A 288,358-nucleotide genomic window follows, 5' to 3' on the forward strand; every position below is an offset into this window, starting at 1 on the left:
CATCACTAGTTTCTCACACTGCTCTGCTTTGATCTTGGTCCATTCTGACTCAGTCTCTTCCACAGTTCACTAACTGGAGTGGGTTTCTTACACATTACTTTGTCACCAAGGATTTTCCAGAGATTCTCTATGGGGTTTAGATCTGGACTCTGGGCTGGGCTTTTCATTGTTTCAATATTCTTAGCTTCAAGGAACTGCTTCACCTGATTTACAGTGTGACAGGGGACATTGGCAGTGTGGTCTTTACCTACTCTATATGTAAAGTGTCTTAAAATAATGTTTGTTATGATTTGGCCCCTCTAAATAAAATTGAATTGAATTGTCTTGCATGAAAATTGAGTGGTCTTTCACTCCAAAAAGTCTTAAACGACGAGACGCTGTGTGCAGAGACAGATCCTTGCCCTGTTGAGAACTGAACTGGAGACCAACTCCAGCTGCAGAGTTGAACTGATTCCCCATTGAGAGTCTTCCCATATTCCTGTCCTTTCTTGCACTTGTTTTACGTGGACGATCGGCCTTTTTGAGGGACTTAAATGAATCTGTGTCCTTGTAAAGTTTCAGTATTGTTGAAATCACAGACTGAATGCCCAACCTCTCTCTGATGGCTGAGAGGGTCATCCCTTTGGCCTTCATCTGGACAACCTGCTGTCTCAGGGTTTCAGTCTCCTTAGAGCAGCTTCCATTTTACAAAGTAACCAGGAGAGCTGCAGATAAATAGGGTGTGTCCAACAATGAAGTCACCTGTCACCAGGTGCAGATTAACACCAATAACTGGGAGGGATCTAAAAGTGTTCTCTAATTTTGATCACTGCTTTTTCTTTTCACAAAATAAAGGTTTTTGTTGAAGTGCCTTGGTTATTTAAAAAACATACAGCATTGGTATAGACACAGTTGATATTCTATGAACAATAAAAAATAACAGTATTTCAGAATAAGTCAAGTATTAATACTTTGTTCTCTAAATTTGATCTCCACTGTACAATAACAACACAATATTACAACAGCAATAATACACTGTGTCTCTTCCCAGGTATGAGCACAGATACAGTTTTCTCTCTTCGAAACCAGTCCACCAGCGTTGACTGTAATGGGAAGGTCCCTGTGGAGCACCTGGACTATGATTACATTGAAAAATGCAAGGATGTCAAATATCTTGAGATGATCTTGAGAGTGCTGAGGTAAAAGTCACATAACTGAGCATGATCATGATTGTTAATCAAATATTATATTCGATATTGTTAATTCATTTTTCTCCATCAAGATCATTTTGTCATCCTAGAAAATGTATATGCACTGTCTGTTAAACTTGAATGAAAATATTGCAAGGAAGTTGTGCTTTCAGAAAATAATGTTTTACTTTGTGTAAAGGTCTGGTGAGGAGGGCATTTATCCTCATTTGATTCAATTCTGTGAGAGTCACTTGGAGAAACTGGACCCGAGGAGCCAAGCTCTCAGGAAGGAAAACCCTGTGGCTACAGCAGCTAGCCTCTCTAATGCTGAGTGGAGTCAAATTGTTGATGGGTTAAAGGCATGCTACACATTATAGTATCTGTTTTTAATCAATCCTGCTCAATTCCTGCTCTCTTATATGTCCATTTCTCTGAAAATCCGCCATTTTGATATTAAATAATTTGTCCTTTACAGACATGGCAAGAAGGCACCAAAAGGACTGAGACTTCACTAAAAGAGCACTCAATGTTTGATGATCTAGTGAATAAAAATATGCCCCCTATAAGAGGTTCCAATTGCTCTTTTCCCCTGAATCAGGTATATATAAAAGTCTCCAACTATGTACATTTATGCATACAATAAAAATAGTAAAATTAAGTCTTATGTATTCACAGACTTCAGTTCCAAAAACAAAGAAGAATTCCTCAAAGAGCACTCTCCCATGTGATTATGGAGAATGGGACAAGTGAGTAATTTTGTCTCTGCATTTGTCTCTGATGTTCAGAAGATAGAACACGCTGTTACAGCAGCTAAAGACACTGAACATAAAAGGTTCTTCAAATTTTACTTTACAAAAAATCCTTAGCTAAGTTTCTTTCATTACAATGATCCACAGCTAAAAGGTTATTGATGTTTCAGAGCATCATTTTGCAGAAAATCTTCCTTTGCCCAAATATATTTCCTTCTATTTTCAGGTTTGATGTCGAAAAAGAATGTGAAAGAATCAACGGAAATGTGGTCAAAAACGACCAATCCGCCATTATAAACACTGGACACCCCAACATCAAGACTAACGTGGATGCTTCATGTAAGTAGTTATTCGTAGCAGCTTATGTTATTTTGTGCTCATAGTGCAGAATTGAGTATACTACAGTTTTGTGGGTATGTTTCTGAAATGTATGGTCTCTACAATATATTCAGTGCTGACACAACAGGAGAAGGTCCTTCTGGCAAATCGTGAAAAGGACAAAGGCAATGAAGCTTTCAAAGCAAAGGATTATAAGGAGGCAGTTGCATACTATTCCAGGTCAGGCTCTTATGTCAGTTAAATTAAGATAGAATTTGTTTCATATCTCCTCTGGGGGCTGCAGTTTGTATATCATGCTTCCTGGCATTTAATTAGACTCATTCATTTAAGTTTGATTCCATTCCCATTTACTGTACCTCTAAGTGTTTGTCCATTAACCTCATTATAAATACAGCTTTGTTTTATTTTTGCCCTTCCATTACAGAAGCCTATCCATAATACCAACTGTAGCTGCATACAACAACAGAGCCCAGGCAGAGATCAGTCTGAAGCTCTGGCACGATGCCATGAGAGACTGTATGAGGGTGCTGGAGCTGGAACCAGCCAACATAAAAGGTGCTTTAGTGGAGTCACAACTATGCATGTAAACAGAAATATGATATATATGACTCTAATGTTGACATCATTTATATGTCTACACTGCCTCAAGAAGCTGTTCTTTTTTTTGTGAAGCCCCTTGTTTTCACATTGGCAGCTTTACAGCACAGGTGTAACAGTAGCTTCACTGTATGTCATGTCTGTATTATATGTGATTTATTTTTCATCAACAGCCCTGCTACGTCGCGCAACTGTTAATAATCACATTGGCAACTTCCAAATGGCTGCTGAAGATCTGAGGGTGGTGCTTAGGGAAGAGCCACAGAATGCTGCAGCCACTGTAGGTGATATAAGTACAGAGGCATGTTGATTACATGCCAGTAGCAATTCTGTCCACTAGGTGTCACTGTATTTATGTGAGATCAGGCAATTAAAAACAGATTGCAGCTGCTGCAAGGTATTAATATACTCATACGTAGTCTGTTATACTGTAGCGAATGGTGTCACTTTTTTCAGTTTTCTATGTTGGGTGGTGAGCTCAAGGTGTATTTTATCAAGTCACCTTTGAGGACATTGTTTTTATGTCCATTAATGATGTATTGGGGATTCTAATGTACAGTAGGTGAGTGGGGAGAAGATTTTCCTTTTACAGTGCCACAGTAGGTGTGTCCATTTTGCTGACTCTCTTAACATAACTGGTTTGGGTTCCTACTGTTGACAATTTCTAATGTGTGAATTATTTATGGTTTAGCAACTTCTGTCTGAGTCTCTAACTGAGAAGAAGATGAAGGGATGTCAACCACAGCAGCAAAGCAAAAGCAAAAGAATCATCATCCAAGAATTAGAAGAGGAAGATGACAACAATGCCAATGAGACAAAAGCAGAACAGACTGGTGAGAATGTTTGAACACATGCATAATCAATATCTATGTCCTTGATTTACACACAGAGACACAAGCCAGTGAGCGTTTATAATTCCCTGAATCCATCCAGAAATGTATGATCAATTCAAATATAGGTAATGTTCTCTTAGCTACATTAAACACAACATGGACAGTTTAATTAGATTACCTATTTTAAGAGATAGTCAGCTAAAACTAACCAACAAGCAGATATCTATTGCAGTAGAGCTATAGCTCTGGTAAAATGACCAGTGAATCAGTATATTGGCATGGATGATACTATCAGTACATTTTAGCTTATCACAGTCAACTAAAATACATAGTAAATAATATATACATTAATACAGTGTCTTACACTACAGTATTTGTGTTGTGCCTGACTAGCTGCCAGGCAAAGCGTTTGCCCTCTAATCCACTGAATTTACAGAAAACATCTGAGCAAGCTTCTGCAATTCTGGTAATAGTAGGGCAGTCATCCTCACAAACCCCTCTGACTGTCTGTGCTGTAGAAAGAGGAAACACCCCTTGTCCCTTTGGGTAACGTGACATACTATGCGTGTTATCTGCCCTACCCCCACCCAGCGCTTTTATAATTCACTGTAGAGTGAGGCTGCTTCCTGGAACTCCCTCTTTGAAGTGGCTCTTGTCATGTGTGTCCAACCCTCCCCCATAGTGATGTAACCGCTGACTCCTTCCTGTGGGTGTGTCTCCCCCTTCTCTCGCTTTCTCGCCCTCTCCCTCCCTCTCCCTTCTAGCTTGTCCGGTTGAACTCAGCCAGCCTGTGGGAGGGGAGGAGAGCTCTACTGCTCCTGCCGAAAGGGGAGACATGGGTAATGCTCAAAAAAAGCCCCACAGCAGAGGGGATGGGGGTCCTCACAGTGAGTACAACACCTCCCAACATGGACACTGGAGGAGCAAAGGAGGCAGCTCTGACAAGTACAAAGTCTCGCAGGAGTCTAAGGAAAAGGTAATCAATGGAACAAGCAAGAGAGGCTCGACGACTTCAGTCCCGATTGATCACAGCAAAGAAACTCCTGTTGGAGGAAATGCAGGGGAAACTGTCAACCTTGATGCCCCATGTGGAGCCCTGCCCCCACCTCTGTCCCGGCTAAAGAATGAAGGAAACCTGCTGTTTAAGAACGGACAATTTGCTGATGCACTGGAGAAATACTCACAAGCTATTCAAGGCTGTACAGACTCAGGTAGGGTGGAAGAGTCCTCTCGTTTAATGCCGTTCTTGTTATTTTAGTCTAAGGTGGTTAGATCAGTCATATCATTCACATAGCGGGTGAGATTTTTGTTGATGTATGATATTGGAGAGAAGTTTTCTATATGCCTCCATGTCATACATATAATTACAACATATATATATATATATAACTATAACTATACTGACAGCAGTGTGTTATAAACAACTGGCTCATAGTTTCATCCCCAGTCTCACTCATATTTGAATAAATATCGCTTTATGGTGTTTAGTGACAAATGCTCTTGAGACTGTCTCCTATAACAAGTCAATACAATTGTAAATCAAAGGTCATGACCTTGCAGTTATAATACTGGTGCTTCCATTTAGTTTTTTACTACAGTGCAGGGCATGACACAAGTAAAACACCAAAAGGAAATAGGGGAAATTATAACTTAACAACAGAAATGATCTCTCCAAGACGTACACATAGAGTACACATAGAGTCTAGAAACAGTGACAAAGATTTCCATATTGAGTTAGACTTAAGTGGTTGGGACGTTTGTTTGTGTATTAAGCGATGTTGTCCCTCTAACACTGCGTCAAAATGTGGCTGTTGTGATGTATACAGACAGTGTTTCTCTTTTAGCCTCAGTCTGGTGATAAGCCTCTCAGCTCAGGTCTGTCCAGGTCACATGACTGCTAACCACTCACTGTGAAATTGAATCTGTAGGACCACAGCTATAATTCTCACAGAGGGAGAAAGTGAGCAATTGATGGAGGGAGAGAAACTGCTTCCTGTCAGGCTCATCAGCCATCAAGCATACCGACTCTGTCTCTATGTGGACTGTTATATTGTTCCCACTGAATGTGAAAGGGACTGGACATCGACATTATATAAAGGTCCATCATCTGTCTGATGTAGGGAGGGATGTAATGCTGAGAGCACAAAGGAGGATTCGTTCTTTGAACCCCTTTAACCATGCAGTGGTCAGTGGTCTGTCAAGCAGGGACACTTCTAGAAAAAAACAACAACATAATACTGACTTTCAAACTGACTTTTACAACATCAAAGTCACGCTTGAGGTTGTATATTGATGTCCTAGTTTGTACCTCTAACATGCTGTACATGCTCTACTGTCACAGTAACCTCACTGAGCAGTTGCTGAGACATCATCACTGCCTCACTGTGTCAGTATCCATAATCTGTTTTCATCTGATGAGGTGGCACGCTCAGATGACTATTGTTGCAGAAGAATGCTGCTCCATCTGTAATATACTGTACAGTATAAGCTTGATTAACCTGCCAGTAATAGTGATTGTGAACAGTGAAATTCCCATTAGTCAAGTAGAGAGAATAGCAAATACACTGAGTGCAGTCTGTGTGAGCAAGATTCAAGAGATGACGTCCTAAAAGTGTTTTCAGGAGCTTTTGCTCGGTCCTCGTCTACCTTGGTTTTCAACAAGCCCTGGGTGTATTAGGATGTTAGTGGAAGAAAAGCTAGACTCGGGCCCAATAAAGAGTTTAAGGAACTGTGGTTTATGTAACATCCAGACTCATACCTCAGATTACAAATCAAGTCAAGTTAGTTTTATTTATATTGTGCCATATCACAACACAAGTTGACATGACATGTTGTGTGGACTACTGTATACCAGACTGCATTTCACATTAACGGCCGTACTGGTCCTCCCATGCTATGGAGTCTGGACTCCCGAGTCGAACCTTCCAAGTCTGAACTACAAAGCTCACAAGTCCGAACTTGGAATACTTGGTATTGAGAAACGGCTCAGATCTAGACCATACTCTTTAAAGTACTGGCTCAGTTAACAACATGAATGGTTTTGAAAAATTCCCCCCAAAAAAATGTATGCTGAGCAAGTGAAGACAGAATTGTTGCAACATAAATGTATGTGTGAGGTTAGTTACCATGAAATGGTTTGTAATACCTCTAATCATACCTCTAATGCTGATGCAAGTTCCTCATTTAGTCATTACAGGATTCTATCATTACAATACACTCACTTTCAGCAATATAACAGACACTAAACCTTTAATTGTATAATAATAATAAGCAGTAGCCTTAGCCCGTGTTTCTATAGTTTTATTGTGTCAGGCCAGAACATATTAAAACACATAATAAATGATTAATAACAAATAAATACTTTTTAAAGACACACTTAAACCAGCCAAGATGTTCTTAAAAACCCATTGAAATATTTACCAAATGTACAGATATTCTGTCGAACAGATTGGTGAACTACATACTCTGTTTCTGACTTGTGTTTCCCTTTTTACGCAGGGATTGATAGTCCAGAGGATCTATGTATTCTGTATTCCAACAGAGCAGCTTGCTACCTTAAAGATGGCAACAGTCAAGAGTGCATACAGGACTGCACAAGGTGAGAGACATTATTGACTCATCTTGTCATACTGTGTATAGGTGGAGTGAGAAGTATTGTTAGCTGTGGATGTCAACCCAAATTTCAAAATTTGCACCGGATCTTACCTTGGTCCACCACAGCTTTCCATTTTGCAGCCTTATTACTTATAGGTGCTGCTTACAATTGCTGCAAATCCTTGAAAACACTTGAATTTTGAAAAGTGCTTGGATTTTAAAGTAATTGCTGGAAACTGATTAAAATGGTGGTCATATAGGATGCCAAAGGGACACGATATCAAACAATGTTTTTTCCTGTAATTTGTCACCCTTCTGTAGAATGTCAGGAAACATTAGTTTGGTTGTTTATAGCACTATAACATCATTGAATGTGATGAAGAAGTGCAATAATATGTTTACTGTATATACTGTATGTACTGTATATACAAATGTCATTTCCAACAGCTGTAAAGTGCTGGAATAGCTTGAAAATTCACCTTGAAATGCTTGAAAAGTGCTTAAATCTGACTTTGGAAAAGGTGTAGGAATCCTGCCTTTTCATACCTTAGTAGCAGATCGCTTTTCTTATGAGGGGATTTGCACTGGGGTATGTCGTAAGGGATTTACATTTATCTCTTTTGAAGTTGTATAAGCAGCAAACTCAGGATAACGCGAGTGAACCTCCCATGTGAAAACCTTTAAATACTTGGTATGTTTGAACTAAGATTTGACTTCTAGGGCAGAGAGTAAAAATTGGGTGGTGTGACAGATCATTCACACATACACAACAGTACATGTGTACACCAATACATACATGAGAATTATATACCGACACAGCACAAGAACATCTGAAGAAAATCCGTCACACATATAGATACCCAATCCAGATGGACAGTACTCTCAGACAGTAGCATCTATAGCTGAGGCAGCAGACTTGATCCTTTGCTCCTGTCTCATCACACCTATTTATACCAACCAGAGCCCTGGAGCTGCAATCATTCTCCCTCAAGCCCCTCCTGCGCCGGGCCATGGCTTATGAGTCCCTGGAACGCTACCCCAAGGCCTACGTGGATTACAAGACTGTCCTGCAGATAGACATCAGCGTGCCAGCAGCACAGGACAGCGTCAACAGGTATTAGCCTTCCCCTCTCTCTTCAGCTGAGAGGATGGAGATGTCTGTACTGAAACACAGAGATGACTAAATGAGTTGCCCATGGCAGATATTCCAGGGACTCTAACTGCTATTTAACTGATTAAGAAACCTATGATGAGGGTTTTTACTATCCATTGTAATTCTAAGTGAGTGACGTATTTACCATTCGCAACAGTGATGCTGGTATGAGAAACTGGAGACACCTACTGTAGCAGGAACTGTATGCCAGGTGTTTATATGTCTGTCTGTCTGGTCAGTAGATGTGTAGTAAGTAGGTAAAGGATCATTGGTCACCTACTTTACGCCATGGATGTATAAAGAGAATTGGGTACAGTATTCAAAGCAGAGCCCCCTTCATTCCTATGAAAGTTCCTCAGTGGCTCATGAAGCCAAAAAGGTTCAGCTGCCATGTCTAAAAATACCCCGATGATCTGCACTGCTTCCCCATCATAAGACCCATAGAAAAGGCTCTAGAGACTTCTGCTGGCTACTTCTGGTTTAGCACTCCAGCTAACTTGAGTGGGGATTAAATGATTTAATTTTGTGGCTCTTCTAGCCTTTCAAAATGTTAATGGACCTAATGGATCAAAATCTGATAGTGAAACGGGTCTTTTCGCAGGGGTTGTGATGCTCGAAAGGTTGTTTTGGGCCTAATGACATCATGTGATGGGAACAGAAGTGGCAATTCCAGGCTTTGGAAATCCTGGGGGCTTACTTTACACCCCTGGCCTGATTTTCCGTTTCAGCTGGTGTGATTCCATCTCATGATGGTCTCTACTAGGTGGCTTAGATAAGGAAATAAAAAAAGGAACAAGATGAGGAAATGTTATCACTCTGTCTGCCTTGTATAATATTATTTCCACATTTTGAATCTTGTTGTATAGTTTAAGAAGCCATACATTGCATTGTGTCATAGTCCTAAAGACTAAATTAAAACAAAACAAATGAAAGTCTAATTAGTGGCTAACAGATTTAGCTGGTGTTTAAAAGCAGCTCCAGCTCAAGGCTTATTCTGGCTCTCAAAGTGCATGTCCTCTCTCTGTTATGCAATAGGGAAACTCACCTGGCTGTGGCTGGCTTTGTGTTCGGGAGTACCAGCACGTCATAGCTTTAGCATATTTCCATATATATCTACAACATTTAACAATGAGATGCTTGTATAAACATACTCGTCAGCAGAAACGTGTTGATTGCACAAACCTTTAACACTTACTTACTGTGAGCCTTTTAAATATCTTGTCTGTGTGACTGTTTACTATAACCTGCTTGATATCCATGTATTGACGGATCTGCGTCCCCTTCCAGGATCACCCGGCTGCTGATCGAGCAGGACGGCCCAGACTGGAGAGAGAAACTTCCGGACATTCCTTTGGTGCCTCTGTCAGCTCAGCAGCACCGCAGAGAGGAGCCACCCAGCACAGAGGTCCTCCAGGCTCGAGCAGAGAAGGCAGCCAGAGACGCAGGTCTGTTCTGAAAGTCAAAACACAGGATTACCCTTACTGGTGTGATTCAGAATCAGATCTGAATCAGAAATACTTCCCAGGGGGAAATTGTTTTTGTTTCAAACTCCAGCTAAACAAACAACATATTATAACAACAATATTATACAAACAACAAATATTTGTAAAAATAGGAATATATAACAGTATATATATATATATATCATTATATACATGTATTTAAAATATCTTATTTACAATAGTAATATATACAGATCAAAAGTACTGTAATAATGTGCAAAGAATAGATTGTTTATGATTGAGTCTGTATAACAGAGAGGGGGGACAGGCTCTCCGAGGGATGCATTGTATAGTTTAATGACCACAGACAGGAAAGATTTCCTGTGGCGCTCTGTGCATATGGGTGCGAGGAGTCTTCTGCTGAAGGTGCTCCTCTGCTGGGCCAGTGTGTCGTAGAGAGGGTGGGCGACATGGTCCAGGATAGACCGGAGCCTGGACAGCATCCTCCTCTCTGCCACGGTTGTCAGGGTGTCCTGCTCCTCCCCCACAACATCAGCAGACCTCCTGATCACTTTGTTCAGTCTGTTGGTGTCTGCGACCTTCAGCCCACTGCCCCAGCATGTGACAGTGAAGAAGATCACACTGGCCACAACAGACTCATAAACATCCTCAGCATCGTCCGGCAGATGTTAAAGGACCTCAGCCTCCTCACGAAGAAGAGCCGATTTTGGTCCTTTTTGTAGACAGCCTCTGCGCTTCTAGTCCAGTTCAACTTATTATACACCCCCAGGTACTTATACTCCTCTACAATGTCTGCAGGGACCCCCTGGATGGAGACAGGGGTCACAGGTGTTTTTACCCTCCTCAGATCCACTAGGAGCTCCTTTGTTGAAGTCACGTTCAGCTAAGTTGAGTCATGTTGGAAAAATGCTTTGTGCTATAAAGTCCCCACAATCACATGCTGACAGGGTTTTGAGGCTTCTGGAGGTAATTACGTCTGGAGTAATAAAAAGTGTGCATTGTGTACTTTCCCCTTGACCTTTAGCTAAAAATGATTGTACACCCTTACCTAGTTCATATTTTCAATTCAAGATATTTGTACTCATCAAATAATCTAAATGCTTCTTCCACCACTGTTTCACATCAAGATAGAGGAATCAAAGAAAATAGACTCTGCCTTTTTACTACCTAAGTTAAGCTGGTTCCTGTTTCTGGTTCACTGGGCTCTAAGATAGGAGAATGTTAAAGGACTCATTTTTTATATAAGTGGACGTGTCACCTCTGTTCACTGACCGTGCACTTTTCCCCATTCCCTGGACTCTGCTGTTCTATTTAAACCCTATTGAAAGAATAGACCTGCTTGCACAGTTCTTTCTCCCAGTCCAGTCTTTGCAGCAGATTGATTTGCCCTTAGTCCACACTATGACTGATTGCTGCCTCACATATAGCTGGCACAGCATTCATTTCAAGGTTTTACACCTTCAGGCACAGAAGACTGGCATATTTCCTTGAGTTAGGTTTACTTATAAATGGGGGGGGGGGGGGGGGTGTATTGCAAGTGTCAGCATAGATTCATTAGTTCAACTAAAATAACACACAGCATTCTATTTTCAGTGATAGGGTTGGGTGTCTTCTCTCCGAAAAGACGTGCTGTACCAACTAGCTCTGGAAAACTTTATTTTGATTCATTTTGGTGCACCTGACACCTTAAAAACAACACCTCCTTAAATAAATTCATTTGGACATTTTAGAAATCTTAAACCTCCCAACCTGTACTTGTAATTGTTTATTTTACATCTTAATTATCCAAATTTATCAACCAAATAATTTGACCTTTTTTTGAATGGAGTTTTAATATTCTTATAATGGTATTGCCTCTTCTTTGTCATGTGGCAGCTGGCAGGGGGTTACTCTTTGAAATGTGAATATATTGATGCACTAAGGAAATAGGGTAATAAAACATATAAACATCAAATATGAAGGTATATGATGATTGTATTAATTTACTTTTAGGCATATTTGGAGTGTGACTGTACGGAGACCAGCATAATATGAAATGTATCTGTTGCAGGTATGGTCTGTGGTCTACATCAAGAAATCTATGACGCATTCCAAGCAAAATGAAATGGGTGTAAATGGCACGTCTGCAGTTAATCTAGAGCAGTGATTCCAAACAGGGGTACTTGTACCCTTGGGGCCACTTCTGCATTTACCACATGGGAATATAGTCATGTATCTCACCTGATTTGAAACAAACTATAAAACAATTTGAAAATTAAAAAAATATATACCGCATTGAACTGACACGGTGGTCTGGTGGTCAGCACTGTCCCCTCACAACAGGAGGGTTCCCGGGGCCCTTCTGTGTGGAGTTTGCATGTTCTCCCCGTGTCTGCGTGGGTTTTCTCCTGGTTCTCCGGCTTCCTCCCAAGGTCCAAAGACATGCAGGTGTGAGGTTCATTGATGACTCTAAATTGTCCGTAGGTGTGAATGTGAGTGTGAATGGTTGTCTGTCTCTGTTCGTCTCTATGTGCCCTGTAATAGACTGGCGTCCTGTCCAGGGGGGACCGCGCCTCATGCCCGATGTCAGCTGGGATCGGCTCCAGCCCCCCGCGACCCCGACAGGGAGAAGAGGCTGAAGATGAATGAATGATATACCGCATTGAGTCATTGGTAGCTGGAACAAAATGTGTTGCACACGAGAGTGTATGCAAAGTAGTTAGCAAGCGAGGAGAGAGAAGTTTGATAATGTGTAAATGCTTTTTAAAGTAGTTAAAAATGATTTCAATTGTATAAAAAATACTGTAACTAACTATATTGTAAAAAAATGTGTTAAATAATATCAACTTGATATTGATGAACCTGATGGGTGGTGTTGATGAATCCATCTGACGGGGGTGCGGGGCTTCGTCTTAAAGAAAAGGTTGGGAGCCACTGATCTAAACACAAATTGCAATCTTTCTTCCAAGCTGTCAGACAATCCAAATCCTTTTGATTGTGTATTGATGTTGTTTGCATGGTACGGAACAGGGAGCCTCTGCTAACTTGTTCCAGACTAATGTGATGTTGTGTTGGGACATGCAGTGACTTAAACCAAGTAACGTTCAGAGTAGAGGAGCTGTTAGGAATGAAATGGCCGCAGTAACACACATGCAATACAGCTTAGCCCTGGGTGTGTGAGACAAACATCTTGCACAGTCACATTCTCATCTTATCATCAAATGTGATGACACAAGTACACATGTTTTGCTTTTGTACTATGCAAGCAAAGGTATGTCATAGAAAGTAAAGTTCAGTTCTGTGAGTGTCTGTCTGCATGCCACGCCCTCACAGGCTGTAACTCCACAAGTAGCTTGGGTAGAAAAGGGAAGACAACCCTGCGGATTTTCAAGAAATGTCAAACTCTGGAGCATCGGACAGCTTGACAGAAGCATTGCCTGTGGGGAGAAAATGACCCCCCATCTGTAGAAAAGGGGGGAAAAGAGAACAGGAGTCCATGCACTAGCCTTGATGAGCTGAGATACAGTCTGGCATCCACAACCGATGTATCCGTGACACAACTCAAGCAACATGTTGTGAGATCAGTGTATACCATGACAGCAGTGTGGCGTCATAGCCACCTTCCAAAGGCACTTCTCTGGAATCCCAATGACAAAGGCTGGACAGTCAGAGAAGATAGATCCACTGAGGCCACATTGTTTCAGCTGCTCTGTAAGGGCTCAGAAACATAGCACACCTAGTACTGCAGTGATGGGACCTACAGTGACTGCAGAGAAGGCCAGTGTCTTTCAGTGGGATTGACGTGCCTTGAGTTTGGCTTGTGCCCTTTTTCCGAGTGCCTGGACATGACACATTTTGTCACCGAGGTTGGAGAATGTGGATGAGTGAAAGGCTGCATACACAAGATGGAAAAGGCGAGGCAAAATGAGGCCGCTTTGAATGGATATTATATATTCATACTTGATGGATTTACCCCTTTAAATTGAAGTTGATACAAAACTCTAAATAAGTGGTCTGTTAACAGTTTCTTCTGACTGAAGTGTATTTTTAAGTCTCTAGAGTCTAGGGCGGCTGTGGATCAGAGTTAGCGCGTCATGCTACATTTGGAAGATTGTCATTTTGATCCCCGATACCTCTGGTCGGAATGCTGAAGTGTCCTTGGGTAAATTGCTCTGAATCTAGATGAGATGATGGGCAGGTAGCCATCATCATCAGTGCATCAATGTGACAAGCAGTGTAAAGAGAGTGGTCAGAATAATGGTGCTGTATAAGTACAAGTCCATTTAGCATTGAGATTGACTGCAGACATGCCATTTACACCCATTTATTTATCTTTTGAACCCATCATATATTTTTTGATGACATATATTATGTTGGATTCAGCACAGTCACACCATTCCAGCAAACAAACTACAGCAAATAGTTTTTTTCTTGGACAATCCCAGACAAAAATGCCTAAGAAAAAATTAATACATTCAACGTAGACTTTCATATTTGATAGTTATGCTTATTTTACATGTGTAATGTATTTTCCTCAGTGTATCAAGATATTCACATCCCATGTAACCCCCTGCCTGCTGTCACATCAAATTTGGGACCAATCAGAGCTTGCATTATGAAATGACCTGAGTTCAGGTGTTTCATCTCCCATTGGGCCTTCTTTTATTCAAGGAGTGTGCCATATTATCTGTCAGTTCAAACACTTTTGCAGTAAACTATTTTTATACAATAATCTATTTCATGACAGGGAGACCTGAGAAAATATGAAGTAGAAAGTAGGGCCGGGGCGTGACCCCGCCACTCTAAACCCCTGGCCCAATTTAGCTGGTGTGATCCCATCTCAAGATGGTCTCTACGTGTTGTTTTCTTTTTCTCTGTAACTGACTTGACGTCATTGTAAATGAGGGTGGCCCTCACTGATCTCTGGAGTATAATTAAAGACTAATGAAGTAATCACCACTTTACCTTGTCTTCCAGAAAGGAAAGCAGAAGTCCGTTTTACAGCTTTGAAGCAAGAAGGGAATGACTTTGTGAAGAAGGGCCAGTACCAGGATGCACTAGGAAAGTACACTGAATGCCTTAAGATGAAGCCAGAAGAGTGTGCTATCTACACCAACAGGTGAGAGGCTCCGTCTCAACATGAACAAACACAGACACTGCTGTGCTCTCTCTCACTTTCTGTCGTGATACTCTGTGCTTCTCATGGGTTGTTTTCTGTCAGAAGACACCAATGAAAACTATGTAGTAGTTTGGATAAATTAAAACAGACAGTCATTATTCCCAGCTGTCATCTGCAAGACGGCACATTCAGCTCTGTGGCTAATCCCAGCTAGTTGTCAGTCTCATCACTGGCAGTAAATTAGCATGTATTGTTGATAAGTTGGACCAGAATGGCCGAGGCTCAAGAAACAGCTGCCTGCCTCAGCAGTGTCTATCACAGCTCTGTTTATAGACACTATCATATGATCTTGCGTACAGCAAGCACAGTAGAGTTTTCTCTCTGCAACTGACCCCCTCCTTTCATTTCTTTTTCACAATAGTAGGTAGGTTATTGATCATGTCACACAGGAAACTGGGATGCTGTTCTATTGTGTGTTCATGTTTGCGTGTGTATGTTGAGCTCTGAGGTGGAAAAGAGCTTGTATGTACAGCCACACCAGAGCAAACACACACTTTCTACTGCTTCACAGCTGCTGAGACCCATGGGACTGAAAATACATTCATGAATAAAGCAAAACTATTAGAGCAAAAATCAGAGATGTCTTATAGAAAATATATCTCATATAAAAATGTCTACATTAATAAGTGGGATTCACAGCTGATGAGTCACAAACTCTGTTACGCATCAACTTATCTGACAAGATAAAAGAGAGTGTGTGTGTGTGTGTGTGTGTGTGTGTGTGTGTGTGTGTGTGTGTGTGTGTGTGTGTGTGTGTGTGTGTGTGTGTGTGTGTGTGTGTGTGTGTGTGTGTGTGTGTGTGTGTGTGTGTGTGTGTGTGTGTGTGTGTTTGCAGAGCCCTGTGCTACGTGAAGCTGGAGAGGTTTGCTGAGGCCAAGCAGGACTGTGATGCAGCACTGAAAGTGGAGCCAACCAATAAGAAAGCCTTCTACAGACGAGCGCTGGCTAATAAAGGCCTCAAGGTGAAGAGAGCTGGCCATGAAGGACAAATGCCACAAAGGAATGTGTTCATTTCAGTGCTGGAGGGAAATCTATAAATTCACCCCAAGTGAATTTAAGTGTGTGTGAAGGGAAATCTAAAATATTAAAGCGGTATTTTGTGTAACCCTCCACCAGGACTATGTGGCGTGCAGTTCTGACCTGCAGGAGGTACTGCAGCAGGATCCCAATGTGCAGGAGGCTGAGAAGGAGCTGGAGGAGGTCACAGTGCTGCTCAGACAGAGTCTGGCAAACGCCAGCGCTTCAACGGCCAAACCTAGACAGACTGTCCCCATCACAGAGGTACATACATATGTACTTTTGAATCATTTTGTATATCAATTGGTCAGCATCCCTACTCAATATATTGGATTTGTTTACATGTTATTGTTTGGAAGGAAGGTGATGGGGGCAGGGGGGGGGGGGGTGAAGGAGCCTGGCTCAAGCTGCACATGGAGCCCCCTGGTATAGTGCTCGGCTGTGTGGTGGGGTGGGTTAAGTGGCCATAGTCAGAAGTGCAGGCCACATGAGCTGCAGATTATAGTCCTCTCTGTGCTTCCAAACCAAAATGGTGGAACAATTCCCTGCACATCACACACTTTCAAAATGGACTCTTTTTAGTTAAGATGATCTGAACCACCAGGTCTAATATACAGTATATGACCACGTAATGAAAGGACTGTTCTCAACAAACTCATGAAAGCATTAGGCAGCCATGCCCACAAAACAGGCCCAGACACGCTGAATTGTATGGCAGCACTGAATGGCACTCACCCAAAGTAATGTGACTGGTAAAGAAAATCACACATCTTGCAAGAATAAAGTGCTTATTATTATCCTGGGGCCAGAAACATGACTAGCTCTGTCTAATGGAGGTGTGCTTTGGATCACAGTGCTTCCTGGGAGTTGTAGTTTTATTTGATTGTATATTTAAATCAAATATCCTGTTGTATGCAGTGGAGTGTAAAACCCAGCTACCAGACTTCTAACATTGTTTATGCACAAACTGAGGACTTAAATACAGAATCTACTCCTCTGGACATTAACAACAAGCACATCTCAGACTGGATAAGTGTAGCAAAACCAATTTATTCAGAAGGAGGTGAATTGTAATAAGTTTTAAATAATAATAATAATAATAATACCAAGATTGGGAATAATGGACTGCATCTTGCCAGAATGTGTTCCTGGCTTAATAATACCTGCCTACTCTCTTCTGGCCTCTCTCATATTAAAGTCTAAAATTTCTCTATATGAATGCAGTATGCACACAAAGTAAAGATTGCCATCCTTCCTCAAAATTCAAAGCTTCTCCATCGAACCGTCTCCCAAGTCTTTCCTCTGTAAATCAACCTTAGTCCCTTGTGTTTATCTTCTTCTCAGGTTGATGGTGAGGAGGAAAACACAGGCGTTCCTAGCTCAGAGAGCAGTCCCAGAGGAGAGGACATCACAGTCAACCTCCAGCCCAGCGACGCCTACGAGTTCGGCCAGGCTCTGAACGCCGCCCGCTGCAGCAGAAACACTGCAGCCTGCGCTGACCTGCTGGCCTCCACGGTCCCAGAGATGCTTCCCCAGTTCCTGAGTACCCAGCTGGATGGAAACACCATCAGCTTCATCATGCAGGCGCTGGACTCTCACCTCCTGGAGAAAGACCCAAACCTAGTCTACCAACACCTCAACCATCTGCACACCACCAACAGGTTCTCGGTAAGATAGTTTTGTCCCAGGTTTATAGGAAGTTTATTTCTAAGTCACATGTCTCCTTACAGAGCACATATTTCATTTGGAAACGACTCCATCTAAGAAATCATTCATAGTCTTTGTAAGTCATCTGTCCATTTTGTCCCAAGCAGCTCGGTTTTTTGGAGATTAATGATGATCTGCTGTTTTGCAGGTTGTGTTGATGCTGCTGGAGAAGGATGAGCGTTGCCACATGACTCAGCTGTTTGAGCATCTGTCTGCTGCACAGAGCACAGAGTTCACTAAGAACGATATTCAGAATCTGGCTAACAAATACATCTGAGCTTCCTGCCCCTGCTCCCTGCTGCATGAGCTGCTGCACCACTACAACTCTTGGATCTATGCAAAACACTGCACAAGAACTGAGTACACAAAGGCAGGAAGCTGCAGAACGTGCCCCAGAGCAGTACAAAGGAACTGAGTCACATCCACTCCACTGTAACTTAATGTAACTGATCTGATCACTGTATGTTTGAGTGACAGTATATAAGGAATATATTTTTCTCTCCAGAACATTTTGCTATGCAGATTTACTTTTGTACCACCACTAACCATTTGCGTTGTATAACAGGCAGACAATTGGATACTATGGACCTTTCTCTGTAGTGTATTGATAAATGGGGTCCAATGTACCATGTTATGTCAGGCTACAGGCAAGTGTTTCCCTACAGACCAGTAAGTTTGCTCAGGGCAGCTCTTGTTCCCCGAGCTGAGCTTTATGGTTCCGGTCTTTGAACCCTGTCAGTCCTTTAATATCAGTCCTTTGATAAATGAGCTTCCATCAGACACCAGCGGAGATCAGAAAATGATATTCAGTGCGTTCTGAGTATTAGCTTGCCAAGGAACAGGTGGGGTCATTTGCTACTGAGCTAATTAAGATGTCCATTGCTGTGGGTCAAAACCACAAGCTTAAGTAACAATTGTATGACGATATGTATGATCTGTGTGGGAGAAATAGGTTTGCATGATATCTTATTGCTGTTCTGGGCAGTATCTGTTGAACTGATTTCTACTGACAGTGCTGTATTTGTAACTTTACAGGACTCAGATGCTCTTTTGTTTAATCAGCTATGCAATTAGCTCATCTGGGTTCTAATGTCAAATCCCTCAGTGGCTGGTGTTTGTGTCTTCTCCATAAGAAAATGACATAAAGTCATTCAACCTATTTGTTTACCAAATTAGCCTAACCTACATCTGCACATTCATCTTGACGCAGTTCAGCCCTGCAGAAGAGTTCACACCAGAGGAAAGCAGCATCTTTCAGATGCGTGCCTTAGACTTCAGACTAGGATTCACTTACATTTTGGTGAGTGTGCAGATACTCCTAAAGAGAGACTATATTTATGTCACACAGTAGCTTTATCAACATTTCAAATGGTTTGGATTTATGCATCATAAATCATACATATATCTACTTATAATTGTTTAAAATAATGTCAGTTAAGGTGAGACACTATAGACAGACACATTCATTTAGAGATTTTGATTCTGTAGATTTCTCCTAATTCATCATAAGCCAGCATTAGATAAACCCTCATTTTCAGATTAATGTAATACAAAAAGAACTGTCTTAATGTGAGTAAACATCTGTGGAAGTTTAATTGTGACGTGTTTAACATGTTGATCCTAATCACCTGTAGTGTCTCCTCTTAATTCAAAGACATATCAATGTTAAGTATTTCATTCTTGAACATTCCAGTCATCCAAAATCCAACCCGCCTGAATCCAAACCACTTTGTTTTCAAATGCTACATCAATTCTAAATGAATGTACCAAATTTAGTTCAGGTTGATAAGTTGGGGGGCGAGAGGCAATAATTTCACAGTTCCAGTTTCACTTCATTGTGTTTTTAACATATTTCAGTAGAGATGTAAATAAAATGTGTACAGTACTCACAGAGGGCCATTCAATAAACTGGAAACAGTCATTTCTTCTGTGCTAAGATGATGTGAAATAGTTCAATAAAAAAAAATGGAATACCCTGTTTGATTGAAGTTCTTGCATTACCTGAAAAACAGGACAGGCTGACGTTTCATATAGATTTTTTTATTTTTCTGATATGCATTTACACGCATATAGTAAAGCAAATTACCAAACAAGTATACAAATACCTTATGCCATTTTGCACAAATTATATCTGGCACAAGTGTTCAAATTAGGCTCAAGAAACTGGAGTTTTGGTGAAGAATGAGAAACCGAACCGGGAGGAAGAACCAAACTAGATTTTTGCTTTAGTGCCAGGAGGACTGCAGCATGGAGCCCCGTCCACCGAACCAAACTCAGTGTCCATAGGTTACAGACCCCTTTATTGAGGCTGAACACTGAGCAGTAAACACAGGCTTAAGCAAACACTCTGAAATAAAGGGTTGGAAACAGAATTTGACTTCAAGTCTGCTCAGCAGCACCGATTGGCAGCACGAACGGGAATCACAGGATGAATCAATAGGAAAGGAAACCCAGAAGCAACCTCTGTATCCCTATTAACCTTTGTGCATCGCAGAACATCAATGTAATAAGAAATACAGGTAACAGTGCAGGTGCCTCGGGCCGTTCTGTGGCCTCGATTATTTGCGTAGCATTTGTGAAGCATATACAAAAACAGCAGTCTGTATGTCTGTATAATCCTGGGTCGAGTTCATTCATCCCCATGGTGTAAACAGGACGCACTATGCTGTGTCTACGGGTGACAAGTCAAAGGTATAAGATTTAACAAGAGCCTGAGTGCTGTCTTTGGTAGGCAGTTGAAAAGTCTTCATTTACCATGTCTACCACAGTATGTTCACAGTGTGTGTGTGTGTGAATGAGCATCCCTCCTACACAGACAGACATTCTGCAACAGATAATGAGTGGTAGTTTGGAGTCTTAAAGACACAGTGGAGAGAGAGACGAACCGAACACAAAGCGCTCCTTGAAGGCACCAGAGTTAACAAAGAAAGATATCAAAGCTCTCTCTTACTCAGTGAGGCGAGACCATCAGTCTGAATAAATCACCTTTGAACAGGACAAAACATTTTCTATTATACAATTTCACAGAATTGACCAACCCATTGGTTAAGGTTAATATAATGACTTTCAGCATTATCGCAAAAACCGTGGCCTTCCAGAGACCTTTCTCAAATCAAACCCCCACCCACCCCGAACATATCATCCAAAGCTTTCCACAGAACCTAACTAGGCCCGGCTTAAAGTCATCTTAGCACTAAAAGCACACAAAGAGTTGTAGGAAACATCAGCCACTGGTCTGACCTCCCTGGCTGTCAAATACCATCTCTCACAATGGGAGTACAGCTATGTGTCCCTCCATCTAAAGAGAATGGCAGTTGTGAAGGTGATTTGAGTGCTAATATGCTGTTTGATGTTGAGCACAGGCCTTAAAATTATACACCAGAGGGTTCATTTCAAACAAATATCCAGGGAAAAGACAAAGAGTCTACTAATAAATACAGAAAAGAACGCAAAAGTTCCTCTGTTACAAATACATTTGGGGAAATAAAAAGAGGAAATAGTGAATCATATTGCCTGGTCCCTGTTTGAGTTCACTTCTGGAAAGTTGTAACATTAAGAATCCTGCATGGTGTTGCATCCGCATTGTCGAGCCAAAATCAAATACTGGCATAACTGGCACAGTGCTTTTTTGTTTGAACCTACACAGATCAATAGGACAGTGAACGAATCATCAGTGGGCTGTTACAGGTGTAGGTGCCAGTGAACTGTCAAAAGTGTCATCAGTCTGCAGGTTGCACAGGGTGAGACACCAGCACATTCTTCATATGGCTACACTTTGGAAATCTCTTAATACTTCAAAGTCCACTGACGGTCCGCACACTCACAGATCGTAGTTTCACTCAGGGTGGCGTTTTATGAAGGACAAGAATTGTAAAAGAACACGCCCCCTTTACAAGGGAACAACGGATGATGCAGGTTAAACTGTGCGCTGTGATCGGTAGTTTAGTGGAGGAAAACATGTTAACTAAAAAAGCATCTGTGCAGCACTTTAGGTATTGAGATTTCATATGTCAGTCTGTATACAGGGGTTCTTGGGCTGCTGCTGGGTTTGGGTTGGGTGCTGGTTGTTGTTGGTTTCTTTAAGCAGCTCTCTGGTGTTGCTTTGAGAGTCCAGCTCAGCCGGGCACACCAGGTTGACATTCTCCTCTGTGATGAAGCAGAGAGGGGACAGCTCTGTGCCGTGGCCCTGGGAGGAGGTGGTGGAGGTAGGGGAGTGGGGAGTGATCAGGGCACCGTGTCCCTGTGAGGAGGATGACGAAGAAGCGGGGCAGGTCTCCAGGCGGTCATTCTCCACCTCGGGTAAGGGGCTGACTGTGGCGAAGCGTGTATGGTAGTCGCCTCCACTGGAGCCGTGGCTACAGGACGTCTTCATGCTTTCCAGATCGGAGCAGCTGAACTCTGAGAAGTGGCTGGAGTGGGAGTCGGCCACAGATGGCAGGCTGCCACTCAGTGAGGGAGAGTCGAACTCTGAGGAGTTGGTGCTGCGCTGCTCCAGCAGCTGAGCGTCCATCTCCTCCCGACTCTCGTTGATCTTGGTGCTTCCGCCGCCTTTCTTGCGCAGCTTGCCTTTGCTCTTTTTGCCCCCCGAGCTTGAGGAGGAGGAGCAGGATGCCTCTTTGGCCCACTTAGTGGAGGTTCCTTTGCCTTCTGAGGACGTGCAGCCGTTGGAGGGGCAGGTCAAGCCGCAGCGGCCAACATGGCTGCCGTCATCTACGCTGCTGCTGCCACTGTGGTGCCGTAGTTTGCCTGGTTTGGATTCAATGTCAACCTGGACCTCCATACTGTTCCCATCTCTGCAACATGGGAAGATGGAGGAAGCATGAGACAAAAAAGCAAGAGAAATGAAGAAAAATACTACATGTACTGCATGTGCAAGAGTATGTGTGTGTGTGTGGCACTGAGCTCAAAGGCAAACCGGCATCATTCAGCACGATGAACACGCTGTAACATCACTTAATACTAAATGCTTCCATAGTAAATACTGGATTCTCATCATCAATAAAGAGAACCCACATGCCCAATGAATATTTTATCAATAACAATTGAATACTAATTAACTATTGAATACTTTTCTTCTGCCAAGTAACAACATTTCCAGCCTTGATCACATCAGTACATTATGTGATCACAGATGTGCATTTACTGGATATTTCATCGGTTTCATCTTACAGATTATTGGGAGGACACCTGCTGCACAGAACAACACAAACGCTGCTACTGAACTGAAGTCAGCGCTGCTCACCTGTCCAGGGCTGTGTAGGCGTTAAGAATGGAGCCAGCCATTGCTTTGGTGCTAGCGTTGTCGCTGATTGTGCCCAGGCTGACGGTGCCAGACTCTCCACTCAGGCTGCAGCGCTCCTTCTGCACGTCAGCCTGCACCTCCAGCCTGCCAACATGTTGTGAGGGGGGATTTAGACAATGAAGTCCAAAGTTGCACCACGCATTTAAATCCCGCGGCATGTGTTTCTGTTTCAGTACCTGTTTAGGTAATTGACCATGGCACTGCCGGAGAGGCTGCCGGTGATGCTGGCCCCGGCCAGGGCCATGGTGGACGCCGTCTCACTCAGGTTGTCCCTGATGGCTCCCAGACGGTCCATGTGACTGCCACTGGCACTCAGGCTGCCTGTCAGCCCCCCAACACTGCCTTCGCCTATACTGGGGTTGTTCCTGGCATCTGCCACTGATGTAGTATCTGCATAGTACGGTCATGAAATGACATTTCAAAATATAAGAATAAGGGATCAAAAATAAACGACAGCTTTCTGATGAGATTTAAAAGAACACTGAACATTAGGTCTGGGCGATATGACAAAAATATCACGATACAGGTCATTTCATACTCCAGAAATCCGGGATTTCTCTGTTAATAGGCGAACACCCAAAAACTTGTCTTGATGGCTTATTTGATGTATATTCGTGGGGAAAAAGACCGCCCGAGTTATACTTTAAGAAGGCCATGAAAACCTTTGTGCTCTCCTGTGTTTTTATGCCTGTTTTTTTTTATCTTGTTTTACTCTGTAGCACTTTGGGATTGCTTTTAAACAATGTTTTACAAATAAAGTGTATTATTTATTTATATATTTATTATTATGAAACCTGCAGCAGTAGTACTGAGTAGACTTGAAAAACACATCAAGTCACTTTCGGTTGTCAGAGTGGGTGGTGGGACTATGGGGCCCTGAAGCTTACCAGTGGCAGCTGCCCCACTGCCAACATTCATGTCATTCTCATCGTCAAATTCTATGCGAACTCCTTTGCCGTTCCCCGCTGAGACACCACAACCTCCGCTACGGCACAGCGAGATGGGCACCACACCGTAGACGTAAGCCAGCATGATGGGAACTCCAATGCCTGAGGGGTGACAGAGGCAGAGACCGGTGAGAAAAACTGCTGACACATCCAAATATCAGCTTTTCTACTATATTTTCCATCTTTATATAATAGGTCATGAAAATCCAACGGACTTTAAAACAAACTTTTGCATGAACTTGAAGATTAAAGACAAGAAATTCCTGGAGCTAGCAAAGTCAAACAAGGATGTGTCGACAAAGATCCATGATCGACAAAGATCCATGATCGTCAAAGATCCATGATCGACAAAGATCCATGATCGACAAAGATCCATGATCGTCAAAGATCAATGATCGACAAAGATCCATGATCGACAAAGATCCATGATCGTCAAAGATCCATGATCGACAAAGATCCATGATCGACAAAGATCAATGATCGACAAAGATCCATGATCGACAAAGATCCATGATCGACAAAGATCAATGATCGACAAAGATCAATGATCGACAAAGATCCATGATCGACAAAGATCAATGATCGACAAAGATCCATGATCGACAAAGATCAATGATCGACAAAGATCAATGATCGACAAAGATCCATGATCGACAAAGATCAATGATCGACAAAGATCAATGATCGACAAAGATCAATGCACGTGCACGTGCACACGCTCACGCACACACACACACGCACGCACGCACGCACGCACACACGCTGCAGAGATGGGCAGGCCCGGTGACCTGCAGGCTGCAGTGTTCCTACCCCTGCAGCCACCTAAAGGCCTCATCCTTCATGGTGCCTTTCCATACTAATTTGCTTAATCTTCACAGGTCTTTAGACTGCCATGGAAGCACGGACAACAATGGGCTGAAGGAACTTTACAGTTCCTGGAAATGTAGTCTGGGGAAAACAAGTAACTTCTTGGTGTTAATGCGGCTAAAGAGAGAGTGTAGACTGACCGACAGTGACTGCAGCCACCACTGGAGACACAATGACAGAGAGAGTCACTCCACCAGCAATCACCAGGTTCCTCTTGTGGTTGGAGATATCTTTGCCTTCATAGCGGTTATGGATCTGACAGAGAAAACAAGAGCAATGAGACTCACACAGATGGAGGAAACAGACTCTAACTTCTCATAACTGGCATCCAAACTGACCAAGAATACTAGACCAGTACGGTGTCACTACCAATTCACCATTGTTCTGTTGAGTTGAGGTCTCACATTACCACGTTTATTCATTTCGCTCTGTTGTCTGGACGGCTGGTAGGGGGCCCTAGGGCTAGAAATCAACTCACAGCTTCAGGTGGATGAAGTGCACAAGTGCAGCATTTTTGCCTTGTAGAGCTACTGTTAACGAGGGCGTATTAGGGCCATTTACTGACAGAAAAAAAATGACCGACCTGGGGAAGGGGGTAATATTTAGAGAACAAAGGAGCAGATTTATGAGGAAAAAATGTCAGAAATATAGTATTTTGTTTTACACTCCCTGTTGAAATACATCGCTTCAGAATCACCACAGACGCTGCCGCATGCTGGGCACCATGTCAGCAGCACCACCATCACTATTTTACACAAACAGTGCACTACTCTGCAAATAGAGAAATACTGAAACATGTTCAAAAGAAATCTAATCTAGGTCTAATCTAATTGTTATTTAGTTTGCCACAAATCTGTGGCCAAGTCTTGTAAACGAGCTGAGGCGTGTACTACGAAGCGTGCTGAACATCCCCAGAGTTTCTTTGGATAACCTGGATCCATAAATACCAAACTGAGTTAAACGGTACCACGATCCTCACTAAAGAGTTAATTTGTCAAGAGAGGGTTTCTGCTTTAGCTTCAATGCGCTCTCATACAAAAGGACATGTATGTCACTGAAGAGGAACAGATCATTATAATGACCTCCTGTGAGCAGTTCTAGAGTATGAGAACGGAAAGGGGTTAAATTCTGTAAATTGTCTAACGATAACTGCCAAATGCAGAATTGATCGCTGATGCGCTGCCTCCACTCTACCACTGTCTCACAGAGTCCTTCCTCGACAGTTTGCATGGGCAAAAAGCTCGGAAACATCACAGACCTATTGAGTGCTGCTACAACCTTGCGGATAGCACATCATACCGTATTTTTGTTCAGATTTTCGGCATCACCAACTGCATGATAATATGTACCTGTCGCACAGAGTCGCAGTGAAATGGACACACTGCAAAACACTAAGTGCACAGCCTCTTTGTGTAACATTGCCCTCATAAGGTCCAACAAGGACGATCAAATAGAGAATACCCTCTGATGAGAACCTGTATCTCTCCTACACGTAAAGGGATCAGAATCAGAATCAGAAATACTTTAATAATCCCAGGGGGAAATCATGGGAGTCTAGGAAGCTGCGCTAGGCTTTAAGTAGCCGATTTAACAAGAAAGTCTAGGTCTAAACTCTAAGTCTAAGCTGAAAACCTCCTCTCGACTTTTATGTCACAGCTGACCTTTGACTTTGAGCGCAACATACCTCGCTAACCCGCTAATCCAGTTTGGTAGTTCACCCCATGGCTGGCAGAAACAAAGCAGCCCTCTCTACTAAAGGTAAATCCACATGGCTACTTATTATGCACAACGTAATCGGACGTTGCAGCATTCTTTATCATTTCTAAACTTCCAAACACAGTATTTTCCAAGTTTGCTGCAGACCTAGTAGCCTATACGGCATGCAGTAATTCTGTGGTGATCCTGAAGCGATGGAGTTCAACAGTTAGTGTAAAACAAAACACTAGAAGTGTAAAGGAAAACAATATTTTTCCGATTTCTTTTCTCATAAATCTGCTACTTTTTTTCTTGTAGATTTGCCACTTTTTTTTTCCAAAATATGACCCCCCTCCCCCAGGTCCATCATTTTTTTTGTACAATGGCCCTAATACGGCAGCGTAACTGTGGACTGAGACAGAACCTACAAACCCAAATAACCCGTTAACATCTGGCCTAAAGTTTCTTCCCTTTACGGCACAGTGAGGCCACAGAGTGCCAGTATTAACCAGCCACTGTATGACAGCTGGCTTCATTTAGACAACAGATCAAATCATGTAAAGGACAGCTGCCAAATCAACATGTAGAGAAGTCTGCCAGCTACAGGGATACATTTTTAAATCATTTAAATTTGTATCAATAGAAATGATGGAGAACTTGGGGAAAATAGTGCCCCTGACACAGGACCAATGCTGAGTCCTTATAAAATCTGTAAAAAAAAACTGGCACATATCTGGAGGCTACGAGAAGCACAACAGGAAGAAAAAAATGACATTTTACAGACTGAAGACAGCATCATTGGAACAGAGCTACAAATCACCACATGGATGTTGAAAAATAATAGTTTTAAGGATTAATTTAATGTTGAAAACTCTTGCCAATAAGGATTTAAGTGAGAGAAAGAACTAGAGCTGATTTGGCTGAAGCTCTTTCCTATTCCAAACCCCACAAAGCACACATTAACAAAAGCTGTATATACATACACATACAATATACATCCCCCACTTGTTTCCCAGAGACGGCTTGTTACTATAATGAGAAAATGTCTGCTTTGTAAGTGAGTCAACAGTGACAAAGTACGCTGATGAGACACGTGACTATGCTGTAAATTGCCATAGCCTTGGTGTAGTAATTCACCAGGATACATATTAGAAATCAAGACGGAACAGCTCCATTCATCCAGTGCATGAGGAATGCAGGTGATTCATGCTCAGATGCTTCACACGTCATGTGATCCCTGCTGAATGTTGTCTGCTTTTGTCAGGGAAGAAAAGTCTGCTGGCTCTGGCTCCTTCTTGGCAGGATCAAGAGGGGAATTCTAGAGTCGGAATACTTTCCCTTTATTGTAATGTCAGATTCTTATTGAACAGACACACAAACACACAGGGCAGGTAACTGACTCGTGACATCAGCTAGCTTCAGATCATTGGAAAGGGTGTTTTACAATACAAGATAGTTACTGATTGATGCAGTGCTTGTTTCTGGTCATGGAGTGTGTTTACTTCCACCACTGATAAACTGTGACATGCTTATGTAACACTCTTTACAACTGAAACAAAAGTGCTTTAGAGTTATGCTTTGTCGAAAAGCAGAACAAATATAGAACTCTGTTTATCCAAATGTAACACTCAGAATGAAGCCCTGTGCCCGCATAGTATTCAATACAGCTCAGTAAAGTCGAGTGTTTGAAGGCCAAACACACACTGCCAGATCAAGAAGAGTCAATGTTCTGCCTCATCCAGGTAGTGAAAAACACAAACAGTGAAACATGAATAAGTCTCCAGAGCCTCACCTTCCTTCCAACATATACAGGGATGCCGATAATCATGGCGGGAATAGCTATGCCAGCGATGAGTGCGATGCCAACAGGGGCACCCACAAGTGTTCCCAGTTGCCAAAGAATCTTCTTCTTCCTGCTCCATGGCTTCTTACCCCAGAAAGTACAGCCTGATGGACTGAGAGAGGTAGAAGGGAAAGAAAATAAGCATTTTTCATTTAAAGTTGGTACTGTGATAGGTCTTCAGGTTTTTCCATCGCTTGTTACACAATTTCGGGTTAATGTTTCTCCCTACCCTGGACCTATACTGCAGCCAGCCACCAGGAGCTATCAAGATGTTTTGGCTTCACTTCTGTGGAGCTGTCAATCCTTCCATCTTTATACACAGTCGTCATTTAGTGCCAATACCTTTAAGTCGTATCGAATTCAAGGTATTGGCACTGAAGGTTTTCAAACGATTCCAAGCCCTAGTCTTAAGTATGTTGGCTAGCTCCATGGCTGCTCCTAAAAACACTTGATTTCAATTAAGCCAAGCAGGTCAGAAATGGCCGCCAATCTCAGCAAACACTCAGGTAACAAAAGTGACCATTACATATTTTTAAAAACAGCAGTTTTTAGTGGCCTGGGTATTTTTTGAATCCCAATAACTAAACGTGTCTGAAAATACTCCACAGGAAAAACAACCAATACCATCCAGAGCAGGTCTGTGTGTATAAAGGGTTGTGTATGCGTGTAGCCAGACTGACCTCAGGTAGTGCAGGTCTGAGATCTCCTTCATGCAGAGCCAGCAGAACTCACAGCCGCAGACGGCGCAGGTCATGTGGTTACAGCTGCCGTCGTTCATCTTGATGATGTAAGCAGCACAGCGCGGACATGGCTTTATGTCATCAGCTGAAAGGCAGGAGGATGCAAAGAGAATAGGATTTCATTACAGTACAAAATAGAGTGTAGCAGACTAGTTATACCTTTCATCAAAAAAAATAGGCCTGCTCAGTCAAGCAACATCTTTCAAACTTCATCGAGGAGAGAAAAAAAACCTTGTATTTTGAACAATTTCTGACAATTAAAGCAATTAACTTCAGGAACAAATAGTCTTGACTTATACTGCCAACTCGATTTCCCAAATTCCTCTCCCATTTAGAGGAAGAGCCATGCAAAATCATCACACTTGTGGTAATGTATGGGATGTGATCTGTGCTAATGTTTAACAGTGTGTGCGTGATTTGACAGACATGCACAGGATAATAAGAGGAAAAGAAAGGAGCAGCTGACCTGCAGCTCCACTCTCTTGGCTGTAGCTAAGGGAGGAGGAGCGGACTGTCCTCAGGCGGAGGCTCTGGGCTCTCTGCTGTCGAGCTGCGTCACAGGTCTGGTTGGGATGCCACAGCTGCTTGCAGTGGTAGCAGAACTCTGTACCACAGCCCTCCCTGCCGCACGTGATCTTAGGACAGCTGGCACACCCGAAAGCAATCACTGCGTACCTGGTAAAGGACAAACGTAACATACGGCAAAAGTTCAGATTTAATCCACCATAAGACATCCCAGAATGAGTTTTTGTCTAAATGTACATCATCGCTTCACAAAATATGCAGATTAGCAGTCCAGACGAAAATGCAAGGTCAGCTTTCTGAGATTTATCCACTCTGGGACCCGTTTTCAGAAAATAACGTTTTTCAGGTGTGATTTTAGCAAGAGTCTGTACCAAACAGAGATTTTTCTTTGTCCGTAAAACTCAACTTGTAGGCCACATACATGTACTTACTTCAAATTGGATTTTGACATACCTTCTTTGGCAGATATTGTGGCCCCCGGCAATTAGGATATTACACGATTTCATGTGGCGATTTCAATAAAATTGACAATAAGGGTGACGAGAGAGCACACCTGGAAAAAGGCATTTCACTTCTCCACTGAGCAACAGATACTTCCAAAAAACACATCTTTCTTTTACCATTGGTGTTGTTGTGGATGCCCCGGCCACAGCCGCCACTATTCCACAAGGAGTTCTTTATTTTCACCAAATAAAAACTTGTAAACAACAAGGGGAGAAACGGGCAACAGAACTAAGCATAACATGATAAGTGAGATCTTGAGCTGGACAGGACATTTGTGTTACTTTAATCAGTTCTGTTGTATTAAACAGAGTCGGGAGTAGAATCTACAGCTGTTGTCAGTCTGCCTAGTTCCCCCAGAAGCTGTGTCTTCTGCAATTGCATGCGTATTTGCATGACACAGCACAGCAAAAGCTAACATCTCTGACAGAGTGACGGCTGAAATGAGGCGATGTATGATGCTTTCAGACAAACAGACCGGAGACAAAAGCAGGGAGTGCTGTCAAAAAGACAACGTTCAAACTAAGAAAAGTCTGTCTGTTCAAAGATGACACCTGTAAAATACTGCCTTTCCAATTTCCTGAGGGAAACCCTGGAGTGTGTGACCTAGTTGTGTCTGAGTGTAGCAGAAGCCTCCCAGTCCCTCTGTGACTAACCAAAAATTACGTTTCAATCACAGAGCCATGGAGAGCCTGGAAGACTTCCTCTGCTGTGGATCGTTTTACTATACTACGGACAGAGTTTAGAATGCAGCCAGAGAGCGAGGAAACAAGCAGAAATGTCATTCTTATTTAAAGTCATTGCCGGCAAACCAGCACTAAATACTGCGCAGACTCGGGATGGAAGAGGACTGTAGAGGCTGTGGCTTTGGTGCTGGAGTATGGGTTTTTATTATGAAGTTGAAAACAAAAAAACACAGAGTATAATCACTTCTTCTGAAAAACTATTTCATACTTTTAGAAAACCCTAAATGCATTACACCATTATCAGCAAGTGTTTGACCAGTGGCCTGTTTCTGTAACAGGACAACACTGCATGTCTGGGGAAGAAAGTACTCAAACATGAGCCCTTTTCACACATCCACTGCAGGGCTGTATTATGTGAAAACACAAATATCCGAGTCAGTCCACTGGACATCCAACGCTCTTTACCCTGCCAGCTCCTGAGTACTGCATCTCAATCTTTGCTCAGCATTAGTAGCTTTATTTCAAAAGCTTCAACAGTTAGTGAAATGCTGTAAAAACAGTTCAGACCGTATGCAGATGATTTGAAACTACATTCTGCAGCTGCACCACGATGCTGCTCACTCCGAAATATGAGCATGGAGCTGCTCCATGATATTAAAGGAAGGAAGTTTCATGGTGACGCATCACATCCAGAGTGAGAGAGACAGTTATTCATTGATCCTAGTGTCTAAAGCTTCATACCCATTTGTACTTTTTAAACTGAGGTTATTACACAGAATGTGCCGCAAACATTTTAGTGGAAGTGCTCAAACAAACTGATAGCTATCTGCAGAGACAGTGTAAAAACATTTATTTTATGTCATTTTCTATATAGTGTCCGTCATGAATTGCTATAGTTAAGAGACCTTTACTTTTAGGTAGTTTGTTGTGAAGTCGTGCAGTATTTCTGTTTCCTGTTAATATGCTCATCTTTAGCAATACTGCTACTTTACCAATGACTTGTCCTGCCAATGATCACACTGCAGTAGTCACTGTTTAAAGAGTCATGAAGCACAAAAAGGGATTCTTTTATGATGTTATGTTGTTTTACAGAAGTGCATTCACTGGGTTAAGTGTCTATTTATTCTGTTGCTGGACGACACGTTTCAGTAATTAGACTGATCCCAAACTAGTTGCACTAAGTGATAAGCTAATTAGCTAGCTGCCTTGTATTCCAGTGAATGTTCAGGAAAAGTGGTTCAAGGTGATTTTATAACATTGTAGGAGGGGACATTATTAACTTTTGTGTTTAATACTGATGTAGAGACGATGCAGATTTAAGTTACAGTCCTTAAATGCTCATTAAAGCTGGATATAAGTAATAACTGACATATGAGAGAAGGGAAACACACATCTAAGGACAATTACAAAAAGCTGACCTAGTGCACACTGAACTGTTACAATTACAGCTAAATGGCAACAACGGTGGACACACTTTAAAAACTGCAACCAATAGTCAGCCACTACGCGTAATGAAGGTCAAAAGCTGTCTGACTTCTAACTGTAGGCTTGGTGTCAAGGCCGAGGGACTGAGGGACTGAGGGACTGTTTGCTGATGGCAGCAGAACTGGAAATGGAGAAAAAGATACTGTGGCAAGACTAAAGAAGGCCAATACATCAATATGAAATAAATATCTATATCGGAATATCCTCACTATATTGTAATTTCTCTCTCATGTCACAGGCCGTAAAATGTATTTGCTTCTATTCTAGTCACAACGTAAGTGTGAATGTGAGTGTGAATGGTTGTCTGTGTCTGTTTGTCTCTATGTGCTCTGTGATAAACTGGCGTCCAGGGTGGACCTCATGCCTGAGGATCAGCTCCAGCCCCCCCACGACCCTGATAGGGACAAGCGGTTGAAGATGGATGGATATAGCATGTCATAGTCCTGTTAGAATACAACTCCTACATTTAGATTCCTGACTTTTCCTAAAATGACTTCATACTAGGAATAGATCTACTCCTTAATTTCTGTGCAGAATTTGTGCTCATTATTTCTTTGCACATATTTTTTAATATTTATTACTCCAATAGAAAGAGCAGGGAGTACCCCTCTCTTTCCTACAATACACTAACAATCCTATTGTCATAAACACCCTCAAAATATGGGCTCAATTCAGACGGAACTTTGGGTTTAAAAACCATCTCCATCTAAGTCCCATACACAATAATCACCTTTTTCCCCCAGCCAGGTTAGACTCTGAGGGCGCACCTGTCCATCTGTACCGTGCCCCGTGCTTTAGGGCACTTGTCCCCCCCTCCCTCTCCCCCCAAGGGCCAGGCCCGTTTGTACTCACACTACCTGGGCCTCGGCAAATGCTTCTTGCTGCCTATACGTCATCACGCCGTAACACGTCGACCCATGTCGCATTGAAGATGTCATCGCGATGCGTCGCTTTGTTTACAAATCTTTCCATAGACCTCAGAGTTTTTGTGCGTCTTGTCGACTGTTTTTGAATATTTTCATCGACCAAATCTGCAGTAAACACTCCACCTCCGCATCACACCAACGTGAACCTTTCGCCGCCATTGTTTTAAATGTCCGTGCATGGTCCCTCCTTTTTTCTATGTCCGAATAGGCGCACATAAAATGACGTCAGAACCGATGTAGGCCTTGTGCTCGTACACATGCAAATGTGCTTTACAAAAGCTCACCTCTCCCAAACGGGCTGTGACCGGCAAGCATACCGCGCATAGGAGCGTTATGCTTGCACTCACACTGGTCAAACTAACTAGACTTTAGCCGTGAAACGTGCTTGGGCACGGTACGGATGGACAGTGTGAGTGCGCCCTGAAGTTTTTCTGTGGCAGACACAAGGGATTCATAGTTTTAAGGATATGTACATAGACTCTTTTGCAAGCTTTGATGACTTATCGCACAAATTTGGCCTACCTCGGTCTAGCTTATTTCGATATTTCAAGACCACCACTTCCTTCAACATCATGATTCCAACTTTCCATACATAGCATCACCTTCTGGTTTAAATGATCTGTAAAAATCTACATTCAAGACCAAAGGACTTATCTCAAGAAAACTGAAAAACCTCTTTTAAAAACACGGCACTGGGCAAGATCAGAACAGGTTGGATGGATGAGCTGGGGGAAGACTTGGACGGTTTGGACAGGCGTCAAAACACTCCTGCTGATCTAACACATATGATTTGGCCCTAGCAACCTACTGGTCTACCATCTTTAAAACATTGTCAGAAGCATTGAATATTGATCTTCATTGATCTGTAAAAGTGTTTGTTGAAGGACAGACTGTCATCCCTCTTGCGGTATGGTGTGTGTGCGTGTGTGAGTGTGCGTGTGTGTGTTCTTAGGTCTCAAATGTGTGGTGATGATGACTGGATGGATTTATACGTCACTCTACAACACAGGGTTGCACAACCAAATGCAAGTTGTAGTCCCTTTATGCTACACAAGCAAAAATACTTTTATTGTAAAGGAGGATCATCACCAAATCACGGATGCTCATTAGGTATCAATGATGTTGTGAGCTCTTTAAATCACCCACTGCAGTTTTTGCAATTAATTTATTATTCTCTGTACTTAATGTGCACAATACTTTTATTCAAACTTACCGTTATTGAAATTGAAAAATGTAATAAATGATGATCCTAGTTTACGATTTAACAGTACTGAGTGTATTCTCCATGAACTACAGAATACTTTTGCTTTGTTATTCCAAATTGACCATTTCAACTGTTTACAAATTGTGGCAAAAATCTCAATCAGTATGCTCTTGTCTGATTACAATACTTTGCATGTTGCTAATGTTAAAATTATAACCGGCAGATGTTTAAAGGGGGATTTCTTACAACTTCAATAGAACATGCTTTAGATGCCTTGTATTATTTCATGGTCTGGCGTTAACTAGATTGGGTGGTTGCTAAGACAAGGACTCGCTCTCTCCTTTTATCTCTCTCTCTCTTACCCACAATCCGGTGCAGGGCACCAGCGGCAGTCATGGTCAGCCACAAGCCACCTCCTCAGCATGAACTCCTCATATTTCTCCATCAACGCCCGGTCACCCAGGATCATACGGATGTCGTGGGGGTTAAAACGCTCAGAGCACTCAGGGCAGCTGATGTTGACACGTGACTCTGAGATCTCAATGCGCAGGTACTGGCGCAGGCAATCGATGCAGGAGCGATGGTGACAGGTCATGATATCAGGGAAGCTTTCCCTGGAGTGGCGCAGAAGGCACAGCGGGCACTCCAGTAGCTCTGTCCCCACCCCGACGGTAGAGAAGGTAGAGGAAGAAGGCCCTGAGGCAGATGAGGTGGAGGCGGCAGCAGCAACAGCAGAGGCAGCTCCGGTCCCAGCCACAGAGAAGAAGGCAGAGTTCTTTTCATTACACATCTCAGAGTGGATGCTCTCGATGCTGGCAATGCCATCCATCCCTCCAAGCCCCACAGGTCCAGGGTGTTGGAGCTCTCGGGACCTTTGGCGCCCTGATTTGGACTCTCGACCTCGCCGTCTGAATAGAGAGGCCAGGGAGAGGCGCCTCTTCTTGGGGGCCTTCTTCACAGAGGGCAGAGAGATGGATGAAGCAGTGGACTGCAGGTCCCGGTCGGAACCCATCACCCCACCGCTACCAGAACCCAACTGCTGGTGCTTCTGCAGGCTCATCTCTACAGAGGGAGGGGAGGGGTGTGCCAGCGGGTAGCCAGGGCTGGATAGCCTGTCCCTCACATGTGCAGGGAGGTCTGGGAGTGGGATGGGAGAAGGGATAAGGTGGTGGATGGGGGAGGTTGGTCCAGGGTGGGGGGACAGGGCTCCAGAGGGCCCGTCTGTGTTTAAGACATGGTGGCTTCTCCTGATCAACCTCGTGGTCACATCTAACAGCCGGATTTTGGCGGAGGGGTGGGGTTCACCTGCTGTGAAACTGATGCAACAGAATCTGGAGGGAGCAAAATGAAAAGTGTGGAAAAGGGCAAGAGAAGGTAAGAGAGAGAAAACAGAGAAGAATATGTTAATATTACATTTCAATAACCGGTCAGCAACACTAAATACTTTCAAAGCCTAAATTGGTAACTTTCTATGAAAATCTGTTTTATTTTAGCTGAAACTGTCCCTATAGCCTGGCAGCACAATGAGACCAATTTATAAATACTTGATTTATTCTGAAATACTGTTATTTTTTACTGATCATAATTTGATAGAATATCAGCTGTGGCTATACCACTGCTGTCCTAGCATGTTTACCTTTATTTAGTAAAAAAAAAAAAAAAAAGCACTGAGCAAAGTCGGAGAACACTTTCAGATCCCTCCCAGTTATTGGCGTTAATCTGTACCTGGTGACAGGTGACTTCATTGTTGGACACGCCCTATTTATCTGCAGCTCTCCTGGTTACTTTGTAAGATGGAAGCTGCTCTAAGGAGACTGAAACCCTGAGACAGCAGGTTGTCCAGATGAAGGCCAAAGGGATGACCCTCTCAGCCTTCAGAGAGAGGTTGGGCGTTCACAGTCTGTGATTTCAACAATACTGAAACTTTACAAGGACACAGATTCTTTTAAGTTCCAGCCAGTCGTTCACGTAAAACAAGTGCACCAGAGGACAGGATTATGAGAAGACTCTCAATGGGGAATCAGTTCAACTCTGCAGCTGGAGTTGGTCTCCAGTTCAGTTCTCAACAGGGCAAGGATCTGTCTCTGCACACAGTGTCTCGTCGTTTAAGACTTTTTGGACTGAAAGCCCACTCTGCAGTGACCAAATCTCTCATCAGCAGAAAGAATAAAAAGGCTAGGCTTGCCTTTGCTGAGGAGCATGTTGTGTGGACAGAGGAGAACTGGGCCAGAGTGACTTCAATAATGAGAGGATGTTCAATTTTCCTGGGCTGATGGAAACATTCGGTGTTGGACTGGGGAAAGAATCTCTGGAAAATCCTTGGTGACAAAGTAATGTGTAAGAAACCCACTCCAGGTAGTGGAAGAGACTGAGTCAGAATGGACCAAGATCAAAGCAGAGCAGTGTGAGAAAGTGGTGATGTCCTGTGGGTGCAGATGTGCTGAAGTCAGTCAAAGCTGTGGCCTCTACACTTCCTGTTCATTTTTGACTCCTACAGAAGAAAACATTGTTGAAATCTTCTCGTCTGGCACAATGAACACTGTTCTCTCATTTTGATCACTGTTTTTTTCACTTAATAAAGGTTTTTGTTGAAGAGCCTTGGTTATTTGAAAAAAAAAACAGCAGTGGTATAGCAACAGCGGATATTCTATCAAATTCTGAACAATAAAAAACAACAATATTTCAGAATGAAATCAAGTATCAATAATTTGTTCTCTAATTTTGATCTCCAGTGTATTTTAATGTACCATTTAGCTGTAAAAGGAGAAAGTGTGTGACAAGGTCCAGCCAAAAACAAGCCCCGCCCACCAGTCGACCATCTGCACACACTTTTCATTTCCTTTTACAACTGAACAGTACACTTAATCTTGATTCACATTCGATCAGTGCTGCCTAGTTACAGTTACACTGCATCAGAGTATCCTCCAATCTGATTGGTTGTCGGTTGGGCGCAGTGGAATCTAGCAGAAGCCATTAGAACTTTTTCACAGATCGTCTTTCTCTCTGTGCTGTCAGGATATAGTGAAGTTTCAGCAAATATGAAAAAAGTGTTTGTGTTTTTTCATCTGTTGAAAGTTAACAATTCAAGATCTAACTAAATATGATGGCACATTATTGTCAGCAGGCTGCTAACTTTCTGAATTGAATTCCCTTCCAATACTCCATTGCTTATTTAATAAACAATGCAACATTTGATGGTTCCTGACATTTTGCTCAGTCAGTCTCACAGCACAGAATACAGGTCTGCATAACTGTTCAGGGTGTCAGTCACAGAACTGGGAAGAGAGGACAGAAGGTTGACAACCTTGGACAGTATTGACGCAGAGAGGCAACGGCGTAATGTGTCTGTAAGATTAACAGTGACAAGGCCTGGGCCCAGACCGTCCTCTGCTCATAATGGAAAACAGAAGAAAGTGTGAGATAATGCCAGCTGAGTACAGCAAGGCTTTGCCTTGGTAGACCGGATTCTGATGTAGCAGCAATAGACAAGTAACTGCTGTAAATCACAACTGCAAAGGCAGTCGTACAAGTGGCTCATAGTTGAAGGGCAAAACCAGTCTGAAAACAAACACGTGAGGATGTGATTCTTATTGGTGACATAAGGATAGTTAAAGGCTCAGTAGGCAGCCTATTAGGCAAAAACTTCTATAAAAACCTTGAGGATAATGTAAAGGAAGTGATGTGAGAGAAGATCAGACCTCTGCATCCCTCCTAGGCTCTGTTTACAGTCGGCAAAGAATCTATCCTGTGACGGCAGACTTTGAGCAGATGCACGTTCATGTCTCTTCGGTGGAAACTAAAACCTAAACCCAGTCGGCAGCAATGGTGAACTACCGGAAAGGAAAGATTGAGATTCCACAGGTGGAAACACCCGCATTCAATGCAAAACAATCCAAGTAGAGGAAGACAGATTCGTCAAAAAGGGAGTCTAAAAGAGAGTCCGACAACAAACACAATAAAACGCATATAAATATGTGCATTGTGTTTCAAAGTTGGAAAGAAGTTGGGGAAACACTGGTTTGAACTTGGACTCGGGGACAGCTGTTGGACAGGTAACTGCTAAATGATTTTTCCTCCAACAACTCCAATTGCTGTCATGGGGGTTAGGTTGTGTGGGCTGATTTACCATGGAAACGGCCTGGTCACAGTGGCTACCGAATTGTATACGTTAGCATAGCAAATATAAATACTATTTACAATCGCTTGTGTTCAACAAAGTATTTTCTTACCTGCGACTCAGACATTATAGAGGATAACGTAAAAAAAAAAAAAAAAGAAGCTTTGGCAAGTTGGCGATTGCCTCGGGCAGGGACTCTCAGGTATATGAAGCGAGTGCATCAGATGCCTGTGCTTGGCTGATATAAGATGAGACTGGTGGACTCAACAATCTTTTTCTAGGTTTCCTGCCTACTGAGCCTTTAAGTGACATACATAAAGCTAGGTAGTCTGAGCCTGAAATGAATCAGCTGAAAATAGTTGTGTTTAATGTCAAGAGTAATGATCCAATAAATTACAGCCATTGTTATTAAAGCTCTACAACAAAAATAAAGTAATGAAAAGATGCAAAATCTTTATATCATATCATCTAGCCCTACAGAAGTTCGATAAAATGGGACCAAAGAGCAACAACTATTCCCAGATTAACAGAGAAATCCTTCTTTATCTTCTATAAAAGCATGCTCCTGCATCTGAATTTCAACAGAACTTTGCTGGTAAGATCTGGTAATTTCACAATTTCCTGTATGACAAAACAATGACTTCTCTGTAACTTCCATGTCTGAGCGTGTTTGTGTGGCTAGTAACTCCACAAAATGATGATATCGGGACAGATGGCTTTAGAGCCAATCTGATGAGTGTTCTGTCCATTTGAGAATTTCACACATTTGAGAGGGTGAGAGAAACACAGAGCCAAAGAGAGGCAGACGGAGTGAGACTTAAACAGTACACAACTGCAGAGCCAAAATACCAACCAATACCAGATTAAGGAGGTTGGGTTTACTGTTACATTTCATACAATTGCATCAACTGCTTGTGTCCAAGAGTAAAATACAAATCATTTCCAGTGGCAGTCTTCTACACTTGAACAGACATTAGTGACTGCATTGACATTTTTTCCTTTGTGCTGCTTCAAACTCGCATAGAAATGATCAACTGAGCCTTCTGGAAATTCTTTGTAATGTTTTCTTTTCCTGTACTATGTAATGTAATTTGATCATCAGCCTTCTGACACTGATCAGGCTTTCCAGGAAACTATAGCCGAGTCACTACAATGCTACAGGTCAGATATAGACCAGGGGTGCATATTTATCAAGGGTGAAAAAGGTGACGATCTATTTTTGCGAGGTCTGTCTTGAACCGAGCTGTGCACAACGCCAAACATAGCAGTTGCTCTGAGTTGTCTCCATCACTCTCTCCATGGGAAAACAATGGCAAAGCAAGCATGTGGCGGCTTTAGCGCTGCCTCCACTTGAGCCGATACTGCCATAGTACAGCTACTGTACATTAAACAGTTCTCAAATTGACTTCATGTCAGACTTATAGCTTACTGATATGAAACCAATGTTAAGGTCAAGAGGAGCATTTTGCAAAGAGCCCAGTCACCTAATGTAACATTAGTGCTTAGGCGTGGGCGTGAGTGATTCCTTGAGTAGTCCTCGTTTCAAATTAACACCATTGGTAAACAACGGCACTCAGCAGATACAAACGCTTCCTGTTGTTGTGCCGAAAACCTCCCCCCTGCCTAACTTCTCGACCTTCTCCTTTTTTCTAATCCTAATTTACGTTAGTTCGTTTGGTGCCTAAACTTGACTGTCTCGCCGCAGGACAGTCCATTCCCGAATTCAGCGATTAGTCGACTACATGCAAGACGTGACCAATCAGAATCAACTATGAAAACTTTTTAGTCTGGGACACTCCTAAATTATTTCTATATTTCTTTAGTTAAGTTTCTGTTTCACTACTGTTTAATACTGTTCTATTTAAAAATACATTTAAATTAAAAAAAAAAAAAAATTCATGTTTAACAAAGGGTTTAACCTGAGCCAGGTCTTACCACAATGATAATCATATCAGTCATGCGGGCGTAGTAAGATTGTTTTTTTTAAACCCATTAGTATCGGTATCTGAACTCAGTATTGGCCGATACTCACAGCACAAGTAATACAATCCGTATGGGGAGGGTAAAAATGATCATCATAGTGGTATGGTTTGGCTCAGGTTAAACCCTTTGTAAAACTTGAATGAATGCAGCAAATGGAAGCCATTGGTTTAAATAGAACAGTATAAACAGTAGTGCAACAGCAACTTAACTCAATAAATATAGGAATAATTATTAACACGAACTATTAGGAATTAATAAACTGATTAAGAAGAGCCGTGTCCTCGCCGATACCGATGCCAGCATTTTTGGCAATATTTAAGGCATTTCTGATAGTTGTATCGCAATCGGAACAATTAATTGTGACAGCATACCTTTTCATATCTAGCCATTTGATTTGTTTGATCTAAAGAGCTACAGGTGTTGGAAATAATCTAAACTTATTTCTAATAAAAAACTAAGAAAAATAAAGACTGTATTAAACACTGTGATATACTGTATGGTAACCATATTAAAACTGTGCTCTATCTGCCAGACAGAGGCATCGATAAATGCATCAGTGTGTAATAGGGCTGGAATGGTTTGTTGAAAAAATCCGTCCCGTTCGGTACGCTTGTCACGGTTCTGTACCGTTCGGTTTATGAGGTGCAACGCAGGCAAGTCTTCATGACCGCTGACTCTCTAGTATCTCAGCGCAACGTCTCAGTGCTACCGTCTCAGTGCGTCAAATCCCGGCACGCTGGGAGACGTGCTCCCTGCGCTCCCTGTAGACGCACGCTCCCACTACGCTCTTCTTCGTGGGTTTCTGAATCCTCTTGGCAACAGCTCGCTAAACTCCGCTCTGTTGTTGTTCTCAATCGTTTCTGTCTGGTTAAATCACCACATCAATGTCTGTCTCTACTCTGAAAAAAGAAAAGTTGACACAGAAAACCGTCAGTTCACCAGAGAAGTTTTTGTTTCTGTCGCTGTGAAGCCTGTGTTTACTCTGCCGCCATATCTGAGTGTAAAGAGGAGAAGTTAATAAAAAATCATGCTACTCTGCATTTATGTTACCTTCATTTGTGTCAGTCCAGTTTTTGATGAATAAACTAATGTTTCATATGTACTCGTCAGCCTGGTAAAGTAACTAGTAACTGAAGTAATCAGATAAATGTAGTGGAGTAAAAAGTAGAACATTTTCACTGATTTGTAGAGGAGCAGAAGTTTAAAGTAGCATGTAAATAAAATACTCAAGTAAAGGACAAGAGCCTCAAACTTTACTTTAGTCCAATAATTGAGTGAAAACCTCTGGTTAACAGGTTTGTTCATTTAACAAGGATTGTTTTTGACAAGCTTGTTGCTTTGAGGTCATGACTAATATTTACATTGATAAAATAAAGACAATATATGCACTCCTATGTTGTTTTACAATATCCATTAATGTGAAGCTAAACAAGCTGCCTCATTATTTCAGTTTTTGCATGATTGCATGACATGTCCATGACATATTAATGAGTTATGAGGCAGTTCGAGAAATGTAGAATATGTCATGATTTCTTAAATATGTGGGTAGAGAGATGTCTGCCTCCTCTCTAATGTGTGTGCACAGGGTTGTTTTATTACGCTGGTGCCATAACAGACAACAGGACACCGGTCATGCTATGATATGTAATGCACCTATGAGACACTTTCAGTTTGCTGGTGTCCATGAAAAGTAAAGCCCAGTTCACACCAAAAGATGAGACAAGTTTAATGTGCAGGTCTGCAACGTTCTGAAGACCAGTGAGACGAGGCAAAGACAGTGTATCGTCTCCATAGCAACGCCTCTCTGTACTTCTGTTCTAACCTCTGATTTTCAGGCTTTTTTCATTACTGGATATAATTTGTAGTATTATAAAATATAGATGAGGACAGAGATAGTGAGATACTTTCTACAGCTGCATTTAGGTGTGATTAAACGGTGAAAATAATGTTTTATTTCCCTGATTCACTGCTTTGTTCTCCATTATGGCCTACACACACACGCACGCACGCACGCACGCACGCACGCACACGCCTTTTCAACCAGCTGACAGTTTGTCAGTGACTTGACCAGCGGACTTTGCTTAGGCTTGATTGGCTGTTGAAACAGGTGATGTGTTACGTTCTAAAAAAAACAGCTGCTGGAGATTTGACGACTTGAATCGCTAGCTGCAACATCAGCCGGTTTGAGTCCAGACGAGACGGGTCAGTTCACACCGCTGAAACTTTCACCTGCAACGCTCTTAAACAGTTTTGTCACGTTGCGAATCATTGGTCTGAGCTGAGCTTAAGATCAACTGAGGCCCTCGAATTATTTCTTTTTGCATCATCATCATCTGGAAGGATCATCAATAGTACAAGTTTTCTTCATCAGAGGGTTTATTTTCAGAGATATCTATATTGCATTTTATGCTCCTACATCTTGGTTTTTTGCACTTTAGAGAGAATCCATCCAACAGTTTGTGTATTACTTGTTAAACCTGCTAAAAGTTTGCTTTTTATAAATCACACAGATTGCTTAGAAAGTGGCTTGTGTCCTCTTCTGTGCATACGCCACCTTTATAAATGAGGCCTCTGGCCCGCTTGCAGGATTTTGGTTCTCTCGTAAATGACAATCCCAGTGATGATTCTCTCTAGAACCAATCACTAGTCTGCTGTGTTTTACTATTTGCTGACTTTTGCCAAGGAAGGAAAGTAGAGAACAGTTCCAAGCAAGGCAAGCCGTACTATATAGTAGAAATGAGGTCTAAACTTAGTCAGCAGAGACTCACTGTGTGAGCTGTGTTTCTATAAGTGGTAAGCAGTATGTGTGTGTTGGGCGAAGGAAAACACCAACAAACAGGAGATAACAGTGACAAACAACAGTTTCAAAGAAGGACTGGTACACAGACAGAGAGACAACAGTGATGGCAGGCTAGGAATGAGGCACACAAACAAATGTGGACAGTGAAACATGCAGCAGCTGAGCCTGTGTATTTGGCCAGTCAGTATTACACCAACTGCATTCCTGGCCGTCTGTCTCCTGAGTAATGCTGCCTCTATGCACATTCCTGGGCTCCTCGGGGGCTGGGGACAGTCGATGCATTAGTGAGGCTTCCACTACATCATGAACAGACAAGAGCAACCTCCTGGCAGCTATTGACTGATGTGGAATGAAAGTCAAACAGTGTCCCTCCCGTTCTACCAAAGAGCGGAGCAAGCTGAAAACTGGGGGTGTGGTCTGTGGCTCTATTTAAATGACCTTGTACTAGTGTGTTGAGGGAAGACATTCAACAACATTTCAGTATGATCTCCTTCTTTTGCAGGGAGTTAAGACACACTGTATACAGAGGAGAACTATAAGCCTATTGGCCATGCATTGGGTTTTGCATCAAACCCTACAAGATACAAAGGAGTAAAAACGGTGCCAACAACAACCACAACAGCAGTGTGAACAGGGGATGCATTGTTGAATGTACAAAGAGGGGCAAGGCGGGCCAGCGGGGAGAAGAACAAGAAAAATTTCCAACCCCAACAAAGCCAGTACAGTCTCCAACTGCCCCCCCTCCCAGACTTCCTTTCTTTCCTCCCACACTTCACTCAAGTGGGGAGGAAATGAGGTAAGCATCCTGGCATTTCAGCTCAGCTGAGAGAGCTAAAAGCTTAGTGAAAGGGTGTGAAATAGAAAGGAATTAACTGGTAAATTGGGAGTATGATATATTTCACCTGGTAACACTGAAGAAAAAAAGACTGAATAGAACTACAAGACTTCAGAGAAACGAAATGTGGCCTACAAACATTCACAACAAAGATGGCGGTTCTTGGATGGTAAAAAAAAAAAAAAAACACAAGAGTGGCCGGGTCACAATCTTTCTCAAACTACAGCTAATCAGAGTTTCTGAAACATGTTATGCAAAAAATATTCAATACATTAACAGAAAGTGCTGCCTAGTTTCAGTGGGATCTGTTTGGTGAGCCTGGTAAACTGCACTGGAGGAACCTGCAGACTGAGCGGTGGCGTGGTCACTCGAGGGTTTCGGTACAATCTTCAATAAAACACTGCAGTCATTGTCTTAAATCCACCTAAAATTACGGTTCTGATTGGTCCATACTGTCTCAAGCTGCTGGAAATCTGTCTGAATGGAAGAGGGGTCAAACATATCTGCTGTATCTGAGTGTGAGCATGTTAGTGGAGAGGCCAGAGGGGATCTTGAGCCAGAGGATTTTCAATGGTGTGAGTGTCACCTATAGGTGCGTTTCTACAATGGTCGAGGCTGGTCTATCACACCAAAGTGCCCCTAATTTGCATGCGAGCCGCTTGAGCTTTTTGCTTTTGGGGGGGGGGGGGGCAAAAGGCTGCAGGTCAGAATCCAACCCGCTGCAGCACTCATTTTAAACAAGCCCGTGAAAAAATGTGCGTGGACAGATCATTTTCTGTGCTGCGTTCTTCTACACCACTGGATAAAAGTGTCTACTCTACTGTCTGTTCTACCACACGTCACATCCTAATGAGAGCTACATCCAATAAGCAACCAGGCTTCTCTCAGGGAAGAAAACGGCCCTGCTCTCCCACCTAGCCAACAAACCAATGCTCAAACCGAATCGAGTGACTCTTGCTAATTAGGAGCTTTTCGGCGAGATAAACCCGCCTCATTCCATGAAGGTGTTGCCAACTGCGAGGCTTACTCCATTCACTTTAATCTGCAGGCTGTAGCCGCCTGGTGCCGTTTTTGGGCGACCTAATGAAGATTACTACAGGGAATGAAAGCACCTAATGTTGCACTCTGGCAGTACTGGCTGGCTCAGTTTGTCCCGACTCACAAGGACTATCGATTAGCATGGTATTGAGAAGTCGGTGGCGTTTCTGGGTGTTGCTGATATATGACTTTACCTTTGCAGGGTAGAGTTTGAACTTGCACTTGTAGATGTAGTGATGAACTGTGTTGACTGACAGTGGTTTTGTCCTCAGTGTTCCTGAGCCCACGTGGTAACATCCTTTACAGAATGATGTTGGTTTTAATGCAGAGCTGTCTGAGGGGTCAAAGGTCAGTTAGAACATTAAATAGCTTGTCTTTGTAGTGTATTCAATTGAATATAGGTTGAAAATGATTTGCAAATATTTACACAACATCCCAACTTTGTTGGGGTTGTAGTTTTATTTTTTATTTAGGTTTTCAGGTTTTTCAAAGAAAACATCTGCTAAACCTGCCTGCATGGATGTTATCATCTCCACCCTGATTACTATTACTATGAATTGCCACATTGAATAGTTATTGTTAACTGGCTTAGTGCTGTGCTAAATTGGAACGTTGGAAAAAGGCATAGCAACATAACTAATGGGGGTGGGACTAAGCAAACAGTCCACTGCAAATTGAAATGAGCAAGCTCATGAAAGAAGCCACATGCAGCACCAAATGCTGGTGAAAGACATAAGACGTTAGTGAGTACTTCTGCATTTAGGTCCAGATGACATCCTTTTTGGGAGGTGTGGAGGTGTGTTGGTGGCCTGGCAACATCTATGAAATTACACTCTACCATCAACCACCTCAAGAGTTGGTCTGACCGATCAAACTGCCACCCCACTTCAATGCATCAAAAAGGTGTGCAGTTAAAGGGATACCTTGGCCATTTGAATCCAGGTCTGTGTCATAGCAGTGTGGGCATGAGTTCAGATGACAGGCCAAACACTGTTCATCTGAACACAATGCTCACATTTTCATGACACAGACAGCAAAATAAATCTTAAGGCGCAATGAGATAAGTGCCTGATCATCCAAGATGCATATATGCACATCATAATTAATGATAGCCTCCTGATGTGGCCAGAACAACACCACATAGCCTTGCAGCTGTGTTTACCATAGAGCAAGAGAGGGAAGTCACATGTGTCCTGACAAACACACAGAGAATACAGGCCAGGTCATCATGCTGGGTTTATGGCCTTTCTTTGGACGAACACACAGCTTTGGACAACATGCTGCAAAGCCTAGGGAGCCCTCACTGATTGGGAGACACCCTAATGGGGCGTTCACACCAAACGCGATAGACGTGAATTGAGCGACAACTGTACATTGAAAATCAATGTAAATGGCGCAATGACACGCAATGACACGCAATTCAGGTGGAGGCGGACTGAATGGAGTGTCTGTCGTGACAAGACGCGGCCTGAATGAAGCATCTAGAGCAGGGGTTGGCAATTCCGGTCCTGGAGAGCCACTGTCCTGCATGTTTTGCCCACCCCTGGTCTAGAGTATCTGGCGCATCTGAAGCAACGCAAATAAAGTTAAAAATATTGAAGTTTTCAGGCGACATCGTGCCACGACAGCCAATCAGCATTGAGATTGCGGTAAGCGTCATCAAAGTTCTCAATGAGACATCCAGGGGCTCACCGGGCTCACCAAAGCCACTACTGCTGTAGTCCTTGGGGGAAACCAGACTGTTCCTGTAGATACAATATAATGGATATAACTATGAACTGTGGATGGCAGCGACTTGCCTTTAGGCATCTAGAAGAAGAAGAAGAAGAAGAAGAAGAAGAAGAAGAAGAAGAAGAAGAAGAAGAAGAAGAAGAAGAAGAAGAAGAAGAAGAAGAAGAAGAAGAAGAAGAAGAAGAAGAAGAAGCCGTCAGGGCAGAGTGAAGCTGAGGAGGAGAGCGGGCAGCACCTGTACAGCTTCAGAGGTTAAATCACTGACGGCCTGATCTCACTACAACACAACAACACACTTCTTCTGAGAGCTCATTTCTGTTCTTTTGAAAGCATTCAGATCCATAGTTAGCACTAGCATCACTTTCCATTCAGCACAAGAGCAGAGTAGGCTGAGCCGGGGTTAGCTTCAGTTAGCCCAGGCTTAGCCCGGATGATCCGTTCCGTGCTTTAGGGTGATTGTTGTTGGAGCGCTGGACAGAGTCGGGCGGACTGGTCCCGCGGCGTAAGCCTGGCTACTGATGGTGCGCCGTCAATGATCGGGAAAAAGGCATTATGGATCAGGAGGCATTATGTTGCAAGTCGCTAAAAATGGATCACATCATGGAGGTGGTTGTCCGAACTGTTAATTTCATCCGAGCCAGAGGTCTCAATCATCGTCAGTTTGACAGCTTTCTCAGTGACTGTAACATTACCTATAGTGTGCCATACCACACTGAAGTAAGATGGTTAAACAGAGGTGCTGTGCTGAAGCGCTTCTTTGATCTACGTGGGGAAATCGGACAATTCATGGAGAAAAAAGGAAAACCTGTTAAGGAATTACAGTGCCCACTTTGGCTGCAGGACCTTGCATTTATGGTTGATATTACAGAGCACTTGAATAATCTGAACAAAATGTTGCAAGGACGCAGGACCCTGCTCATTTTCCCTGTCTCAGAGATGTGTGCGCAGCAAGCGTTAATCCTGACGTGACACGACAAGACAAGATTTTTGCTGAGGGAGTTTGAGAAGCGATTTCAGGTCTTTAGCGAACTTGAGACAGAATTTGCAGTTTTTCACTCACCATTCACAGTCAGAGCTTCTGATGTGCCCGTTGACATGCAACTTGAAATCATTGATTTGCAGTGTGATGTAGAATTGAAGGACAAATTTGCTTCTGTGGGCTTGGACACATTTTACAAGTATCTCCTACCAGGCTATCCTAAATTGACAGCACTGGCTGCAAAAATGTTGTCCATGTTTGGTACTACCTACCTTTGTGAGCAGGTCTTCTCAGTAATGAACATTAATAAAACAAAGCTTCGCTCAAAGCTCACACATAAGCACTTAAATGTGATTCTGAAACTGGCTGCTTCTCAGGACATGATGCCTGATATTGATGCACTTGTGCAGGCTAAAAGATGCCAAGTTTCAGGGGCAAATACTGAGCAAGACTAAATCCTATGGAATGCTCATTTCAACATTGCACTACAAAAATAAACAGCTTTGAATATTTGCCGTTGTAATTGCTGTGAAAGTCAGTGCTAGTCAGTAACAGATTTACAACAGAAGAGTTTTGTTGAGTAAAATATTATTTCTTATGCATGCCATATATGTTATGTATGTGAGTTTTTTTTACATGTATACATTTTATGCATTAACAAGGAAGGGGACAAATTTACTTTATCAAATGTCTGTTTAAAACAGCTGCCCTTTTAAGATTTCAAGTGTGTAGAGTCATGTGTTCAGAATTGCTTCCCAGATGTGGAAAATGGATTTTAAATAATTTCTAAATTTGTATGCGTTTGATGTATTTTAACATGCAGGACATTGGTCCTCATTTATCAAACGAACGTACGGCAGAAAAACGTGCGTACGACCATTTCCTGGCAAACTTTGGCATTTATCAATTTGGATGTGAGCGGGAGCTACGATAAAATCTCACGTCAGGTCTGAGATCGTGTACGCAAATTTGAGCCTGTGTATTTGCGGTGCAGCACAGCAAAATCTGGCTGAAAATAATGAACAAACCTCAGCTGTCATTCAGCATAAGCAGTCACATATTAAGAACAGATCAAAACGGATTCTTAAAACGAATAAAAAAAATAAAAATTGTGGTTGGAGCAATTGATTGTACTCATGTGCGTCTGAAGGCACCATCCATGAATGATTACGCATTCATCAATCGCAAAAACTACCACTCGATAAATGTACAGGTGATTTGTTATGCCAAGCTATCGCTTTTAAATGTGGTGGCCAGGGGGGGGCACACGATTCTTTTATATTTCAAAACAGCTCGGCTCCAGCCCTCCGCGAACCCAAAAGGGACAAGCGGTTGAAGATGAATGAATGAATGAATGTTGGCGCGCGGCTGCAGCAAGGCGCACTGCAGAGCCAAAGTCCTCTCCTCGGTTAATGGCTACCCTCGATAAATTGCAGTAAATCAATCAAGGTATCAGATGGTGACAAAGGTTATCCTCTAACGGAATACCTAATAACCCCGCTGGCAAACCCCGCTACAGAGCAGGAGCGTAGGTTCAGCAGTGCGCACACATGCACACGGGTCACAGTGGAGCGCTGCTTCGGGTTGACTGCCTCCATTATTCTTTTCCATACAGCGTTTTTATGGGCCCCTTTTATTCCACTCTTAAGACTGACAAAAAGCACATCTTTATTTTGCTCCATCTCGGATGTCAGGATGCCGATCTCTGTGTCGGAAAAGTTTCTTTTTTCCCAGTCTTTCTTGTCTCCATGTTTGACCTCAGTGGGCGAGGCCTCCGAACCAGGAATATTTAAGGGCATAACATGTTAATGACGATCGAATTCAGTCGCCGCATTTATCAAGGCCCGCTCATTCGTACGCTGAGATTGGTCAGATACGAATGTTCATAAATCACACGTGGGTCCTTTCCTACCACCAATTCTGCGCTCAGATCTGCAACCGTCTTCGCGCAAGATTGATAAATGAGGCCCAATGTGTTTAAGTTCCACAAAACTGTGAATAAATGTTTTGCTACTATGCGGAGATGAATTAACGGAACAATTTTGTGGCGCTCAGTGTTTATTCTGTGACGCAGCGCCACAAAATTGTTCCGTTAATTCATCTCCGCATAGTGCCCTATCTCCCTGTCATTCACACACACGCACGCCTGCTTGTGTGCTGATGGTCTGCGGTGTGTGCGCACAGTTTCGCTCTAACTTCTGGTTGGTGCTGAAATCTGAGCGAGGGATGTAACAATGCATCTTGAGACAGTTATAATCGATTAAAATGTGTGACGATTCAAATAGGTTGAGATAAAAAATAAATCAGATGCTGCTATCTACTTTTGACTTTGTTTGTTGATGTTCTCCTTCAGTGTCTCAAGATGGTGCAGCCGCAGCAGGTCACTCTGGTCTGTTTTATCGGAGGTTCTAACTCAGTTTTGTTTTTTGGAAGTGAAAGCAGTTATGAATCTTCATCCACGGATTTCCTGTCCTACGCGCTGTTAATAACACAGGTTGGCAGCAGTGCAGAGCAAGTTATTACGTAGATCATTTCAAGAATAGCTCAGTATGCTATGGAGGCTAGTCTGTGTGTGTGTGTGTGTGTGTGTGTGTGTGTGTGTGTGTGTGTGTGTGTGTGTGTGTGTGTGTGTGTGTGTGTGTGTGTGTGTGTGTGTGTGTGTGTGTGTGTGTGTGTGTGTGTGTGTGTGTGTGTGTGTGTGTGTGTGTGTGTGTGTGTGTGTGTGTGTGTGTGTGTGTGTGAAGAGAGACAGGGGATGAACTCAGACAGCTGGAGCTGCTGGTGGTCGGAGCAGAGGAGAAATCAGCAGTTAAGTTAAGTTTTAGTAAATGTTTCATATTTACTGACGCTGGTTTGTTTGTGTAAACAGCCCCTCTGCTAACAGAATGGTATTCATCATGTGTAGGAGAATATGCATAACCCGAGTTCTCTGTGCTCATGTAAACACCATTTCCTGGATATGATCATAAGCCTCATAAACTGGATATTCATGTCTCATTTGTGAATGTGCAGAGATCTCAGCTCCTGAAAATATAGATATGCTGATATTCTTTTGAAAAAACTTGTAAATTCTAACTACTGCAGGAACACAGGCAAAGCCTTACTTTCTTTGTTTTGAATTCAATTATTGCTTTTGTTATTGAAATATATATATGTTCAGTTTAACTTTTACAAAGAAAACTGCAAATCGTGCACTGTGAACTCAGTATCGTGAGTTGAATCCAATGGTGAGTTGAGTCAGTGTATCCTTCCATCCCTACTGATCAGTCTCCTTAAACTGTGTTTAATAACAGCCTTCTGGTCCAGCTGCAGTATTGGTATCGTTGTTACTGTTGTCAGGCACCTAGCCTGGTTAAAGATTGTCCAAACAAACACCATAATAAAGCAAAAGAAAAGCTCTGTCATTTCCGTCATGGTGCCAGAAAGATATTTCAGTCAAATAAAAGGTCTTTCTGCAGATCAAAGGGACTGGGTGGCTCTTATGTGTCCCACATAAATATATACAAGTATAGCCTAGTAGATGTCTTAATCACGTAAAAGTCAGCCCCATCACCCTATGGGATCCTGATTATTCAGTTCCATGAAACATTAAAGTATAAAAAAGGCATATCTTTGCTATACCCACAGACATATAGTTATGTATGTTTACATATTATGATTCAGATGATAGCAGTTCACATATCTGTTGTCAGAGTCTGCACAGGGGAGAGGTCAGAGCCCCTGGCCCTCGAAAGGTCTATGTACGGCCCTGCATCACACATTGCTACCTGCTCTGTGGGAAACACTGTTGGAGAACAAAGTGAATCTCTTTCCACTACTCAATTTCAGTGTAAGGAAAGAAGAGAGAAAAGCAATCATTAATGACACCAAAACACTGTAAAGACTCGCACACTGAGCTGACATGGAAACACTGGGATGCAACTTATGTCTTTGGTTTCATTAAAGCTATTCATTTTTAAGGCTTGTGTTGCACAAAAAAGGAATATCGAAATACAAAATCGAAAACCGAATTCAAACAAATATCCTAATAGTTGAATATTCGGTTCCAGCCCTACTGAATGTTGCAGCTATAATAGGCTAGCACTTGGAACGTCAGTTTTAATAAATTGTTATTATTTATGTTTCAATATGGAAATATTGTGGTAACATTGTCAGCCATATAGCCCAACATTACAGGCCTTAGATCCTAAAAGCAGTATTTTACACCCCTGACAATATTACTATGACAAATGCACTTTGTTGTTCGTGAGTGCAGTTCGGGCCCAGTTCTGGACATAGCCCAACAGAACCTGGACTGACAGAACCAAGAGGATGACATCTCATCTCATCTTCAACCTCTTATCCGGGGTCGGGCCGCGGGGGCAGCGGCTTTAGCAGGGGACCCCAAACTTCCCTTTCCCGGGCCACATTAACCAGCTCTAACTGGGGGATCCTGAGGCGTTCCCAGGCCAGTGTAGAGAAATAATATCTCCACCTGGTCCTGGGTCTTCCCCGAGGCCTCCTCCCAGCTGGACGTGCCTGGAACACCTCCCTAGGGAAGTGCCTAGGGGGCATCCTTACAAGATGCCCGAACCACCTCAACTGGCTCCTTTCAACACAAAGGAGAAGCTGCTCTACTGCGGGTTCCTCACGGGACGCTGAACTTCTCCCCCTCTCTCTAAGGGAGACTCCAGCCACCCTCCTGAGAAAACTAATTCCGGCCGCTTGTACCCACGACCTCGTTCTTTCGGTCATTACAGAGTATGACAGCTATTTTTTATTGTGTTTTTCTAAAGCCAGTATTTCTTTAGCCATGGTTAAGTCAAGAAGAACAACTCCGCTGGGTGGTAGCTTGGTAAGTAAGACACCATTCCCACTCTTGTGTACAGTGTGTACACACATGTTCACTACACTGACACGGTTCACCTGAATACTGAGTAAGAGGAGCTGCAACTTTCCTTCCAGATGTGGGCATGGACTGATCAATGACAAAAGGCCTGGAGCTTATTTTTCCAAATACCAAAGATACAACTACCCAAGTCTTATCTGTTAGACATACAGTATGCTGCTGATCAGGTGGTCTCGGGGATCATGGTGGCTCTTCTTCTGCTTAAGATCCACTGTTAGCAGCTTCTAATTCATAGCTTCATTGCAAGTAACATGCCATCTTCATTACTTCAAAGATACAATCCATATCTGCATTTGTCTGCTGTTTATCCAATGATGGACCGACACTGATGGACACCATCGATCTTTTTCAAGGAACACGGAAGGTCTTGACCAAGTCATCTCCAAAATACAGAAGAATACAATGAGCAAAGCAGACCATTATCAACTGAATTGATTTACTGAACATAAAAATAAAAAGGGAGAAGCATCGAGCACCTAACAGTTAGCTGTGCACATTTCTTAGATCTGCCACTAGCACAGGTCCCTGTGTTAGGTCCCAAAACACAACATCCAACTTCACCTCTAACGTTAGCTGCAGTTGGATCCCGTCATGGCAGTAAGGAGCAAAGCAGCCCTCCTTCCCAAGTCGAACTCACTGCTGCACTACTTTGCATCGGTTACAAACAACTCGACGTCTTTGATTGACAACAGACTGAAGTCTAGGACTCGTATACTGGTGAGCGGTGGTTGCGGTTTAAAAAGTAATGACAATGCTAACACGCTGCGTTCTCTAACTGTTATTACTCGTTGTCTTCGAATTCACACTGACGTTAGATTGATAGCTAACGTTGGGTTAGCTCGATACTTCATTGTGTTTGATGTCAGTTTACGTCACCTCACACAGTATCACCATCTGGTACACGTGTCCAGGCAGAAAACTGGCCACAGGACGTTAGCAAAATATAGCTATGAGGCACTACAAATGTCCCACGGCTCTCCTTGCCGTGCTGATAACCAGAATGCCGAGCATCTAAGTGTTAACGCTGAGTACCAAACACAGAGAGCGTTAGCAGCTGGCTAGCAAGGTTGGCTAGAAACGATGAGAACCTACCGTCTGTTGCTAGTGACAATTGTTCCGCAGGCAGTAACAAAGACGAAAAGAAACGTCCGCCGTTAAAAAAAACGGTCCGAGTGAATCGATCAGCGGTCCAGGTGCAGTGCCGTGAATGAGTTCCCCGCTGCCACTAGGACTTATTCCCTCTGTCTTCGGTCCCACCTATCTGTTCCCCTTCGAACGATAACAGCTCCCACAGAGCTCCCTCTGTTGTCCACTGCTCTCGTTCTAGCTCACACATTCAAATCGCATCGCGAGATTTGGGCCAAAGTTTCAGAGGCCTCCGCCGTGATGTAGGTTCAGCACGACATTTTAAAGAGAGGTGACATGTTACCTGTAAACAGACTTATCACCATCATTATTCATATACAATTGAATATAACCACCTAAACGGCGTAGTGGCTATCACTTCTCTACTCTCCCCACACCAACAGCTGCAGATAGGCCTAGTTTTCCTATATCTCTCCTTTGATTGATTTTCTATTGGCTACAGGCCTACATTGTGTTAGTTCTCAAATCGAAGCTTTCACTTTCAACGCTTTGGTAAAATAAAAAAAGCCTGAGTACAGCTCAAAGACATAAGGATGTCTCAGCTATAAGCTTGGCGGCTTTTAACACATCTCTCTTCGTCCATAGTAACTGGTTCCACCTTAATGAAATGTATAATCGATCAGGTTCAATAAATATCCCCTTATAAATGCCATCTGTACATTGTATTATTAAGCCTGTGAGGCCAAAGTGAGTTGAAGCATAAAGACCTGTTTTATGAATTACAACAAAGATGGTGTACACTAGAGTGCAAATACATTAAGGTTGACTCGTGTCTCATGAATGACTTCCATTACATGAATAGGCTCTATATATAAATCTTTTCTATTTTAAATTTGTTGTTTTGAAACTACACAGGCAGACATACAGTGGAGATTAAAATGACAAAAGAAGAAAGTATTAATGCTTGATATGTTCTGAAATATTGTTGTTTTTTATTGTTCAGAATTTGATAGAATATCCTCTGTGTCTATACCACTGCTGTACTTGCATGTCTTTTTAATACCCAAGGCTCTTCAACAAAAGCCTTTATTTAGTGAAAAAAATATTCAATATTCAATATTCTTAGCTTCAGTGAATTGCTTCACCTGTGTTCAGTGTGACAGGGGACATTGTCTTGTATGAAAATTGCAGCTGATTGGGAGACAGTTGCAGTGAAGATATTGCATGTTGCTGAAGGAGGTTCACATACACATTTGCATTCACCCTGCCATGTAGCTGTACAAGAGGCCCAACTCCTGCTGCAGAAAACATCCCCCAAACCATAACTCTTCCTCCTCCAAATTGAACTGACTTCTTTACACACTTTGGGTTCAGTCTTTCCCCAGTGCTATGCCCAACATAATGTTTCCATCAGACCCAAATAAACTGAACGTACTCTCATCACTGAAGTCACTCTGGACCAGTTCTCCTCTGTTCTCCTCCACACAACATTCACCTCAGCAAAGGCAAGTCTAGCCTTTTTATTCTTTCTGCTGATGAGAGATTTGATCACTGCAGAGTGGGCTTTCAGTCCAAATTGTCTTAAATGATGAGACACTGTGTGCAGAGACAGATCCTTGCCCTGTTCAGAACTGAACTGGAGACCAACTCCAGCTGCAGAGTTGAACTGATTCCCGACTGAAAGTCTTCTCATAATCCTGCCCTCTGGTGCACTTGTTTTACGTGGACGATCGGCCTTTTTGAGGGACTGAAAGGAATCTGTGTCCTTGTAAAGTTTCAGTATTGTTGAAATCACAGACTGAAGCACCAACGTATCTCTGATGGCTGAGAGGGTCATCTCTTTGGCCTTCATCTGGACAACCTGCTGTCTCAGGGTTTCAGTCTCCTTAGAGCAGCTTCCATCTTACAAAGTAACCAGGAGAGCTGCAGATAAATAGGGTGTGTCCAACAATGAAGTCACCTGTCACCAGGTGCAGATTAACACTAATAACTGGGAGGGATCTGAAAGTGTTCTCTGATTTTGATCACTGCTTTTTTTTTTTTACTAAATAGAAGGTTTTTGTTGAAGTGCCTTGGTTATTTAAAAACACACACAGCAGATATTCTATCAAATTATGAACACTAAAAAAAATATATCAGTATTTCAGAATAAATCAAGAATTATGACTTTCTAGTCTAATTTTGATCTCCACTGTACAGTAAATGACAGATTTTGTAGACAGGGCAGCTCCAGGCAGAGAAATGTAATCCAAGACACAGAGGATTACACGATAGATCTGTGTGTGTATAATTAATTAAAGGGACACAAGAGGGAGTGAAGAGTGAACTGGTGGAATTGTACAGCTTTGATTGTTACTGCCACTCACACATTCACAGACATGTTAGAAAAAGTCTGTAGCAAGGATTCCTCACAGCCTAATTAGAGAGAAAAGCCGACCAAAACAAGGAACAGCCTGAACCAGACTGTGGAAATCATGTGATAGCAAGAATCTAGAATCTTCTTAAATAGGTGCAGGTCGGATTGTACACACACATGCACCCTGTACTTAGCAAAGTGTGTTTGTACACACAACGTGAAATACACTACACAGGACCGTACAATTTGGTTACACAGAAGCTTCATCCATATGAGCAGTATACCTGAGATGAAAAAGCATCAAACTGTGGAGATGGAAGATATTGACTCAAAATATGAACACACATCATGAGTCAAAAGCTGGATAATCCGATGAAATCCCAGTGGAAAGTTGTTTTGGGTCAGCCACGTACTGTATCAGGTTTGGAAATATGTTCACAGTCTGGTCCAGCCTAAATGAGAACTGATGTCGAGCCCGGCCGTGTTTGGGACACGTCTGGCACCAACAACCACGCCACGTTCAAAGTCACTTCAATCACCGTTCTTCCCCATTCTGATGCTGCTTTGAACTGCAGCACATCCTCTTCACCATGTCTACATGCCTGAATGCACTGAGCTGTTGCCATGTGATCGGCTGATTAGAAATATGCATTAACGAGCAGTTGGACAGGTGCACCTAATAAAGTGGCCGGTGAGTGTATTTGCATTGGTCCAACGCTCCCCACACTGATGTCAACCAGAATGTTCTCTCCTGTCTTCACAACCAACTTCCTGTTTTTCGACTATCTCAATAAAGAAAAAAAAATGAGTGGCAAAATAAAATAATGTAGTAGTTTGTGTTTACTCTAAGGTTCAAGACAGGATACTGCAGGAGCTCTGGGGGCTGTTGCACAGAACCTTGATAAGGGATTAAGTCAGGATATTCCAGTCATCCTGGCTGACTTTATCCATGATAGGGTTGCACAAAAGCCCAGGCACCTAAATTACCGTGGAGATTTATTCTGCTTGATTAATCCTGCTGCTTTATCTGTTCACTCCGCTGTCACTCCCATCACAAATCACAACTATTACATCATCTATTAGCCTCATTCAATTTTTATTAGCCATGAAAGTACCAGGGATACATTATGCATGTATATATACTGTACATTGGAGATCAAAATTAGAGAACATAGCATTAATTAAAAATTTATTGTGAAATACTGTTATTTTGTATTGTTCCGAATTTGATAGAATATCCTCTGTGGCTGTCCCACTGCTGTAATAGCATGTTTTTTTTTTTAAATGACCAAGGCTCTTCAACAAAAACCTTTATTAAGTGATAAAAACAGTGATCAAAATGAGAGAACAGTGTTCACTGTGTCAGAAGAGAAGATTTCAACAATGTTTTCTTCTGTAGGATTCAAAAATGAACAGGAAGTGTAGAGGCCACAGCTTTGAATGACTTCAGCACATCTGCACCCACAGGACATCACTAGTTTCTCACACTGCTCTGCTTTGATCTTGGTCCATTCTGACTCAGTCTCTTCCACAGTTCACTAACTGGAGTGGGTTTCTTACACATTACTTTGTCACCAAGGATTTTCCAGAGTTGTGTGGACAGAGGAGAACTGTTCCAGAGTGACTTCAGTGATGAGAGCAAATCCAATTCTTATGTCACATGGAAAACATATTCACTAAAGGTTATGGAATTATGGACAGTGTGGTGTTTTACACCTTTGCATTCCCTGAAATATAAAATTAAGCAGGTTGGACGTTGCTTTTACATTTTTAAATCATCACTCTAGTGGGATTAATGGAGATCAATTCTGCATTTGGCAGTTATTTTTAGACAATATACAGAATCTAACCCATTCTTTTGCACACCTCCCTAGCCTTATGGTCAACAGTGTTGCCCCTTTCTGTTCTCATACTCTAGAACTGCTCACAGGAGGTCATTATAATGATCTGTTCCTCTTCAGTGACATAGACGTCCTTTTGTATGAGAAAGCGCATTGAAGCTGAAGCATAAACCCTCTCTTGACAAATTAACTCTTTAGTGAGCGTCATGGTACCGTTTAACTCAGTTTGGTATTTGTACACTTATTGTACACGCCTCTGGCTTGGCGCATGTGCAACCAATCAATCCAGGATGATCAGACCAGAGTAGTTCAAGACTGGCTTTTTCATTTATCCTGGGTGTCTTAATTCTGCCTTCGTGCAACAGCCCCTGAATTGTTGCAGCAGGAAAAACCCTGGAGGTTGTGAAAGAAAATCTATAAACAGATTATGGCCACAAATGTAAAGGGAGGGCAGAGAACACATGCCAGCCAAGGGCTGCGGCACTGAAACACTAACATTACAAAATAAGATGCCGTTCTCCAAATCTGTGGTTGAAATTTAGAACAAAATGTAACACGTATCCAGCACAAGGAAAACCACCGAACCTCTCAGTCCACCTAATGTGAAAGTGGCAGTAGAAATCTGGCTTTAATGGCCACGCTGCCATCTCCTAGTCACTTATTAATGCAAGCTGTCCTACTTTCTGTGAATATTGGTGTACAGAGCTGCACACGATGCAGCCATTTTACCATGCTCACCAGTCTATTTCACTAAAGCTGGTATAGAACTGAGTCGCTCAGATGGACAAAGACAACCGTTTGACATAGGCTCAGATGGGGAATCCATCATATCTAAGGAAGATTCTTGTGATCTGTCATTACTGAATGACAGTGACACCTGGTGTAAGACCACAGTACTGTCCTTCACACTCAGATTAGACTACATGGACCAGAACTTAACTCACACGAAAACACCTGCCAATCACCACAGTTCAGTGCGATAAATCTGACAAAAGTGTTCTGTCAAACACACAATGATCCAACTGGTGTAATAACCAATACGGTTTAATGGTATAAACATGTATGGGCACAACAGTGCTGAGGAAAGAAAGAGGCATGGGTTTTGAATGAGACTTTATTACAGCCAGAAGTTTATAATACAAATCACCTTTCAGAATGCTCAGCTACCACCGTCCCGAGCGTGGTTGATATTCTGAGCACTGACAGTAAAATGACATAAAACAGGAATGCATTCAAATTTATCATCTCAATTTTCTCTATTTTGCTATTTTTTTTGACAAATTTTCTTATATGATCAAGGTCTAGTCAAACCATTTCTAGACCTGGCAGATTAATTGTTTTCTTCTTTTTTTAAGAAATAATTTATCATTTTGCGATGTTTTCAGAGTTTTAGGTTTTTCAATGTTTAATATTTTTTTCTCTTTTTCCATCGGTGAAGCAGGTTTCAAAATCCTCTGTAAGACAAAAAAGAAAGAATATGAATGCTTAGACTGCTTTCTATAGGATTTCCTTATCCGAGTTTGTAATAAAACACACACGCACACACCTTAGACGCTGGGAACACCGGCAGGGGTGGTAGACTTCTGAGCTGCCTCCTTGGCCTGGTGGGCCTGCAGCACAGCAACAGCCTCATCCACCTAAAAAAAAGAAAATTAATAAACCACTGCAAATGAAGAATTACCATTTCACTCAGTCAAAAGGCAAGTTAGAGCATGATCAGGAACAAAGATTTTTTTTAATATCAGAAAGGAGAAAATAAAGATGGCCGACATGCTTCCACACCTCAGCCATGTCCTTACCTTTGAGCGCAGCGACTCAGGTGACTCAAGCATGTGGAGAAGTTCTGAGTTGTCGATCTCCAGCAGCATACCAGTGATCTTGCCTGCCAGGCTGGGGTGCATGTTCTGGATGAGGGGGAACAGACGCTCACCTGAAGGAAGAAGAACAGTCATCAACAACCATTAGAAACATTTGAAACCAGACTTTATGTGCCAAATAAATGAAGAATTCTATCCTTTCCCCAGAATCGTTCTGGTCATCTTTGTTCTTCGGAAATCCCTGAGCAGATTATGTACAAACTAGGCAGCGACCTCTGTGGCCAAAAAATGGAGCAGTGCAGAAATGCAGTTCGTGCATGTGATGCCCAACATTACAGCAGAAATAACCCGCTGTTACGGCCTGGTACCAAAAGCAGTTAAGTGTCTGTAGATAATTTCACCATTCCTGAGAACTGTAAAGGATGAATTTGAGGCTCAAGTTCTGCCTGATGGAAAGCACGGTGCCACAGGTGGCTGTCGTAGGAGACTGTAGGCTTCAGCCCGCTGCAGCTCTGTCCAATTATTTGCCAATTTTCAGATTAGCCAGGAGTTAAGAGATGTCTGGCACTGCCAAGATGGCGACGGCCTGAGCTACCGGGAGACACCTAGAGCTTAATTTTGGCTCTTCCGAAACGAACTGGCAATGTCACTGAGAAAGGCTGTGGTACTCACCCAGCATCTGCTTCTGTTCCTGAGGAGGGGCAGCAGCCAGCATGGAGGCAGTCAGGGGCTCTTGTCCTTGAACATGGACAGCAGGCTATGGAAGGAAAACAGATGCGAGTCCAGAGACGGGTTTTAGCCAACTGTGAAAACTACTGACTGCACAACTACCACAACTATTGAGTGAGTTACACAATTCATTTTCATACAGACTGAAAGCAGAGAGCTGGGTATTGATATGCTTACACTGATTGAGATTCAAATTATGCTCATCGATATTGCTGGGTTACTGATTTTGAGATAATGTGTCATAAATCACATGCTTTTAGATTATTATTGGTAAATAAAAAGCCTCATTTGCACACTGACAATGTGGTCAAAATTTTGCTTTGAGGAATTGTTTTTCAAAACGCACATTCCTTACCAAATACCTTTGTTATTTATTGTTTTTAAAAAATTGAAACCAATTTGCAATACCAGAATTTATGAATGAAAGAATTGATTGATTATTGATTTTTTCAGTGCCTTATACTGGGGTTGTGAAAGTCAATATGATGCCTACCTGCTGCATGGGGACCTGTGGCTGAGAGGGCATGTGCTGCTGGGGGTTGCGCACACCAGCAGCGTATTTGTACTGGGGCATGGCACGCACCGGGGCGGCAGTGGCTGAAGCACCGGCAGGGCGTTGGCTGAGAGCCTGTGTGGCTGAGGTGAGGAAGTGAAGTCAAGTGATTAACAGGCACACAGAGGAAAAATAATATATACGTTTCTGTGTTCTGAAAGCTGCAATACTTACGCATGCGCTGGGATGCCATCATGCGCGGCACCTGTGTGTTGGGGGTGGTGGTGGGACGGATGGCATTGAAGGTTTGGGGCCGGGGGGCTGATGGGCGCATAGCATTGGGCATGTTTTGGAAGTCTGAAGAAAGAGGAAACAATGATCCACTTAGTAGGCCAAAGGACAGAACAGCCAAACAAGTTAGTGCAAGTTAGTCACATGGAATCAGGTGTGACATGATGGTTCTACTTACGCTGAGGACGCACTCCTTGAGTGGCCCAACGGGGGCTGGGGCGGAGCTGGGCAAGCTGGTTGGCAGAGTAGTATGCAGCACGATTCTGGGCCTGAGCAGGACAAAGATAATGTGATATTGTTACAGAAATGGTTTACACCAGGGTTTCTAACTCCTAACACAGTTTCTCTGGTTATTTAACTAAGCAACATGATTTCAAGTAGCAAAGAGGGAACGAAATGATCAGATATGCCAATTTATACTTCATGTATACTCAGCAAATTGACCGAGCACGTGAGGGTCTCACCTGAGGTATAGCTGCCATGAAATAGCCTGAGGGTGGGGCAGGCTGATATGGGTTGAGGACGGGGTTGGGCACAGCACGGACTGTGGCCATCCTCTGCATGTACTGGTTGGTAAGATGTGCCTGGCGTTCCTCCTTGCGCTGGGCCAGGGCCACATACAGTGGCTTTGTAGCAACAATACGCCCGTTCATCTCTGTTACAGCTTTAGTGGCCTCCTCTGGGGAAGAGAAGCACACAAAGCCAAAGCCTTTGCTGCGACCACCCTCCATCATCACCTTTGGGAGAAGAAAACAATTAGCATCTATTCGGATTAATTACTGTCGTGTTTACCATAAAATAACATTAAAATCTAAACACAATCCTTATTAAAGCCATGAAACTTGCAAGATTACAAACGAAGTTCTTAAGTCCTTACCTTAGCACTTGTTATGGTTCCGAACGGAGAGAACTCTTTACGCAGACGCTCGTCATCTAGGCCATCATCCAGGTTTTTCACATACAAATTGACACCCTGGTATATGAAAATGAAGATGACATTCTAATTAGTGATGGGCACGAGTAGTTCATTACAAGATCGAGAGATCGCATCAATTCCTTGCGGGCCAATTTGTTTTTCCAAATCTATTTTTAGAACCCAACACATCTTCCTGATTCACAGCAATACAGCCTACCCAACACCTGTTATTCTTAATCAAAACAGTCACGGTTACCCTTTAAGGATTCATTTTTTTCACAACCACGACTTTAAAGCAGTGTTTCCTTACAAAAACTCAATGACATTTGTGTTCTCATTGTGTTAATGATCAGTCCTGCTGTGGAGAACAGGCGCTCCTCTGGCACAAAGGTGGCAGGGATCAGCAACTGCTGCTCTGACACAACAGTCAGTTTTATGTCCCGGTGCCTGTTGGACTTCCACCACTGCAGCGCGTTTTCCTCCTCAGCAAAACGCGTTACAGTGGTGGAAGGCTCACTGAAACAAGCTAGAATGTGTGCAACAAGCTGCAAAATATACGCCTGAAAAACAGGTACATTTAACGTGCACCGACGAACTACTAATATGTTTAACAAAGAGCGGTCGCGTCACTTCAAAGCCGGTGCGTTCGGCATCATGTAAACAAACGGAGCTGCGCACCGGTTTTACTTTACCTGTTTAAAGTGCAGTTTTGTTTACAATGGTTGTGTGTTCCGACACTAACAGACCACGGTCAATTTATTTCACGAGCGAGTAACAGTAGTAAGCTCGCCAGAAACTAGTCAGCTTGTGAGTAACGGTTGTTGGTAAATGCAGTTAGCTCTCAGATTAGCACCTCTTCTGCTTCTTCTCCTCTGGTTAAACACAACATTGGGGCACATGGGAGTACAACCAACACAGACACCAATAGTTGTACCCAGAGACAAACCAGTTGCAGTTCTGGTTGAATTGCTACAACAGAGTAGAAGGCAAACAAACCTGGTATCTGGTCATGCGATCCTGTTTCATCTGCTCAAATTTACGCTTGAGCTCATTCTGGCGCTCCCCTTTCTTCTGTGCACGGCCCACATACACCTGTCTGCCATTCATTTCTTTACCATTCATGTCGTCCACAGCCTGCAATAAGCAACAGACCACAGAAATAAAATAAACAGACGGTGTGTTTGTGTTTACACAAAGCAGTCAGCAGGGGTACAGTGACAAATAACAGCATGTTTCGTTTGCCAATATCCTTGATACATATGACGGAGCAATGTCCCCTAAGAGAACCTTCTGTGCATCTTCGTGTCTCTCGAAGCTGACAAAGCCAAATCCCTTGGATTTGCCGCTCTCGTCAGTCATAACCCGGATACTGAGTGCAGGTCCTACAAAGTACAACAGCCAATCAATACATGTTAACAAGACAAATCACACTGGCAACATGCTTAATCGTAAAAATGTCTCATTAAAATAGCAATGAGACATGCTATGGCATCAAAATAGTTTCAGTGACTTACCATACTTGTTGAACAACTCCCTAAGCTTCTCGTCATCCATGTCCTCCCCAAAGTTCTTGATGTAAACATTGGTAAACTCTCTGGCACGTGCCCCAAGCTCTGCCTCCCTCTCTTTGCGTGACTTAAAGCGTCCAACAAATCTGTTGATGTAAAAAATTGGAACAAAATCACGCACACCCCCGGACAAGACACACCCTAACTCTTTAATTAACATGTTATTCCTCTGACTTTTACTGGAATATCAACGGAAAACTCTTGAGTTTTCCCACCAAAACTGTTCAGGAAAATCCTCCTCTTCTGCATTTTATATTTATTTTCAGAAAGTTAAAAGGCGACTTGACTGTCATCCACCGCTGGTTGCAATGGTGCAGTGTGGGACATTAGTAGTTTTCTTTTTCATTGCAGTATTTTTAACTTTTTAAAGCAGTAAACAGAGTGAATGATAACAGAATCCTGGGCAACAAGTGGACATGGTTCACAACACACAATTCAATAAAGAAACTAGTTATTCTCATATTAATGCATAAACACACACCGATTGGACTGTTGCCTATTTATAATACTGTAAGATGTTGGCTGGGATCTCTCTCATTCTTCATTTGATTGTATCAAAAAAAGGACTTTAGACATGACTGTGGATTTGTGGACAAGATGCAGTTAAAACAAACTTTGATTAGATATAAAATTCAAATGTTAACACGCCCACCCAAAATTTGAGTGTAGCTGCAGTCACACTTACACTTTTCTGTCATTGAGCAACATGCCATTCATTTTCTCAATGGCCCGCTCAGCAGCCTCGTGGGTCTCAAAGTGCACAAAGCCGTAACCCTTTGAGCCATTTTCATCACAAACCACCTTGGAAAGAGGAGATTTGAGCATGTCAAAACAATCCCAAACCGTGCATTTAAAAACACACACACAATCAGTTTCAATCTGGTGCAATCCTTAGTCATGCAAACTAGTGGTCTGTATGTAAAGCACACACAAAAGCAGAGTTGAATAAATGCATGTTGCCCCGCCTACCTTGCAGGAAAGGATGTTTCCAAATGCAGAGAAGGTGTCATAGAGGGCCTTGTTATCAATGGACTTGTCCAGGTTCTTGATGAAGATGTTGCCCACTCCACTCTTTCTCAGTGAGGGGTCACGCTGAGACCACATGATGCGGAGGGGCCTGCCTTTGATCACATCAAAGTTCATGGTGTCCAGGGCCCGCTCAGCTAAAAACAGGCCCCCAAAAATGTTAACACTTATACTGACCAGGTTCAGACATCTGGTTTGCATTTTGACTGCAGCTATAACTACAGTGCTTCATTGGAAACATATAGATGCATGACATGTTCAGTACTTCTATCTGAAATTGCGTCACATCGACGTGCTGACCAAAACACCAGTAGTGCTAATTGCTGCTGTAACATGGCATGTGTAGTTCATCATCAAAATGGAGTCAGGTAATGGCACATTCATGCCTGCTGCAATAGTTGGAGGCAAACCTACCGTCAGCGGGCTGCTGGAAGTTGACATAGGCATAGCCGAGGGATCGGCGAGTGATCATGTCTCTGCACACCCTGATGGAAAGGATGGGCCCGGCCGGGCTGAATTTCTCGTAGAGCATGGCCTCGGTAACGTCTGGGTGCAGGTCTCCCACATAGAGGGAAGCCATCGGATAGCTGGGCGCGCTGGGATTCATGGCAGGAGACGCGTGTTCTCAGGCAGTGCAGCTTACGGTTATTAGCTCGAGGTTTGGGTGACAATTGTCAGCCAAATAAACCCTCTGTGTAAAAGAGGTTCCCTTTCCCTCTTTAATGACTACACGACACTACTGAGAGCGCAGACACATACACTCAATATCTGAACAGTTAGCAACGTGGGCTAGTTAGCTTGACTAGCAAAATGTCGGAGCGTGGCCTAACCGGCGTGGCTCGCAGACAGACACAATTTTGAACCAGTCAGCTAAAAAGATGAATTACCAATAGAAAACGGAGTAAACGGTCTCGTTTACAATGGCAAATAGAATGTCAAAGTCCGTAAAGGTAGAAAGCAGTGGTGAACAGTGTAGCTGGCTAACGTTAATCACCCACGCTTCCAACAATGACGCTAGCTGCTCGGCTCGCTAACGTTCTTCTCGTTTCCGTCTTTCGTTCTTGTTCCAAGGCAGCGTCTTCTTCGCGTTGCTTGAGTTGGCAAATGAAATCCTGCTTCACCGATTTTTTTTTTTCTTATAAAAATATGTCTGCGTGTGCTCTCTAGCTTTTGGTTTGTTTCATAATAATAAAATGTGTGCCGAGACTAGCTCCGGAGCACACCCTACGCAGACGGATTACGGGACTGAAAGGAAGGTCGGTGGAGGTTGTTTCCCGATTCTAGCCGAAACCACGGCGCGTTCACTGTCAGGATTGACGTCACACCTCTCGCGATATTTCACATTTTGATTTGATTTCGAGCATTGCAGATAATTGTATTTCCTCGATATAAATTACATCCTATATATTGGATGTAATGCACTATATTTCTAACAGTAAGAAATGTCCATCTACCCAGAACGGATAAAGATAATAAATATCCATAGAAGTATGGTGGGGACACAGTTAGGAGGCTTACAGGCACAAATCCTTTAAAAGGGCTGTAGTTTTCCACACCACATTGTTTTTGTGATAATAAATCCCCTTCACGACCAAAAAAAAAATTCATACAGAAAAAAGTGTGCCATTGCACATGTGCTCACCTCATAGGTGAATGTGTGCAGTGACATTTTTGAAAACGAGATCTTAATGTAGAATATGATGCCAGCAGCGAGTGGAAACAGTTGGGCCAGGGACTGCTGCGCCTGCGTCCCCTCTTCTTTGAACAACACTCTGGAAGCGTTTGGGAACTGAGGAGACCCGTTTCTGTCATTGTGAAAGGGGAATGTTTTCCACTTCTTGCTTGATGAAGGATTCCAGCCGCTCAACAGTTCAGGCTCTCCTGTTGTATTTTACGTTTCATAATGCAACAAACATTTTCAATGAGTAACGTCTAGACATGTCTGTTTACCACCATAATTATTATCATTGTCATATTCTATCACCCTAGCTGTGCTTGTTTCTACTATTCTGCTGTATTAACTGCCATAACATATAAGTCATATTCACATTACTATAGATATTATTATAGTTACTGGAAGTGTGTCTGTCTCTGTCTTTGTGTCTGTCTTTGTCTCTCTCTGTCCATCTGTGTGTCTTTTCTCTCTTTCTCTCTCCTTTTCTTCCTCCCCAATCGGTGCAGACAGATGTCCGTCTTCCACAGAGCTGGGTCTGTCTGACGTTCCTGCCTGTTAAAGGGAGGGTTTTCGTTGCCACTGTACTCTACGGGGGAATTGTTGGGTCTATGTAAATCATAAATAAGTCATAGGGTGTGTCTTTACCTACTCTGTAAAGTTTCCTGTGATAACTTTTGTTATGATTTGGAACTATCAATAAAATTGAATTGAATAGAATAGACTGCAGACAGGCCAGTTTAGCACCTGGACTCTTTTACCATGGAGTCAGGCTGTTGGTATATGTGCAGAATGGGGTTTGGGTTTGGCATTGTCTTGTTAAAATAAGCAAGGTCTTTGCTGAAAAAGACGCTGTGCACTGGCAGCATGTTGTTTGACCCGTCAGACCACAGGACTGTTTGCCACTTGGCCTCAGTCCATCTTACAGTAAATGAGCTTGTGTCCAGAGAAGGCGGCAGCATATTTGGATCTGGTTTATATACGGTTATATACTCTATGCATTGTAGAGTTCGAAGTGTGATTTGTGGATGTCAACTACACAATCTGTTTTTAATGAACATCACCAACATCCTATATTGGTTTCATACAGAGGTTTCATCAGTCTCTGAATCTTTAAATATATTATGAACTTTATTATGAATTATATTATTATTTTCTGATGTTAAACTCAAACAAAACGGAAGTTATTGTACTTGTCCTCCAGCACCACAGTAAGGAATCTGGGTGTTATTATTGATCAGGATATGTCCTTCAATTCTCACATAAAACTAACGACATGGACTGCATATTTTCACCTGTGTAATATTGTGAAAATTAGGAACATTGTGTCTCAGAGAGATGCAGAGAAACTAGTCCATGCATTTGTTACTTCTAGGCTGGACTATTGCAACTCCTTATTATCAGGCTGATCCAATAAGTCTGTTAAGAGTCTCCAGTTGGTCCAAAATGCTGCAGCTCGTGTACTAACTAAAACAAATCAAAGAGAACATATTTCTCCTGTATTAGCTTCTTTGCACTGGCTACCTGTAAAATCTAGAATAGAATTTAAAATCCTTCTCCTTACCTACAAAGCTCTTATTGGTGAGGCCCTGTCGTATCTTAATGAGCTCATAGTACCGTATTACCCGACTAGATCGCTGCGCTCTGAGAATGCAGGGCTACTCGTCGTTCCTAGAGTCTCTAAAAGTAGAATGGGAGGCAGAGCCTTCAGCTACCAAGCTCCTCTCCTGTGGAACCAACTCCCAAGTGTTATTTGGAATACAGACACTGTCCCCTTATTTAAAAGTAAACTTAAAACTTTCCTGTTTGATAAAGCTTACAGCTAGGGCTTACGAGCCCTTAGCTATGATGTTATTTTTAAGCTGAGTTTGTTCTGCTTAATTCTGCTGCTATAGGCCTAGTCTGCTGGGGGATAATCCTGTTCATGATCCTCTGACCTTCTCTCCTCTCTGTCTGTATCATTCATGTCTCATCAATGCATGTTACTAATTCAACTCCATGTTTGCCACCATAATTATTATCATTGCCGTGTTCTGTCACTCTAGCTGTGCCTGTTTCTTGCTGTATTAACTGCCATAACTTGTAAGTCATGTTACTTTGTGGTTGTTTGCATCTCTGGAAGTGTGTCTGTCTTTGTCTCTCTCTGTCCATCTGTCTTTTCTCTCTCCTTTTCTTCCTCCCCAACCGGTGCAGACAGATGTCCGTCCTCCACAGAGCTGGGTCTGTACCGTGTTCCTGCCTGTTAAAGGGAAGGTTTTCGTTGCCACTGTACTCTACGGGGGAATTGTTGGGTCTATGTAAATCATAAATAAGTCATTGAGTGCTCTTTACCTACTCTGTAAAGTGTCCTGAGATAACTTTTGTTATAATTTGGCACTATAAATAAAATTGAACTGTAGACGATGAAATCCCCAAATGACTATTTGAGATAAACTGTTCCCAGTTAATCACTTAGGATATGATCCATGAGCTGTTTCCTTTTTAGCATTTCACAACTTTTCCGGTCTTTTACCAGTCGAAACTTTTTTTAAACGTGTTGCATCAAATTCAAAATGGACGTATTAAAAAAAGAAAAAGAAATATTGTTTCAACATTTGATACGTTGCCTGTGCTATTTTCAGTTAAATATGGGGTTTTAGTGTTTTGCAATCATCAAACTCGGTCTCTATTAACATTTTACAGTGAGCCATCTCTTTTGGAAACAGGATTGCATTATTTAGGAATGTCAGATAGCATAGATTTCTAAGTTTGGTTCTAGCATTGACAGAGGGGCATTCCTCAGCAGTCCCAGCAGCTGTGTGGACATCTATTGTCAATTCAACACACTTGGCTGGAATTAAAGTGTTCTGCTCTGTGGAATATTACACTCTCCCATTAGGTTTAAGGACACTTGTGTGTTACCTATACATATGGGATCTCAGGTTACTTTGATAAAGACAATGACAGAGTTCAAAATTGCATTAAAATCTAGTCTAATAAAAGTCCTCCTGATAACTAAATGGATCACTGTTAATGTTCATAAAGGCCGGATCATCCATCACTGTCACAAACTGTTATGTAGGCCTTATATTATTATTATTTTATTTCCCTAGAAATAACTCAAATGACAAATGTACGGTAGCTTTTGCTTTTAAAGTCAAACTAGCAGAGGAACTTCAGTGTTGAGCAGCATTTGCTGTATTTCCTCGTCACAATAGAAGTTCTTTTGTAATCCAAGATTTTGAGAATTATGTTAAAATAGAATAGGTTGCTTTGAGTCATATTAGGTTTCTAGATTTTAGTTTGTTACCTGGTGTTTTCTTACCATAAATTGGTGCATAAAAATCCACCTGAATGAGAGAAACTAAATGTTTTTGACAACGTTCTGGAGAACACCAAGACCCTAGCAACAGAAGGGTATTTTTTTAATATGCATTAGACATTTGGGATTTAACTGGTGTGTAGTGAGGAAACAGGAATTGGTGGGTTGCTGGATTAACTATCAAAATATAACAAAACCTATTGGTCTTTGTGGTAAAATAACCATTCCCAAGAGTTGAAAATCATAAACATGAATTATAGATTACTTTGGAGTATAGTCAAAATAGCTGATGGAATCAATATTACCAGTGTAGCATTTCAAATGGACATGTTGAAACTTTATTTTTTTATTCCACTTACATGAAATTCCACATTTCCCCCTAAATAACAGTTATGCTTGGGTGTGCTGTATGAAAATTTGAAAGACAACAAAACTAGCCCCCCCCCCCCCCCCCCCCCCAACAACCATCCTTACATGTCCACAAACTACTTCTTACCAACATGCAGTTTAGGCAAGTATTGAACGAAAAAAGTATAACAAAAGACAAATCAAATAAAAATCTTAATTTGAAAAGGCAGTAACTAGATTAAGCATGTGGGATTTTTTTTTTACTGCCGTGCTCATAAAAACATCAACAAGCTTGTGTGCTCTTTTGTTCTTCAAAGTTTTCTATACCTCGTAATTGATACATAGAAATACAAAAGCAGGTTACCCAAAATAACTAAATAATAAAGAGTAGAAAGTTGAGCAACTGACAGCAAATGGAATGTAACCTTTGTGTTCCAACCAAACTTTGCCTTCGGTCTCCAGCACCCTCCATGACACCACCGTTGTCTTTGCCTCTGCTGTCGTTCCCCCTGCCAGGTACACAAGGTGGGACAAACCGCCCCCTCATCATGTGAAACCACAGATGTATCATCAGAAGATGGTGTTAATCAAGAACAAGACCTTTAACAGGAATGGGATACACACGCTATAACTGTTTTCTGACACTAAAAAAAATCAACCTGCTGCATGTCTGAGAAGTTGCCCTCTCACCCACCACCTCAATAATGCAACAACCCTATTGCTCCCACACAGAAAAGTTCAGCAGACAAACAACCAACCCCATACACTTTACCCCTACACATGGACCCTCCTGCCACACAATTTTAAACTTGCCTCCCCACCCAGCCCCTTTCCCAAGTTACCTCAAAAGAAGGACTAGTAAACCGATAGGAATGAGATGAGTGTTGAGAACTAAATAGAAAAAAGATGGAGAGATTTTGACGACCATAATAATAATAATAATAATATAGTAATAATGATGTGGTCTCAGTATCGATGATCATGATGAACCGGGATGATGGCAGGTAGACAGGGATGACTATGGGGGTCTGGTTCATTCTCTGGTCTCCTCTTGATCCTCTCCCTCAACCTGGTTATCAGAGGTCCACAGCTGAGGAAAGACAGGAGGACAAGGAAAGAAGCAGCGAGAGGGTCAACAAGGAGGGGTAAAGGAAACGAAGAGGGCAAAATCCATTAATAGCTAATCTTAGAATCATCTCGGTAAGAATGGACAGTGTGGGTCTATGTAAATCAGATATAAGGCATAGAGTGTGGTCTATACCTAGTCTGTAAAGTGTCCTAAGATAACTTTGGTTATGATTTGGCACTGCAAATAAAATTGAATTGAATTGTGAGTGTGTCCTTAGTAGGCCCTATGGCATTCTCAGGTTAATGCTGAGCATGCAGATATCAGGACTTCACCAAATGAAATCAAAACTATATACACAGCTAGATATCATTAAAGCCCCTTTCACACATGCACTGCAAACCTGAAATGATCTAGAGATTACCCAGCAGGGCTGTATGTAAGAACGCAAATGTGAATACAGCCTCTCATTCCTGGTGTACTAGCCTATGGGGCGAGGGGCGTGTTGATGACGTTCCTATCATGCGCCTGCCACAAGCTGGGCGAAACAAACCTCTGACAGTGAAGAAGATGGGCAGTTTACACAACGAGGACACCGACGACGAGATACAGGAACTTCTGTCAGTAAAGACCTACATCAAAGTCAGACAATTCCAAAGAACTGCAAGACAACCTGTCGTCTATGACCACATTAAGAACCGGCTTCCTCCTACCACTCTATACGGCGTAGGCTTGGGCGATATTACGAGATTATCACTCAATTTGTTTTTGTGCTTAATGTAGTAGGCTATCAATAAGGCGAACTGCAAAATACGTTTTGACAGTACCTTACTACTATTTGTTCTTTTGAATTCCACTATTAATGTGTGGAAATAATAACCCCTCTGATCCTGGACCAGCGCCCGAGTAACAGTAACCTATAAACTACAGTTCTAAATATCATTGTAGTATATTCAGAACTGTAGTTTCACCTCCCTGGCACTGTCAGCTGGGTCGGATTCCAGGTCTATAGTGTGCATTTATAGCCTAATACGTATAACAAAATATGTAATAAGACAAAATTTGGTGAGAAATGGGCATAATAATGTTAAATGATGCTGATGATTTAACAGTAGCAGACGGTTCTTTTTCTGGCTATTAAATGAAGAGAGAAACAGTCTATGGATGCGTATGTAGATTGGAGCCAGGCTTCGGCTCACTCACTCCATTTTTAAAGCCAAAACAACTGAATGAGAAATAATCAGTAGACCAATCAATACAGAAATTAGTAAATTGCGGTCCTATAATCAACATTATTCTTTTGTACCTACTCTGTAAAGTGTCCTGAGATAACTTTTGTTATGATTTGGCACCATAAATAAAATTGAATTGAATTTTGTGTGCACACAATATGTTAATGTCATTCGAGTTGGTACATGTTTAAGAAGTGGAAACTTACTGTCAAGTTGTCTCTCAGTAGCTGCATGATTAGTGTACTGTCTTTGTACGAATCTTCACTCAGTGCATCGAGCTCTGCAATTGCTTCATCAAAAGCCTAAAGGATTCAAAACACATAATTAAAAAAAAGATGATTGTCTTGAACAAGCTGTTATGTGCTGGTAGTGTGTGTGTGTGTGTGTGTGTGTGTGTGTGTGAGGTCAGTTTGTGTACATGGGTTGTACACTGCGTATTTAACAGCTGTGCAATCAGCCTTACAAGTCCTCACAAGATAAAAATAACATGACATGTTAAATGTTGCATTGCATTGAGTTTGAAGAGAGTTCTGTGATGAACTTACGTTTTTAGCCAGCTTGCAGGCGTCATCAGGTGAGTTGAGGATCTCATAGTAGAAAACAGAGAAATTGAGGGCAAGACCGAGACGGATTGGGTGTGTGGGCTGCATGTCTTCTTTGCTGATATCATAAGCATTTTGGTAGGCCTCTTTTGAGTCTTTAATGATGGCTGAGAGAGGAAAAAAAGGAGCATGAGAGTGGAAAACAAGTGAGTCAAAGACAAAATGAACTTTGTACCAGCCGCAAAACTAGTACCGTTTTAACTTTTTGAGTTTGTGTCTGCGTCATCATGGCAGAATGTGCTCCTGTAGGCATCTACTGTAGCAGGAACTACCACAGAAGAGGTTTTGGGTATTTTGCCAGGTGGTTGTGTCTCTATGGCCAGACTTTGTCAAAGTAATAGCGTCACAACCATGCAAGATACAGTCACAACAACCTACAGGTGTGTAGCTGAGATCAAAATGAAGGCCAAATTCAAAGATGGGCGTGATCTGAGCCGGAGGTATCGTTGTGTGAAGTGGGGAAGGGGCCAGGAAGTCATTGATCTTGGCAAAGAAATAGTCAATAACCTTTCTTAGGGCCCGTCCACACAGAGACGTGTTTCCCTGTAACCGCACATTTTTATCTGGTTTAGTCGACCATCCCCACGCAGCCGGTATTATCGGAGCCTGAAAACAGGATCTTTTTTAACCGGGTCCCAGAGTGGGACGATTTGCCTCTGCTCGTTGAGGACACTAACTGCAGAGTGATTGGTGCTTCAGAGTCCAAAACAGCACAAAAGTCTCCACTAACACCAGAAACAGTGGACACATTTCTCTCTAGGAAACTCTCCAATGTTTGTATTCTCCCCAGCGTCTCGCCGTCTCTTCTTCTCAGTTGTTGGTGTATTTCTGTGGCAGTTACAGCGCCACATCCAGGCCTAGTATTTGTACTACAGCATTTTTAGTCCGTTTACCTGGTTTCATGGGGGCGCAGATTTCTTGAGTCGAGGCCGTGTGGACGGAAAACAAAGAACGGCAGAGAAAAAAAAGGTTGTTTTCGGTCGTGTGAATGTAACCTTAGTGCCAGAGGAGCATACTGTCATACTGCTGTGTCACCATTGAGGAGGCAATGTCATTAAGCCTATCCTGAACTTACAGCTGACGTCAGTAACTTTTCATGGAAAATATTTTTTCATGTTTGCTGAAACTGACCATATCCTGGCATCACAATGAGACAGATGATCTGTGAAAAAGTCCTGTATCTCTACCTGTGGCTTCAGTTCCTATCTGCTGCCAGAGCCCTCTCTGTTTCAAAAACTAGACGGCGTGGATCAAATATGAATTAAGATTGTGTTACTGTATTTCCTATTGCTGGCATGAAGTGGTTTTTGGAAACATTTTCCTGTACTGTTTAGCTGTAAAACGCAAAAGTTTGTGACCAAGTCGAGCCAAAACCAAACCCCTCCCACCTGCTGGACAAACTCTCTCATTACAACTAACTAGTACACTAAAATATGTTTCTACATCTTATACAATTTGGCTAGGCATTGTAGATATCAGTCCTTACAATCCATTGTTAGAGACAGTAAAACATACACGCACAAAAAATGAAAATGAAATAAACTACGACACCACCCCACACAGATGGTATAAAAAGATAGCGCTTACATTGCCTGTCGTCTCCTGTAGCCACCTCAGCCAAGTAGCGGTAGTAATCTCCTTTCATTTTCAGGTAGAAGACTTTGCTCTCTGGTACACTGGCATTGGCAATGAGATAAGTGTCCAAGAGACCCTGTGGCACACAACAAAAAAAGGAAACAGACATATCAGACGGATAGACTTGCTTTCAGACGTAGAAATCAGCAGAAATACCAGATTTGATCATTGATATCATTTCTACAGTAAAAGGGCTCATTTGACCCAAAAGCCACCGCTTATCCACTGACCCCACAAGAGCAGTGGTCATTGTTTCAATTACTTGCAAAGTAGATGTATTTTTGACCTCACATAACTAACCAAGTACAATGTTACATTACAGCATCACTTTACACAACAAAATCACTTTTACACTTTAAAATGGTTAATCTAACTGAAATCAGATAGAATTACTCAAACACATCAGAATGGTGCTTTTTTTTAATGGCCGCTTTGTGTTTCTCCGACATACTATGCGACTATAATAGGGATGTAACAATACAATGAGCTCTTGATTTCATTCACAATAGGATTTTCAATGCGTTTTTTTAAACATCAAAATGAGATTGAAGAGAAATGGTGAGTGAAAAGATCCCTTTTATTAAAACCTAAAAACTCTATTTTGTCTCATCTTTTCCAAATTAAAGAATGCTTATTTCTAGGACAATTCGCTCTGAGGAGCCTGATTCGAACCTCGCAAAATGTGGTTCTGAAACAATGGATTATTCCATTCTGGCCCTGGGGTGCTGAATGTCTGATTTTACATGTAGATGCTTGGTTTCTCCCAATAAACCATGATAAATAGCCTATTAGTCGACTATAGGCAAGACGTGACGAATCAGATTCCACTATGAAAACTTTTTAGTCAGGGACACCCCTACTTATTTCTGAGGTATAAACTGTAAAAACAAACTGTGCTAACGTTAGTTGCAGCATGTTCAGCATTGGGGTGGAGCGGCGGTTTAAGAGCTCTGGTGGGAGGTGAATTCTTTCTTGCACATTTTTTTTACACAGCTGTGCTCTTGTCCATGTTTCCACTTGGTAGTTTTTTAAAAATCAAATGCCAGCCCACTGAACCCAGCAACAACTCCCTTCGCTTGACATCGGTTTCATTTGTAATTGTGCGCGGATAAATTCTGACCGGGCTTAAGTTAACATTCGGGACCATTGGCTCCAGGTTTGTTCCGCTAAGTAATTATATTACAACACAACGTTTCCCCAAAAATTACATTTAAAAAAAGAGAGAATGATCTTTATTACTTTTTATAACTTTCAGTTTTTATTCAAGACCTACCAAAAATTATACTTAAGAATTTTTAACACAATTTAAGGCCTAAACCCCCGCGGATACCCTTTAATCATTTCTCACCAGATCTTAATGAGGGTAGAGTGGGCTGCCTCCAATAGCCTCAGGGCTTGAGCCTGATACTTTGCCTGAGCTACATCACAGATGCTTCAGAGTAGGGCTGGGTGATATGGAAAACAATGTTTTTGACCACATATCTTGATATTGCGACAATATTTTAGGGTTGACCATTGGTTCTTGCAAGTTGATCCAATCATACTCGCCTCTGGAAGCCGCCATCTTGTCGGACTTTGACTGCTCCTCAGTTCCTCTTAACAAAAAAAGGGCATTGATGTGACGTCGGGGGGAGGGATGTGTGTCACATTATCTCCACCATCCAGGAGCTAGGCTAACACAACACGTTACTAGACAAACGTGTGTGGGAGTTCCGTGTGTCTAGCAGAGATAACACCGGCTCCAGGAGTGAAGTGCAGGCAGCATTTCTGATCTATGATTTAAACTGATATTCAACAGTATCATGCTCACAGACTGTGATACAAGGACCCTCACGGGCCGAATCCTCCCGCTACTGCAGATTAGCATCTAGTGTATGTGCCATAGATAGCAGGCTGTACTGCAAGTCATGGTGCAAGTGCGGCTATTTAATTAGCATAAGAAAGCCATTTGTACAGTTGATCGAAGAGCAAACCATCTTGTCACTTAGGGAAACACCACCACACGAATGACCACAGTCCAGGTCCAGATGACGGAGTTAGCATGCTAATGATGCTAATCCTGACAACTAGCCTCTGAGGAGAAGTGAGGGCCAGAGGTTTGCTGTAACTCAAGAGGCCACGCCCCTAATTATTCATAAACATTAAGCTCCAATTTAAAAAAAAAAACTAGCGCGTTACAAAAATATTCACCCCCCTAAGTGTTGTCATGGAGATATGACCTAAACATGAAGACTAAAATGTTTTTGTAAACAAGCCCCAAGTGGGTTTAATTATGCTGGGAACATCAGCCTGTTTAACATGGGGGGTCAATGGGAAACTGCTCTATTGTGCAAACTACGCCTACTGGACCCTCAGAAGCGCTGTTTTTGGCACTACTGTTTTGGATCAACCAGGAAGTCACCAGCTCCCGAGCAGATTGACAGCAAAAAAACGACCAAACCAAAAATAGTTTTCATGTCGGCTCTATAGTGAGAAATCAACAGATTCATTGACCCTGTTTCTCCGCGCAGCGAGTGAGGCAGCAGGTGACAGAGCCCCTGCCCCTCAAAAGGTCTCGTACGGCCCTGCACCACGCATTGATACCTGGTCCGTGGGAAGAACTGGTATGTCTCCTAATAGAATAGCTAGAACAGCCTAGTAACTGTAATGCACCCTTTAAAACCAGAAAAAGACAACGCTATTGCCATCTGTGTGTGTGTGTGTGTGTGTGTGTGTGTGTGTGTGTGTGTGTGTGTGTGTGTGTGTGTGTGTGTGTGTGTGTGTGTGTGTGTGTGTGTGTGTGTGTGTGTGGCGGGGGTGGATGAAATGGTGATGGGGGTGGAGAAAGAGAGGAGAGCGCTCAGCTGAACTCTTGACAAGGAAGTGGGTCACTAACAGAGCGAAGCTTGGTTCTTTCCAACACAAGCATGCATCACTTGACAGCCTCTCCTGAACAGTAGCTGGCAGGAAACAGTGCACCTTATTGGTACTCCACACCAAGTTTGTCAAAATAATCAAAGTATTGATTGCCGGTTTTCTGGGTCAACCTTTCTTTTTCAGAGTAGAAAGAGACATTGCAGTGGTGATTTAACCATGGATTTAACCAGACAAAAGATTAACAACAACAGAGCAAAGCTTGGTGAGCTATTGCCCAGGGGATTCGGCGACCCACGAAGAAGAGCGCAGCCAGAGTGTACGGAGCAAGTCTCCCAGTGAGCAGGTATTTGACGCACTGAGATCAGAGAGGACAGCAGTCAACATCAGCCACCACGGTCATGAATTACTGTTCCACACAGGCTTCTACTCAAAGGGTCAGGAAATATTCCATCGTTCATTCACACGTTCGTAGTTCACTGATAATCTCTGGTATACCTCCATGTCCTTTCCATTCTCATCGGATCTACACGATTCATGTAGGTCACCTATTTTGGTTTCAAAACGGCTAATTTTGAAGTAAGGTGAGTGATTTTCATACCTGATACTTCCACATACTTTGCATTTGTCGTCATCCACCAACTTAAAGTGGCTCCATACTGCACTCCGTTTTGTTCTCTTCATCAGTGGACAGAACTGCTTTGCTTGCGTTTCCGCGCATGCATCAAGTACGCCTGGCGTCAAGCGCGCTCTCACATGGACTGGCGGGGAATTATGGGTTCAAAACGCAATTAATTTATTTTAACCAAGTAATTTCTTTTCAACAACTAATTGATAATCGATTAATTGTTTGCATCCCTAATCAAAGCTATAAAAAAAGCAGATCTACAATTAGATTTTCAACCCAAGTTACAAAAACCAGCACTGTGTGCAGGTCTTTAATTTAAATATGGGGGAACATTTTTTGTGTGAAAGACTTTTTTGCGGTGGTATCAGAAGAGAGATCAACTATCTTCTTTTTATACTAGTATTGTAACAAAGTTACAAAACACTCGCTTTAAAGTGTTAATTTTAGAGCATTATAGACAAAGAGAGCTCCACACTGCCTTTACTTAATTAATTATTCATATGTATAGATCTGGTAGACAGAGGCTTATGTAAGTGCATGAATTTGCTGAATGCTCTTAGACTGATGTGAGGGACAGGGGAAGTCCTCAGATCTGTATGTTGAACTCTGCTACTGGCTAGGGCACAGCTTAAATCACACTAAACCATGGCAGGAATGTTCAAAGTAAATTCAACTATGTAATCATATTTGATTATATCATCCTCTATACTCTTGTTGCAATTAAAAAAAAAAAAACTCAAGAGACTCCCAGAAAAGGCAACAAAAGCAAGTAAAGATGTAAAAACCACAAAGTTCGGAGGAACAGACAATATAGCCATGTTCCTAAAAGAAATGAATAGAACTTGTCATACTGTTTCTGCCACACATCCTTGAAATTTGATGTCTATCAAAGTAAGCATCAAGCCTGACACGCACGCACGCACACACACGTTAACATAAAAATGTTTGCAAACAAGTGTTTACTTGATCAGACTGAGTGAACTGTAAAGAGGCATGCTAACTGGTTAGCCAAGGCTGCATTACGACGTTATGGTGTGTGAATGATTAGATTAGACGATGGGCAGGTAACCTCTGCCATCAGCATGAATGGTTGTGACAAGTAGTGTGAAAGCGCCTTGAGTAGGCTTCAGAAGACTAGAAAGGCACTGTATGGAAGTATACGGTTTAAAACGGAGCCTGCTACAGCCTCCCAAAGACAGTAATGTGGGCTGAGTTCTTAACCTGTGTCTTAAAAAGACAGGGCTCTTGAAAATCTTTATCTTTTCTTCTCTTAGGACATGCTCACAGGAATGTCTGGGCTCCTGAAAAGGTCTAGTGAATGGGCCTTCGAAATCTGCTCAACTCAGCAACGCATGCTCTCTAGCTCTCCTACTAAACACATGCATATAAACTCAGTGACGGGACTACATAGAAATAGGTACACACTTTACATCACGGTACATTAGTATTTATTTCGAACTCCAGCTTTGTTTTTTCCTTTCTTTCCTGGCATCACAATGTATGTGCAGGTCCTGCACATACATTGCTTATAGTTTAGATAATAGCTTAGGTTTAGATCAGTAAATTACTCAGGTCACATGTTTTTTTCCTGCAACAGTTGCATACTATTTTTAAGAGAGTGTTTCCTATGAAAGCAAAATAATACAACGTTTATTTTTGTTGTATTAATAAGTAATGGTGAATATTTTGGTTGAAAATAAAAATGTGGTTATTATTGCTTATAATTGGAATAAACAGGACTATTGCTGGTGCATTTGATTCATCACGTTTGTCCCTCTATATGGCAGCCAGCTTTTCATCCTGCCTTTCGAGTGTGGCCATTCAGAACAGGAATACACATCTTAGGCGTGTTTGGATGGACGACACCCTGTACGGACTAGTTCGCTTCAAGTATATCCCAGCCTTATCCACGCTATACACCCCTCTGCCCTATTTACACTCAACCCTCTCTATTTCGGTCCCCATAAGGCCGCTCGGCCGAAGTCGAGGTCAGCGAGCTAGATCGCTGGTGGCTCAGCTGCTATCATTATAGGATTAGGATATGGTGAGTCACTAGGCAGATAAGGTGTAGTGAGAGTAGGAGTAGGAGAGGGGGTATACGACAACTTGTAATAATATTTTATTACAAACATAGATGCATCGTTAGGATTTTAGTGACACTAACACTCTTAAATACCTTACTGGCTCAGTTCTTTGTTACCCGTATCTGTTCTTTTTCATTACTAAATAATTGCTTAAGAAAAGATTAAACAAGAATAAAGACCCCCAGAGACGCTGAGCGTCCAATGGGCGGGACAAAGCCCAGCATTTATCCAATGAGCGTCTAGTTCGGCTGCAGTGGAACAACCCCCTCTATGCTTCCCCATTAAAGTCAGTAGAAGCTGAGCGTCCGACTGTTTAAAGCGCTGTGGAGCTGTGGGGATGAATGAGAAGGAAGTTGCTCCGGTTACCTGTGATAAGTAGCTGATTCTGAACTAAAGATGAAGGCTTTCTACTGCCTATTTAGTCTAAGAAATCTACACACAGCAGTACATATTTTTTGGGTGACATTTTAGGGGAAGCTGAGCTTCCCTTGCAGTCTTGGAGCAATCACCACTGGTATAAAGCCATCCCTAGTACCTGCTAAGCAAAAAGTGTACAGGTTGGCAGGTCTGGATTAGACTAAATTGATTCATATTTATTGCCCTGCGATAGACTGGCGTCCTGTCCAGGGTGTACCCCGCCTCACGCCCGATGTCAGCTGGGATCGGCTCCAGCCCCCCCGCGACCCCGACATAAGCGGTTGAAGATGAATGAATGATTCATATTTCTCCACCTTTAAACATGCACATAATACAGAGCTATGTACAATTAGTGTTAACCCCATGCTGAGAAATTGTCTATATTCTGACATTGACACTTTGTTATGTAAAAGTGATATGGACACCTATGTTATCTCATCTTTTCTTCACAGACAAAGCAGGAAAGAGTCCCATGAAACGTTGTCAATCTCACCAGCACATCCTGGCAGATCTCTTTCAGCTCTTTCTCAATCTTCTCCAGGTACTCTTTGGCCATGGTCTTCTTCCTTCCTCCTTCGCCGCCCTCGGCGGTCTTCTGCTCAATGCTGGACACCACGCGCCACGAGGAGCGACGGGCACCCACCACATTCTTGTAGGCAACTGACAGCAGGTTACGCTCCTCATTTGATAGCTGGTTACTCTCCTCCGTCACCGCCTTCATTGCAGTAGCCATGTCATCGTAACGCTCAGCCTGTTCGGCAAGCTTGGCCTTTTGCACTAGTTCCTTCTGGGGTGCCTCACTCATGACTGCTCACTGGAAAAAGAAAAGAGGACAGCACGTGGTCAATAACGTGGGTGGCAAGTAGGGGTGTAAGGAAATATAAATATTGTATCGATTCTGACCGTTGGCTATCTCGGCCAGCTCTACTGCCCTAATGAAGCTGTAGTGGGCTCTAGGGGTGCCATATTACCCACCCCTAGTGGACTCTTAATGCTTGTCATGCTAGCTTGTAAGGAAAAAGGCTAAATAATGCTCCAAAGAAATTTTGGCATGAAAGCGGTTTATTGTGTTGTTTAAAGCCCCAATTGCTAGATAGCAATGTTGTAATGCATCTTCAACCATTTGAATCTTCCAGTCCACCAATGTTTGATGTAGTGGTGTGTTCTTTACACTATGAAGACATTCTTATCAGTGTTTCTCATTCATTCTGCAGATTTAAGAACAGAGTTTGGTGTGGTGGCAGAATGGGTTAGGCTTGGTTGACCAAAAATGTAATAAGCCCTCGTTCTCTTTTTAGTTTAGTCTATTTCATTTTTTATCACTGTTCCCAGTTTGAAACTACAGTTTTGCATTTTAAATTTGTAGACATTTGTGTACATTTTGCTTTTGTTGTATTATACAATGACAGTTTGCCAAAAATAAAATGAATATAGCCTTAATAAAGCAATAAATTAGATTGTTCAGGGAAAATCCCTCGTTTAGATTAATCGATAAAATAGCCAGAAATAATTATGGGTGAAAAGTCTAGCGAGATAGCGGAAGTAGCAGATAGCTACTTATTCCCAGTGGCTAACGTAAGTTGCCTTCGATGTATCAAATACAGCTTTGTATTTTTTAAGATATTCAGAATGGATAGTTCAGGTTCTGAAGTAGGGTTGAGGTACGTATCCACAGGAGAAGCAGAGAGTACCAGCACAGAAGCAATGTACTTCTGTGGACGGAGGTAGCAGCTAAAAGTTAAATCCACCCATGCTCTTGTGAAAGCCACCAGACTGCATTGACAAAAACAGTCATTTTACATTGCAGAAACATAGGAGTTGGTGGTCTACTGCTGCCCCAATAGGTTAGTAAGTTATCTTTAAAAACAAACGGAAAAAACAACCCATCGGGGCAACTCCTGTGTCCTGTAAGGTACAACTACTGGGGGGTTTTCCCCAAGGAGTCTGGTGATTGATGAGTGCAGAACAATGGCTTCAGCTCCCCACATGTAAACGTAATCGGGGCTGTTGGTGGCAAGGGAAAAGTTTCTGTCGTCTGTAGCAACAGAGTCAATAAAGTAGCTTAACATGCCTGTGTATGTCATCAAAGGCCACTACTTTAGGTTGTCCTCCATTCCTCTGTGGTAAAAGGCAGAGGGATGATAACAGGATTCTGTTTTTGAGGTGTAACAGCTGATGTTTATTTGGTGGATGGCATCATAACTAAGAAAAATTAACATTTGACAACCACATACGCTGACAGAAACCATATTTTGGAAAAATGTATTTGAGGTATTTTATTCAAGTCCTGTCCACTATGGAGTCACTAGGGGGTGATCCAGATGCGTTGGCTTCACCTCTGGGGAGAGGTCAAGCTGCCCATTTTTACAGTCCATATTTGAGAAAATTAAAGAATGCTTTAATGTTGGGACATACCAACAATAAAGGCTTGTGTTATTTAACAAATTATTTATGTTACTTTGTTAAACAGACCAGTCACCAGCTGCACCCCATGACTATTGTGGACGCTGCATGTAGCTAGCTAAAATGTTAGCTGTAAGCAGGTCAATAGATTATTTTGCTGCCATGTCTACCACAGAGGACAAGTTAGCTGTTGCAATGCGCTGAAAGAACTTCTCTGCTACGACCATTCTGCAAATCATTAGTGCTTAGTCTGCTAGTTGTATCATTGTAAGTTTACTGATTTACAATTTTCAGCTTTTTTTCTTTAGCTCAATGATAACACCTAAAAGGGATTATGATTAACCTGCTAATATGAATTAGCGTCACAATATCCTAATCTAATCTATATATTTTTTTAAATAAAAAACAAAAACTAAAGCTTGGCCTGTGTTCCTTGTTTAGAATTGGCATGTTTTAGGAATATCAGAACATTTTCAGCAGCTGAGATCTCTGCATATTCACAAATGACTGCATTTACATTGTATTTACAATATTGATATTTGGCACTAGTGTATCGATAACATATTGCAAGAGGAAGCAATTCAATATATTCTTGTATTGATATTTTGTCCCGCCCCTAGTGTGGACTTGACACACTCTCACCAACACACAGGAATTCTCATCACTAGATCAATAGCCTGCATCCGTTTGACCAATGCAAAATGGCCAGCGGGGTTCCCAAGAATCAATCACTTTTTTTCCATTCAGCCTGCATGTAATGTGGCGTGTTCAAAAATATACAGACATGCAGAAAAAAAGAAAGAACATTTTAAAACACCCTATACAGAGCTGAACAACCAAATAAACTGAAAAAAGAATATGCCCATCATCATTAAGTGAACAATTTCCAAATCATCAACTTGAGAAATCTTAGAAGAATTTGTCATTCTTGACACACCACACTGGTTCAACATATATTTATTACTTTTAAAAAAAACTGCCTGTATCTGTCAAAAGGGAGGACATATGGTAAACTTCAATGCAGTTAACACAAAAGTGACAGATGTGTACATTAATGTTTTACAGTTTCAGGTTGGCGACTGTGTAGGAATTATAAGTGTCAGCTCTCGGAGGCTTGAAGGCATGATGCAACATGAGCCGTGGGTAAACCAATACACTACAGACAAGTTTCGTAGTAACAGTCCGAGTCTCGTGTGGCTGTGGGGAACTATTCACCGAAAGAACGCGCACTGTCGGTCGGTCATCGTCATATGCATAATAACGCGATCTTGTGTTGCTCGATAGCCTCCAGGGAAAACGCCTTTCTGCTCCCTCCTTCTGCCGTACACACACACCACACCCATCCCTGTACCTGTGGGTCGCCCAACGAGCGAGAACACGGAAACTCAAGTCCGAAATTAAAAGCACATTTGTGTGGTAATGGCAGTATATTTGACGATTAAAATGACATTTCAACTATTACATTTCTGTTCAGCTAAATCGATCTAGTTTGACGAGAAACACAATCCAGCAAGTCAAAAGCAACCGCTATCCTTAGGCCCTCGTGACCAGTTTCCAGTACGGCGCCGACTATTTCCTGAAATAAAGCCGCCCAAGTCAGACAGCTTTTAAGATTTGAATAGGGGTTATACACATGTGTGGCTAAGCTGATAATAATGTGTACATACAATTTCAAACGTTTTTGTTCACCTCGAACCGAAAATGTATTAGCTTGGTTGGTTCGCGCGACGCCAAAGGCGTGCATCTGGGTGTAACGTGTTATGAATCACTTAGTCTCGTATCGATAGTTTTGCTAAAGTTAACGTATTAGCCTACTCGGTACACTATATTACCATGCCATGGCTGTTATTGTACCAGGCTGCTACTGTCGAGAAAAGTAACGTTATTACAGACGATCAAAATAATGTTACCCGTAAAATTAACATTTAGCATAACGTTACACGCGACCGCTTTGATTCCTCTGACACAATATATTCCAATCACAGCTGCCCAACCTTAGATATTTTAACGACCGACATGCACACTTAACATTTAGCATAATCTTACAAAATGACTTCAGTTAACAGGTTTTAACATTTGCAGTGAATACCAGAGTATCAGAGATTCAACCATCGACCTGACCCGCCTTCAAACGTTAAGTCTGATGTTCCATTTTAACACCAGACATTAGACATATCCCAAACTGTAGCTAAGCTAGCCATTGTTCTTTGGTCGGATGCTTGTCGCCGCTACACTCAGCCCCACAGTCAATTGGAGGACATGCGCTTCCATTATTACTATATTTTACGCTTAGTTAAGAGAACTAACGATACATTGGACACGCGTAAAGGTGCAGTTTAAAAAGCTTTAAAAAGTCCTTCCATACCTGAGTACTAGCCGATAGCAGTGATTTCGGTGTTCCAAGCTACAGCTGATTCTCAGCCCGACCCGTCTGTCTGAATCGGTCTGAATGCAGTCCACGGGGTTTCCCTGCAATTACACCAGTCCAAGGCACGGCCAGAGCAGGGGCGTGACGTCAAACGTTACCTAGGCAACCAAACCATGAATCCAATGCTACACATTGTGGGAGATGTAGTTTTCCCTCCTATTACCTTCACTAACGTAGTTTGAACCGAGTCTTTATGAGAGTGATGACAAGTGGTTAAAGTAAAGGAGTATGAGCTTTGAATTTACAACCTCAGTGCATTATTACAAGCACTTCGTATCCAATTCGATGTGTCATGGTGTTGCATCTGAGCAAGCAGAGGTCGGTTAGACATCCTGAAACACCCCAGTAGCCTTACTGATATATATTCTTTATAAATATAAATATATATATATGAGATATAAACAGGGTGGCTGGTGGAACAGTGGTTAGAGCAGTCGCCCCATGTAATGAGGCTGAAGGTCCTCGAGGCAGTGGCCATGGATTCCACTCTGACCTGCGGCCCCATAGACATAAAGAGTAGACGCCTCATCGAACGTTGGGCCTATTGGCGCTGACGAGCGGTGGGGCCGCCATCTTGGACCGGTCGCCCGCTCCACTCAGTGTAAGGACAGGACACGGTTCAGCGTATTTTAATATTCACAGTGGGATTAACAGTATTAGAATATTCTGATATATGATATATGTGATGTATGATAGGTGTTTTACAAACACTATAAATATAAACACAACAATAGAAATCATTTATAGAGTATTAATAGGCTATATTTCATACATGAATACATAAATCTCTCTCTCACTCACTCTCTCTCTTTCTCTCTTTCTCTCTCTCTCTCACACACACACACACACACACTCACACACACACAGAGAAAATTAAAATACATATAAATCAAGAGTATCATACAATTAGGTCAGAGAGAGAGATGACATTTTGGACACATCTAAAGACAAGTCAAACAGACACACACACAGACACACACACACACACACACACACTTCCATTTATAGCACTAAAAAAAACAAGAGCCGAACCCTATATGTTAATAAATATTTAGAAATGATCCATGCTCTGCCAGTCGCATAGTCGTGGTAGTGGAGAGGAGAGGGAGCGAGTGTGTGTGTGGTATAAAAATATATATAACATTTTGTTAAATCGATCATTTTCACACTGTTTTGTTCTTGCACAATTACCAATTAGAGTGTAGCTCTATTTATTTATATTTTAATGATGTAGTAAATGTATTAAATGTGCAAACAAAAACACGGGGCATAGCTCAGTCATATCCATTTTAAATTATACAAACGATTTAAGATTTTTCCTTAGTTAAATAAATGTATGATTTTTTCTTTTCAGACTGTTTCAACTTCTGTGGTACAACTGAACTAAAAAAGCCTGGACTCATCAGCTCTGGTTTACAAACATGTGACGTTCGTCCTGCTTTAAGTGGAGATGTGGAGAACCAAGTAAAAATGTATGGAACATTTTGTTCAGCTGTGAAAATATCGGGCACAGAGTGGAAATACATGTTCACGCTTGCCTCGTAAATCTCTAATTCATTCTTTATAATAAACCCCACATCATGTTGCTCCTGTTTGATGAAACAGTTTAACAGCAAAGGATATTGATCAGATTCTGCCACTTCTCCTTTGATAGTCTAAACTTTAAAAAAAAAAGTGACATGACATGAAAAATGATCTCATAATTCATGTCAATGTCATGTTCAATATTTAAAAAAACAAAACTGAGAATATCTGAGGTGACCTGAGATGAACTGTCTCTGAAGTGTCTTCCTCTCATGAAACCACAGCACATCCTCCACTGACCTACTGCTGGAAATGTGCAATCCATTTACACTAGACCACATGTACGACAACCCCTCTCCTCCCTGCTTCTCCTTTCATATCTACACAGGCATGCACACACACACACACACACACGCACGCGCGCGCACGAACACACACACACACACACACATCTGGCGGGGGGTAAATTAACTAAGATTCCCACAGAGGCTAATCTCCATGCCTCTACTGTGACACGATAATAATAATATAATAAGGGACAGCAGCTCCTCTGGCAGCTAAATATGTATCTACCTGCCACAGCCTGAGGGACTCACTATAACATTCAAAAATGCATGGATTTATGTATAATTGTTTAAAATTGTACTGTACCGTACTGATTATGAATTGTAATATTGTAATATTAGATTAGAGCAGGAACACGCTGCTCAGTGCTCTGGCATCTTGTTCCTTCTGCTGCTCAACTCAGAGGCTCAACGAGTCAATCATAGAACTAATCTGGTAGGATGACCGGTCCAAGATGGCGGCCGCATTTCTCGCGGCCAAACGTTCGATGCGGCGTCTACTCTTTATATGTCTATGTGCGGCCCTTTGCTGCACCCTCTTTCTCTCACCCCATTTCCTGGCTGTCCTATCTTATAAAGGCTTGAAAAACTGACAAAAATCTTTAATAGATATATGTATAGTTTGTCACTGAAGATTACACTTTTGTATCAGAGAAAGAGACAGACAGCACACAGTATTAGTTACACTGAAAGGAATGCATGCTGCCCTGATGTGTGCTGTGACACTGACCATGGCTGTGTTGAGCTGATTGGGGATTGGGTCACATTATATGTAGAGTCCTACAGAGCTCCTTAGCTAGCTACCATAGTGATATGAGATCATTTCACTTTACACAAAGTGATGGAATTGTGTTTGGAATTGCTGGAGATGCTGAGGGCATCACAAACTAGAACACAGGGCACAGTGCTACAGTATTTCTTGCCTAATAGAAACTACTATTTCTGCATTCTGGTTGGTTTCCAAGGGGAGAGAGTTAAGCTATTTTTGCCTTGTCACATGTTTCCCCCTTGGGCCAATATTTCAAGCTTGTAACCTATTTCAGGGCAGATGAGAATCTGTTGCCTGTATAAATACACAGGCACCAATGCTTGTCAAGTAGGATTTTCACACTGCATTAGGCGGGTTTCCATTAGCCCTGTAGAGTGGCCTCCCCGGGAGGTTTCAGGGCACGCCCTCTCAAATGGCCGTTCACTCTCTGTGTTTCCATTACAAAACAATGCCCCAGAGGGATTTAGGAGACTTCGGAGATGACGTATCACTCTCAATGGGTTTAGATCGCTGGTGATCAGCTGATCAGTGATACAGTGGTGTGTTCTTCCTCAAGAGAAATAACAGAATAGTTGTGGTTTGATTTAATGTGGCCTGTATGATTCACAAGGTCAACTTATGTACAAGTAACATGAAAGAAAGCTGAGAGCTACATCCAATCAGCAACCGGGTAAATCTCAGGAGACAAAAGAGGTCCTGCTCTGCGACAGTGCCATGTTCTAACCGGTCAGACGGCCTCCTGAGCAACTTACATGCAAATGAGGGCATTTTTGGGGAGATGGACCCACCTCATTCAGGGTAGTCGGCCATAGTGGAAACACACCTATTCTCTTAGCCTTATACAGTTAACCTACACCCAGGGCTATGCTATTTATTCTGTAATTACTAGCCCTCACTAGGTTAAGGTGTGGCCAAGGACTAGTAGTCACAAGATAGGTAGTGCAAGATGGATATCAAGGAAGGGAAAGGAGCTGAGTGATAAAAGACACGCAACCGGTTAGGCTGGTTGTCATTCAGTCTATCAACCACATCTTGAGAACACACATGTATGCATACACGCACACTTACAAATTATTACCAAAGGCCAGGTGTTTTCCAGCAACGTCCTGAGATTGATCAGTTAAGTTAAATGGCTGAACATACGTAAATGGACACCAATCCATCAGATCTGCAGCGTTGTCAGGGGGCAGTACACTCAAAGAAATAAATTGTCCAATTTACTTAAGTCAGTTATTTCAACTGGTTCGACGTAACTAAGTGGAATAAATGAGATAAGACAGAGAATTGATTGGTACTAAATACTATTAAGGAAATCTCAACAAACTGTATTCATTAAATGGTATCTCCTTAAGTTATGTGGACTTAACTTAACACACATTGTGAAATGACTTATTTACTCAATGCAGTTATGTTGAGATTGATCTTCATTATATTGATCCGGTTGACACGGAAATCTGACAGAACGCAGCCCAGTTGTATTAACAGAGGAATTTGTCGCATGTAATTTACATTTCTTTAAATTAAATGCTTCATCAGTGCAAGTGGAAAAACAACTTTAACTTCAATACAATGCCTTTTTTTATTGAATGCCATTTTATACTGTTTGCCCTTAATGTCATGTTATACTTGACATGAACATGAAAACAAACGATTCTTATGTAAGGCATCTTCTGCTGTATGCCTTCTAAACCTTTTGTGTTTATGTTGAGTAAGCAGTCCAAAATGCAATGGTTCAGTTTACAGCAGAAGTGTCAAACATGCAGACGGGTTACACAGTAGAGTTGTGAGGCCAGAGGGGCCCTGATCTCTCAGTAGAGTACACACTGTGAAGCTATTAAAACTCAGATCATTAGAATGTATGGGGTCTAGACAGAATACTAACAGAGAGGTCTGAAGAGCAAATGTAGATGAGGACGTGCAAATTATATCGATTTATATTGCCTAAATTGCTCAGTATATACAGTACATGTGCAAAAGGTTTGGAAAAAATGCTGTAAACTAAGAATGCATTAAAAAATGGAAGTGTTCTTAGTTTATTTTTCATCAATGATCAAAATGCAGTGGCTGAACAGAAGATACATCTAAATCAAATCAATATTTGGTGTGATCACCCTTTGCCTTCAAAACAGCATCAATTCTTCCAGGTACACTTGCAGTTTTTGAAGGAACTCTGCTCGTAGGTTGTTCCAAACATCTCAGAGAACTAACCCCAGATCTTCTGTGGATGTAGGCTTCCTCAAATCCTTCTGTCTCTTCATGGAGTCCCAGACAGACTGGATGATGATGAGATCAGGGCTCTGTGGGGCCACACCATCACTTCCAAGACTTATTGTTAATTTTTACACTGAAGATAGTTCTTAATGACAGTGGCTGTATGTTTGAGCTTGTTGTCCTGCTGCAGAATACATTCAGGGCAAATCACACGCCTCCCTGATGGTATAACATGATGGATAAGTAACTGCCTGTATTTCTCAGCATTGAGGAAACTATTAATCCTGACTGAATCTCCAACTCCATTTGCAGAAATACATCCCCAAACCTGCATGGACCTCCAGCATGCTTCACTGTTTCCTGCAGACACTCATTATTGTTCCTCTCTCCAGCCCTTCGGTGAACAAACTGCCTTCTGCTACAGCCAAATATTTCAAATTTGGACTCATCAGTCCAGAGACTCTGCTGCCATTGTTCTGTACCCCAGTTCCTATGTTTGGCTTTTTTGCTGCAACTCTTCCATGAAGACCACTTCTGTCTAGACCCCTCGGGACAGTAGATGGGTCGACCCGGGTCCCATTGGTTTCTGTCCAGACTCCTCAGGACAGTACAAGGGTGGACCCGGGTCCCACTGGTTTCTGTCCAGACTCCTCGGGACAGCAGATGGGTGGACCCGGGTCCCAGTGGTTTCTCTCCAGAATCCTCGGGACAGTAGATGTGTGGACCCGGGTCCCACTGGTTTCTGTCCAGACTCCTCGGGACAGCAGATGGGTGGACCTGGGTCCCACAGGTTTCTGTCCACATTCCTCGGGACAGTAGATGAATGGACCTGGGTCCCAGTGGTTTCTGTCCAGACTCCTCGGTACAGTAGATGGGTGGACCTGGGTCCCACTGGTTTCTGTCCAGACTCCTCGGGACAGTAGATGGGTGGGCCCGGGTCCAAGTGGTTTCTCTCCAGAATCCTCGGGACAGTAGATGGGTGGACCTGGGTCCCACTGGTTTCGGTCCAGACTCCTCAGGACAGTAGATGGGTGGACCTGGGTCCCACGGGTTTCTGTCCACATTCCTCGGGACAGTAGATGAATGGACCTGGGTCCCACTGGTTTCTGTCCACACTCCTCAGGACAGTAGATGGGTGGACCAGGGTCCCACTGGTGTCTGTCCAGAATCCTCAGGACAGTAGATGTGTAGACCCGGGTCCCAATGGTTTCTGTCCAGACTCCTCAGGACAGTAGATGGGTGGACCAGGGTCCCACTGGTTTCTGTCCAGACTCCCCGGGACAGTAGATGGGTGGACCTGGGTCCCACTGGTTTCTGTCCAGAGTCCTCAGGACAGTAGATGGTGGACCTGGGTCCCACTGGTGTCTGTCCAGACTCCTCGGGACAGTAGATGAGTGGACCTGGGTCCCAATGGTTTCTGTCCAGACTCCTCGGGACAGTAGATGAGTGGACCTGGGTCTCACTGGTTTCTGTCCAGACTCCTCAGGACAGTAGATGGGTGGACCTGGGTCCCACTGGTGTCTGTCCAGACTCCTCAGGACAGTAGATGGGTGGACCTGGGTCCCACTGGTTTCTGTCCAGACTCCTCAGGACAGTAGATGGGTGGACCTGGGTCCCACTGGTGTCTGTCCAGACTCCTCGGGACAGTAGATGGGTGGACCTGGGTCCCACTGGTGTCTGTCCAGACTCCTCAGGACAGTAGATGAGTGGACCTGGGTCCCACTGGTTTCTGTCCAGACTCCTCAGGACAGTAGATGGGTGGACCTGGGTCCCACTGGTGTCTGTCCAGACTCCTCGGGACAGTAGATGGGTGGACCTGGGTCCCACTGGTTTCTGTCCAGACTCCTTGGGACAGTAGATGAGTGGACCTGGGTCCCACTGGTTTCTGTCCAGACTCTTCTGGAAAGTAGATGGGTGGACCTGGGTCCCACTGGTGTCTGTCCAGACTCCTCAGGACAGTAGATGGGTGGACCTGGGTCCCACTGGTGTCTGTCCAGACTCCTCAGGACAGTAGATGGGTGGACCTGGGTCCCACTGGTTTCTGACAGTTCTGAGCTGATGGCACTGCTGGACATCTTCAGATTTTGAAGGGAAATAAGCTTGATGTGTCTTTCATCTGCTGCACTAAGTTTCCTTGGCTGACCACTGCGTCTATGATCCTCAACGTTGCCCGTTTCTTTGTTCTTCTTCAAAAGAGCTTCAACAGCACATCTTGAAACCCCATGCTTTGAAAACTGTGTTTGGAGAGACTTTGCTGATGCAGTAGAACTGCCTTGAGTCTTGTTGCTGTGCTCAGTCTTGCCATGGTGTATGACCTGGGACATGAAACTGTCTTCCACATCCTCACCTTGGTAGCAGAGTTTGGCTGTTCCTGTTCCGTTACTGTTTCAACCTACATTGATGAACATCAGCACCTGCTTGGTATCCTTGGTTAATCATACACCTGACTTTAATCCTACAAAATCCCTGAATTTGTGCAATTGTACCTCGAAGAATAGATGCTGGTTTGAAGGCATAGGGCAGTAACACCAAATATAGATTTGATTTAGATTTTTCTTTTGTTTGCTCACTTTGCATTTTGTAAATTAATCAAAATAAACAATTATTATTAATATATATATATATATATATATATATATATATATATATATATATATGTATATACAGTATATATTTTTTTAAAGACAGTTTTTCAAGCCTTTTTTGTTATTTAGGACAGACAGGAACAGGGGTGAGAGAAAGAGGGTGCAGTAAAGGGCCGCAGGTTGGAGTCAAACCCGCGACTGCTGCCTCGAGGACCTTCAGCCTCTTTACATGGGGCAACTGCTCTAACCACTGTTCCACCAGCCGCCCCATTACTGATATTTTTGAAAGCCTTCTTAGTTACCAGCATTTTTTTCGCACCTGCCTAAAACTTTTGCACAGTAATGTACTGTATAGAATAGTGATACACATACAGTTGTTTCAACCAGGCGAGGTCTGAATAAGCATTACACTAATAATCTGTATCACAGGTGGGCCATCAAAGGAGACACACACACGCACACACGCACACACGCGCACACACACACACACACACACACACACACACACACACACACACACACACACACACACACACACACACACACACACACACACACACACACACACACACACACACACACACACACACGGTTCATGTAAAATTAAGACCTTTATTAAACAGTTTACATCGTGTGGACAATGAAATGATTATTACAAAAGTAAAAACATGGCTGGCTGTAAATCCACATTTTAGCACAATGATACAATGTTTGTGGTTTTTGACTATTAGGTCTAACATTTGGAAATACTTACTTTGTATAAATGAAATATGTCTGTTAGCATGCTAGGAAAATAACTCATGTAAAAATAAGAACCAAAGCTAACTTGCAGTGTTATGTAGGCTTACAATAAAGGTTCACCATCATGGTGGGATAACAGTCGTGATAGTTGATGGGATTGTTTTCACATATGCCATTGAGATGACAATGTGAGACAGGTTACACTGCAAAATACAATAGTGATGAACCATATAGTTCTCAAATACTTATTAGAATGACAAACGGAGGACAGTGTGGATCGTTGGTGTCATTTAAAATACAGAACAAACTTTATATTCACCCCAATTCACTCAACAAATCCCCTCTAACATGTCTGCAGTCATACAATCACTCTCTAAAAAAGAGTGGAGGAAGTTGTGTCTTGGAAGGGTTTGGTCTATGAGGGTCTGTGAGTAGACTTGCAGTGCCCTCTCTGGTCAACTTTTACAACTCTGTTGCACATGTAGAAGTTGCACAGTGGACACGAACAGTGCATTTCTTGAGAATCTGAGGGGATGCAATGCACAATTTGAGTACCCGTGTAGCACAGTATTGTTAATATATTCTTTATAATTAACAAAAACTCGACTTGTCTTGACATTTAAAAAAATATCCAGGCAGGGAAAAAACAGTGCAGACTGGATATAAATGTGAATCTACTCAAAAGAAGACTTTGGTGGTTTTGAATGAGGTGAACTGTGAACTCCAAAGACATTTTGTATAAACTTTAAGTATTAGCCCAACCCTAGCACATCACAAAGTAGTTTCAGTCAAAACTTCAGAATGGGTTTCACAGAACATTGGATTAAGAGGGACATGTCTCCCAATTATCACCTCAGTAATACAACTTTGTTCAGCTGAGCCGGTACATCTCATGTTTTCTTCTAAAATCAAAGCTTGTCCTGAAACAGTGGGAGCCCTTAGATGGTGTAATGATTGCGCAGCCCATGGGTGAGCATAACATTTTGAAATGAGAGGATTGCATACAATCAAAGATAAAACCTGCACATTTTTGGCATAAACCAAGGGAGTGTAGTCGTCTACTGTGTCTCTACCTTCAGTACTGCTCCCAGATCAAATTCTGGCAAGAGAGGATGTTTTTTTTAATCCAGTTTTGTTAAAAAGACCATGGGCGGGAGGTTCCAGCAAAACCAATGCATCACACAAAGCAGCATGAGGAATAATTGAAGTTGTACTGAAGATATTTGATCTAGAGCATTGTGAAATGTAGAAGCCTGTCCTGAATCAGCCCAAACTGTCTGACTGAAAGAGAGGGGATCTATAACCCTCCAAACTGACCAGTTCCTGGGGAATGGAGGACTTTGGATGTTTGCTTTCAAGCTCTTCGAGTCGGGCATTTCTGTCTGAGAACATGTGGGAAAGGAAAGAAAAAACATAAAAAATGATCAAATATATATTTCAACAGACAGTATATGAAAAGCACTCTAATGAAAATGATATTGATATACTATAGGCATCCAGTAGAGTTTTGCCCATTTACAGTGTTTCCAAAGATGTAAACAAACATTTCAAAAGAGTCCTAAATTATTTTTTGTCACAGTGTATGTGAAGACATGGAATTCTGTTGAAAAGGTCTATAAAATTATAACTTGCCTGCCCAGGTACAGCACCAGCACCAGAAAAGACAGATATTTGGTTTTTCACTTGCAAGTCAAAAGGCACAGAACACAGTGTTAAAAAAAACCACTTGTCCATACACTTTCAGAGCTGCTTCCTTCATAGCTGATGTGTCAGCAATCACAGGGACTACAGATAACTCGACAGGCTGAAGAAAGTTCAATACTGGTGACACACAGGTAGCCATCTTTCCTGGTGAGTGTGTAATTAATAATGTTGAGAGTTTGCATATCAGCTCATATCTGTCCCAGCTGCTGTATTATTGCTGTTAACAGGGACAAACAGTGCAACTAGCAGAGGATATGGTCGAAGACGAATGTGCAAAGAAGACTCTGTGAAGCACTCTGAGTTCTGCCCATTTTCATACCTGCAACATGGACCACCGAAGAGGGCGGGTCAGTCAGAATGTGTCCAGGGCCTCCTCTAAAGACTTTCTGAGAATGCTTCTGTAACACTTTCAGAGTGTCTAAAAGAGCATCCATAAGATTTGGTTATAGTCCTCCAAAGACAACAGGGACTGTGGATAAGCTCCGGTTCATTTAAAGGGCGGTCTAGGTACCCACTGCAGGGCTAGTGAAGTGACATGATCTAGTACCGGCCTCGCATGAATCCTACTTATACTACAGTTCATTGATGCATACACAAAAAAGTCTGCATGCTCTTTTCCACCTAAGCACATGCCCGACACACAGTGCACGTGTATACTAAAGCAGCCTTAGCTGCTGCCTTGTGGTCGTGGCCTTTGCTCCTCTTGATGTCCGCCTGCCATGCCATGTGCATGCTACGTAGTTCCTGAGATCACAGAACTAACTAAAAACTATAGGACAGAATCGATGATTGAAAAAAACTAACTAACAGATGCACCAACTGGACTGGCCGTCCTCCACAGAGCTGGGTCTGTCTGACGTTCCTGTCTGTTATAGGGAAGGTTTTCTTTGCCACTGTACTCTACGGGGGAATTGTTGGGTCTATGTAAATCATAAATAAGTCATAGAGTGTGGTCTATACCCAGTTTGTAAAGTGTCCTGAGATAACTTTTCTTATGATTTGGCACTATAAATAAAATTGAACTGAATTGAATTGAATTGAAATCGAATTGAAATTGAATTGAAACACAGTCGAGGTTCCTTCAGATAAAACAACCATGATCAACAACTTAAGGACCACTTTCTTATAGGTCATCAATAAATCAACAGACTTCAAAATGTGCAAGACAGCAGTGGCTGTGGCACATCTTTAAGAACTAGGTTAATTGCCACCTTTTTGGGTCACAGGAATAAGGCAATTAACACGTAAAAGTCCCCAAAGAAAATCAGACTGCAGATATGCAAAGATATTATAGACGGGCGACTAGAAGTAGGTCAGTGATGTGCAGATATGAACTTTGTTTCTGACTGTTATTGATGGGGGAGTGACAATCACTATCAATACACAATTATTCAATACACAGGCCTCAATTAGAGCCCCCCTCAGCGTCCACATCTCACACAGAAAAATGTGTGTGTGTTGGAAAAGAGTATTATTCTCTTTGCTTGCAACTTCATGTTAACTTACTCTGCAAACCTTTTCCATTAAAAATGTCATCCATCCCATATATTTTGGCTATGCCCCAAAATTCAAACCTTCTGGGGTCATGTATGTACTGCTGTGGCAAAGATCCTGGGATACACAATCCTTAACAATGTGATGGTCCTCTATTTCTGTGTCCTAAATGAAAATGTGGTTATTAAAAAAGACGTGAGAAAGTATCTGTGTTAAATACTGTAGTAATAACAAAGTGCTGTTATAAAACAGAATCTCCAAGCATTAACCAATGGATGGACAAAGTGATCTAGAAGAGCAACCTTTTCCAGGAAATGGACTGATTTTACCAAAACAATTGAGGACGCTACACACTAACAAGTAAAGACACTGGATATTATATATAGATCTTTCAACTGGGGAGCCCCCATGTTTTCGTTTTTTTTCTGTAAATACTAAATAAAAAGTATCAAAAAAACCGTCATCCACCCATGGGGCCCAAACACTGCGGGGGGTGTGAGCTCAGTCTCCGCCATCACTGCTCTCATTCCTCGGGTGACCTATACCTGATCTGAGCTGGTGTGGCAGTAACGTGAGTCAGCCTTCCGTTAGCTTAAGAGCGAGGGCTACAAAGGGATACATTGGAAAAGAGGGTCTTCTTGGGAACACGGAACTCACATCTGTAGGTTAATTTATAGAATAAATAGAACAGAAATGTCATTCCCTACTAATCAGGAGAGGCAAGCCCCATGCTAGCTGGTTGCTATCGCGGACGCTAGGTAGAACAGTTTGGAGGAACACATACAGAAACTCAGAGTGTTCATAGATATGTGCCATTGAGCGTCATACTGTAGCTGCGCATGGTGTCAGTGCAGCACCAGTGAAAATAATCAGATTTCTGAGGACTGTCTTCTGCCTTCGACAGCTTCCACCGGTTTGTCCTCAACACTCATTGTGCGCATGCGCTTGCCCACGCCCTGTGCTATGTTGCGTTCAAATGTCGTGGTGGTCGCGACTTCTCATGCACAAATACGCCGTTCGGTGTTGTAGGGAACGGCGGGGATTGGGACATTTCTTACGGCACGTAAAGGCAGCATCCCTTCCATCCTCACAGCTTGTAACCATACAGGAAAGGCTTTAATGAAAAGAAAACCAACAATGTCCCTGGGTTTATGGCGGTACAGCAGCCCGTTACCCATACCTATTTGTCCTACATAGGCTCATAGCCAAGCACATTTGTGGATGACATATTTGGCGAACTTTTTCTGTCTGCATGGTGCAAAATAGAAAGCCTACCACACGGTGTCACGGTGCAGACAACGACACGGCCTCAGAGCAGCTGCTTTGCTCCTCACCTCCTGCATATTAACGCCTGTGCAATAATACAGGCTAATGACGACGAGTATACTGTCTCTGGCATATCCGCCTATGTAATGCGAACCGTAACCTATATGCAGTGCTTCCATTCCCTGTGTGGTTCTAATAATCCTACATCATAGAGCTGAGGGACAGGTCCATATCAGTAATGATGAATCTGCCACTTTCAGACACAATTCTAACAGAATATCTTAGAACAGGAACGTCCCTGAGCCGCGGTCAGTCATGCGCTCCTTCCGTGCTCATGGGAACTCGTACAGTGAGTGCGCAGCTGACCCCAGAGCAGCCTACAGCACTGGAGACACACCGCTGTCCTCCTTTAGCTCATTCAGGTCACGCCCTTCCTGTCCCTGTTCACCAATGGGGAAACGGCAGTGCCACCTGTATAAACATCCATCCAATAAACAGGGCACCTTTCGTTTCCTTGGTTTTCCCTACCGACGTCAGCAGGATCAACAACCTGGCACGTGCAATAAATTGCGTCGTTTTATAGTGGAGGATCAAATTCTACCTGGCATTAAAGACGTTCAGAAACATTGAATAAGTTACAGAGGATTTCATTGGTTGTATCACCACGCGGTTGAACAGAGCCAGCCTCGTGCACGCCTAGTTTCCTGAGCCTGTCGCACATCTTACCTGCACAAACTAGAAAGTCCAGTTTCTCAAGCAGGTCCTAGGAAACAGCAGCGAGTGCGGAGGCAGCATGGACCTGGACAGGTAAGAGAACATCATTAATACTGCGGCTGATCACTTCTCTCACTTTCACCTCACTTTTTACAAGTGCTTTAGATATTTCCGATGTATTTGGTTTCTTTGCACAAAGGCAACATACCTCTCTATAGTTTATATCTTTTTTCTTTATTGGAGATGGAGCATTTCACAAGCATCAGTACAAGATGCACAGTTATTCCACAGCTATTTCCACCTTTTCTCTTCTGTGGAACATTAGAACACAGAACCAGAAAAAGAACATCCCCCAAGAACAAAGAGGGAGAGAAAATAAATGGATAAATAAAAACAAACAAATACGCAAAAATAAAATGCACAAGAAATCAACTGGTCGGTGAAGACAATAGGTACATGAATACAAAGGACAAATAAACAGCATGGAACAAAACCCAAAGGGAGGAAAAACATCAACAAGAATAATAGTACAAACAGTAGTTTAATAGTGTGCTCACTAGAAAAATTGATAAAATGAAACAATTGGATGGCTCAGATTGATTTAGTGAGGTGAGGGTGTTCACATATGTGATGAGAGGATGCCATCTCTCATAAAAATTGGCTGCTGAGCCTCTCAGGGAATATTTCACTTTCTCCAATGACAGAAAAGACATTAGATCGCTTAACCAAGAAGTAGGAGGAGCGTCTGGGCTTTTCCAATGTAGTCGAATACGTCTGCGATCTGCCTATGAGCCAGGCAAAAGCAACAACATCAGAGTTTGTCTTAGTGAGACCAGTTGGAGTACGATGTACCCCAATGATGGATATCTATAGTTTATATCTTTAACATCTATTTGATAAGGGTGATGACATTTAGAAATAACTCATGCCAGCTTGACATTTTCAGAACTGAATCGGTACATTGTTGGTGTGTAAATGGGATATACAGAAGTGAACTTGCGTAAACACACCTCACATGAGTGGGTAATTAGACAGAGGTTTGGTGAGAAACAGCCTAGGGCAGACTTGGTGGCTTGGCAGATGTAGCTTCTGTTAATGACAGTTGGGCCTTGCAGTAACAATGTAGCTTAATGTCTCTTTCCATTGTCCCACCATCCTCTCAGTAAACGGCTGGTGGTGGTAGTACCAAATGAAGTGGTGGTGCCCTCCCGCAGAGTGTTCAGTAGTGAGGATGAAGCATGGAGGAGCTACCTGGAGAACCCGCTGACTGCTGCCACTAAGGCCATGATGAGCATCAATGGAGATGAAGACAGCGCGGCAGCACTGGGACTACTGTACGACTACTACAAGGTGTGGAAAGCTTGACATGACAGCCAATTCAATCATGATGTAATAAAACACTTTGACATATTATGTTCTGATTAGTTTCAGATCTTATATTTTAACCCTGTCAGGTTCCTAGAGAGAGGAGACGTTCCTCCAGTGGTGTTAAACCCACAGACCCCACTGCTGTTGGGCCTGATAACTGTGGGAGCTTGGACATACTAGATCACCATCTTCAGGCTCTCAGATCCATGCCTGTCAACCTCTCCCTAAACAACAACACCAATACAGAACATCCAGCCTCCAAGTATGGAGTTACCTGCTTTGCAGGAGACACCAGAGGCGGAGGTGGTAAAGGTGGAGGTGGGGCGGTTCTGGCTCTAGTCAAGACGGAGGGTCGGACGTCCATTGGAGCGTCCTGCTCCGGAGGTTCCTATCAAGAAGAACCCAGAGAGCAGATGAGGATGGTTTACGAGCAGAGCCACTATGGTCTGTCCCGCGCTGGGTACCTGAAAGATGAACAGAGAAGCACCCCAGACAGCACATATGAGGACCCTGTGGATGGAGAGGTGAGATTTGTTATACAAGGGTTGCATGTGGTCTCTGTTTGTAGAGCAGGATCACATTTGTAGGATTGTTTTGGTCCATCAGTGGCAGTGTCGTACATTTGTTATTCTGAAACACACAGTCTATATTGTTGTTGAACAGATGTACCACAGGAGCCCCTCCTCAGGAGTCGATGAAGGCCACTACAGCCTGCCAATGTACGTTAAAACCCACTTATTTTCTATGTGTGCACACAATGAACAACAATGAATTACTCTCTGTGTGCATGGTAATGAAGGAGCATGTCAGTTAGTGCAATGATGTGGCTCATTGATGTGTTTTAATAGTTTGTGGACATCAATGGAGCTCTATGGCACAGAGGAACAAGATATATGGGGCTTTGACACACACACACACACACACACACACACACACACACACACACACACACACACACACACACACACACACACACACACACACACACACACACACACACACACACACACACACACACACACACACACACACACACACACACACACACACACACACACACACACACACACACACACACGCGCACAATACTTGTTAGCAGATCCATTTATTGTTTTCATGGGATTTGTTGTCAATAAGAACAATACCACCAGATTACCTTTGATACAGTAAAAAAAATAAAATCTTTGTGCCATAAGAACCACTTCTCGCTGCAACAGTCTTCTTCTCATGCTCCATTTGCAATGTAAAAACACACAATTCTCTTCCACTCAACTACACAGTCCTGTCAGAAAACAAATCCAGTAATGTATCCTGATATATGTGTATGTGTATGTGTGTTGTTACAGTGACAGCTTCCAGTACTGTCTGGAAGCCAGTATGTCGCTGCGGCCGCGTCAGGGTGAAGGACCCATGGCTTACCTGAACCGGGGCCAGTTCTACGCTTTGACGCTCTCAAATGCCGGCCTTCAATCATCCCTATGTCAGCCCAGAGGCAAAGTGCGGGTGAGTGGGCCGATGCTGTCACATAGGCCTGATGGGGGCCCATCCAGTATTGAGCAATGCACCATGGGAGGCTCTGAGCTGCAGCGGGACAGAATTGTACAGGTGAGGGAGGGGATGTAGTGTATGAAGAGGAAGCATAGAAGTAGAGGGCGAGGGTTTTCTTTAGCTTATTGTTGGGTTGTGTGAAATTTTGTTACACTTGAATATGTATTATTTGTTTTTGATTCGTTTCGACCCTGTTCCAGCCGGATTTTACTGTAATATATATTGTGTATCTGGCAAATGGCTATTTGAAAATCAGACATGCTGCCATAATCAGGATGAATGTACTTTACTCTGTCCGTACTGGTAGTTTGTGCACTTGTGTTCATTGTCTGTGCTAATACTGTGTATGCTCATTGTTTGTGCATGATGCCTTTGTCTGTGCTTAAATGCTGATTGTATTCAGATGTGCTATTTGTTACACATTTTTATTTTTATGTCTGTGTGCTGTCTTATCAATTTGATCAATTGCTTCCATGTGTTTGTTTTGTGTTTTAACACTTGTGTTGCTGTAATTTTTCATGCTCATGTGTTCTTGTGTCTATGTTTTGTGTACTGCTTTCTACAATATGCTTTTTAACATTTTCGGAAATGTCTTCAACCCGCCAGGGACTGCAGATGAAAATGAGCCTGTATGGCTAAATCTGGCACATTTACATGTGACTTTGTTGCTCTTGTTAATTAATGTGCGTTGTCCCTTTTTATAAATAAAATAACAAATATCTGCTTCTCCTTCAGAGTGTTATCATGGTTGTCTTTGGGAAAGACAAGTGCAGGGATGAGCAGCTGAAGAATTGGAAATACTGGCACTCCCGTCAGCACACTGCCAAACAAAGAGTCCTGGACATTGGTGAGATGATTATTACAGAGTAACAACAGGGTAATATAACAGGAATAGCCCTAAATATAAAGAAAACCCCACACATTTTGGTATTGAATATCACATTTGGATGTAGATATTTTGACACCTACGCTCCAGAAAACCAGAGAGTTAAAAAGAGATCAAGCAGATGGCAAACCTGCAGGAACCTCCAGGAGGATCCTGTCACATATCCGGAGGTGAAACCCCACACAATTTGAATAACTGTCAATCCTTGATTCCCACAAGAGCGCTGTGAAAATACAGCCAGTGGGTCTGCATTTGCATAGACGTTAACATGAGAAACAGGCGGAGGCCTGGACTGAAGCCATATCCTGTACGATCAGCAAGAGACAGGCTTCAACCTGTGGTTGGAATGAGGCAGAGACATCAGGCCCTGACGGGGTGGTTTTGTCTGTGGCAAGGTCATGTCAGTACCATGGCAGAATCTATAACCTAATGTGTACGCCATGTGATGAGAAGAGTGTTTTAGGAGGTAACAGTGGCCTCATGGGAGGTTTTTACTAATCTGGAACTTGATATGTTGGCAGAATTGTTTTGCAGGTGAAAAGATGCCAGATTAAGACGGATACATTGTATGTAAGATAAACCTAAAGTAACTATAAGCAGATGAATTGGAAATGAAAAGCAGTGGTTCCCAACCCTTCGTCCTGTGGCCTCTTCTAAAACAGCACTCTGAGGGTTGTTAGCAGTTCCAGACTCTAAGGTTTGTTTGAATTAAATCAAGTGTTCAAGGTCAAAAGAGGTAAAGGTGTTTCACAAAAAAAGCAACGTTTTGAGAGAGAAAAGAAAAAAATCTTTCCAACCCCATAAACAAAAAAGTATATAAAGTTCCACCCTGGCCTGCTGATCAGATCCCAGCGCCTCACTGTGGAAGTGCCTGGGCTCATTCTGCAGCATCAGGCTGGGCTGCTTTACTCTTATCTAAAAACAAAATCCAGCACCCCCCCCCCTCCCCCCCCCCCCCCCCCCCGCGACCCCGACAGGGCTAAGCGGTTGAAGATGTATGAATAAAAATAGTTTTTATTTGATTCAAATTAGATTGGCTCCTTTGTGACTGACACTCGACCCAGATCTTTGTGTCAGTATAGGCCCGATATCTGAGATCAGTATCTGTACATCCCTCAATTTAAATGCAGGACTTTTTTCTCGTGTTGTTGCTTGTGGTTGAATTTTGAAAGAGCCCTGAATTGTGAACATTAGAGCTGACACAAAACTTTAGCATCCAACAGCCACTGAAAGTGTTTTCTCTGATCTTTACTCTGCATGCAGCCGACTATAAGGAGAGCTTCAGCACGATCGGGAACGTGGAGGAAATAGCCTACAACTCGGTCTCTTTCACATGGGATGTCAGTGAAGAAGCTAAGGTAACAAAGCAACAGAAGAATAGCAGGGATGTTCTCAGTCAAAGCGAGAAACTAGTGAAAGGGGTCAAATGAAATATCTTTCACTATTTCCTTCACTTTCACCCACACGCAGGTACTTAACAAATGAGTTTGATCAAGTTTCTCTTTCTTTTTCTTACAACAAAACTCTTGTGGGAAAGATTGGGCCATGAAATCACGGAATAGTTAATGGAGCACATGCCAGGCACCCCCACCTACGCCCACCCCTTTGTCCTATAATGGGGGGGGGGTCATTATTTTCATTTCATTTCAAATGGCAGATACACCGGGCACACTGTACTCGGCTTTTACCTTATAAGAATGGTCAGTTGGTTAAAGACACACACACACACACACACACACACACACACACACACACACACACACACACACACACACACACACACACACACACACACACACACACACACACACACACACAATCTGAGCTGAATGTGTCTCCCATTCAGCTCAGATTTAATGAGAAGTGAGAACTCCAGTAAACACTGCTCTGTGGGTTTGTGGATCCATATTTACTGTTTGGCATAAATCATCATTCCACTCTAATTGTTTTTAGTTTGTTCAGGTGTTGAATGATGATGATACAAGCTGTGTTCACTCAGTACAGGCTTTTTCTATATACAGTGGAGATCAAAATGAGAGAACAAAGTATAAATTCTTGATTTATTATTATTTATTTTTTTTATTGTTCAGAACTTGGTAGAATATCAACTGTTGCTTTAAATGTTGGATTATAGATATTTAGGATTCTGAAGTCATCCATTTGTACCTAACCTGTTAAGACAAGATTGGAGTAAAGTAAACATCTAGGGTGAGAAGAACATTGGTCCTCGTGCATGGAACGTTTGTGCACTCGCTCAATGGTGGAGCGCACTCTCAATATACTGAAAGAAGGGCAGGTGGCAGGTGGAAGCTGTTATACACAATGACAAACGTGTCTTTCTTCCCAGTAGACATGGTGGACTAAACATGGAATTTAGAGTGTGTGTGTGTGTGTGTTCTCTGAGCGTGATGGCTAGAATCAGGGAAGGGGTCCCCCCACTTTATACCCTTGGCCCGATAACCATGTCGGATACAGTCAGAAACTTTACAGGTGTGTAGTTGAGATCAAAACAAAGACAGAGTTCAAAGAGGGGTTTAATCCATGGGGGGTACAGAGTAATTCCAACGGCCCACCACTTTATGCCCCTGGACCTGGTGTTGCAGCTGGTGGGATTCCAGCGCTAGATGCTTTGTACAAACCCAATTCCAAAGAAGTTCGGACGGTGTGTAAAACGTAAATCAAAACAGAACAGAATGATTTTCAAATCCCCTTCAACCTATATTCAATTGAATACATTACAAAGACAAGATATTTAAGGTTCAAACAGATAAACTTACTCATTTTGATTTTGATGCCTGGAACAGGTTCCATTACAAAGACAAGATATTTAATGTTCAAACAGATAAACTTACTCATTTTGATTTTGATGCCTGGAACAGGTTCCATTACAAAGACAAGATATTTAATGTTCAAACAGATAAACTTACTCATTTTGATTTTGATGCCTGGAACAGGTTCCATTACAAAGACAAGATATTTAATGTTCAAACTGATAAACTTACTCATTTTGATTTTGATGCCTGGAACAGGTTCCATTACAAAGACAAGATATTTAATGTTCAAACTGATAAACTTACTCATTTTGATTTTGATGCCTGGAACAGGTTCCAAAAAAGCTGGGACAGGGTCAACAAAGGACTGGGAAAGTTGAGGAATGCTCAAAAATCACCTGTTTGGAACATTCCTCAGGTGAACAGGTTCATTGAGTGTTCTGATTGGGTAGAAAAGGAGCATCCCTGAAAGGCTCAGTCATTCACAAGCAAGGATGGGTGAGGGTCACCACTTTGTGAACAACTGTGTGAGCAAATATTCCAACAGTTTAAGAACGTTTCTCAACGTACAATTGAAAGGAATTGATGGATTTCATCATCTACAGTCCATAATATCATCAACAGATTCAGAGAATCTGGAGAAATCTCTGCACGTAAACAGCAAGGCTGAAAACCAACACTGTGACCTTCGACCCCTCAACACTGAATGACTGTGACCTTCGATCCCTCAACACTGAATGACTGTGACCTTCGATCCCTCAACACTGAAGGACTGTGACCTTCGATCCCTCAACACTGAATGACTGTGACCTTTGACCCCTCAGACACCTCTGCATTAAAACCAACATCATTCTGTAAAGGATGTTACCACGTGGGCTCAGGAACACTGAGGACAAAACCACTGTCAGTCAACACAGTTCATCACTACATCTACAAGTGCAAGTTCAAACTCTACCCTGCAAAGGTAAAGTCATAAATCAACAACACCCAGAAACACTTCTGCTTCTCTGGACCTGAGCTCATCTGAGATGGACTGACCCAAAGTGTTCTGACGAGTCCACATTTACAGTTGTTTTTGAAATCATGGAGGTCGTGTCCTCCGGGACAAAGAGGAAAAGGATCATCCAGATTGATTTCAGCTCACGTTCAAAATCCAGCATCTGTGATGGTATGGGGGTGTGTTAGTCCCCATGGCATCATGGGTAACTTGTACATCTGTGAAGGCCTCATTAATGCTGAAAGTACAGGTTTTGGAGCAAAATCTGCTGTCATCCAAGAAACGTCTTTTTCAGTCCCTGCTTATTTCAGCTTGGTAGTAAAAGAGTGCTGGTACCTGGCTGCTGCAGTCCACACCTGTCTGCCAGTGAAAAGGTGTGGTGCATTATGAACAGAGACCCTGGACTGTTGAGCAACTGAAGTGGTACATCAAGAATGGGAAAGAATTCCACCTACAACGCTTCAACATTAGTGTCCTCAGTTCCCAAACGCTTATTGAGTGTTGGTAAAAGGACAGGGGATGTAACACAGAGGTAAACATGACCCTGTCCCAGCTTTTTAGAACGTCTTTCCGGCAACAAATTCCAAATAAGTGAATATTTGCAAAAAAAACTATCAAGTTTATCAGTTTGAACATTAAATATCGTGTCTTTGTAATGTATTCAATTGAATATAGGTTGAAAAGGATTTGCAAATCATTGCATTCAGTTTTTCCTTTCCTTCAGTTTGTTTGGGGTGATATATGACCTAAACGTCACCTTCATTTGTATCATTTTATGATAATACCTCACACATTGTGAAAGATAGTTTGAACAACTCCCACTGATCTGTTGGGAGAAGTAAGCCCAGATCTTTCTCGTATTTTCTCCAAACATAATTGGACGTCCAATCAGGCTCTGACAGGCTGACAGACAAAATTGGTATTTTTAGTGCAAATGATCGGTTTTGTTTTTTGTTTTGGCATTGCTCTGCTGTTACCAAGCAACAATAATCATCTTCATTGTAATGGGGTGGAGTGTGAAATGTGTTGGTAGGGGAGACAAGCTGCTTCCTGCAGCAGGATTCAATGTTTTTGCTTGGTTGTTTGCACCTGGTTGAGCAGATGACACTGAAGAGCCACTTACCAGTGCCCTCATGAACTTTTCTCTTTTAGGAAGGTATTTAAAGCTCACACATGCAGAACGTGCAAACACAACAAGCCTCCTACACACACACACACACACACACACACACACACACACACACACACACACACACACACACACACACACACACACACACACACACACACACACACACCCCCCCCCCCAAATGCTTCTGGAGAAATTGAAATGGCTTGGATCTGTGGAGGTGTGAGTTTGTGGAGGTGTGTAGGAGGCTTATTGTGCTCCAGGCCTTTCCAGCAATCGGCCCTCACCTCTGCAGGTTCAGGCATGATGCTGTTGGTGCTCCGTAGTGGGAAAATTGCTGTAGAGTTGCGGAGAAGAATCTCTGCCGTTATTAGTCTGTGCTGACCTGTTGCTCAAGCTGTTGGACCAGTTAAACTGGAAAATTCATCAGGAGTTTATGTTTGTACAGGGTTAGGCATAATCATTAATCATGGGAAACTGTTCCATCATGTCGATAATTGTGTGAAGATAACCACATGTAGTATTGTTTACAGTGTTCACTTCATGCTTTAAAGAAATGTAAAAGGACTGTGCTGGCATTTGGATGAGGATGGATTTTGTGAATTCAGTCTTTCTCTCCCACCTTTAAAAGATTCAGCCGCTCTACTCTGCTACATTAGTTAGCTCCGGGTCAGAGGGATTCTGGAGCCAAGCCTCACATTTCTAAAAGCTGTGGCACGGAAAGGTATGGAACAATACTAGGCCACCAGTAATTCAGTATCTCAGTACATAAAACACACTTTCTTCCAAATCAATATCATTCACAGGTTTGTTGTGAATACACTTCCATTCTGAAACTTCAGCTAGTCCCCGATTGTAATGCACAACATATTCCTCATGTGAGCCTGGGTCTAACTGACACTAGGTTCAGGACACTGAAACTATGACTTAGTTGCAGATTGCTAACGTTAGCTCCATGGGCAGGCAGCTCGGGCTCTGTGTTCGTCCATCAACCTGCGGGGCTCCAGGAGTTGGACCTGCCATACGAGTCGGCTGCCTCCTGTCTGAAGCTCAAACATGTAGGCCTATGGCTGATTCTTTCTTTCTAATGTGTTCAGTCATCTGCATGAGCGCTTCACCATTCCGGTTTAAACCTCAGGTCTACCCCTAAACCTCTGGTGGATGAGGGAGAAACAGTAGATGCCTTCCATCTCTGAGGTTTCTTTTAGCTTTTGGTGGGAAATCCATGTCAAACAAAATAATTATCTATCAGATTATTTTTTAAATACTTTAACAGGTGTCTGAAGTGGGACTTTAACATAAGGAGTGCTGAGAGCTGGTCGTCTGAACACAGTGTAGATGGTATTACAAATATTTGTACAGCATTCATTTTCCTGTAGGTTATCTTAGTCCGAGAACAAATCTGCTAAGCCTGCCTGCATGGCACTGACTTTATTATTCCAGGATATTTACCCAGGGTAATAGACAAGCTGCACTTGTGAGTGTCAAATACATGGCATTTCTGGAATTTAAGCCCATGTTGTTGCAAGTTTCCAGCAGTGTATGAGTTTGACTTCATTATTTTGTGACGTGCAACTTTCAGGAAAACATATGGGCATTGATAAAGGGAATTGATAAGCTTGGATACGATTCCGATACCACTTAGTTACTCTTTCCAAACTGGAACTGGTTCTGGAGTCCCATCCCTAGTTATATTGTATATTCCTTACCTTTAGCCATATATGCATCCACTACTTTTAGCTGCTCTAGACCTCTATGCCTGCTTGTTAATTTGTTTTCATGCACTCATGTTTAAGTGATACAGTTGACTTGTATCATATGAGGATACATGTTTTTCATCAAATCATAATTTGCATTTTTTCAGTTTAGTCGAGCCACTCTACTTGACAATATTTCCATGTATCCCCTGGTAACTGCAGAAGTATTCCATGTTTGGGATTCACTGAGAAACATCTCTCTCCCTGTTAGTTTTAGGTAACAAACTCCAGAAATAGACCCTGTCTTCTGTCTGGTTCTTGTTTCCTAGGTCTTTATCTCTGTGAACTGTCTGAGCACAGACTTCTCCTCGCAGAAGGGAGTGAAGGGGATGCCTCTAATAATCCAGATTGACACCTACAGTTACAGCAGCTGCAGCAGCAGGCCCATACACAGGGCCTTCTCTCAGATCAAGGTCTTCTGCGACAAGGTGAGGATGGCCTGCTGAAACAATGCCAGTTCCCTGGTCTGGTCAACACTGAGCGGGACATTTAGACTGGGATAAAAGATGTTTTACTTTGACCGTCTTTGAGTATCTTCTACCCTTTCTGTCCCGTCAACCCCTTGTGTGTTTTGCAGGGTGCTGAGAGGAAGCTCCGGGATGAGGAGAAGAAGCAGCTCAGGAGGAGGATGAAAGGTTAAAAAAAATGCTTTTTCTCTTCTTCAGTTTGGCTAAATAAGGAAATATTGTTTGCATATAATTTCATGATCAGAAATAATGTGGGTGAGTTTAATTTAAAATCCACTGAAACAAGATTACAAAGCCACTGTTCAGAAAATGTAAAATTGAATAGATGAGTTTAGCAGAAGACTTTAAAGCCAGGGAAATGTAATCAGACCATATCACATCTGTACTTGGAATGGTTGCCTGGAAACAGAGTTCACAATCTCTCTGGATTAGGGAAAAATGGCAGCTCAGGGCAGACGTCTCCCTTTAAGAGGGCGGATAACACCCTGTTCAAAAGCATGATAGACCTGGACTCCCAGCCTGTCCTCTTCATTCCTGACGTCCACTTTGGAAACCTGCAGAGAGCCGGGCAGGTGAGGGACCTCTCCCAGTCTCATTGTCTGACATACACACGGGAAATATTCAGTGTTGGTCCAGTCCTGCAGTGTACCTCATATTGCTTTTTTTAAATTCCATTTGCAGGTGTTTGCTTTCAACACTGATGAGGTCAACAGAGATGGGTGAGCATTGCTATTTTCACACCTCTGGATTGATGATCTCTCTGTGTTGAAAATACCACGGCAGATGCTTAAAGAGGACCTATTCTGCTTTTCCGTCTTTTCTGATCTGTGGATGTAGTTATAATGTTTTTATAGTCACGTAAAAGACGTGAGACGTGAGCCTTGCCCACTGTCTAGGTTGGCTGTGCTCAGCTCTGAACTCTAGGGTGTCGCTCACTATCAGAGATTTCTTTGAATTTCCAGAATTTGTCTTTGTATTTGTAATTCAATTCAATTTTATTTATAGTGCCAAATCATAACAAAAGTTATCTCAGGACACTTTACAGAGTAGGTAAAGACCACACTCTATGACTTATTTATGATTTACATAGACCCGAGGAAGAAAAGGAGAGAGAAAGAGAGAAAAGACCGACACAAAGACAGAGACAGACACACTTCCAGTAACTATAATAATATCTATAGTAATGTGAATATGACTTATATGTTATGGCAGTTAATACAGCAGAATAGTAGAAACAAGCACAGCTAAGGTGATAGATTATAATAGTAGCAGGAAACGTCATGCAGGACCACGGCAGCAGGCACCAACACGATCAGCAGAGACCTGCGAGACGACAAAGCACAAACAACTCCGGGGAAGAAGTGAATTAGTAACATGCATTGATGAGACATGAATGATACAGACAGAGAGGAGAGAAGCTCAGAGTATCTGGAAAAGTATTATCCCCCAGCAGACTAGGCCTATAGCAACATCATTAAGCAGAACAAAATCAGCTTAAAAATAACAACATTGCTAAGGGCTTGTAAGCCCTAGCTGTAAGCTTTATCAAACAGGAAAGTTTTAAGTTTACTCTTAAATACTCTTTATCCGGACTTCCCTATTGGTCATGCTGCTACACAGGGCTCAGAAGCTCAGAAGCTCAGAAGCTCAGACAGAACTGGCCAGCTGCAGCAATGGACAATATGAGAAATCCTCAAAGCAATTTCAGTCAAAAGCAACTGGACTGGTTATTTGTCTAGGAAGACGTTTCACCTCTCATCCAAGAGGCTTCATCAGTTCATGTACGCATCTGACCAGGCTGGGACAGATGCGTACATGAACTGAAGGCGCTGAACCTTTAGGAGACTGGAAATGTTTACCATTTTGTTCCATTGGTGCTACCTTTTAGTACAGAGAATCTTTAGACAAGCTTAGGTTTAAAAAAACAACAACATTTTTTTAATTGATCTAACTAATGGCTGTCTCCATGAAGCTCCCAGCCTTCAGTTGTCATAACAGCTAACATGCTAACAGTATCCATAACTCTGCCAACCGGTGCTGACACAACTTTTTTAGCAGTTTATTAGCTAACTATTTCTTGCAGATTGTTATGTTATAGAATACAGTTATTAGAAGTTAATATATAAAGTCAAAGCTCCCAGCCAAACTCCGATACCTTGTGAAGCTGTTGGGAACAAGACATGATAATTAACAGTGCGAGGAGTTCCCAGTATGGTTGCATAAACAAAACTGGATACAGTGTTCGAGGTGGAGCCCTGATCACTCCTGATTCTATTTTGATCTTCAGTATGTGTATATATATTTGTGTGTGTATATATGTATATATATGTGTGTGTATATATGTATATATATGTGTGTGTATATATATATATATATATGTGTGTGTGTGTGTGTGTGTGTATGTATATATATATATATATATATACATATGTGTGTATATATGTATATATATGTGTGTATATATATATATGAATATATATATATATGTGTGTGTATATATGTATATATATATATATATATATGTGTGTGTGTATATATATATATATGAATATATATATATATGTATATATACTCTTCAGTGTGTGCATGTGTGTGTATATATATATATATATATACACTAAACATCAAAACTACTACTAATAATAATTTGATAGAATACCAGCTGTGGCTATACCACTGCTGTTTTTTTAAATAACCAAGGCTCTTCAACAAAAAACTTTATTTTGTGAAAGAAACAGTGACCAAAATTAGAGAACAGTGTTCATTGTGTCAGAAGAGAAGATTTCAACAATGTTTTCTTCTGTAGAAAATGAACAGGAAGTGTAGAGGCCACAGCTTTGAATGACTTCAGCACATCTGCACCCACAGGACATCACTAGTTTCTCACACTGCTCTGGTTTGATCTTGGTCCATTCTGACTCAGTCTCTTCCACAGTTCACTAACTGGAGTGGGTTTCTTACACATTACTTTGTCACCAAGGATTTTCCAGAGATTCTCTATGGGGTTTAGATCTGGACTCTGATCTGGCCATTTCCATGTTTCAATATTCTCAGCTTCAGTGAACTTTTTCACCTGTTTTGGACGTGTGACAGGGGACATTGTCATGTATAAAAATTGCAGCTGATTGGGAGACAGTTGCAGTGAAGGTATTGCATGTTGCTGAAGGAGGTTCACATAAACATTTGCATTCACCCTGCCATGTAGCTGTACAAGAGGCCCAACTCCTGCTGCAGAAAACATCCCCCAAACCATGACATGACATTGGTAAAGTTTAATTTATTTGGGTCAGATGGAAACATTATTCTTGACGATGGACTGGGAACGACTGAACCCACAGTGTGTAAAGAAGTCAGTTAAATTTGAAGGAGGAAGTGTCAGATTCCAGATCTAAACCCCATAGAGAATCTCTGGAAAAGCCTTGGCAACAAAGTAATGTGTAAAAAACCCACTCCAGTTAGTGAACTGTGGAAGAGACTGAGTCAGAATGGACGCAGATCAAACCAGAGCAGTGTGAGAAACTATTGATGTCCTGTGGGTGCAGCTGTGCTGAAGTCATTCAAAGCTGTGGCCTCTACACTTCCTGTTCATTTTTGAATCCTAGAGAAGAAAACATTGTGGAAATCTTCTCTTCTGACACAGTGGTTACTGTTCTCTCATTTTCAGGCTAGTACAGCAGTGGTATTGACTGGTGATATTCTATCAAATTCTCGACAATAATAATAACAATATATATATATATATATATATATATATATATATATATATATATCAATATCTATAGATCTATAGATCTATCTATCTATAGATGTTGCACCTTACAGTTGCTCATGGAGGAATTGTTGGGTCTCTGTAAATAATGAATAGGTCATAGTGTGGTCTAGACCTACTCTTTTGAGTCCAAGAGAATTGGATACAGCGTTTGAGGTGGAGCCCCGTTTATTGATTTACCGATACCTAAAAATACACGGATGACCAGCACTGCTTCTGTGTTGGTTGGCCCTGGAGACGTTTAAAGCAGGGATCCCATAGTTTTCCCTTTTTTGAATAATGATGCTGCTGATGATGATGATGAATGTGCGTGTGTCTCTCAGAAGTGTTCTGGTGAAAAGGATGTCATGTGTTGTTGAGGAAGACGTCTGTCCACCTCAGCCCAAGAAGTCCAAAGTGGAACTGGAAAAGAAAGGTTTGTAAATGTTACTTTTCTCTCATTCCAAATATTGGTTTTTAATTGACTGAATCATTTTTTTTATGCCTTGTCTATTCCATGTTTCATCAGTTCTGCTGTATGTGAGGAAGGAGTGTGATGAAGTCTTTGATGCGTTAATGCTGCACACCCCAACCCTTAGAGCATTGATGGAGGCAGTGAGTATTAATGAAGTATTGTTTGGGCATCCAATTCAATTCAATTCAATTTTATTTATAGTGTCGAATCATAACAAAAGTTATCTCAGGACACTTTACAGAGTAGGTAAAGACCACACTCAATGACTTATTTATGATTTACATAGACCCAACAATTCCTCTGTAGAGTACGGTGGCAACGAAAACCTTCCCTATAACAGGCAGGAACGTCAGACAGACCCAGCTCTGTGGAGGACGGCCATCTGTCTTGACTGGTTGGGGAGGAAGAAAAGGAGAGAGAAAGAGAGAAAAGACACACAGATGGACAGAGAGAGACAGACAGACACACTTCCAGAGATGCAAGCAAAGCCTAACAGTAACTATAATATTTATAGTAATGTGAATATAACCTATATGTTAAGGCAGTTAATACAACAGAATAGTAGAAACAAGCACAGCTAAGGTGACAGAATATGAAAATGATAATAATTATGGTGGCAAACATGATCAATGATGAGTATTGGCAATAGCAGCTACAAATTTTATAGTTTATTAAACTAGTGATAGTATATATGAGTAACAGTGACAATAGCAGCAGGAAGCGTCATGTAGGACCACTGCAGCAAGCACCACCACGATCAGCAGAGACCTGCGAGACGACAAAGGACAAACAGCTCCGGGGAAGAAGCTGAATCAGTAACATGCATTGATGGGACATGAATGATTCAGACAGAGAGGAGAGAAGCTCAGAGTATCAGGAAAAGTATTATCCCCCGGCAGACTAGGCCTATAGCAGCATAATTAAACAGAATAAAGTCTCATCGTAAGCCCTAGCTGTAAGCTTTATCAAAAAGGAAAGTTTTAAGTTTACTTTTAAATAAGGGGACAGTGTCTGCCTCCCGAATAAAATTTGGGAGTTTGTTCCACAGGAGAGGAGCTTGGTAGCTGAAGGCTCTGCCTCCCATTCTACTTTTGGAGACTCTAGGAACGCCGAGTAGCCCTGCATTCTCAGAGCGCAGAGATCTAGTTGGGTGATACGGTACTATGAGCTCTTTAAGATACGACGGAGCCTGACCAATAAGAGCTTTGTACGTAAGGAGAAGGATTTTAAATTCTATTCTAGATTTTACAGGTAGCCAGTGCAGAGAAGCTAATACAGGAGAAATATGTTCTCTTCTATTTGTTTTAGTTAGTACACGAGCTGCAGCATTTTGGACCAACTGGAGACTCTTAACAGACTTATTGGAGCAGCCTGATAATAAGTAATTGCAATAGTCCAGCCTAGAAGTAACAAATGCATGAACAAGTTTCTCTGCATCTTTCTGAGACACAATGTTCCTAATTTTTGCAATATTACGAAGGTGAAAATATGCAGTCCTTGTTGTTAGTTTTATGTGAGAATCGAAGGACATATCCTGATCAAAAATAACACCCAGATTCCTTACTGTGTTGCTGGAGGACAACACAACATCATCCAGCGTAACAATGTCTTTAGCTTTTGAGTTTCGGAGGCCTTTGGGGCCAAGTACAATAACTTCAGTTTTTTCTGAGTTTAACATCAGGAAATTGCAGGTCATCCAGCTTTTTATTTCCTTAATGCACATTTGAAGTTTATCTAACTGATGGGTTTCTTCTAGTTTGATCGACAAATATAATTGTGTATCATCAGCATAACAATGAAAATTTATGGAGTGCTTCCTTATAATATTTCCTAAGGGAAGCATATATAAGGTGAAAAGAATCGGTCCAAGGACAGAACCCTGTGGGACTCCGTGACTAACTTTAGTGTGCATGGAGGATTTGTCATTAACATGTACAAACTGAGATCTATCTGATAAATATGACTTAAACCAGCTCAGTGCGGTTCCTTTAATGCCAATTAGATGCTCCAGTCTCTGTAGCAGGATGTGATGGTCAATAGTGTCGAAGGCAGCACTAAGATCTAGTAAGACAAGTACAGAGACAAGTCCTTTGTCTGAAGCTATTAGAAGGTCGTTAGTAATTTTCACCAGTGCTGTCTCAGTGCTATGATTTGCTCTAAATCCTGACTGGAAATCCTCAAATAACTCATTATTACGTAAAAAGTCACACAGCTGATTGGCAACTAATTTCTCGAGGATCTTAGAGAGAAAAGGAAGGTTAGATATAGGTCTATAGTTGGCTAGTACCTCAGGATCAAGACTGGGCTTTTTAAGGAGAGGTTTAATTACAGCTACTTTAAAAGACTGTGGTACATAACCTGCTGATAAAGACATGTTAATCATATCTAATACAGGAGTGCTAATTAAAGGTAACACTTCTTTAAGTAACCTAGTTGGAATAGAGTCTAGGAGACAAGTAGAGGGCTTTGATGCTGAAATAGTAGAGGTTAATTTGTTAAGGTCGACTGTAGAAAAGCAGTCCAAGAATATATCAGGTCGTACAGTTTGTAAGGTTCCTGGGTTTGATGAAAAAACAGTGCCAAGCGAGTTGATTTTGTCTCTAATAGTTATAATTTTGTCATTAAAGAAGGTCATGTAGTCGTTACTACTGAGGGTTATAGGAATACATGGCTCAATAGAGCTGTGGCTCTCTGTCAGCCTGGCTACAGTGCTGAAAAGAAATCTAGGATTGTTCTTATTCTCCTCTATTAAAGATGAGTAATATGCTGCCCTGGCATTACGGAGGGCCTTCCTATAGGTTTTAAGACTTTCTTGCCAAACTAAGTGAGATTCCTCCAGTTTAGTGGAGCGCCATTTACTTTCCAACTTCCGCAATATTTGTTTTAATTCACAGGTTTGTGAGTTATACCACGGAGCTAACTTCCTCTGTTTTATTATCTTCTTTTTTAAAGGAGCAACAGAGTCGAGTGTTGTTCTTAGAGAGCCTGCAACACTTTCAACAAGGTGATCAATTTCAGAGAAACTAACGTTAGTGCAGGAGTCTTGAATATTAGGATGAGGCATTAAAGTAAATGCAGATGGAATCGCATCAGATAAACATCTAGTGTAGAAACTTTTACCCAGAGGTGAGTAGTCCTGTAATATGAATTCAAAAGTTATTAAAAAATGGTCTGATAAAATAGGATTCTGTGGAAAGAATATTGAGTCATTGATTTCCACACCATAAACCAAAACAAGGTCGAGGGTGTGATTAAAACAGTGAGTAGGTTTATGTACACTCTGACTAAAACCAATGGAATCTAATAGAGAGATAAACGCGATACTGAGACTAGGCTCTGTTTTCTTCACTGTGTTTCACAGATTTCAGAGAAATATGCAGTGCCTGTTGACAAGATGGCCAAAGTTTACCAAAAAAGCAAAAAAGGGTGAGTGGGTCAAACTATTGAAACAAGACTCAGGGTCTACTCACACTTACCATTCGTACCGAGCCCAAGCATAGCTAAAGTCGAGTTTGTTTAACCAGTATGAGTGCAACTGTACTGTGCGATGCGTCGCTTTGTTTCCAAATCTTTCCGTAGACCTCAGAGTTTTTGTGCGTCTTGTCCGACTGTTTTTTAATATTTTCATCGACCAAATCTGCAGTAAACACTCCACCTCCGCATCACACCAACGTGAACCTTTCGCCGCCATTGTTTTAAATGTCCGTGCATGGTCCCTCCTTCTTTTTTCTATGTCCCAACAGGCGCACATAAAATTATGTCAGAACCGGCGTAGGCCTCTTGCCCGTGCTCGTACACGTGCGCACGCTCGTACATGTGCAAACGTGCTTTACAAAAGCCCACCTCTCCCAAACGGGCCGTGGACCGCAAGCGCACTGCTCCTAGGCGCGGTGCGGCACTACAAGCAGTAAGTCAGTTGAGACCAAGCCCCCATCACAGCGACTTCCTGGTTGATCCAATAAGGAATCATAACTGAGCAGTTTCTCATTGACCCCCATGTTAAACAGGCTGTTTTTCACAGCATAATTAAACCTATTTAAGGCCTGGGACAATAAACATTCTAGTCTTTTGTACCAGGCTTGTTTTTTTTTTATTGGAGGTTAAAGTTTATGAAGAATTAGGGGCGTGGTCTCTTGAGTGACAGCTAGCCTCTGGCCCTCACTTCTCCTCCACGTCAGCCAGATGGACGTATCTCCCTCCCCCCAACGTCACATACATGCCCTTTTTTGGTGAGAGGAAATGAGGCGGAGTCAAAGTCTGACAAGATGGAGACTCCCGTAGGTGAGGATGATTGGATCAAGTTTAGAGAACGGACCCCGACAGAGAGGCTATGGTTTAGACTGATGGGAAAGTCAATAATTTTGCAGGTATGTGGTCATAAACCAAAGTAGATGAAGGGTATCATTATTATTATTATTGTTATTATTATTATTTTTATTATTATTTTTTTTATTATTATTATTATATATTTTTTTCAGTTCATCTTGTGGCAGACATGAAGGTCTGAAACAAAATGTATGGAAATCCACCCAACAGTTGTTGAGTTCCCTAAAAAAAAAAATACAGCTCGCGGCATGCTCGCGGCTAGCATGGCTAAAATAACATGCAGATGAACACATAGAAGCTAATGTGTCTTGTCTTCCTCAGGGTCCTGGTGAACATGGACGACAACATCATCCAGCACTACTCCAATGAGGACACCTTCATCCTGGCTATAGAGAGCTCAGCAGAATCCTCACGTGTCACTCTGTCAGAAATCTGAACGTTGTTTTCCACAGCGCTGTAGTCACCAGTCATCATTTCGTCAGGCAGTGGGGATCACAGGTGACCACAAGTTTAGCCAAGCAGTGCAGGAATTGGGAACATGCTAGCAGTATTAGATGATGTTACTTCGGTCATCGGCTAAATTCCATACCCTGGGCCAAATCCACCTCGGCTGCTGCAGGACCTGTTTACTACACAGCCTGCTGTAGGAGGATTTCTTGCATTAGGAACACAGGCTTAACTTTGAAAACTTATGGAAGTGCCCAGGTTTGTGACTTAGAGGGGAACATATTTGATGTTTCCTGGCTGACTACCTGTGCAAGTCTTCACAAAGTGATAGGAATGAACGTCTTAATACTTGGTGCACCAGAAGAGAGGTTTTTGTCCCGGTCACCACAAAGCATCCAGCCAGTTACTGTGGTTTGAAAGGAGGAGGACAACACAGTATACAGTAGTTTTATTGGATTAACAACAGGGGCTGCTGTTTGCTTCCTCTCTTCCTTCTGCCATCCTCCCTGTTAACTTCTTCAAAGCAAGTCTGTGCAACATCTTCAGCTGGCACTCAGCACTCGGAGATAACGGCTAATATTTTTGTGCGTACATAATTATTTTTCGATGCGTATCACGTATCTTTTGCGGTTGTCCACCTTTTTTATTCAGCGTGATATTGTTACTGCATACTTAATGCTTCCAGTCGGTGCCAGTGAAATAACAGTTATCTCAGACTCTGATTGTATGCTTGTGTCTCAGGGTCTATAATTGCATGAGGCACCATTGAACAAGACAGTAAGTCTCCAGGATGCTGTTAAACTGTTTTGCTTCCTCTGAGCATGTGTTTATTGCTTTGCCTGTCACTGTAGAGACTGTGCTCATTAGTATTTATGACATTAGTTGGGGTTTACACAATCCATTTCTGAGGCTGCACTGCAAACCATCAGAGCTCAACAGTCTAATCACTCTGTTCTTACTCACTGCCTGTCAACAGCTGATACACTGACAGCTTCAGTATCTTTCATTTGCTTCATGCACCATAATGTACAGTCTTTTAAATGTGCCAATAAATATAGTTTTATATGTACTCAAGTCTTGCTTTATAGCTTTATAAGTTGTAATGGCTTTATTAAGGTTGATCAACATTTACTAATGCGTTATAGATCAGTTTTAAGCTATTTGGAAGTACACTATTCATAAATAAATCATAAATATCGAAAATCCCTGAGTTTAATATGTTAAAAAAAAGATACAATAATTTTGAACCTGATTTTATCCAGTGTCCACATTTCATATTTAATTTAATAATTCATCATTTGCATATTTAAACATAAAAGTTCAGAAAAATACAAAATAATGGGGGTGACACAGCAAAGGGCCACAGGTCGGAGCCGCTGCCTCGAGCACCTTCAGCCTCTTTACGTGGGGCAACTGCTCTAACCACTGTGCCACCGGCCGCCCCACAAGTTTTGCATGTTATAATAAGTCTATAAGATAGACTCCCACTCCTGCAACATGATGGAGTCTGTACAAATACAATCCTGTTCACATGTTAGTTTGATAATGTTAACATTAACTACATCTATATAAAATGTGTAATACATTATTATATTATACAACTATATTAGCTATATTTGAAACGCTGCCCAACTTGAAAGACAACAACATAGACATGACACATGAACATAATTCTAAATAAACATAGAAACCTGCCAGTATGTAAATGCATATTTTTTAGGTCTGTGTTCCATTTTGGAAAAACCTGTATCAGTTACACATATTATTGCCCATCCACTGAAGAGCATCACTTCAGATAGGTACTATATCCTTTCTCGAAATTTTTGTTTTAGGAAAAATAGCAAAATATCGTCAGCAAAGCTGATATCGGAAGTATCTTAAGCTTTCCTCTCGCATGGTCAGTATATTGTATATATTGTAAACAAGCATTGGATCCAGTGGCTTATGGGTAATGATGACACGGTGTGCCAGAAGCTGTAATATGCTGCAGCTCTTGACATGTCACCTCGCCTGCTTTTGGCTGACTCACTGCTTGAGGGAGGGCAGTACGGTGACCCTGAGAGCTCACAGCTCTGCAACTTAAGAAAACACAAGCAAATTAAGAAAATATCTTCATCAATTTGACAACGTGCAGCTTTAAGAAAACACGCTAAAATGGCGACATTACATTTTCACATCAGGAAAAAGGATTGCAAACACACAGCAACATGTTCTCTAAATGCTGCGCATGTGTTGTCAAATTGATGAAGATGTTTTATTAATTTGCCTGTGTTTTGTCTGTTTGCATGCGTTTTCTTAAGTTGCTGTGCTGTGAACTCTCAGGGTATGAATACACAATTATAGTTCTTACTTTACAACACTTACAACCTCATTTCTTTCACCGTGTCCTGCAGCAAGCGTCCTGAGCGAGAGTCAGCGTCAAAAAGTGAGAGAGAGAGAAAGTGATACCCTTTGAAAAGCTTACTATCATTAATCTGCAAGTTAGGAACTACCTCTAGCCTTAAAGATGTTTTGTGAATATGGCCGGGATCTATAAAGCTTTATCAAATGATTCATTAACGCTTAATAAAACCATAAGTTACAACTAGAAACCCTTAGTTTATCTGTAAGTGGGTGCTCAGAAATAATAAGTGACATTTTACTGAATGATACGGTTGTCACCACCAGAAGAAAAAAGTATGGAAGATACACAAAGACATTTGAGCTATATCAATTTTCAGCTTTCCATTTCACCTTGTTGCTCTCAGAACACTTTCGACAGACTGAGGCTGTGTGCCAGGTCACACTGATCTCATTTCAGCCAGATGAGTAGAAACAGCTGGAGACACTGCTTTGACCCACACTGAAACATCTCATGCAGTGGTGGATGGATGCCATGACCCTTTGAAGATAGTCATGGTCCCCAGGGGATGGATCTGACTGACTTTGGTAGTCCCCTACATAGTTCACTTTCAGTTCATTCACTCGCAAATACTGTCTACTTACACATATACACTGGAGATCCAAATTAGAGAACAAATCATAAATACTTGATTTATTCTGAAATACTGTTATTTATGATTTCTGATAAAGATACTTTTTTTTGGCACAGTACAGTACAGCTGCGGGCCGAAAGGAAATTGGGGGGGGGGGGCAACTTCACCATCAGTGGTACCGTGTGTCTCAGTGTATCACAGCTGTTATTACCACTACTCATCATTGATCATATTTAATTCACTTCAATTTTATTTATAGTGCCAAATCATAACAAAAGTTATCTCAGGACACTTTACAGAGTAGGTAAAGACCACACTCTATGACTAAGAGAGAAAAGACAGACAGATGGACAGAGAGAGACACAAAGAGAGAGACAGACAAACTTCCAGTAACTATAATAATATCTATAGTAATGTGAATGTGACTTATATGTTATGGCAGTTAATACAGCAGAATAGTAGAAACAAGCACAGCTAAGGTGTTTACCATCATAATTGTTATTATCATTTTAATATTCTGTCACCTTGGCTGTACTTACTGGAAGTGTGTCTCTGTCTCTCTCTGTCCATCTATCCGTCTTCTCTCTCTTTCTCTCTTCTTTTCTTCCTCCCCAACCGGTGCAGACAGATGTCCGTCCTCCACAGAACTGGGTCTGTCTCACGTTCCTGCCTGTTATAGGGAAGGTTTTCGTTGCCACCGTACTCTACAGAGGAATTGTTGGGTCTATGTAAATCATAAATAAGTCATAGAGTGTGGTCTATACCTAGTTTGTAAAGTGTCCTGAGATAACTTTTGTTATGATTTGGCACTATGAATAAAATTGAAGTGAATTGAATTGAACATGCAGCAAAGGGCACCGTGTCAGTGTCAAACTGAGGCAGCTACAGAAAGGACTTGGTACATGGGAGGCTCGCTCTACCAGGTGAGTTATCACGTACCAAAAAAAACAAGTTTCAAGGTTATTATTCTCCTTTGCACAACAATGCAGCTGTCATTGGTCCTAATCTAAACCCCCATAGAGAATCTCTGGAAAATCCTTGGTGACAAAGTAATGCGTAAGAAACCCACTCCAGTTAGTGAACTGTGGAAGAGGCTGAGTCAGAATGGACAAAGATCAAACCAGAGCAGTGTGAGTTGTATATTATTATATTTATAGATTACTCTATGTTTTATGAATCTATGTTGTTTTTTTCTGTAGCTCCAGCACTGAACTCTTTAACGCGTTGATTTCACTTCTGCTGAAGTTTTTCTTCTTACAGCCTCTTTTTAGTGACATCTCTGTGTCAGAGTGTTTGCACACAGCGCAACACCTGCCCTTATATAGTGTTTAGAAGACGTTAACATATGCTAATCAAGAAGGATTCCTCATTCAGCTCATCTTCACATCATTTCTCTGAACAGGAAATGAAGAGAACTTCAAGTTAATGTTGCTGCAGGAGGCCCACTTTGTCTGCAATATGTTAATATAGGCTGAACTTTATGGGTCACAGTGTCACTGAAACCACTGTATTACAATGAACCAGACACCACATTAATTCTTGCACACAATAAATTGTAAATTTAATTCTTGTATTTTAAAGTTGACCAAAGAACAGAATCCTGTGTCCCAAAACTGCAGTCACTAAATACAGGATACCATACAAAACCTTCAAAATGCAACAATTACAAACATTTTGTTCAACAGATAACAATTCTACAGTATAAATGTATACAATACTGTTTTGTTTTTATTTGGCACTTGACCACAAGATGCTATTTTATGTTTTAACAGAAATGTTACACCCGACGTACTGTAGCTTTTTTTTATTAAGAAAAAAAAAAACCTCATTAAAATACAATAAAAGCAACAGATGGTGACAGTATTGTTGCAGTGTGATTTTTCAATTTGTCTGCATTTTTTTTTCTCACAAAAAACAGCAGTTATTTAGTAGACCATTCAAAGCTTTTCTAATTGGAAAACAATGCAAGAACTAAGAGGGCTTTGCTGTGCCCTGGGGAGGGCTTAGGTACATTCAGGGGAGGCTGACGCTGGTCCTGGTTGGACTATCACACAAACCTCAGGGAGAGCTTTCCTCTCTTTTCTTTGACAGTGAAGGGAAGAAAGAAACATGTCAATCTAATCCATCTGTTGGAATATAATGGGTGTCTTCTTATTAATGGGACAGCACTTATACTGAACTACAACATGTCATTCCTTGTATGTAATACTTTAAACAGTGTATATGCTAGTTAATTGAAGCGGTAGAATTGGGACTGCTGCTAAAGAATTCAGTCGTCTCTGTGTATGTTTGACCCTGGTACAGACACAATTAGATTGTGATTTCATTATTGAGCCCAACACAGCATCCCCATTTAACAGTGTCTTTATATGAATAGATTGTTGTGTGTGGTCTTTGTTTCCTTCCATGAAGTGATTCATGTGAACCCTCAGATATGCCAGCTTTGGCGGTCCATACGCTGTCAATAACACTGACTACTGGTAGTACTAACGATGAAAATACCAACATACAGAAGCGAGCTCAGAGCTGGATGGGCAACTGGCCGTTTAGCCACTGATATCCATAAACACACACATGCGCATAGGTCACATGCATACGTGTTATTTAGTCTGTGCACTCCTGCACCCAACTGTTCAACATGCGGCAGTTAAAAACATCTAAAAGTGAAGGTGAAGAAGTGTGTCTCTGTTCTTCAGTAGTAAATGTCAAAAAAGAAACTGGTTTGCATGCTTGACATCCCGCAATAGCTTAAATAAACAAACATTTTTTTCCCGCAACATTTGTTACAAACTGAGCAGTCTGAACTATCTATGTAACTATTTGCTCTACAAATTTCGGTGCACTTTAACATTTCTACACTTGACTCAAATACTTTAAAGACTAGTTTTCTATTTTCCTTAAGTTAGAGCGCAGTAATACACTGCCACTCCGGAACCCTCTGCCAAATTCTCTGTGATATGAAAAAGCACTAGAATAGATGATGGATAAAGGGATGGGTTTCATTCTTCATTACATCAGTGAGACTTCACTAAACAAAATCAAACTACTGATTAGGGCGCATATGCATAGTAGCATAATATTACACGTTCATGTAATTTCGTCCTAGCACAAAATATGAAACAAATTCTATCAAGTTTGCAAAATACACAAACACACGTACACATTCTCACAGTAGAAAAGAGGAAACTCAAAGCAGTACTCATTCTGAGTGAAGGACTAACTTCACAAGTCCTCTCTGCAGATTAAATAATCTCATCTACGGTATGTCCTGTTATCCAACACCATCATGTTTCTCTCTCTCGTCGTCTCATGCACACACTCTGTCCATGATACACATTCAAGTGACAGAGGCTCTGTGTCGCCCCGGCTGGAGCCTCCAGGGGCACAGAGAGCCAAGCAAAGACACCGATGCAGGGACTCCAGTTTATACTGTATATATACACAACCTACTCTAGACCTTCCTTATACTCTGGCGTGCCTATAGGAGAACTGAGGGATCCTGGTCTAATACAATCAGTGGGGTTTGAGAGCTTGATGAGGGTTTGGGAAAGTCTTCAGTTTGAGTCTGTGTTGGGGTCTGGAGGTTTTAGATAAACAGCTCAGGGTGGTAAACTGGAGAATTTGGCTCCTGTGCCCATCTTTGATATCCTCAGTGCATGTTGAAGGTCTGTCTTCTTCATCGTCATCAGCTTGTCATTCTTCATCATCAGGCTGCTCCAAAGTGGAGAGTTAAGGGCATTTGGAATCACCCAGAGAAGCACTGTGAGGAGACGGATAAATGTAAAGAGTCAGATTACAACGAAAGGTGCTAATGTGTTGATCATTATTATCACATGTCGCCTTTTATGGTTTCCAATGACAATGACACAGAAGAGAACAGCTCAAGTGCTGTGAGAGCTCTGTTCAAAATACATCACCAAAACTGCACTTTGGACTTTTGTTCTACAAACAACAACTATGAGGCTTTTACATGAACACTTTATCAAATACCAACATCAATAATCATTTTTCAACTGACTGATTTCTTAAGCTCTCTTACTGTCCCAGTCAGGGGTGGGAAATATAACACAAAATAATATACGACAAATAAAGATACATCATAACACTGATGTTTATAAAAACCATTGTCACAGTGGTGAGAGGTCCCATAAGGTAAGGGAGAGATACCATGGGATAAACCATAGGGAAAAATCTCTGCCAGTGAACGTATATCATCAGATGACCAAACCTAACCTGGTATTTACTGAGCTATGCTGTAAAAGTCAATGTGTTTACGCAGGAATTAAACTTGATCTGGGACAGAAAATAACCTGGAGAAAATGTCTGTCTCATTTTCCAAACCATGTGAACACCACAAGAAAGTCTCACAATAAATAAAAGAAGAATAAAGTTTAACAAAAAAGCTTTAAGATTAGTCAGCTCTTCTAAAACAAGAGTAGGACGAGGTGAAGACATTCACAGAGACATCTGACAGACGGCTGTTTGCTAACTTCTGCTTTCTGCAGTCATATGCCCATCTTAACTACCAACTGGTTTTATGAATCACTAGCTTCTGACAACACACAACACACCTTTTATTACTATCAGCTCAGACTTACAGTCATCATAGCCTCGAGTTTAGTGCTGCTGCAACCTTGAGTTTAGAGTCACAAAAACTAAAGAAATGCTTGTTGACTTCACAAAACAGAAAAGCTCCAAAAGTGTCCCAAACATCCACAGAGGGACAACACATATTCCTGGGTTTCATCTATAGTGAAGAGTTGAACTTCTAAGAGAAGACTGAGGTTCTTTAGAAGAGTGCCAAAGACAGACAAATCCTCCACACGGGGGCTTTCCAAATAAGCAGCTTTTTCAGAGCATCAACTCGTTCAACAACTACCCCAAAATAACAGGCCACCTCCTACAAAGTCTCTAATGCCAGTCCATGAACTACAAATAGTCTAAGAGCCAGTGACATGGTGGATGACCCATCCCACATGATGCACAGTGCACACAGCCTCTGCAGAGCTACTCTCCAGCAGGCATGCTCACGGCCTGAGAGGCACAAGTGTTTGTTCCTGAGGTGAAACCATAGCCTTACTACTAGTGGCACTTTGTGAAACTGTCTGGAACACCACCAGCACACTTTCAGTAACAATCTCCTCGCTTAACTTGCTACGCTTTGCTGTTTTCAAAAAGCTGAGTTTAAGTCTCTATGAACCGAAAGTTGTTACCCAGTGTGTACCCAGTGAGTGGTGCACAGTTACAAGACTGATTTAAATCAAATCTTTGGTGTTTGATTGGCCTGCTATAAAGTGGTTGGGTTTGGAGTTTAGTGCCATACGGAGCTACAGAGCAGAGAGAGGACTTCTCCATGGTCACACCCCAACCGGAGGATAAAGGCTTGCCTGCCTGCCTGCAGGTCGGCTGAGAGCCTCCCTGAAACAGACCTCAGCCCCGTTGGTTTGGAATTGAAAATGTTGGTTACATACATACAGATTCTATGAATGGTGTTTTTTTCCCCACTGGTATCCAAACACGACTGCTGTAGCTAGCAAGGCTCATTTCATTTGATTCTATTTTGTAAACAAGTCATAATTTCAAACCATTTTACCTTGTTTTACAGGAACATAAAAAGACACGTTTTTTTGTTGTTTTTTTTTTTACATATTTTTCATATAGATCAATGAACAATTAACACAGGGGCACAGAGCTAAAACTGAGAAAATGTATTTTAGTTGCACTGCAGGTGAATCTGTTGGGTATGAAGCTTACAGGTTGTTTTGATGACTCAGGTTTAGAACTGTCCGGCGCTGCTGGGGTCACACTGCAACAGGCGGACGATAGAGGGGTCGCTCTTTGCTCCTTTGATGAACTCCTCCAGAGACAGCTTACCTAAAACAGAAACAACTTCAGTAAAAATGAATGACCTCCCATCAACAACATGCACAGGTCATTGTTCTCACAACCTGAATCAGGGCTCCTTTCTTCACTAGGAGCACTGTGGCCCCCAACTGAAAATGTTAGGGGTGCAGATTAGATTAGATGGTATGTAGGCGTCCACTGCCATCAGTGTGAATGTCTGTGTGAATGGGTGAATGTGACAAGTAGTGTGAAAGCACCTTGAGTAGTCAGAAGACTAAAAAAGGCGCTGTATCCATGAGGATAGAAGTCCATTTACCATTGAGTCCACGAGAACGAGAACGAGAACGAGAACAAGAACGAGAACGAGAACGAGTATTTTGTTTACAGAGGGGTTGATTTAAGAAGAGAGCTGTAGTGGTGCTTCAGGTGTCTTTGCAGGGTCTAAAAGGGCCCTGCCTTGCACCTGTCAACATACGGCACTGCTCCACAGAGAGAGATAAGAAGCAGTGTCACGACCGCTACAGTACATACAGTGAATATATAGTATCCTGACTGATCAGATCAGTCTGTTTATATGTTTAACCATATGAACCGTATCTACAGTGACTGATCAGATCAGTCTGTATATATGTTTAACCATATGAACCGTATCTACACAGACTTCTACATCAGATCCGTCTGTGTGCCACCTGCTGCCTCACTCACTGCTCTGGGCGGAGAAACAAAGTCAATGAATCAGTGAAGCACTGTTGATGTCTTCCCATAGAGCCGACATGAAAACTATTTTGGTTTAGTAACTTTCTGCTGTCACTCGGCTCAGGTCGTCACATACGGAGGCTTCAGAACCGTCAGGTGTGGACACTGTGAGTAGTTGTGGGAGCTCACCTGTGATGTGTTTGTGTTACTGTGCTGACGAACTATCTTCTTACACTGCTTACATATTGTTCCTGTCTTATCTGTCACTCTCTTGCTGTTGATCCACTTACATATTGATAGGGTGAAACATCTGGTCGTGCATGTGTGACTAGATGTAAAATTCAGTCACACACTCTCAAATTTTGGTCGCAAAATGCGAGCCCTGTGAATCAGTTCATCCTAATGCTGTTCCATTTCTCACCATAAGGTGGCAGTGTTGAGACGTCTCCTCTCTCCCCTGCCTAACACACAGGCTCTAGATGCCTCTGTATGACTTGCTCACTACTCGTGATTCTTGTTAGAAGAAGCAGAAGAAAGAGAGCACATTTCTGTGTCCAGGTCAGAAGCACAACCCCCCCTCTCTCCCTCCCTCTCTCTGTCTTTGTTCTGCTGTCACTTTTATCCCAATTCCTCTTCACTCCCCCTCCTCCTCCTCCTCTCTCTTCCAACCCACTCCTCTTTTGCTTCGTCTTCTCCTCCTCCTTCTACTACCCACAGTGCACTTATTCCTCATTGTCCATCTCTGTTTCTTCCATCTTGTTTCTCTGTCTGCTGTGTGAGTGCTGTGCGAGTGTTTGTGCTGTATAAATGTGCTCTCTGAGTATCTACAGTACAATTGTGTGTGATTGAAGTGTGTTGTGGCTGACTAAAAGTGCAGGTCAGGTGTGAGTTGTGTTGTCAATGAACTGCTGCTTCAGGCTGGAGGGCTCTACAAGTGCCTCTGTGATAGAAAAACAGGCCGGTTTGTACAATGCCAACAGCTGCTGGCCAGCTTACCAGGTGGCAGTGACAAGCTGTTCAATACATTTGCATTTTAAGTGCCTGCTGTGTCCCATTTCACTGAAACAAATCAATCTACCAATTCTATCAGGTTTTAAAATGATTTTAATGTCTAAGTAGAGAAGCAAGAGGGATTTTTGCACGAGGGTTGCATGTTGAGTCAGGTTAACCTGCTAGTTTTTCTTACCAGAAGAATCAATGTGGACTTGATGTAGTGGTTTGTTTTAAGAGTTTCAGCAGGTACACGCAGCAATTTTCTTGACTCAAAATTATCAACAAGGTGTTTTGAGGTCAGTTTCAGGGTTCTTCACCTTTTCCAAAGTAAAATTCAAACACTTTTCAAACATTTCGATGTGCTGAGTCAGCAGAAACACAGCAGACAAACAGGACTGTAGCTGAACACATTAGCATGGACCAGATCCCTGTTTACACTGTGGAGAAACCTGACTAACCACAACTGATTCACCAACTGAATCCAAGGTTTAACCTCCTTCATGGAATCATAATGTCCACACAAATCCCTGAGCTCTACAACACAAGAAAACAAACAAGAGAATTTTAACACGTTTGTTTTTATATACACCCTACAATTATTTAAAAAATTCATTTTTGCCTTAATTTTGGGAATTTTCTCTCGGTATAAGTAGAATTAGCATCCAATATAACATATATTTCAAGCAGTTTCAAGTACTTTATTCAAAATCCAAGCATGTTTCAAACCTTGAACAACCCGCATTAAAAGTCAAGTGTTCAAACAGCAGCAGTTGAGGTGAGCCTACCGTCTCTGTTGGTGTCCATCTGCCTGAAGATCTTCTCTGTCCTTTTCTCAGGTGTTGATTCGTCCTCAGGCATCTTCATCACAGAGGACACCATCTTATAGATGGCCTAGAAAGGGCACAAGGAAGGTCATATCATCAATGATTAATCCATGGATCTCAAAACCGTTTGTTTTCTTAACTGAAGGCACTGTAGCACCAATTATTGCCTCCAGGAATGTCCCAGTTCTGTGGATGTCCAGGCTATCTGACCGTATCTTTTGTATCTTTCCATATTGGCTCAGACTGCTGCAATATAATTGGTTGATGAGGACATACGTGGCATCAGAAAGAACTAAACAAGTATAATACTGCTATCCCAGACCAGTGTATTAGGGACCTTTTTACGGCTTGCAAAAATATTTCTCTCACTCTTTTGCAAGAAGACCCGTAAACGAGTTCATCAAAGAATTGTCCACACTACCTCTAGAAACAATTACTTACATTATTAAAGATAAAAAATCACTCTTTGAAAACATTTGTATTTCATTCATTCAGGATTCAGAATGACTCATAGCACTGAGACCGCACTGGTAAAAATTACTAACGACCTTCTAATAGCTTCAGACAAAGGACTTGTCTCTGTGCTTGTTTTACTAGATCTTAGTGCTGCCTTCGACACTATTGACCATCACATCCTGCTACAGAGACTGGAGCATCTAATTGGCATTAAAGGAACTGCACTGAGCTGGTTTAAGTCTTATTTATCAGATAGATCTCAGTTTGTACATGTTAACGACAAATCCTCCATGCACACTAAAGTAAGTCACAGAGTTCCACAGGGTTCTGTCCTTGGACCGATTCTATTCTCCTTATATATGCTTCCCTTAGGAAATATTATAAGGAAGCACTCCATAATTTTCATAGTTATACTGATGATACACAATTATATTTGTCGATCAAACCAGAGAAAAAATGATCAGTTAGCTAAACTTCAAATGTGCATTAAGGAAATAAAAGGCTGGATGACCTGCAATTTCCTGATGTTAAACTCAGACAAAACTGAAGTTATTGTACTTGGCCCCGAAGGCCTCCGAAACTCAATAGTTAAAGACATTGTTACTCTGAATGATGTTGTGTTGTCCTCCAGCACCACAGTAAGGAATCTGGGTGTTATTTTTGATCAGGATATGTCCTTTGATTCTCACATAAAACTAACAACAAGGACTGCATATTTTCACCTGCATAATATTATGAAAATTAGGAACATTGTGTCTCAGAAAGACTGAAGATTAAGTCTGTTAAGAGTCTCCAGTTGGTCCAAAATGCTGCAGCTCGTGTACTAACTAAAACAAATCGAAGAGAACATATTTCTCCTGTATTAGCTTCTCTGCACTGGCTACCTGTAAAATCTAGAATAGAATTTAAAATCCTTCTCCTTACCTACAAAGCTCTTATTGGTCAGGCCCTGTCGTATCTTAAAGAGCTCATAGTACCGTATTACCCGACTAGATCGCTGCGCTCTGAGAATGCAGGGCTACTCGTCGTTCCTAGAGTCTCCAAAAGTAGAATGGGAGGCAGAGCCTTCAGCTACCAAGCTCCTCTCCTGTGGAACCAACTCCCAAGTGTTATTCAGGAGGCAGACACTGTCCCCATATTTAAGAGTAAACTTAAAACTTTCCTCTTTAATAAAGCTTATAGTTAGGGCTCACTAGCCCTTAATTATGCTGCTATAGGCCCAGTCTGCTGGGGATAATCCTGTTCCTGATACTCTGAGCTTCTCTCCTCTCTGTCTGTATCATTCATGTCTCATCAATGCATGTTACTAATTCAACTTCTTCCCCGGAGTTGTTTGTGCTTTGTCGTCTCGCAGGTCTCTGCTGATCGTGGTGGTGCCTGCTGCCGTGGTCCTGCATGACGCTTCCTGCTGCTATTATTACTATTACTCAAATATACTATCATTAGTTTTATAAATTATACAATTTTTAGCCATAAAACATTATCAGTCATATTTCTCATTGTATCACAGCTGTTATGACTATTACTCATATCATTGATCATATTTACAACCATAATTATTATTATTATCATATTTCTGTCATCTTAACCGTAGTTGTTTCTACTATTTTATCACTCCTGTGTGTTAACTGTCATAACATACTGTATCAGTCATATTCACATTACTATAAATATTATTATAGTTACTGTTACTTTTGTGGTTGCTTGCATCTCTGGGACTGTCTCTCTGACTGTCTTTGTGTCTGTCTTATTATCTCTCTGTCCATCTGTCTTTTCTCTCTCCTTTTCTTCCTCCCCAACCGATGCAGACAGATGTCCGTCCTCCACAGAGCTGGGTCTGTTCCACGTTCCTGCCTGTTATAGGGAAGGTTTTGGTTGCCACGGGATTAATAGCGTATATACTAACTATCATAATAATTATTATTATTATTCAAGCTACTGCAACTTGGGGGAATTGTTGGGTCTATGTAAATCATAAATAAGTCATAGAGTGTGCTCTTTACCAACTCTGTAAAGTGTCCTGTGATAATATTTGTTATGATTTGGCACTGTAAATGAAATTGAAATTGAATTGAATAGATGGACGTAATGTGATGAATGTGGTTGTTTAATATGTATTCTGTTCCATGTGAACTATGTCTTTAAGCCTGACCCGGCGTAAATAATGAAAGTATGACATGAATATAACATCATCGGAACCCCTTCTTGAAGAACAGATAATTATCTTTATTTTTATTTGTTTTCTCCTTTCCTCCTTTTTGATATACAACGTATTATCTTGGATTATTATTATTGTTCATGTCAATTGAAGTAAACTGAAAAAGAAAATAAGTTAGAGAAGCTGAGGTGGGTGATCAGGATTTGCATCAATCTGAACAAACCATACCCACACAGTCTGATGAAGGACATTAGCTTAGTTAGATTCGTTTTTGGGTATTAGACTCTACCTGTAGCTGGATCAGGTCCAGACTAATGATGCAATAATATGGTGGTACACAGTACAGATTCAATCCGATTAAATGAAATGAAATGAAATTTAATTCATCAAATTTTTTTTACAATGCCAATTCATAACAAAGGTTATCTCAGGACACTTTACATATAGAGTAGGTAAAGACAAAACACTCTATGACTTATTAATGATTTACAGAGAACCAACAATTCCCCCTTGAGCAGCAACAGCAATCTTGTGCACACAGTGGCAAAACCTTCCCTATAACAGGCAGGAACGTGGGACAGACCCAGCTCTGTGGAGGACGGACATCTGTCTGCACCGGTTGGGGAGGAAGAAAAGGAGAGAGAAAGAGAGAAAAGACGGACAGAGAGAGACAAAGACAGACACAAAGACAGACAGAGAGACAGTCCCAGAGATGCAAGCAAACAAAAAGTAGCAGTAACTATAATAATATCTATAGTAATGTGATTATGACTTATACAGTATGTTATGACAGTTAACACACAGGAGAGATTAAATAGTAGAAACAACTACAGTTAAGGTGACAGAAATATCATTCATCATTCATCTTCAACCGCTTATCCCGGGGTCGGGGTCGCGGGGGTGCTGGAGCCGATCCCAGCTGACATCGGGCGTGAGGCGGGGTACACCCTGGACAGGACGCCAGTCTATCACAGGGCACATAGAGACGTACAGAGACAGACAACCATTCACACCTACGGGCAATTTTAGACTCATCAATTAACCTAACACATGCATGTCTTTGGACTGTGGGAGGAAACCGGAGAACCCGGAGAAAACCCACGCAGACACGGGGAGAACATGCAAACTCCGCACAGAAAGGCCGAGGTCGGTATGCGAACCTGTAACCTTCTTGCTGTGAGGCGACAGTGCTAACCACTACACCACCGTGTAGCCCTGACAGAAATATGATAATTATAATAATTATGGTGGTAAATATGATCGATGATATGAGTAATAGTCATAACACAAGATATATTACTGATAATGTTTTATGGCTTAAAATTGTATAATTTATAAAACTAATGATAGTAAATTTGAGTAATAGTGATAATAGTAGCAGGAAGCGTCATGCAGGACCACGGCAGCAGGCACCACCACGATCAGCAGAGACCTGCGGGACGACAAAGCACAAACAACTCCGGGGAAGAAGTTGAATTAGTAACATGCATTGATGAGACATGAATGATACAGACAGAGAGGAGAGAAGCTCAGAGTATCAGGAACAGGATTATCCCCCGGCAGACTAGGCCTATAGCAGCAGAATAAAGCAGAACAAAATCAGCTTAGGCCCCGTACATGCCCCCATAGATACCTGTGCTCTGTTTGCCCCCATATTTAAAACCTGCGTACCTCACTGTGTCATTTTCATGTAAGGAAACATGTGGCCAGGGATCACTAAGGGACTAAAAACTGGGCCTGCTGCCCACAATGACTTAATGAATATTAATGACGGTTGAAGCACTGAATGTTATACAGTTAAAGACACCTATTGAATATGGATTGATCATATTACAGCCGATACCTGATTAGCTTAATTAGGTCAGGTTTGTGGGCAGATATCGGCCCATCGTATCAGAGAAGTGCATCCCTGCTCCAGAGTAAAGAGACTGCTTCACCGTTGTGTGATTACATTTTTGTGTTTTAGGGAGGGAGGGATTGGAGACAAACATATGCACATACACAATCCCTCACAGACTATTTATCAGTGTTGTTTCTCCTTTGCGCTCTGTTGCATTGCAGGCTGTTTGGCAGTAAACAGAGAAATCCCAGTCCGCCTTCTCTGTCTGTAATAAGGAGGCGGATTTGAGGGGAATGGAAGCTGACATGTGAACAGAGGACGGCTGATTGTGATTACAGTACAGCGGGAAATTTGAATAGTTGCTGGTTATGCCTCCTATTACATAGTAGCAGGGCAGATCAGCTCCTGGGTCACAGTGGAGCTAAGGAACAAGCAGCAGCCACGGTTTATATCAGTTTTCTTTCAGCGTGGAGCTGTGTCTGTTATGAATCCAAATCCTACAGCTGGGAGGGTTTAGTACATTTAGCCAATATGTTGGGGATTTAGCTGTAGGAATAAGCTTAAACTTCTAAATCCCAAAATGACAAGCAACCAATAAGAAGTGAAATGATCTGGAGCTTACAGCCCTCTCAATATTCCCAACTACACACAGTGCTGTGAAAGCAGTGTGAGCCAGAGAGAGACAGAGGAATGTTCTTACTCCTCTGTGCCAGAGAGCTCTTTTGTTATCCACATCTATTAAAAAGACATTAATGAGCCACACCGTTGTACTGGGTGTGTTCCTTCACTACTATGAAAAAAAACACACACACACAGAGACACACACAGAGACACACACAGAGACACACACACACACACACACACACACACACACACACACACACACACACACACACACACACACACACACACACACACACACACACACACACACACACACACACACACACACACACACACACACACACACACACACACACACAATGTATAAGATATAAGAATGAGTTCCTATGTTTAAGTTACATAACGGCCACTACAGTAGAAATAGATTTATGACACTATAGGAAGCAACTTAGTGGCAAGTTACTGTAAGTTCAATTAAAAAACATGACAACCAAGATGGCTGACAACAGAGCTGCTGTTTTTTATAAAGCGTCCTAGTACAAAGAGTTGCTCCTAAGTTATTCACAATGCATCTTAGTGAGAGCTCCTAAGGTAAGGTAGAAAACTGGGAGGAGTATGGAGGAGGACTTTTAAGAGGGTAAGGAGTTTCTAAAGCAGAGGAGAAAATGGCAGAAATCCAAAGAGGTAAGAGAAATATTCTCCAAACGCTGAATGACAGTGAGTTGATGAAACGCCACAGATTAGATTGTGCAGGAATAATGTTTGTGGTCGATCTCATGAGAGAAGCGCTCACATCTCCCACCCAACACTACAATATTTGGCAGCTGAAGAAATGCAACAGCAGGTTGATGACGCACTCTCACAGCCTCATATTGTGAGACACTGGATGTTCACACCTCACAGGCTCACAAAAGGGCATTCATGGACAGAGCAGGCTTCCCCGGTGTACTGGCCAGCATCACAGAAACTGATGATAGCTCAGCCATTGTCCCCCGTTCATATCAAATAGAGTAGGTACTAAAATCATCAGCATGGTTAATAAACATAAGCAAATAAATAAAAAACAAGCCTGTGTTTTTAAACATTTTGTAGGCTAATTTAAAGTATGGCTAACACTTTATTCATCAGAGATGTTCATTACATGAAATAAAATAATATACTTAGACCATATCTTAATAGAGATTACATTTTATAAGCAGGCCTATTGATTTCACTGTCCATGTTATGGCCATTAACATTAAAAGTGCTTTGTCTTTTGTTTTGTTAAAACAACCAATCACGTGCTCTTATAATAATGCATCACATCAAGCAGCAGGGTCATAGGGTTAAGGTTTCTGTCCCTCCTTCCCCAGAGTTTCTCTGAGAATGTTCCTAAATCACTCCTAAGCTTCAGGTCCGTGCTAAAACATTTAAGGCTAAATTAAGAGTTCTCTCAGAAGCTGCATGAATGCGCCCCCTGATCTCTCCAGCCCTTCAACAGAAGAAGGCCGAGACATTTTTGACTGGTTTGACAATGACTTTCTGTCCTGTTGTGTTTCCATGGTAGCAGCCAATAGCGTTGGGCGCTGCTGGTTGCCAGAGTTGTCTGTTGTTGGGTGCAGCTACTGTAGGCTGGCACTGGGTGAAATGGAGTTTGCCAATCCTGCAGCTGCTTCGGAGCCTCAATGAAGGGGGCGTTATTTGTCCCAGCAGCTGAGTGAGCGGAGACGGGCAAAAACCAGAGTCAATGTAGGCCGAGCATTCACTCCATGGACTGAGAGAAAGGAGAGAGACATCATTCAAACGCACGCCCAAATGGCTACGTATCTCCTTAATCACTAACATCACTTAGCTGGAACGGCTAACGCTAACGGCTAATGCTAACTGTCAGTCAAATTCCTCTAATCCTTGTTTTTATGGTGTGATTTTCTGGAGGGGACGGGTTCAAACAGGCTCAAACGGACTCAGGTCTCCTGTAGCTACTGGGCCGGGTCTGACCAACCTGGCAACCCGACTGCTGGAATTATTTTTTGTTTTTGCGACTACGTAACCTCACTCTCGCCAGATGAATTTCAGCGGAACGAAATTCATCTGGCAGTGAGGTTAGGGACTATGATCTTGAGACACTCGATGGTGTTCTGCTCGATATTCAACCATTAATATAAATCCTGTAATTATTCATGTATTAAAAATGTATAAAACAATAACAGTTTGAGTGCCACAGACAGGACAGGGAAGTCAGAAAATATTGAGAAATGGACTAACACACCTTGGTCTTCTCATGGCATAAGGAGTAACCCTCTTGCACTAAAAATAAAAAAGTCTTATTTAGGTTTGATCCTATTCCCCCCTGTATCCACAGACCCCAACTTTTGTCTTAATTGGCTGTCTTTCTGTGCCAGCTGGTGTATTTTCCATGGCTGACTGCCTCAATCTCCCCCTCACCTCCTACTATGGATTCTCTCTTTATTTCTTTTACAAATTTAAATATCAAAACTACCTGGACATCCTTTATTTGTCTTGCATGTATGTATTTTTTACATTTTAACAGTCTACGCAGCATCCATTCTATATGCCACAAGGAGAAAAAAAAATTCTTTCTTTCATTCTTTTCTATGGGGAGATTCTAGACAAGAACCGTCAGTCAGTGCGTTTACATGCAGTTTAAAAACCTTATTATATTCGGGTTAAGGGCATACTCTGGTTTCTTAAACACCATGTAAACACCATACCCCAGGTAAAATCTGAGTTCTTATACCCCGGTTAACAGACCTAGGAACTCCTTCAGTACCTCGATTATTCGTTCATGTAAACAGTGTTCTTGGGTTACTGTCAAGTTTTGTGTCAATGTGGCATGAAAAGGGTTTTAACAGTCATGTTTGCATGGAGGCCTGTTAGAGAGAGAGCAGTAAAAGCTTCTTTCACAGAATCTATTGTTCTGATTATTTCAGCACAATGGACAGAGAGCAGAGGTATATTTATCATTAGTCATTCATTATAATGTCCCAAAAAATAAAGAAATCCATTGAATTACATGATCATTCCTACTACAGGGAATTTGCCTAACGTAGTAACATAGTAACATATTAAAAGAAAATAAAAAAATAAAAAAAATAAAAGTATTGCAGAAGTCAAGAAAAAAAGTATTGCAGAAGTCAAGAAACATAAATACAGAATAGAAAGTTGATGAGTCTCATTTGCGCTGAAAGAGCCAGCTGAGAACCATTTCAGTCGTCCTGCAGTAATGAGCACACATACACAAAATGTCTCGCCTCACCCTCACACAAAAGATGAATATGTTTCCCATGGTGACTCTATTCGCTCGAGCAGTGATCTATTCATCTAACCTGCTATTCTGTTCAATCTCACTAAATTACCAGTATAAATGCGCTCTCCTGCCTTTTTTGCCAATCGAGACAATAAACTTCCCTCTGTGCTCATCTGCTCTGGTGCAAGGTGGATAGGTATACAAACGTTAGATATCAGCTAATGGTGAGTAGATGAGACACTTTCATCTCTCTCTCAGAGTTCAGATTTGTCATTATCTGAAGAAGATGAGTCAGTCTGGCTGTAATCCATCTTATTCAATTACTCCCACAGCAAGGCTAATTATGAGCATCCCCAGCATTTACACACTCTGCAGGAAAGACCATTAGCTAGCTGGAGTGAGCCATAGCTCTGTCACTACAGCAAATGGTTGCATGGCTTGTGAATAGGAAATATTGGAGACCACATTGGGGAGATAACAGGTTTGTGGGTGAAGCATTTGAAAGTGATGGTCACAATAATACTGGTTTGGTGAACAATACCCCTTAAAGAGAAAATAGATTGAGTAACAAGCTATTCAATTATGGCTTAAAGATCTATATGAAATATATGGACGAGGATGCAGACTTGCATGCATTTATGCAGTTATACATAGTACAATCAGGGGTCTGAAGTGGCAGATGCATTCCAAATGTGCGCAGGTGAGGTTTACCGTGTTAACCATATTAGTTTAGCATGTAAGCAGGCAAATATTTACTAATTAGCACTAAACACAAAGTACAACAGAGGCTGCTAATTTTGCAGGTAATTGATCATAAACCAATGTTCAAAAGTACTGAACCCATTCAAATTCTGACCTGAATATTATAAGATCAATCTTGTCTGGGATTGAAACATGGTAGCTGTCATCAACAGTCTTTTGTTAACAAAGGTGGAGCAAGAATAAGCTGTTTTTTCCACATAATTCGTTTCAGTGTGGACTACTAAAGTTAACTGAAAACATGTAGCGTTAACCAGCATTGCCACATTGTGCTGGCTAGCATAAAAGTAGCTAACAAGCTCTCTAGTGTTACCTCACAATAAATGCCGGTAACATGGACTACATCTTCAACAGAGGGTTATTAGATGTCGGCAGTAATATATGAAAGCCATCAGTGGAAATGGGTTCAATTTCCATTTTTAGGGAGTGCTACTGCCCAAATGCTGATAAAATTAGACTTCTGTGTTGGTTTCCCAAAGTTCAACTGTTTACTGAAGCTCAAGCAGAGAGGCAAATAGTACAACAACACAGTGGCAGGGGGGCTTGGTCAAGGCAGACAGGGGTTCGGTGCCAGGGAGATGATAGCACAGGCAGACAATCCGATGAGGAGCAGGCAGCAGAACAATATAACCAGGCGAGAAGTCAGAAACGCAAACTATCTTGGTCAGGAACAGAAGGCTGAGGCGATTATTAGGAGGCAGAGGAATCCATGACGAGCAAGGCCGGCATCGGGACGTCAGGCAGGAAAACGCTGGAGAGTCTTGCATGTCAAAGAACAAACTGGCAGAGGAGTGAATGTGGAGTTGGTTTGGCTGGGCTGATTGCATTTGATGAGGGGCAGCTGTGTGCACAGGTGAGTAGAGACTGAAGAAATGGGTGTGGCTGGCAGGCTAAGTGGGGCAGATGCGGGATGAATGTAAAAGTACTGGGAGCCGATGCCTGAAATGTGACGGAACCCCCCCTTTAAGGGACAGCCCCTGACGTCCCCAAAAACTAATTCAGGGAACCGAGGAGGGTGAACTGGAAAGCGAGCTAGAATTCTTGGGAGTACTCAGGCTGGGAGGACAGGTCAGGTGCCTTGTAAGGGCCAGCAGCAGGTGTCCTACGGCGAGGGGCCCTGCAGACATTGCAAACGGAGGGCTGATCCGGATGTAGCTGGTGGAAGTCTTGGATAAGACGCCGGTCCAAAACGTGTCGAGCAGGAACCCAGGATCTTTCCTCTGGACTCTAGCCCTCCCAGTGGACGAAGTACTGGCAGCCTCTTCAAAGTTGGCGAGAACGGACGATGCGGCGCACAGTATAGGTAAGTCCCCTCATCAATGAAGCAAATGAGAGATGGGGGTGGAGCAGCAGGCACCAATGGACTCTCGCTGACCAACTTGACCCTTGTCACATGGAACGTCGGGTGCACTCGCATTGACCGAGGGAGCTTGAGCCTGACTGCCACAGGGCTGATGACTTTCTCGATGGTGAAGGGCCCGACAAACTTGGGAGCCAGCTTGTGAGACTCCACACGCAGAGGAAGTTCAGGTCCGACAACAGCAACGGATTAAGGCTTGGACTGACGGGCAAGAGGCCTTTCACCTTTTCCCTGTTGCTCTCCAGCTGTACTATCCAATAAAGGCTAGAAACATTTCCAACAATCATCCTTAAAAACCGACCTACTTTGGGTAGCGTTCATTTCATTCAAACAAACATATTTATTTGTAAAAAACAAAAAAAATTGGAATAATTAATAAAATACTATAAATGCTTTAAAATATTGTAATTTAAATTGGGTTTTAATAAGAAAGCAATGTGACCATAACCATATGCAACTTCAGTACACAACAAACAAATATTAGATGCACATTTAATATCACATTGTCTCTGTAACAACTTGACCACAATTAAATACATTCACCATACAGTGCAGGGTCCACAGTCTGCTCTTCCTTGTTGAATATTATACGTTATAATTTAATTCAATTTCATTTCAATTCAATTTTATTTGCAGTGCCAAATCATAACAAAAGTTATCTCAGGACACTGAGACCGAATAATTCCCCCATGAGCAGCAACAGCAATCTTGTGCACACAGTGGCAATGAAAATGATCCCATAATAGCATCACAGAGCTTGGGTTTGTATTTTAATATTTTGAATTTAAGTTTCTCTAATGTCTAATATTTCACTCTGAATCACTGCTGGTATTGGTAGAGTAACTATAATTACGTTTATTGAGCCAACTTCTCTGATTCATTTTATGGTAGCCACGGCCAATCCCATGAATCTATAATGCCTCACATTTGCCCACATATCATAGCTTCAAGGTTAAATAAGCCTCCCCTCAAGACTGCAGTGATTCAGACTTCCGCCTGTCACCAGACGGCATAAACCCTGTGCCCACTTTCCATGTAAAGGTGGTGCTGTTCCTAGGGACAAATTATTAGAAAGCAATGACTCAGACGCTCATGTCCAGCAGGGTGGAGGGCTCATCAGTTTAAGAATAAAAGGAGAAAAGTGTTTGAAATTTGATAGTTCTGCCAGTGACGAAATGAGTGTGATTGTCATTGTTTAGCTAATTTTCTTTGTACTGTATCGTCATATCGTCTGGGACAGGTCTGCTCTGTGTCCCCAGAGTCAGGACTAAACATGAGACAGGTCTGCTATTTGTCCCCAGAGTCAGGAGTAAATATGGGACAGGTCTGCTCTGTGTCCCAGGAGTCAGGACTCAACATGGGACGGGACTGCTCTGTGTCCCCAGAGTCAGGACTAAACATGGGACAGGTCTGCTCTGTGTCCCCAGAATCAGGACTAAACATGGGACAGGTCTGCTCTGTGTCCCCAGAGTCAGGACTAAACATGGGACAGGTCTGCTCAGTGTCCCCAGTGTCAGGACTAAACATGGGACACGTCTGCTCTGTGTCCCCGGAGTCAGGACTAAACACGGGACAGGTCCTTACATGTAAAACGAAGCACCAACAGCGTAGTATGTGAACAAGGAGTTTATTAAAAGAGTGTTTTGAAAGATTTACCTACTAGCCCCTGTACCACCTCCTCGCATAGTAAAGTCCATTCAAGTTATATACCAAAGTCAATCCCAGAGGAAGGAGCCCATTGGTGATTTATTCCAGCAAAACACATAAACTTTGTAGTTTGTGGCGGTTTGATTAAATATAAGTTAATAATAAATGCAAAAGGTTTTGAAAAGTCCCAGATAGCAAATTTCCAGACATCAATTTTTCCATGTGTCCAGAATAAAATGGAAGACTTCCTAAATAAATCATCGATGGGCTCCTTTCTTTTGGATTGACTTTGGTATATAACTTGAAAGGGCTTTACTATGCGAGGAGCTGGTACAGGGGCCAGTAGCTAAGTCTTTCAAAACACTTTTCTAATAAACACTGGGTTCACTAACTACGTTGTTGTTTGGTGTTATTTTGAGCAGTATTAGTGGTTAAAAAGCCGTTTTAAGGCCTTCACCGTACTGTGCCGAGCTAATCAGTGTCTGGCTGTGCGACTTTCCCGGATTTCTCCGTTAATAGTTGATAAATGAAAAAAAAAAGTCTCAATGGCTTATTTGATGTATGTAAGTGCTGAAAAAGACCATGGGATGATTTTGCGCCGGAATTACACTTCAACTTACAGAAATATAGTTAGCCTCAAATTGACATTTGGATATTTGACTTAGAAAATGCTGCCTGTTTTCCCATTCTTCTTTCTGACGCCTCACATGCATGCTTCTCCACGCGTCCATGGTAGTTTGTTGTTGTGGTGGTGCCGTACCTCCAAGTTCTGCAGTGACGTATATTATACTATGGCTAACATGTACAGTTAGGAGGGATTACCATGCAGCTTCATGGACTCCTGGGGGCTTCACCAAATGCCACCTGGTGGTTGTTGGAGCACAATAACTCATGGGTGTTAGAAACAAAGGAAGTGCACCCTGCTTACCACATACATATATTATATTTTGCTATATTAATACAGACTAGTATCATTCCTTAATAACAGTATATATGATTCTGTGTACACTGTACACAATACTGCACTGGCTGCTAATGATCACACTGTGTCCCTTTACCCTGTAACTTTAACTTTTACCCTCATATTTGTTGTAGCATATACCCCTAATTTGATTTATTTTTATTTTATTTTACTTATCTTCTTATTGCTGAAACCACTACTGCTGTTACAAAATAATTTCCCAGTCTGGGATCATTAAAGTAATTCTATTCTATTCTAGTTAGGCTAGGCTAATGGTAGCATTTAGCAGATGCCATGCCTTGAATAGTATAGCCAATCAGAGGCAGAGTAAGGACCGGTCTACCCACAAGATTTTGTGGGAAAGTCCATCCAGCGAGTCAGTTAAGTCTCTCCCTTGCTGTTAGCGGCAAAAGAAAACAAAACACAACAGTGCACACATCACAGAGAGACACTGGCCCTCATTTATCAATCTTGCGTGAAAACGGGCGCAGATCTGAGCGCAGAATTGGTCGTAGGACAGGACACACGTGTGATTTATGAAACATTCGTATCTCAGCGTACGAATAAGCGGGCCTTGATAAATGCGGCGGCTGAATTCGATCGTCATTAACATGTTACGCCCTTAAATATTCCTGTTTCGGAGGCCTCGCCCACTGAGGTCAAACATGGAGAGACGAAACACTGGTTAAAAAATAAACTTTTCCGACACAGAGATCGGCATCCTGACATCCGAGATGGAGCAAAATAAAGATGTGCTTTTTGGCAGTCTTAAGAGTGGAATAAAAGGGGGCCATAAAAACGCTGTATGGAAAAGAATAATGGAGGCAGTCAACCCGAAGCAGCGCTCCACTGTGACCCGTGTGCGTGTGTGCGCACTGCTGAACCTGTGCTCCTGCTCTGTAGCGGGGGTTTGCCAGCGGGGTTATTAGGTATTCCATTAGAGGATAACCTTTGTCACCTAGAAGAACCACACCAAGATGTTAATCATCTGATACCTTGTTTGATTTAATGCAAATTATCGAGGGTAGCCACTAATCGAGGAGATGACTTTGGCTCTGCAGTGCGCTTTCCTGCTGCCAACACATTCATTCATTCATTCATTCATCTTCAACTGCTTGTCCCTGTCGGGGTCGCGGGGGGCTGGAGCCGAGCTTTTTTGAAATATAAAATAATCTGGCCACCACGTTTAAAAGCGATAGCTTGGCATCACAAATCACCTGTACATTCATCGGGTGGTAGTTTTTGCGATTGATTAATGCGTAATCATTCATGGATGGTGCCTTCAGACGCACGAGTACAATCAATTGCTCCAACCACAATTTTCATTTTTTTAATTCGTTTTAAGAATCCGTTTTGATCTGTTCTTAATATGTGACTGCTTATGCTTAATGACAGCTGAGGTTTGTTCATTATTTTCAGCCAGATTTTGCTGTGCTGCACCGCAAATACACAGGCTCAAATTTGCGTACACGATCTCAGACCAGACGTGAGATTTGATCGTAGCTCCCGCACACATCCAAATTGATAAATGCCGAAGTTTGCCAGAAAATGGTCGTACGCACGTTTTTCTGCCGTACGTTCGTTTGATAAATGAGGGCCAGTGTCTCTAAAATTAAGGAATCCACTCAATGAGAGGTGAAACCTAAGTGGGACCAACTAGTTGCTGTTATGTGGAGGAAGTAAGAAAAAAATTGAGGGAGAACTAAAACACACACACATGCGCGCACACACACACACACGCACGCACACACACACGCACACGCACACACACACACACACACACACACACACACACACACACACACACACACGTATGTGTGTAGCTGTAATAGTCTGTTTACATGAGAAGCTGTTATGCAGGAAATGCCACCCATGCTCCCCCTTTTCCCTGTCATTTCTATTTTAAAGGTGAGTTGTCTCCTGCTGCATAACCCAGAAAGAGGCTTACCTAAAGTACAATTGTTGAACATTTCACAGAGACAAAAAATGGATTCAATCCTATTAAAATCTGACAATAAACTATATCTCTTATTTCAAAATGATCAGGGTTTCTCAAATGTCTTATGTCCGTTTAATCTGTTTTCCTACCTTAAAATAAGAGATAGGTAAGAATGTTTGAAAGCCCACATGGCCCTCTGGGCATGTTAGCTGACATTTACCTTCATTACTTTGATCAAAAACAATAGGTTAGCATGCACGGCTTTTAACTCTCTCAGGGATTTAATATAAACATTCTTCCTCGTCTTTCCAGCATTAGAGTGTATTTGGCAACTATAAAAGAAACCAAGAAGGCTTTTCTGAATACACTAATGACTACACTAGGTTAAACATGTACACATAAACACAATAGTACAAGACCTAATACAGTTCTAACACAGACTATTACATGCTAACCTTTGAAAAACAAACAAACGCGTATATATGGTATACAGTCAGAGTTAACAGATAAGGATTAGGTCAAGCTTTAGTTCTATTTCTGGAAGTTAAAAGGTGCAGACTAGAGCTTTTCCTTTCTACAAGCCACATTTAAGGAGTTAATGAACCCCTGGCTGTTTTCAAAACTGCTTTATTCAATTGATCTTAATATCAAAATGTATATTTCAAGACTGACATTTCAGTTTCAACTGGCAGTAACTGAGATTCTGAACGATATATCTCTCAGAAATCCCCCCAGTGTATAGCAAGCCTGGTGGCCCATCAGGCTTTAGTTGACCCCCACCAGGCCAAAGCATCTGGTAATTTCAGAAAAAAAATATTTTTAAGACATTTTTAAAACTTCAGTTACAGCGGGGCGGCTCTGTTGGACGTAGTCATGTTTTCAAATCTCCAGTCAGCTCGATGTAGGGCCTTATGGAATCTGTTACTTTTTAAATTCTCATTTACACAATTGCGTCCATGATTACGTTATCACAAAAAACTATAATGCCCTACTTTAATGCTACATTTGTCTGCCGCTGACCCGTGCCGAACACTTACCTCCGGGCCTAATAACTTTTCTGGGGGAAACTAAGTATTAGATTGAGGCACATCCAGCTCCAAGTCCGTCAGAGCTTCCTCCCTCTGTGGAGTGCAGCTGTATGCTCTTAAAATGCCAGCAATGTTTTTCCTAGTCTCATAAAGAGTGTGTTATGGATACAGTGAAAATGAGCGTCCAAATGTTTAACAAATGTTTAACAAATGTTTAACAATCACTACCCTGGCTAATGTTACAGTAGTGTGAGCGTGTATGTTTCTGTGCCTCATCTGAAGGACATTTATTCAGAACTGACTGCCTTCACAGTCGCACACAACACTATCTTGCAATACAACCCTTTCCAAAAAAATAAAAACAGAATGCAATGATTTGCAAATCATTGAAACCCCATATGTAAATGAAAATAGCACAAAAACATTTCAAATGCTTAAACAGAAGAATGTTATTGTTTTTGAAAAGGATATTCTCATTTAGAATTTGATGCATGCAACATGTTCAAAAAGTTGGGACAGGGTCATGTTTATAGGGCTGTAGTCCAAAGAACCAAAGAAAACCTTGGTTGACAACCAATCGATTGGTCTTGTGGTTTTCTCTCCATTAACTCACTCGTCCACAGTGCACTGAGAGCACTCTACCTGGTAGCACTGTGTCCACCATTCTTATTCATGCTAACCAATCAGGAGTGCCTTGCTCCTCGTGTACCAATCATGGCTTTAGATGACTGTGAAAGCCCAACAACAACAAAGCACCAAATAACTTTAGGTGTGTGGAAAATGGCTTCAGCTGAACCACAAACTTCAGTGATGTGGGGTTATTTCGGTTTTGTGACGACAGACGTGCTTCAAAAGAAGGGATGGTGCAAGGCTAGTCGTGTTGTAGTCGCAACATCACGAGGCCACACAACAAATTTATATCAGCACTTGAAGAAGCCCCATGGGGAATCATACGATCAGAGCATGGCAGAAAAGACCACTGACAGTGATACTCAAGCCCATTCTGGTCAACAAACAACTATGTATGAGTCTTTTGTGCTTACTTTTGTGGTTACTCCATATGAAAAGGGCTCACAGAGGCACCGTGAGATAGTGAATGTCATAACGCACGACCTCGCCAAAGACATGGTAATCCTTAACACGGTGGCCAAAGATGCATTTCCAAATCTCCTCTGAATGCTGAATAAAAGATATGCAATTCCCTCTCGTATATACTTCAGTCGAGCTGCCTTCCCAAAACTAAACGCAGAATGTATAAAAGAGTCAGAGCTTAAAAATGTAGTATGAGTATTACGCTAATATTCATCATGATTTAAATCTGCATTTCTTTTATGTGATAGTTATTATTTATATATTTTATATATATATATATATATATATATATGTATATATAAAATATATAAGGTGAGGTTATACATTGATGGATCGTTAATGAAGAATATTCACAAATGTAAGAGCAATTGTACATGCATATAAAACTAGCGATCAACTACATGAGGAAACAATAAAACAAATCAAATAACAGACTACATTTGAACAAGAATAACAATAAAATGGATACAAATAATAATCCTACCTCACCCTTCCCCCAGTTCCCCATGTTTTAGAAATCTGCATTTCTAAATCACTCATTACTCAGTGAATACTGAACTGCAGCTTGTAATTTTCCTCAAATCATCCTACCTTGTTCAGTGCTGTAGAAACTTTCACCATGTAAGTGTAATTTTCTGTTCTGTTTTCACTTTTGTCTGTATATTACACACTGGGATCTTTTGTTAGCCATGGCCTGTTCAATATATGTCTTTTGTATATGTATACACACTGAGCACAATGTGTCCATATGCCACCATGCACACTCACCTGAACAATCTCCAGCATCTCAGCTTTACTGATGTACCCATTTCCGTCCAGGTCGTACATACTGAATGCCCATTTCAACTTCTGCTCCAGCTTGCCACGTGACGTCACACTTAGTGCGATGATAAACTCCCGAAAGTCTATTGTCCCGTCACCATTAGCATCGAATGTGCGAAAGACATGCTCTGCAAACTTTGATGCGTCTCCATAAGGGAAGAAGTTACCGTAGATCTTCTTGAACTCCTCCATAGAGAGGTTCCCGCTGGGGCAGTCCCTCAGGAAGCCCTTGTACCACTCCTGGATCTCGTGCTCAGTGAAGTCAGTGCTCTCCAGGAGGTCCTGCATCACCTCAGGACGGAGCTTGCTGTTCTGCTTCCCCATGTCTGTTGGTCCGGTCAAACACTCAGATCACAGCTGGGAGAGAGGGAGTGAGAAGATTTGGTTTTAGGTGGGACAACTGTCAACAGACAATTTAATGTGCAATATACTGTAGTGTTCTATTGATTTCTTGGGTCCAAGCTAAGGAGTCCAAGGGTCCAAGGACAGAGATGAAAAGAAAAACTGTTCATCACACGGATACAATATGGATACAATATATAGATACCAGAATACCAGAATTACAAGCAGAATTGGATAAACTCATTTACTTGTGTTTTGGAATAATGTGCTAGCACACGCAGGGGTAGAAAGCACACAAGAATCACTCACACTGTCCCTCCGCACCGCGCCCCGGGCTTTAGGGTACTTGTCCCCCCTCCCTCTCCCCCCGCGCCCCAGGCCCGTTTGTACTCACACCGCCTGGGCCTCGGCGAATGCTTCTTGCTGCCTATACGTCATCACGCCGTAACACGTCACACGCATTGATGCACGTCATCGCGATGCGTCGCTTTGTTTCCAAGTTTTTGTGCGTCTTGTCCGACTGTTTTTGAATATTTTCATCTACCAAATCTGCAGTAAACACTCCACCTCCGCATCACACCAACATGAACCTTTCGCCGCCATTGTTGTTGTTGTTAAATGTCCGCGCATGGTCCCTCCTTCTATTTTCTATGTCCAAACAGGCGCACATAAATTACGTCAGAACCATCGTAGGCCTCGTGCTCGTACACGTACGCACGCTCGTGCTCGTACATGTGCAGACGTGCTTTACAAAAGCCCACCTCTCTCAGGCGGGCCATGGACGGCCCGCTGTCAGTTATGCGCGGAGTGGGTGCACTCACACTGGTCAAACGCACTAGGCTTTAGCTGAAAAAATGTATTTGGCCCGGTGCGGAAGGACAGTGTTAGTGCGCCTAGTGCCATAAACTGCAGGAATCCCAAAATTAGAAATAAGGAAAGCTCCTTTTCAGCTCAGATAGCATAAGGAGCATAAGCAGCACGTGTCAGAGTGTTAAGTGTTAGATTTAGCCTGTTTCAAGGTAAGACAACTCCACATTGTTACTGCCTGTTTATAACTATGCATTTAGAGTTTCAGTGTGCAACATATTGTTAAAGAAAAAATAATTCACAAAAGTGTGCTGAGCCCCTTTTCATGATTTCCTGCAGCAGTCATTACAAATATGAAGAATGAGGGAATGTCATTATTTTTTTTCTGGGGTTTGAACTCATAACCATGGGTCGTACAGTCGGTCCTTTGAAAAACATGTTATGTGTTATATTACCACAGCCGACCCAACGCATATTCAAACTACACAGCTGCTTAGGACCCCGTGGCTACACAAGTGCCTGAAATGCCTCACAGGACAGCTTGAAGCTGGTCGACTCGCTACGCAAGCTGTAAGCCCCTGCAAAATATGCAAGGGCTCTGCTCTGAAGCAGATCTATATGGTTACGGAAAAAAAGAAACTAAAAGACATAAAGATGAAATATGGAAAACATGTTCTTTCTAATATAATTTTAGAGTCCCAGCCTGGTCAGATGCGTACATGAACTGATGAAGCCTCTTGGATGAGAGGTGAAACGTCTTCCTAGACAAATAACCAAGTCCAGTTGCTTTTGACTGAAATTGCTTTGGGGATAACGATGACCTGGACAAGTGAGAACATTAACAGGCTTAGCAAATAACAGCAACGTTAAGTTGATAACATCAGCCTCCAGTGCATCTCTCAGTCGGTCTGTGTTGTGATCGCTTGCAGTCACTTTCAGGACTGTGTTCTGTCCTCTGACTCTGAGCCTGACAAGAGGGAGAGTCTTATACACATTTGATAAACATCAACCAGCAACAGTGTTTATAAACTGCAGCTTGTAAAAGATAACTGCGTTGCATGTGAACTTATGTTCATGTGTCTGTGCATAAAATGATTCCTGTGCTTTCCAGCAGCAACCTCTGTGGGGACCAGTCCAAAGGTGCACACGATTTTAAAAGAAGACAAAGATGGTCTAATGGCTCAGTCAAATTAGAGTTAAAACGGTAGTGGATTGAGCCTCGTGGGACCGTCCACAAACTACTGGAACTTTCCATGGAAAACAGCACTGTGTACTCTGAGTACACACAACACCATATGCCTGACATGGGTTTAATTAGTCTATAAAATACACACACATACACAGACACACACAGACACACAGACACACACACACACACACACACACACACACACACACACACACACACACACACACACACACACACACACACACACACACACACACACACACACACACACACACACACACACACACACACACACACACACACACACACACACACAGCCAAATGACATTTAAGATGAGCCGCTCAACAAACATCATTCAGATTAATAATCTCTTGAGAAACAATATCTTAGTTCTCTTCCTGGAACTGCCATACTAGTGTTTGTAGTGTGGATCTTTATGTACAGGATATAGCTTTCACCCCTGTTTGCAGTTGATTTCAATGTTCATACAATAAAACACCTTAATGAACAGATGTTAAATGCACTGTATGTGTATTTACTAAATTCACTTGACTATAAACTATTTCCTGTTACCTAGATCTACTGTTCTAGGAAGTGTATGACACTGGATTATTTTTGGGCAGTGACTGAGTACTGTAGTTTAATTAAAACATATAATCCGTAAGATTTCCACCTATTTAATTGTCTTTTAAGTTCCTATCTATGACAACATGAGTTAAAACAATGATGATTAATCATGTGACCCACTAATGAAAGCACTTGTTGCCTCTTTGCTGAAAATTTACAAAAGAGCAAAAAAAACAAAACCAAACAACAACAACACGCATAGTGAGCGTGAACGTGACAAGATGGAGGCTCTGAAAGAACAGGCTCACCTGCAGTTACATCTTACTGCCACAGAGGCCACTAGAAACAAGATATCTCAAATCTTAAAGATTAGGATTTACATCATTCTAATCTCATTCCTCTCCGGGAACCATCACCTTATCGTGGTGGAGAGGTTTGTGTGTCCCTGTGAACCTGAGGGCTGTGTTGTCTGGAGCTTAATGCTCCTGGTAGGGTCTCCCATGGCAAAGTGGTCTCAGGCGAGGGGCCGGACTAAGAATGGTTCACAAAGACTCAATGGACAAACAACAAAGAGGAAGAGAGACCCTGCCCGGAGGAAGCCCGGGGCCCCCGTCTGGAGCCAGGCCCAGACGGAGGGCTCGCCGGCGAGTGCCTGGTGGCCGGGTTTGCCACGGAGCCCGGCCGGGCACAGCCCGAAAAAGTGACGTGGCACCTCCCTCCTCTCCATCCTGTGGGCCCACCACTCGCAGGAGGAACCACTTGGGTCGGGTGCGCTGCTGCACGGGTGGCAGTGAAGGTGAGGGGCCTCGACGGACCAGACAAGGGCAGCAGAAGCTGGCTCTTGGGACGTGGAATGTCACCTCTCTGTCGGGGAAGGAGCCGGAGCTTGTGCGGGAGGTGGAGCGCTACCAGTTAGATCTGGTGGGGCTTACCTCCACACACAGTCTCGGTTCTGGAACCGTTCTCCTGGATAGGGGTTGGACACTATTCTTCTCTGGAGTTGCCCAGGGTGTGAGGCGCCGGGCGGGTGTGGGGATATTCACAAACCCCCGGCTGAGCGCCGCGGTGTTGGAGTTCACCCCGGTGGACGAGAGGGTCGCCTCCTTACGCCTGCGGGTGGTAGGGGGGAAAACTATGACTGTTGTTTGTGCATATGCACCAAACAGCAGTTCAGAGTATTCGGCCTTCTTGGAGACCCTGAATGGAGTCCTGCATGGGGCTCCAGTAGGGGACTCAATAGTTCTGCTGGGAGACTTCAACGCCCACGTGGGCAATGATGGAGACACCTGGAGAGGCGTGATTGGGAGGAACGGCCTCCCTGATCTAAATCTGAGTGGTCGTCAGTTATTAGACTTCTGTGCTAGTCACGGATTATCTATAACTAACACCATGTTCGAACATAAGGATGCTCATAAGTGTACGTGGTACCAGAGCACCCTAGGCCAAAGGTCGATGATCGATTTTGTGATCGTATCATTTGATCTGAGGCCGCATGTTTTGGACACTCGGGTGAAGAGAGGGGCAGAGCTGTCAACTGATCACCATCTGGTGATGGGTTGGATCAGAGGATGGGGGAAGATTCTGGACAGACCAGGTAAGCCCAAACGAGTAGTGCGGGTGAACTGGGAACGTCTGGAGGAGGCCCCTGTCCGAGAGATCTTCAACTCACACCTCCGGCGGAGCTTTTCTGGCATCCCTGTGGAGGTTGGGGGCATTGAACCGGAGTGGGCAATGTTCAAAGCTTCAATTGCTGAAGCTGCAGCGGTGAGCTGTGGCCTCAAGGTCTTAGGTGCCTCAAGGGGCGGTAACCCTCGAACACCGTGGTGGACACCGGTGGTCAGGGAAGCTGTCCGACTGAAGAAGGAGGCCTTCCGGGATATGCTATCCCAGAAGACTCCGGAGGCAGTTGCAAGGTACCGACAGGCCAGAAGGGCTGCAGCCTCTGCTGTGTCAGAGGCAAAGCAGCGGGTGTGGGAGGAGTTCGGAGAAGCCATTTTCGGGCGGCACCAAGGTGCTTCTGGAAAACCATTCGACATCTCAGGAGGGGGAAACGGGGAACCGTCCAAGCTGTTTACAGTAAAGACGGGACGCTGGTGACCTCAGTCGATGAGGTGATCGGGCGGTGGAAGGAGCACTTTGAGGAACTCCTTAATCCGACTAACACGCCCTCTTTTGTAGAGGCAGAGCTGGAGGCTGATGGGGAATCATTGTCAATATCCCTGGCGGAAGTCACTGAGGTAGTCAAACAACTCCACAGTGGCAAAGCCCCAGGGGTTGATGAGATTCGTCCAGAAATGCTGAAAACTTTGGGTTGGGAGGGGCTGTCTTGGTTGACACGCCTCTTCAACATTGCGTGGAAGTCTGGGACAGTGCCAAGGGAGTGGCAGACCGGGGTGGTGGTTCCTCTTTTTAAAAAGGGGGACCAGAGGGTGTGTGCCAATTACAGGGGTATCACACTACTCAGCCTCCCTGGTAAAGTCTACTCCAAGGTGCTGGAAAGGAGGGTTCGTCCTATAGTCGAACCTCAGATTGAAGAGGAACAATGTGGATTCCGTCCTGGACGTGGAACAACGGACCAGCTCTTCATTCTCGCAAGGATCCTGGAGGGGGCCTGGGAGTATGCTCATCCAGTCTACATGTGTTTTGTGGATCTGGAGAAGGCATATGACCGGGTTCCTAGGGAGATACTGTGGGAGGTGCTGCGGGAGTATGGGGTGAGGGGGTCACTTCTGTGGGCCATCCAATCTCTGTACACCCAAAGTGAGAGCTGTGTCCGGATCCTCGGGAGTAAGTCGGATTCGTTTCCGGTGGGGGTTGGCCTCCGCCAGGGGTGCGCTTTGTCACCAATCCTGTTCGTGATTTTCATGGACAGGATTTCAAGGCGTAGTCGTGGTGGGGAGGGGTTGCAGTTCGGTGGGCTGAGGATCTCGTCTCTGCTTTTCGCAGATGATGTGGTCCTGATGGCATCGTCGGTCAGTGACCTTCAGCACTCACTGGATCGGTTCGCAGCCGAGTGTGAAACGGCTGGGATGAGTATCAGCATCTCTAAATCTGAGGCCATGGCTCTTAGCAGGAAACCGGTGGATTGCTTACTCCAGGTAGAGAATGAGTCCTTACCCCAAGTGAAGGAGTTCAAGTACCTCGGGATCATGTTCACGAGTGAGGGGACGATGGAGCGTGAGTTTGGCCGGAGAATCGGAGCAGCGGGGGCGGTGTTGCAGTCGCTCTACGGCACCGTTGTGACGAAAAGAGAGCTGAGCCGGAAGGCAAAGCTCTCGATCTACCGGTCAATCTTCGTTCCTACCCTCACCTATGGTCATGAAAGTTGGGTCATGACCGAAAGAACGAGGTCGCGAGTACAAGCGGCCGAAATGGGTTTTCTCAGGAGGGTGGCTGGAGCCTCCCTTAGAGATAGGGTGAGAAGTTCAGCCATCCGTGAGGAACTCGGAGTAGAGCCGCTGCTCCTTATCGTTGAAAGGAGCCAGTTGAGGTGGTTCGGGCATCTGGTAAGGATGCCCCCTGGGCGCCTCCCTAGGGAGGTGTTCCAGGCACGGCCAGCTGGGAGGAGGCCTCGGGGAAGACCCAGGACTAGGTGGAGAGATTATATCTCCACACTGGCCTGGGAACGCCTCGGGATCCCCCAGTTAGAGCTGGTTAATGTGGCCCAGGAAAGGGAAGTTTGGGGTCCCCTGCTAAAGCTGCTGCCCCCGCGACCCGACCCCGGATAAGCGGATGAAGATGAGATGAGATGAGATGAGATCATTCTAATCATAAGCTCTTTTCAAATCTATGGTTCTAGAAGTAACGAGTAAATCCTGTTATTAATGTAGAGCCAAAGTGTTTAATTTATCCCCACAGTTTTTATGTCACCAGGCCACTTTTCCCCAATGAGTGTATCGTTTCATAATACCACTTTTTTGGCCACGTCATTGTTAAGTAAGACAAACAAGACAGAGCCAGTTAAGTGATTGGCTGTTGCTTCAGGCTGAATAACCAAACAGCTGGTCAGTGAGAAAAATGATCTTATGAAATAAAAGAGTTTTTTTGAAAATGTTTGAAATAACATTTTTTTTAATTTACGGATGAATATTGGGTTATTCCTTGAGTCACAATAATAATAATAATAATACTCCATGAATTGTCTTTATTTATCTGCATGATTATTTATCCCATAATGTATTATGTATTTATTTAACATTAGCCACTTTGGGTCAATAGTGTCAGCCAGGGAAAACGTGAGTGCTGTTTTATGTCTGCCCTTTTTTGGGACACTAACAGGAAATGCCTGGTCCTGGTGGCTTCATCACATAACCATGTTCTTTCTTTGTATGTGAATAAATACATGCTATTATTTTGGCATGTGTGTCAATCAATCAAAAAAATACAATTACAAAGACCAAACAACTTTGACCTAAAATACTTTATTTTGTATGTGCTCAGTTTGTATGGATTTGTGACCAGTATGTATTCAGCCCTGTTAGCCTTGATATGGCCTTCACTCTAAAAAGCTTCAGGAAATGAGTCACTTGTCACACTGTACTCAAAATCACTGAGTGAAGTCCTTGAATAGGGCACTATAGAAAACCTTAGCAAATGACAACAACTGCTGAAAGTTTCTTTCTCACATGGAGAGAGTGCGCAGGTCATCGGGTGTCAGTGTCTCGTTGACTGCTACAACTGTCTGTCAGTCTTAGAACATAAAGTCAAATCATGGTAGATACTACAACAGCAGACCTCCTGCACTCACTTCACTGAGGCTACCTCTGAGTAGAAATTCCACAAAGTAAGCAAGGATATTTGAGAAGTGATAACTTATCAGAGTTTTGAATGATCTACTCTCAGAGCACAGTGGAAACTTGAGTGCCCTAAATCACTTTAAAATAACGAGCCGGGTGGTTAAAGGTGCAGAGCAGCCTCTACCTCTCTTTGGTAAACATGATCATGAAAACAGGTGTGATGTCTGGGTAGGACAGAATCCTAATGAAGGGGAGCAATCACGAGTGGCACACTAATTATTGGAAGAATGCTTTTTTTTAGGGAATTGTGTTTGACACTCTCCTTTGATTACTAGTATCACAGAATGTTGTTTGAACAGCCACACTGAGAACAGCAAAAAAAATAGTAAGCATTTAAACAGCAGCATATTGAAAAATATGAGGGCAGATAACACAGTAGTAGAGAGCGAATTATAACAAGCTGCACATAGGTCAATAAAAACAAGATAACCTGGACACTGGAATTCAGAGTAACAATGAAGACTGCTGATATTTAGCAGGTAAAATGTTCACCATCTGAACACATGAGACCAGCTGATGGGTATTGGCTTTGCAGGTATTTGGTCATACAAATGACTAGTAAAGTAAATAATTTGACCTCATGGAGGCACTACAGGGGTGCTCCTGGAGAGCTACTGTCCTGCATTTTTTAGGTTTCTCCCTGACTCTAATGATTAAAGAACCTGTGACAAGCTTCAGCTGCTGGATAACGAGCAGAGCAATAGACTCAGGTGTGTTGGAGCAGAGATAAACCTAAAACATGCAGGACAGTGGCTCTCCAGGAGCAGGGTTGGGCAGCCCTGGTATACATCTTCTGTCACAGTCACATGAAACCATGGGGCAAAATGACTTATTCCCATTGACTTACATAATAAAAGAGATGTCTGTAAATCTGTGGATACATTTATGTGAGCATCACAACGTGCGCTTTTTGCTACCTTCATTAGCCATTTAGCTCAAATTTGCGGAGTACATGTGGTAGTTGGGTCTAATCAAAGTCGGGTCATGTTCTCAGCACAAAAAGACTGCTCCAGAGTTTGTTTGGAACTTCACCTCCTCTCAATGGTCTTGGTGTGAATTGCTTTGTTCACAAAGAGTGAGATTTGACCGGACTAAGAAGTGCAGGTGTGAAAACACCCAAAGTTATGACAAATCCTTCTGAAGGGGACATGGATGTCTGAACCAAATTCCATAGCAATCCATTAAATAGTTGTCAATATATTTCACTCAAAGCCACAAATGTCACCCTTATGGTGGCGCTAGTGGAAAAGACAAGTGATCACCAAAGTCAGAGGGATTCATCCTCAACAAACTGCAATCCTAAATATTAATGCAAAGTGTGTTTCTTTCAGGAGGTTTTATCCACGTTCTAGTGTGCATTCTTCTTTCTCCAATTTCCTTTCCATTCACAAAATGGTTTTGAATTACAAAGCACAAACAAAAGAAGTAGGTAAACAAAGAGATGTAAGGCCTTCAACATTAAATGAAAGAGCATCAAAGATTTTATGTGCCATGCTTTTTAAAATTGGATTGAATGAATTCCCAGACCTGTGGGTAGGTTTGTTTTGTGCATGAGTAGTCCTCTGTCTTAAAATGCTGTGAAACTGTATAACTGAAGGTTTGGGTGAAAAAGGAAATTAAAAAAAAAGTCTTTGCTTTATGCCGATTATCGCCCTGACTACTGTTTAAGGTACTGTTACAAAAACTGACCTGCAGAGTGATTACCTTTCAGTCTGTCACACACACACACACACACACACACACACACACACACACACACACACACACACACACACACACACACACACACACACACACACACACACACACACACACACACACACACACACACACACACACACACACACACAAACACCAGTAACTGTAAGCTGCTGATATACAGTATTGTCCACTTCCTCTGGGGACAAAACAGTTTCTATGTAAAACCCAAAGGCTCTTGACGATGAAAGGCTGTGAAGACTGTGATGATGTTAATGCTGTATGAATACACATATGAGACGGCTCTCACACACTGATATGAGAGAGGCAGAGGAGACATGGAGCAGGATGAAAACAGTGTATCCATAATGTTCATACATACACCTTGCTTTTTATTCTCTCCAACACAATCTTTTCCCATCTTCATGCTCTTCAGCTATCCTTCCTCCATCTCTCTTTAACACATCTTTCCATTCATAAACTCCTCATCTCTTCCACCTTGCCTGAAGCTTATTACCATCCTCTTCATCCTCTGTTTTATTCCATCCTACACATGAACAATTCACTCTCTCATGAAGCAATTCCACTGCAGTTACCATAGTAACATTCGGCAAATCTCACAGCCATTGATGAGCTTTCTGGCTGAGTGCGCTGCACACACACGCATTGGTACACACATGACTCACACTCAAATACACAGAATCAGTGACTGCAGGCTGTGTGTGTCTATGTGTGTACAGGTGTGGGTGCAGGTATGCGAGGTGAGTAGCAAGTAGACAAATGTGATCAACAGTTGTATGAACTCACTTATTAAAAACCCTTTCTATGAAAGATGGTGTCAAATAATGATAATAATTTAGGCATTAAAAGGTTGAACATTACAGCAGTCTACTCTGCATGTATTCTTCATTTGAAGCAGCTACTCCAAACTATTCTTTTTACATGGATAGATTAGAATCATTAGTAAATGAACCACAACTGAACTAGGCTTTACCAGGGTGTCAAATGCTGCCGTTTTGTCAAGTGATGATGGTTTTGGTTCGGTTTGTCTCCTGTTCATGTCCTGTGAGTCACTGACTGTAGTTAGGAGAGATACAGTCATTTGAACCTCACCCATAATCTTTCCCTTACCATGTATATATGTAATATAAATTCACAACATTAACCATGTGTCCCCTGTAGAGGAATGTCATGGCTTTGACATGCAGGGCTACACAGTGCATTGACAAGTGACGTCCAAGGGTCCAACTCGTCACATACGGCCATATGATGGGATGAAGACGGGTTGGGTTGGCAGACTTTAACAGCCTCTCAGATTGTGTGCCACCTGATTAAAAAAAAACTCTCTTTGACCGTGGTCAGACTGGTTTAGAGTACAAAACAGAAATAAAAAGCTGCTCTTTGGAACATGTAGCAAAATCATCTCTGCAAGAACAAGCAACCAGGTTCATGAGACGCCGTCTTACTTTGTACTTGAAATATTCTCATTTGTTTAAAGTCATTATGCTAAGGTGTCATACTGTATTCAGACAATGACATGGAATAAAAGAGTGGGGACTTGTTCAAAACTGGATCTATTTTGAGGGCATTTCATAACTTAATTGTACAAATGGCAGAAAACAAGGTGGAAATGTGGTATAACATGCAACAAAAAATACATAATCATGACAGGCCTTAATCCCTGGTCACCCTAAAGGTTACATCTTTACACTAATATAACACCAAAATAACCACTCTGCACTCTTTCACGAGGAAGCATGCAGCCCTCCTGAAATAACCTGCACAGAGATTAGATAACAACACAACAGAGCACAACTGATGACCCCAAATGCTCATATAATTACCCCACTTTCCCAAATGTATAACAGCAGCTGTTGCTGAGGGTGAAGAGGGCTCATGGTCCAGCTGCAGTACAACAGATTCCTGTGGAGAAGGAATCTCAGATGACCAGTAGAAAGAGTGTGTGTGTGTGTGTGTGTGTGTGTCTGAGCTGCCGGGGTTGAAGTGTTAATAATCAATTTAAAGGTTAAATATGTAGAATCTTTATTTCATAGTAAAAAAAAAGAATCCACCCACGGGGCGTTTTGAGGGGGACAGAATGAAAGTATTGCTTTTCCATAAAAAATATATTTAGTCTGAATAAATATTTAATCATTTTCGACGGGTTTGACGATAAATTTCTTTCCCGTTCTTTTTCCATGGTAGCAGCCAATAGTGTTGGGCGTTGCTGGTTGCCAGGGTTGTCTGTTGTTAGGTGCAGCTACTGTAGCATCAGTAAAGGGGGCGTTATTTGTCCCAGCAGCTGAGGGACCGCAGACGAGTCACTATAGGCCAAGCATTTACTCCATGGACTGAGAGAAAGGAGTTCTACTCATTCTCCATATTCAACCTTTAACTAAGGAAACTAAGAAGAAAAGAGAGTGCAATCTCCAACACTGCCAACCTTCCAACAAACTGCTGTCTCCGAGCTCAGAAGAGACTCATTTAAGCTCTGCTGTTTCTGGTTCAAACCCCGGCTGTTTGGAGTTTGCATGCTCTCCCCATGTCTGTGTGGGTTTTCTCTGGATTCTCCGGTTTCCTCCCACATGCACGTGTTAAGTCCATTGTTGACTCTAAATTGCCCCCGTGTGAATGGTTGTCTGTCTCTATGTGCCCTGTGATAGACTGGCGTTCTGTCCAGGGTGGACCCCGCCTCACGCCTGGTGTCAGCCGTGACCCCGACAGGGACAAGCGGTTGAAGATGGATGATGAATGAATTGTTATTGATCCGAGGTGTAACACGAATAAACACATTAATATTGTATGAATTCTTCAAAATAAAAGTCCCCCGTTATTTTAAAAGTGTCTAAATCAGGAAATGTTGTGTTTCCATCAGCAGTAACATAACACAAGTCTTATTCAGCTTAAAGAGTACGAAACAGAAAAAAATAAAGAAGATTGGGCGGCCGGTGGCTCAGCGGTTAGAGTCGCCCCATGTAAAAAGGCTGAAGGTCCTTGAGGCAGCAGCCACAGGTTCCACTCCGACCTGCGTCCCTTTACTGCATGTCTCTCCCTTTCTCTCTCAACCCATTTCCTGTCTGTCCTATCTGATAAAGGCTTGAAAAACTGCCAATAAATAAAGAAGATATCTGAGTACAAGTACAAACAGTGGAGCTAAACTTCAGGGCACAGAGTTTCAGTTAGAAGCTACAAAAGTCCTGAGAGTAGAACACAGAGACTTTTACACAAACGGGCAGAGGTGACTCACCTCTGGTGAGCATTTCGTGTTAGCGAACAGGAGGCTAACGTGACCTGCTGCCAAGTGTAATGTAATACGTATAATGTATAATAATCATAATAATGTAATACCTAATAATAATGTAATACCTAATGGTAACCTTATATCACTCACGTGTGAGCAGTGAAGCTCGGTTTGCCCCCGTGGTGATATTCACTCCTGTCCCAGGTGCCAACTTAAAACTTAGTTCAACCCAGTTCTTTACACTGTAACGTCTGTTTACGGAGCACCAGAGAAGAGCTCAGGTATTTAAGTGGCACCACAATGAGGCACAGAAATCTGCGTTGTCATTCGGTTCGGTAGATACAGTTCGCTTAGGAACCGTGTTTCAGTACTCAACCCTGTTTGACACCTGTTCAAAGGTTTTTTTTTTAGCAGTGATGGAGAAGTTGCACTTCCTTCCAGTTACTATTCAATCAGGCCACACTTATTAATCATTTATTAAAATACTATTTAAAGGCTCAACAACTTAACAAGTGCTCACAGGTTAACTACTAACAAATAACAACACAGTATTATTCTAAACAGAGGTGAATAAGCACTGCATTATAATTTTGCTTCTAAGTATAGCAAGTCAATGGCATATTAGGTGTTATATGGAAACAAGGTTTTAAATTGAGTGTACGACATGCACTTCACTTTGGAAAGCTCCCATTTATTTCCTGGATTACTTTTCATTACTGGGTGCTAATTTATTGCTCAGTGCGCCTATGTTTGGTCCAGTTGTGCCTTAGCATCAAAATGTTGAAAGCAGATATATGCATATTTATGGTGTTTCTTAAACAATAATTAAACTTAACTTGATTTCCTTCATCTCTCTATTTATAATGTACTATAAATTGTTCTTAATGAAACCCCAAATGGTGTTGCTAAATTTGCAATGGAAAACCACAACAGCCTGGGATGAAATCCCTGAGTGCTACCCACACAAAGGGACTGTTATGTGCAACCATAAAGAAATTGGGAGGGGGTGGGGGTCTTCGTTGGTAAGAAACATCTGTACATTTGGTTTTTCTTAGTGCAAGGCAGCAGCTTGAGTGTCCAGAACAATGGACAGCAGGAACAACAGAGATGGGAGTGGGGAGGTGAGGCAGAGAAGGACAAAGACACAGACAGACAGACAGACAGACAGACAGACAGACAGACAGACAGACAGAAAATGCCTTTACTCTTCAGGGCCCTAAGATACACAACTGACTCTGTTCTCTCTTTTCCTGCTTTCTCCTCAGACAGTTCAATTTAACAATAATAATTTATTTCTCACTGTTATAAATTAATATGCTAATTAGCAATTGATGTAACTGTTTTATGTCTTTTTTTTTCTGGTAAGAGTGCATTCACAAAAAAGGCAATCATCTGGTCAAAATCAAATTAAATCCATCTGTAATGTGTACTGGTTACAAAGAGGCATTTAAAAGGAGAAACCTCTCCCCTCAAACTTCCTGACAGTGCTCTGGCACTGAGAGGCAAGGTGGGAAAACACAGAGACAGGCGCTGGCAGATGGCCAGGCAGTAGCTGGATAGAGGGAGACTCAAAGGGGGGGTGGGGGGGAGCAGGGGGGCAGATGAGTTTGTACTACTTGGACTAGAGCCAACTTTTTTAGGATCTAACTCCTTGATTCTTCCCTTTTCTTTTGTAGAAAAGCAGACCATACTTGTGCGAGCTGTTTCCTACCAAATCAACACAAAACCTGAGACAGCAGACTAAGTCTTGTCACATTGATTGGGGTTGCTAGCTGGTTAGCTTGATGCCGCACACAGTCAATATTTCCAGCCCCTATACTTTTAAATGGCCTTCTTAGCCTTCATTAGGTTGCTATGGTAACAGACCTGAAAGAAGGAGGAGACCAGCACACACAGATTCAGGAGGAAATGAGTGTACCAATAAGAAACACAAGATGACACACTTCCTCATTCACTTTCATACTCAACTTAAGGGTTGTCATTTCATATATGTAGCCAAAGTGCAGAGATCTGTCACCATGCCCGTACTAGCCTACTGTGTGTTATCTGACCTGCTAGCAAGCATTAGATATAGAAATGCATGGAGGATAAGAGTGGATTAAGCATCTCAGCTGATTCAGATTTGACAACAATGATTGTATTTTGGTGGACCATTGGGAGAATCAGATCAAGTTGCACGCATGCAAGGAATCTCTTACTCTTCACTTCCACTTTGTCCAACAGAGAAGGACTAGGACTAGGGCTAGGCTCCAGGTCTGTGGTGCCCCGATGGGAGCTCTCTGTCCAGATCATGACATAGAAATCAAGGAGCAGGATTGCTAGGCTTTGGACTATAGAGCTATTAAGTCCAAGTGTTCTCAGTATGAAAAGGATGTTCAAATAGTCAAGATTAGACTGTTCTAACATAGCCCTGCTTTGTCTAAGCTTACATATTTGAACACGCTAGAAAGAGGTTAAATTAATGGTTTATTGCTTGTATTTTCAAACAGAATGTTCATCTATCTTTTTAATGTTATACGAGAAAAGACTTTAAGGACTAACCACAGGGTGTGATGGATGGAATCCTACATCAGATAAAATGTTTGGTTGGGGTTGCTGGGCTGTAAACATCCCTGAATCCAATAGAGCAGGACAATATATGTTAGCCTACACTGTATAGCAAGCATCCAGGAGGTGAGTATGTAAACAAGAAATTAATTGGAAGTAACAGAGGTACTTCTGTAACTAGTTAGCATTTGTACATGCTAATATTTGCAGTTTACTTCGAGAGATGAACTGGTTTCATTTCATTTCTGGGTAAAATGACCACGGTTATCAGTTTAACATTGGTACAAATGTGAAAATGCTCAAAAAGTATTGAAACATACACTGAAATAATTGCACCAAGATTTATATTGAAAATCGCAAATATAATTACAACAATATGCACTTTTTGCATGAGTGTATCTGCTGTGAAGCTCATCGTGCTGCACCTGCTTCTGGGAGACTTGCTAACTTTGGTTGATGCTGGACAATATTTACCCTGAGTTTTTCAGAGTGGGGGAATCAAACATGGTGTTAATGATGATTCAAATGGGACACTGTATTACTAACCATCTAGAATTTTACTAGGGTTGATCATTAAACCGGTAACCATTTCATCCCTATAAGCAAGCATTCAACTACACTTACATGTGCTGAGGCAGAATTTAGAAGAATAAACAACTTAAACCCTTTCTATTACTTTAAATGTTTAATACACTGCATGCTGCCTGTTTTGTTAAGCTTTGTTTGGTCAAAGTGAATTTTCCATATAACTGATGATCTAAAAGAACCGCCTCCCACTCCATCACACCTGCTGGCTACACATTTCCATTAGTATTGTGAAAGATGAAGTGGGATGGCTGTTATATGTGCCAAAGCTGAAAAAAAAATGTTTGCAGAGCAACTACAAGAGCAGCTGGAGAATGTATGGTTGTTATAGACTAAGGCCAAGGTCTGTCCTATCTGACAGTGTATGCATTCTGAGAGACAGAGTGGTGAGACAGACGTAGAGAAAGAGGAAGACCAAATTTGACTGGGGCAGAGTTTGAGCCTCGAGGTGGTTTTGACTGAAGCACGCCCCTGGGGATGCAACAAAGCTTGCTCTGCTTCCTGTGGTCAAAAAAAATATAGAAACAGGATATAACATCATGGAAAGTAACAAACAGAGTGGAAGCAGCATCACAGTGGAGGTCGGGGTGAGGATGAACTTCGGGAACTGGGATGTGTTGAGCAGTAAAACAGCTCACAACAGCACAAGTCAGAGTCAGGACACAAATCAATATACACATAAAAACAGCAACATGAAGCACACCAGAGCTTCAACAATGCACAAAAAAGTGCAAATATTTGACAAGAGATTGAATACACAGACATTGTCCAATGGAATTAAATTAGAGGTCCTTCAAAATTGTATGAAAGTCTGGACATTTTAAATCCTTCTGGAGGGAGTTTCAGGCAAAGGGTGCAGCATATTTAAAACCCCTTTTCCCCAGCTCAGTGCCAGGACAGGACACTAACATTCAGAAGATCTTGTGAACACGGGCCATAGTGGCTTGACTTTTGTGGAGTTAGTTACACAGGTAAGAAGGAACCAGACCAAGGGCAGTCTTATGAATATGATATAATATATCCACCAGTGTGTCCGCCTGCACACATATAAAGATGGCTGCTCAGATCTAGTGTACAGAGTAAGATGCTTACATCCAGTGACAAATCTTAAAGGTTGAATATGTAGAATCTTTATTCATGGATATACTTAAAAAAAAAAAAAAAACATCCAAGGGGCGTTTTGAGGGGTAGAGGATGAAAGTATTGCTTTTCCATAAAAACATATATTTAGACTAAATGAATATCTTGAACTGTTTTGACAGTTTTGACAATAACTTTCTGTCCCGTTCTGTTTCCATGGTAGCAGCCAATAGCGTTGGGCGTTGTGGGTTGCCAGGGTTGTCTGTTGTTGGGCGCAGCTAGGTGGTTCAACTTTATATTTGTCAGTTTACCCATCTCTATATTCCTTCTCACCACACCGCCTGAAAGCTGTCTTTGCGCAAACCTCAGTCTCTCCCTCTGCCTTCAGCCTCACTGTCTCTGCTGTGGATGCTGCTGCTCTGCTCACGCCCATCAGGCTACAGAAACAAGAATCATTCTGAGTTGAGAGCTAGCTAATGGATTCCACAGCACTCACAGAAAGACTTCCAGTTGAAGACTGGCTAACGTTAAATACTGTTGTAAATGCATTGATTAGTCCAAATTAGTGGTTCCCCTGTTTAATTCATCACTGACATGGAGCAGGCTGATCGCTGACACACTCGGCAACAAACCTGGCAACCCGACTGCTGGAATTATTTTTTGTTGCTGCGACTACGATCTTGAGACACTAGATGGCGTGTTCTGCTCATTCTCCATATTCAACCTTCAATCCACAGTGATACATACTGTCTAGATAACTAATCATGAGTATGAAACATTTTATAAACAGTGATGTTCTAACACAGCATTTATCACATGCGTGCAAAAGATATTCAAAACCAGTGAAGCACTAATCTGTGTGGGCTTACAGTATCTCTATCTGTGTTGTGAACAGCTGCCAGCACAACACACAAGCATACGCTACAATATCCCCTCTCCACGATAGCATCTTCACTTCTGACAGCTCATGATAAATGCACTACTTCACAAAGCAATTTCCAAGCAGATAGAACATTCAAGTGATTTTTAACTGACAATTCAGTGATAGCACTATCCTCCTTTTGCATCACATACCCTAGTACAGCATGCATAATGACTGACAAAGATATCTGCAGGCACTGAGGAATTCTAAATAGTTGTGTGGATATATCAGCTGCCACACTGTCATTTGCAACACTCCCTTTGGGAAATAATTCACATGCTATATTGTGAATAATTAAACATCTTCCATATTGACTGAGAGCTGCTTATGGGCTCCATGTGAAAGAGAGAAAAACAGCTACTTTCAAAATGGCACCAGTTCATTCATGACTACGTGAGGGATCCCTCTTCAAATCAAGTGCCATCTGTACTGTATAGCAATAAGTCTGTGAATGTTCTCATTTGTCCAGGTCATCGTTATCCCCAAAGCAATTTCAGTCAAAAGCAACTGGACTTGGTTATTTGTCTAGGAAGACGTATCACCTCTCACCCAAGAGGCTTCATCAGTTCATGTATGCATCTGACCAGGCTGGGACTGGTCCTGTACTGTATAGCAATGTAACATTCTCCAAAGTACTGTAATGGCTGACTCTGAAATCAGATGATGTTGTCTTCCAGCTTCCTCTCAAACATTCAGAGAATCATGTTAATGCTTGCTCATTTCCAAAACACATTAACTACAACCACTGAAATATCTTGCATACTGACGTGTAGTGGCATCATACTTTCTCTCACTAACAAACAGCAATGCCACAGAGACACAGCAACAAATGAGAGTTGTATCACATGGATGATTTTCAGTTTTACTGGAAATAATGCATTTCCAGCTTTGTTTTATCTGTATAACCAAGTCAAAAATGGCTAAATACACACAGAGACATATTATAATCTGTATGAAGTATAAACTCGGATATTGACTACCAGGGCTATCTATCTGATCTCAATGTCCAACGACATGACCCCAGTGACTGAACTGCAATTATACAGTGTCTAATTAAAGAGAAAAAGTAAATAAGACACTCTCTTTTAGTTAGGTTGTTGTTCACACTAATAATGATGCTATGTTTGACTATAATGTGTGTCAAACACCTGCAGTCTTGCTGACTGTGTGGCTTATTTGTTTGCCTAACCTTAAAGTAGCCTCATGTATTCATGCAGCAAGTTGTAAGCAGTTGCTAACATTGTAAACGTAAGCTATAGGAAGCTGTAACTGCTTCACAATCATAGACTTACAGTGGTCAGTGTAAAGCTTAAACTCAGGAAGTGTTATGTTGTACACACTAATAATGATATACTATCACCCACACTCACAAACTGAGTTGTGATATGTGGTGACTCATATAGCCTACTTTGAGTAAAAACAGGAAAATGCAAAGTAATGGCAGAAAGTAACAGCTCACTGAAAAAGAACTCCTTTTTTTGTCTCTTGTGTCCAGCATGACGTGTGATGCGAATGTGTGTGAAATCCTCTCTGTGGCTAAAAAAAGAGCATCTGTTTCCCATAGTCCACCAGTGCTGGGTGCTCATAGGCCAAGGTTATCCTATAGCTGGGGGCAATCTCTCACAGCATTCTGCACCTCTTTGGGGCTGGATTGCAGCTGAATGAACTATGGCCCCTTTATAAAACAGCCTGGTGAAGAATGACAAGAGCGGGGCTGACCAGCTGTCCACTGAAAGCACCACTAATGTGTCTGCCTGCGAGCATTCACTCATCTTCTACGTCACAGAGATGAATGCTTAACAGGATGGAAAGTGAAATTCCAGTTCTCTCATGACCAGTAGCTCCTGCCTAACCCAATACACTCATCACTAGGTCAAATGCAGCACAGCACAATTCATCGAAACACTATTTCCAAATTCCTATTGCTTTTCTGTACAGCTTCTTTTCCATAAACCCAACTGTAAGAAACTCCTCTTCCAAACCCAGGCTAAACATTGACACTACGGAGCCCTGCAGTGTGTCAAACATCCAGTGAACTCGTGATGTTGTAGTATGGCTGATGTCAAAGTGTCTCTCACACTCCATTTCCTGTCTGTCCTAAATAATAAAAGGCTTGAAAAACAAAAAATCTTTTAAGTTAAGTTTTTTTTCTCTTCTAATATACAACAATGGAATGCTGAGAATTTGCAAAGCAATAATGCTTATTTTCCTCTACATCAGGTTTGCCCAATATAAAGATCTTTAAAATCAAAATTGCTTCAAAGTAATGAACCATAATCCATTAAAGAAAAACCGAGGTTTGGAAAACAGCAGAAAACTGTACATAACTCCTAGCACAGGTCTGGAGCACCTGTAAATTGTGTTTGTATAAAATTCAAAATACAAAAAATTGGTGAATGTAGCAAGTTCTTAATCATTCATACTAGAAACTTAAGAACCAATGTGTTCTTACTAGTGGTTCATGCCTGAGGCCCATTATATGATGACTGCATGACCATCTAGAGTGGTGGTGCTATGACAGTGAGTAACTCTAAACTCCAACCACCACAACACCTCGGAGGGGAAGTGTAATTGTGCGTAAAGTGTCAGTTGCCCCCTTCTTTTTGCTCTAACCTTTATGGTGAGTGCAGACAGAGTAGTGAAAGATGTCACAGCCATCTAAGCACAGTAACCACAGTAACATTTCCACACTTCAGTTAAATGCGTTTCAACACCTACTGTACTCCCGAAAAGTTGGTCATGTACACTACACAAACCCATTTTGAGATTTGAGTGTAACAACTCACTCACATACTCATTTAACAGAACGACATTTTCACTGTTGAATACATAATATATTAATGCAAACATGAACAGCAGATCTTACAGAGTGAAGAGACTCAACCCCAGTGTGTCAAGACCCTCTAGCCTAACTGTGACATCCAATTCACTTCAGTAAAGTTTGTGTTCCCCATCTGAGACCAGGAGCTCCAACATGAATGGCACTCTCTTTGAGTGTGTTTATGCAACAGGACCCACATCTTAAAACATTTTCCACTTCAAATAAAATCTAAATACTACACAAAACCCTAAAATATACAATCAAACTTTAGGTGCTTTCATGGTTTCTCTCAGTAGCTCATGTTCTGCCCATAACAGCATCTCATGGTTTGCTCCACCAGTTTGAGCAGCCATTATTTAACATGTGATTAAGAACGAGACGAATCCAGGCAGGAAATGCATCCAACTGCCTCCTCAAGTGTCTGTCTCTTCTCTTATCTCTGAGTTTCTTTCTCAGTTAAACTCTCTTTCTATTCCTCTGTGTTTCTGTCTCCCTCTCTGGATCTGGTTATAAATCAAAAGTTACATAAACTGCCTTCAAGTTAGTTTCCACCAGTGTTACATGAGACTCTCTTAAGTACAAAACAGGATGTTATAGAAGCCTGGTTCATACAGTTCAGCTTAACTTGTGTGTAGTAGAGTTTAATTGTTTTCTCCCGGTTTTGGAAAAAGAATGTGGGCATATATACATCCAATACAAATATAACTAACTCTGTGAATGTGTGAGCTCTGTGGCAGAAGAATACTAGGAAATTGAAATCAATTTAGACCTTTATTTAAAACCTAATGCATCTACACAGAAACACACATTTACATTACCCTGGACATAAAGAAAACATCTGCATTCATATGTTTAAGACAGACACACTTAGTGTTATTCATGCAAGTAACTGCCACTCTTCTTTCACCCACCTGCAACCACACAGACACATGCTGCATGCTCACAAACTCACAATTTGAGTTGATTTGTGCAGAGTTCTGATGGTAATGTAACTGTAGAGCAGACAAAAGACACTGGAAGCCTGGGAACTAATCCTCTTCAACAAATGCCAATGCATGGTTATGTAATTCTCTAATACCATACTGTCTGTTATATTTTCAATTAGCTGGAATTCTGATTCTGGGCTGTGACGGGATGGATAATGGTCTCACCACACTGATAGCCCAGTCCACCCCAGGCTGTAAATATAACTTTTGTATTTTACCTTTATCTGATAGTGACAGTAGAGGCAGGAAATGAGAAGAGAGAGTGTGAGTGGGAGAGGACTCAAATGCAACAAAGGTCACGGGCAGGAGCAGAACCGGTCATGTTGTGGTGTGCGTGATGGGATTTTAAACCAGCTCCTTGTAGGAGTCACAAATGAGGCATTGCTAGAAATCATTTATGCAACATAACTGTATCATGGTACTGTGACCTGTTATGATTTTTTTTTTTTGCATTATCCCTGACAAATAGAGTCATAATTAAACAAGTGGCAGAAATCCCCGTGGAGTGTAGCAGCGGAGGTCCATATCATGATGATGCAAAACGAGCCCCAACCGTTCATTTGCACACACTGCTCACTGCCATGACGCAGAGCTGATACACATCAGCAAAATATCTCTTTACCATTAAGCTGGACGCAGTTAACCACCATTCTTAATCATGTAATTTGGATTTAAGACAACCCTACGCATTGAATTATCTGGATGATGAAGTGTTGTCCTCCAGCACCACAGTAAGGAATCTGGGTGTTATTTTTGATCAGGATATGTCCTTCGATTCTCACGTAAAACTAACGACAAGGACTGCATATTTTCACCTGCGTAATATTGCGAAAATTAGGAAAATTGTGTCTCAGAAAGATGCAGAAAAACTAGTCCATGCATTTGTTACTTCTAGGCTGGACTACTGCCACTCCTTATTATCAGGCTGCTCCAATAAGTCTGTTAAGAGTCTCCAGTTGGTCCAAAATGCTGCAGCTCGTGTACTAACTAAAACAAATCGAAGAGAACATATTTAACCTGTATTAGCTTCTTTGCACTGGCTACCTGTAAAATCTAGAATAGAATTTAAAATCCTTCTCTTTACCTACAAAGCTCTTATTGGTCAGGCCCTGTCGTATCTTAAAGAGCTCATAGTACCTTATTACCCGACTAGATCGCTGCGCTCTGAGATAACGTTTGTTATGATTGAATAACATGATTGAATTGAATTGAAAAAAGCCTGACCTGTGCCTGGTGTATGTTCTGTGTAAATAAAATTCAATGAAAAAAATGAGCAAATACCATGGCAACCATCTTGCCCCAGTCAGTCATCCCATTATCTCTGTTGTGTGTGTTTGTGTGTTGAGTTAGCTCAAAATGAAAGAGTTGGTTTGAAGTATAAAATAAAACTTTACAAGACAGATTCCAGAACCTGGACATTGCTTAGATCCAACACTCCTGTGTGTAACTCAGAGTTCACCTCAGGTCGACTTTTTAACTTCTTCTAAGTGCAAATGGTTTCACACACACATCAAAACTTCTCTCAACAACAGTAAATTCATACATTGCCTTTTGACATAAAATAATCATCGTGTCAATAAAGAACCAAGAAAAAAGCTAAGATGCCACCTCCTTCACTTCATCAATTCAGTTTCCAAAGCTGCTTTAATTCTAAGCTTTTATTATGCAAGATTATAATATTCTCATATATGTGTACTAATTTAGGTTGTATTATATATGACTACATCCTGCATGATAACCCCCCCCCCCCCCCCACACACACACACACACAAATACGTGTCAAGAGAATTATCCACTGCTGCAGGATGTCAGATAAAGCTACTGGATGCTACTAGAGATGTGTGTGTGTGTGTCTCTTTCTCCAGGGTATATACTGCCAACAAACCCAGCTCATAACACATCGTAACACAAAAACCTTAGATAGCAGTGTGCTTGTGCACAAACACAAAGTGTTATTTTGTTAGACGGACATGAAGAATGACCTTTTCTGTCTCACTCTTAACTCAAAATGGCTTCTTGTGGTATTCATGCAGATCATTTCACCACAGGAAGACACTTCTGAATAATGTACTTGCAGGCTGACAGGACATTTGGAACTGCTTTACACAGACACCATACACAGAAGGAAGACTAATTAATGCTTTAACTATAGTTTTCACAAACTATTAAGTGTCAAAATGTATGTTACTTTCAGTCTGCTTCTGATACATCTTCTGTGATTCTCAGTAAAGGAAATTATCCAGAGGAAATATTTACACTTAGGTCATAAAAGCAGGAGTATTCACCATCTAACCTTATGCTAGTAATTAAAAAAAGAAGAAAAAAACACACATTTAAATAGACCCTGTTAGGTATTATATCACAACAAATTCCAAACCAAATTTGTGTTCTTATATGATCATTTAATTGGAGTCAGTAGATATCTGCGATTAGAATACTTTAGTCTGAGACAAAGACCTGTTACATGCTTTTGGCTTGTTTCCCCTTCATTAAGTTGGAGGAAGGAGGAACTGCTGAGGGGGGAATGAGAGGAAGAGATAAAGTCTCACAGCAGATGAGATATTCTAGAGAAGTAGAGAGAGTAGGAGAGAGAGAGAGAAAGTGTGGGGTATTGTAGGGAGATCCAAACCCCCTTGTGCATTTTTCCCTTTCTTTCCACCCTATTTGGGCTAAATGTGGGCTCATGCTATTGTCTGAGGCACGCAGGGAGGTGTGTGTGCGTACAGGCCAGTAGAGTGGGGTGGGGGGTGTCTCGCTTGTTCCTTGACAAGACACTTTTTCCTAGAAAAAACTAAAAGTCTTAGGATAAATGTCCTTATCTCCCCCTTTTGCTGAATTTCTTCAGAAAAAATTAAATATAACAGCTGACCTTGAGACTACATTTTTGCAGCGCATACCTCTGAGGTTTTCCCATCCCCTCTGAGGGGGGCAGGTGGCAGCTGCTCTGCCCCCTCCCTGCCTCTGACTCTCTGGCAGACAGAGCCCGCAGCTCCGGCCCACACTACTGCCTCTAACATTAGCAACGCTTTGAGAGGAAAAGCCATGTGGAGCTGCCCAGCACCTCCAACTACACGACACATAACACACTCAGCCCCCGGAATGATCACACTTTCCCTCTCTCTCTTCATACACTCCAGCAGGGGGGTGGGGGTTAGATCTGTGTCCTGAGGAAGAAAGCAATTAGTCTTCAAGCTCACACCCTGATCACAAATCTCCCTTGATACCTCACATCACACTCTGTTTTTGCACTTCTTTTGCAAGTGTAGCCTCATGATTTTCTTTTGGGGGGGTGGGGGGTGGGGGGCAAAAAGAGTTTCCTGACACACAACCTTTTTCACTCTGTCAGGGAATTCAACTTCCCCTCTGCGAAAGTATGTGACTCAAACTCCTGAAATGAAAACTCTCCTTTATCTAGCTTTAACTTACTGCACGGCCCTCTGGAAGCAACCACTAGCTGCAAAAGAACACAATACACACAAAAAGAGAAAACACAAGAAGCTTACCTCACTTTGTAGCGACGTATAAGTCGTTCAACAGTCCATCACCCAGCACTTTCTCTAAGACTAAGTTTGTGGAAGCAGCAGTAGCAGCAGTAGCAGCAGCAACAGCAGAAGAAGAAGACGCAACAGGCGAGAATAAAGAAGAGCACCAGAAACAAACAAAGATGAGAGCAAGAGAGCAGGGGACAGAACAGCGGAGGGGGGAGGAGAAGACGGACTGAGCAACTGAGACAGAGCTAACAGTGGCTGACAGACACCCAGAGACTCCTAGTCTGAGCAGGAGGTTTGTCAAAAGCTCACAAACTAACTCGCCCCTCTCTCTGCCTGCCTCTCCAGCTTGACGTCAGTGCGGTCACATGACTAGGCTCTGGTGTGGAGGGGAAATGAAAGGGGAGGGGAGACACACAGAGAGACAGAGGGAGAGAAAGAGAGAGAGACGGAGAAGCCTGTGTTGCCGTGGTAACAGGCACACTGCACTGCAATGATTTCAATGGGTCATCTGACACACACGCACACAGATTCTTATATACAGAGATGCTTATAAAAGACAGTGTGCTGCAGATGGACTCATCTAGAAAAGGTGAATAGAGAGAAGGAGTAACAGAGAGAAAGAGAGAAATAAAAAACAAACTGACAGTGCTGTTCAAATGTTCTATGTTTTATCCAGTTCACAGGAACAAAAGCTATTAAAAAGAATGTGCATCGCACAAACTACACCTTTGACATTGTGCTCATTGAACCAACATAAGCAACATGGTCTGCTACTGTATGTAAACTAAGATGGTTTCATTTTTAAGGCCTGTCTTAGTTTGTTGTTTGATGTTAAGTTTTTTCAGTGATAATGTTCCTAGGGGTCACCATTTGGTGCTAAAGCTAGAAGAGCTGGTGAGATCAGAACACAACTTTAGTTATTAGAAATAGACCTACTCTCTATGTCGTCACTCTGAAATGGCCAAGAATCATCCATTCCTTTAGGACTCCAGTGAATTATTCAACACAGCAGGACTAATAAAAGAACTATATCTGTAACAAAGGAGTATGGAGAAGAAGTGAATAAGAAACTAAATAACTAAATAACCTTTATTACTTTAGGGAAGTGGGGAATACAGTAGCTCCGGTTTCAATTGTGTTTTTATTTCATTATATAATAATACTGTGAGAGAAGCAAGACAACCTCAACAAAAAGATCCAATTTAAAGTATGAGACTATAATTAACAGCTGGTAAAAAGCAATGGTGGCAATCAAGGGCATATGTATGGTTACAACGTAATGTCTCTTTAACAGAGTAGAGACTAAAGAGACATATTGCTGTCACTGGCACACTTAATCATGCACATTAGCCTGGACTCTTTCCGGTAGCAGAGTTTGGCAGAAAGATGTCAGAAAATTGAGTCTTTATACAGTTACAGACTGCTAGTCAAATCTCTGCAGTGAGTGAATTATTCCCAACTGAATTAAAGCAATAGTTTGACATATGGGCAAATACATTTATTTGTTTTTTGGGAGAACATTGGTACCACTGTACCAATGTTTGTAAGCTGAATATGAGGCTACAGCCAGCAGCCAAGTTAAACAAAATCCAACTGCACCAGCACCTCTGAAGCTCACTAATTAACATGTTATACAGGTGCAACACAGAGACTAACAAGACTCTTTTCCAGTCACTGTCTCAAGCCAAGGATCAGTTGGTTTTTACACTGTGATTTTAGTACAAATTACCTCAACTAAATAGTGTTACTTTGTGAGCTTAAGAGGTGCTCTTAGGCAGTTTGTTACCTTTGGTCTAAGCTAAACTAATGGGCTGCGTATTTCTCAAAATGTTGAACTATTCCTTTAATAATGACGGTTATTTAGTTCTATTTTTTACATGATTCCAGTTTGAATATTGCTAGGATATCAGTTATTGTACATCAAACACAACATAAACTGATTATAAGATCTTGATAGAGAAAGGATGCAGCATTTTTAAATGTGAGGGGGAGCCACATCAGATTACCTGAAGGGCTGTCTGGAATGTTTTCTTGCAGCCAGAAAATGTATCCAAATAACAAATTACATTGATTGTAACAGTATATATTGTGATACTTATACCGCAGCTTTTTTGTGCCTGAAAAACATTACTTCTGTTGTGTTTTTTATTAATTTATTTTATTTTAAAATGTATTTATTAAATAGGAGCAGGTGGCCATCTCCGTATTCAGAATTTCTATAAACGAATTTGCTGAAGTGTCCCCTCTAATGTGCCATGCACTATGTCAAGTTTATCTGGGACAGGGCTTGAGTATTAGACAAAGACTGTGCACTGTGGGAAGACAAACTATTTCCAACCAAAGACCCTCCTTACCCCATCCTCCTGTGACCCAAGCTGTACTACTGAATAGCATCTGTTGGCCGGTTGAATGGAGTGCAGATGGGCCCAGATTAGGGTGGGGTAGAGTGGAGGGTGGTGTAAGGTCAGCCAAGCGACCCCCCCCCCCCCCCCCGGACTGCTGTGAGTATTGGTATTTAAGGCAGATGTATGGAGACATAAGATTAAATGCTGCACAATGCAGAGAGAATAGACACTGGGCAAGTCATTGAGTGTGGTCTTTACCTACTCTGTAAAGTGTCCTGAGATAACTTTTGTTATGATTTGACACTATAAATAAAATTGAATTGAATTGAAAGATAATTTAGTAAAGCCTGCAGCTAATTGTGACTGCAAAGATCCAGATCGGGAGGAAAACAGGCAAGAGCGCAGAGAACAGCAAAACATAAAGAAATCAGATGATGTAAGAAACTGAAATGAGAGTCTGTCAGGTGCGTAAATCAGGTGAGGGATAATTTAAAGAGATTTAAGCCTGAGTCCTGGGATTCATGGGCTGCCTGTTGATGCCTTAAGGGGAGTACATGGTCTTGAGAAATAAGCTTGGGTGAAGCACCATCCGCCATGAGGAAAAAGCCAACCTGTACCACTATATCCTGTTTTATATGCGCTGCCTGTGAAGGTGGGATGCTGGTTATAATAATGAAGGGAACATATTTGTTACTACAGGAGATGAATAAAACAGCAGATAAGCAGACAAATTATTGCATAAACAGGTCATACTTCCGCACTGCATGTTTCATATTTTGAATCACTGTGGTGAGTGGGCAATTTTGAAAGGGCCTTTCACTACTAACAGACTCTTTGTACAGTACTCCCGCAAGAACTTGTAACCAGCTTGTGTGTGTGTGTGTGTGTGTGTGTGTGTGTGTGTTAGGATGTAGGGTGGGTGACCAGCACTAGAGGGAATTCCTTCCTCCTGAAGACTAAGGAAGCAACAGCATGAGTGGAAGAGAAAACAACTTCTCTTTCCAAGGCAAACACTTTAGAAGTTGTCCTTTGGAAAAGGAAACTCCACGCTGTGCCACTGAAACTCACTTCTAAATAACTCGTTATTGTCCACGCCAGGTTTCTATCAGCTGAATTCGACTAGTAGAAAAATAATGAATGAAACAACAGACCCTCACAAATGTATGAGATTGCAAATGGACCTAAAACAAGCAATACTGAGACATGACAAATGTATGCTTAAGGGTTTACTCACACTTGGCCCAGATGATCTGTGCCGTGCTTTAGCGTGATTCCCACCCTCGCTCCCTCCTGCTAACTTGTAGTGTGTAGGTAAATAGATTTATTAAAATGCATATTTATGTTGAAATAAATACTCCTATAAAAGTAGTTAAGTCTTCTGTTGCCCTCTTATGGACATAATGTTCAAAAATAGATATATTTGAATACATGAACACCAGGTGTTCTTTTGACAATGAGTTAAAAGTTATAATATCAGAGGCTTTGGTCACAGAGGCTGGCTGAAGCTGCCTATATCAAGGTAACCACCTACATCATGCCTGTATCACAGCATCTAATCTCAACTGCTCACTGTACAGGATGGTGCAGGACACAAAAAAATACACCTTTGTACATTTAGCTTAGCCTTTTTTACCTCCGTCCAGTAGTGTTTTTCAGTATTGCTTTAAATTCATTAAGAGATGTACTGTATATTGAAACAATAATACCATCCACTGTCATCTGGGATTGTAGGTGTAACATTGCGTAAGAGTTCTGGGCATTTCCTCCCAGACCGCTGATTATCCAATTTATAATCAGCTTTTATCTAATACCTCCATTCCAGTTGCTGAGATTAACATGACAGCTCTCTGGCGCAGAGCCAACCTTCAGCTTTTAGGTCTCACTGCCCAATAACAAGTTACACTTTCAGCACCTACTCACACTACCCAAGCATGGTTCCTGGCTAAACTATAGTTTGTTTAATCAATGTGAGTACAACTGTACCATTCTAAAGAGAGGTGGGCTTCAGTATGGCACGGTTGCACATGTACGAGCATGAGCATTAAAGGCTGTTCAGACGACTATTAGAGAACTAACTAAAAATTTGAGAAAATATGATAAATTACTTGATTTATTGTGAAATACTGCTATTTTGTATTGTTCAGAATTTGATAGAATATCCTCTGTGGCTGTACCACTGCTGTGCTAGAATTTTTTTTTACAGTAACCGCTGTGTCAGAAGAGAATATTTCAACAATGTTTTCTTCTCTAGGACTCAAAAATGAACAGTAAGTGTAGAGGCCACAGCTTTGAATGACTTCAGCACATCTGCACCCACAGGACATCACTAGTTTCTCACACTGCTCTGGTTCGATTTTAATATCCACGTGGACGTTGATAATAATAGCCTTAGTCCTGCATTTATCTCTCTATTAGATTCGATTGGTTTTAGTCAGAGTGTACATAAACCTACTCACTGTTTTAATCACACCCTCGACCTTGTTTTGGCTTATGGTGTGGAAATTAATGACTTAATAGTCTTTCCACAGAATCCTATATTATCAGACCATTATTTAATAACTTTTGAATTCATATTACAGGACTACTCACCTCTGGGTAAAAGTTTCTACACTAGATGTTTATCTGATAGTGCTATAACTAAATTTAAGGAAGCGATTCCATCTGCATTTACTTTAATGCCTTATACTAATATTCAAGATTCCTGCACTAACGTTAGTATCTCTGAAAATGATCACCTTGTTGACAGTGTTGCAGGCTCACTACGAACAACACTCGACTCTGTTGCTTCTTTAAAAAAGAAGATAATGAAACAGAGGAAGTTAGCTCCGTGGTATAACTCACAAACCCGTGAATTAAAACAAGTATCGCGAAAGTCTGAAAGTAAGTGGCGCTCCACTAAACTGGAGGAATCTCAATTAGTTTGGCAAGAAAGTCTTAAAACATATAGGAAGGCCCTCAGTAATGCCAGAGCAGCCTATTACTCAGCTTTAATAGAGGAGAATAAGAATAATCCTAGATTTCTTTTCAGCACTGTAGCCAGGCTGACAGAGAGCCACAGCTCTATTGAGCCATGTATTCCTATTCCTATAACCCTCAGTAGTAACGACTTCATGACCTTCTTTAATGACAAAATTATAACTATTAGAGACAAAATGAACTCGCTTGGCACCAATTTTTCTTCAAACCCAGGAACCCAGGAACCAACTGTACGACCTGATATATTCTTGGACTGCTTTTCTACAGTTGACCTTAACAAATTAACCTCTACTATTTCATCATCAAAGCCTTCTACTTGTCTCCTAGACTCTATTCCAACTAGGTTACTTTAATAAGTGTTACCTTTAATTAGCACTCCTGTATTAAATATGATTAACATGTCTTTATCAGCAGGTAATGTACCACAGTCTTTTAAAGTAGCTGTAATTAAACCTCTTCTTAAAAAGCCCAGTCTTGATCGAGAGGTTCTAGCCAACTAGATATAATATAAATATAACATACTATATCTAACCTTTCTTTCTCTCTGAGATCCTTGAGAAATTAGTTGCCAATCAGCTGTGTGACTTTTTACATAATAATGAGTTATTTGAGGACTTCCAGTCAGGATTTAGAGTGAATCATAGCACTGAGACAGCACTGGTAAAAATGACTAACGACCTTCTTATAGCTTCAGACAAAGGACTTGTCTCTGTACTTGTTTTATTAGATCTTAGTGCTGCCTTCGACACTATTGACCATCACATCCTGCTACAGAGACTGGAGCATCTAATTGGCATTAACGGAACCGCACTGAGCTGGTTTAAGTCATATTTATCAGATAGATCTCAGTTTGTACATGTTAATGACAAATCCTCCATGCAAACTAAAGTCAGTCACGGAGTCCCACAGGGTTCTGTCCTTGGACCGATTCTATTCACCTTATATATGCTTCCCTTAGTAAATATTATAAGGAAGCACTCCATAAACTTTCATTGTTATGATGATGATACACAATTATATTTGTCGATCAAACCAGACGAAACCGATTATTTAAATAAACTTCAAATTTGCATTAAGGAAACAAAAAGCTGGATGACCTGTAATTTTCTGATGTTAAACTCAGACAAAACTGAAGTTATTGTACTTGGCCCCAAAGGCCTCCGAAACTCAATAGCTAAAGACATTGTTACTCTGGATGATGTAGTGTTGTCCTGCAGCACCACAGTAAGGAATCTGGGTGTTATTTTTGATCAGGATATGTCCTTCGATTCTCACATAAAACTAACAAGGACTGCATATTTTCACCTGCGTAATATTGCGAAAATTAGGAACATTGTGTCTCAGAAAGATGCAGAAAAACTAGTCCATGCATTTGTTACTTCTAGGCTGGACTACTGCCACTCCTTATTAACAGGCTGCTCCAATAAGTCTGTTAAGAGTCTCCAGTTGGTCCAAAATGCTGCAGCTCGTGTACTAACTAAAACAAACCGAAGAGAACATATTTCTCCTGTATTAGCTTCTCTGCACTGGCTACCTGTAAAATCTAGAATAGAATTTAAAATCCTTCTCCTTACCTACAAAGCTCTTATTGGTCAGGCTCCATCGTATCTTAAAGAGCTCATGGTACCTTATTCCCCGACTAGATCGCTGCGCTCTGAGAATGCAGGGCTACTTGTCGTTCCTAGAGTCTCCAAAAGTAGAAATAGAGGCAGGGCCTTCAGCTACCAAGCTCCTCTCCTGTGGAACAAACTCCCACGTGTTATTCGGGAGACAGACACTGTTCCCATATTTAAGAGTAAACTTAAAACTTTCCTTTTTAATAAAGCTTACAGCTAGGACTTACGATAAGATTATGTTCTGCTTAATTATGCTGCTATAGGCCTAGTCTGCCGGGAGATAATACTTTTCCTGATACTCTGAGCTTCTCTCCTCTCTGTCTGTATCATTCATGTCTCATCAATGCATGTTACTAATTCAGCTTCTTCCCCGGAGCTGTTTGTGCTTTGTCGTCTTGCAGGTCTCTGCTGATCGTGGTGGTGCCTGCTGCCGTGGTCCTACATGACGCTTCCTGCTGCTATTATCACTGTTACTCATATATACTATCATTAGTTTAATAAACTATAACATTTTTAGCCATAAAAACACCACCAGTGGTATGTCTCGCTGTATCGTAGATGCTATTGCCACTACTCATCATTGATAATGTTTGCCACCATAATTGCTGTCATTTTCATATTCTATCACCTTAGCTGTGCTTGTTTCTACTATTCTGTTGTATTAACTGCCTTAACATTTAAGTCATATTCACATTACTATAGATATTATTATAGTTACTGTTAAGCTTTGGTTGCTTGCATCTCTGGAAGTGTGTCTCTCTTTCTCTCTCCTTTTCTTCCTCGCAACCAGTCAAGACAGATGGCCCTCCTCCACAGAGCTGGGTCTGTCCGACGTTCGACGTTATAGGGAAGGTTTTCATTGCCACCGTACTCTACAGAGGAATTGTTGGGTCTATGTAAATCATAAATAAGTCATAGAGTGTGTCTTTACCTACTCTGTTAAGTGTCCTGAGATAACTTTTGTTATGATTTGTTGTTGGGATCAGGATGCAGAGTCAGAGTTTAATTCACCTCTCTGCGCTGCCCATACCGCAAGCACACAGCAAGCATAGCTGCAGTCTTACACAACTCTCCGCGAGCTCTGTGGATCACTTTACAGCTCAGTATCCTATACAAACGCTGTGTGCCCCACGATCATCTACATTAATTAAATCAAAAATGAACAGAAGAGGAGCTATACAGAAAAACTTGATGCAAATCAACACCAAATCTGCGATAATGCAACAAAATCAGAGAATAAAATGTGGACTTTTAAACATCAGATCTCTGTCATCTAAAGCTGTATTAATAAATGATCTGATATCAGATAACCACATTGATGTTCTCTGTCTGACTGAAACCTGGCTGCGTCCCGAAGAATATGTTAGCCTAAATGAATCCACTCCTCCCAGTCATATTAATACTCATATTCCTCGAGGCAGTGGACGAGGAGGAGGCGTTGCAGCTATTTATGACTCAGGCCTATTAATAAACCCTAAACCTAAACTAAATTATAATTCATTTGAAAGTCTTGTTCTTAGTCTTTCACATTCAACCTGGAAAACTGTGCAGCCGATTATACTCGTTATAGTGTACCGGGCTCCCGGTCCCTACTCTGAATTTCTGTCTGAATTCTCAGAGTTTCTATCAAATTTAGTCCTTAAAACTGATAAAGTAATCATTGTAGGAGATTTTTTTATTGACGTGGATGTTGTTAATAATAGCCTTAGTACTGCGTTTATCTCTCTATTAGATTCGATTGGTTTTAGTCAGTGTATACATGAACCTACTCACTGTTTTAATCACACCCTCGACCTTGTTTTGGCTTATGGTGTGGAAATCAATGACTTAATAGTCTTTTCACAGAATCCTATTTTATCAGACCATTATTTAATAACTTTTGAATTCATATTACAGGACTACTCACCTCTGGGCAAAAGTTTCTACACTAGATGTTTATCTGATAGTGCTGTAACTAAATTTAAGGAAGCGATTCCATCTGCATTTACTTTAATGCCTTATCCTAATATTCAAGAGTCCTGCACTAACGTTTGTCTCTCTGAAATTGACCATTTTGTTGACAGTGTTGCTTGCTCACTAAGAAAAACACTCGACTCTGTTGCTCCGTTAAAAAAGAAGAAAATAAAACAGAGGAAGTTAGCTCCGTGGTATAACACACAAGGAGATTTATCTTTAATGACAAAATTTGAACTATTCGAGACAAAATCAACTCGCTTGGCACCAATCTTTCATCGAACCCAGGAACCTTAGAAACAACTGTACGACCTGATATATTTTTGGACTGCTTTTCTCCGGTCGACCTTAACAAATTAAACTCTACTATTTCAGCATCAAAGCCTTCTACTACTACTACTATTCACCTTATATATGCTTCCCTTAGTAAATATTATAAGGAAGCACTCCATAAACTTTCATTGTTATGCTGATGATACACAATTATATTTATCGATCAAACCAGATGAAACCCATCAGGTAGATAAACTTCAAATGTGCATTAAGGAAATAAAAAGCTGGATGACCTGCAATTTTCTGATGTTAAACTCAGATAAAACTGAAGTTATTGTACTTGGCCCCAAAGGCCTCCGAAACTCAATAGCTAAAGACATTGTTACTCTGGATGATGTTGTGTTGTCCTCCAGCACCACAGTAAGGAATCTGGGTGTTATCTTTGATCAGGATATGTCCTTCGATTCTCACATAAAACTAACAACAAGGACTGCATATTTTCACCTGCGTAATATTGCAAAAATTAGGAACATTATGTCTCAGAAAGATGCAGAAAAACTAGTCCATGCATTTGTTACTTCTAGGCTGGACTACTGCAACTCCTTATTATCAGGCTGCTCCAATAAGTCTGTTAAGAGTCTCCAGTTGGTACAAAATGCTGCAGCTCGTGTACTAACTAAAACAAATCAAAGAGAACATATTTCTCCTGTATTAGCTTCTCTGCACTGGCTACCTGTAAAATCTAGAATAGACTTTAAAATCCTTCTCCTTACCTATAAAGCTCTTATTGGTCTGGCCCCGTCGTATCTTAAAGAGCTTATAGTACCGTATCACCCAACTCGATCACTGCGCTCAGAAAATGCAGGGCTACTTGTCGTTCCTAGAGTCTCCAAAAATAGAAGGGGAGGCAGAGCCTTTAGCTACCAAGCTCCTCTCCTGTGGAACCAACTCCCAAGTGTTATTCGGGAGGCAGACACTGTCCCCATATTTAAGAGTAAACTTAAAACTTTCCTTTTTGATAAAGCTTACAGCTAGGGCTTACGAGCTCTCAGCTGTGTTGCTGTTGTTATTCTTAAAGCTGCGTCCGTTCAGTTTAATGATGCTGCTATAAGCCTAGTCTGCAAGGGGAAATATTACCTTTCCTAATACTCTGAGATTCTCTCCTCTCTATGTCATTCATGTCTCATCAATGCATGTTATTAACTCAACTTCTTCCCCGGAGTTGTTTGTGCTTTGTCATCTCCGAGGTCTCTGCTGCTCGTGGTGGTGCCTACTGCCGTAGTCCTGTGGGTCACTGCTGATTTTGGTAGTGCCTGCTGCCCTGTTCCTGCGCGCACGTCTCGGCTGATGGTGGTGATGCCTGTTGCTGTGGTCCTGTATGAAGGTCTCTGCCGATGGTGTTAGTGCCTGCTGCTGTGGACCTGATTGTTGGTCCCTGCTGATCGTGGTGGTGCTTGCTGCCGTGGTCCTGTGTGCTGGTCCCTGCTGATGGTGGTGATGCCTGCTGCCCTGGTCCTGTGTGCAGGTCTCTGCTGATCGTGGTGGTGCCTACTGACGCTTCCTGCTACTTCAATAACTATTAGTCATTTATTCTGTCACTACTTTTATAAATTATAAAATCTGTAGCCATAAAAACACTATCAGTGGTATGTCTTGCTGTATCGTAGCTGCTATTGTCCCTACTCATCATTTTGTCATAATTATTTTCATTTTCATGTTCTGTCACCTTGGATGTGCGTGTTCCTGCTGTTCTGCTATGCAGACTGCCGTAACATGTGGGTCATGTTCACATTACTATAGATATTGTTATAGTTACTGTTACTCGCTGGCTGCTTGCATCTCTGGAAGTGTGTCAGTCTCTCTGTCTTTTGTCTATCTTTGTGTTTCTCTCTTTCTCTCTCCTGGCCGTCCTCCACAGAGCTGGGTTTGTCCGACGTTCCTGCCTGTTATAGGGAAGGTTTTCGTTGCCACCGTACTCTATGGGGGAATTGTTGGGTCTTTACCTACTCTGTAAAGTGTCCTGAGATAACTTTGGTTATGATTTGACACTATAAATAAAATTGAATTGAATTGAATTGAATTGAATGATTTGACACTATAAATAAAATTGAATTGAATTGAATTGCAGAGTGGGCTTTCAGTCCAAAAAGTCTTAAACAACGAGACACTGTGTGCAGAGACAGATCCTTGCCCTGTTCAGAACTGAACTGGAGACCAACTCCAGCTGCAGAGTTGAACTGATTCACCATTGAGAGTCTTCTCATAATCCTGTCCTCTGGTGCACTTGTTTTACGTGAAAACCGGCCTTTTTGAGGGACTTAAATGAATCTTTTTAAAGTTTCAGTATTGTTGTAATCACAGACTGAACGCCCAACCTCTCTCTGATGGCTGAGAGTGTCATCCCTTTGGCCTTAATCTGGACAACCTGCTGTCTCAGGGTTTCAGTCTCCTTAGAGCAGCTCGCCATCTTACAAAGTAACCAGGAGAGCTGCAGATAAATAGGGTCCAAAAAACTGTGATGGATCTGAAATCTCAAATTTTCCTCACTGCTTCTTAATCTCAACTTCTCTGTGCTGCAAATTTGTTTTTCATCTCCACTACAACGTTTTTTCATTTTTTTTAGAAGGGAAGTTAGTGTTGGCTGAGGGTCAGGCTAAGCCAATCAAATCTAACAAAAAACGGAGCATTCCAAGGTCGAAGGGGTCGTTTGGCCACTGATTTCTCCACTCTAAATCGAAACTGCCGGGCCAGAGCTCTGTGTTGCGCTATCTGCAGATGCAAAGCCAGGCCAGCCTACGCGGCTGAGGGCCGTACCATCGCCTGTTTTAATCCTGCCACGACTATAACTGACATCTGAAATTGAAATATGACTGCTGGTCGGTACGGCCCTGAATGAATCGGCCATGCAGAAAATCTTCTGAACCTCCCAATGGCCAGTCTGCCCCTCAAGCCCTCGGACATATGGCCTAAACAGCACGTTCTCATGAAAGATAATTAAAGAGACAGACAGGGCTGGGCGGCCGGTAAAAACCTAAAAAAAGCGGATGAATTATTAAATCTCCTCATACCAGTCTAGGCCCTTGTAAGGTTGGGACATTTCAATTGAAATGGGTGAAACATCGCTAAAGACAGCACTTGTGTGCACGCACATGTCTGTGTGTGTGTGACTGTGTGTTTGTCTGTGCGTGTAAGTGTATGTGTATGTTGTCATCGGGGAAGTCCGCTGTGCACGATAAAGAAAGCATTGGAGAATTGTAAATGTGCGACCGCGTAGAGACAGAATTTACATGCCGTCGTTTAAATAAGATAAATAAGGCTGTTTAGTTTGTTTAATAAAAGGAAAGGGTATAGAGCTGTTCAACAGGAAAGGGATCCTTGAATGACTCATGTTGGGATCTGACGCTACATAGAAAATAAAATTAAATACAATTAACTTGACCTTCAAGGGGGTAGGGTATATGTCAGCACAGTAGGTTATTTGACAACTCACTAAAATGTGTAGACAAGAGTGTTTAAAAACAAATCTCCTTGTGTGTTATGTAACTGCAATACATGATGTGGGTGAGCCAATGCACCTTGTAGAACAGGCTTATCAACTTGCAAGAACAAATGACAAAAGGCATTGTGTGATAAAATATTTTGTGATCATGTAAACTAATACAAGATGAAAACTGCAAATTAAAGAAAACAACCATTTGTCAATTTGTTCCTCTCCCTACAGGTTATGCAAAAACAGGAATTAAACACAGTGCCCTCAGGGCCATAGCGCAAAACATTAAAACAGGAAATTAAAACCAAAAAAACAAGCATAAGCATAATATATTTGGATTAAAACCAGCAATAAGAGCAAGTAGAGGACACTTGGAACCTCACGTTTATGAGCTCTACATAAGATTGATGTGCAAAGTGCATCTCCCTGGAGTCAGGTGGGGCAGTTCAGCAGACAGACAGCAGACGGAAAAAGCTGTTTTTGAATCTGCTGGTAATGCAGTACTTGGGGTCAGCTGTTGCTCAAAGGCCTTCATCTTTTGTTCAGAATCAGCTACTAATCACAGGTAAGCGGCCCAATTTCCTTCTTATTCATCCACACAGCTTCACAGCTCTTTACACAGTCGGGCACTCAGCTTCTACTGACTTCAATGGGGAAGAGTAGAGCGGGTTTTTCCACTGCAGCCAAATTAGACGCTCAGTGGAAAAATGCTGGGCTTTGTCCCGCCCATCGGACGCTCAGTGTCTCTGGGGGTCTATGGGATAGGGGCTGGCCCGGACGCTCGGCTTCTGCATGATGATTGGATGAGCTGTCTGAGGCAGAATCCTTTTTTTATTGACAGCTAAATGACCGAATCAGCGATCTTTAAGAATAAACATCCACCGGAGCATTTTCCAAGTTTGTCATTCCGTTGTTCTGAACTGATCCGGAGACTTTGTCTTTGTTATAAACGACTAGCGTTGTGTTTGGCCACTCTGTTCTGTCACTCTGCGGCTTAAGAAGTCAGAAGACTAAAAAAGTGCAATATAAGTCCATAAGTACGTGTCCAAAGCTGAATGTTGGCAATACTAAAACAATTGTTTTGCATCACCAAAGTTTGACCTTCCTGGCTAAACAACCTGTTATATTGATGGAATAAGTCCAACTTGTCAGAGCTCTGAGCAGTCGAAGAGTTATGCTGAAAGCGGTGGCCATTGCGGCAGATTTTTGGTAAGTGATTAGCTGAGGCGTTCTGACAGAAGAGGTGGTAGTTAATGCCAGTAAAAAAGCCAAAGATACCATTACGAAAATGTGTTAGATGTACTGTATTAGCATTAGAACTGTGAATTTTAATGGAAGAAACTACGCATCTGCTAGGTATTTGAAAAGGTGCAGAAAATCTATTAATTCCACATTTATCAAAACAACTTGTAGGCCCACGGCTCATTACATCTGCCTTAATGCCAAAAATCAAACAACAATGGTAATAAAATGGAGCACCGCACAGCACAACTGTCATTGCTAGTCTCATACTGATGCAGTTGTCATTTTTTCAACGGCCAGCGCCCACATTGTGTAAGTAGGACATATACTTGCACCCATTGCCATTGATCAACAAAAACTTAGTCTAAAGTCAACGGCGCAGTATTTATTGCTATTTAAAGGGTGCATTATTCAGATAGTAAGATAAGTAATCCAAGGATTGTAGTTACTGTATATCCACAGCCTCGCAGTTAATTAATAGTGGATTGGTGTTGCGTAGATGGCGGAGCGTCTTCATTTAGAATTTGATGCCAGCAACACATTTCAAAAAGTTGAGACTTTTGGGACAGGGTCATGTTTACCATTCTGTTGCATCACCTCTATTTTAAACAACACTATACGATTTTGGGAACTGAGGAGACCAATTGCTGTCATTTTTAAAGAGGAATGGTTTTCCATTCTTGCTTGATGTAGGATTTCATCTGCTAAAGAGTTCAAGTTGTAATTGGCAATGTGCCAGCTGCAGGCGCACCTGGCATTTAAAGGCAATGGGATATGACACTGTGATTGGTTTAATTCATGTCATGCCCAAAACACATCCATGATTAATGAAGAGACTAATTACGAACACTTTGCCCCTTGCTCCTTAATTGTGCTCAGAATATGAGTCATTAAAATTCCATTACATTTAATTTAGCTGACGCTTTTGTCCAAAGCATCTTTGAATAAGTGCTTTCAACAATTAGGGTACTAAACCAGAAGAGCTAGTTATAAAGTCAGTGCGGTAGCTCCAAATAAGCCGATCTATAGAGTGCTACATATAAGTGTTTTTTTTTGTTTTTTTTTAAATAAATCATGTCCTTAGCCAAGGTGCAGTCGAAAGAGATGCCTTTTTAGCCTGTGGCAGAAGCTGTGTAGATTTTCTGCCTTCCGAATGTCGATGGGGAGCTCGTTCCACCATTTAGAAGGTAGGACATCAAACAGTTGTGTCTTAGTCGAATGACTCCATGTTCCTCTCAGTGAGGGAGCGGCAAGCTGATTTGCTGATGCAGAGCAGAGAGGGCGGTCTGGGGTGTACAGTTTAATCATGCACTGGATGTAAGCTGGGCCTGATCCGTTAGTAGCACGATAAGCAAGTGCTAGTGTCTTGAAACGGATGCGAGCAGCGACAGGAAGCCAGAACTTAGGTAGGTTGAAGACCTGTCGAGCTGCTGCATTCTGGATGAGCTGCAGAGGTCGGATGGCACAGGGAGGGAGGGAGACCAGCCAGGGGGGACTTACAGTAGACCAGCCAGGAGGGAGTTACAGTAGACCAGCCAGGAGGGAGTTACAGTAGTCAATACATGAGATGAAAAGAGCCTGGACCAGAACCTATGCTTCCTTCTGGTTCAGAAGAGAACGTATCCTCCTGATGTCGGGCAACATGTATCTGCACTATCGGGTTGTTGCAGCAATGTTGGGGGTAAGGGAGAGTTGGTTGTCAAGTGTCACACCCAGGTTCCTTGCAGTCTTGGGTGGGAGAGCCTTTTACAGGAAGGAAAAGCAACTCTGTCTTGTTTAGGTTGAGTTTCAGAAGGTGTGCCGACATCCATTGGGAAAGTTCAGTCAGACAGGCAGAGATCCGTTCTGCTGCGAGTGTGTCAGACTGAGGGAAAGAGAATAAGTTGGGTGTCATCAGCATAGCTGTGGTAGGACAAGCCATGTGAGTGAATAACAGAACCAAGGGAGTTGGTGTAATGAGAAAAGAGGAGAGGCCCCAGGACTGAACCCCGAGGGACCCCAGTAGTAAGATTACCAGTATGTGCGTTTTTTTACGTAGGATGTGAGCAGGGAGAATGCAGAGCCTGAGATACCTAATTGCTGAAGGGTGGAAACAGGGATCTGGTGGTTAACTAGGTCAAATGCTGCAGAAAGGTCTAAAAGGATGAGTGCAGAGCGAGAGCGAGAGGCCGCCCTAGCCATGTGAAGTTGCTTAGTGACAGCAAGAAGGGCTGTTTCGGTTGAGTGGCCGACCTTAAAACCAGACTGGTGAGGATCAAGAAGGTTGTTCAGGTGAAGACAGGAAGAGAGATGGTTAAACACAGCACGCTCCAGTGTTTTGGAGAGAAATGAAAGAAGAGAGACAGGTCTGTAGTTATTTACTTCAGACGGGTCAAGGGTAGGTTTTTTGAGGAGGGGGTTCTCTCTTGCCTCTTTACGAGAGTTAAGGAAGCAGCCAGCGGATAAAGATGTGTTAATAAGTTGGGTGACAAAAGGAAGAAGGTCAGGTGCAATAGATTGGAGAAGGTGAGAGGGGATGGTGTCAGGGGGCAGGTGGTTGGGCGGGCAGAGGTAATAAGAGTAAGAACTTGATCAGGAGATAGGGGGATGAAAAAAGATAGCAAAGGGGATGAAGATGAGATTGGTTGAAGGGTGAGATCAGGAGGTGGGGTGGAGAATAAAGAGCGAATGTCATCTACCTTTTTTATGAAGTAGAAGGGAGGAGGAGGAGAAGGACTGGAGGTTAGAGAAGATGGAGAAGAGTTTTCTGGGGTTTGAGAAGGTGAATTGAATTTTCGTCGATAGAAAGATTTTTTTGCAGCATTAATGCTAATACACTAATTAGTGAAGTGAAGTTGGATACGCCCTAAATGCACTTGAGCCATTCCCTTTACACCATGCGCCACAAATGGTCTGAAATGGCCCTCTATCTCCATACATTCTTAGAGCAGGCACTGTAACCCTTGGACTGTTGTGATGGCCAGCTCTGTAGGCCTTCAAATGTGGTAGTAACAGCTGAACTAATTAATAACTAGATGTTCTAGCATAACCCACTCATAGAGTCATGCACTGGCACTTAAGCTATACTAAGGCATAGCGGTGCTTTGAGTTAAATACTAACACCAACATGCTCAAAAGAGAGTGCTAACATTCTAATGTTTATCATGTTCACTACCATAAGCTGTTTTCTTATACAAACTGGAATTAGGTCTGGACATGCTCCAAAGTTTCCCTTTCACACATGTACCCCACACAGGAGACTGCTCGTGTCAGACACGTTCTCACTCACACACAGCCTGGAGGTGGAGGTAGGCTGTATCAACTTGAATTCAGGCAACGCAAATCGCAGCACCCGGGGTCACAGCAGGCTGAAGGCCAGCAGCATCGCTGGGTCTGACCTAGCTACATCACTGCGGGATCCAGAGTCCAACCCCTGTGCTGCAGTTTGTGCTGCCGGATTTAGAGTTTCAACAGTGGGCTGGCAAACTAAAGGTCTCCCTTTACCTGGTCAGTTACCACCACAAATTTTGTGGGAAACACTCCTATGCAATCCATCCAGTAACTGTTGAGATTAACTGTTGATAAATCCGTTTGAATCTGGACTAAGGTGATGGACTGACTGAAACTGAGGAATAGATAACTGATGTATAGAGAAACTTGGGTGACAAGGACTCTCAAACTGTACATAGTACCTGGACATACGTGATCCTGGATCAGAACTACTGTTTTGTCACCTTTTTTCATTTGACCTTTAACCTTTTATCATGCATGTGCTGCTGATGGTCCAGAGAACAGTCAATAAAATAATGACAGCTTGCTTCAAACTTCTCCTGTGTGCCAAGCATGTAGGAGAACTATGGTGGGCCATTTTGTTTGGGTCATTATAAACCAATGAAAACACAAATATTAATATTATATTTAGTGTTGGGACACGATTAAAAATAATCTAATTAAATATAGGCTTTGTAATTAATTAATCACGATTAATCCCATATCAATATTAAAGCAACATTGAAGCAACATTTCTCAATTTAAATGGATTTTGGTATATGACTTAATTATGAATAGATACAAAAATGAGTTAAACAACAAAATGTGTTTATTTTTATCAGTGAGCAGTAACTTTTTGTAAACGTTTACGTCTTAAAGGCATTTGTTTCGGTTTATAAAAAAATAAAACAGTGCTTAGTAGGGTATATTCAAGAAAAGTGGAAACCTAACATTGCAAAAATATTTAAAATAATACCCTTGGCATGAAATAAACAGTTTAACATAGAGTGCTTTTCCCCCATGTTTTCAAAAACACAGAAACAAAAATGATTCTTTAACTAGTGACAGTCCCTCCTAGGAGCATTGTCTGTGCTAACGTAAGCTGCAGCATGTTCAGCATTGTCTGTGCTAACGTTAGCTGCAGCATGTTCAGCATTGTCTGTGCTAACATTAGCTGCAGCATGTTCAGCGCTGTCTGTGCTAACATTAGCTGCAGCATGTTCAGCGTTGTCTGTGCTAACGTTAGCTGCAGCATGTTCAGCACTGGGGTGGAGCGGAGGCTGAAGAGCTCCGGTGGGAGGTGAATTTTTACACAGCTGTGCTCTTGTCCATGTTTCCACTTGGTCGTTTTTAGATCTTAAATGTCCACTCACTGAAGGCAACTTCTCATCGGTTTTTTTTCTGTCGTGTTGTGTCCTGTGCGTCAGTATTACGGGCCGGGCAGGAAATCGCTGCTCCTTTAATGTTCACTTTAATCACAACAAACACTTTCTCCTCAATACCGTCTAAACAGCATCACAGCTCTCTCATCTGTTTTGGTAGTCATAAATTATATTACTGCATTTGTCTCAATCTTTCATACGTCTATGATTCTTCATAATCCAGAGCGGTGGATTTACATTACTATTTACAAAAGTTATCTATTGAATCCGATTTATAGCTGGTGAGGTAGGCTGTGAAGAAAAGAGGAAATTGAAAGTAAAAAAAGATTTGTTATACAATCTGCAGAATGTCTCAAGAGTTATTCAACAGCATTACAACCCACTCCATCCTTGGTGATTCAGGAGCTATAAACAGAAGCCAGAAGAAAAGATGGATGACCAGTCTGTCCCATCCATTCTTCTTACTGGCAGGCGACAGGCTCGATGCAGAGAGAGAGGATTAACCAGAGCCCACTGTCTCAGTCTCTTATCAGAAAGTAGCAGGTTGGGAGTCAGGACACATCATTACCTCCCCCTATGAGTCACGCTCAAGTCCTCTGCTCACTGCTCATACAGAGTCATAATACACACACACACACACACATACACACACATACACACACATACACACACACACACACACACACACACACACACACACACACACACACACACACACACACACACACACACACACACACACACACACACACACACACACACACACACACACACACACACACACACACACACACACACACACACACACACACACACACACACACACACACACACACACACACAAATCAATAATGTTCATACAGAAATAGAGCTGTTGTCTTTGCATATTGATGACTGTCTACTGGCGTGGAGGAAATGGACAGATGCAGCTCGACAATCAAATGTCAGACACAACTAGATTCGTGGAGCAGCTCACAGCAGCAGCCGCAACATTTTTATTTTTACTGGCCAACTACTCCCTGTGAGTCACAGTTTTTTTAGCTTTGGACAAATCCTACCACTTTTTACATTAACAGCCTTATCGTTTCGCTTGCCTTGAGAGTTAGATGGGAAGATCGAAACCATTCTCATATCTGTACATTTAATACAAAGCTAGAGCCAACTTGTATTTAGCTTACACAAAGACTGGAAACGGGAAAAAAGTTAGCTTAAAGATATAATATGTAACATTTTTGTACCTATGTTATATATTTTACACAGTAAACTGCCATTATCCATAATGTTTCTAACAATATTCAAACCCAGAGAAATCTCTAAAGTTATTCAACGACACAGAATGTGCCCTTTAGTCACCTGTCAGTGGCGTCAATTTTTTTGTTGATCTAATGTCTGGTGTAACATGCATACAGGAGCCTTAAGTAGAGACCTCATTTGATGATTTCATCCAGTTTACTAAACAATACAGCAATGTTACAACAGCAAACAACGCATTCATCATAAATGCATTTTTAGGATGAACAGTGATAGGCTACCCCACGATGAAATTTGCAACATAACATTGGCTACTAGGTCGCGGGTGCAAGCGGCCGAAATGGGTTTTCTCATGAGGGTCGCTGGAGTCTCCCTTAGAGAGAGGGTGAGAAGTTCAGCCATCCGTGAGGAACTCGAAGTAGAGCCGCTGCTCCTTTGCGTTGAAAGGAGCTAGTTGAGGTTGTTCGGACATCTATTAGGGATGCTCCCTGGGTGCCTCCCTAGGGATATGGCCTCGGGGAAGACCTAGGACCAGGTGGAGAGATTACATCTCTACACTGGCCTGGGAACGCCTCGGGATCCCCCAGTTAGAGCTGGTTAATGTAGCCCGGGAAAGGGAAGTTTGGGTTCCCCAGCTAGAGCTGCTGCCCCCTGCTGGAGCTGCTGCCCTCGCAACCCGACCCCGGATAAGGGGTTGAAGTTATTTATCTTATTTACACGACAACATGTAAATTCTTCATCGCGTGTTTACAATTCTCAGAAAACTCTGTTGGAGTGTCACTTGTTCAAAGATCGTTTGTTACATTTTTTTTTACAACGGTAAAAACGAAACTGAAACTTCTCAGAGATCCTTTATTATTTTGTTTGAGAAGAGGGTTCACTCCTACAAGAAAAAAAAACTGAAACAGAATTGTTGAGCTTGAAACCATAAGGTGATTTTTGATTTAACATTGGACTGTTTCTGTTGGAGAAAATTATTTTGACCTTTTGGATTATTATTATTTAAAAGACATTTTCTGATGCTGATTGTAGCTCATTGTGTAATACACTGATTTAAACTGAGTTTGCATCGTGGTTCTGAATATTGCGGTATAATTGTGATCCTTCTGTCTAGGGATTTTTAAAGCCTTTTTACACTGATTCATTTATCCATGTTGGGATTGACCTTTCAATATAAACCTAACCATTAAATTGTCTGATTAACAAAAGAACATTCAGGCAATCCGCTACAATGCGTTGGAAACATCCATCCATCTTCAACCGCTTGTCCCTAACGGGGTCGCGGATGGATCGGAGCCGATCCCAGCTTACATCGGGCGTGAGGCAGGGTACACCCAGGACAGGACGCCAGTCTATCGCAGGGCACATAGAGACAAACAGAGACAGACAATCATTGACACTCACATTCACACCTACGGACAATTTAGAGTCATCAATTAACCTAACGTGCATGTCTTTGGACTGTGGGAGGAAGCCGGAGAACCCAAAGAAAACCCACGCAGACATCGAAAATTTATCCTGAATCATAACCAAGCCCCCACCACAGCGACTTCCTGGTTGATCCAATGTTAAACAGGCCAATTTCCACAGCATAACTAAACCTACTTAGGACTTGTTAACAAAAAACATTCTTGTTTGTATGTTTAAGTCATATCTCCATGACAACACTGAGGGGGGTGAATATTCTTGTAACAGGCTAGTTTTTTTATTGGAGGTTAAAGTTTATGAATAATTAGGGGCACAGCCTCTTGAGAGACAGTTAGCCTCTGTTCATCAGTTCTCCTCGGAGGCTAGTTGTCAGGATTAGCATGCTAACTTCTTCATCTCGACCTGGACTGTGGTCATTCGTGTGGTGGTGTTACTATAAGTGACACGATGGTTTGCTCTTCGATCAACTATACCAACAGATGGTTTAGAAACACACCATGTTAATGTTAGCTTTGTTATGCTAATTAAATAGACAGTACAGCCTGCTATCTATGACACATACACTAGATGCTAATCTGCAGTAGCGGGAGGATTCGGGCCGTGAGGGTCCGTGTATCACAGTCTATGGGCATGGTACTGTGTTGAATATCGGTTCAAATCATAGATCAGAAACGCTGCCTGCACTTCACTTCTGGAGCCGGTGTAATCTCAGCTAGAGACACGGAACTATCACACATGTTTATCTAGTAATGTGTTCTGTTAGCCTAGCTCCTGGATGGTGGAGATAATGTGAGCTAATGTGGCCAATTCTGTAAACGTCAGCCAGACGGACGTATCTCCCTCCCCCCAATGTCACATTGATGCCCTTTTTTGGTCAGAGGAAATAAGGAGGAGACAAAGTCTGACAAGATGGCGGCTCCCAGAAGCGAATATGATTGAATCAAGTTGAGAGAACGGGCCCCAGCGGAGAGGCTACGTCCATTTTTTATACAGTCTATGATCGAAACGTGACTCCAAGAGTTGGAATCGTATCGAATTGTGAGACGCTCAAACATTCCCACCCTTATTGGATACAGTAGCTGTTCAGTTGATTCATATAATGCTAGTTAGCTTGTGCTACAGCCTCTTCCCTCTGCCCGCTGCTGTTACCACCTCGAAATACAAACCAATCTACTCGGGATCACAGCTGCAACCAGTGGATTGGTTCTGACAGAAAGGGAAAGTGGTCTAGGATCAGACCCTCAAAGCTGGGGCTTGCACCTGGCTGTATCTGAGCTGCTACCCACAGCTAAATAAAGCTCTCCAGTCTGTCCCCAGAGCAGCCATTTGCTCTTCTCCCAGTAAAGTAGTCTCTTGGCGGCAGGGAGTTTCCATAGACTTTATATACAATCTATGACCCTGTTCTGACCTGGCAGTAACATTCGTCCTGAGTGATCCGATCACAAGTAAACAGCTCTAACTCCAGGTGAAAACACCCAGAATGCGATGAGATTGGATGTCAAAAACTACATTTGAAGGTGGTTCAGGCTGCATGTGTCCACATTCTAATAGTGGTGAGAACGGGTGTGTGACTCCGGCTTCATTAGGGGCCGCTTACTTATCTGACGCCCTCTGCGTGAGAGTTCTCATTCACATTCATCAATCTTCATTTGTTAACAGAATATAATATTCAGTCTTAGTGTATGTGTGCATCAAAGAATTTTCAAAGCAAAGACACTTTAAATCCACCTTGCACTTCACAGGGAGAGGCCACTGAAACTGGAGCTTCAAGTAATGAACACATTTTCGAAACAATTGGCTCAAGTGGTTCAGAGCTTCACAAGAGCTTCATTTGCCCATAACTACCCACAAGTGGATAATAACCTTATATTAAGGTTAATAAAATGTACCCAAATTCATGAATATGTGGATATTTTGCTACAGATATTCTTTCTTCTTCTTCTTTATTCTTTCATATTACACACAAACCGCCGTTTGTGAGAGAAAAGTTGGCACGGACAAACTGTAGGAAATCGCCTTTTCATGAGTCATCTCACATTTCTGTAATAGCGATTTATGTGAGATAAGGGTAACAACTGAAATTAACACACAACACAACATTTTTACCTTTTTTCATTCAAATATGTAGGTTTTTTATATGTAAACAGAAATGCTGTACGTGTTGATTACATAGTGGTAAGTGTTCACACATTTCCCCTTGTTTTTTTGTAGTGGGCCTCCCCGCTGGACAAGCTGCAGCTGTCCCTTACTCTTAGAGCCCTGCAGGCTTGTTTGTGTGTGTGTGTGTGTGTGTGTGTATCTGTGTGTGTGTGTGTGTGTGTGTCTGAGTGTGTGTGTGTGTGCGTGCCTGCGTGTGTGTGTGTGTGTGTGTGTGTGTGTGTGTGTGTGTGTGTGTGTGTGTGTGTGTGTGTACGTGTGTGCGTGCGTGCGTGCATTTTTATAATTGAAAACTTAGAGGAAACGTGTGTATCAAAGGGCAAAGGATGTTCAGGCCATTTATCTCTTTTAATGTTAGTAACACAAACAGACAAATACGCACAAACATTTTTGTGCCTGATTTACAAGTGTGTGATTGTGTGTGTGCTACTGTGTGTAATGGCCTGTGTTTTGGGGGGGGGGGGGGTCCGGGGGCCTGGGAACTGTTTCGAAATCACATTTGGTTTCCTCTTGCTCATCTCAGAGTCATGGGAAACAACACTGACCAAAAACAACAGGCATCATGCATGCTGCAACTACACCACCCGACTTTATACTGTTTAGACTGGACATCGCCCACCAACTTCTGCCACAGATAAAAGTGTATGTCATTTAAACTTATCAATAGCTTTCAATTATTTTCTGCAGCTTACTTACTGGTGGAAAATATAAAAAAATCAGACTCAATAACCATAATAGCATCCTTTCACAACATGGTATCATCCCACTATTTTTTGTCCCCAAACCCGGCCCAAATTTCTTTTTAATTTTTACTATGACTTAATATCATAATTTTAAAAATATATAATGATATAAGTGATGAAGCATTTATGACTTTCTGAAGACTACATTTAATGTTGTATTATTTTAAGCTCACAAGACAATTCAGTCAGAACTGTGAAAATAAAAATTTCACATAGTTAAGCGATCTCATTTAACTCTTGGCAAGAAAGGCCATTTTATAGAATTCCAAAATATTTCTTTAAAGTTACAATAGTACAACCCTCTCAAATCCCTTTTTAGTTGTGTTTTTGGCCTTTTCATGGCTCAATTTCACAGTACAGTTTAAGATTGACAGGAAACAGGGGAGAGAGAGGGGGAGACATGAAGCCAAGGGCCACAGGTCGGAGTTGAACGGCAAGAAATTTCAACCTCTGTATATCGGGCCCCTGCTCTAACCACTGAGCCACCGGACGCCCCATCAATTTGGAAATCTAACCTTAAATGTACCTGATCGGGTTTTTCTTACTTTATTAAAACTGAAACTGAAAGTTGCATGTGCCAAGTGAGTGTCATCTTAAGGTAGTTCCTACATTGCCATCCTGAAAAGCAGTTTTCATATGGATTTAAGTTTTGCCAAACTGCTGCTAGCCTAATTAACCAGGGATTGCAGGAATTAAGCATGGTCAAGTCTTCTATCACGGCAAGGAAGATGACGAATGGGCAAATGGCATGGTGGCTGAGGGGAAGTCAGATCTGGTCTGTAAGGACAAGTGGCCTAACAAACAGCAGACTTTTTTGATGAGCTGCCAGGAGTCGACAGCTCGCAACTGCTGGCAAAGGACACTCTTAGGTGGTCTGTACACTTCCTTGTGTGTCGGCTTGTAAGTATGCGCCATACTGCTTTTTGCACTCAATAATTCATCTGTCTAGGGTCGTATGTGTGTTACATAGGGGAGTGTGTCCTTAAAGGCGCGGATTGCCACAATCTTTGGTATTTTTGATATTATCAAGTGTATAATTAATAATGATTATAACATTTTAAACAAGTGGTATTGAAAAAGTATCACCACTTTGATCCAGAATAGTCAGAAGATAAAGCCTACTGACTTTGGTGATCCCCTGACATTTCTCCTAGTCTTACCAGCACGTTAAAGTTTTCACTTCCTCTAAAATATCTCATCATCTACAAGATGGATTGGCAGATCATTTTGTACCAGCATTCATGGTTCCCAGACAATTAATCCAACACAATGAGCTGACTTCACAATTTTTAATTCAATCAATTGGATGATGCCCCAACTTCTGTGATAGCTTGATGCTCATTTGTAGCATTTAGCTGTTGGTTTGTTTGTCCACTCAGTGGTGGTGAGGAGAGCAAAATGCACACCCTCTATTGGAACGTTGGGTGAGAAGTATTTCAATTGTTATTTTGTGAATGATTATAGTGATGCGGCACCGTAGTTTTCATTTCTTTGGACAGAACCCTTCGGAGTGGCCTTTGTAACAGCTCCAACTATAACTCCAGAGTAGTTACTCAGTGGGAAGGTTTTGCAATTTGCAAGATAAATAGATGCATATTGTAACAGTTTTTACTACCAGGCAATAATGTTTGGGAGTTTCTCCATAAATATCTTACAATAGGTTTGCTGATATGGGATCAAACATTTTCCTTTAAGTGAAAACATGACTGCCCAACGTTACTGCAGCACCTTGCAGACAAACACAAAGGTTAGAAAGAAGATGTCAAGAGATTGCTGCCTGAGATGAGCTTGTATTTGTACCTTAGATAATAGTCTAATCTATTAAAATACCTTCCAAACTATCCACTGATGCCTTCAAATCAAAGGGCATTATCTCCCCTGCTTTGGTGAAAGCTTGTTTGGTTCAGGACTATTTTAATAGACCCATGAGTGAAAGCAGAACCACTCGTGCACATTCATGCCTAACTTGACTCACTTGCATGCTCTCTCACACATGCAATCAGACATGTGTAGACACCACAGATTGTCCTAGGTTCGAGCATATTTCACACACCATTTGTAAAACTACAAAAATACTACTGACCTAGAAGTTATCCTGTCTGACAACCATATATGGAATGCCACTTCTGGCTCAATAACAAAATTACTCAACTTTGATATTATAATACAGTGAAAAAGAGGAAAGAGCTAAAACAAAGCTAAAAATAGAACAACTTGTCTAAAAATCCATGACGCAAGATCCATATTCAAAACAATTACATCACCTAAGAGGCATTTCAGCTGTCCAATAGTGAACAACAGAAAACAGCCACAGCGATATAAGTTATGAAATGTGACAATGGTAAAGACATTGAATTAAAGAAAATAACCTGGCTGTTAGCACATTAGAATGATCTTTAAAGTGGCATAACAGTGTGGCGTTTTCCATTTTTGTTTTTTGTGAAGATGCTGTCCTTTTTCAGTTTCTAAAAATCTCAAAGGAAGTGGTCAGCCCCCCTGTAGAGACACATGGTTTTAGTCTTAGACTAGACGTAGAAAAGAGAAAGACATAATATAATGAGAGACAGTACAGAGGGGTTTAAAGAGTTCAGGTTGTCTTTGAACAAAATGTGAACAGGGACACCTCAACCTTTTACTGATGCCATGGCAACAGGTTCCATGCCTCTGGTAAGTACAAAAAAGCAGCTAGAATCAGGCGTAAAAACTGTCAACTTGGACATAACAATAAAAGATAAATTAAAAACTGTGCATGTGAATTCATGCAAAACATCAAACAATAGCAGTAGTGTAAAATGAACAGGAAGACTGGATAATTCAAGGGATTAACATTTCATTAGCAGCAAACCCCTGGGCTCTATTATTAAGGATTATCAAAAACCCTTATATATGAGCAAACACAACTGATACTGCCAGCTGAACAGGGGTATTATGTAATTCAAGGGATTAAACATGTTTTAGCAACCAGCTACTAAATTTAGTATGTGTCATAAAGTCATTTTCCCAGTCTCCTCTAATTTTTTCAAATTTTTGACTGGTCCATGCTAATGTATTCAGCTACAGTCCTGTTTATCTGCTGTGTTTCTGCTGACTTTTCAGACATGTTATTGTGTCATCCTATTAAATTAATGTGTCTTAATGTTAGACGAACAGGACTGATATCGTTAGCTGCTTAGCTCCGCCTTTAATGTTACTGTTTATTATTAGCCGCTAGCCCCTAGGGGCATTACATCCTTAGCCTTTCAGTCGTCGGATCACAGTTGTTAACATGATGAACCAGTGATCATGTGCTCAGAGAGACGAACTGTAGCTTCTGTCTTGTTTTGTCTGCAGCTGCTGGGTGACGTTAAGCACCAACTGCAGGAGGCGAAGGCTGCACTGTTGATGGAAAAAGTATCAATACTTTTGCAAATTACGAACTAATCTGATACTAATTTTTAGTACTGATTATTTTCAAGTAGCGATTTTCTTGACAAACCTAGTACACAGTATTAAAACAACATAAAGCACAGAAAGAGAAACAGAGAAAGACGTAACAATGTATTGCTAATCTCTTCAGACACCAGTCCAAGCAGTGTGGGTGTCTGGACCAGACATGCTTGCTCATTCGCTCATCTGCTCTAGAGAAAAAAAAAACTGGGCTGCGGCTGCAACGTGTTGTCTTCCTACCATGAATGCTGTTGTAAACTCCCACATGTAACCCCCTCCTCTTATTCACTCTCTTGCGCTCCCCTTCTTGCAGCAGACCTACTGTCACGGTTTCCAGCCCACTCCTTATACCCTTCCTCTCTCATGTAACTCGCTCCAAGAAGCTTTCATCCTACCTCTCCTCTATTGCACAGTGGATGGGAACCTGGAACATTACATAAAGACAATGTGGTCCTAAGCCGTGTGTGTGTGTGTTTGTGTGCGTGCGTGTGTGCGTTTGTGCATATATGTGTCCATTTAATTGTGTGTAATTATCTACAGTTATAGTCAAAGCGGTTTGTGAATGTAATATCTCACTTATGGTCATACATGCAGCTTAAATAAAACACATTGTATAAACACCACGCACAAGCTGGAACAAGTGGTTTGTTCATCATAGATGTCCAGAAGAGTTATTAAAGCCACCAACCTCACTCAAAAGGGTCTCTGAAATGGTTTTGAATAAAAGTGATCTTTGTAATCTTCCTTTATCAAATTATTTTTTATGCAGTCTACAAAAAAAGAGGCGTAGGTCTGATATGGACCTCCACAAGATCTGTGTCTTATGCTTAGGACAGGAGCATGTGGAGTTGTGACTATGCAACTCCTTTCCCTGCCTTTTATGTTCCCAGCTCTTCGCTCCCGCCACAGTCAGCACAGCTCATACTGAGCCTGCTAGCCTGTGGACGGAGGCTGACTTCCCAACCCTCCCTCCCTCCCTCCAGCACACCTGCAGGCCAGCAACCCCCCTCGCACAACGGTGAATTTGCAACATGAGGAGGAGTATTGTGAGGAACAGAAGGAAGATGGCGCCAGTTTCGGCCATGGCAAAGAAGGAAACGCAACGGGGTCTGTGTTGAAGGACTGTTTATGGAGGTAATGGCCCAGGTGGTGGCTAAACTGAACATTTCGTTGCCTGACCCCCCGGTGCGACCCTCTTTAATGCTCAGTGGGGCATTTTTTCAAGTTTCAGCCAACCGCGCCACCAAAACAAATGCTGTGCCACGAAAACATGAAGCAGCAGGTCTGGCCCTCCTGGGGTGTGCCGCAGCAAACGAGAGCCCTCATTCAAGCTTTCATTGAATGGTCCTCCATGCTCTCTGAACCGGAATTGGGCTGTCTAAATATGCCATTGCTGGAGAAGGCTGTGGTTGCTTACCTCTCTCCTCATCACACAAGCCTCAGCTCCCTTCCAAGGGCTGCCAGCTCACTGCCTAGTTGGTCGAAAAATCTCACAAGGCAGCGGGAGCAGCCCAGCCAGGCAGGCAGAGGGAGAAAGATGCGCTGGATCTAGTTACTCCTTACAAGGGAGGGGGGTTGAATGGCACACTCCTGCGGCAAGAGGCCAGCTCTGTCAAGGCAGGCTGTCAGCATGGAAGCGGCTTTGCCATCCTTCACCGTGGATTGCCAACACTATAACGAAAGGCTACGCCTTACAGTTTGCTCGCAGTCCACCAAGCATCACTGGTTTTGTTCTGTCAGCAGTGCAGGCTGACCTGGCCCCGGTTCTAGTGCAGGAGATTTCCTCCTTCCTAGAGAAAGGTGCCATACGCCCAGTGAGAGATAGGTAGAGCACAACCCTGGCTATAACCACAGATATTTCCTGATCCAGAAGAAAGACGGATCAGAATGGCCAATTTTGGATATGAGAAAATTCAACAACAGTCTCATGCATAAACTCACAGCGAGTCCTCTCCCAGCCCTGAAACCAAGTAGCAACTCTGGTGGGTTGACAAACACCTGCTTTCCCTGTCAGCACATTCAAGGCCTGCTGAATCGGGGCTCTGACCCCTATCGAGAGGCAATCCTCACCCTGCAGAGTGGAGTCTGCACCCCCAGGTGATGGAGGAAATTTGGACTCGGTTCAGCCAAGCCTGTCAGCATCACGGCTCACAACGCACTGCCCACTGTGGTTCTCCATTTACAATGAGCCTCCGCTAGGGCACGACGCACTGCCTAACCTGTGGACAGAAGACGGGCTTTACACATTTCCCCCCATCCTGCTGAGTGAGGGAGGCCAGGTTGAATGTCATCCTGGTGGCGCCGTTTTTGCCATGACAGACCCCTTGGTTACTCGCGGTGCACGCGTAGCTCCTAACCCAGGTGGCTTGGGACTGGTGGCTTGGCTCCTGAACGGGAGCGCCTGCTAGGCGAAGGTTTGCCATGTGTTCTCTAGGTAAAATATGGTAACGGTGCTGGACGGGCTTTTGGGCCCCACATTCGAGCCTGTTGATATGGTTGAGTTGAAATATCTCTCCCTAAAGACAGCCTTAATATTAGCCCTGTCCACAGCAAAGAGAGTCTGTGATCTGATCTTTTTTTCTGTGCAGCGATCATGTGTGACCTTTTTAGCTGATAAGCGGCCCATCACACTGTCGCCTAACCCAGTCTTTCAGCTATAACATATTGGGGCTAGTTTCAGATTGATGCTTGTGGATCTGGTAGAATTTTTCCCCCTTCCTTTTGCTTCTTTCTTTGCTCTTTGAACACGTGGTTTTGTCAGCAGCCAGACATTGATACGTTTGCCCCATTAGCATACCGGCTTTTATGCTGTTAAACAAGGGATGACTTGGACAGATGCCATGGTTCCCATGTTGCTTCCTCATTGGGTCAGAAGGGTTGCACGGTGCCCTCTTATGGCCAGCAAGGGTGGTAGTATGCATTGTAGCATGAGTAAGAGCTTGAATTTATGAAATGAAGTAAAACTTAACGGTTGTGCTACAACCCAGGTTTTACGAGTGAAGCTGCGAATGAAGATGCAGACCTGTAAACACCTCTGCATACTACTTGTGTTGCAGCCTACGGTACTCATGGTGGTAAAGCTCGGGAGCTGCTGACAGACGGCAGAGACAGTCTGTCCCAGCGCGTCACATACGGAGGCTTTGGGTCTGTCAGTTGCCAACAAGGTGACTATAACTTTTAGCCTGATGTTAAGCTACGGGGGCTTCCATGTTACATGTTTGTGTTACTGTGCTGACGGCACTATCTTCCTACAGTGCTTACATGATGTTCCTGTCTTATCTGTCACTCTCTTGCTGTGTAGCCACTTACATATTGATATGGTGAGACCTGGCCGCAAATTTAGTCAAAGTCTGAAGCCCTGTCTGTGCTTCACGATTGGAAAGACTCGTAGAAAGAGACTAAGTCACCAATCAAAGATGGCGGTGGCTTTGGGGGTATGACACATGCGCAGTGAAATCTGGTCTGCACTATCATAGAAAGAGAACAACGCATCTCCAGTTTCACTTCGCATACATGAAAATTGCAGGCTGATTGGGAGACAACTGCATGACCGTATTGCATGTTTCCAAAGGAGGTTGACATAAAGATTTGCATTCACCCTGCCATGTAGCTGTACAAGAGGCCCAAGTCCTGCAGCAGAAAACACCCTTAAACCATAACATGACATTGCTAATGTTCAATTTATTTGGGTCTGCGTCAGACTAGACAGAACCCAAATCGACAGCACATCTGCTAGATACACTGCCAGTGATTAATCAGACAATTGAATGAGTAGGTTTCATAATAAAGGTCAATCCCCACATGGATAAATTAATCAGCGTTAACACATCCATGAACCCACTTGTCAAAAATCACCAGACAAAAGGAGAATAATACAAGCAATAATCAGAGTCACAATGCAAACTCATTTTAAATCAGTGTATTGCACAATGAGCCAAACTCTGCATCGGAAAAAGGGCTTTTAAGTAATTGCCCAAAGGGTCCAAAAAATGTTCTCCAACAGAAAATGTTAAATCAAAAATCACCGAAATAAAGAAAGAATTTCGGTTTGTTTAATTCTGTTTTACTTGGGTTTTGTAGGAGTGAACCCTCTTCTCAAACTAAATAATAAAGGACCTCTGATAAATGTTTCTGAGAATTTTAAACATGCGACCGTGTAGAGACAGAATTGTCATACCGTCTTGCAAATAACATAAAGAACATAAGGCTATTTAGTTTGTTTACTTTAATTTTCACTTTACTGCTTTTCCCTGCCAGGCTGGTCATCACGATGAAGGACGGAGGGAGGAAAACTCTCTCTTCGCTCACCAAGGCAAAAGCCTTCATAACATCCACCTGCACGGAAGAGACCTGATGACCGCGGAGAGTTGCTTTTTTCACTGCAGACAAGCCACTGTCATGTTGTCTGGAAAACCACGAGTCTGTGTGTTGCTGACTGTACAGCTGTGCTTTAACAGCCCCGGACTGCCCGGAGTTTATTTTTAGACCGCTGCGTTAATAGTTAAAGTCCTGACAGGCTGCTGATATTTTGTCTGTTAAAGAGTTTTGAACAAAAATCGCTAAATGCACATTTTAACACACTGTGGACATGTTGACTTGAGATCCAGTGTTTTCTGATGTTTTTTGAATTCCCGTTTCATCTTTTTTTCTGTGCCTGCTTACACTACGTGAATTTAGATTATCTTTAATCTGCCTATGCGCCCGGTACTGGAAGCTCGTCCACACGTGGATTTCAGCAAGTTATTATATATTTTCTTTGCAGCTTTATTTTATATCGTTTTGGATGTTTATCACCCACCGCCATAGGGTTATCTGAAGTATTTTATTTTCTGTGACTCGTTCCGTCGAAGGGTTTTACTGCAGCCTGGCACTTATCAGAGGGGACTGCACTATTGCAGCATATGCATTCTGGTCTATTTATCTTATTTGATGTGGAGATATACCCTCATAGCCTGCCCGCCCTAAGGTATCTTGGCGCCTTCTGCTGGCTGATTTAATTTAATTTACATTCAGAATGATTTTTTTTATCTTTTATATAACTGTTGTTATTATTATTATTATTATTTCCATATGACTTTAAGGGTCAAAGTGTTATTGTCTTGTTCCCTTTATGTTGTTTTGTTATGCTTTATGGGTGTTGGAGTTCCTTTTTCCCCCCGTTTTCCCCTCCCTCCCCACTCTCTTCCTCCACTACTACAGAATACTTTTGGTCATGCAGTATCATTCTAACTTATTAGTATCGTTCCTATGGCTAATGCTGTAAAGACAGGTACTGGAGTGCGTCGGATCTCCTGGAATACTAAGGGAATGACCAAAGCGATCAAAATTGGTAAGGTCCTGACACCGTTGCAGCACCTTAAGGGGGGGTGTGATGGTTTTTGCAGGAAACGCATCTCAAATCAGCTGACCCCCCACGTATTAAGAGGGCGTGGATGAGCCACTTATTCCATTCCAAATTTACAGATAGAGTTAGAGGGGCAGCTATCATCATTCATAAAAGAGTCCTGTTTGAGCCGACAAATGTAATCCTAGATACTGACGGCCGCTATGTCATAGTTTCGGGCACACTCCACAACACACCGGTGGTCTCAGTTTCTGTTTATGCGCCCACCTGGGACGATGAACAGTTTTTTACAAGGCTATTTGCAAAAATCCAAAAAGGCTGACAGTCATCACATTATCATGGGTGGGGACTTCAACTAGGTGCAGGATGTGACTCTTGACAGATCCTCTCCTACACAGGTTACGCTATCCAAATCAGCACACACAGTAAAAGCATATGCATCCCAGTTGGGAATCTCAGATCCTTGGAGGTTTAGAAATCCCCATGGTAAAAAATTCTCCTTTTTTCCCATGTACAACTCACATTCTCCCGAATTGATTTCTTTTTACTTAACAATCACCTCGACTAAGTGAATGCGTGTGAATATCACCCAATAGTCACTTCTGACCATGCTCCTACCAAAGTTGACATTAGTTTTCCACTGGTTACCATTCCCCGTTCACCATAGAGGTTCAGCTCTTACTGACGGACAGTAAGTTTAAAGATTTTGTTGCAACTCAAATCCGCTCTTACATGTTTAATGACAACCCTGATGCGCTTAAAGCTACTATTCGGGGACAAGTGATATCCTACATTTCTTAAATGGCTGAACGGGCTAGGCTGTTGGAAATTGCAGAAGAACTGTTAAAACTCGATAGAACTTACTCCACCAACCCCACCGCCCACCACCCCCTCGTGAAGTTGAGAGACAGCTGCGACAATCCAAACAAAGCTTTTTGGCACAGCAGGCCCGTGCAGCTAGTGCTTCTAGACTGAACTCTAAAATTAAACTACCGGATGGCAGCCACACTTCTGATCCACTGATTCTGTTTAACATACCATCAGATTGATATAAATATCTCTAGGGAACGAGGTAGAGCCATCTCTCTGTTGGAGGTGCATGAAGCGATCAAGTTTGTGCAAAACAGAAAATCTCCTGGTCCCGATGGTTTTACAGTCGAGTTCTTTAAAGGCATACTCGATGCTATTAGCTCCCAGCCTTATGAAAATGTTCAATGACTCCTTTACTGAAGGCAGACTGCCAGCGACCTTGTATGAGACATCTATTTCACTGCTCCTAAAGGAGGACAGGGATCCAACCTTATGTGGCACCTACAGACTGGTCTCACTTTTAAACGTAGATTGTAAGATCCTTGCTAAGGTCCTCACCCTCTGCCTCCAAAGTGTGATGTCATCGATAATTTCACTAGGCTAGACAGGCTTCATATTAGGGAGACACCCATTCTTCTGCTCAACATCATATTCTCACCTGGATCGGACACTCCCGAGGTCGTAGTGGCGCTGGATGAAGGCTTTTTTTGTTTTGTTCTTTCTTGAATTACTTTATTTATTTTTGCTATTAGTTTTTTTAATTTATTCATTTTTTTACTTAACCTATCTACTTATGTGATATGTTATTTGGTTGCTTGGTCGTTATTGTGACCATGTCTGACAGGGGTTGTTAGGAGGGATGGCGGGTTTCATGTTGGGGTTTTTTGTTGTCTTTGTCCTTGTTTTTTCAATCTAAAGCAGACACACTGTACAACTGTTATACTTCTTTTTGTGTACCTGTCTGCAGAACTCAATATAAAAATTTGAAAAAATAAATAAATAAATAAAATCCCCTCAATATAAAGTCAATTGCGATATAAGACAACGCACAAATTGTTACTACCATACAATAGAACATTTCCAATTTTATATCGATATATGTCCCCAGTTAAGGACAACTTGCTGAGCACCTATCGATTTAGTTGGATCGTGACATATAAATCAATGCATCGATGTAGTAGATGAAACGTTACACCCCTACTGAATAGTTTTGTCTAGTTGTGTTTTAATGTCTGGGTAGAAGCACTGGTGATAAGCTGAACTTCACTGAAAATGCTGATGCTATATGCTAAAAGGCCAGCCAAAGGCTCAGGTGTAATATTCTTGAGAGGATATATGTCAGCCTTACAGAGAGCGTCCTTACTCATAAGATCTGTCTGGTATGGTCACTTGACTTTATACAATAAGAACAACATGACATGCTATGCCAATCTGGTGGATATACGGTATACATGTTTGATGGAATGAATGTGTCAATTCTAATGTATCCTATGTGTTTTAACATTGAGACCAAAAGGAGTTTTTTATGATGACATGACAAATAAAGTATATTATATCAATTTTAAGTCAATCAGTACTGGTAATATAATCATAGCTTGTACATTTTTGTCAATAATTTATAATATCTATTGTAATTTATATTAGTAGAAAATGGTCTGATTAGCGCACAGACCTCCACAAAAACTGGCTCATTTGTGTTGTACTTTGGTGTGCTACTGTAGTTTGCAGGGTTTCAACTTTATCAATGAAGTGCAAATTGCAAATTCCTCCTTATTTTAGGAACTGTATATATATATATAAAAGAGAGTTTAACATTTTGCCGTGTGTGGTAGTGTTTGTAAAACTTGGCAAAAAAATTACAAAAAATTAAAGGAATCGTGGTTTTAATGTGTTTCCATGTTGTTTGATGATGATCCATCGCACTGTAGCAGATGGCCTGAATGTTCTTTTCTCAGCGTGCCAGTCAGTGTTTAATCAGACAATTTAATGGTTAGGTTCGCGTTAAAGGTCAATCTCCACATGGATAAATGAATCGGTGTAAAAAGGCGTTCAAAATCACCAGACAGAAGGATCACAATTATACAGCAATAATCAGAGCCACAGTTTAAATCAGTGTATCACACAATGAGCTACACTCTGCACAGAAAATGTATTTTAAATTATTGTCCAAAAGGTCCAAATAATGTTCTCCAACAGAAACAGAACAAAGTTAAATCAAAATCACTTTATGGTTTCAACAAAATAAAGAATGAATTTCAGTTTGTTTAATTCTGTTTTAGTTGTTTTTTTGTAGGAGTGAACCATCTTCTCAAACTAAATAATAAAGGATCTCTGATAAGTTTCAGTATCGTTTTTACCGTTAGGAGTGGAGCCTCTCAACAATTTAACAAACGATCTTTGAACAAGTGAATCTCCAACACTGTCGGAGTCATTTAAGGATCCCTTTCCTATAGAGCAGCTCTGTCCTTTAAGTAAACAAACTAAACAGCCTTATGTTATTTATTTTATTTACACGACAGCATGTAAATTCTGTCTCTACATGGCTGCCTGTTTACAATCCTCAGAAAACTCCGACAGGGTTGGAGATTCACTTGTTCAAAGAACGTTTGTTAAATTGTTGAGAGGCTCCACTCCTAACGGTAAAAACGATACTGAAACTTATCAGAGATCCTTTATTATTTAGTTTGAGAAGATGGTTCACTCCTACAAAAAAACCCCAACTAAAACAGAATTAAATGATCTGAAAATATTTATTTTGTTGAAACCATAAAGTGATTTTTGGGATCAGATCTGCCATGTGTTACTTGATTCTCTCAACCTGTCCTGTCTCAATATTTTAAATGAACTTGTCAATAAGAACACATGCAACGTAACAAATAAATATAAGTAAATATAAATAAATAATTATGTATTTGATTGTAATTGGATTTGTTCAACATTCTTATTCTGAAAACGGGGTTAAGTGGTTATAATGAGGAATGTCAACAATTCTAACTATCAATACTAGGAAAACTGAAGGACAAAGGTAGAAACTGTTTCAACACTGTGTCCGTGTGTGATAAGGAAGAAGAGCCAAAAAAAATAAAACGCCAAAAAGTGATGCCAAGATGTCCGTCTTAATTGAATTCCTACATGCTTATTCCACCATTACAGGAACATGTCCACTACACACCTTATACTAATTTGAAGATTCAAGATTGAATGCAGATTCAAGAATTTGGTTTGTTGAGCTCAAAATAAACAAAACAAAAACGTATAACCGAAAGTCAGACGCTTGCCTGCTGTTAGGACACAGTGTTTCCTATGTGGACTGTTGGATAAACGGCTGCTGCCGCACTATGCTGATTATAACCAATTAAACTGGCTACACCAGCGAGAGCAGTGCAATAGTGTGAGTGCGTAGGCGGCATGGTGTTCTGCTCTATAAACATTAAAATAGGCCAGTCTTCTATTGATATGTATTACAGTGAAACACGCGACTAGAGGATATTAATGATCTGGGGAATTGTAGCAGTGGCGGTCATCATTTTGCAGCGGCAGTGCAATTACGTACCAATTATTGTGTAGCCATTGATAATTGAGGTGAAAAAAGAGGAGCAGGATGAAGGACAAGCAAAAACAACATACATATTTGCCTGTTTAGGCACAATGGCCGCAGTGTCATCCACTTTGTCTGTCCCTGTTTGTCTTTTCTCCCCATGCCCTTAATGCATAATCTAAAAGCATGTTCTGTTTAAACTAATTATTGAAAAAGTGAAATGAATAAATTAATATGAAATGTGTTATCATTATTAAAAAAATTGAAAAGAATAGATTTTCATCTGCAATGGTGGTTGTTAAATACTGAAGACACATAAACAACTCACAATGATCCCACCCTTTTCTTACGTTATATTTTTTTGTGAGTACTCATATGTATAATAATTAATGCAAGTGCTTGAATATGGTAATGACTTCAAATAACCATCCCTAATCATGGTATGTATGTGCTGACAGAAGGCAAATTGCTGCAATGAAGTATAGGCAGGATCAATATAATTGAAAAAGTAATCACTTCTGCCCTAATTAAGATCCATTCTCCACAGCAGTGAAATCAATCTTTCCCTACAGCTATCCTCTGGGACGCCCCAGACAATCTCTAATGTTTGCAGCTGTTTTGAAATATCAAGGCTGATGTGACGCAGGGCTGTAGTCAAAAGGAACTTAAATTGAAATTCCGGTGTAAAATCATCCCAATCCCTTTTTGTGCAAATTCGGTCATCAAATAAGCCATCGAGACAATTTTTTTCGTTTATGAACTATTAACGTAGATTTTCCGGAGAGACGCTAACAGCCGGCCTTAAATAAACCATGTCTGCCATAAACGTTGTTGTTATCAATCGTCTCGATTGGGACTACTTTTCTAAACCTTTTACCATTGAAAATTTATTTATATTTCACCAAACTACAACAAACCACAAGGTTTATGTGTTTTGCTGGAATAAATCATCAATGAGCTCCTTCCTTTTGGATTGACTTTGGTAATCCACTTGAATGGACTTTACTATGAGAGGAGCTGGTACAGGGGTCAGTTGGTAAGTCTTTAAAACACTCTTTTAATAAACTTTGTGTTCACTAACTACGTTGTTGGTTCTATTAATGTTAGGACACTTCTCATGCTACTGCAGAGGTAGACACACACACACACACACACACACACACACCTATAACACTTTACTACAAGCCTGACTCAGAAGTTGGAAGTTCTGATTTTCGATTACAAGTGAACGCAGCATAACGTTAGTGACGATCTGGGCCGACGGACCATCTGCTGTCAGCAGAGTCACTAACATGGCGGCGTATTTACATCAAGAGCAGGAATGTCTCCACAGACACAGATATTGTAATAATCAGCAAAGAGGCAACAAGTGCTTTCATTGGTGGGTCACATGATTAATCATCATTGCTTTAACTCACTCTTTGATGGATAGGAACTTAAAAGACAATCAAATAGATGAAAATCTTACGGAGTACAACTTTAATCAAGTCCAAGTCAAGTCCAAAACCAAGTCCAGTTGAGTCCAAAGTCAGTCGAGATCAAGTCAAGACTGAGTCCAGAGCAAATCGAGTCCTGTTCAAGGCCATTATATTCAATAGTGTCTTTCGAATGCTAATATGGTGATTAAGGAATTAAGATGGATTCATAAACTAGATTGATCTATGTTCAAACATCAAATTAATCAATGCATACAATTTAACAAATGTTCTGTACAACCAATCCCTAATAAGCAGCCAGGAACAACTCAATTAGTTCTCAATATCCGAGTCCAAGACAATTCAGAGTCCAACAAGTCACGAGACCAAGACAAGTGCAAGGCTACAAAAAAGACTGGGCTCAAGTACTGCAGCCCTCAACTACCGTCATACTCCATGTGCACAATCCTGCTATAAAACATAGGCAACAACTTTTTCAGTTGCTGTAGTTCCGTCACTCACCAGGTGGTATGTGTGAACTCCTGCAACCTAGGTAAGTGGTTTCAGACTGCTGCGTCACTCTGTCGGGTGTTTGGGTTTAAAGTGTCCTTCCTTATCCACCAATGACATTAAGGTAACAGCACCTGAGGAAAGACCAAAAAAGACACAGTTTTTCACTTTTACTTTCACTGCCAGACTTGATGTCACACTGGTGTTCATCTGACCAGCAAAACAAGCAGTGTTTCTAAACTCACTCTAATGTACAGTAGTGTATATGTTTGTATCCAAACACGCCTGAGACTGAGGTCCAGACATGTGGCATGTGTGGTTCAGGGTCACTGACCTGCAGACCCAACAGAAGCATAAGATCCTGGTTTGACTTGATAGTTCACACATGAGGTCAAAGGAAACACTGAATGAAGGCAAAGCTAGTAACTTAGACTCTTATCACAGTCTAAGTTTATTAGCTGCTTAAAGCTGCTCAGACGCTCAGTATATCAGAAATATCCAAGTTCGTCATGCACTGCAAGGTTAGATCATAGATCTTAGATCAACTGATAAAATATAATAAAATAAAATCTATCATAGAAGTACCTTCACCCTGTAGGGGAGAAACAGCATAATCCATATGGAACAGGAGTTTAAACCAAGCCCCCACCAAAGCCACTTCCTAGTTGATCCAATAAGGAAGTGTCAAAAACTACAGTTCCCTGAGTGTCCACTAGGGGCAGGTTTCATAATAGCGCAATTTCTCGTTGACCCCAATGTTAAACAGGCCGTTTTCACGGCATCATTAAACCTGTTTAAGACCTGGTACAAAAAACATTCTAGACTGTATGTTAAGGTCGTATCTCCATGACAACACTTAGAAGGGTGAATATTTTTGTAACAAGCTAGTTTTTATTTTATTGGAGGTTAAGTTTATGAATAATTAGGGGCGTGGTCTCTTGAGTGACAGTTAGCCTCTGTTCGTCACTTCTCCTCGAAGGCTAGTTGTCAGGATTAGCATCATTAGCATGCTAAGTACACTCTTAACTTCCCAGGCCTGACCAGTAAATATGCTCACAGAACCACCATGGCAAAGGCACAGCTCCTCCCACTGTTACTTAAAAAACACGAAATAACTAAGTATCATTCAATTATGGCTCAGTTTAACAGACAGGTTGGCTTTATTTCTGCATCATAAATGGGAAAATGGGACCAAATCTAGCATTAAGCCCTCCTCCTCCCTCCTAAGCCCGATGATGACTGCAGCTGTCAGATATACCACAGGGCTTGAGGATGTGCGACCTGCCCCAGATGTCAGCTCATCTGGCTGCCTTTATATGTGATAAACTAATGAGATAAGGTGAGAAATCTAATTTGCATATCCATCAGGGGGTTGCTACCACTGCTTACTTGTTATTGATCACCACCAACCAACACCTCCTTAATACCGCAACCAGATGCTTTACACTTTTTTAACATATAAAACATGTAATCAACACATTGACGGAGATTTCTAGACACTTTCGGGAAAACTCCTTCTGACTTTGGAAACTGTGAAAATGATTAACAGAACCTATAAATGCAACCAATCTCCACTTGTGTTGCATCATAGTAAATGGAATATTTTGGCATTTTGGTCTCAAGGAGATTGTGATGATGTTTTGGATGTTTCATAGGCCAAATTAATCAATTTAGAAAATAATCAGCAGATTAGCTGATGGAAATAATTGTTAGATGACAAAATGAAGAATGAATGTAAAATAAATGAATTAAAAACACTGTAGTTAGTTAGTTGTAGCTGATATCAATACCAATACACCGGCCGATAGTCATTTCTTTTCCTTTTTTAATCATAAACAGATACATAACAATCTTGATCCCTTTTTTTTTTTTTTAAAGATTTGTGACCAAGATAAATATTGAGCGGGACATGTTAAAGTTGCTCTCTATTGCAGTTATTCTCAAACTGTGGGCCTTGGGATCAGGCCCGGTGTGTCTTGGTAAGTTAGTTAAAATTAGTCTTATTTATGATGATTTACATAGAATCATATGAGGTGTTTTCATAAATCGTGGGCCTTGTTACAAAAACATTTCTAAATGACCTCAAATCTAGTTTTGAATGTCTGTAATGCAAAATTCTTTGTACTTATCGGCAGACACACAGATACCAATACACTTGCAATAAGGGAATAATGGCCAATAATGGTACATGATGCTCAGGATCTCTGCAATCTACTGTTTTTTGTTTTGTCTCCTAAAACTGCTGCGTGTGTGGGTGTGTGGGTGTTGGTGTGTAAGCTTGTCGTTTTAAATGTGTCTTTTAAAGGTCGAGTCTATTCTATGTGATGCTTTTAATGTTAAATTATTTCTGCACTTTAATGTACTGTAAATTTCGTTGTACTGGTACAATGACATAAAATGTGATCAATTCAAATGAAAAGTGTGTGAACTTTAGGTTTGTTTCTTCTATATTTTCTGGATTACGGCCCATACTTTGTCTTAGCAGTTATCAGTTGTATCTTGGCAACAAGTGAGACATCTCTGTCAAATCTCTGAAGGGGGGGTTACCCAGACCACACCTCAGTTTGAATGTGGTTAAGAAAACGGGTTCATGGTCCTGACAGTCTGCGCAGGATGAGGAAAAGCTTATTCCAATATTATGATGATTATTGTTTGCCTTGAGGCAAGGATGAGGCATTTTCTGGTTGACTGTCCACCTGTTTTCTCCCCTGTAGAGGATTGAGATTCTGCCACATATGTGCCTCAAGGATTACATGGCAGGCTCTGTGTGCTCTTGTGTTCCCCTCACATGAAACCTCTATCCCAGGAAACACGTTCTGGTGTTCGTGTCCGCCTCAAGCAGAACCTGCGGGAATCCTTTTCCACACACGGCACTCAGAGCCTCGTACATGTTGATAAACGTGGCACAGCTAAGACGAGCGGAACATTACAACCCTGTGGCATCAACACGGAGCCAAAGAAGTGGGCTTTTATTCTGCATAGCGAAACTAGCACAGCGCGCTACGGTGCTGAGGCTGTTGGAGTCCCCAAAGCAAAGCTCCACTGCTGTCCCATAACCTGACTGTATGTTGACCTAAGGTGCTGCACCAACACCGAGGCAAGGAGCGTTTGCTAGCTAAACGTTTTACAAACGCTAGTGTGCTATATGTGGACGTTTTCTGTATGAGGCTGCTTTCATTTGAACCAGGTAGAGAAGGTGCATTGACGCCAGAGTTTACCACGTCGCACTAAGTCTAAGTGAGGGCCTTTACGAGGAAACTAGCCAATAAAAGCCATAAATGCTGTAAACAGCTAACCTCAAACAGGAGAGAAGCCACTCAACGTTCGGTAAGAAAAAGGCCCGCTGCCCAGAGGTGGCTCCGTCCTCTGCCGGGTGACTCGGTGACATGCAGAGCAGCAGTAAGGAACACATGGACCTCCAACAAGTGTCAGTGTGGAGTTACATCAAAGATAGGTTAGAACTAAGATGTGCTGCGTGACAGGAAAACTGCTTCATCTTCCGCTCTGCAAAATTACGTCTGTTATGACGCATGCGCCGTCGGATTAGGCATAATGTTTGAGATTAGACATTTTTTAAAACAGGACACGGGTGGTAGTTTTTTATTTATTTTATTTTTTTTACATATATATATAATATAATATATATATTTATTTATACATATCCTCAAAGCAATTTCAGTCAAAAAAACAACTGGACTGATTTCACCTCTCATCCAAGAGGCTTCATCAGTTCATGTACGCATCTGACCAGGCTGGGACTGGTCCAACTAACTGGTGTGGAGATCCAGGTATTTAACCTCTCACAAGGCCGATGATGTCACTGACACCCTTTGTGCTCCAAGTGCCCACGCCCGTCGTTAGAGTGACAGTCGGTGGTGGGCAGTTGGTTTCGACTTCGTTAGTGCTCTATTGAGTCTGAACGACAGTCGTGTTTTTTGACTGAAATTGCTTTGAGGATAACGATGACCTGGACGAATGAGAACATTCGCAGGCATATTTATACATATTTATATATATATATATATATATATATATATACATATATATAAATATATATATATATATATATATATATATGTATATATATATATATATAATTAATTTCACCTCAAGAGCAATATTTGGATTGCGTACATTTCCGGCTTCCAAAATAGATCAGAGTGAGCGGTCTTTCTTATTCCTCCTCTCTAACCGACTCGAGGTGAATTGCATTACAATTTCAATCAGACTCTACCGCCATCCAGTGGACAGCCCGGGGAGGGAAGTGGGCTATTTATCAATTCAATTCAAATTCAAATTCAAAAAAACTTTATTTGTCCCCGGGGGGCAATTCAGGGCACACAGAGCAGCAAATAATGACAGTGCAACTATACAAAAACATTTTAACCTAACAACAAAAATAAAGTCTAAGAGAAGAATAAGTGTCAGGATGTTATTGTGTTAGTACAGGTAGAATAAGTGTCAGGATGTTAGTGTGTTAGTACAGGTTAGATACGGAGAACATCGTTGGCGTGAGATGTAGAAAGACATGCGTGTATCAGATGTAAGCAGACATGTGAACGGGTGTAAATGATGTAAACATGCAGTAGACCGTTGAAACAGGTATGAACAGAACTGTAGTGCAGAAAAGATATAAGTGGACAGTGATCGGATTCAGATGTCAGACATGATACATATGTGTAATGAGCAGACGTAAACAGAACTATAGTGCAGTAATAGAGTATAAATATAATATATAACTATCACCTACAGTGGTTTCCTCTCACTAAACCACCATAATCCTGAGGATCATTTTACCAATGTAGCATTAATGATTTCACATGTCTCTTTATTAATAAGGTGCCGTTTACCTTTCTTTGCCACATATACAGTATATTCACCTTTCTTCTCTTTTCATACTTCTTCTATTTTCAAGTGTTTGTAACTTGTAGAAAAACAGCTCTGTCTCAATTGCAATTGCATTAACCACAAACACTTCAAAAGTATATAAGTATATAAAACTCTCAGAAATCACAAACACCTATTAATAGTGGCTCAATGAAAAATGCCAAACAGGAAAACTACATAGATGAGTACAAAAAAAGAGTCACACATACTTTCAGAAATGACCAGTGAAGTAACACCCCTGACTGAGTCTCAGAAACCCTCCCCATAAGAGTGTCTAATGAATAATCCAGTGCTTCTATTATTTAGCATTGAACAATTAATTTGGAGACCACCCTAAAGCATGCTTAGATAACTGAGCAGGCCTGACAGGCACAGGCTCAGGGGCCCGTCACCCAGAGCCCTTCTTAGCATTACTTATTAGAAATACACAAAACCAAAAACACATGGTAGGTAGGTAGAAAACTTTAATGTCCTCGAGAGGCAATTTGGTTTACAGCGCAGACACATTGACATATAATTCACAGATACTGACATTGATTCAGCCATCTATAACACTAATTATCTGACACGTACATACACACATTAATAAATGTAATACAGATAATACAAATAAGTGTGAGTTATTGCAATTTTCCCTAAAGGCCTTGTGTAATAAATATACAGACTACTGCTGTTAGACTTCAGAAATGTCTCTGTGTCGGCCCCTCCACAGATCCGATTGAGTTGTTATTGCCATAAATAAATGCATTTCTCGCTCTGTTTGTTGTGACGCTGGGGCATCTGTATCTGCGGCCAGAACGGAGCAGCTCGAATGCTACTGAAAGTGGATGAATTGTGTCCATGCAAAACCTCCTCTGCTTTCTGTTGCTTTTCCTAATCAGGTTATTTTGCTTAATATTAGGTATGTTCCAACCACATTTAATCCAATATGGGTTTGTTTCATGTATCATTTCATTTCATATTAAAGCTGCACAGCATACTGAGGCTGTATAATAACTAAATGAATATAAAAATAGTGAGGCAATTTAACTGATAGCAGCAGAATAGCTCTCAGGCTTGATGGTTTTCTATAATATTGTGTATGATGTGCTGGAGAATTTAGCATGATACCTGTGCAGAGGAGTATGAGTGTGTGCTTTCTGGGAATTAACATCCATTCTTTTACCACCAAATGTTCCAATTGGTTATAAACGCAGGGCATGGTATTATGTATTACACCAGCAGGTGGTGATCAAATGCTGTGCTTGTATGTTCCTGTGTGTGTGTGTGTGTGTGTGTGTGTGTGTGTGTGTGTGTGTGTGTGTGTGTGTGTGTGTGTGTGTGTGTGTGTGTGTGTGTGTGTGTGCGCGTGTGTGTGTGTGTGTGTGTGTGTGTGTGTGTGTGTGTGTGTGTGTGTGTGTGTGTGTGTGTTTGTGTGTGTGTGTGTGTGTGTGTGGATGAGAGGCGTTTTGTACCTCTGATTTAACGCTGATATGTCAACGGTTTTATTTTGGTAAAGCAAGTTACCCCGTATAACCCCTGCCTCTGTTTAGAGCCAAATAATGGTGCTTATCAATCTCTGGCACTTCTTAAAACATCAACCACACTGCAGAGGATCACGTATACATCTGTCACCATTTTGACATAGTGAGATTTTCCACCACCCTCACCCATGCATCAGTCAGATCTGTCTATAAATCTGCTCTCACTTTAATGAGTAGAGAGGTAATCAACAAAAAGTGATGCCAGGCGTGGTAATAAATTCTGCAGGAATACTAATTGGGGTTTGGAAGGGTCAGAGGACTGTGCCTGCACATAAACCACTCTGTCATATGCTTTTCACTTTGTGCTTTTCATCGTATGCACAAGGGTTTGTTCCATTAAAACACTGAATGAAAAAAAAAAAAGATTCCACAATAATAATATAATTTATAATAATTCTTTTTTTTAATGTATGTTCTATGTTTAAAGGCTGCTGGGCTCTAAATAAACACAAACCATGGATGTCTTAATTTCATATTTGAGCTGATCTTATCCTTCATTTAAAAATCCTGACGCCATATCTATGCTGCTCAATGGTTTAATTGAAGTATTGTCTTTAGAGAAAATCTCTGTAGGATGTGGAAGAAATGCAGCGATTTTATCATTCGATTTGCCGAGCCACAACATATCCACTTTTTATTTAGCTGATTCTTAATTAATGTTAATCACAATTAAATAACCAATAAACTAGATAGAATTAATGGACAATTGAGGGCCAAATGACCATTCTTTACCCCAACAAAACCCACAGGATGGAGGCAGACAATTCTATAATAAGTAGGACTTGGTGATCAGAGGACAGCCTGGAAATGGCCCAAAAACAAAAGAATGTGTCCAGAGGGGAGGATTACATTTATCAGGACTGCAGAGCTGCCGTGCAGACAGAGAAGGATAACGCACAGAAAGCAGGCTTAGTGAAAAGGGAAAGAAATGCGGCGACAATCTGAATAATAAAAGAGTAAATGTATAAAATAGGACAAAAAAGTTTTTAATTATTTGGGTTGTATTTTCGAACATGAAATTACTAATTATGTCAACAATGATTCCGTAAAATTGTTATCTCCAGAAAAGATTTGCTCATGGCTTTTACGCCGTGCAGCATTTTTAAATGAATTAATTAGGCGATCACAGTAATTACTGTTTATATTGTTGTTAATGAGCCCAAAGGCAAGCGAGCTGCACTCATCCAAATTACACTCACGAGGCACGGAGCCAAGAAAAGGTCCAAACCAGAGTGTGGCATGTTAAACATTCCCTGTGTCCTGGTGATTAAAAGAATTCAACTGTAACCTTGCATTTCCTTTTGACCACACATCTTTCTCAGTATTATATGTCTGTATTTCTGAGAAGATAATAAAACATGCAGCTTTTAAATGTTGTTTTTTTATACTGTAAGCCTCACACAGCACTACTGATGTGCTATGCAGTTTAATGTGCATATAAAACAGAGACCTCAGATCACAATCACTGTGTCATTTTGATATTTTTTTCCATTTCATTTTTCATTTCGTCAGGCATCAAGTCCCCCCCAATCTGTCAAATTGGTCTGGCATTTACTCCGTGCATCTGGAGCACAATAGCTGAGCATTATCATGGAAAGGCCTTATTGTAAATATGATAATTCCATCAGGTGCTGTGATCAGGTTTCTGAGTGAGTGACACACACAGATGTCCGCCTGAGAAATGTCTGTCCATTTGTTTAATGGTGAAAATGTCAGCGCGAGTGTAGAGTTTGCAACGAGGTCAGAGCACTTTTACCCTACAGTCACACACAGGGATCAGAATCAGAATTACTTTAATAATCCCAGGGGGAAATGATTTTTGTTACAAAAAAACAATGATGATGATAAATGGACAGCCTGCTTTCATTTCCAACCCTCTCTCTTTCTTTCCTTGGTGTAAGCAGGTAGTAAGGAACTGCATTACAATCGCTCTGACTTTATTTTGTGTTTCACTTCACACAGGCAGGACCCACTGGAGCATTAATAATGATAGGTCTTTGTTGGAGCCCTCCCTCAAAGTTCCTCCCTATGTCTTAAATCAATATACTGAGTAGGAGTCGTTTCACCAACAACTCAAAGAGGCAAAGCGTGAAGAATTTAAGATGGTGGACCATAAAAGTCTCCCCTCATGTCACCATATTCGGGTTCCCAGAAAACCGTAATCGCTTTACCTCTAACCAATTAGATATTTTAGCTTCTACTTCCATATTAGCAAGACGCCATCTTCTTCTTCTTCTTCTTCAGTCAACTGAAGCTCCCTCCAGCACTCAGTGGCTCAGTGACACCACGTCTTTTCTAAAGCTGGAGAAGATCAGGGAACTCTGATACATTTCATATCAAGTGGCTTCTTCAGTCTCTGCCTCCTGATTGATGGATCCCCACCCCTCCCTTTCTTCTTATCTTCATCATTATTATTATTTAGTTTATTTATCTGTTTATTTATTTATTCATTTATTTCTCTCCTCTCCTGTCTCTTGGCTTCCCTTATATTTCGGTTTATACCCTGTAGCTTAAACACCTATTCACCTATTACTTACGAGAACCCTCAGCTACTTACTTATAAATAAATGTATTATTATTTCTTTTCATTCATTTATTTATTATTTATTCGTTCATTTTTTAATTATTATCAATTTTTTTTTCTGGATACGCACATTGTTCGTTTGTTGCCCGATCATGTCCCTTTTGGGCCACATGTATAAAATCAGAAAACATCTTCTTCCTGTTCCTTTATCATGATGCACAGTATTCCCATTGTATCGGTGTGTTTATATTTTCAATTGGGATGTGGATGTGATGTGATACTCAATGTAATGATAACATTAGATCCTGCTCTAATGTGCGTTGCCTCCTAATAAAAATATTAACCTAAAAAAATATTAACCTAAGATGGTGGACCCATAGCCAATAATATATTTATGGAATGTATTTATATAAATTATATTACAGGCTAACTTTAATACCACACATCTAACTTTTTACTCTGTGATTCAAAAATAAATGCTGGTAGAGATAATCATTACAGTTAATCAAAATATTAGGCAATATCCATGAACATTCTGTGACGGGACAAATCAAGTCCTGTTGTCTTCTGCATATGTCCATATTTTCTGCATCTTCTTCTTCTTCTATTTTACTAATTATCTTTCCAGGCTTCTCCTGAAGCATTTCGCCTCCTCCAATCCAGCAAAAAGAAATAGATAAGCTTTTTATATTTTATATATTTATTTATTAAATAATCAATGAATTGTTTGGTCCATAAAATGTCATAACAGCAGCGAAAAGTGCCTGTCACAACTTCCCCATACCAAAAAACACCCAATTAATTTTGCGTAAGACAAAGAAAAGCAACAAGAGAGGGAAAGAGAGAGAGAGAGTGAGAGAGTGAGAGAGAGAGAGAGAGAGTGTGTGTGTGTGAGAGAGAGAGTGAGAGAGAGGGAGAGAGAGAGAGAGTGAGCGAGAGAGAGAGAGAGTGTGTGTGTGAGAGAGAGAGTGAGAGAGAGGGAGAGAGAGAGAGAGTGAGAGAGTGAGCGAGGGAGAGAGGGAGAGAGAGAGAGAGAGTGAGAGAGTGAGGGAGGGAGAGAGAGAGAGAGAGTGAGAGAGTGAGCGAGAGAGAGAGAAAATATGTTGCACCGTGTTTCTGGGGGGTCATCCAGAGTCGATGAAGTCTTCCTGCTGTAAAAAAAACAAAAGCAGGGGAAATATCTTTCCGTCGCCTTGGAAACCACTGCGCTACCACTTGCCTCGGATTGGCCATACACAAACACACACAAAAAATAACACAACTGCTCTGTTGATACTGACGGCTGCTCTGACTGAGGTGTTGTAAAATCAGAAGAATCCAAATGTTTCAGTGTAAATGCAGAAAACCCATCCCTGGGACCTGTTGCACCGTCAACACTGGATTGAGAAACAAAAGAACAAAGAGAAGCCTGGATGCTGGGGGCCGTGAACTTCTTAGTCCGTCCTCTAGCAGAAGGAAAGAAGTAAAATGCCCCCAATGTTTTGTCTTAAATAAAATTAATTTAACATAACAATGACTAACACATCTAATAGCACACAAAACCATATTGGCATGTTCTAAAATCTATACCTGCTAATTCCTGTCAGAATTCTGGATCTTACATTTTTTGCCTGATGCTTAAACACTTAAAGTGGTTGCTCTGCCCAAAGCATCACACCCTCTAACTTTGGTGACCATGCCCTTAACAAAAGCACCAACCTGAAAACACTATATATGCTTTGCACTGTGTTGGGAATTCTCCAACACTCTTTTTGCAAAACACTACACGCTGTTTTTTGACACGTTGTTCATAAAGGAACTCTCATGTAATCATTGGGAAAACACATCTATTTAAAATACAAAACACAACTAAAATTGGAAAAGCACACTGACTCACACACATGAAAACCTTTCAAATCTTATTGTAGACCGATCACTCTGGCCCATAGCACTACAAAGCCACCTCATGTGAGCTCAGCTCCTTTGTGCCAACTTTGGAAACAAGGAGGCAGACAGAGGAAGAGCAGCAGCAGGACAAGGAAGAGGACGAAGAAAAGGGAGCAGGCAACAGAAGGAGAAAAATTTTGGATGACATGAGGGCTGCTTTGGTGGACCATGTAATAAATCATGGCCTTACAAAGAAGGGAAACCGGTAGGTTTGAAGTTTCCACACTAAACTATACGAAAGTAATTACAGTTTTGCACATTGTTCAAACACACAGTACAATACAATCCTGTATTTCTGTAGGTCTATGGGTCTAAAGTACAATATGTATGATGTTTCATTTTTTACAGAACTGCCAGACATCCTGCACAGGGTGGAAGGCAGATTATGTGCAGTGATGAACAGGTGGTGGCCATAGTCAACATTGTTTTGGCAAATAATGAAATCCGGCTTCATGAATTGAGAGAGCAGATCATCGCACATCAAATAACCTTCGCTGACATCAACACTGTCAGCATATCTACACTCTCCAGCATCCCTAAAAGCACATCATTTCACTGAAGCAGCTGTAGATTTCCATTCCAGAGGCTCAGTGCGAGGACGGGCCAGAGTAGCCCCAGTTGGTTGTCATCTGGGATATTGTCCGTTTCCATCAGGCTGCTCTGCTCCGCGACTGGTTCACCAACCATAATAGATTTATTCCACTCAACCTGCCACCACACACCCCATTTTTTAATCCAACTGAGAAGTTCTTTTCAGCATGGCACTGGAAAGATTATGACCGTCAGCCACATGCCCTCTTTTACAATCCATTGAAGAGGCATGCGGCGTCATTGAGGTGAGGTCCATACAGGGTTGGATATGGCATGCAAGGCGATATTTGGCAAGGGAGGACATTGCCTGTGATGTGGATGAGGAGATGTGGCCAAATGCCAACAGGAGAAAGGATCCATAGCCTAAATGTCTTCCAATCATTCTCTTAAACAGTATGTTTCGTAGAACATCCTACCTGTACCATGTCTTTGTGTTTTCTTTTTTTTACTTTTACAAAAGCCTGAAAAATTCTTAAAAATTCTGAAGCGTTTCCATTTTGGTTTCGTATGTCCAGATCAATGGAGGATAAATCTTTCACAGAAAAATCTGTATGAGACTTTTTATGTCAAAAAGAAGTACTGAACACAGCTGTGTTTTGCATAAAGCACAACTCTGTTTGCTGCTGCTGGGAAAGAGTCATTCAAAAGGTGCATGTGGATGGAAATGGGATTGTTAGGTAATGTTTCAAGAGTTTCATTTTGCTGAATAAGTTAGGCGCCAAGTCTGCAACATGCATGTAAGCACTCAGCAGAAACCATTTTTTCAACAACACTTGTTGCAAAAGATTAACTAATAGCAGGGGAAATGCAGTATATGTGTGTGTGTGTGTGAGAGAGAGAGAGAGAGAGAGAGAGAGAGAGAGAGAGAGAGAGAGAGAGAGAGAGAGAGGGCAGAAGCTTTAATTGTTACTCCACAAATCTCTTGCAAAATGAAACACTGCACTCAGAACCATCTTCTCTCTTCTCAAAACTTTCCACCAACACACAGCTATCGTCAAAGAAACACTAGCGGGATCAATTTATAGTAATAGTACTGTTTTGGCTTCATGAGCTCATGTAACATATTCAAATATATACAAATGTAAAGAAATGTTTTTTTTTTAACATTAGGGTTTAATTTGTAATTTTATATATCGATCGTCATTAACATGTTACGCCCTTAAATATTCCTGGTTCGGAGGCCTCGCCCACTGAGGTCAAACATGGAGAGGAGAAACACTGGTTAAAAAATAAACTTTTCCGACACAGAGATCGGCATCCTGACATCCGAGATGGAGCAAAATAAAGATGTGCTTTTTGGCAGTCTTAAGAGTGGTGTCATGATTGACGACGGAGAATACACGGAGGAGACCCAAATGTAGACACGGAACTCAGGAGACGGTATTAACAAATTTAATAAAACTTATTTTACAAAAAGGTGCACTAACACAAAGGAAAAACACGAAGAACTAGATACAAACTCACTCGATGAATGGACACAAGAGGAACAGGTACACAGGGAGACATCAGGGTAGGTAGAAGGTATGATGATGCACTGAGTGAGGCTCAGTACCGGATTATATACAGAGTGGCAGGTGATCAATGCAAACAAGGATCACCTGCCAGGAAAACAAACTCAACACCAGAAAGAAAGCACATACAGAAGAACACCGACAGAGGGAGACAAAAACAACGACTAAAGAGGAGAACGAGAGACTGTCCAGAATCACGACAAGTGAAATAAAAGGGGCCCATAAAAACGCTGTATGGAAAAGAATAACGGAGGCAGTCAACCCGAAGCAGCGCTCCACTGTGACCCGTGTGCGCCTGTGCGTGTGTGCGCACTGCCAAACCTGCGCTCCTGCTCTGTAGCAGGGTTTGCCAGCGGGGTTATTAGGTATTCCGTTAGAGGATACCTTTGTCACCTAGAAGAACCATACCAAGATGCTAATCATCTGATACCTTGTTTGATTTAATGCAATTTATCGAGGGTAGCCACTTACCGAGGAGATGACTTTGGCTCTGCAGTGCGCTTTCCTGCACCCGGGCGCCAACACATTCATTCACTCATTCATCTTCAACCGCTTGTCCCTGTCGGGGTCGTGGGGGGCTGGAGCCAAGTTTTTTTGAAATATAAAAGAATCGTGTGCCCCCCCCTGGCCACCACATTTAAAAGCGATAGCTTGGCATAACAAATCACCTGTACATTTATCGAGTGGTAGTTTTTGCGATTGATGAATGCGTAATCATTCATGGATGGTGCCTTCAGACGCACATGAGTACAATCAATTGCTCCAACCACAATTTTTATTTTTTTTATTGGTTTTAAGAATCCGTTTTGATCTGTTCTTAATATGTGACTGCTTATGCTTAATGACAGCTGAGGTTTGTTTGTTATTTTCAGCCAGATTTTGCTGTGCTGCACCGCAAATACACAGGCTGAAATTTGCGTACACGATCTCAGACCTGACGTGAGATTTGATCGGAGCTCTCGCTCACGTCCAAATTAATAAATGCCGGAGTTTGCCAGGAAATGGTCGTACGCACGTTTTTCTGCCGTACGTTCGTTTCATAAATGAGGGCCAGTAACTGCACTGAGAAGTCAAATGAGTAACACTAAGGAAAGATCATGTTTAGTCTTTCTGGGGATGTAATGATAAAATCAGTTCATCCATACAAAAAAGGTTCAAGAAGTAAGTTGCTGCTGTAATAAAGTAAATTATTCAGCTGACTAAAGTGACTGTAAAAAGTAAATACATTTTCTATGCCTACTCGCTGCTGCTCTGTTCTCCCCACACAGCAGAGTTCACCTGTGGCCTCATCTTTGCTCTGACAGGTGAGTTTGAACAGGTGAGACAATCAGGCCTCCTGAGGGCCAGTATTTTCCAGGTGAACACAGCACGCTAAATGATTTGATCAGAGGTTTGCAAACATGTGATTTTCTGAATTTCTCTTTGCGTGAAAACACTGGAATTGTGCTCGGAGTTCAACATTAGGGAGTCTTGTTGTTTAAGGCACAGTTTTCTGTCTGAGCAGAAGATGTGAGCAGAACTGGTCCCAGCCTGTGTATTCGGGCTCAGGCCAGCTGCACCACCGACATGAGAACAACACCGACCAGCTGCTCTGATCGAGACGCTGCCTCAAACTGTTCAGACTGGGACCAGATGGAGCACAGATTGATGTACAGGGTCACACACACACACGTACATGCTTGCATGTAAGAACATATAAAACACATTTAAGCATGTAGTCTGCTTAGTAATTATACACCTCAATGCATACACAGAAATCATTGCATACATGTTCATATACACACCTGAGACATGAAAGACAAATACTGTAGTGTGTGTTTGTCTCCAGATCTGTCACTCTCCATCGCTTGTGTGTGTATTGCAGGAGGCACAAGCTCTGACACGAAGAAGGTTCCAACATGTTGCTGTCCTAACTTGAGGAAAACTGAGGCTTGGTACACCTGTAGATTTACCAAATAAAATTATTCAGGATTATAAGTACTAAATATAAATAAGATTGCATACCCTACTTTCCATCTATTAAAAATATCAAACTTTTAGGAATTCAAGGAAAATGTATTTACTAAATGCTGCAGAGGAGCCATTTCCACATATTAAGAAACATTTATGCAATTATTTTCATATTGCATATTAAGAACTTCCCTTACACCCCCCCCCCCCCCTTCTCTCTCTCTCTCAGATATTTATCTAAGTAGATGCTCTCTAATTAATGTGTCTCCCGGCCTAATTCTTTGACGATGAAATTTTCCTGTGATGAAAGGCAGAGAAGGTCAATTTTTAACAGAGACCCATGGGAGAGAAGAGGAAAAGCAACTGTTTGTGTGTGTGTGCGTGTGCGTGTGTGTGTGTTCATAATGTTGAAAACAATAAAAGAATAGGCTATAATTAACCTGATAAACTGACAATCACTTCCAGGTGATTAGCTTAGGAGAAAACACTACTAAATTATATATTGGCTGAAATAAAAATGAAAGTATGATAGAAATGGTGAATGACTAATTCAATTAATTATTACATTTAATTCTGTTTTTCTCTGTCTGTGTGCCTTGTTTGACAACAAGAATTCTGGTTGGTACATTTAGTCATATATTGAGCTTTGGCCACTATTTTAGATCTATGTCTTTTTTTTAAAGTATATTTATAAGTTACTATTAAAAGGTACTGATATTTTACTTACTATTGTTGTATGCTACTTTGTACTTCTACTTCCCCACATTTATCTGACAGCTAAAGTTAATATTTACTTGACAGATTGAGATTTGAATTTCATTCTTTACTATGTATAAATATGTTATATGTTTCAATGTAGGGCTATTTAAAAGTACATTGTGGTATTTAGGGCTGCCCCTGATCGCATGTATATATATATATATATATATATATATATATATATATATATATATATATATATATATATATATAAGATACTGTCGGAACATGGGCAGGTAGCTAGGCTAACTTTACTTACATGTTTAAGGTGTTAGGTAATGCTCTTCTAATGTTACTTACATGTTTAAGGTGTTAGGTCATGTTCGTCTAACATTACTTACATGTTTTAAGGTGGTAGGTAATGTTCTTCTAACGTTACTTACATGTTTAAGGTGGGAGGTCATGTTTGTCTAATGTTACTTACATGTTTAAGGTGGGAGGTAATGTTCTTATAATGTTACTTACATGTTAAGGTGGTAGGTCATGTTCAGCTAACGTTACTTACATATTAAGGTGGGAGGTCATGTTCGTCTAACATTACTTACATGTTAAGGTGGTGTTCGTCTAACGTTACTTACATGTTTTAAGGTGGTAGGTCATGTTCGTCTAACGTTACTTACATGTTTAAGGTGGTAGGTCATGTTCGTCTAACGTTACTTACATGTTTAAGGTTGTAGGTCAAGTTCGTCGTGGACGAGTTATAGGCAAAGTTTTTCCTCTCAAAGTTTGCATGTGACCTTCGTGGGGTCATCCTTCTTCTTTTCAAAGTGATCCCATATTTTAGACGTCTTTCCGGACATGATCGGTTATTAATTATTAACTGTCTAAGCCCGATGTACAGCCAAGGGACCTAACATCCCAAAAAAAACAAAAACAACTGCAGCTAATGATTTTTTGGTCGACCAGTGCTTGTTCGACTGTTTGGGGGCAGCCCTAGTTGTATTGCTGAATTCCTTTTCCACCACTTTTCCCCAGTGGTTCTTTTTGCAGCGTATCAACTGCTCTGTGTGGCCACCATAGTGGTGAATATTCACTATAAGTCAAAGTGAACTAGGGGTGTCCCCGACTAAAAATGTTCATAGTGGAATCTGATTGGTCACGTCTTGCCTATAGTCGACTAATCGTCCAATCAGTTCGTTTTATTTGCTCATGAAAAACCCTCTGATCCGGGACGGCGAGCCATGGACATGAAGCAGACAGCAGGTGCACGTGAGTCCAGCGCTGCATGGTCACGCGTGTCAGGCAGAGGGTTACTGAGAGATGTGATTTTTGATTTCTGATAGGAGCATCTTATTAAAAGTATTTGTTGTTAGAACATGAATGCGTTTTGTTTGTATCTTTCTTTGACTATAGCTGACGGTATATTTAGAACTGTAGTTTCACTTTCACAGCGCTGTGTCAGACTGTGTCGGATTGAACGTCTATAATGAAAAACAACAAATGGGGAAATATTCAAAGTAAATGATGCTGATGATTAAACAGCAGCAGACTTTTGTATTTCTGACGCCCAGATAGATTTAAAGCCCAGCTAAGATGGGCTCTGACCTGATCCTGGATAGTACAACTTAGTCTACGAGGGTGAGGGGATTATTTTTGCACACTAAGGAGACAGATTAAAAGAGTTATTTCACAATTTAGCAACATTATTAATTAATAGGCTTATATTTATACCCAAAAAGGCTATTTATCATGGTTTATTGGGATAAACCAAGCATCTACATGTAAAATCAGACATTCCGAACCAACAGAGCAAGAATGGAATAATCCATTATTTCAGAACCACATTTTTAGCATTTTGCAATGATTGGACTGTGAGATTGGCAGAATCAGGCTCCTCAGAGCGAATCGTCGACAATTCGAGGTGTCCCCTTAAGTGAACTGATTGTTTTCAACAATTACAGTGTTCTCCACCCTCCAGTGTAGGCCTTCCTACAGTTACATCTGTATTACCTTTACAACAAGGACTTCAATAAGAGGATGTGCCACATCCTTCTATATCCTCTGTTTAACTTAATTGTACTAAATTGTACTGTTGTATCAAAGAAATTGCTTTGTGTGTGTGAACTTTGGCAGATAACAGAAACATAAGCATCTGCTGTGTGGGAAGAATAGCTGTGAATTTAGTCTGTTACTATCACACATCTATTCTTTACGCTACAAAAAAATGTCTATATTAACTAAATATTTAGCTCCCTATTAAGAGCTGAAAAGTTTTTTTTTAAAGCTCTGCTTCTACTTGTTGACACATTATGAAACTAGAATCATGCAAATTACAAGAAACCTATCGTTGCGAGCCAGGTGTAGCTCTTTTGATGATTGCATCTGGCTCGCAGATTTCGAATTTTCAGATTAAACATAAAACATTATCACTTGTTTTTATCCATCCATCGATTTTCCACTGCTCATGTCCTGTTCAAGGCAGCAGTTGGCTGCAGGAGCAATTGTCCATTATTTTAATTGGATGATAATAGCCTACGTTGGCCGTTGCTGGGTAAATAGGTAAACGCCCCATTTTGAATCAGTCTGCTCGGTCATTAGCTCAAAGCTAACCCTTCGACGAAGAAGATGGCGAAAAGAAAAAAAGATGATGAGTATCGTACATTTCAGGACGAATGGACTGAAGAATTTGCATTTGTGGAGAGAGCAGGTTCTGCGGTGTGCCTAATTTGCAATGACAAAATTGCATTGATGAAACGGTCGAATGTAAAGCGGCACTTCGACACACGCCATGCTACCTTTGTGTAGCAGGACGCAGTCATTTGGCCTGTGACATCACGCAGGAGGCGGCCCCAGCCAATTGCGGTGGGTGAAGGCCGCATAAAAGGGGGTGGAGAGTACCTGTCTTCCTCTTGCTTGCCTGGGGCCAGGCCACGTCATTTCCTGGTGTCCGTCACTTCCGCCCCTCTGTTAGCAGAGGCTCGCTTGGGTGTTGCTGCTGGCTGCATGCTGCTCACCGCTTCGTACCGCTCCGTACGCTGCTCGCTGCTGGTAGGTGAGCTTTCTGCCTCCTGTGTCTTCCCCTGTGGCATTGCACGTGTGGCAGCCTGTGTGTTTGTTTACAGGTTGTTTTCGTGTAGCGCCGAACTCTCCCCACGCTGCATTGTCCGCGACTGCCTGACCGGTATGTAGTAGAGTGACAGTAGCTTCCTCCTTCAGCCACTTGTAAGTTTCTCATGTTTGTTTATTATTGTAGGCTAAAGATGTCTATGTAGCGGCTTAGCGCCGGCTAATCTGACCACTAAACCACTGCTGCTTTGCCTGGTTTGAGCTGTGTGCCTGGCTGGAGCTGCTTGCCTCGCTGGAGCTGCTTTGCCTTGCTGGAGTTACCGTGTCTCGCCGAACCTCCTTGGCGTTTAGACACCGCTTATTGCTGCAGATCGATCGCTTGCTGTACCACCTTTTGCTGCTGTGCTTGAGCTCCCATTGCCGCCTCGGCCGTCTGGGCCCCCGCCTGCTCTGTTAGGCTTTGACTGTTGGGCTGGCTGGGTGTCTTCGGTGCTGCCCGTCGCTGCCTGGGCGTACCTGTGGTTCAGCAACGCTGTCGCTTCATTTATTCTGCCACGTCTTAATGTATGTGTGTGTGTGTGTGTGTGTGTGTGTGTGCATGAGAGAACAGTGTGGGAATGTTTATGGTGGTTTCTGTTATCTTGTGTTTGTTTAGTAGTTGTTTGCTGTATGTTCATTATTATAATTTTCTTTTCTTTTGCAACCCATAGATTTGGTTAGTCATTATTTCTTTTTGAGGGTTGTGATTTTGTATATTTTGGGTAAGCAATTTGATTTGCTATTGTGCCTAATTATTGTGTGTATATATTGTAAATTCAAGTTTATTCATTTATTTTCTTAATAACTATTATATTGTTTTCTTTGTCCCTAAACTGTTTCTCTGGTGTCCCCCCCCCCTTTCAGGTGCTGAGCCTACGGTGGTGGATTGTTGTCTGGTGGTGGTGCCCTTCCCTTTTTTTGTGTTGTCTTCACTGGCTGAGTATTCACGTTATCCTTATTTTGCTGCACGTGTTGGTGTTCCTGGTATCCCCGTTTTGTTGACCCAATCTTACACTAGTAGGTCTCAGCCCTGATTGGTTTAATTTAATTTCCCCATAGTGAATGATTTCGTTTAACCCTTTTTTTAAATAACAGAATAATAATAAAATAATATTTTTATATCAGTGAACTACTGTCTCTGCCTCATTTCGTTACGGACCTGAATGCCTTCCCATTTCAAGTTAGTTCACTTAAAGTCCCTGGGTGAAACTCCCAGGGTGGCGTTGTCTGGCAACAATTATTTGATGTTCTAAACACCTTACTGTAAACTAAAATCATCTCCTCGCGCCGCCACAATCGCATCAACATACCCTGCGGGAGACAGCAGGAAGAAAGCATGCCAAGAGCTACTGAGCAGGGTGCAAGCTAGCCAGCAGCAACTCCGCCTATGGACTCGGCAGGGTGACTCCGCTAGTTTTGATGGATCTTTAGCAATAGTGAGGAACGGAAAACCATTCACAGATGGCGAGTATGCTAAAACGTTCATGCTGGATGTAGCCAACGAACTTTTTGATGATCTTCCGAACAAAGACAAGAATATCAAACGGATACAAGACATGCCTCTTTCGGCAAGAACTGTTCATGATCGTACCATCATGATGGCAAACCAAGTGGAGGAAACGCAAGTGAAGGACATACATGCAGCGCCGTTCTTTTCCCTGGCTTTGGATGAGTCAACAGATGTAAGTAATTTGACGTAATTCAGTGTGATTGCAAGATATGCTGCTGGTTACACATTGCGCGAAGAAAGTCTTGCTGTTCTGCCAATAAAAGGGTCCACAAGAGGTGAAGATTTATTCAAGTCTTTCATTGAGTTCGCTCATGAAAAAAATCTGCCTATGGATTAACCTCTCCCAGTGTGTACTGATGGTGCTCCGTGCATGGTGGGGAAAAACATAGGATTTGTGGCGCTTCTCCGTGAACATGAAAATATCTCATTCTAGGTTTCCATTGCATTCTACACCACTTTGTGCTCAGATGTGTGACGGGCAGCTTGGCGAAGTGATGTCGCTGGTCATTCGAGTGATCAACTTTATTGTTGCCCGAGCCTTAAATGATCGCCAGTTTAAAACACTGCTGGATGAAGTTGGAAATAACTATCACGGTCTGCTTTTGCACAGCAATATGCGTTGGTTGTCAAGAGGGAAGGTGCTCAGCCGTTTTGCGGCTTGCCTGAACGAAATCCGGACTTTCCTCGAAATGAAAGGCATCGAGCATCCTGAGCTAGCCGAAACGGAGTGGCTCCTCAAGTTATGACTTGGATATGACTGAACATCTGAACCAGCTCAACGTGAAAATACAAGGCATTGGAAATACAGTGTTATCACTTCAACACGCCGTGTTTGCTTTTGAAAACAAGCTGGAGCTCTTTATCATGGATCTTGATACTGGTCGTTTACTATATTTTGAAAAACTGAGACAATTTAAAGATGCATGCACAGCAAGTGAGCCCACTCAAAACTTTGATCTCCGACAGCTAGCTGGCTTTACATCCAGTCTCCTACAGTCGTTCAAAGTTCATCACACATCCAAACGAGTGTTCCCTGAACACAGCCGACCTGAGTTACATTCCTGATGTCTCCCTCAGAGATTTTGAAGCAGAAGTGGCTGACCTAAAGGCCTCAGACATGTGGGTGAATAACTTCAAGTCACTGAATGAAGATTTGGAAAGAATCGCACGACAGAAAGCGGAGTTGGCGAGCAAGCACATGTGGACAGAAATGAAAAAACTTCAACCCGAAGACAAGCTGATTATCAAAACTTGGAACGCGCTTCCTGTCACATACGACACACTGAAGCGTGTGAGTATTGCTGTATTGACCATGTTTGGATCTACGTATTCATGTGAGCAGTCATTTTCACATCTTAAAAACATCAAGTCCAACCTACGATCACGTTTAACGGATGAAAGCTTCAACGCCTACATAAAGCTTAACCTCACCAAGTACCAACCAGACTACAAAGCCATCAGCAATATTATATATTACAACATTATTTAAAAGAATAAATTCAGAGGCTTATTATACTCACATGTAGTTGAATTCAGTCTTAAAATATATTATATGGCTCTCACTGAAATAAATTGCCAAATATTTTGCTTTTATGGCTCTCTGAGTCAAAAAGGTTCCTGACCCCTGCTATAGAGCTTATATGTGCATTTTCTTTCTTTCATGCTTTCATTGGATGATCATACAATTCAGCACACAGCTTTGTCACCATTCTACTTTCTGTTCCCTTTTAGCTATTATAACAGTGAAGCATGGAATGACTCATTTGCTTTTGTGACAGACAGAAGTAATGTCACAGGAAACAAAATGAAGCTGAAATGAACAAAAAGTTTTGTTACATGCAGAGGCGGCAGGATGGCTTGTAAAGGAAACCGTACTGGCCCAGGTTTACGTCCCAGGTTTACGTCCCAGGTTTAAGTCCCATTACCGTGCATTCATACCAAAAGCGATGGAGGTGATTAAATCGCCCGGAACGAGTATCGTGTCTCTTGCTCACATTTGTCACATTTTGATCATCGCTTCATTCGCGTCTATCGCACGTAGCAGCCAATGCGGCTAGCTAACTCAAGCTAACCCCCAGCTCAGCCTACTCTGCTGTTGGGCTAAATGGAAAGTGATGCTAGTACTAACCAGGGGTCTGAATGCTTTTAAAAGAACAGAAATGAGCTCTCAGATGAAGTGTGTTGTAGTGAGATCAGGCCGTCAGTGATTTAACCTCTGAAGCTGTACAGGTGCTGCCCGCCCTCCTCCTCAGCTTCACTCTGCACTGACGGCTTTCTTCTTCTTCTTCTTCTGGATTTCTGACAGACTAGATGTCTAAAGGCAAGTCGCTGCCATCCACAGTTCATAGTTATATCCATTATATTATAACCACAGGAACAGACTGGTTTCCCTCAAGGACTGCAACATTAGCGGCTTTGGTGAGACCGGTGAGCCCCTGGATGTCTCATGAACTTCGATGACGCTTACCACAATCTCAACGTTGATTGGCTGTTGTGGCACAGCTTCACGTGTTATCGCTTGAAAAGTTCAAATGTCATCGCATCATTTACATTGATTTTGAAATGCAGCTTGACGCTTTCATCGCCTCCATCACTTTTGGTGTGAATGCACGGTTAGTCCACACATGCATTGCTTCAGAGCTACGTCAAACCTGTTGTTATTGTTATCAGCTTTTTGTTGTTGCAAGATACAGGTTTACGATGGCGTATTAGGGCCAAGTATGAAAAAAATAAATAAATACGGACCCAAGGGAAGGTAATATTTTGAGAAAAATGTTGCAGATTTATGAGATTAAAGTGGCAAATCTACAAGAAAATAAAGTCGCAAATGTATGAGTTTACAAACTAGCAAATCTACGAGAAAAAAGTTGAAAATGTATCAAAGTAAGAAACATAGTGTTTTATTTTTCTCCTCCAGTGTCTTGTTTTATGGTCTGTGTATCTTTTGGGTCCGTGTAATTTATAACAAAAGTTAAAATCACTAGAAGAAAAAACAACTGTTTTTTCCGACCGGAAGTTTCCATTTCCTCAGTAAAGCAGCTGCGAGGACGGTGCTGTGTGGGAGAGGGAGTTATTCTTCTTCTTTGATATTTTAACTTGTGACAACACATTGTTAAAGTCCGGAGGGGTTTGACTGTTGGGAGTTGTGATTTTGTTCATAAGTGCTGAATACTATCATTATGACCTATTGTTGTTGAACTAGCTACTGTAAACATTCAGGTAACGTTAGTGACTGAGTACCATTATTATTATTATTATTATTATTATTATTATTATTATTATTATTATTATTATTATTATTATTATTATTATTATTATTATCACTATTATTATTATTATTATTATATTAATAAAATACAGAAGGACAACCTATACGATATTTTATTGATATACTAAGAGCTATAATTAACGTTAGATATAAGGCCACAGAAGCTGTATCGTTGCCTTAGCCTATATTAGCATGGCTATAATCTTCCAAACAACAATAAACCATGAAATCCGGCATTTCTGAACAAAACCTTTTACAAACAGCAACAGTCAGACCTGTCAGAAGAACTGTGATCAATGTGTTGTGATAAGTTATTTTGTCAAAGTTGAATGTAAATGAATTCTAAAAGCACCAAGAAAAGACCGGAAACTGCTCCAGATGGGATGTGTCCGCATAGGGACCATGCCAGCGAGTGGCCACTGGTGACACAGTGACGGACTGTAGATTAGTGGAAACAGCCGTCCAATTTTGACAGAGGCAGAAATCCCTCTCCCACACAGTCCCGTCCTCACTTTACTTTACTGGGGAAATGGACGCTTCCTGTCGACAATATGAAAAAAAAAATTGTTTTTTCTTCTAGGGATTTCAATTTTTGTGATCATAATACACGGACCGTAAAACCAAACACTGGAGGAGAAAAATAAAACACTATTTTCTGACTTTGAAATTGATACATTTTCCACTTTTTTTCTAGTAGATTTGCTAGTTTTTAAACTCGAAAATCTGCAAGTTTTTTCTCGTAGATTTGCCACTTTAATCTCATAAATCTTTTGTTTTCATACTTGGCTCTAATACACTATCTTACAGGTTTCAACCAAAAAACAGTTTAAAAGAGTCAGGAAAACTAATGCAGAATTCTTTTTCATTGTAGAAGCTCAACAAACCTCTGAATTGATCACAAAGGCTTTTTTTGTGATTGATCAGACTTGATCTCAGAGATACAGGACACATTAATCATGACTTGAATGGCTACATTTGACTGTTGCCATTTGAGAATGAAAACCTCACTCAGGGGGTTTGTTGGTCAAGGCTGTCTTCATCCACTGTTCGTTCATATCAGTAGGAAAAGAAACACACTGTAATTTGTGACGTCCACCAAGGGGAAAGGTGTTTTAGCACTACGCCAAAGCCCAACCTCTTTTCTAATCCTATCCTTGTGGTTTTGATGCCTAAACCTAACTGGTTTTGGTGCCTACATCTAACCGTCACCTTTGTTTCCAAAACATAACCTTTGTGTCGCCATTTCACCACGTTAGGGGGTCCTATTTTGTAACATATCATATGAATTGTTGTGCATAACTTTTCGGAAGATATTATATTATTGAACTTGTTGATGAGAATACGTTGGTTGATCTATAATTTTGCTACTTCTGATTAAAAATAAGTAAAACATTTTTTCTTCCAAACTCATGAAAAGCACTTACATACTGTATCTTTCAGCCAGTTGACCAGAGCTTTATGAATAGTTACAAAAGAGGTAGTTCAGTTCAGTCAGAAGAGTTAAATAGTGTCTTTTCGGACCGTCAGCGCACGGCTTGATTTGGATTTGGCTCCACATACTATTTGGAGTAATATTGTGGCCATACTATGTCCCTTGTGGAGCTCTAAAGAAAGTTTTCTATTACATTTCAGTAATTATTCATAGGAATGACAGAATCCTACTGTATTTTATCTGACATCAAGTCAAGTAATAAAAGACAGCATTTTGGTTGCCACTCTAGCAGCTGGAAGGGTGCTGCTGTGAAGCTGACCAATGTCTGACCGTCTGCTGCTGTAGAGCATCAGGAAACTTTCCTACAAGGTTCAATAAAATATCTCATTATAATGGGCGGGGCCAGATGTACCAGTATCAGTACCACTGATCGCCAGAACACCTGTATGCATTTTCATTCATGCTAGATATGTTCTGCAGTTACTCCTCACTGTTAACCTCTGAACTCAGCTGCCGTGCCAGGGACCGGCTGAAACCTGCAATAATGAGACCTGCAATTAACACTGACCAATCAATGGGGTAATTGCAGAGCGAGACTGATGGTCTGTGAGGTAAAGGAGGAGTTTGCTGCCGGCACCATATCGATTTCCCTCAAACCAATTAGTTGGTTTCCAGCGATTTGGAGTGTTGGTCTCTAGCCATCTGCTTCTGTAATACAGAAAGAAGAAAACATAGCCCACTGTTGTATAGAGTATATGCTGCAGAAATCCACTTCCTATTTGTGTGGCTGCTGATAGAATCTAAATTAGGATCTTTGCCATAAACACAAGGGGATTATATATAGAAAATGCGTCACATTTGCCGTCAGGGCAAGGCTGCAATTTGACATCCTGTCTACGTGAAACCAAGGCGCAATATTCCTCTTTCCCTAAAGACGGCTTTCTGGGATAACTATTGATTGGACATGACGCACAAAGTTGGGCGCACAGTGACGTACAGATGTTCCTCCTTTCATTTGACCCTAGCTCTGCGTGAATGCCGTAGCATCATTAAGGGGGGTCAAACATTATTTATCCCTGTGTTAGTTTCACTGGCTGCAGTAGCTGCAGTGCCCACCAGGTGGCACATGTGAGCAGCTCAGATGAGTTCTACAGTCCATGGTACAGACGGCAATGGAAGAAACAAGATGAAAACACTTCTGGAATGAATCACAGCACTCTATTAAATTATCTGCCAGACTTTACAGTATAATTACACACTACAGAGTCTTAATGTCATATTGGGCATGTTATGTGTTATGACCAGAGACGTATAATAAAATAAGTGGACAGACGTGCTTCTGGGTCCGAGTGTACGCCTAAACCTTCATTTATACAGTTTATGGTCTTAATCTCTAGTTTTAAGTCTTCTTCAATACCGAATGCTGTTAATTTAGTAACTTATGATCCCATTTAGAGTAAAATAGATCATAAAGCAGCGGATGCTTTAGGGCCGAGCTGCACTGCACATGTGTTTAATACAGCACAATGACTCAATGACACTGGTTTATTTTGTCTTTCAGTTCACCCTTGAATTCGTACATTTTTCACGGTTGAATATTTCAAGTGCAGCAAGCGTGGAATAAGACACTTCACAGAGCCGCAGGTCGGAGTCGAACCTGTGCTGCTGAGGAGACGTTTCAGCCTCTGTACACAGAACCTGCTTTAACCATTGGACCACCGTCAGTTACTGTAGCACGGCCGTCTGCTCTGGGACTAATTCATCAGATTGTTACAGAAACGCTGTGAATGTTTTCGTCAAATGCTTTATTTTTGTTTGATAATAACAATTTACCTTTATTGCGGCAATAATAAAAGTAGGCTCCAGTGGGCTGTACTACAAATACAAATACAAGTGGTAGCAAAAAATAATACGAACAAGAATAACAATAATAGAGAACAATAATCTTTATTTATATTCCATTTTCTAAGCCACAGCGTGCTTTACAAGAGAAACATAAAAATGCCAGTTGTAACCTATGACATACATGAGAACCAGGGGGGTAGCCGGAACGGCGCTCCTGCACTGTTTTCTCCAAGTGAGAAAAAACACAGCAGCTCAGGAGGAGTCCTGTCCTATTTCTGCTGCTGAGTGCAGTGATAGAGGTTAACTCCAGAGACTCCGTCCAGGAGACAAAATAAAAGCATCTCCTCCTGTGATTTCTGAACAGTCAGGAAGCCGAAGCAGGAAAAGCTCAAACTGAGCTACTGAAAGATATTTTTAATTGAATTTTTCTTCTAGTGAAATGCTCTGAATGAATGTAAGTTTCCCCTGGTAAACAGTTAACTGTTGTGTAGTGTGTGTCTAGAGCTTTTATTGTGAAAGGTCAGAGAGGAAGAAATGAAGTATCTGCCTTGTCGATGTTGAAAGTCAAATAGTTTTCCGTTTGATCCATAGATAAATGTGGTTTTATGATCCTAATAAGTAAACTAACAACCTGATTGGTTGATGTTTTTATTCACTTGTGAAAGCCCCGTAAAATTGATCCGAACGTCATTTTTCGACGTGAAATATTCACGTTCTGTTTAAGTTAATGAGAAAAAACACAGTTATACATACACATTTAAGTGCAGTCATTGCGACCTTCTTTGTGGTCTGAGGGTGTATTTTCCCTCAATCCTGTGAGCAGGTTTCGAGCTTCTCACGCATCTCACGCATCTCACGCATCTCACGCATCTCATGCATCTCACGCATCTCACGATATTTTGCTGTCTCTCATTTGTGTCATCAGCTACTTCCTGCTTTTAAAACTCCTGTTGATCATCACTTTACCAGCATCAACGCTATTTACATGGAAATCGAGCTGCCAATAAGTGTAGGGTCCTAGCTGGCATATTTGGGTGCTTTATCAGGCTGGCAATATACTGTACCTCGGCCTGTCCGAATTTTTGGACCAGGCCGCAATCGCTGTATCGGCTCTAGCTAGCTAGCAAATTAAGTTGACATTAGCTCCATCAGTTGGTTGACTACACAGTCTTTGACAGATTTTTTTATTCCGTTTCGTTTTAAACGTCTTAAATATCCCAGAAAGATAAACCGATGTAGCCAGACCATAGTACAAAAATTGATCATACTTAGCAACCTAAACCTGTTTACATATTTAGGTGTATTTTCAAACAATATTTTCACTTTCACACTCTCAGAAAAAAAAAAACGAACAATATTACAAGAATAGACAAATACACCCTGAGGCGTGGTGGGTGTCTACGTCTCTGCTTATTTTAGGCTGATGTTTAAAATGTCTACTGATACAGGCCATAGACTGTTTATAAAGATGCACGACATGGCTCCACTTCATACAAAATTGAAGATACATGGTACTGCCAGGTTGTAATTTTGCATCCAGATTATGCACAGAAGGAATAATTGCGTCATCGAAAGGCCCATCCATACACCCGCCTGACCAAAGTATGCACCGGTCAAAGACATGATGGTCTTTCTTACTGATGATTTTCATTGTAGTCTGAACCAAGTGCGATAACTTTGATTTTGATGAAACAGGAAAGTTTCCAAACCAAGTCATTCCGAGTCCTCCTCCAAAACAGTTAGAATCCATAAAGACACAACCTACGGAAAATACATTATGGAGGAGTTGAGAACATACCCAGTCAACGTGAAGGTTCCATCCTAAAGTGCTATCAATGTGGACACCACATTGTGTAAAATGTGTAACCCTATCTCGGGTAACAGGTTCTGCTGGGGCTGCTGGAATATAAACTTCCCCAGATCCAATAAAGTGCAAGACAATGCTGCAAATGTTGTGAATCATGTAAGCTAACAAACTAAGGTTCTGAGTGATGTGCTCCTTGGACTTAATGACTGGTTACTGTTAGGGCATGTGGAGAAACCCAAAGCTTGACAGATCTGAAGTGCCTCGTATGGTTAGACAGCTGCTGTTTGGGCGAAGGGGGTGCAAATTTCTGTCAATTATTGTTACGTTCACGTATAGAGTTGGTTTGGTTGTGATCCAGGCCAGGGTGGTAACAAAGCGTGGGCAGAGCCTGGTGGCCTAGGCGTTGTTTTGACTGGGCTCAAGGCGAGGAGCGATAACGTCAACAGCACTCTCTATAACCTGGCCCTGACTATGTACAGGAGGGGTCTGACCTCTCCTCCTAACGCTGGGACAGCTCGCCCTACGCTGACTGTCTTCACCGCCGACAGCCCTAAACCGCTCTGAACAGTACCATCCCTCCCGTAGAGTGCCGAACAGCTGCGATGGGTGCTCCAACAGTGACTGCCATGGCAAGACTGTCTTTTACCGCTCAACCCAGTCTCTCCTGTCTGCAGTCAGGCACACCTGCTACCAGTGAAGTCCATGCTGGCATCATTCACATCACAATATGAAGCCTTACATTTTTCAGACAGGTAATAGTCCACAGCAACTTCCACTCCCAATGAAGTCCTCCTCTGCTCATTATCCTCTATTTGCTAAGGTGAACACAGACACATACAGGCCTGGCTGCTATTGATTTGGAGAGCTATTTCCATTCATGTGCTAGTAATGTGCAAAAGGCCAGTCTGTTCCCCAAGTGAAGCCATTAATGCATGCAACCTGTCCACCCAACCATAATAATAGAGCCACTTGAGATCAGCACTCCAGCCTTTTTTTCCTTCTTCTTCTTCCAGGGACCACAATCACAAAAAATATTTCGTGCTTTTCACAGAATAGCTAAATGGATCTCTAATTATAATGACCTTCTGTGAAAAGGTTTGGCTGTAATTGGAAAACAGCCCTAGAGTACAGGCCATCGTCTGCACAAGTGACTGAGAGAGAGAGAGAGAGAGAGAGAGAGAGAGAGAGAGAGAGAGAGAGAGAGAGAGAGAGAGAGAGAGAGAGAGAGAGAGAGAGAGAGAGAGAGAGAGAGAGAGAGAGAGAGAGAGAGAGAGATCAGACGTTAGAAGAGAGGCACAAAGCTGAGGGACTCGTGAGGCGGATCAATTTTGGCATCAAAATGGCAAAATGATTAAAAATATGAACCATTTCTTTTTCTCCATGTCTGTTTCTCCAGTCCTTCTTTCAGGGTTAAAACACGTTATTTATTCAAATATGCAGACATCCTCGGGCACAATGCTGCTGGCTTACAAAGGCTATAAAGAAGGATGAATGATTGATTTAACAATACACATTTCACATAGACCTAGTGCTCACCTTTGAGATATAAGAAAAAGAAATACTATGTGGAGAACTTTGCCCACAGCTGAGGTGTGTCTCCCAAAGCATTTCCTATAGAGCCAGAGAGAACCTAAAATGATCTCTCAGGCAAGAAATAGAAAAAATGGAATGGGTGGTAATTGCTTCAGAAAATTAAAAAGTCCTTTCTGATGAGTTGGGCAGCATTTTTTTCATCTTGCTCTCCCTTCCATACCATATTTAAATATTTCATTTCTGCTACCAAATTAACAGAGTGAGTGTTTCTGTGCTTTCCATTACCAAACTAATAGATTTGAATCTATTGTTCTTTGCATTCATTTTCCTCTGACTCATCAGAACTTGGCATGCACCGGGCACACTCACACACACACACACACGCGCACACACACACACACACACCATCCTTTTCTCTTTTTTAGCCCCTTTCCAAAACCATTACAATGGAGCTGCTAGCAAGAAGAGAAAACTGCTTCCTCAAGCACACTCTCCTTTCCTTTATTGTCTTCAACAAAGCCAGTTTATTAATCTAAAGGGGAAAGAGAGAAGAGAAGGGAAGAGACAGAAAAGGGGGAGAAAAGAAGAGAGAGAGGGAGTGGGTTGAACAGAAAGGCAAGTCAAAGCAGTTTTGAGTTTCATCTCATTTTTCTTTGAGAACTGAGGGGTGGAAAAAAAAATCAATTATGGAGCACACCTGAATATTATTTCGAGCACCCAGCCACCCACTCGCTGGCTGTCCCCTAGAAAACCAAATTACTCAGCAAACTTATCGCTTGCTGTAGCAGGTCTGGTATTAAAGAAAACAATCAAGCAGGCCTGGATTAATCTCTGACAGGCGCCTTATCTTTAACTTGCACCTTTGTTATTTTCTGATGAGCTGCTCTTTTTTTCCCGCCACATTGTACCATACCTCACTGCCCCCTTTCATTTTCTCTATGGGCCACGGCAGAGGACCTTTCAGTTTATTAAAAAAACCTTTATTTGTGAAGAACAAAGAGGAGGCGAAGGCAAACAATAAGGTCAGGCAATCTCCTTTCTGCCAGCAGTCGCTCACCTGTTATTTGGAGTGTTATCAGTAATGGGGAGGGATTCGCTGTAGGTGAGAGACACGGACAGGACGTCAGATGCTCCTGCTGCTGCTGCTGTGTGAGGGCTGGGGGAAAAAAAGCTGATTGACACATATCAGCCTCCAGCCAAAGACCTTTTGGCTGCTCTTCATATCAAAGAAAAGAGGCCTCTGGACACTGCACACCGCTGCTGGATTGTTGTACAGGAAGTAGAGATTCAGAGGGCAATGCTCCAGAGCAGACACACACACACACACACACACACACACACGCACACACGCACACACGCACACACATACACACACACACTCACACACACACACACACACACACACACACACACTCACACGCACACGCACACACATACACACTCACACACACACACACACTCACACTGCACAAACACACGCACACACACACACACACACTCACACTGCACAAACACACACACGCACACACACACACACGCACGCACACACGCACGCACACTCACACACACACGCACACACACACACACACACACACACACACACACACACACACACACACACACACACACACACACACACACACACACACACACACACACACACACACACACACACACACACACACACACACACACACACACAGTGTCATTTACTCGGTCAGCCCTGGTTGCCAGAGTTACTGTAGCCTCATTAAGCCTGCGGCTGATGGAACTGAATAGAGCAGAGATGCCTTACAGATTGCTCTTCATTACTTACCACTCATGCTGCCATCTCCTACCATTTGTCCTTGACAGCCCAAACACAGAAACACCTGCTATAAGTGGACACAGCCACGCATCTGAGACACTGTGTTGGGTCAGGATGATGGACAGGTATTGATTGCAGGGATGAAATGCAGGCATGCATAATGATGATGTTCAAAAATTTGATGAAAAGACTGTAGGTGTGTTCCGACTGCCGCATAGTTCTCAACAAAGTGGACTGCACGGGGTATTCAGCCATGTTGGGTACCATTCCAAACTGCAGCCAGCCAAAGATGCTCCGTTCAAATGGAACTGTGAATTGTGAAGAGTTGACAAACAAGATTTCCCATCAGTCACTGTACCTCTGTGGAATGACACATACATCTCATAAGTTAATCCAATTATCACATTATCATTCACAATAGAATATTTTTTGCAATACTTATAAGTTTTATTGTCAATGTTAAAAATCTTATTTCAGCAGCAATTATGTTTTATCCTTTAATAAAGACATTTCAGTTTGATAATAGCTGTTTCATCTTTTTTGTTTCAATGCCATAAAGACAAATCATTTGAAAATCCTAAAGCAATAACACTGAATTAGAGGACTTGATAAAATGTTTTATATATTTTAATGTAATGCATATGCGATTAATTGGAAGTTTACAAATACTTGACAAGTGGTAATAGATATTTTATTCTACACTGTCTCAGGAGGATCCAACAAGTTTGTTTGCCCCAAGCCCATCCCATTCCTGCCTTGATTCCATTCAATCCCACCCATCCCAATGTGAAGGGTTAAGGTTTGTGACAAGTGTTGCTGTTCACCTTCTCCCTCTTATCTCACTCCATCCACAGAGCGTTCCCTCTTCTTTTGCTCTTTCACATATCTTTCCTTCTGGGTCTTGTTATTGCTCTTCTTCACCTCCTGGACTTTTCCATGGTGGAGAGAAGAAAAATACAAAAAGACCCAAACATACTCACTCGAGAGACACACATTTATGCAGATGATACAATGTTTTACATGGCAATATAAAGTGGACACACAACTGAAAAGAACTTCAGGTGAATTCAGTCATCTAAAAATATAGAAAATGTGAGCAAAAGGCTGGTATATGGAAACACATACTACAGCCATAACAACTTATCAACTGAGAAGTGAAAGAACCTTTGCTTGTGTAAGTAACAACACATTCCGGGACAATTCACACAGAGACCGTGGGGTCTCACACAACTTTGGGGTGAACTCTCTTTATAATTACATATTTTCCCAGTTCTCTGTGTAACTTTCAGAAAACTCTTGTTATCAGTGACACCGGTGGCTGTTCGTAAACTGCAGTCAGCATCCTGTTGCTGGCACCAGCGTGTTCGCACACTCCGTAGCCGCGAGCGAGTACTGGCAAAAACAGTGAGACTGAACATAATTGACCGGCATCATGTTGGTATGATGCGGTAAAATGAATTACAATCATGGCTAACATTATCAAGCAGGCTAATGTTGTTTTATCAACAGCGGGGGAAAAGGGTTTTGTTGTACGATCACAACATAGAGTCCACACATGCTATGCCTCCGCTACACACACTCTGCAGCAGCCCACAGACCCTCAGCCAGCCTAAACTCCAGCACCGGGGGTCTGATCACAGACCGCCATAGTCCAACTTCCTACTGCTGTCTTAACACAGGACAACCATTTCCGGGCCGCCGCTGCAGGATTCAGAACAGAAGAAGAGCATGTGTGGACTTCGCTTATTGATGTTAGCAGACTCAATTTTGCAATCACTGCTGACTGTAGGTGAGCTGAAGAGAGTTACAAGTAGCCTATACAAGTCAGCCTACAGGCTGTTAACCACAAAAGTCTGATTTTTTGCATTACATAACAACCCCTATGCTTATTTGCAATAAAAAAAGGATTAATGCATGTAAAACGTTACACCCATGACCTTTAAATTGACAAACATGATATGTGGAATTCATGGCACAATTCAATACAACAGGATGGAAAAATAATCTTTTAGTGTTTTAATCTGTGTATTTTTTTTTCTGAAATAAGGTCCCCTGAATGGGACAGACTTTGCCTCTATTTGGAGGAAGAAAGGTACTGGTTTATACAAAACTACAGTAGTAAAAGAAAACAACATATTGAGCAGCTCGGTTGGGTCTTCACTTGTCTATATGTATGTGTTCTAAAGGAGACTTGCAGTGGACACCACTGGAAGTCTCCCCACAATGCTGCTGACTAACAGCACTTCCATTTTCTTTAGTGCTGGGAGGGACACTGCAGAAGGAGGACTCCTCTCATGTCTTTCTCCCTCTCTCTTGCTTTCACTCTTTATCTCTCTGCGTCTCCCTCTCCTCCACTCATCATCCTTCACAGCTGCAGCGTCATTGTGGCCCTGTGTGTACATTGTTTGATGTTGTTGTAGAAGTAAATAGAGGCTGCAAACACTTGACACAGTTGTTAAACAGAGAGCATCTGAATGTCTCCTAACTCGACATCAAACGCTATGCTAATGTCTGTTGCATTAGTGATAGGGAGCGCAGCAGAGAAGAGGGAAGTGCACACAGACAGCACAGCTCAGTGCAACACAGCAGAGTACTGAACAACACAGCACAGCACAACACAACACACCTAGTGTACTACAGAACATGATCATGAATACAGAGGAGTAGCATGAAGAGGCTCTTTCTTGATGCTCACTATGTGTTGGAGAGGTTTGGCCCCCTCTGGTAATAAGAACAGTAACACTTAAAAATACACACTAGTGCCACCAGTGATATGGAATAGTTAGCTGTTAGCTTAGAAATGAGTGTGCTCACTTAATCTTATATTTGACAGAGTTGATTTGTACACCCAGCGGGCTACGACAATTCAATGTCTGTTCTCTCTCTTTACAGTAGTGTCGTGGAAATTTTCTGCTCTTGATGAAGAATGAAATAATGAATTCGTGTCGGCCGACAAAGTTTTATTTTCTTTGCAAAGAAAAGGTCAATCGACATGCGCGCGGTTCGAATGAGGAAAGACAAGTGAGCAAAAGAAACGTTGAACATTTATACCTGACGAAAGCCCACCCCTGTGAATGTGTATTACATCCTTTGTCTTACTGTGGGGTTGACCAGCCCAGACATCCTGCCGTATAATTAACAGGTCTGATCAACACAGTTTCAGAATACACAAGGGTTGAATACATCATGAGACAGTGAGCAGTTGACTGTCTCTGAAACGTGAAATGCAATTACAAGGTCTAGACTTTAAAATACACAAATGAGTGAATAATAAAAAGAGGGATCTGATATCTTGGGGGGGGACACCTTCTGTTCTGTCTGTCTGAAAGGCTTCTCAAGGAAGAAGGAATATTCAAATTTACCATTACATTTCCCCCTTTTGATTATTCATTAATCACAAATGAAGAGAATAAAACATAAACAAGAAATAAGAATAATAACATTTGCAAAATCAAAATAGATTAAATGAAATAATGATAAAGAAGTAAACCAAAAACAAAAATTAATAATAAAGATCATAATAATAATAATAATAAAAAGAAAGAAAGATAAAACATACTTTTTTTTTTTTTTTTTTTTTACAAGATGTCTTCATCAAAGTCAGAGTCTGAGCTGGGGTAGTGATGGGAATCAGGGACGTAGAATGAGGTTGAATTTTGATGGTCATTGTTGACATTCACATGAACATATGTAGAGGATTGGATCACCTTTTTGGTGAGTATGTTAGACAACCACTTCAACATGCAGGGAATTACGGTGCAGAGCAAAAAGAGAATAACTACAACTGGGGTAATTATTGTTAAAAACCATGATGCCCATCCTTGGCCCCAAAGTTGTAACCAGGAAAACCATGAGTCATTCACAACTTGTGGGGGTTGAATGGCATCTTGCATGTGCTTGATGATGTCGGTGATGTTCTCGTATTCATCAGGGACATAAAAACAACAAGAAACATTGAGCATTTTGCAAGTACCTCCTTTTTCAGCTAGTATGATATCAAGGGCAAGTCTGTGTTGAATAACTGCTGTTCTGATCGCAGACATTTCGGTATTTACTAGAGTAAAGGCTGCTTCGGTGTGGTTTGCTAAGGAGAGAACAGACCAGGCTATTCCATTAATTTTGTTCAGTGCTGCAGTTGTTCCACCTCCTAAAAATAGAGACCAGCCAATATTAGCGCCTGGGGAAGTCCAGGGATCCGCCAACACATAACCATCAAATTTGGTAGGGAAACCAATAGTATCTTGGTGAGTTTGAGAATGTATGGTAGATTGAATATTAATGGTAGGAGGTTTTTTATATAAGATTTCTGTGGAAGTTGTAACTACTGATGGGTGGCAACAACCAGACCACTGAGTTGGCAAATTGTGAAAAGCTTTCCTGCCGCAAGACCACATTATTCCCGGTTGGGATGAAAGTTGTTTAAATGGACAGGTAAATTTTGTTAGAGTGTTATTAGGCCATCTATAAGAACAATTATTTGATGCTGTAGTGTTTACAAATATTTTTGTTTGACAACTTGACTGACCTAGATAAGGGCCGGATGGTGATGCTGAACAAACGCAAGTCTCTGCATGTTGTAGAGGAACTTCAAATGCCATGTTAGTGGGAGTTGAATGTGAATCAGTACAGGTAATATTGGGGTGTGGAGTAATTGAAACATTACTCCTGATTTGTTGACCAGCAATTAATAACGTCATCATTCCCAGAGGGACAGTGCACTTACCATGCTCTTCTTTGCCCCAGGATTCTTTCATGTGACCTTGTAACACAACATTTGCTGTAAGGGGTTTTGCCTGCCATCTGGCTGCTAGAGCCTGACAAACCCAACAGTCACCAGGAATTTTCAACTCTTTTTTGTGTAATAGAGCTAGGGCACATGCGCTGTTGCCGGCACATTGTCTGAGGGCTTGTTGCATTTTGTCCTTTGTTCAGAGTGACAGTCTTGGTGGGTTTGTAGGTGTAAGCTTCTGTCAGCATTGCTGACCATGAAAGGAACAGGATCAGGTGGTGCATGATGCAGTTGAAAGAAAATGGTTCTGTGCCTCTAATGGGTGTTTGTTGAATTCACGGAGTTATCCCTCAAGTTGTCCTCTCGTTGTTCGTTCTTGCGTTGTCCGGGTTGACAACTGAGTCCCTCTGTTGGTTCGGGAACCTTCCTGCAGTGGCTGGTGTGTATCCATGTTGTTCTTTCAGCAATCTTCACAGCGGTGTGTGTTGTCAGGAGTACTTGGAATGGACCTCGCCAGCGTTTGGAATTCCAATTTTTCCTTCTCAGGTCCTTTATCACCACCCAGTCACCAGGCTGGAAGTCATGGAGCGATGTGGAAGCTGGCGGTGGAAGGGCTGACTTCACCTGTGTTATGTGTTGCACAAATCATACATGATGACAAAACTTCTGCACATAAGCTGAAAACCAATAGCGGGTTATGGCATCCAACATTCCCCCTTTTGACACATGGTCCAATCCATGTGTCAACTTTGCAAAGTGAGGAAAGAAATGTTTAGGTAGACATGGTTTGTTATCAGGCCCTTGCCACACTGCGTCTTTCTGTGTGGCACCGCTTCTTTTCCACAGCGTCTTTTCCTCTGGTGTGGCAAAGGTCTGTAATGCTTCGAGGGAGCTGGGTATGGAGGCTGGAGTTGAAACAAACAAAGAATTAAGGATAATGGGTTGGAGTGCTGCTCTTTTTGCAGCAGTATCAGCTCTTGCGTTTCCTAGGGAGATGGGGTCAGAGTTGTTAGTATGAGCAAGACATTTACAAACAGCAATTGAGGTTGGGAGCAAAATGGCATCTAGAAGAGCTGCAACTTTGTCATGATTGAGAATGGGTTTTCCGTCAGATTTTAAGAATTGTCTGTGTTTCCACAGAGTGCCGAAATCGTGTACAACACCAAATGCATATCTGGAGTCAGTGTAAATAGTTACGGCTTTGTTTCTTGCCAGTTTGCATGCCTCTGTCAATGCTATCAGTTCTGCTGCTTGTGCAGAGTATTGGGAAGGGAGTGAGTCTGAGACAAGAGTTTCATGGTTAGTGACAACAGCAAATCCCACTCTGTTGTGACCGGTTTGGGGGTCACGTGAGGCAGATCCATCTACAAAAAGAACCAAATCAGGGTTAGTTAATGGGGTTTCTTGTAGATCTGGTCTTGGAGAGCAGACCTGTTGGAGGACAGCAGCACAATTATGTTCCTGTCCGTCGTCAGGCGTAGGGAGGAGAGTGGCAGGGTTTAAAACATTGCATCTTTTGACAGTGATGTTAGACATTTCTAAAAGCACAGTGTTATATCTGAGCCATCTTGCTGTGGAGAGGTGAGAAGTTTTTTTGTTCAAGTAAAATCATGGACACAGCATGTTGGACCAGGAGGGTTACATCAGGGTAACCCACAATGTCTCTGGAGGCCATAACTGCTTTTTCTGCTGCAGCAACAGCTTTGAGACATCTTGGGAGGCCTGCAGCCACAGGATCCAGTTTGGAAGAAAAATAGGCTACGTGACGTAGTTTATTTCCGTGATCCTGTAACAAAACAGAAGTCATGTATCCATTTTTCTCATCTACTGTTTGAGTAAATGACCTGGTGGGGTCAGGTAGTCCCAAAGTTGGAGTGGTCTGTAAGGCAAGTTTTAGTTTGGTGAAAGATTGTTCTGCTTCAGGAGTCCATGTGATCTTACCTTGTGATTGCAAACTATTGCCATGAATGAGGGAGGCGAGTGGAGCCTCAAGAATGGCATAGTTTAAAATGAACTGTCGACAATAAGAGCACGTTCCAAGAAATGAAATCATTTGTTTTTTCGTGAGAGGTCTTGGAAGATTCTGAATTGATTCTACTCTTTTTGGTGACAGAGTTTTTCCCTCAGAAGTGATGACATGACCTAAGAAAAGAACTTGTTCCTGGACAAATTGTAATTTCGACAAGCTGGCTTTGTGACCACTTTTAGCCAAATGTTTTAAGAGTTTGACTGTGTTGGCTTCGCATTGTTCCTTGGTTTGACTGCAGATCAAAAGGTCGTCAACATACTGTAGTAAAGCACTACCTGGAGAGAGAAGAAGAGATTCAAGACTTTGTTTGAGAGCTTCATTGTAGATGGTGGGACTCTCACAATATCCTTGACACAAGCGAGTGAAAGTGTAGCCTCTTCCATTGAAGTTGAAAGCAAACCAAAATTGACTTTCTGGATGGACTGGAACACTGAAGAAAGCATTAGAAAGATCCACCACTGAAAAGAATTTCGCAGCTGGGGGAACTTGAGACAAGATGGTGTAAGGATTTGGAACATTTGGAGCTCTGGGTCGGACTGCTGCATTAACTGCTTGCAGATCTTGAACAAAACGCCATTCTGTTGGTTGATTTTTATCTCTGATTTTATTCACAGGGAACAAAGGGGTGCGCACTGGAGAGTCATCACAGGGGATAATTACTCCTGCTGCTTTAAGAGACTCGAAAACTGGCGTTATGCCATCGATGGCTTCTTGTTTGAGTGGATATTGTGGCTTGCAAGGTCTAAAGTCAGATTTTGGAGTTATGACAACAGGTTCACAGTTTTTGATGAGGCCAACATCATACTTATTAATAGCCCACAGTGTCTTAGGGACTTCCTGTAGGGCGGTGATAGCTTGCAGCTTATTTTTCAGACAAAAAAAGAAAAAGATTTAGAAGTGCTTTCGGGTACCAGCTGGATTGTTTTCGTAGTGTGCACAACAGATGTTAAACCTTTACAATAACACTGCAGTGTTGGTGAAAAAATAAAATAAAATAAAAATTAAAAAACAAAAAATAAATAAAAATAAAATAAAAATAAAAAATTTGATCGATCACATGTCTTTTGCCAATCGGCTGCGCGCTGACATGATTTTATGAATGGGCCCAAATCTTCCCAGTTATCTGATGTGTGTTTTGCAAGTGTTATGTGTGGGACAGAATCAGTTATGGTGTACATGTTTGATTGAGCTGATGTGAGAGAGATTGATATAGCACATCTGTGTTGTGTCCAATATATGTGTGATAGTTTAAGCTTGTCAAATCTCTCTCTCATCCAGCTTTCCTCAAATGGCTCATCAGGTTCTGGTGACACGTGAGATGTACAATGTAGATCCTCCGGTGTCATGAAATCAGTTGCAGCTGTTAACACTGTCTTTTTAGCTTCTGTGACTAGTTCAGAAGAGACTGTTAGTTCCTGTAATTTCCATTGATATGCATAGAGCGAATTTAAATTTGGGTGAACGAAGGAGTGTGAAAGACTTGGTTCCAAATCAGATAGTCTGTGAACTTTCACACCGTCTGGGGTTGAGATTAGGCAAAGGCCTAATCTGCACATTAAATCTCTGCCCATAAGATTAATGGGACAGACTTCAGAGAGTAAAAATGCATGTTTGAAACCTGTATATGTTCCATCCTCACATTTGAGTGGGACAGTAATGTTCTCTCTGATTGTTTGACCTGATGAACCAACAGAGTATACATGTTTTCCACTCAGTCTTGGTTTTGTAGTGAGTTCTAGTGCTCTTATCACAGAATGTGTGGCTCCTGAATCAACTAAGAATACAACATCTTGCTCAGCAATAGTCAATGTATGTTTGGGAAACCTTTTGAAATGATCAGATGTGTATTGAACATATGTTAAAGCAATTGTGTCTGAGCTCTCAATAGATTGTGTGTCAACATGTGTGTGTGGGTGTAGTGCAGTACCTCCTTCTGGTTTTACATGTTGGTTGGGCTTGTCAGCAGGAGTCCATCCCTCTCCGACAGCCCTCGACCACCCTCAGTCTTGGTGTGAGACATTCACGTCTCCAATGTCCAGATTGGCCACAGCGGTAACAGATGTCATCAGGACGTCTTCTTGCAGATCTGTTAGCATTGTTTTTCCAGTTGTTGTCTTGGCTGTGTATTCTTTGTCTGTGTTCACGGTGTGGCTGTCTGTAGTCTCGGGCTGTGTTATACATGGTCATGCTGCCATGTGAAGTTCTTATTGAGATGTTTCTTCTTTTGTTTGTCCGAAGAATCTTTTGTTTGAACAGACGCATCTGGATGGGCTGCTCCCAAACTTGTTTGTTGTGTCATGCTGAAGGGATCTGTTCTTCTTCTCTCGTCAGCTGTTGTAGCGTTGTATGGTGGTGGAGCTGAAGGGTGGTTCGGTGGCTGCAGTAGAGTTATGGGTCCGGCTTCAAAGCCGCCAACTGTGGAAACAAAAAGGAAGAAACCTGCGGGTCTGATGTTCTTTTTGTGTTTAAATCTTGTTTTTCATTTGTTTCACTTATTTCGTTTGAAAAAGGAAATTGTTTCTGCATTATTCTCCTATTTCTTGCTTTTGCTTCCGCTTTCCAAATCTGTAAACATTCCCTTTGATTTTCCATAGTTTCCAATTTTTTTTACAGATAATTTCTTTTACCTTCTCATGTTTAGTTCTTTTTTCTTTAGTTTTTCCTCTAATAGTAATATAGTTTTTAAACTGAGAGATCCCCCTATTGGGAATCCAAGCTCAGCTGTCCAGACATTTAAATATTTTAGAGTTTTATCCCCATATTTCTTTCTCATTACATCCACAATTGCCCCCTCCGGAGGTCCTGCCTCAACAGAGCCTTTACTCCCCATTCCCGCTGCGGAGGTCGTGCACGACAACTTACAATACAGACGTCTCTGCAAGGACCACTTTGTTTTCTTATAACAATATAATAAAATATCTATATAACCCGCACAAGTGATGCAAGCGTAACCCAAAGTATTTAAACTTTGATCCCTGAGTCAGAGACTCAGTAGCAATTGTGGATAAAACGAAAACTAGAAATATTATGTAAAATTAAATCCCAAATTTTAAAAGACAAGAAGTTAGAATGTCAATATTTCAATGCTCACCAGATAAATTTCGCTGACTTATTGTTCGCAGGATTCCAGCAGGAACAATCTGGGGGGTCTGCGGTCAGTCCTCCCTCAGAAGAGATTTTGAGGTTAGAGGCTGAAAAGCTTTTCTTTTCCAGGATGGCCTATCCCTGTCCGCATTCCGTCCCAGACGATCACCTGAGGAATCCCACTTCTGACACCAAATTGTCGTGGAAATTTTCTGCTCTTGATGAAGAATGAAATAATGAATTCGTGTCGGCCGACAAAGTTTTATTTTCTTTGCAAAGAAAAGGTCAATCGACATGCGCGCGGTTCGAATGAGGAAAGACAAGTGAGCAAAAGAAACGTTGAACATTTATACCTGACGAAAGCCCACCCCTGTGAATGTGTATTACATCCTTTGTCTTACTGTGGGGTTGACCAGCCCAGACATCCTGCCGTATAATTAACAGGTCTGATCAACACAGTTTCAGAATACACAAGGGTTGAATACATCATGAGACAGTGAGCAGTTGACTGTCTCTGAAACGTGAAATGCAATTACAAGGTCTAGACTTTAAAATACACAAATGAGTGAATAATAAAAAGAGGGATCTGATATCTTGGGGGGGGACACCTTCTGTTCTGTCTGTCTGAAAGGCTTCTCAAGGAAGAAGGAATATTCAAATTTACCATTACAGTAGTTACCAAGGAAAATGTATGCAATCTTTTTTTTTAACCAATCTTCCATTTCAACAGTCTCATATAAAATACATACATTACGAGTATATTACTAATTGTCTATGCCAACTACCTTTATGACCATAGGTGTGTAGACACTGGAGCATATTGCTATCATACTGTACTATGGTAGTTGATACTTGAATTTAGTTGGATTTATATAAATAAATACTTTACAAATTAAGAGAAAGATTATGGTTTTTGTTCAGTTTTGAAAACGTCAACATGTCTCACCTTATTCTTCGAGACACCTCTCCTTAATTAAAACCACAATGCTTTTTTACTATTGAGCTTGCCAGACCACGTGTCATGCATTCTGGGGGGTGATGGAAACTCAGGTGATTGAAACAGTAGTCTGGCTGTTAACTTAGTACTTATCTGCCAAGGGCACACACAAACGAACACAAACACAGAAAAGGACAACAAATGAACAGGTAAAGGAGATTGCAGCGAATCCATGCTGAGGCAAATTGAACATTCAGGCAAAGGCGGGGTATGTGGAAAATATGGATTGAAAGGGCTAGACCCATACAAACACTCGGAGTGGACGTCTGATCTGAAGGTCCTGCATTACATGTATGAAGGTGAAATGCATATAACATACAAAGATACAAACTACATATAAGATAAGATATTCCTTTATTAGTCCCACAGAGGGTACATTTCTTATTCACAGAAGCAAAGTGGACAGCAAACATATAGGAAGCATCAAAAAGAAACATTAAATTGAGGAAAAAATATAGAAAAGAAATATGAGCAGTGCTGGTTGTACAGTTTGACAGCTGCAGGAAGGAAAGACCTGTGATAGTGCTCAGTGACACACTTTGGGTGACGTAGCCTGTCGCTGAAGGAGCTCTCCAGTGCTGTTAATGTTTCCCGCAGGGGGTGGGAGTCATTCTCCATCATGGATGACAGCTTTGCTATCCTTCTCTCTCCCACCACCTCCACAGAGTTGAGGGGGCTTCCCGGGACAGAGCTGGCCTTTCTGATTAGTCTGTCAGATATTTACATGTCAGTCAAGGTTTACATTCCAAAATGACAGCTTCAAAACAACACTCAGGCACATATCGGTCAGAGCACAGCATATAACCACAATCTTATCAAGTAGTCCAATATCTACTGTTTGACTCTCACCAGCCCCTGGAACACAGGCTTGGAGTTATCAGAACCCTGCAACACAGAGCTGATAACGTACCCACCAGCTCACAGGCCCAAGGGGAAGAACGCAAGCACCTGAGAGGCGCCCTCACAACTTGTGGCTACCCCAGCTGGACCTTTGTGAAAATGGCAGCTGCTTCCAGAAAGAAAAACAAAATGGTTGAAAAAAAAAAACCAAGAGAAACAACAGAGTCATTCCGTATGTGGCTGGGGTATCAGAGAAACTCAGGAGGATCTTCAACAAACACTGCATCCCTGTGTATGTCAAACCCGGTAACACACTCAGACAGAGACTAGTTCATCCCAAGAACAGAACACCACACACCCACAAAAGCAATCTGGTTTATGCTGTTCAATGCAACGAGGAATGCAAAAATCTCTACATTGGAGAAACAAAACAACCACTGCATAAACGCATGGCCCAACACAGGAGAGCTAACTCCTCAGGCCTGAACTCTTACATCTCAAGGAGAAAGCCCGCTCCTTTGATGACAACAATGTCCACATCCTGGACAGAGAGGACAGATGGTTTGAAAGAGGAGTAAAAGAAGCCATCTATGTAAAAGTAGAGAAACCATCGCTAAACAGAGGAGGAGATCTGAGACACCACTTATCTCCAATTTACAATGCAGCCCTTTCATCCATTCCCAGGAGATTCAACAATCTAACCTCAAAGAACAACTGTTCACAATTCGCCTCCTGTGACTCCAACGACTCAATAGAGCACTAACAAAGTCCAAACTAACTTCACACCAACGACTGTCACTCTAACGACGGTCGTTGGCACTTGAAGCACAAGGGTTCCAGTGACATCATCGGCCTTGTGAAAGGTTAAATACCTGGATCTCCACACCAGTTAGTTGGACCAGGGGGAGCAGATAGAGGGTGGGGCCCAGCATCAAGCCCTGAGCAACACCGCAGGTGATGTTTTGAGTTTATGATTTTGCTTTGCCCAGGGCCACATGCTCGGTTCTTTCGGTCAGATATGAGGTGAACCAGTTGTCTGCGTTTTCTGAGAGTCCAATGGTGTACTGCAGACGGTGGAGGAGAATATTGTGGTCAACCGTTTCAAACGCAGCTGTTAGGTCCAGGAGGATTAATAGAGATGGGGGACCAGTATCTGCTTCCATCAGAAGGTCATTGGTCCCCCTGACCAAGGCTGTTTCTGTGCTATGGCCAGGGTGGAAACCAGACGGAGGGCGCTCTCACACTGTCCGCCCGTACCTTGCCCGGGCTTTAGGGTACTTGTCCCCCCCTCCCTCTCCCCCCGCTGGCCAGCCCGTTTGTACTCACACTGCCTGGGCCTCGCGCAAATGCTTCTTGCCTGTCCATACGTCATCACACCACAACACGTCACACGCATTGATGACATCATCGCGATGCGTCGCTTTGTTTACAAATCTTTCCATAGACCTCTGAGTTTTTGTGCGTCTTGTCCGGCTGTTTTTGAATATTTTCATCCGACCAAATCTGCAGTAAACACTCCACCTCCGCATCACACCAACGTGAACCTTTCGCCGCCATTGTTGTTGTTGTTAAATGTCCGTGCATGGTCTTTTTTTTTTTTTCTATGTCCGAACAGGCGCACATAAATGACGTGAGAGCCGCCGTAGGCGTCATGCTCGTGCCCGACACGTGCGCACGCTCGTGCTCGTACATGTGCAAACGCGCTCTACAAAAGCCCACCTCACTCAAACGGGCTGTGGATGGCCAGCTGGCCGCAGCTAGGTGCGGAGCGGTTGCACTCACACTGGTCAAACGCACTAGGCTTTACCCACAAAACCTGTTTTGGCCCGGTGCGGAAGGACAGTGTGAGTGCGCCCTTAGGGTACTTGTCCCCCCCTCCCTCTCCCCCCGCTGGCCAGTCCATTTGTACTCACACTGCCTGGGCCTCGAGCAAATCCTTCTTGCCTGTCCATACGTCATCACGCCGTAACACATCACACGCATTGATTGACATCATCGCGATGCGTCGCTTTGTTTTCAAATCTTTACATAGACCTCTGAGTTTTTGTGCGTCTTGTCCGACGGTTTTTAAATATTTTCATCCAACCAAATCTGCAGTAAATACTCCACCTCCGCAACACACCAACGTGAACCTTTCGCCACCATTGTTGTTGTTGTTAAATGCCTGCGCATGGTCCCTCCTTCTTTTCTCTATGTCCCAACAGGCGCACATAAAATGACGTCAGAGCCGCCGTAGGCCTCGTGCTCGTACACGTGCGCACGCTTGTGCTCGTACATGTGCAAACACGCTTCACAAAAGCCCACCTTTCTCAAGCGGGGCGTGAACGGCCAGCTGGCCGCAGCTAGGCGCGGTCGAACTATGCTTTACCCGTAAAACCTGTTTTGGCCCGGTACAGAAGGACAGTGTGAGTGCGCCCTGAAACTTCTCAAAAAGGTTATTGACTCTGAGATGTTCTTGAAGTTGTGCAGCAACTGTTTTTTTCCAGAACCTTTGACAGAAATGGAAGATTGGATATGGGCCTGTAATTGGGGTAGTTTTTTCAGTAGTGGTCTGATGAAAGCAGCTTTTAACACGGATGGGACATGGCTGGCCATAGAGAGAGATGGCAGAGAGGTTGACCTTTAGCAAGGTTGAAGGAAAGGGGTCCAGGGCACATGTCAACGGCTTAATTCCTCTGACGACATCCTCCACCTCTTCCTGTGTTAAATCAAAGAAGGTGCAGAGAGGATGGACAATCTCAGATGGCAGGTCGGCAGTTGAGGAGGGCAGGACAGCAGTGGAGAGGTGTGAGTGGATGTTATTAACTTTTGATGTGGAGAGGGTTTGAGAAGGTGATTAATTGTTGAGAAAAGGTGTTTGGAGTTACCGGGCTATTGTTGATGATGTTGGAATAAAACCTGGACCATGCGTCTCTCAGAGCCTCTGCGTACGCCTTTGTGTGCTCCCTTTATGCCTGTTTGTGAACAGTTAGTCCAGAGGCCTTGAGCCGGGGCGCAAGGGGCACATCCGGCCACCTTTAACTTTTGCAGCTCGCAGGTGTACCAGGGTGCTGAGTGGGAGAAGGAGACTGACCTGGTTTCTAAGGGGGCGTTGAGGTCCAGAAGACTGCTCATGGACCACTTGTAGGAATCCACTGAGTCAGCAACTGAGAGGAAGTCAGTAGGGCCAGAGGAGAAAAGCTGAAGGTTCTGAAATGGATCTGCCGCTTGGGTTTCGTGATGGGGGATGGAAATGGCAGTTCCACAACCTTATGATCAGAAACACCAATGTCATAAACCTGCAAACCTCAGCATGACACTGAAGTCCTCCTGCTGAAGGTAGGCCAAGAGAACTGCTTCCCAGAGGAGATCAAGTGTCTCAACGCCGGCAAGCCAGTGAGGTCCAGCAGCAGGCTCAGTGCACTCTCACCTGAGATTGATCCTACAATGGGTCTTATACGTTTCGGTGGACGCTTTCACCACATGGACACCTCAAGCTTGGCTGAGATCCACCCCATCATTTTGGAGCCTAGTCACGCAGTGACAAAGCTTTGTGTTTCGTATCAAATATAGATCTCAAATTAGTTTTAAATGAGAGTAATTTTTATGACACAGGGTTTTCGCTTCATGCCCCTCAGATTTTGGCCTGAATGGTAACCAAGGTTTGTGTAGGAGAGTGCAGAAAGTGTGTGTGTTTTGTGTACAGTGCAGTGCTTCAAGTGGGCCGGTACGCACCGGTACGCAGTACCCCCACTTCTAGATTTTCTCACAAGCTTCCAGAACCCTTTCCTTTCCTCTCCAAATCTCTCTCTCTGTGATTCATGGCAGTTAAACTACATTACCCAGGGTGCACTATGTGACACTTTAGTAAGGACCACAAGTGGAATGTCACATTAAACTCATGAACCACCGCAAAAGTTAATTTACAGATTCTAATTTTCAATACAAAATATTTCAACTATAATAAGAAAATTATATAATATATCATATATTGTTTTAGAATGAGCTACTCTATTTGCCCCATCTGAAACGTGATATTTACATTAATCTATCAATTATAATCTAATGATATATTCTAAAATGGACCATTATGTATAATGAGTACTTATAAATACTTTTGTACTTTACGTACATTTTGATGCTAATAGTTTTGTATTTAATGTACTTATGTTACTTGAGTAACATTTTGAATGCAGGACTTTTGGTAGTGTTGTATTACTACTTTACTTAAGTAAAAGCTCTACCACCACTGTGGATATTTGAATAATATTAATATTATTGTGAAAATCAGCATAATCTTTCAGTATCTTTTATTCACTGTAGAAATTCAGAATGCAGTACTTAGTGATTTTCTTATATCTGCCTCCCGATAGAAAAGCCAACAGGTGAATAAGGGGAGTATAGGCACTTGTTTTTTTCCCACTTAAAGCACTGGTACAGTGTCCATCAACCTCTGTTGACCCCGGTGTTTTCCCCCTCCATTCACTCATGTTTTCCTCAGACAGGTCCCACTGAGCTGTCGGCTTTTTATTCCTGTGTGTGTGATGGTCTGACAGGAGGATAGATCCCCTCAAAGGGCTATTGCATTCAGACCCCACTGTCATCCTCCAGTTTACCCTTTTCTCTTCAGGGGAAAGAGGAGAGTGGGCCTGCCACTTCCCTCCCTCACTCTCTCTAGCTGGGTACTTTCTTCTTTATCTTTCATTTCCTGCTATCTCAATTTCTTCCTCTGCAGCTTCTTTTCTGTGTCTTATGCCCTTCTCTTACCTGCATCCCTTTCTTCTTTTGCAAGGATAGTCTCTTAAAATCAATTCATACTCAGAACAATAGACATTCATTTATCGTCCTATTCTTTATTTTACAACAGAAAAAGAACAAACAGCACCCAAACCAGTTAATCTAACAAAAACTAAATGAATAAAGCGACTGCATATTACAAGACTGCTATTCTGAGCATCGGATTTGCAGTTTAAATACAAATTTTACCATTCTAACTACAGTAATGTAGGCTCAGTTATAAAAAACACCATATTTTTGGACATTCCTATAATAACACTATAATATATATTAAAGCACATCATGGTGAAACACTATTACATTTGTCATCAGGGAATTCTGAATTTTAAATTTCTCTGCAGTGTGCCATGCCGTGCTTTCACTGATTGATGTCAAATGGTTTTTCACTGTGGACTCTTGCCGTGACGAATCTCTGTCTGTAGTGGATTATCCGCAGTCTCTCATGCTTGTGAAGCCACCGAGGACGAAGACGATGAATGAGTCTCTGTGGGTCCTGACACTCCAAACTGAAAGTGATGGATGCGAACAAATGCCTCATATAAAAGCAGTGGGATTCATCCACTCGGTTTGCCACATTAGATCTCAGTGTGTCACCATGATGTGTCTTATGAAAGTGTAGTCCATGTCCACATAGAGGATGGAGGGAATAATGCTTCATACACAGACATTTAGAGTGCATTAACAGAGACCCACATGCCATGCAAGTGTCTTTTTATTTTTATTTAACTATAAAGATGCACAGAAAATCAGGACTCTTTTTCCCTTCTGATTTTAAGCTCTTGTTTAGGCGGAGGAATTCAGAGTGGCTGCATACAGTGACATACCACCCAGGTACCATTTTAGAGTGTGGAATAGAAAACAAGATCTAATAAAAGTATGTTCAGCTATGTCAGTGCTTAACACAAAATTGGAAAACAGAATAGAACTACTTTATTGATCCCAAGCTGGGAAATTGCAGTAATATATAAAATAGGTAGTAAATAGATATATTATCAGGGAAAAAAGCTGGAGAGACAGACAAACACGGATATAAATATTTACGGACTGGAGATGCAAATAATTCAATACCCATAAACGGTCACTATATGTATAGGGTCACTATTTTACAAAAGGGCATGCTGAGGTTAAAAAATGGGCTTGGTTAGGTTCTAATCTTGGTTGTCTCAGTGAAGAGATGTTCAGCCATTACATTACATATTCCATATAACAGGGATGATCCCCCTGATGTCACGTACATGTGTGACCAGGCTCAACTAGACTTGGTTGTAGCTGGCTGGCTCAAAGCCTTTGACTCTGCGTTGTGTTTAATGACGGCCAGGAGGATACACCGTTTATTCTGGACAGACTGGACAGGAACAGAATATGTACTGGTCACATACAGGCTCGACAGGCAGCTTACGTGCAGAGCACTACAACAGAACCGCAAGTTAACATTAGCACAGAGGCTAACAACCAGGGTTCTAAATGTACACGCGCCAACCTGCCAATTGCAGGTTAAAATTCATTTTGGCAAATGTTAACTTACTAGCCAGTTTGTCCGGTGATGTACAATATGAGGCATTACGTGCATGATACAAGGCTCTGTTCTCGGTCATTTATACCCGTGGCTGTACTTCCTACATTTTCCATGAACACTTTGCTGTATTGCTATGTGATGACGTTTCATGAGCCCATTGGCTGTGCGCAGTTTGCAGTGAAACCAGTGTGAGAAACCATGGAAACGAACGGAGTGTCCGACGGAAAACACAAGGAAGAAAAAGTTTAAACTAAATGACTAAAGAGGAGGGAGTTAGCTAATGTTAGTAAAGAAAAAGGTTCAGATTCAACTAAATGACAACAGAGGAGGGAGTTAGCCAACGCTAGTAAAGGCTAAAAATTCAGATTAAACTAAACGACTAGAGGAGGGAGTTAGCTAACGTTAGTAAAGTAAAGTCAAAAGTTCAGATTTAACTAAATGACTAAAGGAGGGAGTTAGCTAACGTTAGTAAAGTAAAGTCAAAAGTTCAGATTAAACTAAATGACTAAAGAGGAGAGAGTTAGCTTACGTTAGTAAAGTCAAAAGTTCAGATTAAACTAAACGACTATAGAGGAGGGAGTTAGCTAACGTGAGTAAAGTAAAGTCCGAAGTTTAGATTTAACTACATGACTAAATAGGACGGAGATAGCTAATGTTAGTAAAGTAAAGTCAAAAGTTCAGATTAAACTAAATGACTAAAGGAGGGAGTTAGCTTACGTTAGTTAAGTAAAGTCAAAAGTTCAGATTAAATTAAATGACTAAAAGAGGAAATTAGCTAACGTAAGTTAAGTAAAGTCAAAAGTTCCGATTAAACTAAATGACTAAAGAGAAGGGAGTTAGCTATTGTTGGTAAAGAAAAAAGTTCCGATTAAACTAAACGACTAAAGAGGAGGGAGTTAGCTAACGTTAGTAAAGTCAAAAGTTCAGATTTAACTAAATGACTAAAGAGGAGGGAGTAAGCTAACGTTAGTAAAGTAAAGTCAAAACTTCAGATTTAACTAAATGACTAAAGGAGGGAGCTAGCTAACGTTAGTTAGGTAAAGTCAAAAGTTCAGATTAAACTAAATGACTAAAGGAGGGAGTTAGCTAACGTTAGTAATGTAAAGTCAAAAGTTCCGATTAAACTAAATGACTATAGAGAAGGGAGTTAGCTAATGTTATTTAAGAAAAAAGTTCTGATTAAACTAAACGACTAAAGGAGGGAGTTAGCCAACGTTAGTTAAGTAAAGTAAGAATGTCAACGCCACGTCCCGCTAAGGGGCAGGAGGAACCCTTCAACCCTTCAATATCTACAGTACATTTATGACCCACTCTGCCCTCCCCGAGCAGAAACAGTTTACCAGAGGCGTATCCTGTGCAAAAATTAAGTTGGCTTTATTACAATATGTAGATAAAACATAGGCCTGAGGCAATCACCACAACAATCTCATTGGGTGGTTAAAGTCAATCAAGTTCTCCTCACAATAAGGGCAGGTCAGCGGTACACAGCAACTATAAGATGACTGTAGGAGACAGAAAAAGGGAGACAGCAACTCTACCACCACACACATGCACTACACGCGAAATCACACTAAACACACTACACTTGGGGCGCACTCCCACTGTCCATCCGTACTGTGCCCCGTGCTTTAGGGTACTTGCCCCCCCTCTATCTCCCCCCGCGGCCCAGGCCCGTTTGTACTCAACCTACCTGGGCCTCGGTGAATGCTTCTTGCTGCCTATACGTCATCACGCCGTAACACGTCACACGCATTGATTGACGTCATCGCGATGCGTCGCTTTGTTTACAAGTCTTTCCATAGACCTCAGAGTTTTTGTGCGTCTTGTCCGACTGTTTTTGAATATTTTCATCTGACCAAATCGGCAGTAAACACTCCACCTCCGCATCACACCAATGTGAACCTTTTGCCGCCATTGTTTTAAATGTCTGCGCATGGTCCCTCCTTTTTTCCATGTCCCAACAGGCGCACATAAAATGACCTCTCCCAAACAGGCCATGACCGGCAAGCGTACCGCTCCTAGTCACGGTACGGTTGCACTCACACTGGTCAAAGGAACTAGACTTTAGCCGTGAAACGTGCTTGGGTACGTTATGGATGGACAGTGTGAGAGCGCCCTTAAGTTCTATTTACATATGCTTTATCGCGCTGAATTACATGCAGTGTCACGATCAAATATACACACCACTAGAGTGTCACCCGTGCAGTCCCAACACAGAAGGAAGCTGTGTGTCAATGTGGACCCGGCCTTGTCACAGAGTCAAACTGTAGATACAACAGAAAACAGGAACATTAAATGACATCGCCATCCAAATGACTACCACCCAGGACATCAGGTATGGCAGAAAATATACACTAATTGTCTCAAGCCTACAAATCAAATAAAAAGAAGAGTAAATTAACAGTAGAAAGCAGTGGCAGGCCTGGTCCTTTAAAGAAAACACAAAAATGCATTAGTTTGGCAGCCCAAAGTTCAAGATATTGCACATAAGTAAAACACTAAAAAAGGTAATAAAAATATAAGCCTACTTTGTAAGGGTACACAAACTACCATAATTAATAATGCGAGAGTGGTGATGCCTGTTGCTGTGGTCCTGTGGTCCTGTATGAAGGTCTCCGCTGATGGTGTTAGTGCCTGCTGCTGTGGACCTGATTGTTGGCCTCTGCTGATCGTGGTGGTGCTTGCTGCCGTGGTCCTGTGTGCTGGTCCCTGCTGATGGTGGTGATGCCTGCTGCCCTGGTCCTGTGTGCAGGTCTCTGCTGATCGTGGTGGTGCCTGCTGACGCTTCCTGCTACTTCAATAACTATTAGTCATTTATTCTGTCACTACTTTTATAAATTATAAAATCTGTAGCCATAAAAACACCATCAGTGGTATGTCTTGCTGTATCGTAGCTGCTACTGCCCCTACTCATCATTTTGTCATAATTATTTTCATTTTCATGTTCTGTCACCTTGGATGTGCGTGTTCCTGCTGTTCTGCTATGCAGACTGCCATAACATGTGGGTCATGTTCACATTACTATAGATATTGTTATAGTTACTGTTACTCGCTGGCTGCTTGCATCTCTGGAAGTGTGTCAGTCTCTCTGTCTTTTGTCTATCTTTGTGTTTCTCTCTTTCTCTCTCCTTTTCTTCCTCCCCAACCGGTCAAGACAGATGTCCGTCCTCCACAGAGCTGGGTCTGTCCGACGTTCCTGCCTGTTATAGGGAAGGTTTTCGTTGCCACCGTACTCTATGGGGGAATTGTTGGGTCTTTACCTGCTCTGTAAAGTGTCCTGAGATAACTTTGGTTATGATTTGACACTATAAATAAAATTGAATTGAATTGAATTGAGAGCAGAGAGATCAATCCAGTGCATCAACTATTGAAAAGGAAACAAAGTTATAAAAACCACAAGCTTAAAAAATGTTTACAAATACAAAATAAACACATGTATATGGTTTACCAGTATCTGTGCCCCAGCATCCCTCAGTGGTCACGTCAGTCCTGAACCGAAACATAAATAAATAAAATCTACTTAAAATATCTTGCATGTACTGTTAGCATTTCCACACAGGTTAAAATACTTAACACAAAGAGCGTTGGCCGCACACAGATATATGGTTACCTTGCTGCGACACAAACAAAAGGCTAGCACAAACCTGAGCTTTTCCATGCTAACAATGTTTAGGCCTACTGAGCATTACCATCAGTTTTGCAGTTTCACCCTGTATGAGGGAGAGCACACCACACCGGGTGCTGCAGCCAAGTCAAAAAGGGCTCTCCGCTGAGACACACGGCACTTTATCACTTCCTGCTTAACACCTGGTGACATGGCCGCAGGCAATCAACTGGTCATATGACTATGTGTCCATGGCAAGTATCACACTATCCCACATTTGACATGTGTTTTTCACTACAATAACGTTAATAAAACGATTAAATGCACTCAGTGGCACTCATAATTTCTCTTATTTTCATAGGAAAAATTTGGCTAGTTGTATCCCATTGTCTTGTGATCAAAAAAGATTTAGAACCCTGCTAACAAGCTAACTGAAAAATTGTGTTTACACCATTAAATGAACATTTCAGCACCTACAAGTGTCACTTGTTGTTTGCACATTAACATTTACAATAACCACTGTATGTCTACATCCATACAAGAGAGAACACTGACATAAATACACAATAATTGTAAGCAGTGCTACACTTTGCAACTCACCTCGATCGCACGTCTCTTAAACTGGCAGCGTTTCTAACATACACTTGGCATTCATAAACTGCCACTAAAAGAGGGCGCTGTAGAGCCACTAAACTCCCTAAAATATATTTCCAATACAAGGAAAGTGGAATCCTTACCCACTGTGTAACACATGGATACTTTTCACCGGGGGGTCAAAAACCTGGAGATATAGTCCCTGAAAATTAGAGTTTCTTCTAGTCAGACAAATTAGTTGTATGGTAAGGATGTCCTCTTCCCTTTTCCTAACTGACAGATTCGTCTGTACTCCAGCCTTCCTCAGAGCTGCTGTTTTCTTCTGGGTATGACGTGTTTCATGAAAACAGCTTACCGGGCCGGGAAACTTCAAAATAAAGTTAGACCAGCCTCATTCCGGGTATTCGACCATAGTGGAAACCCACCTACGATTATTATTGGACTTTTTCATGCAAAAATGTCATTAAAATGCTGTTTTCAGTCCCTCAAATATGGAGCTTTTCTTTTCATATATTCCATGGTCTCATATACCATACATTCCAAGCAGTTTCAAGCACTTTATTCAAAATCCAAGCCTTTTAAAATCATTTTTAAACCTTGAAAACACCACACTAAGGGTGCACTCACACTGTCCATCCATACTGTTCCCCCGGACGTTTCAAGGCTAAAGTCTAGTTCCTTTGACCAGTGTGAGTGCAACCGTACTGCGCCTAAGAGCGTTACGCTTGCCGCCACGGCCCCTTTGGGAGGGGTGGGCTTTTGTAAAGCACGTTTTCACATGTACGAGCACGAGCCAACGGCGGTTCTGAAGTCATTTAATGTGCACTTGTTCGGACATAGAAAAAAGAAGGCCGGACCATGCGCGGACATACATTTAAAACAATGGCGGCGAAAGGTTCACGTTGGTGTGATGCGAAGGTGGAGTGTTTACTGCAGATTTGGTCGAATGAAAACATTCAAAAACAGTCGACAAGACGCACAAAAACTGTGAGGTCTATGGAAAGATTTGTAAACAAAGCGACGCATCGCGATGACGTCCATCAATGCGTGTGACGTGTTACGGCGTGATGACGTTTAGGCAGCAAGAAGCATTCGTGCGAGGCCCAGGTAGTGTGAGTACAAACGGGCCTGACCCGTGGGGGGAGAGGGAGGGGGGGGAAGTACCCTAAAGCACGGGGCACGGTACGGACGGACAGTGTGAGTGCACCCTAAAATTCAAGTGTTGTTAAGGATTTACAGCACGAACCCTGCACATATTCCAATTTATGAAAATTCCTACTACACGTCTCAGATCTTTTATTTTTTTACCTAATCATATTTAATTACAAAGTGAAATGGCAATTCTTGTAACTCAATCCAATGAATCCTGAATCTAATGCTTGCAGCCTAGGCTATTGTTTTGCATGACTGTGGTTTAACTTTGTGGTGAACACAACCAGGTTACAATTTATTAGTCAAGCCTCATCATTCATATTCTTATAAGAGCTGTTCTGTTGTAAAGGTGGCCCAACTTCTGCTTTATTGTTCTTTGAGCTGGTGGACAGATTACTAACATCTTATGAAAACATGACTAATAACAAATCACTTCCATACATGCTGGGTCTGTATACATATATGTAATGTAAACATATGTTTCCAATGCCAATAAAGCCCTTTTGAATTGAACTGGGATTACCATGTGTGGCCAATCTTCCTGCTCAGTGAAGAAGCAGTCTATCTTCTGTTAAGGTGAGTGAATGAAGCTCCCAGCAGAAGTGTGTCAGCTGTCTGTCACCTCCTCCTCTTTTACATCCACCCTTCATCCCCTCCTCCTCTGTCCTCCTTCCTCAGCAGGGTTAATGGCTACTGCAGCTACCCTTGTTCAACACATACACCCACAATTTTGCACACATGGCCACTTTCCCTTCTACTATGCAAACCCTGCAGCATCCACACGCGCTACGCGGTTTCCAGCTCACCGTAACCTAAGCGCTAGGCCAGCTGGCTGTGGCTTAGCTGTGTGGCATGAATCTGCCGTAGATTGATGCATGGTGTGGGCTGATGGAGTGATTTACAAACAGCAACTAGCGCTATTATAAGCATTTTATCAACATGATGATACCGGTCAATCACGTTAGCCTCATACACAATATGTGACTACTATCATTACCAAAGACAATATGCCAATTTTGTCTATATGCATTCTTTTTAAAACGTAAAAACAATGAAAACAAGAAACTTGCAGATTACCGCATGAATTTTTGCTGCGTGTAGATCTTCAACCTCCTGCTGTCTGTCATACAGTTCACATGTTGAAGAAAAAATAAATGATTACTGTCCATCAGTTGCAAAACAAAGTTGGAAGAGGACAGATAAAAAAGAGGGCAAATATACAAAAGACTTGTGAACTTAAAAAGAAAAAAGTAAGGTGCAATAAAGTGTAATGAAAACATTTTAAATATATATTATGCCAAAAACAGGTTTACTAGTATGGATGATAAATATAGAATAGAATAGAAATACTTTATTGATCCCAAGCTGGGAAATTTCAGTGTAACAGCAGCATTAGACACAGACACATCAAAGCTTTAATATAAAAATACAATATAAAAGATACCTAAAAGATAAAATGTATAAATAAGCGGACTAATTGCAGTGCAAATGTAAACATATAATAATCTAAGATGCAGTGGACAGATTATGAGAAAACATAAGGTGCTTCTGATTGTATTGTTCTGAACAGTGGAACTGTTATTGTACAGTGTGATGTATGTGGCAGGAAAGATTTCCTGTATCTGTCCCTTCGACAGTGGAGCTGGAGCAGCTTGTGTGAGAAGGTGCTGTGCTGTCTGACCACTGTGTGATGGAGAGGCTCGCTGATCATTGTCTATGAATGATCACAGTTTGTTCAACGTTCTCCTCTCCACCACAGACTCAAAAGACTCCAGCCTGAGACCAAGTACAGAACCAGCCTTCTGGATGATTTTATCAAGTCTGTTGGTGTCACTGGCTCTGATGCAGCCGCCCCAACACACAGCAGCAAAGAAAATGGCGCTAGCAGCAACTGACTGGTAGAAGATCTGCTCATCCCCTTCTTGTACACAGCCTCGGTGTTAGATTTCCAGTCCAGTCTGTTGTCGATCACCACTCCCAAGTATTTGTAGTCCTCCACCTCCTCCACCACCTCCCCCCTGATCCGTAGTGGCTGTGAAGGCATCCTCTCCTTCCTGCCTGAAGTCGACCACCATCTCTCTGGTCTTGTTGCCGTTCAGCCTCAGGTGATTCTGTTCGGACCACTCTACAAAGTTGTCTACCAGTGTCCTGTACCCACCCTCATCCTCTCCCTTTACACACCCAACAACAGCTGAGTCATCAGAAAACTTCTGCAGGTGACATGACTCAGTGTTGTACTGAAAGTACAACAGTTGTGTAGGTGCAACCGGCGCCCAAAGATGATGGTTCATTTTCTGGATTAACTCGAACTGTCAGTTTGATTAAAAGTAAAACCTACAGCCTGCTGGAACAAAGACCTCAAAATGCCTTCACCCCCACAACAGGTCACACCCAGGTGTGAATCCTCCAAGGCACCCAAACTGTTCATTGGCTGAATTGACCCCCAGGTGATGACATCATCCGGGCCTATATAAAGTGAAGCACACAATCTCTCGCTCTTTTTCTACTGAATCTTTTCTACTGGATCTTTCGACCGGATCCTCCTGCTCTTCTCCAACTCTACGCGTCCCTGCGGATCCAGGAGACCAGCTGCCCGCTGTCCCCTCGGCCCTGGACCTGGCCTATGGCGTGGGATCACCACAAAGGTTAACCAACCGGTTATCCTCAACTGAGCACAGCACAGAGCGATCCGAATCCTCTTTTGCCTAAGAGCCACAAATAAGACAAGAACCTCTTCACCACGGAGCTTCCTTTCTTCACCCAACCACTGGCATCAAGCAATGCGCAACATCTCCTATCTCATGGACTGGTAACTAATCACCAACTGGGCATTACTTCATGTTATAGGACTTTATGAACGGCTAGATACCATTTTAACTTTGTCATAAGAACTGAGAGATCAGGCTTCCGGCCTTTGTGTAACAAAGAGAATGTTCACACCTTCTTCGAGCCCCCACCTCTTCTCTTTGTCTCTCTCTCTCTCACACACACACACACACGCACACACACACACATACACACAAACATACGTTTGCTGTTAGCTTTAGTTAGTTTATTGTGTTTTGTTTGTTGCATTTATTAATTTGTTAATAAATGTTTGTGTTTACCATATGTCTGATTATTTAATATTACACAAAGATGAATGAGCCAGCTTCTACTAAGAAAAGAACTTCTTAAATCCTTCAACTAATTAAACTATTACATTTATCGGTGTTTAACCCTTAATTATTAGTTTAATATATTTTATGAGACTTTAATATTAGTTATCACTCCGTCTATGACGGTGGTGCCCCGAGGAACTCTGGTTTGACTAGAGTCATTTTTATTATTATCTTTGATAATTATTGGTGATAACTAATATTTCCTTGATTAACGGTAAGTTTATTGAGAATACTTAATCTCATAATCTGAACGTGAGTCAAGGCACTATATTTGATTGGTTCTCCGTGTGACGTTTTTAATAAATTGAAGTTATTAATTTTTAGTAATTTTTCTTTATTAATTTTCCTTATCAAATATTTCATTTGATAGTCACTATTGATCCAATTAAACCCAAAGTACCTACATTGGTGCCCCGTGTGAGGCTTAGTTATGTTGGCTTGGCAATAATTCATAATTGTGTGATATTAATATTCGTCATATTTTTGGACATTTTACAATTTTTGGATTTTTCATCCAAAATTTTCCAAAAGTCGTTCCATTTAACCCCACTTGTCTTCCACAGGAGTAGACATCCAACTGTACTTACAAACAAGTACAAAGTGGTGTTATTTGATTAATTCCAAATTTAGCTAAAGCGATTTGAGAATATTGATAACCTCTGTAAGCCTGATAGTTACCCTTAAGATTTTGCTATTGCTGCTAGCTATTGAAGTTTGGTTTAGCATTGGAATATCACATATTCAATGCAATCCAATGAGTCTTGCCAGAAATTGTTGCTAAATAAAGTGCTCCTTCCCCTTAACTCATAGCGTGCCCCCGGCCCTATGAACCCGAGAGCGTGAACTGTTGGAACTGCCTTGCATTTCAACCTGAGTGGAGATAGATAGAGCCACAGTGTGCTACCAGCCCTGTGAAATAAAGTTACATACCCAGCTGTTTCTTCCATGTGTCTCAGCTTGAGTAGTACTTTATAGATATTATTCCCTGACTGACTGCCCTGCATCTCAGTTAGTGTAAATTCTGGTCCCAGAACCACATGGTGCTGTAGTTGCCCCTCCCCGCGCAGGAAGCAAGCTACCCACATAGTGTAGATCAGAGGAACTGTTGTTTTAGGCTAGTGTACTACCCAATTTACATCACAAGGTGTCTGCCAAGCAACACCAGAGCCAAAACAATTGCATTGTTGTCCTAGACAACAAGTTTTTATCTCACCTTCCATTTTAAACAATGGAGAACCCAAGTGTAGAGAATTTAATTTCTTCCCTAGCACAGAGCCTTAAACCTGGCTACCCTGAGTTCATTAACACATTGAACTTAAGTGAGTGCAGTAAAGAAATAGACTCCCTTCTCAGCGACACATCTAAAGGGTCAGTGTTGAAATGTTTGCTCCTGAACTTCCACCGGCAAATTAACATTGTCTGTCAGAGCAAAATAGCATTAGAAAAGGAGATAGAATCCCTTAAAGCTCAAAATGCTAATCTCATCAGTGAAGTTCAGATAGCAAATCACAAAGTCCTGCGTTATTTAGAAGATTTGCACTCAGCAGAGTCACAGCTCTTCTCCCACAAAAAGGAATTGTTAGGGCTTAGATCAGAAACTCTTGCCCCACCAAAGTCGTTCAGCCTTGCTGATTCTGGCTTTTCAAATTCAAATTCCTCCCTCAATGAGAGATTAACGCCCTCTCCAGAGCAGACCAAGGAAGTTCAGTCCTGCTCTACCTCCTCACAGCATCACTTTGAGAGTGATGACAGAGCTAGCATAGTCTTGCCTTCACAAACGGTGACCTCACAATGTCCCCGCCTTGAAGAGCTTGAGCTTCTAGCTAAAGATATGGACGTGTTTGATCCAGACAACTGCGATCATAACATTGAGGACCATTTTAGGGAATTAGATCAAAATCTAATTGACCTGCCCAATGCAACACAGAGAGAGAAAGTTAAACTTGTGTGGAAAACCAGCTCAAAAGCTGTCCGCAAAGTTATACAGTCTCAACCTGCCAGAGTCAGAAATGACTACAATGAGCTCCGTCATGCACTGACAGAAGAATTTGCTTCTACTGCAGACGAAATCGCTTCTTTGGTTGCAGCTAGTCAAATAAAACATTCCCGTCAAGAGAGTCCCAGAGACTATTACAGACGTTTGAGACACGTATACTTCCAAGGAAGGAATGCACCAGGCTTAGAAGAGAACCCAACTTTTAAGTCCCTGTACTTGCAGAATCTTCATCCTTGTATACGTACACACGTTATTCTTGAGACAAGAAAAGATAACCTCTCTCTTAACGAGGTTAGGAAAATAGCACAGGTGGCTTGGGAAACTGTTGTCAATTGCAAAGCAAGGGAAACAACATCTGCTTCCAGCAGCTCAAACACCGTGAGGTCACACAGACCTTCTGTCTCAAAACCCCATCCTCAGAACAGATCGAAAGGGGGGGACAAAACACAGCATAGGGACGCAGAGCGTAAACGCCCTGTCCGCCAGCTGCCACGGGATAGTCATGCCCAGAGCAGGAGCTGTAGAAGGCCATACTCTGAGATCCTGGCCCAGCATAATGACCTGCCAAACCACTGCTCAGACGATGACCACAGCATCTCTGACCGCAGTTCAGAACCCGACAGTGACAGCGCCTCTGAGTGTCTTTCTGTACACGGCTACAGGCAGTGTTACAGCCCTGAGCCACGAGTGAAGACGAACTTCAAACAACAGAGCTCCAGAGTCCGCTCCTCTCGGTTTTGTAGGTAACAGTCCGTCTGCACTGATAGTAAGATTAATGCAAGCTCAGCAGCCTTACTTTTCATACAGTTAAATTGGTAAACTTTGATTTGTTAGCAGCCGCAGCAAACTCAATAAGACCCAAATTGTAATTGGACTTAACACCTTGTACAAACTTTGCAAATACTTTTGGATCAACTCCTTGTATTTTGTAATAAGCTCACTGGTAAACACTAGTTTAGGACACATCTCATGATTGAAGCACCAGTCATACACCTGTCCTCATGCAACTGACAGCTGCATATCATCTGTATGTCACCCTAAGTCATTTACATAACTAACACTTCTGTTCTCACTAACCTGACGAGTAGTTGAGAAACAATGTTTATTATGTATTTCGTATAGTGCCATTGTCATGTTTAGATTTTGTTTTGTAGCTTTTGTTCTTGCCTAGTCGAGATATTAGTAGTGTTTAGCCAATTCCCAGTTGGTGAAATAACTGCCCAAAACGTTGCAAACACTAAATGAACTGACAAATGAACTCTGTACATCTATGGACTGTGAAAGATGCCCTTAAAACCGCACATCGGGTGCAGTCTCAAGGACATCGGGGGGATATGTAGGTGCAACCGGCGCCCAAAGATGATGGTTCATTTTCTGGATTAACTCGAACTGTCAGTTTGATTAAAAGTAAAACCTACAGCCTGCTGGAACAAAGACCTCAAAATGCCTTCACCCCCACAACAGGTCACACCCAGGTGTGAATCCTCCAAGGCACCCAAACTGTTCATTGGCTGAATTGACCCCCAGGTGATGACATCATCCGGGCCTATATAAAGTGAAGCACACAATCTCTCGCTCTTTTTCTACTGAATCTTTTCTACTGGATCTTTCGACCGGATCCTCCTGCTCTTCTCCAACTCTACGCGTCCCTGCGGATCCAGGAGACCAGCTGCCCGCTGTCCCCTCGGCCCTGGACCTGGCCTATGGCGTGGGATCACCACAAAGGTTAACCAACCGGTTATCCTCAACTGAGCACAGCACAGAGCGATCCGAATCCTCTTTTGCCTAAGAGCCACAAATAAGACAAGAACCTCTTCACCACGGAGCTTCCTTTCTTCACCCAACCACTGGCATCAAGCAATGCGCAACATCTCCTATCTCATGGACTGGTAACTAATCACCAACTGGGCATTACTTCATGTTATAGGACTTTATGAACGGCTAGATACCATTTTAACTTTGTCATAAGAACTGAGAGATCAGGCTTCCGGCCTTTGTGTAACAAAGAGAATGTTCACACCTTCTTCGAGCCCCCACCTCTTCTCTTTGTCTCTCTCTCTCTCACACACACACACACACGCACACACACACACATACACACAAACATACGTTTGCTGTTAGCTTTAGTTAGTTTATTGTGTTTTGTTTGTTGCATTTATTAATTTGTTAATAAATGTTTGTGTTTACCATATGTCTGATTATTTAATATTACACAAAGATGAATGAGCCAGCTTCTACTAAGAAAAGAACTTCTTAAATCCTTCAACTAATTAAACTATTACATTTATCGGTGTTTAACCCTTAATTATTAGTTTAATATATTTTATGAGACTTTAATATTAGTTATCACTCCGTCTATGACGGTGGTGCCCCGAGGAACTCTGGTTTGACTAGTCATTTTTATTATTATCTTTGATAATTATTGGTGATAACTAATATTTCCTTGATTAACGGTAAGTTTATTGAGAATACTTAATCTCATAATCTGAACGTGAGTCAAGGCACTATATTTGATTGGTTCTCCGTGTGACGTTTTTAATAAATTGAAGTTATTAATTTTTAGTAATTTTTCTTTATTAATTTTCCTTATCAAATATTTCATTTGATAGTCACTATTGATCCAATTAAACCCAAAGTACCTACAGTTGTATAAGGTGAAGAAGAAGGGAGAAAATCACAGTTCTCTGTGGAGCTCCTGTATCACTGACCACTACGTCAGACAGGACACTGCCCAGACGGACAAACTGTGGCCTGCCAGTCAAGTAGTCAGTAATCCAGGAGATCATCGAGTCCTCAACACCCACCACCCGCAGCTCTCACCCATGAACAGAGGCTGAATGGTGTTGAAAGCACAGGAGAAATCAAAGAACGTGATTCTTACAGTGCCTCCCCCACCATCCAGATGCATATGGGCTATGTTAGAATAATTGTACATAAAGTAATCCCATATTTACTCCAATTATCTTTACATTTAAACTAACATTACTTGGTGTGTGTGTAGAGCCAATTCGTGCTGAGTGGTTGCAGGTAAAGGAAATCAGATAAGCGTGACTGTTAATGAGTCACCAAAAACACACAGACACAAACACAGACCCTGCTCAACTGATTAAGGACAGGATATGTCTTGAGTTGCAGCTATGTGACCCTCACCTTAAGAATGGTAATTCATTGTAAACATTGTAACCACCAAAAGCCAATAAAATCAAGGGGTCCGGCAGAGATTACCTCAGATCGGTAGGAGATTTGTAACTGAGCAGATCTCTGTCCGTTCTCCTTGCAAGTAAAATAACTCTTGTCTTTCTCTCTTTTGTTAAGTTTTGGGTGTTTTAGGTTGCTTGAACCTTACAGGCTAGTTGCAGCAGGTAGATGACAGCGTCATCGACTCCTAAATGGGACTGAATTGCAGAAGGTCCAGAAACGTCCTCGCTTGTTGCCTCAGCTGGGACAGATGGCCTTGACTTCTTGGGGACTGGGACCAAGCAAGAGGTCTTCCACAGCAACGGGACTTTCTCCTGACTCAGGCTCAGGTTGTACAAATGTCCAAGTACAGGCGACAGCTGGCTGACGCAGGTCTTCAGGATCCTGGGTGAGATACCATCAGGTCCTGCAGCCTTTCGCTGATGTAGTCTTTCCAGCTGCCTCTTTAGCTGACCTGTAGTCACCGTTAGGCGGGGGTTGGTGCAGATGTCATCAGTGGAGGAGGAGGGGTAGGGGGGTGAGGAAGGGGGGCAGATGGAGAGATGTTGTACAGGAGAACGCTGGGGGGAGGGTCGAGCAATTTGGGACAGTGTGAGTGGGGGGTTGGGGGTGTCAAAGGGGCAGCAGGAGGTGAGCTAAACCTGTTGAAAAACTGGTTGTACTGGTTAGCTCCCAGTCTGCCTGTCTTTCCCCTTCATCCCTGTGGTGTGCTTCATGAAGTGCCTTCAGGTCACTAGTAATCCAGGGCTTTTTATTGGATATAATGTTAATATTATTTTTGAACAGTGTGAAATCTGATGTAGTTAGAGTTCAAAAGTACATGGGTAATACAAATTCAGTGTTTTGTATTGTAACCCAGTCTTCAGATTATGTCGATATTTCCATTAATTTCCCATTATTGCACATTATGTCCTGTCAGATAGTTGTGAGGAGTCCAGGGTAGTCCAGGAGAGAAATAAATCCAGAGAGATAGGTTATCCCTCCCTAACTTTTAATTTAGATGGATAATTTGTGTAATTTTGAATAGAGTCATGCCTGGTGCACCTTTCAGACTATCTTCTCTGAGCTGAATGACAAAATCTGGTCCATCAATGTTATTATTAAAGAATTGCATATTAGGCCAGGCAGAAACAGGAGAATGAAACAGATGATTTGAAAGTAAAAACCAAAACATGATCATATCCCCAGCTGATGAATGGAGAATTGACTGTATACAGTACATGTTTGAACCAACGAACGGCAGACAGACTGAGGAGAGGTGAGAAAGATGGACAAAGCAGGGGGCAAAGGAGAAGGCAGCTGGTGAAAGAAGCCAAGCAGACACAGAGAGATACTTATTACAGCCACAGACTAATTACAATGTACTCACCAACACTAACAGGCACGCATCTCGGCCACAACACCCACACCTGAGACCTGCCATTGGCCAAAAGAAGGGCTAATTTCAGCCAACAGGAGGTCTGGAGAGATCCATTAATATATAATGATGCCCCTGGATTCAGACATGTGCACCTGCACCAATTAACAGGTTACTAATTGGCCAGCACAAAGCAGGGTATAACAAAAATGTCTGTTCACCTCAGCAGACTGATCTGCAGGGGGGTGGGGATATGGTGTTACTGTGTGTTGTGTGTTTGTGAGTCAAAAATAGACAGATTAGTCATTCTTTGTTAAATTTCAGAAATTCAGGAGGAAGCAATGTTAAAGGAATAGCTTGATATTTTTGGAAATTTGCACATTTGCTTTCTTTCTGAACCCCCTTTTACACATGCAAAGTGTGTGTAATGTCTGATTGAGCCCATGTGTTAATAGAGCTTACAGTAATTATTCATTGTATTTTGACTATTGGACCTAGGGATGAGTATCAATACTACGACTAGGTTCAATACTCACCAGCAACAGTCACTACATATCTCTAGTATATCTTACTGGAAACAAATCTAAAATGCGATAAAATGACAATTTTTCCTGCCATCACAATAATGAATGAAGAACACAGACATCAGTCAGCATCAGTCATACATCATAGGCTACTCACACTACCACTATCAGCATCAAGGTCCGATGACATCATTAATATCCACATTAATTAGCAATACGCAGGTACTGCTGGTAGAGGGAAGAGGGGTTGGTTTGTCTCAGCCAGCAGCTGAGTGCACAATAATTTTCCAAATTTAAAGATTTATGGAAAACTAAGATAAACAGGTATGTTAAGATATACTGACAGCTTTTGTTTTACTTTTGTAATTAACAATTTGCTATTAGCCAAGTGCACTGTGCTTGTTTGTTAAGCAACAGTAGATTAGAGACTGCGCATGGAGCCAATTGAAATATCTATTTTGTATATGACTATGTAGGGTTACTTACTCTATAGATCTAACTATAGATGATCCTATGTTACCCTTTTTCCCCAAAAGGGGAAGGGTTAGGGGGTAGTGTTAGGGTCTACATATGTCTATTGTGGCACTAATTGTGGAAAAATAACAGACCGGGGAACATAGGACGTTTTCTGTGACCAGCGGGGAAGATAGGACCTTTGATGTTTCCTGGTCACATACCCCTGGGAACATACTAACTGGGGAACATAGGTATGCTCCCACTCTTAGTTAAGACAATGCTATTTTAGCTAACTTTAGCTATCAACAATAACTGTGCCTATGGAGCACGCAGATCACCCAAATGGGTATGCAGGCGGAGTGTCGCTTACCTTTTGAAAAGACCCTTATGCCTGTTGAACAGGTGTATTGATAAGCTTGGTCCTGACACAGACAGCAGATGAGATGCTGCAGCAAAATGTACCGGCAAAAGCACTGGTAGCATCCAAACTAATCATTACTATGGTCTTTAATAATTTAACCCCAGGATCCGTTTAATACTAGGTGTGGTAAATCCCCAAGTAGGCCTTTCTGTTGTAACCCCCCCCCCCCCCAAAAAAAACCCATAAAAAACAAAAAAAAATGTATCTTTACTGCCATGTTTGTTTTGACACGGTTAAAAATGGGGACATTTTTTGTGGATAGGCCACCAAAAAGGGGTCTGTCTCTGGAAAATGAGGGCAACTGATCACCCTAGGTTTCTCTCATGCAGCAAGCACAAAACCTGAAGAATACAAACATCCAAGGGTGAAGAAGCAGGGTAATTTACACAAGATCCCATTGAAAATGTCTGACAGGAGAGATGATGAGATTTGTGAACTTCTGGCAGGTAGGGTTTTAAAATTATCAGACAAAGGAATATGAAAAAGACTGCCCAGCTTCAATCAATACATATGTTAATGGACTACAAAGTGGGAACAAATAGCATCAAAGTATATCCATTAAAATCCACTAAAGACAGACAGGTGTCTTTTTTTTCTTTCTGTCAGTGTAATCTGAAGACTCAAGTGAGATAAAATGTGACCATAACATAAAACTGGACACAGCTAAATATCATGGTAAAACTGAAAACAGTTATGTCATGTCTGGGCTAATTTTCAGCCATATCCTAGCATATACTAAAAACAACAAAAGGTAATGTTGTGTTCTTCTCAAGGAAAGGCCGAGTATTTCTTAAAGTTTAAAAAGTTTATTATAAAAACAACATCAAATAATCTTCAGCCTGGCCAGGAATTCTCTCTGGGGTCAGAAGTTGCAGATATCTTAGCTTTCAGCCATGTTGTCACTGCAGCCATAGATGCAGAAAGAGCCCCGACCCCCTCCTTCACAAAGAATTTATAGTGCAATAAAGTCATTGAGTTGTTGTGATTGGTTCAGAATGTTGCTAAAGCAGTTCCTGGTTCCTGGTTCCATCACTCCAAAACTTGAATCCTTGAAGTTGAATCCTCCGCTCCCTGGTCACACAGATCCTCCAATGAACCACCAGCTCCTGTAGAAAGAACACTCCCTACTTTAGCTTCACTTCCTGGTGGGCTGGTCCCCTCTCATCTGACTGCAATGGAGCTTATCTGCAACATCCTTTAATGCCATCTGTGTTCAGGGTTCTAAATTAACTTTTTTGATCACCAACCACATTGGCTGGTTTATTTAGAAAGTTTAAAATTATCTTCAGCACTCACTGGATCGGTTCACAGCCGATTGTGAAGCGGCTAGGACGAGGATCAGCACCTCTAAATCTGAGGCCATGGCTCTCAGCAGGAAACCGGTGGATTGCTTACTCCAGGTAGGGAATGAGTCCTTACCCCCAAGGGAAGAAGTTCAAGTACCTAAAGATCTTGTTCACGAGTGAGGGGACGATGAAGCGTGAGTTTGGCCAGAGAATCAGAGCAGCAGGGGCGGTATTGAAGTGTGACGAAAAGAGAGCTGAGCCGGAAGGCAGAGCTCTCGCACTACCGGTCAATCTTCGTTCCTACCCTCACCTATGGTCATGAAAGCTGGGTTGTGACCGAAAGAATGAGGTCGCAGGTACAAGCGGCCGAAATGTAACCAGTTCTACTAATCACCTCCCTGAGTATAAGAAGCCAGATGTGGCACACATTCGGCGCCAGACAGTTGTTCTTATTTACGTGGTAACTTCTCGTTGGTTGGCTCCCGTTTCTCCTTTGATTGCATTTTCGCTTCGTGTTGGTTTGTTGTAATTGGATCCCTTTTGTTTTTGTTATTAAATATTTGTTTAGTAATATACCTTGTGTCCTTGTCTGCATTTGGGTCTGGTTCCATTGTGTTATTCCCCGCACCGTTCATGACAAAACGGTCTGGCCACCCCGCAGACATGGAAATCGACCCTCTGGCTTTTTGCGTTCGTCAAGCGGTATCCTCTCAGGGTATTCTGCTCGGTTAGCATTCGCAGACGCTGCAAGGAATCCTTGGGAGTCTGAACCAGCTGTCCACCTGTGTTTCTTGCATAGAGAGACAGGTTGGGCCTCTCCTTGCTACCTCTGCGAATGCTGAGTCACCCGCTACCACTGTGAGGAACCTTCTGCCCCGTGAGCCTTATGTCCCTGCACCTAAGCGTTATACTGGGAAGTTGGGGGAAAGTTAGATTTTCCTTTTCCAATGCTCGCTAGTGTTCGGTCAGCAGCCCCTCACCTACGCCAGTGATAGTTCCAAGATAGCATATGGGCTAGGTTTGCTAAACGGTAGGGCCCGAGTCTGGGGAGTAGCTTTCTGGAACAACATGCAACCTTTCAGCAATTCTCTAACAAGATACTTTTCCGTGTTTGACCAGGTGTTTGGCCCGGTTAAAGGGCTCTACAGAGCATATTTTTCAAAGGGTTGAACGAGGAGGTAAAGGAGATCTGAGAACACTAACCTTCAGGAGCTTATTGGCCTTGCCATCAAGATTGATTACCGTCTCTGTGAAAGGCGCTGTGAGAGGGGCTCATCACCCTTGGTAACGCCAGGCCCACTCACTGTTTCCCTTGACCCAGTTACTAGCGTACCTGCTTACAACCGTGTAAATCAGTCTTCCACTCCTTCAGGAAGAACCCATGCAGTTGGGCCGCAGCCGTCTGACCCCCGCTGAACGTCAACGGCGTTTTCGAGAGAGACTGTATTTACTGTGGAGCCCCTAGCCACCAGTTGGCTACCTGTCCGCTTCGGTTAAACCCCCAGGCTCACCAGTCGCAGACAGGGTTCTGGTGAATCGATCTGTTGTTCCTGCTATTCCCCGTAAGTGCATAAATTTGGACATTGTTTTGAGCTGTGAAGGCAGAGATTTCTCCCTTCAAGCTCTAATCGACTCAGGGGCAGATACTATCATTATTGATTCCATGTTGGTGTGTACTAGTCAGTTCCCGACTGTTCCTCTAGATACTCCGTTGGTGGTTAATGCTCTCAGTGGTGAGGAGCCAGATTAGATCTCCGCTGAGACGATTCCCAGGACCCTGTCACTAGCAGGCAATCATACAGAGATCATAGCTGTTCACATTATGCCGTCCGCTAATGCTCCCGTTGTTCTTGGTCTCCCCTGGCTTATCACTCACAACCCTTCCAGTAATAATGGTAACTCTTCCAGCTGCGCTGAAAGCACGCTTACTGCTGCTGCTGGCTGGGATACTTAAAACCATGCCGACCAGGCGTGCCGGTAATGGTAACGTGGTTTCGTGTTGCTTCCACCAGCTCAGCACATCTCTTCCACCAGCTTCCATGGTGGGATTGAGGTGGAGGTAGACCTGGATTTCATCACTAGTATTCTCGTTCTCCTCTCATTTTCCCATGTGTCCTCAAACTCCGCCAGTGCTCTTCCCTTTTGTGCGGTTTCCACTGCATAAATCATAACACAATTATTTATTACTGTAGGCCAAGGCTATAGCCTATAGCTACATTAACAGGCTACAGTTAAAGTGGTTTGGTGGCTGCCGCCGGTTAAAAGACAATTACGCCAAATAGGCCAAACGTAATGAATAATAATACCTGATTGCGCAAGGGGTTTATCTGGATTCTCACATGTTGCTGGATGTCGGCCATATCAGCAGGAGTAACCATTCTTAATTGGTTTGACGTTTGGCAATAAGAAGATGGCCATTTTATAAAGTGGCTGGATTCAGATTTTTTTTCATTATCCACTCAAGATTTTGTTGGCGGATGACAGCCTGGGAAGGAGTTTCAGCCACGTTGGGATGGCAGTGGCTTTTAAGCTTGTTAGCCGAGAGAATGACAAGCTGCAGTGTTGGGTATTTGTCTCCTTCTAGCTCCTTTTGCGCAATCTTGCACTCTCATCACGGCTCTGACGAAGCTCCTGAAGCTCCTGCGGCTCTGCGTGGACTGACTGAATTGACTGGAATCTGACTTGCTTTTGCAGGAGGCATCTGGGAATCACGGCCAGAATGTGACAGGGTTCACCCCACGCTATCCGAGAAGCTGAAGCCAAGCCAGAGAGCACGGCCAGTCATTATCAGGCTGCACAAGTACCAGGTGAAGGAGAGGATCATTACATCTCCATTTACGAGGACTACGCACCGGAGGTGGTGGAACAACGACAGAAATACAGAGAGATGATGTCAGACCTTTACAACCTGGGCTTCAAACCTGGGTTGCTATTCCATGCCAGGCTTGCATTGTGATGAAGGACGGAGCTAGGAAGAGGATCCCTTTGGTCTGAGGCTAAAGTCTTCATAACATCCATCCGCACGGAAGAGATTAGATGACTGCGGAAGGCTATTGATCTCACCAATGACAAGCCACTGTCATGCTGTCATGCATCTGGATAAACGTGAGTTGATGTGCTGCCAACAGAGAGTTTATTTTTGGGCCGCGGCATTAGTATTTACGGTCCTGATGGATTGCTGATGTTTTGACGGTCAAAAGGTTTGACGGTCATATTTTTTTGTGTGCCTGCTTACACTATTATGTGAATTCAGACTTCTTCAATCATCTCTCGTGCCAAGTACTGTAAGGTTTAACATGTGGATTTCAGTTCATTATTATATATTTTCTTGACAGCTTTATTTTATTTAAAATTTCACCCACCGCCAAAGGGTTATCTAAAGTATTCTTGCTTTCTGTTACTCATTTAGTCAATGGATTCTACTGAAGCCTGACACTTGTCATAAACTGATGTATAGTGCGGATCTATAGGCAGGCATTCTATTAATCTTATTTGATGTAGAGGAATATTTTCACGGCCTGCCTGCCTAAAAACTTAAGGGGTCAAATACTGTTACGGTTGGGGAAGAGACCCCGGAAAACTCAGTTTAGCTTTTAGCTCCGAGCTCAGATGATGTTATTTGCTATGTGAGTAGCCCTCAGAGTGGTCACAAATGTTATTGTTTTATCCACTTTTTTGTAGTTTTGTTCTGTTTTGAGTGTTTGTTTGTTTTTTTTGTTCTGTTTTGTTCGGTTTTACTCTTCCTCCCCACATTCTTCCTCCACTACACTACAGAATACTAAAGGCCATGTAGTGTCAATCTAACTCATTATTATTGTTCCTATGGCTAATGCTGTAAAGACAGGTACTGGAGTGCGTCTAATTTCCTTGAAATCTAAGGGCATGGACAACACAATCATAATTGGTACGGCCTTGACACAGTTGCAGCACCTTAAGGGGAATGTGATCTTTCTGAAGGAAACACATCTCAAATCAGCTGACACCCCACAAATTAAGACGGCGTGGATGAGTCACTTATTCCATTCCAATTTTGCAGATAGAGTTAGAGGGGCAGCTATCATCATTCATAAAAGGGTCCTGTTTGAGCCAACAAATTTAATCCTAGATACTGACGGCTGCTATGTCATAGTTTTGGGCACACTTCAGAACACACCAGTGGTCTTAGTTTCGGTTTATGCGCCCACCTGGGACGATGAACAGTTTTTTACAAGGCTAGTCGCCAAAATCCCAAACCCTGACAGTCATCGCATTATCATGGGTGGGGACTTCAACCTGGTGCAGGATGTGACTCTCAACAGATCTTCCCCTACACAAATTACACTATCCAAATCAGCACACGCAGTAAAAACATATGCATCACAGTTGGGAATTTCAGATCCTTTGAGGATTAGAAATCCTCATGGTAAAGCTTTCTCTTTTTTCCCATGCACACCACACATTCTCCTGAATTTATAACAATCTCCTCAACATAAATGCATCTGAATATCAACCAATGGTCACTTCTGACCATGTTCCTACCACAGACAATAGTTTTCCATGAGATTCAACTACACGTTTACCATGGAGGTTCAGCTCACACTTACTGTAGTAAGTGTAAAGATTTTTTTGCGACTCAAAAGCGCTCTTAGATAGAGTTTAACGACCCCCTTGATGTCAGCAGTGATATTCTGTAGGAAGTGCTAAAAGTTACTTTTCGGGGACAAGTGATATCTTATATTTCTCAAATGAAAATGGCTAGGTGGGTGGAAATTGCAGAGAATGGAACCCATTCCACTTCTCCATCCCCCTCCCTAAAAGTAATGGCTACTACTACATTCGGAGCATGGACTTTGAATGACACACGTAGAAGAGAGACATCTGTGACAATCCAAACAAAGCTTTTTTGACCAGGGAGATAAGGCAGGGAGACTCTTTGCACAGCGGGCCCACGCAGCTAGGGCTTCTAGAATGATCTCTAAAATGTAACTACTGGACGGCAGCCAGATTTCTGATCTAGTGATTATCAATAAGACTTTTTCTGATTTCTATACCACACTATATACTTCAATGCAACACAATAACTGCAGTGACCCCTAATCCTTTAGACTGTTTAACGTACCCTCAGATTGATATAAATATCGCTAGGGAACTTGATAGACCTATCTCTCTGTCTGAGGTGCATGAAGGCATCAGTCGTTTTGGTCTAGTCCATAAACGTTCCTTACATGCTAATGACCTTCTCTTATTTATTTCATATCCCACATCCTCCCTCCCCCCAGTTTTATCAATTCTTGATCAGTTTGGGTATAAATTGAATATTCAGAAGAGAGAATTATTTTTTGTCAACAATTTGGCGAGATCCCTCCGGCAATTCACATTTCCCTTTAAAACGGCTGACAGGGGGTTCAAGTGTTTGGGGGTGTTTATCACCAACCGAAGAACTTCCAACCGCTATTAGATAAAGTCAGACTTGTCTAGATGGGCCCTGATGTCCCCCTGTTCCTCGCAGGCTGGCTTATTAAGAGTCATTTTACCGATGTTTTTGTAGCTTTTCCAACGACTCCCAATCTGTCTTAATAAATTTTAGACCAGCAACTTAATGCTTTTATTTGGCAGAATAAACCAGTCCGTATCAAAAAACATATTCTTCAACTCATCTAAACCTGAAGCGGCACTAGCACCCCCCTAATTTCTGCCACTACTTGGGCCTGCAACATTAATAAACCTTTATACTGGCTCAGTGGTGAAGTTGCAGACATCTGTCCACCCTGGGCTCATACTGAGATAACATCTTCTTCTGCTCTTTGCATTCTACGATTTGCTCACAGCTCCTCATTGCTACCCACAAGGTCTCACCTAATCTGGTCGTCACCAATTCTATTAAAATTTGGATCCAGTTCAGGAAGCAGCACGAATTGCACGGGCTTCAATCCTTGCCCCAGTTTTGAATAACTATGCATTTCTCCCTTCCTGCACCAATCCTACGTTTCGCATATGGTCAGATAAAGGGCTCAAAACGCTTAATGGCCTGTATGATGAAGGGGTTTTTGCGTCCTTTACATCTATGTCGGACAAATACAGCCTGCCCAATAGCCACTTTTTTCGGTAGCTTCAAACTACTGAGGTCCAGTGGAGGGACATTCTAAAACTGGTCATCTTCGATTTGTGGCAGGCACGGCCTATACAGTGGAAGGTGCTTCATAGAGCCCATTTCACCAAAGCTAGATATACCCTAGTCACAGTGATGCAAACAAGCAGGACGGCAACAACAACAGCAACAATTACACGCAAACATCCTCAGGGTAAAAAGCAGGACAGCAGTGGCAATAACAAGACCACACTCTATGACTTAATTATGATTTACATAGACCCAACAACAGTATACGGTTTCAGTCTGTCATGATGAACCACCTGAGTCCGCTCCATCGGGTCAAGAGGGTTAATGATGCGATATGTCAGCGCAGCTTCCCCACCAGAAACCAGCACTTGCACGACCTTGCATGAGGTAGAAGGGGGTGAAACGGGTGCTGGCATGTTTAGAGGTATTATATGCAAAGGTGACTTGCTTTACATAAGTGTCCCATCAACCCCATGGGAAAGCAACATCTTAGCTAGCCGATCAATCAAAGTCCTGTTGTGACGCTCCACCATGCCGTCAGATTTGGGATTATAGGCAGTGGTGCGTGTCTTCTTAATCCCCAGCCACTGACAGAGGCTCTTAATCACCTCCGCTTCAAACTGACGGCCCTGGTCACTATGCAGGATCTCAGTGACACCATGCATAAACACATAATCCTCAAAAAGGCAGCGTGTGACTGCATGCGCAGTCTGATTCGGTAAAGCATACAGGGCAACAAACTTAGTAAAGTAGTCCTCCAAAACTAAGATGTACCTGTTCCCCTGATCAGTCCTGGGCAGCTCGAGGGTGTCTGCAGCCATCGCTTCTCCCCCTAGGTTTCAGGCCACGCTGTGTGGCACAGCAGCCCCTCGATCACAGACAGACGGTGAAACTCAGTCCATAACTTCCTCAAGCTGGCAGAGGAATCTACGAGGCCGGCGCACCATGCCCTGCTCCAACCAAGTCAACACAGTGCTAATGTCAGAGTCTTGACGCTGGAGTGACTGCAATTCAGCTCCATTACCACAAAGTGAATAGACAGGATCCTGCTCCGTCTGTGCCCCGTCTGCAAGTGGAGAGGGGTCAGATGCCTCCACTGAGGCCACGGTGTACAGTCCCGCTGAGGGAGCATTTGGCTCGACTGGGTCAGGGGACACGGGTCGGCGGGACAGAGCGTCAGCATTTTTGTGACGGGACCCATCCTTGTGGACCATGACCCAGTCAAACAGGTCCAACTCCAGCACCCACCTACTCCTCCACCCAGTAGGATCATTATCAATAGCCATGCGCCTGAGACCCAGCAGAGGACGATGGTCAGTGATGATGGAGAATGTAGATAGTCCCACATAGTGTTTGAACTCACGCACTGCCCACACCACAGCCAATAATTCCCTGTCAAAGATGGACCATCTGTTCTGTGTGTGTGTGAGGGCCTGGCTGGTATAAGCTATCACCTTCTGACAACCCTCTTCATCCCGGGCCAGCACTGCCCCAACAGAATCCTTAGAGGCATCGGTGTACACCTTGAAAGAAAGTGCAAAGTTGGGTAGGGTAACCACCGGAGAGGATATAAGCCTATTCCTGCCAACCGGTTCAGTGGTGCAGCGTGTTGGTAGAAATCACGCACACAAAGTGGCATTTCCTGGGATTCAACTTCAGGCCCGCCAGCTGGATCCTGGAAAGAACTTTATCCAAATGAAGAAGGTGGTCTGTGAATGTATGGCTGTAAATCAGTATATCATCCAAATATACCATATAAATGTGCCATGGCAGTCCCCTCAGGATGAGCTCCATCATGCGTTGAAACGTGGCCGGAGAATTTGTCAGACCCATAGGCATAGCCCGCCACTGATACAGGCCCTGGCCGGTCGTGAAAGCCGTCTTCTCGCGATCCTCCTCAGCCACCTCTACCTGCCAGTAGCCATTCGAAAAGTCAAGGGTGCTGAACCAGGCCGAGCCAGCTAAGGCATCCAGGCCATCATCCACTCGTCATCCACTCGGGAGGGGCTGTGAGTCTTTAACTGTCACTGCATTCAGAAGACGATAATCAATGCAGAACCTCCACTGTCCCCCTTTCTTCTTCACAAGAACCACTGGAGATGCCCAGGGGCTACAACTCTCCTCCACAACTCCATCGGCCAGCAACTCAGCCGCCTGACGTTCAATTTCTGTCCGTTTCTCAGGTGATGCACAATAAGCACGC

The 288,358-nt window shown here is 42.0% G+C and overlaps 6 protein-coding genes across 8 annotated transcripts; 2 read left to right on the forward strand and 4 right to left on the reverse strand.

Moving 5' to 3' along the window:
- Positions 1 to 1,032: 1,032 nt before the first annotated feature.
- LOC310950638 (sperm-associated antigen 1-like) lies at positions 1,033 to 19,727 on the forward strand (the record flags this gene model as incomplete). Its single annotated transcript, XM_083918543.1, has 18 exons — positions 1,033 to 1,178; positions 1,369 to 1,528; positions 1,645 to 1,767; positions 1,845 to 1,915; positions 2,145 to 2,257; positions 2,371 to 2,476; positions 2,682 to 2,812; positions 3,028 to 3,134; positions 3,546 to 3,687; positions 4,452 to 4,898; positions 7,186 to 7,285; positions 8,243 to 8,395; positions 9,722 to 9,879; positions 14,854 to 14,995; positions 15,891 to 16,017; positions 16,172 to 16,336; positions 17,417 to 17,740; positions 17,928 to 19,727. The coding sequence occupies 18 exons, from the start codon at positions 1,033 to 1,035 to the stop codon at positions 18,054 to 18,056; spliced, it is 2,844 nt and encodes a 947-aa protein (XP_083774669.1). The 3' UTR covers positions 18,057 to 19,727.
- A 71-nt stretch (positions 19,728 to 19,798) lies between these two features.
- On the reverse strand, positions 19,799 to 35,814 carry LOC310950259 (E3 ubiquitin-protein ligase RNF19A-like). The gene is made up of 9 exons (XM_083917962.1): positions 34,863 to 35,814; positions 29,640 to 29,848; positions 29,114 to 29,258; positions 28,383 to 28,545; positions 25,036 to 25,150; positions 23,969 to 24,130; positions 23,258 to 23,471; positions 23,022 to 23,165; positions 19,799 to 22,572 (listed from the first exon to the last, which is right to left on the reverse strand). The coding sequence occupies exons 1-9, from the start codon at positions 35,558 to 35,560 to the stop codon at positions 21,783 to 21,785; spliced, it is 2,640 nt and encodes an 879-aa protein (XP_083774088.1). The 5' UTR covers positions 35,561 to 35,814; the 3' UTR covers positions 19,799 to 21,782.
- A 23,440-nt stretch (positions 35,815 to 59,254) lies between these two features.
- On the reverse strand, positions 59,255 to 66,257 carry LOC310950754 (polyadenylate-binding protein 1A). The gene is made up of 15 exons (XM_083918736.1): positions 65,409 to 66,257; positions 64,938 to 65,131; positions 64,654 to 64,769; positions 63,915 to 64,054; positions 63,688 to 63,782; positions 63,397 to 63,534; positions 62,362 to 62,457; positions 61,949 to 62,221; positions 61,663 to 61,753; positions 61,428 to 61,550; positions 61,194 to 61,336; positions 60,644 to 60,728; positions 59,954 to 60,084; positions 59,701 to 59,791; positions 59,255 to 59,608 (listed from the first exon to the last, which is right to left on the reverse strand). Exons 1-14 carry the CDS (start codon positions 65,599 to 65,601, stop codon positions 59,702 to 59,704), a joined length of 1,908 nt encoding a protein of 635 aa, XP_083774862.1. The 5' UTR covers positions 65,602 to 66,257; the 3' UTR covers positions 59,255 to 59,608; position 59,701.
- A 4,170-nt stretch (positions 66,258 to 70,427) lies between these two features.
- On the reverse strand, positions 70,428 to 85,690 carry LOC310950377 (14-3-3 protein beta/alpha-B-like). The gene is made up of 6 exons (XM_083918146.1): positions 85,601 to 85,690; positions 81,326 to 81,646; positions 74,803 to 74,926; positions 73,159 to 73,322; positions 72,820 to 72,915; positions 70,428 to 71,405 (listed from the first exon to the last, which is right to left on the reverse strand). The coding sequence occupies exons 2-6, from the start codon at positions 81,635 to 81,637 to the stop codon at positions 71,349 to 71,351; spliced, it is 753 nt and encodes a 250-aa protein (XP_083774272.1). The 5' UTR covers positions 81,638 to 81,646; positions 85,601 to 85,690; the 3' UTR covers positions 70,428 to 71,348.
- Positions 85,691 to 98,897: 13,207 nt separating this feature from the next.
- LOC310950392 (grainyhead-like protein 2 homolog) lies at positions 98,898 to 119,978 on the forward strand. Of its 2 annotated transcripts, none has more exons than XM_083918180.1 (15): positions 98,898 to 99,108; positions 100,179 to 100,365; positions 100,470 to 100,907; positions 101,047 to 101,102; positions 101,730 to 101,988; positions 102,667 to 102,778; positions 104,081 to 104,175; positions 109,741 to 109,899; positions 110,049 to 110,106; positions 110,371 to 110,510; positions 110,620 to 110,657; positions 114,031 to 114,122; positions 114,216 to 114,301; positions 117,523 to 117,587; positions 118,809 to 119,978. In XM_083918180.1, exons 1-15 carry the CDS (start codon positions 99,095 to 99,097, stop codon positions 118,921 to 118,923), a joined length of 1,914 nt encoding a protein of 637 aa, XP_083774306.1. In that variant the 5' UTR covers positions 98,898 to 99,094; the 3' UTR covers positions 118,924 to 119,978. The 2 variants fall into 2 exon arrangements, with proteins under 2 accessions (XP_083774306.1, XP_083774307.1); XM_083918181.1 differs by having other exon boundaries at positions 101,730 to 101,886.
- A 3,478-nt stretch (positions 119,979 to 123,456) lies between these two features.
- ncalda (neurocalcin delta a) lies at positions 123,457 to 215,847 on the reverse strand. Of its 2 annotated transcripts, XM_083918498.1 has the most exons (6): positions 215,717 to 215,847; positions 212,433 to 212,554; positions 148,146 to 148,556; positions 130,228 to 130,333; positions 127,664 to 127,783; positions 123,457 to 125,669 (listed from the first exon to the last, which is right to left on the reverse strand). In XM_083918498.1, exons 3-5 carry the CDS (start codon positions 148,521 to 148,523, stop codon positions 127,686 to 127,688), a joined length of 582 nt encoding a protein of 193 aa, XP_083774624.1. In that variant the 5' UTR covers positions 148,524 to 148,556; positions 212,433 to 212,554; positions 215,717 to 215,847; the 3' UTR covers positions 123,457 to 125,669; positions 127,664 to 127,685. The 2 variants fall into 2 exon arrangements, with proteins under 2 accessions (XP_083774624.1, XP_083774623.1); XM_083918497.1 differs by lacking the exons at positions 212,433 to 212,554; positions 215,717 to 215,847 and adding an exon at positions 173,285 to 173,536.
- Positions 215,848 to 288,358: the final 72,511 nt, after the last annotated feature.

This window comes from Echiichthys vipera (assembly GCF_963691815.1).
Source record: "Echiichthys vipera genome assembly, chromosome: 8".
NCBI classification, from domain to species: domain Eukaryota; kingdom Metazoa; phylum Chordata; class Actinopteri; order Perciformes; family Trachinidae; genus Echiichthys; species Echiichthys vipera.

Excerpts from the sequence above, each read along its gene's own strand:
- LOC310950259 (XM_083917962.1), bottom strand. The coding sequence starts at position 35,560 with ATGAGCCTGCAGAAGCACCAGCAGTTGGGTTCTGGTAGCGGTGGGGTG. Across the intron at positions 29,849-34,862 it reads TGCCCTGCACCGGATTGTGG|GTACGCAGTGATTGCTTTCG; the intron begins GTAAGAGAGAGA and ends GTCCTTTACCAG. Across the intron at positions 24,131-25,035 it reads GGTGGCTGCAGTCACTGTCG|GCATTGGAGTTCCCATCATG; the intron begins GTCAGTCTACAC and ends GTCACCCCTCAG.
- ncalda (XM_083918498.1), bottom strand. The coding sequence starts at position 148,523 with ATGGGGAAGCAGAACAGCAAGCTCCGTCCTGAGGTGATGCAGGACCTC. Across the intron at positions 130,334-148,145 it reads AGATGCTGGAGATTGTTCAG|GCCATCTATAAGATGGTGTC; the intron begins GTGAGTGTGCAT and ends TGCCCTTTCTAG. Across the intron at positions 127,784-130,227 it reads GATGGACACCAACAGAGACG|GTAAGCTGTCTCTGGAGGAG; the intron begins GTAGGCTCACCT and ends TTTCTGTTTTAG.
- LOC310950377 (XM_083918146.1), bottom strand. The coding sequence starts at position 81,637 with ATGAGTGAGGCACCCCAGAAGGAACTAGTGCAAAAGGCCAAGCTTGCC. Across the intron at positions 72,916-73,158 it reads CCTGCAAGCTGGCTAAAAAC|GCTTTTGATGAAGCAATTGC; the intron begins GTAAGTTCATCA and ends TGAATCCTTTAG. Across the intron at positions 71,406-72,819 it reads TACTGAGAGACAACTTGACA|CTGTGGACCTCTGATAACCA; the intron begins GTAAGTTTCCAC and ends GTCTTTCCTCAG.
- LOC310950754 (XM_083918736.1), bottom strand. The coding sequence starts at position 65,601 with ATGAATCCCAGCGCGCCCAGCTATCCGATGGCTTCCCTCTATGTGGGA. Across the intron at positions 64,055-64,653 it reads TTGCTCAATGACAGAAAAGT|ATTTGTTGGACGCTTTAAGT; the intron begins GTAAGTGTGACT and ends TTACATCAACAG. Across the intron at positions 60,085-60,643 it reads GGAACAGAAGCAGATGCTGG|GTGAGCGTCTGTTCCCCCTC; the intron begins GTGAGTACCACA and ends TTCTTCCTTCAG.
- LOC310950392 (XM_083918180.1), top strand. Across the intron at positions 110,511-110,619 it reads ACCTGCAGAGAGCCGGGCAG|GTGTTTGCTTTCAACACTGA; the intron begins GTGAGGGACCTC and ends TTCCATTTGCAG. Across the intron at positions 117,588-118,808 it reads TACCAAAAAAGCAAAAAAGG|GGTCCTGGTGAACATGGACG; the intron begins GTGAGTGGGTCA and ends TGTCTTCCTCAG.